The sequence below is a fragment of the Ovis canadensis genome, chromosome 3 (assembly GCF_042477335.2).
Source record: "Ovis canadensis isolate MfBH-ARS-UI-01 breed Bighorn chromosome 3, ARS-UI_OviCan_v2, whole genome shotgun sequence".
Lineage (NCBI taxonomy): Eukaryota > Metazoa > Chordata > Mammalia > Artiodactyla > Bovidae > Ovis > Ovis canadensis.
The window spans coordinates 129976103-130264460 of record NC_091247.1 but is presented as its reverse complement, the minus strand read 5'-3'; the positions used below and the strand labels follow the sequence as shown (position 1 = coordinate 130264460).

General features: G+C 36.9%; 4 protein-coding genes across 21 annotated transcripts; 2 read left to right on the top strand and 2 right to left on the bottom strand.

Moving 5' to 3' along the window:
• Positions 1-68080: 68080 nt before the first annotated feature.
• On the bottom strand, positions 68081-114148 carry TMTC3 (transmembrane O-mannosyltransferase targeting cadherins 3). Of its 2 annotated transcripts, none has more exons than XM_069580666.1 (14): positions 113889-114148; positions 103796-104012; positions 100590-100808; positions 99206-99305; positions 98885-99000; positions 98268-98440; positions 91720-91972; positions 86470-86618; positions 84400-84520; positions 82773-82884; positions 75245-75348; positions 73856-74025; positions 71797-72023; positions 68081-70044 (listed from the first exon to the last, which is right to left on the bottom strand). In XM_069580666.1, the coding sequence occupies exons 2-14, from the start codon at positions 103991-103993 to the stop codon at positions 69230-69232; spliced, it is 2757 nt and encodes a 918-aa protein (XP_069436767.1). In that variant the 5' UTR covers positions 103994-104012; positions 113889-114148; the 3' UTR covers positions 68081-69229. The 2 variants fall into 2 exon arrangements, with proteins under 2 accessions (XP_069436767.1, XP_069436766.1); XM_069580665.1 differs by having other exon boundaries at positions 113681-113922.
• CEP290 (centrosomal protein 290) lies at positions 113972-206715 on the top strand. Of its 11 annotated transcripts, none has more exons than XM_069580654.1 (54): positions 113972-114337; positions 114852-114981; positions 115126-115203; positions 117341-117410; positions 117701-117747; positions 120332-120475; positions 125713-125766; positions 126503-126655; positions 127036-127218; positions 127964-128053; positions 128787-128909; positions 130168-130291; positions 136022-136194; positions 136906-137068; positions 138812-138912; positions 138985-139072; positions 140151-140263; positions 141410-141502; positions 141782-141866; positions 142429-142571; positions 144339-144503; positions 145108-145257; positions 147175-147290; positions 148496-148598; positions 148689-148919; positions 154519-154692; positions 157648-157759; positions 162089-162294; positions 163203-163354; positions 165368-165479; positions 166103-166558; positions 167320-167484; positions 168473-168580; positions 169343-169477; positions 171340-171606; positions 172176-172283; positions 172918-173117; positions 176113-176326; positions 177615-177752; positions 179326-179547; positions 179889-180011; positions 180644-180789; positions 181111-181266; positions 186972-187095; positions 191272-191406; positions 193775-193861; positions 194537-194701; positions 195214-195336; positions 196242-196414; positions 199735-199876; positions 201118-201191; positions 201745-201839; positions 204943-205022; positions 205913-206715. In XM_069580654.1, exons 2-54 carry the CDS (start codon positions 114880-114882, stop codon positions 206141-206143), a joined length of 7515 nt encoding a protein of 2504 aa, XP_069436755.1. In that variant the 5' UTR covers positions 113972-114337; positions 114852-114879; the 3' UTR covers positions 206144-206715. The 11 variants fall into 11 exon arrangements, 9 of the variants coding, with proteins under 9 accessions (XP_069436755.1, XP_069436758.1, XP_069436760.1 ...); XM_069580655.1 differs by having other exon boundaries at positions 114014-114269; XR_011255200.1 differs by lacking the exon at positions 199735-199876.
• Positions 206716-206842: 127 nt separating this feature from the next.
• RLIG1 (RNA 5'-phosphate and 3'-OH ligase 1) lies at positions 206843-216509 on the bottom strand. Of its 2 annotated transcripts, XM_069580667.1 has the most exons (7): positions 216224-216509; positions 215066-215183; positions 211987-212082; positions 211238-211354; positions 209572-209769; positions 208386-208555; positions 206843-207071 (listed from the first exon to the last, which is right to left on the bottom strand). In XM_069580667.1, the coding sequence occupies exons 1-7, from the start codon at positions 216311-216313 to the stop codon at positions 206883-206885; spliced, it is 978 nt and encodes a 325-aa protein (XP_069436768.1). In that variant the 5' UTR covers positions 216314-216509; the 3' UTR covers positions 206843-206882. The 2 variants fall into 2 exon arrangements, with proteins under 2 accessions (XP_069436768.1, XP_069436769.1); XM_069580668.1 differs by lacking the exon at positions 211238-211354 and having other exon boundaries at positions 216224-216495.
• Positions 216510-222006: 5497 nt separating this feature from the next.
• Positions 222007-250032, top strand: C3H12orf50 (chromosome 3 C12orf50 homolog). Of its 6 annotated transcripts, none has more exons than XM_069580649.1 (12): positions 222007-222081; positions 222319-222438; positions 222784-222904; positions 235043-235201; positions 236335-236460; positions 236542-236655; positions 238839-238949; positions 240085-240192; positions 243257-243322; positions 243564-243764; positions 245213-245305; positions 248924-250032. In XM_069580649.1, the coding sequence occupies exons 2-12, from the start codon at positions 222427-222429 to the stop codon at positions 248947-248949; spliced, it is 1137 nt and encodes a 378-aa protein (XP_069436750.1). In that variant the 5' UTR covers positions 222007-222081; positions 222319-222426; the 3' UTR covers positions 248950-250032. The 6 variants fall into 6 exon arrangements, with proteins under 6 accessions (XP_069436750.1, XP_069436752.1, XP_069436754.1 ...); XM_069580651.1 differs by having other exon boundaries at positions 222037-222081; positions 236383-236460; positions 243218-243322; positions 243561-243764; XM_070292303.1 differs by lacking the exon at positions 222007-222081 and adding an exon at positions 241738-241854 and having other exon boundaries at positions 222372-222438; positions 236383-236460; positions 243218-243322; positions 243561-243764.
• Positions 250033-288358: the final 38326 nt, after the last annotated feature.

Below are 288358 nucleotides of genomic sequence, written 5' to 3'. Positions count from 1 at the left end.
TGTCAATGTCACTTTGACAATACATTTTTTTTAATTGTGGTAAAAAATATACAAGCTAGTCTTTTAACAGATTTTTAAGTATATAATACAGTACTGCTAACAATGAACACCATGGTGTACAGAGGATCTCTAAGACTTTTTCATCTTGCAGGACTGAAATTTTATACTTACTCAACAGCAACTTCCATTTCTTCTTCCCTCAGCTCCTGACAGCCACATTCTACTTCCTGCTTCTATGAGTTTGAGTACTTTAGATAATTCATGTAAGTGAAACCATGAAACGTGTGTATAATTTATACCACATCTGTAATGATGTGTATATGTAAAATTATACCAGAATTCTGCTGGGGTCCAGCCCTGGTGGATCCAGGGTAATTCGAAGGGGAGACAGAGTAGTCATCCTAGGAAAAAACTTTTTTAATTACAAATATAGAGAGAGATTAGAAATGGATAGTGTAGTAGGAAATATTAGTGGAGAAAAAGAGACTGAATAACTTGGTTTACATGGGATACCAATAAAATTCCAAGACAAGGAATTTGTACCATTTACGTTGGGCCACCAGTGCCACTTGAATATTGGAAGGTGCCCCTCCTTGGGCTCCTTCTCACATGGAACTTAAAAGCCGGGGCAAGTAAGTAGACGTGGCAAGCACCCATGCTCCAGATGGGAATTCAGCCAGAAAAACGGGGGCAAGAAAGAACAACACGGGGGAATCAGTCTTTCCAGAAACTGATCCGATTTCTTTATTTTTTAGGTTTGCTTATATACCCTTTGTTACACATAGAGACAAATGGAAATTTTAAAGTCACGCGGGGGTCAGCAGTCCTGATCTTTATCAAAATCAGGTGCTTCACATAAATGTATAAAAAAAGGTCTTAGGGGTTTTACATCATCTTCTGGCCATGAGGCCTGCTGACATTTTATGATCCTTTCTTTCTGATAACCAAAAAATTTATTTTCCAGGGGTGGTTTTTCTTAAACCAGGTACCACCCTCTGAAGGTACCAGATAAAGTTGCATTCCTATAGGGTGAGGGTGTAGTGAGTTACAACTAAGAAAGGAATTTATTTAGCCTAAGGTTAACATGATTAATCTTAAAGATTAATACTTATTTCTCCTATATGCTAGTTATATTCATTATAAGAGCAGGGAATATGGAGATTTAGCAGCAAACATCAGCTCAACAAATGAAAACCCTTCACTAATGTTCCCCTTAAGGTCTATTTAGTCTTAAGAAAGTGATAAAGTTACATTTTTGCATAGCAAGGACACAGTCATTTATAACAAAGTACAGTGATCTATAACAAAAGAGAAAATTCATTAACTCAAAAGGTCTAGTATTGCTAACATCAAAAACTACTATGTTTCCTTTTCTATATTCCAAATACATTAATATATTCCCAGGTGCCTAAGGATATGGAGGCCTGGCTGCAATCATTGACTCAACAATGAGAAAAACCCTATGCTAATTAAGAATTTCAAAATACTCCAAACTCTCTGTGCTGTTTTTGGTTGAGAGAGGTAGTAAACAATCATGTGTGTAGTGGCAGGAGTGTGGATAATCCTGTCACACAAGCTAGTCTGCCAGCAGACAGGTTTGACCTGAGACACCCTTGTCACCCCAGGAATTTTTATTGACTGGAGCTGCAAGTTTACTCCTTTTCTGAGAGAACCAGTAGGGAACAGCCCCCCATAAAGTCAGAGGTGTAGATGAGAGCATGAAACAGTAAAGTAGGTAGACTCTGGTTTGGGGGGTAGATGCTTGGGAACAGGGGATTTCCTGAGGCTTAATCCCGCCTTTGCGTATGCCGAAGCCTCCTTCCTCATGACGTTTGCCATGGGCGGAGTTCCTCACGCTGGCTCCCAGAAGAATTCAAATCAAAATAAATGAGGAAAGTGGGAGAAAAGTGTTAGCTGGGACTGTAGAAAAGCTAACCAACAAGATACCAAGTAGGAACGCCTTAATTACTCATCTGTATATCCCATAGAGCAACTGAAGTGAAAAGACAGCACCCAGATGCTAGGAAAGCCAATTATAGTCATCATTCAAAAAACCAGAAAAATGAAGATGTTCCAAACGATATGAATAAGGTTAAACTATGTGCCATTGAAAGGTCCCCTGGAGGCAGACCCATTCATAAAAGGAAAAGAGAAGACTCACCATGGGATCTAGTATCTCTAATATCCTATGCACTTAAGCAGAAATTTGCATTCCAAGAAGAAGATTCCTTTGAGAAAGAAAATAATTGTTGGGAGTCTTCTCCATTTTCTAGTCCAGAAACTTCAAGGGTGCACTTATAATCTTGGACATCATATCTCAAGTCAGAAGTAAGTTGGACTAAAGGAAGAACCAACAAACCCAGCAGGTGTAGGCCAAGCCATGAGCAACAGGGCCTGTGTCTCTTCCTAGCGGGCAGGACTGCAGAAGTATACCTGCACGCCTCTCCCTGTACATGAAAGGGTCACACCTCCTGCTAATGAAGTTGAATGTAGTCCATACACTGGGCTATGTTAGTGAAAAGGTCTGAAGGATCTTAACCTGGCTCTGGTTTTATAAGATCCAACTGTTAATGGGCTACTGATGATGGCTACATGTGTGGATCTTTTTCATTTTTTCCCACATATGTTGGGCTTCCCTTGTGGCTCAGCTGGTAAAGAATATGCCTGAAATGTGAGAAACCTGGGTTGGGAAGATCCCCTGGAGAAGGGAATGGCTACCCACTCCAGTATTCTGGCCTGGAGAATTCCATGGACTGTAGAGCCCATGGGGTCGCAAAGAGTTGGACACGACAGAGTGACTTTCACTTCACTTCGCTTCATATTCCATAAATCCCTGCTCTAGTCAATCTATGACTATAATAAATGTATACTTATTTACTTACTCAAAAAATCATAAATAATTTAGTCATAAAAGCAGTATAACTCACCTGTGTGGAAGACTAATTCACAGATTTTAATAATCACAGCCTTAAAGCAGAAGTTTATTTATTACAGGTGATGTAGTGGATAAATACAGTAGGTCAAGGCATAACTATCAAATAACTGAAAATTATTATGACTAACACAAGCAAGAAAATTAAATTTATTAAATTAACACAAAGATGTGCAAAACATATTAAACCATCATCCTGCCTTCACAAAGTCTGGGAATGAAGGCTGTTTTGGGTCTTCAGCATCAAAAACTAGAAATATTCTCTTGCCTATTGATTTTAGCTACAGCAAGCACTCATAACCCTCAGTCTCTATGCGGCTCTCTTCAAGTGTCATACTTCAAGAAAAAGAACTGGATTTGCCTAACATAGATCAGACATTCCTGCCTTTGGTAAACCGGCCAAGTAAGTGTTTCAGGGCACAGGGTGGTGACATTGACACAACCATGAGGTAAAAACTGAGCCATTGGCCCAATCTGTATCACTGCAATGGCTTATCCTCCTGCTCAGAGCATGTTCTCTTGGAGTAGAAGTGGATGGTGATACTTGAAGAGTCTTCTCAGAATATGGCTTGACCACAGTTGGGTTTGCTCTAAGACTAAACCAGGTGAATTTATATCTCTTAAATTGATTTGAATAAACAGAATATAGTTTGCTAAATCCTACAGCCCTGACCTATGACTCAGATTTAAAATACCATTCCCTCCTCTTCCCGCTTCCTCCAGTTTCTGTTATAGAAACAGTGGCCACGTTTTCTTTGTTTGATTTTTCTCAAGGTTACTTCATGGAGAGCTGTCTCCTTATTGACTTACGCAGTCCTGTGTTTAGCTCAGTAGATGTGAAAGGACTACATCTTGTTGGCTCATTGCTCATGCTAGCAATTATTAGCCCATATTGTGACAAACATTTCCTAAACAATGCATGATTGTATCTATCTCTTTTAACCCGAAATGGTATATTTTAAACTTGAACACAGCCTAACAGCTCATAATTCTTAATTTTTAAACTTCTATTAAATAGAAATATCAGAAAAGATATATGGCCAGATGTTTTAGTTATCTGTTAGTTCATAGCATATTATTCCAAAAGTTAGCAGCATCAAAAACAAACATTATCTCACTCTCTCTGTGGCTTAAGAATTCAAGTGCAGCTTAGTTGGGTGCCTCTGGATCAAGGATTTTCATAATGTCATAGTTAGGGTGGCAGATAAGACTGTGATTCTACTTGATGGCTCCACGTGGAGAAGATCTGCTTCAAACCTGCCTCAGTATGATTATTGATCAAATTTAATTTTCATGGGCTACTGAACTAATGGCCTCAGTTTTTTTACTAGCTGATGGGTAGAGGCCTCCCTCTTTCTCTTGCCATATGAGACTCTCCATAGAGCAGCCCAAACATGCCATTTGGCTTCTGTCAGCAAGCGAGAGTGTAAGAAAGATCGCCAAGATAGGAACCATAATTTCTTTGCAACCTTATCTTATAAATGACATCTCATCATCTTTATGAGAATCACTTAGATCCAATCTAAACTTAAGAGGAAATATTTATATAAGTTTGCAGATCCCAAGAAGCAAGAATCATTGGCATTGGAAGGTGAAGTGTTAACCACAGGACCACTAGGGAAGTTTCCCAGGAGCAAGAATCATTGGGAGCTCTCTTAGAGTCTGCTTATGACAGCAGGGAAAACCAGACCTGTGATTCTTGAAATTTGAATTACAGGTACATTCTGACATTTAGCAAACAGAAGGAAAATCAGAAAATAGTGCACAACAAAGTAACATTAAAACTAAGGATAGACTTCGGATAAAAATGAAAAGCATTTACTAATATGGTTTTACAAACCAGGAGAGAAAGGGGTTTGATTTCTGAGACATATTTTCAGTCACAAGCATGAGAAATTTTACACCAAACATTCACTAGGCCACAGATTTCTGTACAAGTGTTAAGAATGTGCCTAGTTATGCTCTACAAGGGCTCTTCCCTGGTGGCTCAGATGGTAAAGCGTCTGCATACAATGTGGGAGACCTGGGTTCGATCCCTGGGTTGGGAAGATCTCTTGGAGGAGGAAATGGCAACACACTCCAGTACTCTTGCCTGGAAAATCTTATAGACAGAGGAGCCTGGTAGGCTACCGTCCATGGGGTCACTAAGAGTCAGACACAACTGAGTGACTTTACTCACTCACCCTCTACAAGAATAACTGTGCATCATGACTTGTGATTACCAATACAAATAGTTAAGTAAAGATATTGACAATTCAGAAATGACCTTGGTCAACACAGGAAAAAATGTGAAAAAGTATTAAATAATTTTTACAAAGAAAAGCTCATAAGAAAGTGCAATAATTTTAAAAAACTTACAATAACACCAAAGCAAAATATTTTTTAGGCAGAGTTTAAGACCGATGGCTCTAAAAGAGACTAGCCAATTATACCTCTTCATAATGAAAAACAAGGAGGATAACCAAATTCCTTAACAATTAAGAATGTTATATTTAGATATACTAATCTTCTTAATTAGCGCGGTTGGCTGCTACCTGGTGCACTAAGCGTGGCCGAGAGGAGTTACCCCATGTCTGAGGTCAGGGGCGGCGGCCGAGAGTGCCAGGCTGCGACGGCACAGGAACGGCTGAGAGGAGCTACCCAAGTCCGAGGCCAGGGGCAGCGGCCGAGAGGTGCTACCCTGCGTCCAAGGCCAGGGTGGCCGGGAGAAGCCACCTCATGCCCGAGGCCAGGGGCAGCGGGCAGGAGGAGCCACCCAGAGCCCAAGGCCAGGGGCAGCTGGGAGGAGCAACCTGAGGAGTGGCAGCTGCGCGGGCACAGGAGAGTCTAGAGGAGTTATCCGATGCTGAAGGTCAGGAGGGGCGGCGGTAAGGAGATACCCCTCGTCCCAGGTAAGGAGCAGCGGCTGTGCTTTGCTGGAATGGCCGTGAAGGGATACCCCATGCCCAAGGTAAGAGAAACCCAAGTAAGATGGTAGTGTTGCAAGAGGGCATCAGAGGGCAGACACACTGAAACCATACTCACACAAAACTAGTCAATCTAATCACACTAGGACCACAGCCTTGTCTAACTCAATGAAACCAAGCCATGTCCACGGGGCAACCCAAGATGGGTGGGTCATGATAGAGAGGTCTGACAGAATGTGGTCCACTGGAGAAGGGAATGGCAAACCACTTCAGTACTCTTGCCTTGAGAACCCCATGAACAGTATGAAAAGGCAAAATGATAGGATACTGAAAGAGGAACTCCCCAGGTCAGTAGCTGCCCAATATGCTACTGGAGATCAGTGGAGAAATAACTCCAGAAAGAATGAAGGAATGGAGCCAAAGCAAAAACAATACCCAGCTGTGGATGTGACTGGTGATAGAAGCAAGGTCCAATCCTGTAAAGAGCAATATTGCAGAGGAACCTGGAATGTCAAGTCCATGAATCAAGGCAAATTGGAAGTGGTCAAACAAGAGATGGCAAGTGTGAACGTCGACATTCTAGGAATCAGCGAACTAAAATGGACTGGAATGGGTGAATTTAACTCAGATGACCATTATATCTACTACTGCGGGCAGGAATCCATCAGAAGACATGAAGTAGCCATCATGGTCAACAAAAGAGTCTGAAATGCAGTACTTGGATGCAGTCTCAAAAATGACAGAATGATCTCTGTTCATCTCCAAGGCAAACCATTCAATATCACAGTAATCCAAGTCTATTCCCCAACCAGTAATGCTGAAGAAGCTGAAGTTGAACGGTTCTATGAAGACCTACAAGACTTTTTAGAACTAACACCCAAAAAAGATGTCCTTTTCATTATAGGGGATGGAATACAAAAGTAGAAAGTCAAGAAACACCTGGTGTATCAGGCAAATTTGGCCTTGGAATGCGGAATGAAGCAGGGCAAAGACTAATAGAGTTTTGCCAAGAGAACGCACTGGTCATAGCAACACCCTCTTCCAACAACACAAGAGAAGACTCTACACATGGACATCACCAGATGGTCAACACCAAGATCAGACTGATTATATTCTTTGCAGCCAAAGATGGAGAAGCTCTATACAGACAGCAAAAACAAGACCAGGAGCTGACTGTGGCTCAGATCATGAACTCCTTATTACCAAATTCAGACTCAAATTTAAGAAAGCAGGGAAACCACTAGACCACTCAGGTATGACCTAAGTCAAATCCCTTATGATTATACAGTGGAAGTGAGAAATAGATTTAAGGGACTAGATCTGATAGATAGAGTGCCTGATGAACTATGGAATGAGGTTCGTGACATTGTACAGGAGACAGGGATCAAGATCATACCCATGGAAAAGAAATACAAAAAAGTAAAATGGCTGACTGGGGAGGCCTTACAAATAGCAGTGAAAAGAAGAGAGGTGAAAAGCAAACGAGAAAAGGAAAGATACAAGCATCTGAATGCAGAGTTCCAGCGAACAGCAAGAAGAAATAAGAAAGTCTTCTTCAGTGATCAATGAAAAGAAATAAAGGAAAAGAACAGAATGGAAAAGACTAGAGATCTCTTCAAGAAAATTAGAGATACCAAGGGAATATTTCATGCAAAGATGGGCTCGATAAAGGACAGAAATGGTATGGACCTAACAGGAGCAGAAGATATTAAGAAGAGGTGGCCTGGTACAGAAGAACTGTACAAAAAAGATCTTCATGACTCAGATAATCATGATGGTGTGATCAATCATCTAGAGCCAGACATCTTGGAATGTGAAGTCAAGTGGGCCTTAGAAACATCACTACGAACAAAGCTACTGGAGGTATTGGAATTCCAATTGAGCTGTTTCAAATCCTGAAAGATGATGATGTGAAAGTGCTGCACTCAATATGACAGCAAATTTGGAAAACTCAGCAGTGGCCACAGGACTGGAAAAGGTCAGTTTTCATTCTAGTCCCAAAGAAAGGCAATGCCAAAGAATGCTCAAACTACCGCACAATTGCACTCATCTCACATGCTAGTAAAGTAATGCTCAAAATTCTCCAAGCCAGGCTTCAGCAATATGTGAACCGTGAACTTCCTGATGTTCAAGCTGGTTTTAGAAAAGGCAGAGGAACCAGAGATCAAATTGCCAACATCCGGTGGATCATGGAAAAAGCAAGAGAGTTCCAGAAAAACATCTCTTTCTGCTTTATCGACTATGCCAAAGCCTTTGACTGTGTGGATCACAAGAAACTGTGGAAAATTCTGAGAGAGAAGGGAATACCAGACCACCTGACCTGTCTTGAGAAATCTGTATGCAGGTCAGGAAGCAACAGTTAGAACTGGACATGGAACAACAGACTGGCTCCAAATAGGAAAAGGAGTACCTCAAGGCTGTCTATTGTCACCCTGCTTATTTAACTTCTATGCAGAGTACATCATGAGAAACGCTGGACTGGAAGAAACACAAGCTGTATTCAAGATTGCCAGGAGAAATATCAATAACCTCAGATAAGCAGATGACACCACCCTTATGGTAGAAAGTGAAGAGGAACTAAAAAGTCTCTTGATGAAAGTGAAAGTGGAGAGTGAAAAAGTTGGCTTAAAGCTCAACATTCAGAAAATGAAGATCATGGCATCCGGTCCCATCACTTCATGGGAAATAGATGGGGAAACAGTGGAAACAGTGTAAGACTTTATGTTCTTGGGCTCCCAAATCACTGCAGATGGTGACTGCAGCCATAAAATTAAAAGACGCTTACTCCTTGGGAGAAGAGTTATGACCAACCTAGATAGTATATTAAAAAGCAGAGACATTACTTTGCCGACTAAAGTCAACCTAGTCAAGGTTATGGTTTTCCCAGTGGTTATGTATGGATGTGAGTGTTGGACTGTGAAGAAAGCTGAGCACCGAAGAATTGATGCTCTTGAAGTGTGGTATTGGAGAAGACTCTTGAGAGTCCCTTGGACTGCAAGGAGATCCAACCAGTCCATTCTGAAGGAGATCAGCCGTGGGATTTCTTCGGAAGGAATGATGCTAAAGCTGAAACTAGTACCTCGGCCACCTCATGCGAAGAGTTGACTTATTGGAAAAGACTCTGATGCTGGGAGGGATTGGGGTCAGGAGGAGAAGGGGATGACCGATAATCAGATGGCTGGATGGCATCACTGACTCGATGGACGTGAATCTGAGTGAAGTCCGGGAGTTGGTGATGGACAGGGAGGCCTTGCGTGCTGCAATTCATGGGGTCGCAAAGAGTCGAACACGACTGAGCGACTGAACTGAACTGAACTAAATCTTCTTAATTAAATACTCTGATATACATACTCAGAATGAAAGTTATTTTGGGTGGGCGAGTAGCTGAAAAGTAAATAGAGTAAGAAAATTAACAGACATTGGTAGAACACCTTAATACATCCAATTTGGAGATGTTGAAATCAACACATTCTATTTAAGAATTGGCAGATACTCTTTACCACTAGCTACTCTGAAGGTTCACGCCCCTGCACCCAGATGGCAGGAAATTCTCTTAAATGTTTTATTTCAAGGGCAAGAATGGCTATGAAGTAATTCATTGGTACCCTATTTGGAAATGTGGGGAAAAAATTTAAATAAACCCTTTCAAATCAATTTATCAGGAAGTTTATAGGAACATAATGATTAAAAGATTTTATGCCCACCCTCACTGCTGCTATTCAACATAGTTCTGGAAGTTTTGGCCACAGCAATAAGAGCAGAAAAAGAAATACAAGGAATCCAAATTGGAAAAGATGTAAATCTTTCACTGTTTGCAGATGACATCATCCTCTACATAGAAAACCCTAAAGACTCCACCAGAAAATTACTAGAGCTAATCAATCAATATAGTAAAGTTGCAGGATATAAAATCAACACACAGAAATCCCTTGCATTCCTATACACTAATAATGAGAAAGCAGAAAAAGAAATTAAGGAAACAATTCCATTCACCATTGCAATGAAAAGAATAAAATACTTGGGAATATATCTACCTAAAGAAACTAAAGACCTATATATAGAAAACTATAAAACACTGATGAAAGAAATCAAAGAGGACACTAATAGATGGAGAAATATACCATGTTCATGGATGGATTGGAAGAATCAATATAGTGAAAATGAGTATACTACCCAAAGCAATCTACAGATTCAATGCAATCCCTATCAAGCTACCAACGGTATTTTTCACAGAGCTAGAACAAATAATTTCACAATTTGTATGGAAATACAAAAAACTGTGAATAGCCAAAGCAATCTTGAGAAAGAAGAATGGAACTGGAGGAATCAACCTGCCTGAATTCAGGCTCTACTACAAAGCCGCAGTCATCAAGACAGTATGGTACTGACACAAAGACAGAAATATAGATCAGTGGAACAAAGTAGAAAGCCCAGAGATAAATCCACATACCTATGGACACCTTATCTTTGACAAAGGAGGCAAGAATATAAAATGGATTAAAGACAGTCTTTTTAACAAATGGTGCTGGGAAAACTGGTCAACCACTTGTAAAAGAATGAAACCAGAACACTTCCTAACACCATACATAAAAATAAACTCAAAATGGATTAAAGATCTAAATGTAAGACCAGAAACTAAAATCCTAGAGGAGAACATAGGCAAAACACTCTCTGACATAAATCACAGCAGGATCCTCTATGAGCTACCTCCCAGAATACTGGAAATAAAAGCAAAAATAAACAAATGGGATCTAATTAAAATTAAAAGCTTCTGCACAACAAAGCAAAATATAAGAAAGGTGAAAAGACAGCCTTCTGAATGGGAGAAAATAATAGCAAATGAAGCAACTGACAAACAACTAATCTCAAAAATCTACAAGCAACTTATGCAGCTCAATTCCAGAAAAATAAACAACCCAATCAAAAAATGGGCCAAAGAACTAAATAGACATTTCTCCAAAGAAGACATATGGATGGCTAACAAACATATGAAAAGATGCTCAACATCTCTCATTATCAGAGAAATGCAAATCAAGACCACAATGAGGTTCCATTTCACACCAGTCAGAATTGCTGTGATCCAAAAGTCTACAAGCAATAAATGCTGGAGAGGGTATGGAGAAAAGGGAACCCTCTTACACTGTTGGTGGGAATGCAAACTAGTACAGCCACTATGGAGAACAGTGTGGAGATTCCTTAAAAAATTGCAAATAGAACTGCCTTATGACCCAGCAATCCCATTTCTGGGCATACACACCAAGGAGACCAGAATTGAAAGAGACACATGTACCCCAATATTCATTGCCACACTGTTTATAATAGCCAGGACATGGAAGCAACCTAGATGTCCATCAGCAGATGAATGGATAAGAAAGCTGTGGTACATATACCCAATGGAGTATTACTCAGCCATTAAAAAGAATACGTTTGAATCCGTTCTAATGAGGTGGATGAAACTGGAGCCGATTATACAGAGCAAAGTAAGCCAGAAAGAAAAACACCAATACAGTATATTAACACATATATATGGAATTTAGCAAGATGGTAATGATAACACTATATGCGAGACAGCAAAAGAGACACAGATGTAAAGAACAGACTTTTGGACTCTGTGGGAGAGGGAGAGGGTGGGATGATTTGGGAGAATGGCATTGAAACATGTATACTATCATGTAAGAAATGAATCGCCAGTCTAGGTTCGATGCAGGATACAGGATGCTTGGGGCTGGTGCAATGGGATGACCCATAGAGATGATATGGGGAGGGTGGTGGGAGGGAGGTTTAGGCTTGGGAACTCATGTACACCTGTGGTGGATTCATGTCAGTGTATGGCAAATAAATAAATAAATAAAACATTTTTTAAAATGTCAACAAACCAGTGGCCCCAATATACCTAGCAGTTCACCACGGTTTATAGAAGGCCGACAGTGGGAAGAACATTGTGCACCACAGGCAGCCAGTGAACCAGAGTTTACGTAATTATTTTGTTTTACAATAATATTTTTCTAGTTATTATTTGGAAAAATGTTAAGGGCATAAACAAGAAAATAAAAAATCACAAAAACATAGTTAACATTTTATTATGTTTTCTATTAAAATTTATATGTGTTTTTACATATGAATATGTGTATGTAAATTTTAAATATTGGTATGTAATTTTTAAAAATTACTTTTCATCTTTCTTTTTTCCCACCTATGATGTCATGGTTTTTTTTCTTATGTTACTACAATTTTATCCTTATAAAAACGTCCTTTCAGTCTTTATTCTAAAGACTTTTAGAATATATTTAGTATTCTATTTGTCATTGTAACAAATTAATTAGTTGATTTAATTATATCATTAACAAAATTTAATATAGTAATGTAATTAAATATATATTATATCCTTAATTTACATAACAATGTAATTCATTAAATCTCCTCATATAATAGATATTAAGCTATTTCCACCCTAAATATTTATTTTGTCTATTTTTGACATTCATGTACTGGTAAATATCTAAAGCAAAAATGTGCTGGTCATTTACAATGACACACAATCTGTGCTTTTAGAATTCTTTCTTTAGTGAGAACAAAAAGCAGTATAAATAACTGTTTTGATGTGATAAAAGGTAAAGGATAAATATAAATTTCAATGCAAGCATAGGTGATACAGAACTACCTGCCTTCTGCCTACCTGTCAAGGTCTCACAGAGCTCTCGCTTGAGTCTTCAAGGAGAAATATGAGCTTGTTAGCAGGAGATATAAGAGATGTGGATTTGATCCCTAGGTTGGGAAGATCCCCTGGAGGAGGGCTCAGCAGCCCACTCCAGCATTCTTGACTGGAGAATCTCCATGGACAGAGGAGCCTGGCTGGGGGTGTGCTATAGTCCATGGGGTCTCACAGACTCTGGCATGACTGAAACGACTTAGCACACACACTCAGAGAGACCATGAGCTTAAAGAAAGGTGCAAGCATGGCATTTGAACAGTGATTAACTGTTTTCTTCTTGAAACATTCTCCTCTTTTGATTTCCATGACTCAAAATTCTTCCTCTTTTCCTCCTGTCTCTTGTTGGAGGAGGAATATATGTATTATCCATTTCTCTTGCTTCCAGTGGATGGACTTCACTAACATAAACTCCTGGTCACTTGCCCCCCACCTTAACCACTCCTCCCTGTGAAGTCTGCAGATTGTGTTATGGTTAAAAGTCACTGGTCCACATTTTACGTCAATCATCTGCTATCACTGAGGATTTGAATGTCTTTTCTTTTCTTTAGCAGACTAGTAGGAGGCAGAGAAGCTTAAGTTACTTTTTCAATACCAAATTAACTCCCAGAAGAACTTTCCGAAGACATAGATGGGAGGTAGGAGAGGAGCTAGGGGATACCAGGACTTTCTAGTCAGTCCATTTAGCTCTCATCTGACTTCAGGAGTTCAAGAGCAATCCAGATAGTATTTAATTTGGTACAGCCATTATGGAAAACAGTGTGGAGATTCCTCAAATAACTGAAAATAGAACTACCATATGAAGCAATCCCACTGTTTGGAATATATCTGAGGAAAACAGAATCACTAATTTGAAGATACATGCACCTCAATGTTTGTAGCCATGTTACTTACAATAGCCAAGATATGGAAGCAACCTCAGTGTCCATTAACCAGACAAATGGATAAAGAAGATGTGATATATATATATATAGCTTAGCTGTAAAAAAAGAATAAAATTTTGCCATTTGCGACAATATGATGGACCTGGAGGAGATTATGTTTAGTGAAATAAGTCACAGAAAAAGATAAATTCGGTATGTTATCATTTATGTGTGGAATCTAAAAAATAAAACAAATTAATAAAGATAAAACAGAAACAGACTTACAGATACAGAGAATAAACTAGTGGGGAGAAGGAAGATATAAGGGGCAAGATAGGGGTATGGGATTAAGAGGTACAAACTACTAAATATGTTTTTAAAAGCCAGTATTATGATCTCCACTTTCTAACACTCTTCTCAATTGCTTCTGAAGTGGACAAACAAAAGGGGGTAGTGCGTTATTGACTACCTGAAATCCCAGGAATTTGTATCCCATTTGTAATTATTTTCTGTGTGCCATGAGAATTGGTGGTTGATTAGATATGGAAGGTGAGAGAGAACTAGATGCTAAGAGAACCTTTGCAGGAGAAGTGGCAGAAAGCAGTGAATATCATAATTCTGTTCTCTGAGCTTAAGGCATCTGTGGGACTTCAAATGGAGACATCAAGTAAGAAGTTAAAAGAAGAGTTACAGCCTTGTTACGCAAGGTGCCAGAAATTCATTCCAGAATACACATTTCACAAGTTAAGAAAGTTGATTTACAGATTACTAAAGGCAACACAATTTAGTAAGAAATAGCCATAGTCTCATAAAAAGACCACCATATCCTAGAAGAAAAATTTAGGAATTAGAAATATTTAAAGCATTTCATTAATTTGAAAATCTGTGTGATGTGAGGAAAACCAGCAGTGACAATGTTTGCTGATATCTGTTTCTTTAAAATGAGACTGATACTCAGTCCCATTTCCCTCCTCTGCCCTAATCTCCACAGCAGTACTGAAAATGTCAGTGACTTGGAAGCCTACATAAAATATTACCAGGCGAGGTAAAGGAAATGTTCCAGATTATAATTTAATCTGTGAACTCTGACAGTGGGAAGCATGCCAACTTTTAAAGGATAATTTATGAGTCAAAAGCAAGCAGGAAAGTAACGAACAAATATGTGAAAGTATTAGCTACTAAGATAAAATATATCTTCCAAGAGAAGTGTATTTGCAGTGGGTGACAACCTTCCTTATCATTTTTATCTTAATAAATATGCATATGTTCATAGCACTTTGTCATGTAGCTAGTTCAGTAAACGCTACACACAGTGTGTCACATAAAACAGTTATATGTCAACCCAGGCTTCTGTAAGTTTTCAAACCTTAAAGGCCAGTTTGCTATTTCACTGTGCTGACAAACTTGTGTTCTTTACAAATACTATAAAGAAAATCTGCAGGATTTTAAAGGAGGGAATGAGAAATCACATCCAATTGGGGGACCAAAGAAGATTTTAGAGAGGAGTTGGAACTTGAACTAGACCATCAAGAATTCTGACAGATGAGTCTGTGGCAGAAAGAAGGGGACTGGAAATATAAATGTTTCTCAAAGTACATTAAACACTGTAATGCAAAATTGATATTTTGAAATTAGTTGTTTCTCTTTTCTTGCTACCTTAACACAAGGCATTTAAAGCAGCCTGAACTCTTTGGAACCAGTAACCCAAATGAAAATCAGCCCCAGACCCATCTGGGGAATTCATGGCAATCAAGGGCCCCATAAGTTCCTCTGTATCATGCTTCTCTTCTCATCCTTATTTTCAGTATGGTTCTGACTCAGCCCTGGTTCTTATATGAAGCTACATGTTTCACCTATTGGATCTGAGAATCTATATTCAATCTCCCTGACTTTAGTTATTGATTCTCTTTAACCGGTTTTTGACATTTCAGTTCAGTTCAGTCACTCAGTCATGTCCGACTCCTGTGAACTCATAGACTGGAGCACACCAGGCTTCCCTGTCCATCACCAACTCCCAGAGCTTGCTCAAACCCATGTACATATTTTGACATATACGCCAATGGTAATGAACCTGCCTGCCAATGCAAGAGATGTAAGAAACATGGTTTCAATCCCTGGATCAGGAAGATCCCCTGGAGGAGGGCACGGCAACCCACTCCAGTATTCTTGCCTGGAGAATCCCATGGACGAGGAGCCTGGCAGGATGCAGTCCATAGGGTCACAAAGAGTCGGACATGACTGAAGCGACTTCTCAGCAGTAGCAACCCTGTTACACTTCCACTCTAGACTGTCTCAGGTAGGACGGTTCACCTTTGTTTTGGGATCCACTCCCAGGGCCAAGATTGGTTGGTAGCCATGGGATCCACTCTCAGTGCTAAGATTGGTTGGTAGCCAGAGTAGCTTAACACAAATCCACGTGAAGGATTTGGATAGTGTCAACTGTCACATGGAAGTGACTTTTGTCTCATTGTTATTTTTTTTCTGGTAACATAAAAAACATATGTTCATTGGAGGAAAGTATAAAAGAAGAAGAGAAAAATCAGCTGCAGTTCTACTATTCAAGATAAACACTATTAGCCTGTTGATCTATTTCTTTCTAGTATTTTTTCTATATGTTTGTTTATGTACATATTTTTAAAACTAAATTTGTTTCATAACACATACACAGTTTGTATGTTTGCCTTTACATACTTACCATTTTATCATGATCATTTCCCAGTATCATTAGATAGTTTTAGCTCAAAAAATGTTTTTCCATGGCTGTATATTTCAACATAAAACAATAACAAGATGAAACTCTAATATTAGGCATTTATGTTTTTTTTTTTTTTAAATGAGAAACACTGCTATCCAGTGGGCTATGTAGTGCAAGTCACAATCAAGGGACTAAAGGTATAAATCTAAATGTACTAAAAATAACACAAATTTTATACTTGAATCTTGGAAAACATCCTTAGGGAATCAATACAGAAGTCACTGAAAATTTCTGTAACATTCCCTAATCATTTCAGTCTATGCAAATATCCTATTTTTTCTTAAAGTTTTGCCCACTAAATACATACAGCCGGAGTATTACTGTGATATTCTAATGGTGATTTTCTATTTAGCTAATTTTTACTTCATCTATTATTTGGAATTTTTCTGTAAGAAAGACAAAAACTATTAAGGAAATCAAATGCAAAGTTTAAAAGCCTCATAGAAATTTCAGATTATAACATAAGTACTATAAATGTAATGTACAACATAATAAATATAATTAACTCTGTTTGTATGTTATATAGGAAGCTTATTAAAAGAGTAAGTCCTGAGTTCCCATCATCACAAATAAATAGTTTTTCTGTTTCTTTAAAAAAAAAAAAGCTATCTACAGCGCAATATTCATAACGTTATTTACAATAACCAACATATGAAAACAATCTTAGTGTCTATTGGTGAATGACTGGAAAAAGAAGTTGTGATAAACATTATTGCAATGGAATATTACTTAGCAATATAGTCAGGAAATGCTACCACTTGCAAAAACATGGATGAAACTTGAAGGCATTATGTTAGTGAAGTAAGTCAAACAGAGAAGGACAAATACTGTACAATCTCACTTATACATGGAATCTAAAAAAAATTAAAAACAAACCCAAACTCATAGGAAAAGAGATCAAACTTGAGGTTACTGGAGGCAGAGAGTGTGAGGCGGGGGAACTGGAGGAAGGTGATCGAAAGGCACAGTCTTCCAGCTGCAGATACAATGAACAACGTGATGACTATAGCTAGCACTTCTGTATGATACAAAAGTTTTTAAGTGAGAAAATCCTAAGAAGGAAATTTTCTCATCACAAAAGGAAAATGTTTTCCTCTTTTCCTTTGATTCTATGTATATAAGAAGTTAAATGTTAGCTGAACCTATTGTAATCATTTCACAATATATGTAAATCAAACCACCACGCCCAACACCTTAAAATTATACAGTGATATATGTCTATTTCTCAATAAAAGTGAAAAATAAAATTATATAAAATTACATTTGGTTAGTAGCATACTCTGGAATTTCTGGAGTCAGATAGGGTAAAAGAAAAAGATTTTCAGAGATATCAAAACTTAGAATTGGCTCACTAGTCCTCCTCAGGGACTGAAATACTAAACACAAAATGTTTTAGTATGTTAAGATGAGAGTTTACTGGATGAGCCAATTTTCATACCAAAATAAAGATCAAGTTAAGCAATCAAACACAAAGAAACTTGAATCCTGAGTCCTGACACTTTTGAAATCTAAGAAAATAAATCAGCAAATACTAAGGATGGTTGACATGATAAAATCAACCATGTAGGATTTAAGAAGAAATATCTATATATGCGTGTGTATATATATACATATATATATTTCAAAGACACCCAACTACTATTAAAAAAGGAATAAGAGGGAGAAGGAAACATTTGTTATTAATTATTCTAATTAGGGCTCTTATACCAAAGAATCTAGGCAATAGATTTCAGTTAGCTCTGCCCCTTAGGAACAGGGAATTTAAACTCTTCAAACCTCAGATACATCCTTCACAAGGCTGGAATAATGATAGTAACCTACCTTATGGAGTGCTTGTGAGGACTAAATGATGTAATAAAAATTATGCTCTGAGATCTAAGACTGAGGATTGAATTAAGTTCTCAACAAAAGGTTGATAATGATAATGATTCATTTCTTCAGTCCAGTTTCATAATTCGTCCAAAACAATGCAGTGAAGGGCAGGGAATCTAGGAGTTAAGAGCTTTCAAGGTTGTATCATTTTTTAACTAGCAGAGTTGCATCAGTGAAGTCATTTGGACTGAATTTTCTCATTTTAGTACGTTTTTAATCCCTCAATGTTCAGATATACTGCGCCTCTTTATGCAGCATAAAATTAATGAATAGTCAGTTATCTCTGGAAAGCAAAATACATGCCACATGACAACAATCTCACTTTTCCCCATAAGTAACAGAAAAAGTTTAGTTGAAAAAAAAAAAACCGGTAAACTATTAAGAAAAAAAATATCATTTTTCAAGTATTTGAATATTACTTGCCACACTTAGGTTGATTGAGTCATACAGATTTGAACAGTTTACATGTATGGTAGAAGTTAAAATCTGTTTTGACATCTTATTGGCTTACTGTTTGAGAATTTTTAGAGTAATTCCTCATAAAATCTGATAGGAAACAATTGTTTTAAAGAACTGCCTCTTGAAACCTTGCCCTTTTTTATCTTAATGAAAACACTGTACCTCCCTGATTGTTTAGTTTTCACCAACTTACTTAACAGGCAAACTTGCTTCCAGAAACACTTGAAAATATTGACTTTAATCATACATTAATTCAGAAAAAATTCAACTGAGAAAGTGACTCAAGAAAATGAACAAAATGTAGAGAGTTATCTCAAACAATCCTAGAGAAAAAAATTGTTTAATACAAATTAAATTAATTTTGAAAGTTGTGTATATGTGTATGCTCAACTGTGTCCAACTCTCTGCAGCCTCATGGACTGTAGCCCTCCAGGTTCCTCTGTCCATGGAACTCTCCAGGCAAGAATACAGCAGCAGGCTGCCATTTGCTCCAGGGGCTCTTTCTGACTCAGGGAACAAACCCACGTCTCTTGCATCTCCTGCATTGGCAGATGGATTCTTTACCACTTCCCTGGTGACTCAGACAGTAAAGGATCTGCCAGCAATGCAGGAGACCTGAGTTCAATCCCCAGGTCAGGAAGATCTCCTCCAGAAGGGGATGGCTACCCACTCTGGTGTTCTTGCCTGGAGAATTCTATGGACCAGAGGAACCTGGCAGGTCAGTCCATGGGGTTGCAAAAAGTCAGATTAGATTGAGCAACTAACACTTTCACTTTTTCTTTACTACTAGGGCTACCTGAGAAGATTGAAAGTTAATAGACAATAAATGGAAGACACACCACAGTTTTTGGTTTGAGATTTTTAAAATGTACATTTAGTTGGAGATGGTGGTGGTGGTGGTTTAGTTGCCAAGTTGTGTCCAACTCTTGTGACCCCATGGACTGTAGCCTGCCAGGCTCCTCTGTCCATGGGATTATCCAGGCAAGAATACTGGAGTGGGTTGTCATTTTCTTCTCCAGGGGATCTTCTTGACCCAGGAATCAAACCCAGATTTCCTGCACTGCAGGCAGATTCTTTACCAACTGAGCTACAAGGGAGGCCCAGCTGAGGATATAGAATAAGATATATAGGCAAAAGATCATCTAATTTCTTAGGAAAATATTTAAAGAAACATGCAAATCTTATGGTATTTCCCCTTCAAGTTTGAATTACCTTCCATGGGAAAGCAGTGTGAGTTTATTTTTATTTGGGAAATTTTAAATTACTCTGGTACTACTAGAGTCAAAGTAAAAGAAAACTGAAAAGTAGAAAGTAATCATTCTCATCATAAAACACTTTCTTTTTGTATCATTTTAAAAATTATGCTATACCTGTAAATATTATTTTACAGAGTTGGGTGAATGTTTCTGTTAACACTTTTAATTTTCTGATTTTTATGTCAGTGAGACTATATTATTTTTAATTAAAATTTATGTGTAAGTAACTAAGGAATAACATAATTATTTCATTAAGTGAGATATACACCAAATTGTGGGTGAAAAAAAGTAATTCATCTTACATGAAAAATTTTCTAAGTTACACAGGAAAATTTTCTTGTTGAGAGAAGGCTGGCATTAGAATAAATTACTGAGGTTGGCTAGAGATTATAAATCTTTGGAAATATTTATATGTTAAATAAACAATGATGTAATGTGCATATTCTTCACTTTGCATATATGTCAATATAGATAAATAAACATTTACTTATTTATTATTTATATGTTTCTCACTTCATTTAAGCTTTTGCTCAGAAATGAGCATCTTGAAAAGATTTACCCAAATCATTCTATTTAAAATAGTCCCATTACTTTACATTACTTTTGTTTGTAACACTTTATGGCTATCTAATATTAATATTTTATATTTATATAAATATATATTTATTTCATATAAATATATATATTTTATATTTATTTATACACTTATTTTGGAGAAGGAAATGGCAACACACTCCAGTATTCTTGCCTGGGAATTCCATGGATGGAGGAGCCTGGAGTCTACAGCCCATGGATTCGCAAAGAGTCGGACACGACTGAGCAACTAGCACACAAATACACTTATTTTTTTCCCCCTCTCAACAATATAAGTTCCATGTTAGTAGGGACTTTGTTTTGGGCTTCTCTGGTGGCTCAGCTGTAAAGAATCTGCCTGCGATGCAGGAGCCGCTGGAGATGTAGTTTCTGTTGCTAGGTAAGAAAGATCCCCTGGAGGAGGGCATGGCAACCCACTCCAGTATTCTTGCCTGGAGGATCCCATGGACTGAGGAGCCTGATGGGCTACAGTCCATAAGGTAGCAAAGAGTCAGAGGCAACTGAAGCATCTTAGCATGCAGGCACAGGGACTTTATTTACTAGTATATCCCAGAATCTATTTAAGTGACTGGAATACAAACGTGATCAGTAAAAATATATTTGACTAAATGAATGAAAAACTGTTTTCCCTAGTAAAGGTTGTTGTTGAGAGCCAGGATACTCACATTCTCCAGCAAAATATTTTGCCTTGTAAATAGCTGGCTTATAATAGATAACTAATGAATTTTATTTTAATGCTATAAAAATCCTTAGAGGAGAAAGATAATATGGCATTATGTGGGAAATATTTAGAGTTCTCATTTCCTAAGATGTCACTTATCTAATATAGGCATGTCGTATAACCTTATGTAATGTTCAGATTTCTTCTATGAGGTCAGATAAACTCATTTTCCAAATGATGAACTACATGAGCAAAACTATACATATTGATATTTCTCAGTGCTTGACTTTGCCTATAATTGAAATTCCTTTTCAGTGGAACTATCCGCCTCTGGTCTCTATCCACTCAACAACACCACTACTTTAAGAGCTCGGGAAGGCTGAATAACATTTCATGATCTAACTTGGATTATCAAATTTTAATCTCTGTGCAACCCTCTTTTTAGTTTCCATTTTATATTATGGATCTGATCAATTCTTTAGCTTACCTTTCTCTCTCTCTCTAAACTTAGAGGTTAATATTAACTATATTAATAGGCATCAATATTAACTTATTAACTATTAATAGATAGGCATGAAGTTCCCTTTCATGTCTTACTTCTTATATTTTATATGATATATTATCTCTTCAAATTCTAACTAGCATAATTAGATAATTGGGGATAATACATTCAAATTACTTTTATTTAAAATATATGCTTCTAAAAATAATTTTAACTTTAAAACAGAAGTCATTTGATCATAGATTAAACTCAGAACATGACCTGCTCATTAAGAGCCAATGTTTATTTACACATAAACACTTTCTAAATTAAATAATTACTTGGTTATTATAGCAAAGCTAAATTAGAATTGATTTTACTTACAGTTGGGTTGGGCTTCCCTGGTGGTTCAGTGGTAAAGAATTCACCTGCCAACACAGGAGACTCGGGTGCGATCCCCAGGTCGGGGAAGATTCCCTGGAGGAAAAATCGCAGCCTACTCCAATATTCTTGCTTGGGAAATCCCTTGGACAGAGGAGCCTTGTGGTTACAGTCCATTGGGTTGCAAAAGAGTTGGACTCTATTTAGCAACTAAACAACAATTGGATTACTCTTCTAATAATTTTTATTTGTCTAAATTATATTACAGCATCACATGTTCTAGTAATCTAAATTTTTCTTTCAAGCAGAGACCTATTTACTATCATATACACTACTTTTTTCATACTACTAGATTTATTTTCTGTTGTTAATGTGTCGCAACTAGTATTACCTGCCAAGTGAAAAAAATAAAAAAACAGAGATTCAGGGAAATAAATTATTCAAACACTGGCAACATCTTTTATTTTCCTCTTAGTTACACAACTGTGAAAAACAGATCCTATATATAAGTGAAGTACGAAATTATGTTATCTTTATATTTTTAAACAACATCAATCACACCTTGTCTCTTTTTGCATCTGTTTTAACACTAAAATCAACACTTTCTCACATCATTACAGTCTATTTTTCTAATAGCTTTAATTTTCCAACAGTTTTTCCAGTTATCTACCACTGCATACCAGAAAAACTTAAAGCTTGTGGCTTAAAGCACCAACTGCTTTATTGTATCTCAAAATTCTGTAGGTTGACTGGGCTCAGCTGAGAAGTTCTAATGTAATACATCATGTTGACTGGGGCCACAGTCATGCTGAAACTGCACATCTCATATTGGACTAGAACACAGGTACCAGGACTCAAATCCAGGCAAAACTCAGTCTAAGACTTGAACCCATGAGCTAGGACTCAAACCAGCCAGAACCATTGTCTTTTTTTTTTTTTTTAGTTTTTTATTTTTTAAATTTTAATATCTTTAATTCTTACATGCGTTCCCAAACATGAACCCCCCTCCCACCTCCCTCCCCATAACATCTCTCTGGGTCATCCCCATGCACCAGCCCCAAGCATGCTGCATCCTGCGTCAGACAATCATTGTCTTTTATTTGAGATCACACACCTGGTCTCAGAACATAATAAATGCTCTTTATGTCTAAAGATGTTCTTTATATCCTAAGATGTTCTTTATGTCTTGGGCTTCCCTTATGGCTCAGCTGGTAAAGAATATGCCTGCAATGTGAGAGACCTGGGTTCGATCCCTGAGTTGGGAAGATCCCCTGGAGAAGGAAAAGGCTGCCCACTCCAGTATTCTGGCCTGGAGAATTCCATGGACTGTATAGACCATCGGGTCACAAAGAGTTGGATACAACTGAGGGACTTTCATTTTCACTTTCTTTTATGTCTCATTGAAGAATGAATTCAGTGAGAGGCAAAGTGACAGACAAGTAGAGCATTTATTTAGAGAGAAACACACTCCACAAACACCCTGTGGGCCATCTCAGAAGACAAAAGGCCCCCAAATATATTAGTTTTTATGGGCAGGATAATTTCATAGGCTAATGACTTGGAGGATTATACCAACTGTATTGGGGAAAGCGAGGAGATTTCTAGGAACTGGGCCACTGCCAGTTTGGGGCCTCTTATAGACTGAAGAAGGCTGAGCACCAAAGAACTGATGCTTTTGAACGGTGGTGTTGGAGAAGACTCTTGAGAGTCCCTTGGACTGCAAGGAGATCCAACCAGTCCATTCTGAAGATCAGCCCTGGGATTTCTTTGGAAGGAATGATGCTAAAGCTAAAACTCCAATACTTTGGCCACCTCATGTGAAGAGCTGACTCATTAGAAAAGACTTTGATGCTGGGAGGGATTGGGGGCAGGAGGAGAAGGGGACGACAGAGGATGAGATGGCTGGATGACATCATGGACTCGATGGACGTGAGTCTGAGTTTTCCGGGAGTTGGTGATGGACAGGGAGGCCTGGCGTGCTGCGATTCATGGGATTGCAAAGAGTCGGACACGACTGAGCGACTGAACTGAACTGATGGTTGGCTTAAGAACTGTCATGGCACTGGTGTGTCTCAGGATACTAATGCATTACAATGAGGGCATAATGAGGCTCAAGTTCTACTCGAAGTTGACTCTTCCACCATCTTGGGTCTAGTTATTTCTAACCAGTTCTTGTCATGCCCTATGGCTATGTCATTCTTTTAAGGTTGTGCCCTGTCCCCTTCTCTCCTGTTTCAACCTGGGGGCTCACTTGGGCTGGAATGTGCCAGGAGGCTCACTCACATGGCTGACAATTGATCCAGGTTATCAGAAACATCATTTTTAACAGTGAAGATTAATACTCCACTATAAGAGAAAAATCTCTAGATGGTGGAATTGCATGTGATTTTTATTTTCTTTTCTTTCCCCTTATCTGTAATGTCTAATTACCTTGTGCACATATATTGCTTTTGTGGCAGGACATTACTCAGTAATTATTATTCATAATAGTAAAAAGTATCTTTCTAAATCAGATTAGCATTGTATATACCAGCAAAAAGTAAATAGTACAGTATTTAAAGAGGTAAATCACAGGAACTTTATATATAGTTTAGAAGATTTAACAGAAGTTTTCAAAGAGTGCTCGGTCCTTTAAGTAGCATGAACTCTGTAAAAGTTAAAATGTTAATTCCTATCTTATAATTAAATAATATTTAAAGCATATCTTTTTTTCTTCCTTCTCCTTCTTTTTCCCTTCCACCCACCTAAGTATAGAGTAGGAAGACATTTCAGTGCTTTTTAAATTTTTCTGCTAATTTTTATATTGAAAAGAACAAAGTTAAGAATATCCTTAATAATCAGGTTTAGGGACAGATGGCCATACAAAAATAACCAAGTTTGCCAAAATGATGGCAAAAATGCCACATTTCTCTGAACATTGTCACTGAGCAACAGGAATAAAATTCAAGGTTTTTATGCCCCCTTCCTCAGAGCTAAAGAGTGTGGTGAAATAACAGTATGAAATCAGTTAATATTTTCCCTATTTATTTCATTTGGATTAGTTAAACTAGAGACTTACATGAATAATTTGACCTCTCTCTTAGTAGTCTAGTCTTTAAAAACCCACCAGAGAAGTTCCCTGGTGGTTCAGTGGCTAAGACTGCACTCTCCCAATGCAAGGGGCCTGGGTGTCAACTAGATCCCCACATGCTGCAACTAAGTGTTCACAAGCCACAACTAAAAGATCCTGCCAGTGCAACTACGACCTGGCATAGTCAAACAAAGAAATTTTTTTTCCAAAAACAAAAACCAACCCCACTCCCACTAGGCTGTTACTCTCTTTTCCTCAGTGCTATCAAAATTGTTGTTGCTATTGTTGTTCACTAGCTTTGTTCATAGTGATGCTTCCTAAAGCCCACTTGGCTTTGTGTTCCAGGATGTCTGGCTCTAGCTGAGTGATCACACCATCGTGGTTATCTGGGTCATGAAGATCTTTTTTGTATAGTTCTTCTGTGTATTCTTGCCACCTCTTCTTAATATCTTCTCCTTCTGTTGAGTGAAGTCGCTCAGTCGTGTCCGACTCTTTGCGACCCCATGGACTATAACCTACCAGGCTCTTCTGTCCATGGGATTTAGGCAAGAGTAAATTTACTCCAGGCAAGGTACTGGAGTGGGTTTCCATTACCTTCTCCAGGGGATCTTCCCAACCCAGTGATCAAACCGGGCCTCCCGCATTGCAGGCAGAGGCTTTACCATCTGAGCCACCAGGGAAGCCTGCTGCTTCCTTCTGTTAGGTCCATAACATTTCTGTCCTTTATTGTGCTCATTTTTGCATGAAATGTTCCCTTGGTATCTCTAATTTTCTTGAAGAGACCTCTAGTCTTTCCCATTCTATTGTTTTCCTCTATTTCTTTGCGCTGATCACTTAGGAAGGCTTTCTTATCTCTTCTTGCTATTCTTTGGAACTCTGTATTCAAATGAGTATATCTTTCATTTTCTCTATATCCTGGAATGTGAAGTCAAGTGGGCCTTAGGAAGCAACACTACAAACAAAGCTAGTGGAGGTGATGAAATTCCAGTTGAGCTATTCAAATTCTAAAAGATAATGCTGTGAAAGTGCTGCACTCAATATGCCAGCAAATTTGGAAAATTCAGCAGTGGCCACAGGACTGGAAAAGGTCAGTTTTCATTCCAATCCCAAAAAAAGGCAATGCCAAAGAATGTTCAAACTACCGCACAAGTGCACTCATCTCACATGCTAGTAAAGTAATGCTCAAAATTCTCCAAGCCATGCTTCAACAGTATGTGAACCATGAACTTCCAGATGTTCAAGCTGGTTTTAGAAAAGGCAGAGGAGCCAGAGATCAAGTTGCCAACATCTGTTGAATCATAGAAAAAGCAAGAGAGTTCCAGAAAAACATCTACTTCTGCTTTGTTGACTATGCCAAAGCCTTTGACTGTGTGGATCACAACAATCTGTGGAAAATTCTTCAAGAGATGGGAATACCAGGCCACCTTACCCACCTCCTGCAAAATATTTATGCAGGTCAAGAAGAAACAGTTAGAACTGTACATGGAACAACAGACTAGTTCCAAATCAGGAAAGAAGTACATCAAAGCTGTATATTGTCACCCTGCTTATTTAACTTATATGTAGAGTACATCATGTGAAATCCTGGGCTGGATGAAGCACAAGCTGGAATCAAGATTGCAGGGAGAAATATACATAACCTCAGATATGCAGATGACACCACTCTTATGAGAGAAAGTGAAGAACTAAAGAGCCTCTTAATGAAGGTGAAAGAGGAGAGTGAAACAGTTGACTTAAAGTTCAACATTCAGAAAACTAAGATCATGGCATCTGGTCACATCACTTCATGTCAGTAGATGGGGAAACAATGGAAACAGTGACAGAATACTTCTTTGGGCTCCAAAATCACTGCAGATGGTGACTGCAGCCATGAAATTAAAAGATGCTTATCCCTTGGAAGGAAAGTTACTACCAACCTAAACAGCATATTAAAAAGCAGAGACATTGCTTTGCCTACAAAGGTCCATCTAGTTAAAGCTATGGTTTTCCCAGTAGTCATGTATGGCTGTGAGAGTTGGACTATAAAGAAAGCTGAGTACCAAAGAATTGATGCTTTTGAAATGTGGTGTTGGAGAAGACTCTTGAGAGTCCCTTGGACTGCAACGAGATCAAACCAGTCAATCTTGCAGGAAATCAGTCCTAAATATTCATTGGAAGGACTAAGGCTGAAGCTAAAGCTCTAATACGTTGGCTACCTGATGTAAAGAGCTGACTCATTGGAAAAGACCCTGATGCTGGGAAAGATTGAAGGCAGGAGGAAAAAGGGACGACAGAGGATCAGATGGTTGGACGGCATCACTGATTTGATGGATATGAATTTGAGCAAGTTCTGGGAGTTGGTGATGGACAGGGGAGCCTGGCATGCTGCTGTCGATGGGGTCACCAAGAGTCAGACATGACTGAGCAACTGAACTGAACTGATTGTTTTTCAGTTGCTAAGTCAAGACCAACTATTTGTGACCCCATGGACTGCAGCACATGAGGCTTTTCTGTCCTCCACGAGTTCCAGGAGTTTGCTTAAATTCATGTCCATTGAGTCAGTGATGCTATCTAACCGTCTCATCCTCTGTTGCCCTCTTCTCCTTTTGCCATCAATATTTCCCAGCATCAGGGTCTTTTCTAATGAGTCAGCTCTTCGCATCAGGTGGCTAAAGTATTGAAACTTCAGCTTCAGCCTCAGTCCATCCAAAGAAATCCCAGGGCTGATCTCCTTCAGAATGGACTGGTTGGATCTCCTTGCAGTCCAAGGGACTCTCAAGAGTCTTCTCCAGCCCCACAGTTCAGAAGCACCAATTCTTTGGTGCTAAGCCTTTTTTCAGAAAAGGCAATGGCAACCCACTCCAGTATTCTTGCCTGGAAAATATCATGGATGGAGGAGCCTGGTAGGCTGCAGTCCATGGGGTCACGAAGAGTCGGACACGACTGATCGACTTCACTTTCACTTTTCACTTTCCTGCATTGGAGAAGGAAATGCCAACCCACTCGTGTGTTCTTGCCTGGAGAATCCCAGGGATGGTGGAGCCTGGTGGGCTGCTGTCTATGGGGTAGCACAGAGTCGGACATGGCTGAAGCGACTTAGCAGCAGCAGCAGCCTTTTTTATGGTCCAACTCTCACATCTGTACATGACTACTGGAAAAAGCACAGCTTTGACTATATAGGCCTTTGTCAGCAAAGTGATGTCTCTGATTTTTATATGCAATATAGGTTTGTCATAGCTTTTCTTCCAAGAAGCAAGTGCTTTTTAATCTCATGGCTGTAGTCACTGAACATAGTGATTTTGGAGTCCAAGGAAAGAAAAATCTGGCAATGCTTCCACCTTTTCCCCTTCTATTTGCCATGAAGTGATGGAACCAGATGCCATGATTTTAGTTTTTTGAAGGTTGAGTTTTAAGCCAGTCTTTTCAGTCTCCTCTTTCACCTTCTCATGAGGCTCTTTAAGCTCTCTTTTGGTTTCTGCCATTAGAGTAGTTTCATCTGCATGTCTGAGGTTATTGATATTTCTTCTGGCAATCTTGATTCCAGCTTATGATTCATCTAGTCCAGCATTTCCCATGATGTACTCCTCATATAAGTTAAATAAGCAGAGTGACAATATATAGCATTGCCTTACTCCTTTCCCAACTGTGAAACAGTGTTTTCATATAAGGTTCTACCTGTTGCTTTTTGACCCACCTACAGGTTTCTTGAGAGTCAGGGAAGGTGGTCTGGTACCCCCATCTCTTTAAGAATTTCCCATAGTTTGTTGTGATCCACAGTCAAAGGTTTTAGCATAGTCAATGAAGCAGAAGTGTAGATATTTTTCTGGAACCCCCTTGCCTTCTCCATGATCCAAGGAATGTTGGCAATTTGATCTGTTTCCTCTGCCTCTTTGAAACCCAGCTTGTATATCTGGAAGTTTTTGGTTCACATACTGCTGAAGTCTAGCTCTAAAGACTTTTAGTATAACCTTGCTAGCATGTGAAATGAGTACAATTGTAAGGCTTCTTAAATTACTCCATCTTTCAGCTTCCTCAGCTATAAAATAATGACCTTGGATGTTTTCTAACTTTGAAATGATTTTACTCCAGATATGAGAAAGTGACAGTAGCTGTGACTTCCTAGCAGGTCTTGGTTCTTACTCTTCACTCTGCTCACATCCTCTCTCAGTACCCCATACACAGTTCAACTCAGTATCCTTTGTTAATTTCTAGTAAGCTAAATCAGAGAAGGCGATGGCACCCTACTCCAGTACTCTTGCCTGCAAAATCCCATGGACGGAGGAGCCTGGTAGGCTGCAGTCCATGGGGTCGCTAAGAGTCGGACAGGACTGAGCAACTTCACTTTCACTTTTCACTTTCATGCATTGGAGAAGGAAATGGCAACCCACTCCAGTGTTCTTGCCTGGAGAATCCCAGGGATGTGGAAGCCTGGTGGGCTGCCGTCTATGGGGTCGCACAGAGTCGGACACGACTGAAGCGACGTAGCAGCAGCAGCAGCATTAAGCTAAACAAATTTTTTTATTTAAGTGATAAATTAGTTCAGTCAGTGGTTAATTGAGAACTTTGAATTTACTAAAATATTTCTTTAATCCCAGTAATCAGTAATTTTAAATCTCCAATGAAATATGGGCTTCCATCCTTTTGATTTTGGTCAGAGGACTTCCAAATACTTAGGAAAGGCAACTATAGGCATTTAAAAGAGAAATTACTCATTTTAAAATCAGAAACTGGTAGGAAATTCTGAGAACCAAGAGAACAGTCTTTTGGAGAAATGATAGGAACTATAAGATTAAAGTGTTATTTTTTTTTAAGTACTATTGTGTCTTTTAGTTCATGTTGGTAAAATTCAAATCTCTAAACTCTTTTTATTCATTCACACATTCAACATTCACTGTACTAAGTACTAAAATTTATATTAAGTACTAGAATATGGAAGTAAGACATCCTCGTTACATATGTGAAACTTAAAACTTCTTCATTTATAGAAGGGGAGCATCTTCAGAAAAGATCAATTAGCAGCTTGTCTGTTTCTATAATGAAAACATCTCCAAAATGTGCTAATAGATTTACAAAGCCATTTAAAAAGGATGTTAGTGAAAAAAGGTAGAGATGAGAGCCATTTAGCTTGTCCTGAGGAGGTATTTTCTATATTTAGAGTATTGTCAATGAATACAGACAATGTACTCATTGTCTGTAAAAATGATCTTTGGAGGGGTAGAGGTGAAAGGAGAGAGTTTATGTAGACAAGCTGACAAAGGAACGTTTCTTTGCAATTCTGTATTAAATTTCAGTTTCCCTATTGAACTAACTGCCTTTATTACTGAGGTCTCCAGTTCCTTCACTGCATCTGTACTTTGTTATGTGACTTGATTGTGAAAGGTGGCTAAGCTTTATGACACCAGCTACACCTCAGCTAAGTGTGTGTCCATTATTCCTTGACAGGGCTCCTTCCCAAATCCCTGCCATAACGTTTGGTTGGATAAGTCATAGACATCAAAGATCCCTACCCCCACGTTTTAAAATCTCTTCCTTAAAGTTTAGTTCCCAGGTAGTCCATCTCCCCTTGATCCTTTTCCTTTGATCCTATGCTGGCTCCAAACGGCCATCCAGAGTTGAGGATCTCCCAGACTGTTTTATACTCCTATAGGGAGGTATTAGTCTCTTATCACAGAATCTTTCCCAGAGAATTTGCCAATCCAATCATAACATTCTTTTCTTCCCCTCAAAATCTCCACCCTAGTATAGGGATCACATTGTGTATCCATTAAGAAACCATTACATAGCCTCTCGCTGAAGCTAAAGTGATGAGAGTGTGAGAAGTAATCTTTACTGAAAATAACAAGATTATAGGAAATCCAGTATTTGAGAAAATCTTAGCCATTGCCTTGTTGAACCAAACAGAGGAAAAGACAGATGCAGAGTACCCAACTTGGGTAATAAAAAGCTGCTGTCAAACTTTTACAGAGAGGAGACAATCTTAATTTTATCTTTGTCTATATCTCTGAGATAAATATTGCTGAGCAGCAAATGATGCTCTCTGTTATAAAGTCTGAATGATAAACAGGGACATTGAGAGTACTGAGCAATTTTATTTAAAGCCCTGATATACAGGAAGTGGCTATTCCAATTCAGACAAGATTCAACACAGATATGAAAAATGGAGAAATGAATGGAATAATTGAGTAATTTTAAAAGAGATTTGATCTCTTTAATCTGTTTTAATCTCTTTAGAGATCTTCTTTGGCCACATATGCCTAAGGATTTTACCAGAGAATTAAAAATGGAGGTTCCAAAGGACTTCATTGTTTAGAGCAGGTTGTATTTATAGTTATTCCAGAGGATGAGATGGTTGGATGGTATCACCAATTCAATGGACATGAATTTGGGCAAATTCTGCCAGATGGTGAGGGACAAGGAAGCCTGGTATGCTGCAGTCCATGGAATCTCAAAGAGTTGGACACGACTTGGCAGCTGAACAACAACAACATAGTAACTTACATACTTTTTCAAGTCTTAGTGTATATTTGTTTAGTTTCAAGATATTCTTACTTTTTAAAATAAAATCCCAAGCAAAATAAGTCTACACTAAAGGCAGTTAGGTAATCTGATAAAAACAAAAGAATGACTAACATTCACAAGTTCTGAATACCTGGAGAAGCAGAGCCCTCTAAGAATAGTATTTTAATACAACTGATTCTTGCTGAGTTGTGCCGCAAGCTTTCATGGACCCTGCTATCAGTTGGCCAATAGGAGTAAATTTTGTACAGTAATTTGGGTTGTTAGTGAGCTAAAATGTTTATGTAACTCCATTGTCACCGAGAAGATTTCTGGTTCTCTAAACAAAACTGTAGGACAGGAATTATAAGTAGCAATAAAAATTAGCACCACTTAATATAATTCTAAAAGAAATAGATTCAGAACACAGATTTTAAAAGTGCCTTAGTTAAAATATTAACTAAATCAATAGTGGAACTGAGAACTTAATGCATCCTAAAAGTTATTCTAGACTTAAGGTGTATTTGTTTTCTCCTGATTTCAGATGTATGAGCCACTCTTACTCAACTCCTTAAGACCCACTTCAAATATCACCTCTTTGCTGAAGCTGTCTTTGTCCTCTCTCTGCAAATACATGCCCTTGCTCCAGCTGTACTCACTGTTCTCTACATGGACTCTTAGAACACTTTGTACATAGCTCTGTCATAATTTATTGTTAGAGTGAGTTGTTGTTACATATCCCTTTCCCACTAGCTGTGAAATTATCTAAGGCATGGACAACATTTTATTAGTATGTTTATCTCAGTGCTTAATACAGTGTCTAAAACTGAGTGGTCACTAATTAAATATGCAGTTTGGTGGAATGGTGGATCTGCAGCCAGTTACACTAAAAAGTGACCGTGGATAACACTAGCAGCTGCCATAGATAACATTTGTTAGCCATAAAAATTCTACACATGCATCATTCCCCATGCACATCTGTATCTTCAAACTTCTCTGTGGATTATATTCAGCCAAAAGACAAAATGCCTACTGACTTAAAATAAACAGACTTCTCTTCTGTTAAGGGCTCTTTAAGCAAGTCGCAGAATTTGATGCCTGTATACAGCTATGGAAATAAATTATAAAATGTAATATTAAATGGATGGTATGTCTGGATCAAGCTTTTAAATTGTATTTTATTTAAAAGTGCTATGATTCATCAGGAAACAGATCAACCACTAAGAAACAAACAAATGGAAAAAAAAATGTGAGCAGCTACTGAAGCACCGTATATGATGGGTCATATCCTTCAGAGTACCTGATAAAGGGTTTTAAAGGGCTGCTGACTGATGACTAAAGGAGTTCATCTTTATTACCCTTGTAAGACTAAAAGAATATATTGCTGTTAAATAGTGGCCAGCTGAAAACAGGGCGTCTTGAAGTCTTCTACTGACTTTATTTTGAAGTACCCTAACTAAAGTTACTTACAAAAACCTAGCTCACTTGTGGTAAAGTTCCAATAATCATGAACACATGGTGATCATTAGACTCACTAGAAATAAAGTTTTCCTTTTTGTGCGTGTGTTTGTAACCATTTGTTTATAGCACTATTAATGTAGTATTTTTATTGGTGTTTGTTTAGATGGAAACTATGAACATTTTGGTTAGGTACAAAAGATAAAGAATTACTTTGTAATTTCACTGATCTTTTCAGTCTAGCCCACCCACAAGAGGGAACACTATCACAGATATCCTCAGCTAATGAAAGGATTACAGTGTAGAGAAGGTACTGGCTTAATACTGAAGTCTAATTTTAAATATCCTGTCATGTTGGTAATTAAACAATTATTCCTACTAGGAAAACAAGGGCATCCCTCATTCACCAGCAAGACATTAAGGATAGCATCAATATCAATCAATACCAGAAGGCTTTTTCCTTTTTTTGTAACAATTGAGAAGCAGATTTTAAAATGTGTACAGAAATGTAAGAACTCAGCATATCCAACACAGTCATGAGAAAGGAGACTAAAGTTGGAAGGCTTATATTACCTGATCTCAAAACAAAATATAAAGCTACAATTATTTGAGGGCTTCTCTGGAGGCTCAGTGGCAAAGAATCTGCCTGCCAATACAGGAGACTCAGGTTCGATCCTCTGGTCAGGAAGATCTTCTGGAGAAGGTAATGGCAACCCATTCCAGTATTATTGCCTGGGAAATCCCGTGGACAGAGGAACCTGGTGGGCCACAGTTCATGGCACTGAAAAAGAGTTGGATACAACCTAGAGACTAAACAGCAACAACAATCATCTGAATAGTTTTGTACTGGCATATGGATCAACAGATAGATAAATGGCAAAACAGAGACTGCAGAAACTGACTTACACTTTCAGTCAGTTTTTTGGGTTTTGACAAAGGCTCCAAAGCAATCTGTAAGAAATGAAAATCTTTTCAGCAAAGGGTGTTAGAAAAAATAGATATCCATGTGAAAAGAATATACAAAACTTTAACTCACACTGTTTGCAAAAATTAATTTGAGATGGATCATAGACCTAAAACGTAAAAGAAAACATTATAAAAATTTTATAAGGAAATATAACAAAATACATTTGTGACCTGGAGGTAGACAAAGATTTCTCAGAAAAGGCAATAATAACCATAAAACAAAAAACGACAGCTTAGAACTAATCAAGACAATAATTTCTACTCATAAAAACATATCATGAAGAAAATAGACAAGATGCAGAATGTGAAAAAGTATTTGTAAAACTTACGTCTCCTATGAGATTTATGATGTACATTAAAGTGGAAATGCCTTTGAACCCTGAAAAAAAAAAAAAAACAAAAAAACTTACGTCTCCTAACGAACGCGTATCCTTTTATAGCCATATCAAGAGTGTGGTGGTTTTCTTTGCAGTTAATTGATAGGAATTTAATGAGAAACAGTAGCCAGGCCAGCCTTGGTCCAAGGAAGTCCAGGTGGTTGAGCCCATGCATAGCCTCTATCCTGGTCACTATGGCCACTTTTTTTCTGAGTTCACTGAGGAACCACTGAGGTGGTTGGGGAAACAGGCATCTAGCCAAGAAGCAAGACTTCAGTGGAGAGAGCAAGTCAAGAGACTGAACTGTTTAGATTGCTTCATTTCCTCCATTAGAATATCAAGAGCTTGAAGCACTTGTCTCACAGAGCCCTCCTGTAGTTCAGAAACACTCCCTACCCAATAACATAAAAGCAGCCAAGCCTGCTGCTCTTCAAAGGCAGAAGGGAGAAATGACATAGGGAAAGGAAAACAAAAAAAAAAGTCATTTTTTTTCTGCTCCCAGGGGAGAAAAGGAGGAGACAAAAAGAAAGAAAGTTAAGCATGAATGGAGTGTGTGACAACATCCTCTGGTCCTCATCTTCTGACTTAGTTTAAGAAAGACTAGGTGATTTAGAAAAGTGAAGGCAACATGGGGGTAGGGAAAGGACAGTGAGGCTCTTCTTTAATCTCTTAAGTTATAGAAAGACTTTACCTTGTATATGCCAAAGATGGAGAAGCTCTATACAGTCAGCAAAAACAAGACCAGGAGCTGATTGTGGTTCAGATCATGAACTCCTTATTGCCAAATTCAGACTGAAATTGAAGAAAGTGGGGAAAACCACTAGACCATTCAGGTATGACCTAAATCAAATCCCTTATGATTATACAGAGGAAGTGAGAAATAGATTTAAGGGACTAGATCTCATAGATAGAGTGCCTGATGAACTATGGACGGAGGTTCGTGACATTGAACAAGAGACAAGGATCAAGACCATCCCCATGGAAAAGAAATACAAAAAAGCAAAATGGCTGTCTGAGGAGGCCTTACAAATAGCTGTGAAAAGAAGAGAAGTGAAAAGCAAAGGAGAAAAGGAAAGATATAAGCATCTGAATGCAGAGTTCCAAAGAATAACAAGGAGAGATAAGAAAGCCTTCTTCATCGATCAATGCAAAGAAATAGAGGAAAACAACAGAATGGGAAACTAAAGATCTCTTCAAGAAAACTAGAGATATAAAAGGAATATTTCATGCAAAGATGGGCTTGATAAAGGACAGAAATGGTATGGACCTAACAGAAGCAGAAGATATTAAGAAGAGGTGGCAAGAATACACAGAAGAACTGTACAAAAAAGATCTTCATGACTCAGATAATCACGATATGATTACGTGATCATGGTGTGATCACTCACCTAGAGCCAGACATCCTGAAATGTGAAGTCAAGTGGGCCTTAGAAAGCATCACTACGAACAAAGCTAGTGGAGGTGATGGAATTCCAGTTGAGCTATTTCAAATCCTGGAATATGATGCTGTGAAACTGCTACACTCAATATGCCAGCAAATTTGGAAAACTCGGCAGTGGCCGCAGGACTGGAAAAGGTCAGTTTTCATTCCAATCCCAAAGAAAGGCAATGCCAAAAAATGCTCAAACTACCACACAATTGCACTCATCTCACATGCTAGTAAAGTAATGCTCAAAATTCTGCAAGCCAGGCTTCAGCAATACGTGAACCATGAACTTCCAGATGTTCAAGAAGGTTTTAGCAGTGTTAGAAAGTGATCTAGTTTCATTCTTTTACAAGTGGTTGACCAGTTTTCCCAGCACCACTTTCTAACACCGCACACAAAAATAAACTCAAAATGGATTAAAGATCTAAATGTAAGATCAGAAACTATAAAACTCCTAGAGGAGAACATAGGCAAAACACTCTCAGACATAAATCACAGCAGGATCCTCTATGATCCACCTCCCAGAATTCTGGAAATAAAAGCAAAAATAAACAAATGGGATCTAATTAAAATTAAAAGCTTCTGCACAACAAAGGAAAATATAAGCAAGGTGAAAAGACAGCCATCTGAATGGGAGAAAATAATAGCAAATGAAGCAACTGACAAACAACTAATCTCAAAAATATACAAGCAACTTCTGCAGCTCAACTCCAGAAAAATAAACGACCCAATCAAAAAATGGGCCAAAGAACTAAATAGACATTTCTCCAAAGAAGACATACGGATGGCTAACAAACACATGAAAAGATGCTCAACATCACTCATTATTAGAGAAATGCAAATCAAAACCACAATGAGGTACCACTTCACACCAGTCAGAATGGCTGCGATCCAAAAATCTGCAAGCAATAAATGCTGGAGAGGGTGTGGAGAAAAGGGAACCCTCCTACACTGTTGGTGGGAATGCAAACTAGTACAGCCACTATGGAGAACAGTGTGGAGATTCCTTAAAAAATTGCAAATAGAACTACCTTATGACCCAGCAATCCCACTTCTGGGCATACACACCGAGGAAACCAGAATTGAAAGAGACACATGTACCCCAATGTTCATCGCAGCACTGTTTATAATAGCCAGGACATGGAAACAACCTAGATGTCCATCAGCAGATGAATGGATAAGAAAGCTGTGGTACATATACACAATGGAGTATTACTCAGCCGTTAAAAAGAATTCATTTGAATCAGTTCTGATGAGATGGATGAAACTGGAGCCAATTATACAGAGTGAAGTAAGCCAGAAAGAAAAACACCAATACAGTATACTAACACATATATATGGAATTTAGGAAGATGGCAATGATGACCCTGTATGCAAGACAGGGAAAGAGACACAGATGTGTATAATGGACTTTTGGACTCAGAGGGAGAGGGAGAGGGTGGGATGATTTGGGAGAATGACATTCTAACATGTATACTATCATGTGAATTGAATCGCCAGTCTATGTCTGACGCAGGATGCAACATGCTTGGGGCTGGTGCATGGGGATGACCCAGAAAGATGTTCTGGGGAGGGAGGTGGGAGGGGGGTTCATGTTTTGGAATTCATTTAAGAATTAAATATTTTAAAATTTAAAAAATAAAAAACTAAAAATTAAAAAAAATTAAAAAAAAAAAAAAAAAAAGAAGGTTTTAGCAAAGTCAGAGGAACCAGAGATCAAATCGCCAACATCTGCTGGATCATGGAAAAAGCAAGAGAGTTCCAGAAAAACATCTACTTCTGCTTTGTTGACTATGCCAAAGCCTTTGACTGTGTGGATCACAAGAAACTGTGGAAAATTCTGAAAGAGATGGGAATACCAGACCACCTGACCTGGCTCTTGAGAAACCTATATGCAGGTCAGGAAGCAACAGTTAGAACTGGACATGGAACAACAGACTGGTTCCACATAGGAAAAGGAGTACATCAAGGCTGTATATTGTCACCCTGCTTATTTAACTTCTATGCAGAGTACAAGCTGAAATCAAGATTGCTGGGAGAAATATCAATAACCTCAGATATGCAGATGACACCACCCTTATGGCAGAAAGTGAAGGGGAACTAAAGAATCTCTTGATGAAAGTGAAAGAGGAGAGTGAAAAAGTTGGCTTAAAGCTCAACATTCAGAAAACGAAGATCATGGCATCTGGTCCCATCACTTCATGGGAAATAGATGGGGAAACAGTGGAAACAGTAGCAGACTTTATTTTAGGGGGCTCCAAAATCACTGCAGATAGTGATTGCAGCCATGAAATTAAAAGACACTTACTCCTTGGAAGGAAAGTTATGACCAACCTAGATAGCATATTGAAAAGCAGAGACATGACTCTGCCAACAATGGTCCATCTAGTCAAGGCTATGGTTTTGACTGTGGTCATGTATGGATGTGAGAGTTGGACTATAAAGAAAGCTGAGAGCCAAAGAATTGATGCTTTTGTAGTGTGGTGTTGGAGAAGACTCTTGAGAGTCCCTTGGACTGCAAGGAGGTACAACCAGTCCATCCTAGAGGAGATCAGTCCTGGGTGTTCTTTGGAAGGACTGATGCTAAATCTGAAACTCCAATCCTTTGGCCAGCTCATGCGAAGAGTTGACTCATTGGAAAAATCCTGATGCTGGGAGGGATTAGGGGCAGAAGGAGAAGGGGATGACAAAGGATGAGATGGTTGGATGGCATCACTGACTTGGACATGAGTTTGGGTGAACTCTGGGAGTTGGTGATGGACAGGGACGCCTGGCGTGCTGCAGTTCATGGGGTCACAAAGAGTCAGACACTACTGAGCGACTGAACTGAACTGAACTGAATGCTCTTGTGGGAAAAGGCAACCCACTCTGGTGTTCTTGCCTAGAAAATTCCATGGACAGAGGATGGTGGGCTACAGTCCATGGGGTTGCAAAGTGTCAGACACAACTGAGCAACTAACACTTTTTTTAAAAAATTTTTTATTTTTTTTAATTTTAAAATCTTTAATTCTTACATGCGTTCCCAAACATGACCCCCCCTCCCACCTCCCTCCCCACAACATCTCTCTGGGTCATCCCCATGCACCAGCCCCAAGCATGCTGCACCCTGGGACGTCAGACATGGACTGGCGATTCAATTCTTACATGATAGTATACATGTTAGAATTCCCATTCTCCCAAATCATCCCACCCTCTCCCTCTCCCTCTGAGTCCAAAAGTCCATTATACACATCTGTGTCTTTTTTCCTGTCTTGCATACAGGGTCGTCATTGCCATCTTCCTAAATTCCATATATATGTGTTAGTATACTGTATTGGTGTTTTTCTTTCTGGCTTACTTCACTCTGTATAATTGGGTCCATCAGCAGATGAATGGATAAGAAAGCTGTGGTACATATACACAATGGAGTATTACTCAGCCATAAAAAAGAATTCATTTGAATCAGTTCTGATGAGATGGATGAAACTGGAGCAACTAACACTTTTATCAGCTTCTCTGGTGGCTCAGTGGTAAAGAATCTGCCTGCAATGCAGGAGACTCAGGAGATGCAAATTCGATCCCTGGGTTGGGAGAATCGTCTGGAGGAAGGCACGGCAACCCATTCCAGTATTCTTGCCTGGAAAATCCCATAGAGAAACCATAAAGCTACAGTTCAGAGGGTCGCAAAGTGTCAGACATGAAGAGACTTAGTCCAATCCTCTTGTACTACTCTGGGGCTGGGCCATACTTACCTGACGTTCTATGAGATAGGTGAGATAGGGGTCTTAGAAATCAACTTTCTCAAACCTTTCCACCTTGAGTGACATGGGTGAGCATTGACAGAGGGCTTGCCACAGAGCCAGTTGGAAGGAGCACAGTAATTCCTGGCAGAGGCTTAGGGCTGAGAGAGAGAGGACATGGAATCACCTCTTAATTCTGCAGCCAGAAGGATATGAAGTCGCTAGACAATGCCATTCAAAATCTGGCCAAGACAAGAGGTGCCAGTTTACAAGTTATAATATATTAGTTGCAGACCAGAATTGGAGACTGCTCTGAGACCAAAGGTAGCCAGGCATGCCCCACAGTTATTCTAAGTCTTCTTTTACTACACAATCTTGGGAATTCCTTACACTTTTCCTTGGTTAGAATATTTGTTTCCTGAATCCCATTTGTTTTCATTCTCAAAATTTTCTGGAGCCTAGTAGTTTCCAGAAGAGGTATGTTTGGGAGGAAAAGTTTCTGAGAAATTGGGCATCAGAAAATGTCTTTATTATATACTTATCCCTCAATTAACAGTTTTCGTTTATTTCTGAAGACCCTGTTGCTAAGTAAACAGTTATTAAATGAAAAACTAGTCCCATTAATTTAATGGGGAAAGCAATGATACATTCCTTCCCAATACAAAATGCACATATTTTTTTCACATATAGAAAAATATATCAATTGAGCAATAAGAATGTTTCAATTCAGCTCAGTTCGGTCGCTCAGTCATGTTCGACTCTGCGACCCTATGGACTGCAGCAGGCCAGGCCTCCCTGTCTATCACCAACTCCCAGAGTTTACCCAAACTCATATCCATTGAGTTGGTGATGCCATCCAACCAACTCATCCTCTGTCATCCCCTTGTCTTCCCACCTTCAATCTTTCCCAGCATCAGGGTCTTTTCCAATGAGTCAGTTCTTTACATCAGGTGGCCAAAGTATTGGAATTTCAGCTTCAACATCAGTCCTTCCAATGAACACTCAGGACTGATCTCCTTTAGGATGGGCTGGTTGGATTTCCTTGCAGTCCAAGGGACTCTCAAGAGTCTTCTCCAACACCACACTTCAAAAGCATCAATTCTTCGGTGCTCAGCTTTCTTTATAGTTCAACCCTCACATCCATACATGACTGCTGGAAAAACCATAGCTTTGACTAGACAGATGTTTGTTGGCAAAGTAATGTCTCTGCTTTTTAATATGCTGTCTAGGTTAGTCATAACTTTCCTTTCAAGGAGTAAGTGTCTTTTAATTTCATGGCTGCAATCACCATCTGCAGTGATTTTGGAGCCCAAAAAAATAAAGTCTGACACTGTTTCCCCATCTATTTGCCATGAAGTATTGGGACCGGATGCCATGATCTTAGTTTTATGAATATTGAGCTTTAAGCCAACTTTTTCACTCTCCTCTTTCACTTTCTTCAAGTGGCTCTTTAGTTCTTCTTTACTTTATGCTATGAGGTTGGTGTCATCTGCATATCTGAGGTTATTGATATTTCTCTCAGCAATCTTGATTCCAGCTTGTGCTTCTTCCAGTCCAGCATTTCTCATGACGTACTCTGTGTATAAGTTAAATATGCAGGGTGACAATATAAAATGTTTATATAAAAATATTAAAATGTTTATATAACTAAATATAATAACTTGAAAGTGAATAAATGCAAAATGTAGTATAATAAACATTTATTGTACTCACCAAGACATGAAAAGTAGATTTGACAGTGGTTGGTGGCTGGTGGAAGAAAGTACAAGGAAGTAATTCTTCAAGACTTTGGTAAAATAAAGCTATGTATAAGAGCACTTTGAAATACATAAACATAATATAACATAATATACATGCTCTGAAGGGTCATAGAAAATCTCCTTTTTGTCCTTCTTGGTTGCTTATTTATATTTAAGAATGAAGCCCTAAAATGCTGACAGGGGTGAGATGTGTTGATTGGGGGATTATGGCCATGTGGTAATTGTAGATGTTTGTTTTAGGATCCTCAAACTATAGAATCTGTGGCACTTTTAGACTGGTTTGTTTCCTCAGAAAGTACTCCTCCAATCTTTGACTAAGGAATGCATATGATAAATGGCATAGGTTTAGCTGTCAGTATTATTTGAGTTAAATATAGGAAGAGGGTTGGGATGTCATAGTTCACTCTGTATGCTTTCAATTAATCATCAAGTCTTTAGTACATGTCTCTAAGTATAGTGCCAGTTGGATTCAGTTTCTCCAGAAAGCAAATTTCTTTTCAAATACCAGGATGCAGGAAAGTAGACACTAGCAAAAGATAAGGATGGGATCAAGATGCCTAACTACCTGTTAAAGAGACTTCCAGCCTTTCTATTTTCCTGGGTAACTAATGTCTATGATTCCTGAATCTTTATGATGCTATGACACTCTTTTGTGTCATGTGACATCTTTCTTAAAAAAAGATTTCTGTTTTTTCTTCTTTGATTAAATCAGTTACCAATTCATCCATCAGATTTCCATCTTCAAAAATTTGTTGATGTATAATATTTTATGTTCCATTATCTCCCATTCCTTTTTCCCATTCTAATTCACACATTGTTATTACTTTACAGTAGTTTTGGAAACAGAGAGGGCAAACATGAATTCATCTGTAATCTTTAAGAAGAAATTTCCTTCTCACTCTTTTTCGCAGACTTGGTAAAAATTTGCTCATATCAAATGACTTTGAGTTAAAATTCCAGTAGAGACTGAAGAGTAAATGTGATGGACTAAAGTGACAAAAATTTAGGACCTATGAAGTGTTCTAGTTGACCTGAAAGTGAAATTTGGGATAACATGTTATTAGGAGTTCCACTATTAGTAAATGATACCACACTGATTAACATGTAGAAGGAAAAACTTCAGATACAAGTAGGTAAAAAAAAAGTGAAAGTCGCTCAATCCTGTCTGACTCTTTGCAACCCCATGGACTGTAGCCCACCAGGCTCCATTGTCCATGGAATTCTTCAGGCAAGAATACTGGAGTGGGTAGCCATTCTCTTCTCCAGGGTGTCGCCCCAACCCAAGGACTGTACCTGGGTATCCTGCATTCAATTTAGGCTCTGCCATTTATTAGCTGTGGGACCTAGAGAAAGTTGCCTTGGTTTCCTCCTTTATTAAGTGAGGATAACTAATGCCTTCTTGATTTTTTAAAAAAATAATATCAAATGCTTAACTGAATACCTCAGTCAAACACAGTGCTCTATGGTAGTTATTAAATTTGGCTACCCATCATAATATTTTGTACTCCTGAAGAGTTTCACATTTTATAGTACCATTATTCTCATTGTTTTATAGAGGATATTTATGGTACATACAGTACATACACACTATATAGTATGAGTATATTATGTAGTATACAGTACAGGTGACCAATCTGAAGAGGCACTAGCAACAAGAAACATAAAGAAGGACTGGAATCTAAAGTTTCATCTTTGAAGCCACCTTTTCCTATCCTCTTCTACGTAAAGATATTGTAAAGATATTTCTATAGTGCTAGCTGATCTATGCCAAAAGAAAAAACACAATAAAATTCATAGTTGAGATAAACTTTTGAGTGCTATGAAGTGCTGATGTTATAAACAGACACTTCACCTGGCTTTTCCATTGACTGTATTCTCTTCCTCTCTGTGGTCTTCTCTGGGCTTTTAGCCTAAGGGTATCTTCATAACTACAGGCAAACTTCTGCAAGAATCCTTGATCAGGAATAACATGTGTAGTATCATGTTCAGGTATTTTCTTGAGGTCCCTCTGGGTGTCAAATCTAGCAAAGAAACCCTGGAACAAGAAACCTGCTGGCCCTTCATTAAAATCAACTATGCTGAAGTTCTAAATCTAAAACTTGAACACCAAAAGGAAAATTATAAATATTAAAACCACTTTTCATCATTATCCAAACTAGTTAAATTCCCTTTAATCCAGGGAATAGAACTGTAGTATCTATGCCTGACATCTATCGATACCATCATGGAGTTACTAAAATAATTCTCTTATGCAAAACCCTGTTTTAAAAATAGGTTTCTCTTTTTCTTTTTTAATTAAATTAAATTAATCAATTGATTTTGGGCTGTGCTTGGTCTTTGTGGCTGCATGGGCTTTTCTCTAGTTGAAGTGAGTCCCGTCTACTTTGTAGCTACACTACATTCTAGTGCAGGCTTCTCATTGCGGCGGCTTCTCGTATTTCACGTTTCGAGGGTGAAGCCTTGTTTCAGGGCTTCACCCTGAAATCTAGGGTGCCCAGGCTTCAGTAGTTGTGGTGTGTGGGCTCAGCAGTTGCAGTTCCTGGACTCTAAAATGCTGGTTCAATACTAATAGCTGTGGCACACGAGCTTAGTTGCTCCATAGCCTAGGATCTTTCAGGACGAGGGAGCAAACCTGTGTCTCCTGCATTAGTACACAGATTATTTACCACTGAGCCACGAGGGAGACACCCTCAAAACCTTAAAAAAAAAAAAAAACTCTAGGTTTAGCATGACGACAGGATTAAAAGGTTAAAATAATTTTTTTCAAATAAATTATACTGAAAATTTCAGTGAGAGGAAGAGAGAGGAGTTCTGCACATGCATGAAATGCTACCTAAATTAATAATATTGCATGCAAACACAAGCACTTTTTGTCCTATTTTAACAACTTTCAATAGTTTGATTCATCTGTACTTATTTTGACACCTTCAATTAATATCCAGATTTATAGCCTGAAATTTTCTTCTGGGCATAGAGAAACCTTCTTTTGTCTATTTGAAGACAGGGTAATAGATTTTCCACCTCATTATCTTTAATTATATAGTTTGTCTTCTCAGTTATTTGCAGGAAGAAAATGATTACAAGGCAGTTACTTATAAGAGAGTCTTTAAAGACTTCAAGGAAAGGGATCAGGTTTGAGACTGAGTTTAGTATCTTTTAAGGCCAGAAATAGACTGAAGATTTTTTTTCTAGCACATTAAACTATAATTTTTAAAATTTCATAGGTGAAAACTAAGTTGGCATCTTATAGATATGGGGGCCCAGTATAATCACATGAATTTTTCAAAAATGGAGAATTTTCTTGGCTGTGATGAGAGAGATGCAACAGGCAGGAGGATCAGTGAAATGAAACATGGGGAGGACTTAATAGCAACATTACTGGCTTTGAGGATGGAGGAAGGGGAGCACAAGTCAAGGAATTAAGTGACCTCTAAAATCTGGAAAAACAAAGAAATTAATTCTCCTCTAGAATCTCCAGACAGGAACATAGCTCTGCCAACACCTTGATTTTAGCCCATTGAGACACAGGCTTCTGTTTGATTTCTGATCTGCAGAACTGCAAGACAATAAATTTCTGTAGTTTTACGTTATTATGTTGGTGGTAATATGTTACGGCAGCAATAGAAAACCAACAAACAATCTTTAATACATTTTATAATCTATGCACTTCTTTAGTGTTCCAACTGTGTTGAAATAGAAATTGTCTTGGTAAAAAGATTTTTAATACAAGAAAGAGTAAGTAATTAAACATTTCCAAAATATGACAGGTCTAGGAGTCAACAGCTTTATACACAAAGTCTTTGCTCACAAGAAGGCATACAGTTATATTCACGACAAGTAAGTTCTAAAACTCAAAAGTAACCAGGTTCTAGGGAGTTAATGTACAGTTTGAAGACTATAGTTAAAAGTATTATATTGCATACTGGAAAGTTGCTAAGAAAGTAGATTTTAAAGGTTCTCATGACAAGAAAAATTTGTAACTATGTGAACTGATGGATGTTAATTAAATTTATTGTAGTAATCATTTCACAACATATTCAGATATCAAATCATTATATTGTACATCTTTGTTGCTGCTTTTGTTCAGTTGCCAACTTGTGCCCAACACTTTGAGACCGTATGAACTACAGCACATCAGGCTTCTCTGTCCTTCACTATCTACCAGAGTTTGCTCAAACTCATGTCCATTCAGTCAGTGATGTCATCCAATTAAAATGTCCATCCTCGGTCCCACCCTCACTCTCCTGCCCTCAATCTCTCCCAGCATCAGGGTCTTTTCCAATGAGTCAGCTCTTTGCATCAGGTGGCCAAAGTATTGGAGCTTTAGCTTCAGCATCAGTCCTTCCAGTGAAATTTAGGGTTGGTTTCCTTTAGGATTGACCGGTTTGATCTACTTGTTTTCCAAGGGACTGTCAAGGGTCTTCTCCAGCACCACCATTCAGAAGCATCAGTTTTTCAGTGCTCAACCTTCTTTACATTCTTGCTCTCATATCCATATATGACTACTGGAAAAACCATAGCATTGATTACATGGACCTTTGTCGGCAAAGAGATGTCTCTGCTTTTTAGTATACTGTCTAGGTTTGTCACAGCTTTTCTTCCAATGAGCAAGTATATTTTAATTGTATACCTTAAACTAATACAATGTTATACATCCATTAAATCTCAATAAACCTGGAAAAAATAAAAATTCAAAAGAAAAAGTGTTTTCATAATGTAAAAGATTTAATCTTATATAACTTATAAAACAATATGCAATATCTCTTGTCACAAAGGAACTACTAGATTAATTTCCTTTACTAATTCTAAGATTCTATACTAGTCATGGCTAAGTCCCAAGTGATGGAATATTTTTATCAAGGCTTAAATAAATGATTAAATTAAAGCTGTTTGTGACATGTAGTAGATACGTCTCAATTCCAGGACTTTTGTGTATGAATAAAATGAAATATCAAGATTCACAAATATTGGAGAAACCCATCAACATCTGGAAATTAAAATCATGGGAAGAGATAGTATAATGACAACAAAGGAATGAAGAATTAATCTGCTGGGAATGTTTGCTTTCTGGAAACCAAAGGCAATTTTCCTCCAAAGTGAGAAATGTTTTGAATTAAATACAAAAACAGCATAGAACAAAACAAGCTAACGTAACCAAAATGAAACACCTGTAAACTTAATAAACAATATTTTTATCATAATATTACACTTGCTAGCATGTTAGAATTCCAGAATAAGGCACCAAGCATTTTTAGATCTCCAGTGTACACAGCACTCTGCTAGGTATTGTGGTTGATTTAGAAAATCTAGTCTCTGACGTTAAGGAAGGAGTCAAGATAAGAGCAAGCAAAATGACAGAGAATTACTACATGGCTATTATTAAGAAGTATATGATATTAAAATGATGTAGAAGACTGATAAGAGTAAAACAAGAGATAGGGAAAATGAGATATGCTGCCATAACCAGAAGTAAATTGGGTTGCCAGGTGCATGATGCAAATGGCTATGTGCTGAGAAAGCCACTGTTGGAGAAAAAAATATTTTCCCTGCCAGCGCTCTACATACATGTGTGTGTGCTAATTCGCTTCAGTCATGTCCAAATCTTTGCAACCCTATGGACCGTGGAATGCCAGGCTTCTTTGTCCATGGGGGATTCTCCAGGCAAGAATACTGGAGTGGGCTGTCATGCCCTCCTCCAAGGGATCTTCTCGACCCAGGGATTGAACCCGCATCTCTTAGGTCTCTTGCATTTGTAAGCGGGTTCTTTACCTATAGCACCACCTAAAAAGCCCTCCCAGCCCTCTAAGGTGACTTAAGCTTTTACCATTAATCTGAGCCAGAACATACTTATTGAATACCACACACCAAGTTGCATGGGTGTCGGTGCAAGTATTTTCTTTTCTTCCTCATTTTTTCAGTTTTGGGTCATTTTAAAGATAATTGTTTCCTGGAAGAGTAACATAGAAAGTCATCAACAGATGCTAACACAAAATTATTACTTGTAAGTCCCTTTCCTTCCTCATCCCTAACTTCACTGAAGAATTAAAATCGGCTTTTAGGTATGTTCCAACTATCCATTTTCTATGTTATTGCTAGATATAGTCTGAAATCATAACTATCATCATATTCTCATATTTACTATTAAGTGACCAGGCCCTAAAGTATTCAGGCCTGAATAAGGCCCTAATAGCTGAAGTGAAACTAAGAAAAGTTTAGACAGTGCTGGGGAAGAATTCAGGAAATGACTAGCACTCGATCACTTTTGATTCTGGTAAAAGAGATAACAGGTAATAACACAAAGGATAATGAGTGGATGAACATATTTTAAAAGGTATCAATTTTGGTAAAGAAAGATAAGAGTTGTATTTGATATTAGTATGACTGATCTACAGAAAATTATTGAGAGTTTGGGACTTAGGGTAAACATTTAGCAATTAATCCATACAAAGCTGATAGTTCATCATGAGAAAGGAGGATTTTCTGAAAATAATAAATGTTAAGGGAAAGGAGGAAAAACTAAGACATTAATTCCTGGGAATTTCTAAAGGATTGTAGGGGAAAAAAGGAATCAGAGAAAGAGTATTCAAGGAAAAAATGATAGAAGAAATGAATGCTATAATTTTGCAATAGGGCTTTAAAAAATTCTATGTTATTTGCAGTCAGAGTTTATGTATGGGATGTTGTAACTAAAATAAAGTGTTCTGTGAAATTCTTTCTGATTCTCCTTTGGGTCAGGTAGGTTTTGATATTAAGCAGGCTAAATGGTTCCAATTCTTCTTTTCTGAGAATTAAATAAACCAGAGCAGCTTTTTGGACTGTTTATAAAATAAGAAAATGAGCTGCCAAGATACAGTTAATAATATTGTATATCTTTGAATTTGTCATGGAGGAACTTTTAACAAGCCTTAGCATGACATCTTATTTTGGCATAACCCAGCCAGATAACTTCCCAAATTTCTTATTCTTAAAACGGCTCATTAGTGTGAGCTGGTAGCCAATATACAGCCATAGCACAGAAACATTGCTTATTCAGCCACAGAGTTGCTTTAAGTGATTTTACCTACTGACTCATTAAAATGAACCATGATAATCCAATCTTTTTATTTACAGTGAAGTAGCTAAAGGCTAAAGGTGTTTTAGCCTCATGACTATACATAGAATTGACTGCAAAAACAAAACAAAACAATCATTTTGTGATGTTATCCATAAACCCTGCAAGAAAAGACAGGAATCAAGGAATAAAAAGCAAAAGAAGAAAGTTTACATAGTCCTTCAATTCTTAATTTGCCATTATCAATGTGTTTCAGAGGTTGGAATGCCCAGGGAAGGCATATATTGCCACCCTCTTGTCCATGCTCACCATCATTGATCACTCTCCTCCTTTCTGCTGAACAGGGATGAACTGGCATAGAATTCTAGGTAGCCACTATCAACTGATCTGAGCTAGCATACTACTTGAAAACAAATTGCCATGCTCACAGCATTCAAAAGTTATCCAGGAAAAGACTGAAAGTGATTCAGTTCAGTTCGTGTCTGACTTTTTGCGACCCCATGGACTGCAGCATGCCAGGCCTCCCTGTCCATCACCAACTCCTGGAGTTTATTCAAACTCATGTCCAATGAGTCAGTGATGCCATCCAACCATCTCATCCTCTGTCATCCCCTTTTCCTCCAGCCTCAATCTTTCCCAGCATCAGGGTCTTGGCAAATGAGTCAGCTCTTTGCATCAGGTGGCCAAAGTATTGGAGTTTCAGCTTCAACATCAGTCCTTCCAATGAATATTCAGGACTGATTTCCTTTAGGATGGGCTGGTTGGATCTCCTTGAAGTTTAAGGGACTCTCAAGAGTCTTCTCCAACACCACAGTTCAAAAGCATCAATTCTTCAGCGCTCAGCTTTCTTTATAGTCCAACTCTCACATCCATACACAACTACCAGAAAAACCATAGCTTTGACTAGACGGACTTTGTTGGCAAAGTAACATCTCTGCTTTTTAATATGCTGTCTAGTTGGGTCATAACTTTTCTTCCAAGGAGTAGGCCTCTTTTAATTTCATGGCTGCAGTCACCATCTGCAGTGGTTTTGGAGCCCTCCCCCCCACCCCCGCCCCAAATAAAGTTTGTCACTGTTTCCATTGTTTCCCCATCTATTTGCCATGAAGTGATGGGACCAGATACCATGATCTTAGCTTTCTGAATGCTGCGTTTTAAGCCAACTTTTTTACTCTCTTTCACTTTCATCAAGGGGGATTCTTTTAATGCATTTTGGGGATAGTATATGATCATAGTTTCATGAATCTTTAATCAAGAAGGGCTCAATATTATCTCTCCTAGCTATCTATCATCTAGTCATTCACCCATCCTTCAATCAATCAGTCTTTTTGTCCACATCCCCTTAGCAGAGGCTCCTGTGAATTATTGCTTTAGAAGAGCTTAAAATTGTCATTTTGAGTTTCACTCAAATTATTAATTATATTGCATGAACTCTATTTAGATGTGAAGAATTCCTAATTACACTTGTGATGGTCTTATATTGGCCTTATTGCGATTTTTTTTTTAAAGAGAAATCTCTGCTTCATTTCTTCTAACCTGCAGCATCCTCTAGGGCCAACTCTTTCAATTCCTAAGACATAAGAAAAGCACAGCTGCCGTGTATGCACTTGTATTTACCTGGAATGTTGCAAACATGTGATTTGCAGTAACAGGAGCTAGGAAGATAATAGGCAAGTCACTTAAAAATATGCCATGAGCCAAAGCTAAGAGATCACTTACTTTTCTTAGGGGAGAAAGAAAGCCTTGATAGAAGAGGTGATGTTTTCCAGAAAAATAAGGTTAGAGGTCCTTCAGCAGAAGGCAGAAAAAAGGAGGGGCTTGATAGTTGCTGTCAAAAGTATTCAGAGGACCCATGGGATACAGAGGCGAATAATGAAATGAATCTCATATGTAAGAACAGATGTGAAATAACTTTAGGTCCCAAGATAAAGTGTTTGGATTTTTATGCAGTAAATGAGTCAGTAGAGATTTGTTAAACTGGGTAGTAAACACATAATCAGATTTGGAGTGGAGTAACCTTATTCTTTTTATCAAATTTGTTTTTTCTTCTTTTATTATTATCAGAAAAGAATATTTATGTTTAAAATTATAAATATAGATAAGTATAATAAAATCACAGAAAATAAAAATCAGCTACAATCCCATCCACTCAGAGATGAATCTCTGTTAAAATTTTGTCAGCTAATATAAAGTACTTTCCCCCATGAATTAGGATAAATATAAATATCCATGTGATATATTTAATAGTAATTATAATATTATTAAATATAATTATACCTTTTAAATATAATCATATTTATATCTAAATATAATTATGCCTTTTAATGAATATTATACATAGCTTTTTTTAGTCTACTTTTGTCCATCTAATACTATACTGTAAACATCTTACCACTAAATTAACATTATTTTCAATTTTTCAATACCATAACCAATACTGAAATGGTGGTTCTCTGTATTTATATTCTTTAATTAGTGAATTTTTTGCTTTATTGACTATACCAAAGCCTTTGACTGTGTGGATCACAATAAACTGTGGAAAGTTCTGAAAGAGATGGGAGTACCAGACCACCTGACCTGCCTCTTGAGAAACCTCTATGCAGGTCAGGAAGCAACAGTTAGAACTGGACATGGAACAACAGACTGGTTCCAACTAGGAAAAGGAGTACGTCAAGGCTGTATATTGTCACCCTGCTTATTTAACTTCTATGCAGAGTACGTCATGAGAAACGCTGGGCTGGAAGAAGCACAAGCTGGAATCAAGATTGCTGGGAGAAATATCAATAACCTCAGATATGCAGATGACACCACCCTTATGGCAGAAAGTGAAGAGGAACTAAAAAGCCTCTTGATGAAAGTGAAAGAGGAGAGTGAAAAAGTTGGCTTAAAGCTCAACATTCAGAAGACAAAGATCATGGCATCTGGTCCCATCACTTCATGGCAGATAGATGGAGAAACAGTGGAAACAGTGCCTGACTTTATTTTGGGGGGCTTGAAAATCACTGCAGATGGTGACTGCAGCTATGAAATTAAAAGACGCTTACTCCTTGGAAGGAAAGTTATGACCAGAGACATTACTTTTCCAACAAAGGTCCGTCTAGTCAAGGCTATGGTTTTTCCAGTAGTCATGTATGTATTGTGAGAGTTGGACTGTGAAGGAGGCTGAGCACTGAAGTATTGATGCTTTTGAACTGTGGTGTTGGAGAAGACTCTTGAGAGTCCCTTGGACAGCACAGAGATCCAACCAGTCCATTCTCAAGGTAAACAATCCTGAATAGTCATTGGAAGGACTGATGCTGAAGCTGAAAGTCCAATAGTTTGGCCACCTCATGCAAAGAGTTGACTCATTGGGAAAGATTCTGATGCTGGGAGGGATTAGGGGCAGGAGGAGAAGGGGACGACCAAGGATGAGATGGCTGGATGGCATCACCAACTCAATGGACATGAGTTTGGGTAAACTCTGGGAGTCGGTGATGGACAAGGAGGCCTGGCACACTGCAATTCATGGGGTCGCAAAGAGTCGGACACAACTGAGCGACTGAACTTAACTGAAGAGCAATCTTATTCAACCACTCAAAACTATTTGTTGAATGCCTTCTATTTGTCTCTAAAAACTAGGATATGAAAGTATATGGCTTAGCAAATGATCCCTGGTCCCTGATCAACTAGCCTCAATCACTTCTTTCTGAGTATTTGACCAATTTATCACGATAAAAGTTTTTAAAATACCCTGTACTTTTCATTTGGTTCTGAAGACATCTCTGTTCAATAGCAACATAACTTTAGCAACATATCATTCAAGCTAGTTTATATCTACTGATGGTTTCATCCATTTTAACATTGAATTTATCAACTGCCATATCAAAGAATAATTTTTATAACCTTATGACAATACTCTTGAATATATCTTACAAGATTGGAATACTGTCCTCTTCTTGAGTAAATCCTGTTATATATTAACAAAAAAACACTTATTTCACCTGACATACTACATAAAGCAGATGCGCTTGCTGGTAGATTTTTGAAAAGATGAATTGAACATTTGTATTTGTTAATATTTACACTGTATTGTCCAGGAGAGACAAATATAAGCAGAGAAAATGCATCATGTTTGAAAAGGAAGGGACTCTGAAGGAAACAGAGCTTGATTTTGAACCCCTTTTCCATTCATTCCCAAGGTGTTTAAGATAAAATTTCCGCAAATTTCTTACTGTTGTTATAACAAATTACCACAAAACTTCATGGTTTAAAACAAATAAATGTATTCTTTCAAAGTTCTGGAGGTCAAAAGTCTAAAAGAAAGGTATTCTAAGGCTACATAACTTCTGGATGTTTCTGGGGAGAACCTCCTTCCTTGCGCATTCCAGTTTCCAAAGGCTGCCTGCTCACGGTCCCTTCCTCCACTCAAAGCACACCACAACAACCTCTTGCATTGTTAGTCTCATTTCTGCTGCTGACATTCTTGCCTCCCTCTCATAAGGACACTGATTATATTGGATCCATCCAGATAAACTAGGCTAAACTTCCACCTAAAGATGCTTAATTTAATCACATTTATAAAATCCCTCTTGACCATATAAAGTGACATCTTTATACATTCCAGGGATTAGGTTACGGGAATCTTTGGGGTGCCATTACTCAGCCTACCACAATCACTATACTAGGGAATTCTAGCTAATTGGAGAAGACACGCAGCTAATCCACACGCTTATTTACTCATCTTTAACCTGCTGCTTTCATAAAAAACAGTTCATTGTATGGATACACATTTGGGCAAGTACAAGTTCCTTGAACCTTATGTGTCCTTCACTGGTAAAATAGAACTAATGCCTACTTACTCAGAGATGTCCTGAGAACTAAAGGACATAGTGTACAAAGAGCTATTTCCATTCTATCATGTAAGAGTATGTGGGTATTGTGCTAAAAAGTAACTCTTGTGGGCAAAAGGGATAAATTGGTGCTTTTGCTGCATGTTTGCAGCACACTGAAATTTTATTCCAGTCACCCTGAAATTACTTGAATTAACTTGTGTGCTTGAAGAGAGAAAGATAAATAAAGTAAATAATATATGCCATTCTACCCAATGGGTACATGAAAGAGTGACTATAGGCTACTTGATTCTGCTCTTACTTAGGTTCTATTTTCTCATGTCTTCCATAGCATGAATCTCTTGGGATCAACTGTTTAAATATATGTACTCTTTCAGATATTACTGCAGTTATTCATTAAATGTTTGTTTTTACACTATGAAGTAAATTTGAAGTTTAACACAATACTTAATGTAGCCAGTGTTCAATGTATGACAAGTATTATTATTATTATGCAAATAAATACTTGTTTTAAAAAAAAGTGCTCACCAATAAACTGGCAACATGTAAGGAGAGAGAATAGACTAGTGGAAAGAACAAATTTCAAAGTTGGATACATCTGAGTTCAAATCCTAAATTTTCCACTAGCTATTTCTTTGGATATTTTACTTAACCTCTTTAAACCTCAGTCCTATCATTTTAAAAAGAGAAATTGTAATCTAATCTCTTTTAGATGTGAGGATCAAATGAGGACTATACTTAGACACCTAGAATAGCTTCTGTCAGTAAATGATAACTATTATAGCCTAAATAAATATTTTCTTAATTTAAATATATTTAGCAAACAACTTTCTGAATATTAAATATAGCTATCATAGATGGAAAAAACAGAATTATTTAAATTCCATCTAATCACCTAGATTTCTAAAGTATATGACTTTAAAGGATCTATGGCCCATTAATAGTTTATTACTAACTGGATTTTGAGTACTTGTACTGGTGAGGCTATTTAAGGTCACATGCACAATCACTAATGTACCTTCAGTGAAGGGGTTTACAAGAATACAAACAAATACTAGTAGCACAGTTCTTAATGTTAGTAACAGCACAGTCAACCCACATTCTAGATCTTCTGAGACTGGGAGATGCAATCAGTTCAGTTCAGTTCAGTCGCTCAGTCGTGTCCAACCCTTTGCAACCCCATGAACTGCAGCACGCCAGGCCTCCCTGTCCATCACCAACTCCCAGAGTTCACTCAGACTCACGTTCATCAAGTCAGTGATGCCATCCAGCCATCTCATTCTCAGTCGTCCCCTTCTGCTCCTGCCCCCAATCCCTCCCAGCATCAGAGTCTTTTCCAATGAGTCAACTCTTCGCATGAGGTGGCCAAAGTACTGGAGTTTCAGCTTCAGCATCATTCCTTCCAAAAAAAATCCCAGGGCTGATCTCCTTCAGAAAGGACTGGTTGGATCTCCTTGCAGTCCAAGGGACTCTCAAGAGTCTTCTCCAACACAGTTCAAAAGCATCAATTCTTCAGCGCTCAGCCTTCTTCACAGTCCAACTCTCACATCCATACATGACCACTGGAAAAATCATAGCCTTGACTAGACGGACCTTAGTCGGCAAAGTAATGTCTCTGTTTTTGAATATGCTATCTAGGTTGGTCATAACTTTTCTTCCAAGGAGTAAGCATCTTTTAATTTCATGGCTGCAGTCACCATCTGCAGTGATTTTGGAGCCCCCAAAAATAAAGCCTGACACTGTTTCCACTGTTTCCCCATCTATTTCCCATGAAGTGATATGCAATTGGCTCTACCAATAAGGCATTTGGTGTTCCTCTCTTTAATTACTGTGGCTTGATTGACTCAACTTCTCTGTTTTCACAAAACATTTAATTTGGAAACTACTCAAGCCACCACATAGCTGCTTGGGTTTCCTCTTACTGAATCACCTTAAAATTATCTCTGATTCACAACAGCCAAGACATGGAAGCAACCTAAATGTCCATTGACACATAAATGGGTAAAGAAAATGTGGTACATATATACAATGGAATACTACTCAGCCATAAAAATATAATGAAATAATGTCAATGTCCAATCCCTAAACTGTCTGTAAGCCTCAAGGCATCAGTAGTAGGAACTGCTTGTTCCTTTCCCACTTGCTGATACATGAAATCTTGGGCCTACATTTCTATATCTCATCATTCCAGCTATGCCTTAAAGTAGCAAGTAAAATGTCTCCCTCATAGGCCCTATCCTTTGACCTACACCTCATTCAGCTTTGGCTCCTTTAGATTTTCAAAGATTTGCTTCTCAGGAGTGTTCCTACACGGGACCCCACGTATAAACTAACCTGGAAGGAGGATAACTAAGGACAAAGGAATAAATATCAAAAGAAACACACCAAAAAGAAGCGAGCACTGTGCAGAGGAGAGATTAAACAAATATACTTTATAGGATCATAATATGGTTACCTGAGTCCCTAAAATTTTCACAACCTCCCACAGTTACCCTTGGATATTCTGATCCTAGGGACATATATTCTAGGAAGGTAGTGTCCTAAGCTGCGGGCTCTGAAGACTTAGCCTGCATGTTAATTTACTTTTTTCATTTTTAATAATTCTCTGGCCTATAATCAAGTATTTCCTCTTTTACAGATCTTTATATTTATGCCCTCTTCAAATTTTCACTTTGTCTGGTGTTCAGTTTTGTTTGAAAAGAAATGCAAAGAATTTTTGGAACCCATGTAGATTCATGAAAGAAGAGTTTTTAGGCAGAGAGAATGGGAAGTGTAAAGGCCCTGGGGTGGGAGTTCAGCAAGAAAGCTGGCTGAGATGGAATGAAATGGGTGAAGTGGAGAGAGACAGGAGATTAAGCCAGGAGGAGGGTCATGTAGGACTTTTAAAAGCACATTAATCAGACTTTTTTTTTTGGCAGATTTTTGAGAGAGGATACAAAACTCAGAAAATGTGAAGAACAATTCCTTTATTCCCACCTGTTGAGCAGGTTGACCAGTTCCAATCTGTCTTTGATTAATGTCAGACTGACTTCGGGAAAACAACATGTTAGTTTCAAAAAGGTTTTTCTTGATTATAAAGCACTGAAAATGTGTTTAAATATTAAAAAAAAAACTATCAGTGAATTTTATTTAATTTCATGTAACAGGAAATCCAATGCAATGGGTTTAAGAACAAAAGGAAAATAATTACTTCATCTTGACTGGGGACCAAATGATGTCACCTGGACCCAGATTCTGTTTGCTTCTGTTCATTCATTGTGCTCCTTTCCTGTCAGATTTCATGCCCTTCATGCTCTAACTCCAGACTTAGATGGTCTTTCAATCAAAACAAATGGAAAAGAGCAAGAGATTTTAGGAAGTTCCAGCATCTTACTAATTTTGACACATATAATTCCTGAACTTATGGCTACAAATAGCAATGGTACAGGGGATGAAATGTACTTATTTCTTTCAGGGTGGCTCAATTTCTCCCCTCCAGCAGAGCATCCTTGAATGAATCTCCAAATGGCAGTACCAGAAATAGGGTGAATTGATGTTGAACAGCAGACACAACCAAGGAAATGTCCATTCTTTTGAGTAGTCCATATTCCCATTCGATCATATTCAAAAAAGCCCTGCCTACATAATAAACCTGTGCTGCTGCTGCTGCTACTGCTGCTAAGTCACTTCAGTCATGTCTGACTTTTAGCGACCCCATGGACTGCAGCCTACCAGGCTCCTCGTTCCACTCTCCTCTACCTTCCCAAAGTATTAATAATACCACTTAAAGTCTCATTCATTTACAGCTACAGCTAGAAGTCAAAAATATGTTGAGTGCACAGTCTTCTCAATCAGGCCGCTCTCTGATTCCTTTGTGCCTAGAGAACTAATGCTAAATAGTACATTTAATGGTACGGGGAGGGAGGTGGGAGGGGGGTTCAGGATGGGGATCACGTATACACCCATGGCAGATTCATGTTGATGTATGGCAAAACCAATACAATATTGTAAAGTAAAATAAATAGATAAATAAATAAATAAATAAATACATGTATCATAAAAAAAAGAAAAAAATAATAAAACACGCTTTTTCCCATAGGTTGTCATTGGAGAAAGGGAACGACAAAAAGCAGTTTCTGGTACATAACTTACATTGCATCTTACGTGAAGGATAAGGTAAGGACCCCTCAGCCTAGAAATGAAATGCAGTTTCTTGGTCAATGAGTCTGGCTGTTCTAGACCTGCTCTCTGGAATTATCTTTGTTCCATTGTTGAGGAGAAAATGGTTAATCACAGGTCAATAAACCACTTCTCTCCCAGTGGAGATAACAGGAAAAAAATGATTTTCACCGGATCTCCTTACACACAGCAATTCCCTACCTATATAATGTTTTAGTAGGATATTTCTGATCCGTTTTTCTTATTGTGCACAAATCTGAAACTTGTAGACTTTAACCTATATCTGGTATTTACTTATATTTTTTGATATAAAATTGTTGAGAATAAAGTAACATTTATGATTTGTATGTGTCTGATTTGACAATTCAATCTATTGAGTAAACACAACTGTCTTCCATGACCACATCTGAGATGCCTCTTGTAATTCTTTATCAATGTACTTTAACTTCAGGTTCTGGAGTCTGAGGATTATTTTAAGGTTTGAGCAACCTCAACCTCTTGTTTGTAGGGCCTGAAATGTCTCTAATAATAAAATTTATTTAAAATCTTGGTATACTTTTAACTATTTCCATTCACTCTATATGATGGGGTAGTAAACAAAGAGATATCAAGAAGAATCATTCTTTCAAACAGGAAATCACCCTTGGATTTCCTGTCTTTTAGAAATTGACCATGGCCACCTTTGTGGCTTGAATTTTGTCCCTCTAAAAATACACTGAAATTAGAAATCTCTGTACCTAAGAATGTGACCTTATTTTCAAATATGTTTGTTGCAAACATAATTAGTTAGGATGAGGTCACACTAAAGTGGGTCCTTAATCCAATACTATAGATTAAGAGGAAAGGAGACAAAGACACACAGACACACAGTCACAAGAGAAGAGAGAGAGGGAAGAGAGAGAATGCCATGCCGTATGAATGCTGGCAGAGATTAAAATGATACATCCACAGCCAAAGCACATAAAAAAGGACTGCTAACAACTGCCAGGAGCTAGGAGGAAGTTATGAAACAGATTTTCCTTCAGTGCTTCCGTAAGAATCAACTCTGTCAACACTGTGATTTCAAGTTTCTAGTCTCTCAAACTGGGAGACAATCCATTCTGTTGGCCAAGTTTGTGCATCTTGTTACAGAAGCCCCAGGAAACTAATACAGCCACAATGCACTGCCAGTCCCTTTGGCCTTGAGCTGAATGTCCCTTTTCTTAGTATCTGTGCCTCTGGATTGCATCTTCTCAATAGGAGTAATTTGTTCCTACCTCAGGCAATGTTTGGTTAAATGGAAGAATGTGAAAGGGGCCTGAGATATTAGATTACAGTTTCATCTATCATTCTTGGTAAGTCTCCCAGCTCTGACTTTGCTTGAGTCAATTTTAGTTTGGGGCAGAGAACCTGGAGTGCTAACCCTTGCCAATCCTCCGACTGTAGCAGCAGCTATCTCAGGCTTCAGACTGCATGTAGACAAGGTCCTTTTACTAAAATAATTCTCTGATCTGGTTGCAGAAAGAATGGATACACCTTAAGACTTTCTTGTTCTAGTTGATTTTTCAAAACAAAGACTCTTATCATGTTGACTTTTCAAAACAAAAATTCTCTTACCTGTTGCCTTGTTCAGCACAAGACACTCAGTTTAGCCAGTTGTCTTACACTTAAAACTGCTAACTTCCAAGATTTGGATGGAGAGACCCATGCTGCCCTTTAGGTGACTTCGTGAGTTCGGCCAGACTACACAGAAGGTCTAGTCCCTGTTCCAAAGTTGGCACAACGACTCAGATATAGCCTAAGTTGTTTCCACTTTATCGACATTTCAGATGCATTTTGACCAGGTCTCCAACAAGATCTCTGACCCAGTTTCCTGTCTCTGTGATCTGCCTACTCTGTCCTGACTCCGTTCTTAATAGGACCTCTTGTTATGGTGGGAAGGTGGCTGCTACAAATATAAACTTAGATTCTCTCTCATTTTAAGCCAATAAAAACCTCAGTTGGAGAATTTTGAGCATTACTTTGCTAGCGTGTGATGAGTGCAATTGTTCTGTAGTTTGAACATTCTTTAGCATTGCCTTTCTTTGGGACTGGAATGAAAACTGACCTTTTCCAGTCCTGTGGCCACTGTTAGTTTTCCAAATTTGCTGGCATATTGAGTGCAGCACTTTCACAGCATCATCTTTTAGGATCTGAAATAGTTCATCTGGAATTCCATCATGTCCACTAGCTTCGCACTTCAGGATTTCTGGCTCTAGGTTAGTGATCACATCATTGTGGTTATCTGGGTCATTAAGATCTTTTTTGTACAGTTCTTCTGTGTATTCTTGTCACCTCTTCTTAATATCTTCTGCTTCTATTAGGTTCATACTGTTTCTGTCCTTTATTGTGCCCATCTCTGCATGAAATGTTCCCTTGGTATCTCTAATTTTCCTGAAGAGATCTCTAGTCTTTCCCATTCTATTGTTTTTCTCTATTTCTTTGCATTGATCACTTAGGAAGGCTTTTTTTATCTCTCCTTGCTGTTCTTTGGAATTTTGCATTCAGGTGGATATCTTTCCTTTTCTCCTTTGCCTTTTGCTTCTCTTTTCTCAGCTATTCATAAGGCCTTCTGAGACAACCATTTTGCCTTTTTGGATTTCTTTTTCTTGGGAGTTTTGATCACTGCCTCCTGTACAATCTTACAAAACCTCATCAATAATTCTTCAGACACTCTGTCAGATATAATTCTTTGAATCTATTTGTCACTTCCACTGTATAATCATAGGGATTTGATTTAGGTCATACCTGAATGGCCTTGTGGTTTTCCCTATGTTCTTCAATTTAAGTCTGAATTTGGCAATGAGTTTGTTCTGAGCCATAGTCAGCTCCAGGTCTTGTTTTTGCCAACTGTTTAAAGCTTCTCCATCTTCAGCTGCAAATAATATAATCTATCTGATTTTGGTTTGATCATCTGGTGATGTCCACGTCTCAAGTTGTCTGTTGCGTTGTTGGAAGTGGGTGTTTGCTATGACTAGTGCATTCTCTTGGCAAAACTGTTATCAACCTTTGCCCTGCTTCATTTCGTACTCCAAGGCCAAATTTGCCTCTTACTCCGTGTATCGCTTGACTTCCTACTTCTGTATTCCAGTCCCATATGATAAAAAGGACATATGTTTTTGGTGTTAGTTCTAGAAGGTCTTGTAGGTCATCACAGAACCATTCAACTTCAGCTTGTTCGGCAGTAGTGGTTGGTGCACAGACTTAGGTTACTGTGATATTGAATAATTTGCCTTGGAAATGAACGGAGATCATTCTGCTGTGTTGAGATTGCACCTAAGCACTGCATCTTGGACTCTTGTTAACTATGAGGGCTACTCCATTTCTTCTAAGAGATTCTTGCTCCCAGTAGTAGATATAGTGGTCATCTGAATTAAATTTGCCCATCTGGTCCATTTTAGTTCACTGATTCCTAAAATGTTGATGTTCACTCTTGCCATCTCCTGTTTGACCACTTCCAAGTTGCCTTGATTCATGGACCTAACATTCCAGGTTCCTATGCAACCTTGTTCTTTATAGCATCAGACTTTACTTCCATCACCAGTCATATTCATAACTGGGCATTGTTTTTGCTTTGGCTCAGCCTCTTCATTCTTTCTGGAGCTATTACTCTACTCTTCTCCAGCAGCATACTGGGCACCTACTGACCTGGCAAGTTCATCTATCAGTGTCATATCTTTTTGCCTTATCACACTGTTCATCTAAACCTAATTAACTCCCAAAGGCTCCACCTCTAAATACTATCACATTGGAGTTAGGGCTACAACATATGATTTTGGTGTAAACATATTCAGTTCACTTCAGAGTGAAAGAAGTCAGACAAATATACATAAATTTTTAAAAAGGTAAACTAATCTATAGAGACAGAGAGCAGGTTAGTAGTTTAGGGACAGGGCTAGAAGGGAGGGATGAAACTGGAAAGGGGAAAAGGACATGAGGAAATTTTGAGGGGGTGACAAATAGGTTCACTGACTGTGGCAATTCTTTCACAGGCATGTTATATTATCAGAACTTAAGTTATCCAATTTAAATATTCTACTTTTCATGAATATTTTGCTTATTTGTTGGGGCCCTAATAACCCTCCTAAGAACCCTCTGGTAGCTGTCTTTTAGTGTGCATTATCTGTATTTGTCTATAAAACCTGGAGTGGGATTACTAGGTATGGATATTTACATAACCCTGAAAAGTTCCCTAAGGCTTCTCAGGTGGCACTGGGGTAAAGAATGCACCTGCCAATGCAAGAAACAGAAGAGATCGGGTGCAGTCCCCGGATCAGGAAGATCCCTTGGAGGAGGAAATGGCAACCTATTTCAATATTCTTGCCTGGAAAATTCCATGGACAGATAAAACTGGTGGGCTTCAGTCCATGGGGGAGCAGAGTTGGACATGACTGACCAACTGAACACAGCACAAAAAGTTCCCTTGGGCTCCTTTGCTCCTGCCTTAACCCTGTACTTTTAGGCATCCTCTATAAATTACTTTATCTGAGATTTCACATAAATGAAACTGCACATAATGTACTTTTGTGTATGGCTTCATCTTTTCAGATTCATCTATGTAGTTAAATATGTGATTTTTTTAAATAATTGCTGAAACTTATTTCACTGTTTGAATATTACAACCTATTTATCCATTCTGTTGGAAGTAAACATTGAGTTTACTTCCAGTTTTGTACTACTATGAATAAAACTCCTATGAACATTTGCATTATGGTCAAAGAACATCATCTTTTAGAATTTACTAAGGCCCTTTGAGGCCTGATAGTCTACTTCTTTCGTACCACACTGTTTATTTGCCCTGTCTCCATTACATTTCACTGGCATGAGCTTTATTCTGATGACAGGTCAAATTTTTTGTGTATTTATTTTAAACATAAGTCCCATAATTATGTTTATTTACCCTAAAAATGAAAGTCACTCAGTTGTTTCTGACTCTGCAATCCCTTGGAACTCTCGAGGCCAGAATACTGGAGTGGGCAGCCTTTTCCCTTTTCTAGGGGATCTTCCCAACTCAGGGATTGAACCCAGGTCTCCCGTATTGCGGCAGATTCTTTACCAGCTGAGCCACGAGGGAAGCCTGAGAATATTGGAGTGGGTAGGTAATCCCTTCTCCAGGGGATCTTCCCAATCCATGAATCGAACTGGGGTCTCCTGCATTGCAGGCGGATTCTTTACCAACTGACCCATAGGTATGAGAGAAGCCTTATTTACCCTACTGATGTCTTAAACTGATGTTTTGAGTATTTGAGTAGATACTAAACCATTAGCAAGACTTCATGTCCCTTTGGATCCTACTTCCCTTTACTGCTTTAAGTTGGAAATATGTTTTCTTTATTGGAGTAAACCTTACAGTAGGTAAAGCCTCCCTGGTGGTTCAGATGATAAAAAGTCTGCCTGCAACACGAGACCTGGGTTCGATCCCTGGCTCAGGAAGATCCCCTGAAGGGAATGGCAACCCACTCCAGTATTCTTGCCTGGACAGTTTCATGGATAGAGAAGCCTGGTGTGCTATAGTCCCCAGGGTTGCAAAGAATTGGACATGACTGAGTAACATTTAGTAGGCATGAAATCTGGAAGAGAGGATGGGGGAATGAATGTGGATCTGGTGTTCAGTAGACCACTGGACTCATAGGTCAGGTGGTTAGAGAAAATCTGGGCTAGAGATTCGGAATCACATATAGCCAAAACCCGGGCTTCCCTTGTAGCTCAGCTGGTAGTGAATTCAACTGCAATGCAGGAGACCTCAGTTCAGTTCCTGTGTCAGGAAGATCCCTTGGAGTATGGATAGGCTACCCACTCCAATATTCTTGGACTTCCCTGTGACTTAGACAATAAAGAATCTGCCTGCAACGTGGGACACCTGGGTTTGATATCTGGGTTGGTAAGATCCCCTGGAGGCGGGATGGCAACCCACTCCAGAATTCTTGCCTGGAGAATCTCCATTGTCAGGGGGGCCTGGCAGGCCACCATCCATGGGGTCGCAGAGTCAGGCACGACTGAACAGCTAAGCACATAGACAAAACCATTGCTCCAAGAAGTGGGGAAGGAAGGGTAGAAGAGTGAACACTAAAATTTAAGGTACAGGCAGAGAAAAAGCCTGCAAATTATACTGTAGAGTCACCAAAGGTAACGGTGTCATACAGAGAGACCATTTAAAATGTACACACTACATCTACTTCCAGGAATTCATTTTACAGATACTGCTATTAGGCTAAGGTATAGTTTTGTTGACAACCCAGTACTGCTGATTCCACTTCCAAAGGGCAGTCACTTGGCTTGCCAGGGCCCACCAAAAACAGGGCTCTGGTCAAGAATGGCTTTGTGGTTACAAATCTTTCTTTGGCCTTTCAAACCTATGCAGAATTCTATCTCAATTTTTAGGCACTGAGAAATTCCATAGCTCTCAAATAGCTCCTACTACACTGCCTGCAAGTTTACAAAATAAGAGGCTCACTTGACTTACCTGTCAAGATGGCCACCCGTTAATCAGACTATGCTCCTAATATCAGAAACGGAAGCCACAGGAGAGGAAGGAATAAAGAAGGCTGAGTTTTAATCATGGAAGTCTTTAAGAAAGGGCAAACTAAAATGGCTTGGTAAGGGGTATTCTGTTCAATGCAAAAACATGAAGGTAACAGGTTCTTACAGAATATAAATGCTACTTGATGGGAAATATACTTCTATAACAACAGTCACAGAATTCACCAAGAAAGTAGATTCTAAAGCACATGAATTTGCCTGAAATTGTCTTCAGAGACTTTTAGGTATATTTCATCTTATACTGCTTCCTAATGTTAGTGAAGAGCAAGAATGAGGTAGTATGCTATTAAGGTGTCTTAGTTTTAGAGTTCTCATTTGTGCATTTTAATAATTTATTAAATAAATTTATATACCTCATATTTAATGAATATATTTTATTTTAATTATTTATATACCTTATGGCTTAGATGCCTATGGAACATCTAATCTAATATTAAATTTCTAGTAATTTGTTTGTAATCATTGATATTACACATGCTGCTGCTGCTGCTAAGTCATTTCAGTCGTGTCCGACTCTGCAACCCCATAGACGGCAGCCCACCAGGCTTCCCCATCCCTGGGATTCTGCAGGCAAGAACACTGGAGTGGGTTGCCATTTCCTTCTCCAATTACATATGCTAATACATATATAAATCACATACAACTGCAAGTCTGAATCTTGCAATTACAATAACTAGTATCTATTATTCACTATTGTCCCAAGTAATTTAAATGTTTAATATAAATATAGTCTATTTCTATTTGCTGAACTTATTAAACAAACCAATTTAGAGACATCATAGAATTAAACAAAACCTCTGACATGTAAACATTGCGTCACGTTCCTGAAACAGATGTTGATATCTGATAAAAATTAAAAATTGCATGTTGGAAAGCTGTCCATAAGTAAGTTTCATCTTTATCAAAACTAAAAATATATTGATTCTTCAGCTTTTCTAGTCTGACTATGCAACATGATCAAACTATGAAAGTGAAAAAGTGCTAGTCACTCAGTCATATCCGACTCTTTGTGACCCCATGGACTGTAGCCCACCAGGCTCCTCTGTTCATGGAATTCTTCCAGGCAAGAAAACTGGAGTGGGTTAACTTTTCCCTTTTCCAGGGGATCTTTCTGATCCAGGGATCAAACCTACATCTCCTGCCTTGGCAGGTGGATTCTTTACCTGCTGAGCCATCAGGGAAGACCATCGAACTATAATCAAATATAATAAAGACAACAGTGAATAGATCTGTATCACTGGTTACATGGCTGTTAAAACTGTTTCATTCTTTGAGACACATAAAAATAATTTAGCCAATCACATCCAATAATTTTCATGGCTGAAAAAGAAAATCACAAAATACATTGAGTGACATTAATTATGGTTGTGGTCAAAACTTTTGTAAAGGTTATTTACAGTGTGATGGTTGGGCATGCAATATTTATAGATACTTGCCAATTTATTAAAAAAGGAGATATATATCTATTGCAATACATACATAAACATATATACAACATACACTACATATATATACCTCCTTTTAATAACTTTATGAGGAAAAGTATTTTCCCCAACCTGCAGATAGGGAAACTAACGACATACGGGTTAAACTTCTCCTAAGCTGTACTTTTTTAGCAAGGGTGGTACCAGTATTTGAATCCAGGTAGATTCATAATTCAGACTAATTATTTCACTACACTGACTTCCAACTGTGCATATGTGTAAAATTTCACACGTGAATTTAATTGTCTCATTTTCTTCACTGAGTTTCTGTGGCTTTGGGTTGTAAATGTATCACTCTTAGGAACTAAGTTAACACATTGGGCTTCCCTGGTGGTTCAGATGGTAAAGAGCCTGCCTGCAGTGCAGAAGATCCAGGTTTGATCCCTGGGTCAGGAAGATCCCCTGGAGAAGGAAATGGCAACCCACTCCAGTATTCTTGCCTGGAAAATCCCATGGATGGAGGAGCCTGGCAGGCAATAACTCATAGGGTTGCAAAGAGTCAGACATGACTGAGTAACTTCACTTTCTTTCTTTCATTTCTCATATCATTGCTAATAAAACTACCCACCAGCTCTTCTTTGTGGGGGCTGAAATGTTTTGAATTGCTATTATATTTTTTCATTTTAACACTAAAAGGCAATTCAGGTTAATGTTTTAAAAGGTATCAATTTAATACTGAATACTTAGAAATACAGTACACACAGATGCCATAGAAATATAAAATGCATACAACTAGCAACTATTTTATGAAACTTTAACATGGATGGTGACATTTTCCAACAAATTAAACTACAGACAAAGGTACCAGATATATTTGAGGTTTCATTTTAAATACCATTTAGTCATGCAGACAATTAGGAGGTTTTTAAAAAAATAAATATGACAAATATATGGATTTCTTAAGTATAAATTGACATACAAATCTATATATTTTCATAATATTTTTCATTAAAGCATCTTTAAAGAAGCATTCTGGAACATGAAATTGAGAGCTCAAATTAGATGAAAGGCAAGAGGTTTTATAGACTTTAGTAATTCATATACCAGATATCTACATAAAGACAAAATTGCAAACATATTTGTTTTATCCTCCAAATTTTCAACTTTATAAAAATTACTTACTGGAATTTATAAGACAAAATTCCCAATTCTGAATGTTAGTAAGGAAACACATATAGAACAATATGAAAATTAATTCTTCCTTCTGAGAAGCATACATAGAAGCACACAAGGAACAATAATGAATTAATTCTTCCAAGAAGCAGTGAAGGAAAGTGTAGCATAATTACCCCACGGGGATTGTCAAAGCTTTTCTAGAACTCCAACAGAGTAGGTTCTTTTGTAAAACAGCAAGAACTAAAACTACATCCCCTTACTAATACATAAACCTATGATAAGCTTCCTTTTACAAACTTAAAGATGCTTACAACTCTGAAACAAGTTAGTGAACTGGGCTAAAATATCCCTACACTCCATTTCCCCAAAATGGCAGCTCCAAAGGAAAAAAATATTCATTCCCTTTTTCACCTGAACAGCTTGAACAAAATTTGTATTATGAATTTAAAGAGAAGAAATAATCTTATACATAAGCAAGCTTGATGGAACTTCTAGGTTTCAGAAGAACATATTCCTTAATGAAGTTAAAGCATCAGAACTTAATTGGATTATATCACTAGTTTAAACTTTAACATGGGAGAGAGAAGAGGATTTTCTTGAACTAATTTAGACTAGTGGTCCTTAACCTTCACTATGAATTAGAATCACTCTGAGAGCCTTTGGAAAAACTGAAGCACAGCCTGACAATAAGAAATTCAGACTGCACTGTTGTAGGGTGGGATCTAGATGATTCTAATATGAAATGAAGGTTTAGAAACAATGATTTGAAAAAATTATTAATTACAATGAATTTGATTTAAATAAACTTCAAACTATGAACATTTTCAACATGATAAACATTGTTTTAAGTTCTAATATGGAGATCAATTTTTTTCTGTAAAAATCATTAGATAATATTAATATATATTTTGAAATAGTTACATAATTTTATTAAAATATTATTCTAAGTTTTTATTCTGGTCTGCTGTCGTAAAAGATTGCCTTCTACTTTTCACAACTATCCTCACTTGATATTATAAAAGAAGACATTAAACTCAAACTTCTCAAGATATGTGCAGAGAATGTAATAACAATTTCATTTTTCAAGTCATAGTATATGAGGTATTCTCCATCATATATCCAGAGTAACAAAGCTGTAATTTAAACACTGAAATTAGCTATTGCTTTAATGCTTTAATGAATCAAAGATGAGCTACCACTGTTGTCAGTGCTCGGTTTATTATGACAGAGCCTCAGAGAACCTAGTCAGAGTGGGTCTTTAATGCAGACCATGTTTCTTATGATCTATTTATAAAACATTTAAGAAAAAAGTTAGGAGAATATGGTTTTTGAAACATTACAAATTATCTCAAAGGAACAGAAAGTTTTTGAAATGCTACATTAGTAGTTACTATTCCAGGATGATAGCTTGAGCGTTAACATTTTAAACTAAAACCAACTATATGAGTATTATAAAATGCATTTTAACTCATGAAAAAAAATCAGATTTAAATTAATAAATTGGATTTATATCTATTCTTCAAACAATTTTCAGCTTGAAATGTGCTAAGACCAGCAGACTAATTTGCTAATCCTATATTAGGCTAATTACCTTTTTTCCTAGCTGGACAGCAGGCCAAAAATGATGAAATTTTGGTTAAACTCCACTAAATGCCCTGGAAGCCTGGCATGTTGCAATCGACTGGGTCTCAAAGAGTTGGACACAACTGGGCAACTGAACGATAACAAATAATATATGTATGCAGAGAAAAAAATGCAATAGCAATTTATTTTCCATACTTGATGGAATTAAAAGTGTTAAAAATTTTATTAAAGCTCAGTAGTCAAAATAAATATTTAATAAAAATATACATCATAACAAGCTAATAAGAACTTAGTGTTTAAAAATAAACTTTGTCACATTGTTTTTGCCTTCAGTTAAACAAAACTCAATTTAGGTATCTAATTAAGATGTGTTTTGGAAACAAAATTAAAATTCAAGTAACTCTAGAAAGATAACACTAACATGAAAGAGAATCTTACTACATTTTTAACTCAAAAGTTTAATAAAGTTATACTTACTGGGATTTCTCAATATGACTATGACCCTAAGAAACAGGAATAGTTTGGGAAATAAAAGTCAGAGTCAATGATTATGTGGTGATTGTGTGGTTCATGCTGTGAAACTCAGTACACAAAAGAAATGAAAGTCCAGTATAAATGAGCACCATCAGAAATGTGTGTATATATACTTATTTAAAACTTCTCCTGATTAAAAATTGCCATATAGATAGGGAAGTAAAGGACAAGCACACAGTTATGAAAATATTAATACATTCTAAAGCTAACATGTCATATGACTTATTTGAAAATGTTTCATCTGGCTTTCCCTCTAAAAATCAAAAAAGAATACAAAGTAAAGAAAGCCAGCCAGTATTCTTTTGTAGTGCAAAGTCCCTTAGTTAAATAGTAGGTTACAAAGGAAAAAAGTATGTGTTCAATAGTGTTTTCAACTCACAGTCAGACTCCAATAGTTAAAGGAGAATATGGTTAGCTAATCAATGTGAATTCACAGAATAAACCAGCACATGTTAGATTTGTCACCATGGGATTATCATTCTGACCTCAGATTATTTTTAACTGAGAGCAGTCAATATTATTCTGCTGAAAGAATCTACCTTTGATAAGAAAAGATACAGATTTGCCACCTGTGATTACTATTTCTGCTACAGTCCCCCAAACTCAAAAAACTACTGTCAAATATAAAACATATTCTGGGGTAATGAAAGGGCTTAATGAAAATCTTATTTTGATACTACATAGAGGCAGTTCATGAGAGACTCTTAGTATGCTATTTTTCAAAGCTCTCAGTGTAAGTAATCACATGATATAGACTGAAGTTCTTTGAAACCCTGTCACATGATAAAGAATAATGCTATTCACCATTTAAAATACGTTCAATCTCTTCTAGTCTTTTTAAAGCAGCAACTCTTTTCTTTTCAATTTCTTTGATTTCTTTTGTTGTTTTGTGGGGAATTTCTTTGTCTGTACTTTTTCCTAATTGTTTGCTGGCTTTAGACTGACTCTTATTGTCATTTGTTTTTATTATTTGGGTAGGTCTGGGCTCGCTTTTTATTTCTTTTACATTTTCAGTTGGAATTTTATCTCCTTCGACACCTGAAGTCTTACCAGCTGGGAATATAGGTTGTTCTACAAAACTAGATGAAGAAATTTTATCCCTGACTATATTCAAGTGGCGTTGAATATATTCTTCATGTGGTGCTAATGCCAATGTTTCAACCAGGCATCTTTCAGCTTTTAATAAGTCCTTCTCTTCAAAATAAACAACACAGAGATTGTGTTTTCCTTGCACATTGCCTGGATCCATCTCCAAAATCTTTTCAAAACACTTTTTTGCTCCACGTATATCTTTCTTTTGATTCATCAGGATGTCTCCCTTTAAAATGAGACCCTTGATATGATCAGGATAGTATTTGAGTAATTCTTCCAAGACTGGCAAAGCCATTAATTCCTTTGCAGTCTGAGAATACAGGAGAGCCAGATTAAACAAAGCACTTCTGAAGTCAGCTTGTAATTTTATGGCTTTCTTCATCCATATCTCTGCTTCAGAGTCCTTTTTGTCATCCATGGCAAGCATTCCCAAATTGAAATAACCATTAGCATCTTGTGGCTCTTCATTTATATAGCTTAAAAGTCGTTTTCTCGCTTCAGGTCTGAGTCTAACTTCTCCTAAGAATTTTTTTAAAAAGAAAAAAAATTATATCATTAGCAAATGAGTAAGTCTGAGGTAAAAAATGGAGGTGCAAATATTTAAATAGATTATAAAAACATAGCATCAAAACAGGTAATGGACAGGGAAGCCTGGTGTGCAGCAGTCCATGGGGTGGGTCACAAAGGGTCAGACATGACTGAGTGACTGAACTGAGTATCAAAACAACTAATTGATGTATCTAAATTAAAAAGCAGAAAGCAAAACCCTCAAAGTTTTCATAAGAAAGTGTGTTTGATGTACTGGATTGATAGCACATTACAAGTAGTAAGAGTTCCTCAAAAACTAAAAAAGGGTGAAATATTTCCTGATAAGTTTAGATTCTAACTGGGAGTTGAAGAAGAATAGAGAATTAAGAGGAAGGTGCATGGAATTTGAAAATAGAGACATATATTCAATCATGATTCTGTTAATATTATGACTTTATTCACTAAAATAATTACTTGTCTGGGTTAACCTATTGAGTCTTCTAAGAATTACATGAGATACATACAAACTGCTCAGCAAATAGTAACTATATTGGATAAACAAGATGTTTCATTCTTACTAAATTAGATATATATTGTATGTTACTTAAAATTTTTTAGGAAATTTCAAATATAAAAAGAATATCATTATATCTAAAGCCTATAAATATAAATTAAGATTCAGGAAGCAAATATTTATTGAGATGATTTCTACTGCAAATAAGTACCAAAAAAATTTCAGCTTCTACAACTACACACCCCAGGGTTTAATTTTGTGTTAAATTATAGCTACCTTTACAAAAACATTAGTTTTCTAAATTAAGCTTTTCTGAATGCCAGGCATAAAGATCTTTATCCTTTTATTTGATAACATGATGATTAAAGAAATCTGAAATAAATCAGTAGGCTTAAGTTCTTGTCTTGGACTACTTACTAACCTAGACATATGAAGTTAGGGTAGTTATTACATTTATTTGGTCCTCACTCTCTAATCTATAAAATAGATGACTGGTAAAAATAAACTCAAAGACTCTCTTTAATTATAAAATATGATTCTTACATTTTTTGCAAAAGTTTTATGAAAGTATTTAATAATTAATATAAAGATTTCTCCAAACATAAAAATTAAAAAAAACATAAATTATATATACTGCCTTCTGGAGCAGAACTAAAATTCTGGTATATCAAAGATCCTCATTTATTGTGATGAAAAATTTGGTTTTGGTAATTTATATAAAATATAGGATATTATAATATCTGAGAAAACAGTAACACTGGGTATAACATGACATTGAAAATATTTGGACTTATAGATCAAGGGGAAATAGAATACTATTTTGTTTAAAACATATAATGCTCTTGACACCCTAGAAATAATTACTTAAAACTTTTTTTTTTTTTTTTACAAATTCAGATTATTTGAATAGTATGATATTTATGCATAAGAAATATACTTCCAGGTATAAAGTGACAAAATAGATGAATAAAGTATTGCTTAATAGACTGTCTGAGAAGTCATTTTTAGCATATACCAGAGAAATTAACATTTAGAATGACACCTATGCTAGGGTATATTACCTGAAAGGTTTACGTCAAGTATTTAAAATATTCTTCTTATAACTATTTATGCAGTTTTGATAAAAACCATCCATTCATAAAATGTTTGCTGGGGTAACATAATATATGACTTTATTATATTTCAAACTAGAGTATGTTTAAATATAGAGAAATTTTGAGAAAACATACCTGATTCTTGCATTAATATAGCAGAATTGAATAACGCTAGTTTATGCTTTGGATTTAGTTCTAAAGCATGATTAAAGTTTTTCAGCGCCTCATTTGGTTCCTTAAGTTCAATATGAACAATCGCCAAGTTGTACCAAAGATCTGCATTATTTCTGTCCAGCTCTAGGGCTTTAAGATATGCTTCTTTTGCTTTGATAGGTTTATTCATTTTTAGAAGCAATTCTCCTCTGTGGAAAAACACAAGTTTTACTTATACTATCATGTCAGTCTGTAGATACTATTTTCACAAGTTTTAAGCTTTTCCACATATTCACAGCTTTCATTTTAATTTAGGGTCTTAAATTTTTTTTTTCAAAAATAACTATCTGAAACTGTCCTTAAACCTAAACAGATTAATTTTGCACATTTGGTTTGCTATGTTTTCAAATATTATTCAAGAAGGAAAAAATATGCCTGACTTTAGAGGGTAAGATATCGGGAGGTATACAAGAAAGGGGAACAGAAAATATATCCTTTGAATATATCTTGAAAAACAGCAGACTAGTCTGCATAAGAAAAATGATAGCAACTAGAGTGGGAGATCAATTTGTCAGATGAGTAGCATCTGGAGAAGGAAAATAAACATAGCAGTGATGGGGAAATTCCAGTATTCAAATCTTTGTTAGCAATGTCTAACTATACAAAAAGCAGAACATTTAAAATTGTTTACCCCTTTTAATTATTTAGTTTTCTTCAATGAATTCTTAAAAGAAAGGAATTAAAAAGCTGATCTGGTAGCATGGAAGGGCAATACTGCCACCTGTAGTTACTTTTGAGGAACACATATGGAAATGATGATCAGTCTGAAAATCATTCTAGTAAGGTTATATTTTGTTACAGAACTTAAAAAGTCATTTTTACATATGTACAAATCAATTTAAGTACTTATATAAGAATCAACTTTATTTTAATACTACTCTTTCCTAAAATATTAGCATAGGCATTAAGTCAAATGAACTATTAATATTCAAACTTCCTAGAATAAGTGTCCAAAATATTATTTTTAAAATAAATGCAGAGATTATTAAGCAATTCTTTATAAGTTAACTTAAGATAGGTTTTATATATTGATACAACCCCAGTAAACTTAGTGAATTTCAGCAAGTACTAGATAATGCTGAAGAAAGACAGCTTTCAGCTTATGAACAGATTTTATTTCAAAAACTTAAATTCTGAATGCATTTTCCATATAAACAATGTGATAAATTATAATTAGGTTTCTGGAGCAGGCTTCAAAACAAAGTTTAAAACAATTTTTTCTCAAGTATAACACAAATGATAACATTTACATGACAAAAAATATCTTAGATTCTGACACATTGCCAAATTTTTTGTTTTTTACTACCAATTGAAGTTTCTTTGTAATAAAAGCATAACGAGTCAATTCTTTTGATAGTTGGATATTATAATTATTTCTTAATTATTTTATATATAATGATTCCATAATTATACAATGATTTCTTAATCTATGATAATTAAGAAGTAACTTCTTGCTTCTTTTGTTACAATTATTTTGTTACAATTAAGAAGCAATCATAAAAGGTAAATTTTGGCTGTTTTAGGTAAAAACAAATTTGGTGTTGAGAAGCGAAAGAAACCAATGAGCTTTTTCTACCCTTCCTTTTGTATAAATAAACCTAAGTTTGCTGCTTTAAGTTATGGATTCTCTCTCTCTTTTTAAATATAAATTTATTTATTTTAATTGGAGGCTAATTACTTTACAATATTATATTGGTTTTGCCATACATCAACATGAATCCGCCACGGGTGTACACGTGTTCCCCATCCTGAACCTCCCCGCCACCACCTCCCTCCGCATATCATCCCTCTGGGTCATCCCTCTTGTTAACTTAAAATAAATTAAATTTGCTAGTCTAAAACAAGCTATGTTTCTATGCTCTTGGTTGCCAACTAAGATTTACTAGAAGAAAAAAAAGCCAAATTACTGAAGATAGCCTCAATGTATATGCAGATGAAGCTTCCATCTTTTATAGTGAAAGCCTAAAGCGAACTATAATACCTGCTAATGTAAGCCTGCTTGAAGTCTGGCCTCATGCTTATTGCTTGTCGGTACAGCTGATCTGCTTCTTCCAGTCGGGACTCATTTGCTCGGATCAGGTTGGCCAGATTAATATAAACATTTAAATGGTTAGGTGCAATTCTGGCTGCGTATTTTTTACCAGGAATAATCTATTAATAAAAAAACAAACATTTTTATAAGTTGATATTTCAGTACCAAATAAAATCTGAAGAAGTCCTAATGTCTTATTTAAAATTTACACAGAGGATAAAAAGCTGCTATATTAAAATAAAACATAAAAATATGAAATAACCTGCAGTATTCACAAAATATAAGTAAAATAATGCTTTGACGCAATGATGGATGTATTTTTTCATTCATGCTAATCTCAGCAGGTTATCATTAGATTTTCGTATATGTGTTACTTTATAAGTCATATAAGTCAGAACTTCCACAGGCTAGAGTCCCTTAGTATGCTGGAGTCAGACCAGGAACAGAACTCAGGTCTTTTTCCTCAGTCTAGTATATTTGTTATACCATGTCAACTTTCAAGTTGTCAGCAAAATGTTTCCTGGTTGTGACAGTGGGGTAGTTAACTTTACTTCAGAGCTTTACTAATTCCTCACTTGTTTGCTGGAGTTAAGACATAAAATTATCAATTAACTCTAAAAGTCATTAGGTATAATATATGTGAACCCCAATTCTCAATGAATACAATAAATTATATCTGATAAAAATCCAATGAACACAATTTAACTTTAGAATCTTAGGACTGAAAGAATTCTTAATGTATCACGTGGTCTAAGTGTTTTTAAAACATTTATCAAACTATCAAAATCAAACTATCAACTCATTTCAACATTGCTATAGTATTAATACAAACTACTACTGAGAAAATTATAGCCCAATGTAAACTATCTTTTCTGATTACACACAGCTAATAAAGGGCAGTGTCAGATTTTGTAACTTTGTCTTGTGATATCCAAGAAATCTTGTACTTGTGACATTACAGCAACTGACAGGCACAGATATATATCCACTCATTTTATCACTTTGCTTTGTTCATTTATTTTTTAATAGGAGTTAATGTTTACTGCTTAACGTACATAAATAAAATTCTTTTCATTTAAAGTATTTAAAGTCATAGATAACATAATAAAAAATATCTAAAACTCATAATTTCATAGATTTAGTTTTCATGACTATGAGCTTTTTAAATTAAGTGAGCTAGATAGGTAAATGCAATTTTTTATAAAACAGTAATAGATGGTTCACTGGACACCTTAATTTTAATCCAAATTAAAGATAAAGATTTTCCATCTGGATAATTCTATTCAATACAAACATCCAGCAGACATGACACAATAGGAATAATTTTCGACAACTTACTTGAGGCATCAGCGACTTAGCTGTCATATAAGATTCTTCAGCTTCTTTGGTTCTATTTAAATTTTTGTAAGTTCTTCCTACATTCATGTGGGCACCAATATCATCTAAAATAAAAGAAAATTATTTGTTGGCAGATACACTAACTAGTGTCCAGTGTAAATTACTTAGAAGACATGTTTCGAGCAACAACTAGGCAAAAAATGCGAAAGCAGGCAATAGGTCCTGCTTTCTCCTTAAAGCTCTTCTAACACAACTTACTATAACTTATGAGGCAAGGCTACACTAGAAGACTATTATAAAGTACTGGAAGAACAGAAAATACACATATGACATGAAAAAAACTATCTGAATGGTTTTTGGAAGGGTTAAAAGACAAGACAGGAGAAATAAACATAATGAAGGAATTTACGTTTTTTTTTTCCTCTTCTCCATATTTTACTGTCCTATACTAAGGCTTACTTCTATTTCCTTAATCACATGGCTTTGGAATTCACTCAGAAAGTATGGCTCAACTCTAAAAGTGAAAAGGGTCACCATGATTCCCACAATAATCTCAAGTATTATAAATTGCAAATATGCATCCATGGTGGGAAAGGGGCAAACAGACTGAAAAACTTTGAAACTTTTAACAAATTTTTGTGAATATGGTTGGAGTGTAAGTTATCAGGATTCTATAGTATTATTTAAGATGCAGCAGCCCAGCTCCCTTAAATGATGATATATTACCATATAATTTAATTAAAACTTTTAAAAAGGTTGTGTTAATATCAGAATGTCAGGAACTTTTGTCTCATTTAGTGATACAGAAAATTGAGCCCTCAGCAAATTTGTTCAGAGACAGAAAAATATGCAATTCAAATTACAAAGATATGAGGGTTCACTGTACACTGGTTTCAAGATAAACTCTCCAGTAAATATTTCAAAGGTTTGGAATAAAGATAGAAAGAAGGGAGATCTTAATTTAGACAAATTTTACTCAACATGAATCTCTAACAGACATGACAAGGTTTCAAATTATGATTACTACTTGCCTGTGACACCGATGATGATTTTGCATTTGTGGAATAGTTCTCTGCCTGCAACTCCCACGACACATAGGGGCCAAGCATATATATCTTAGGCATTCCCCTAGGAGGAGAGTAACAGTCCTAAGATCTTGCTATATTATGTTTCAGGTTGGCAATTGTGTGCACTGCACAAAAGCTGTTAGATGCCACACAGCTTCAGTTAGAGAACTAAGGGACAAGATTAGGGGAAAAAGGTTGATTTTTTTTTTTTGTTTTTAGATACATTACTGAATCTCATGGGGCTTCAGTAGGGGGTCAAGTCAAAAAAAAAAAAAAAAGAAAGAAAAAAATGCTTCCCAATACTGGCTGCATTCAGAATACTTGTGTAGCTTTGAAAAATTCAGCTATCTTATCCCACTCAGTTCTATCAGAACAGAATCTTCAAAAACAGGACTGCAAAAATGTTTTTTAAAGTTTCAGAGGCAATTCTGATGTACAGCGAAGGTTGAAATGCACCGCATTACCAAGAGTATACAGAGTTTTGCTCTTAAAAAGCTCTTTTTAAAAAATTTACTTTTTATTGAAGTATAATTGTATTACAATGTTGTATTAATTACTGCTGTACAGCAAAATGACTTAGTTACACATATATAAGCTTTCTTTTTCATATTCTTTTCCATTGTGGTTTATCACAGGATATTGAATATAGTTTCCTATGCTATACAGTAGGATCTTGTTTATCCAAGCTCTTTATTTTTTTTAAACATCAGATAAATCTATACCAATTACTCTAGAGATCAGAAAGTTACCCAGAAAAAACTAAAGAGTGTACAAAACCTGAAAAAATTAAGTATAAGTGAAAATTTAATCTAAGAAAAGAATAAACTGAAAGTTTAAGTAAATAAAAGTACAATTAGGTCAACTAAGTATTTAATATATCACTGAAAGGAGCTCCAATTAATCTTAGAAAAGAAAGAGTTTATCCATTAGGATGAAAGACAAGGCAAATTACTACACACTGGTCAGGTTCTTAGAATTATGGCAAGGAGATATCGATGGAGACTTCAGACACTCAGTAAGGCATCCTTACTTTCTCAACGAACAAAGATAGCAATTAGATAGCTTTTAGCATCAAAAGAACTATATGACATATCTAAAAGGAAAAAAATGAAAAAAGCACAATTTTTAAAGCAAATTTCTTTGTAAGTTACAAAGTTTTAAGATTCCAGGAGGAAACAGCATTACTATTAAAGTAAATTTAAATTTGGAGAAAAAAAAAAAAAAGGTAAGCAAGCAGACAAAATATTAAAATCAGTTACATTTGAATGACTAAGAAGCTACAGAGTTTCAAAAAACAACCTTGCTATTGTGAGTGCACTATCCAAACCAACAGCAGCATGAATCTAGCAGTCTGTCTTTAATTCAAGGTAAAGGAGGACTGGCAAATATCAGGCAACTCTGTGCCAAATAACTCTTCAGCCATCAACAGCAGAGCTACGTATTCTTGCACTGATAGCCTAGGCATCTGTGTTGCTTTCCCATTATCTCCTATGCACAGATTTGTCAATTTATTTAAAAAGATAAATTATAAACATCTAGAAACTTCTGAAAACTTAAAAAATCATTCCCTTCTTGAGGGCATCAAATCTGAACTACAGGCCCATGATTGTTTTCTGATAATAAACAGTGTCAAAGATTTGCTGGAGTTAGATAAAAATGAAATTACTGATTTCAAGGCAAAAATAAACCATAGGGGAAATCTGGTGTTTCCTGAGAAAAATCTACTCTCCTAACGTATTTATGGAAACTTTAATTCTATTTGCAAAAATTTTAGCTTGTGAATTGATTTTTTAAAAACACCTGTAACCATCAAAACAAACAAACAAAAACCCATAATCAATTGTCTAACATGCACGTCGCCTGGTCAAAAACCACTCTGTAGTTTATATTCTTTTTCTGGCTAAGCAAGAAAAGCCTTCAGATTGAATGTCTTTTTTTTTTTTTTAAGCTACTTTAAATGTTAAGAATTTCTACTCACTGTGATCCTACACTTCTCTAGGGTTTTAAATACTACCTACATGCTTGTTACTTCAAATCTTTATCTTTAGTCCTGACCATTCATTCCCCTTATCTCCAAACTTACAGATCTGTCTCCATCTGTACATCTAATAGAGACAAAAAGACTTGATTTCCTCCTCTCCATGTTGTTTCACCTGTCAAATCTATCTATGAAGAACATAGCTGAAAAACACAGAATGAGCCAGAAGTCTTTGAATGCCAAATTCAATGTTTCTAAGATTATGCACTTTTTCATTGTAATAAATGAAATAAATACAATGAAAATACATTACAAATGAAATACAATAAATCACTGTAATAAATGATTTGCCTATTTTTCTAGCTCATTGCTTATTATTAATAGAAATAGCAACTGTGAGAGGATGGTAGGTAAGTCATACTAAAGGAGACAGGTTTAGTAAGTATCTCAAAAACAGCCAGAAGTGACAACTGAAAATGAGAGGAAAAATGATTTTAAACTAAACATCCATAATTACATCCACTGATAAAGAACTCACCTGTCAATGCAGGAGACACCAAAGACGTGGGTTTGATCCCTGGGTTGGGAAGACTCCCTGGAGGAGGGCATGGCAACCCACTCCAGTATTCTTGCCCAGAGAATTCTATGGACAGCGGAGCCTGGAGGGCTACAGTCCATGGGGTCGCAAAGAGTTGGATATGAATGAAGCTAACTAGCACTCTAGCTGCTGCTGCTGCTGCTAAGTCGCTTCAGTCGGGTCTGACTCTGTGTGACCCCAAGGACGGCAGCCCACCAGGCTCCTCCTCCCTGGGATTCTCCAGGCAAGAACACTGGAGTGAGTTGCCATTTCCTTCTCCAATGCATGAAAGTGAAAAGTGAAACTGAAGTTGCTTAGTCGTGTCCGACTCTTAGCAACCACATGGACTGCAGCCTACCACGCTCCTCCATCCATGGAATTTTTCAGGCAAGAGTACTGGAGTGGGTTTCCATTGCTTTCTCCAACTTAGCAATAGCATGCAGCTCTAAACACAATTTCATTCAGTTTCAACAATACAGTGAGACAGAAACTACCATGCAATTTAGGATAAGTCTGAAGGGGCCTAAATACCATCCTTAGTCTCGAAGTCCCTGCATGCCTGACATAAAGATGACTTTGCTTTTCTAAAAACTCCCAGAATGAGCCTAAAAGGCTTTAGAAAGCAATGAATTAAAACTGCCAGAGTTAGTGACTGCTGACTGTGTATACAACTGCGCTAGATGATGCAGTAGGTGTGAAGATGAGCCAGATGTTCACGCGACCCCTAGGGAGCTCCACAGTTCAAATGTAACACACATATTTTAAATGAATAAATATTTTAAATAAACATTTAAATACCAGATATCACAGGAAAGATACGAAAGTTGTAAGGAGTCTTGAAGATGAGGAACATTTGCTCTAATTGGAAAGACAGAAGGGTTTTTTTTTTCCCCTCTAATAAGATCACTGACTCAATGGATGTGAGTCTGAGTGAACTCCGGGAGTTGGTGATGGACAGGGAGACCTGGCGTGCTGCGATTCATGGGGTCGCAAAGAGTTGGACACAATTGAGCAACTGAACTGAACTGAACTGAACTGAAGAGGAGAAGCCATGTGAGATGGGTTGCAAGAGATGCATAGGATATGGTGGATGGTAGATCGGATGGAGAGGGAGAAGAGAGGAATTCTAAGTTCAAACATGTTCTAGGTTCAACATGAACAAATGCAGAGAGGTGAGGAAGCCCACCACACATGCCCTGTATTTCAAGAAAAAACTAAACTGCATGAAAAGCCAGGGGAGATAAAATTGGAAAGACGGCCAGACCATCAGTTATATATTTCTACAATATTCTCTAACTAGAATTCAGTTTTGCCTTGGGGAAACTGGTAGTTTTTCCAAGTGATGACTGTGATCTTTTTATCTTTTCCAACACTGGGCCTGGAGTTAAGTGTCCTCCTAGATCCATACCACTTGCAGACCACTGCCACTCTTTAAAACCACTCCTTTCTGAATTTCAGGTCATTAAACTCTGTTAACCACTATCCCTCCTTATTGTAGTGACCAACTGCAAGCTTCTGGTTCCTTGTTATTCTCGCCTTCTCTCCAACATCATACAGTTGTCAAAATTCTTTCGTGGTTTCAAATCTATGTAAGGTGTATCTTCTAATATTTGCTTTGATATCCTTTTTTACAATGATTTTCACCCCCATTCTCTTTTAACTAGTCAATTCAATGGTCACAGTCTTGTCCAGCAGAAGCAAAGGGAGCCATGTACAGCACTCCCCACTCCGCCAAGTATATTGAGAACTGTGTGTGTGTGGAAGTACTCTTTGGTTATCATGCTGAATGAAAAGTAATGAGTTTATTGGGTAGGTGGGGGCCATATTCGGTACATACCCTGCAATACAGACAGTTCTGCATGCTTGAAAAGCCAACAGCATTTCTACTGAAAACAAGCAATGCTCCAGCTAGATCCTCCTCAGAAACCAACAATTTCAGATCTATAAACCACTGATCTGATCATCTTTTCCTCATGTTTCACCCTCTCTCACATCTCTTCATAACCAGCTTAGACTATGTCTCAATATTCCCTTAACCCTTTGTTTAGTAACACATCTGACAAAATCCTAATCCTGTTTAACCAAATTCTCTGTGCCTGCCTATACTATATATAAAGTAGTGGGAGAAAAACATAACCACATCAACTGGTTAAAGTGGAGAGTGAAAAAGTTGGCTTAAAGCTCAACATTCAGAAAACGAAGATCATGGCATCTGGTCCCATCACTTCATGGGAAATAGATGGGGAAACAGTGGAAACAGTGTCAGACTTTATTTTGGGGGGCTCCAAGATCACTGCAGATGGTGACTGCAGCCATAAAATTAAAAGACGCTTACTCCTTGGAAGAAAAGATATGACCAACCTAGACAGCATATTCAAAAGCAGAGACATTACTTTGCCAACTAAGGTCCATCTAGTCAAGTCTATGGTTTTTCCTGTGGTCATGTATGGATGTGAGAGTTGGACTGTGAAGAAGGCTGAGTGTTGAAGAATTGATGCTTTTGAACTGTGGTGTTGGAGAAGACTCTTGAGAGCCCCTTGGACTGCAAGGAGACCCAACCAGTCCATTCTGAAGGAGATCAACCCTGGGATTTCTTTGCAAGGAATGATGCTGAAGCTGAAACTCCAGTACTTTGGCCACCTCATGTGAAGAGTTGACTCACTGGAAAAGACTCTGCAATACAGACAGTTCGGCATACTTGAAAAGCCAATCCCTTGATGCTGGGAGGGATTGGAGGCAGGAGGAGAAGGGGATGACCGAGGATGAGATGGCTGGATGGCATCACTGACTTGATGGACATGAATCTGAGTGAACTCTGGGAGTTGGTGATGGACAGGGAGGGCTGGCGTGCTGCGATTCACGGGGTCGCAAAGAGTCGGACACGACTGAGCAACTGAACTGAACCTCAAGAAGGGTGTTACAGCTGCTTGGCAATCACACTGCATTTGCCTAGTCTATATATTTTCCTAGATCTTCGTTTCTCAACATGTGATTCATGGGCTAAGTATCACCTAGGAACTTATTAGAAATGGAGAACCTTAGGCCCTACTCTAAATCGCTATACACGACAACATGCACCATTAGATCTCCAGGTGACTCACACACACAATAAAGTTTCTGAAACCATGTCCTAGATGACTACTTCAGACTCTCTCCTGGTCTTAGATCTCCAGAACGTCCTCTCCCTTCCCCACACTCTACTGTTGATTCTGCTTTCTATGTCACTGAGAAAACAAGCAAACAAAGAATAACTTTCAGAAGTTATTTGTCTATTATTCACCTGCCTATCTGTATCCGTGTTTCTATACTCTGCTTTCCCTGTTACTATATGGTAACTACTGGTTCAGCTGACTGAAATCCTCATCCTGAGTACCAGATCCTAATTATCTATTCTCATCTATTCAAGAACACTGATCCTTTACTCCGTTCCCCAACCTTGAATTACTACTTTGCCGAGCTTCAATGCACTAGTGACATACATGCCTTGTTTCTTTCATCTTTAAAACCAAAACCAAAAAAAAAAACAAACCCCAAAACAAAAACCCCCAGCATCCTACTACCCTCTCTTGACCCCATCCTCAATACCAACATTTCTTATCAGGTTTTAATATCAACTGTCTCCAGTTCTTCTTCTACTCTAACAGGCCTTTGTGTCTATCACTCCACCAAAATTGCTCATCAGTGCCATCCAACAAATCTGTTTTTAAAAACATCCCTAAATGTCTGATATAAATAGCTCTAACATATAACCCAGTTCAAAAAATAAGCCAGCACCAAACATTATAGTATTCAAGTCAGTTGGAATAAAGCTTGAAAATAAACTCCGCCTACTTTCTACAAATATAATCAAATTTTCAAAAAGAAAACAAACTATTAACAACAGCTTTATTAATCAATAATGCTTACCTGGCTGAACATGCGTAGCCTGTAAGAAGTATTTCAAAGCTCTCTCAAAGTTTTTTTCATTTTCCAGAGCATGACCCACATTATTCCATAATTTGGCATTATTTTTATTTACCTTAAATACAGAAGTACAGATAGAAATTAGTTAAATTTTAAAAAATGAGTCTAATTAACACAGGTTTTGTTTGGTATACTATTAGGAAAGGAGTACTCCACAGAAATGTCTATGAATGGATGAAGGTAGTTCAAAAGTACAAACTTCTGAGTTATAAGTAAGGTCTAAGGATGCAAATATATAGAACAGGGAATACAGTTAACAGTACTACGTTGCATGTTTGAAAATTGATAAGAAAGTAGATTTTAAAAGTTCTCATCACAGAAAAAAAAGTAACTCAATGAAGTGATGGATGTTAATTTATTCTGGTAATTGTTATATACATACATATCTAAAAATAATTATATTATACACTTTAAAGTTAAGATGAAGTTATATGTCAATTATATCCCCAAAAAACTGGAAGTCATTCAGATTTCTTTCAGAAAAAAAAAAAAAGTGCAGGTACGTGTGTGTATATGCATATGTATAACTCCATATATATAAGTCCAATTAACACAGATAACTGTCTGATATATTATTAGGAATAGAGTATTCTATGGAGATGAAGAAGGGGTCAAAATGAAAACTGCGTCATGAAATTTAACCTCTCCTCCTCTTCAACATCAACATGCTAAAACTTCAGTTCATCTATTTTATGTATTAAAATTTTACTTCATCAAAGCATAGAGTTGTTTGAAAATTCCTGCTCTATTATTTATAGTCTTTTGGGAAAGAAGGAATTTGCACGAGAGAATATGTTTAAACACTGCACTGATGACTTATTTTGAGGCTTGACATAAAGCTATTTATGCAATCTATTACAGTAATGGGAACTGTGCAGAGTACAGAAACAGCCAAAAAGGAAGTTAAGAGTTTAAAGAGTTGAAGAAAAGGAGCAACTGAAAAAAATCTTTGCTTATAACTTTTACAGAAAACAAATCATATGATTTTTAAAAAGAACTTTTCTCATTTATATTGTCCATTCCATAGAGATGCACCATCCCTCCTTTCTGCCAGTTCCTATCTTTCCTATAGTTTTATAACCATTGGCTATCCTCAGTATGATAGGGTGCCATTTTCTGCCATGTATTTTATTCATTGAATCTAAGATGCCACCAGTTACAAGGCTCATCGTTATCTTATACATTATTAAGAAACAAAAAAGGTCACTAATTGTAAGATGCCTTTCACTGTAAGATTTATTCTGATTTCAGACATGTTAAAAGGTTAAAAAAAAAGTACACCTTAAGAACAAATGAAACAAAGTATTCACATTTAAACATTTTATCATTTCAGTGTCTAACAACTGTATAGCATTTGGGGAATTATTCATATATGCTCCAGACATACAACTAAATACTATTCAGAGCACTGGCTATGGTATAATTATACAAGGAACAAATTATTTTTACTAATTTTTTGGTGAAGTATTTAACATTGAGAATTAATTGTCAAATTAAAAGTAAAGTTAGAACACCGTAGCAGAAATGGCAATAAGAAATAATTAGTGATATAGTTTGAATAACATTTTACCTTCAAGGCTGACATAAACAGCGTATATTCAGACTCCCAATCCCAATTCCTGTGGAGTGTTTTTAAGGCATGAGTGAATATCACCAAAGATAGACAAACCCAGGATAACTTTTTAAACACACTGTTTAAGGAAGAAAAAACAGAACGAAAAAACATTGTCTTCATCACCAAAAAGAGGTAAGAAATATGTTAAATATCTCTAAATGTTGTGTTTGAATTTACTCTAAAGACTAGGGACTGTTCTAATAATCATCCAGCTTGAGAGAGAATAACACCAAAAAAATTAAATATTATAAACACTACTGTATAAAGTTCAATGACAAAAAACTGATAAACCAGATTTTTAATTGTGACTTCTTAAGTGTTCTTTTGTATCATTACCTATAACCTGAATACTCTTAGTTGTGTTTATAAAGGGTCAATCTCATCCCTGGCTATATTTAAAAACATTACCGCTTACAATATACACCACAGGTTATCATGATATTCTTCGAGGAATCTTACTCTTCTGTGTGTGTGGCTGTGCTGGGTCTTCGTTGCTGCGTACAGCTTTCTTTAGTTCTGGCGTGCAGGCTTCTCAATGTGGTGGCTATTCTTGCTGCAGAGCATGGACTCCAGGGCATGTGGGCTCAAAAGTTGCGGTGCACGGGCTTAGCTGCCCTATGCATGTGGGATCTTAGTTCCTGAACCAGAGACTGAATGTGTCCCCTGCATTGGCTGAGGGATTCTTAACCAGTAGACCACCAGGGGAGTCCCAGAATTTTACATTTTAAAAAGCTAGAACTATTCATTAAAAGTCATAGTAAAGTTAACCCTTTATAAAATAGAGGCAAATTACTTACATAGCTTTAGGTTAATCACTTGGGACACAATTTGTCACTTACAAAATGATTGTTATACTTCAATAATCACTATGATCTTATTTGGTATTAGTAGTATTAATGTTCTTTGAGCTTCTGCTTTTTGCCTCAGTTACAGAGTTCTGTTTCTTTCATTTTGATAGATCCACTTAACCAGGATAAGAGTGCATGGATCAGAAGGACCATGGACATGAGAGATAGTCAGATATAAATTTAAATCAAGACTCTGCTGTTTACTAGCTGTGTGGTCTTATGTAATTCAGGTAACTAATATGAGCTTCAATTTTCAAATGTGCCAAATGAAGTTAAGGGATGTCTAGATTAAACGAGAAAACACATCTACATAGTGTATTACAGAGCTGGCATACGGGAGGCACTACAAGATTGGCAGTGATTATAACTGGATACATCTATGAGAAAGTTTAGAGTGAAAACTGCAGTAATGGATGAGATTGTTAGGGAGAACATGCAATGTGAGAAAAACAGCTATTTGTAAAACTCTGAGAAATAAAAAACATTTAAAGAGCTGGTACAACAGGAACAATCTGAAAAGAGGTTGAGGAGAAATGAGCACAGGTGGTGGATAGTCAGGACAGACTTTACAGCTGCCAGGGAAATACACTTTAAACCAAGCACTGATCAGATTTACCCACCAGACTCGATGTGTTACACGACAGTAAAGTGATGAAGACAGAAGTCAATTCTGTGGGTTGAAAGGGGACGGGAAAGTAAGGAAAAAGAAACACTGACTATTTTTTCTATATACAGTCAGTGATTATTCTGTTCCTTAGCAGTGAGTTTAAGGCAACTAGAACATGGTGGTTTCTATGAAGCAAGAAATTGCATATTGCTTTCTATATGCACTTTACATGTATTAATCCAATATGACTAATTTTAAGAAGACTGTATCTTAGTTCATTACATATGAAAGCAGCAATGATCATTTGAAACTTTAGTGTTAATAATGTTCTTTGTAGCATCTGCATCTGAATGAAAATCTCTTATGTGTTAGACTATAAAATAAAATTATATAAATACGAGGAAAAACATAGATAAGGTAGGAGTTAGTGAGCTAAGAAGACTCTCAATGTGAAAAACAAAAAGGTATAAAAAGATAACATAAAAATAGAATAAACATTTTAAACACTTAAATGCATCATACTAAATTCTACAGTTAGTAAGCATTAAATGCACTAACATTTTAATTCACCTTTTGTTTGATATTTTCTGCCATCCATGGGCTACCAAAATACAGAACCCCATGCTAGGAACATATAGTACTCGCTCAGCAACAACAAATCCAACTGGGAAAAAAAGATTTGATGCAGGAATAAATGGTAATGCCATTAAACAGAGCGCCTACAAAGAGAAAAAAGATAATTTATTAAATTAAATAATATACACACATCAACAGTCAAATCCAAATATTTAATCATTTAATCTGGATAATGTACTGGTGGATCAATTTTAATAACACTATAAAGAATACTGATTTAAACATAAAGGAAACCTATGGATGGTAACAATAAACATGAGGATGTATGTCAGCAAGGTGAGATGAAGTCTTCCTAAATACCAGAGCTTACACCTCAGCCTCATCAGATAAAAAATGTATGGCAAAACCAATACAGTATTGTAAAGCAAAATAAAGTAAAAATAAAAATTAAAAACAAAACAAAACAAAATATCCAAAAAAAATTAGTAATTTTTATATATCTAACTAATGTGCACAAAGAGTCATACACGTGTGACTGAGCAATTAACATTTTATGTAACTTATGTGCCCGTGGTAAAAATAAACTGACAGGAAAAGATATTAGTACTACTACTATGTGTAAGGTATACTGGAAATTGATAAGCTATGTTTCAGACAAGACAGTAGACTACTTCTACATGTTACTTCAGTGTTGCTCTGCATAGTATTCTGATGGGTCACATACATTTAACAGACTTAGTATATGTATAAAAATAAAACTGGCCCCTTAAACAGTCATTTATTCCATAAGAATTTCTAAATTTCCAACACTGTGTACTATGTTAGAAATAAACATCACAAAATGCTTAGATGTTTTTGCCATTTTGAAAATGGGATGGCATATGGTTTCCAGATTACAGTCATTACAAAAGATAAGACAAAATAACTAGCACACAAATAACTTATGGAAAGAAATAAGCTGGTTGTCAGTAGGATATCTGTTTCCATGGACATCTGCTTCCATATTCTGTTACTCTGATTTGTTTTATAGTACCTTGTGCAATAAACACATTGTTTTTTCAACTTCAGAAGTCTGAGAGTCTTCTAACAGTTTCAGAGGAAGCAATGCTTTTTATTATACTTTACTACTGAAAATTGATGTAGAGCTGTAAATAGTGAAAAGAATACTTTCTCTATGAATCACAAATTAATAATTTGTAATGATCCAACACTGAATCTGAAGAAAAGCACTACCATCAAACTGCTCACTATTATCAATTTATAAGTCTGAAATTTTAATACTTTCTTTTTAGTCAAAAAGGTAAAACATTAAGCGTGCATAATTCACTTTCCACTTCCCAGAAATGTTTGACAAAAACAACCAGGTAGCTGTGAAACAGAGGTATTTGTTCCTAAATACACGATCCTCTTTAAAAAAATTCCCTGTTAATTCATGGATGCCCTAAGGCAATTTCATTTGAAAGAATAAAAAGTGTTAAATTCATCCAAAGAGGCATCATGGATTGATGAATAAGTTACACAAAAAAAGAAAAGCCATCTCTCAAAAAAAACTATTGATTCTTCAATAAGAAATGTCTCAATGATTAACTTACTCAGATGTTCTAATACACTGTTAATGTATGTCAACCAAGTTAACTATAATGCAACATCTTCTCAGAGAGTGGAAAGAGCGAAGAGTTCTGGAGGCAAATCTGCTTCACTTTTTATAATAAGGTAAACTACTCCAATCACCTTATGACTCCATTTTTTAAAATAAATAAACAGGATTATTAACTACTTATACTATTGAGATAAACATGACATCTTATTTATTAAGTGCTTAACATACCTGGTGCTTGGTAGATATTCCTTTGGTCTACTTACCTCTTTCAGGTATCTTCAAACAATATTACCATTAAAAACAGTATGTTTAGTTTTATACATACATATTAATTCATTTTCAGACTTTTCTATTATAGATTATTACAAGCTATTGAATATAGTTTTCTATTTTTTATGTATAGTATCAATAGTTTGTATCTGTTAACCCTATACTCCTAATTTATCCCACTTCTTTCCCTTTCCCTTTTTTACATTGCTAAATTGCTAAGAGTCCTGTCCAACTCTTTCGTGACACCATGGACTGTAGCCTGCCAGGCGCTGTCTACGGGATTTCCCAGGCAAGAATACTGGAGTGGGTTACCATTTCCTACTCCAGGGAATCTTCCTGACCCAGGGATCAAATATGCGTCTCCTGGGTGTTGCACTGGCAGAGAGATTCTTTACCACTAAGACATCAAGGAAGACCCTTCTCCTCTGGTAGCTAAGTTTGTTTTCTACAAAACTAACACAGTATTATAAATTGACTCTATTTTAATTTCAAAAAATTTAAGAGTATGTTTAGGACTATATTTAAAGCAGTTATACCTAAAGTCATAAGGGTTCCTTTTATATATATATACAATATAATGTTATTAATGTAAATCTGTTAACTTCATTGGCAATATCCTTTCTATTTTTTATTCAGTTTGCATCATACAAATTATTTAATTTGCCAAAATTTCATATTTAACTACTCTTCATTTTGCTTTTTAGTAGAAACTCACTTTTGGATGTATTCTACCATGTATGTGCTTCATTTTTATTTTTGTGAGCTGCAAAGCACTATTAGACAAAGTCCCAAAGCAAAAATAAATCTGTATCATCATAAATTCATGATCAACTTCAAATTAAATCCTTCAGACTGCTCAAGATTCTAGGTTTCTTTGGTAGGCTCACTCTCACTCTCTTTTACTATTTTCAATCTTGACTATTTTTCTCAAATTTCTGACCTATGTCACTTTTAGGAGGTGACTACACTAACAAACTTTCAGAAAAAACAAAAGTGATAAAACAAGAATTTCTTTAATTCTCTGCTACTAAACCTATTAACATCTACATTCATGACCGTTTCCATCCTTCCTATAACCTAAGCAGTGTTTCCATCTATCTGAGGCCAAACCTGAGCTCTATACCTCTAATCTTACTATCAATCAGCTTTTCTTTCATTTACCTAATCACTTTCTTATATCAAATTTCTATGCTAAAAATGTTCTTGCCTCTCCAACCTTAAAAATCTTCTCCTTTGAAAATATTATCTTTAAATTATCTTAACCATTCATTATGACCCTTAGGTCTAAAACAAGTTCCCATATTCTTAGGGAAAGATTTTTGTGGACATGGATTACAAGCAGTCGGCTGTAACCTCACTTAATGTTTCAACTCAAAGAGCATGTTTTTGTATGCAAACCCATTAGTGATATCTGTGTATAAAGGTCAGCCAACTGAGTACTCCAATGAACGTGATTCTAAATGCCAACCAAGCAAGTTTTCCCCCCAAATCAACCCACTTCAGCCTCAGAAGGTCCATCAATTCCAGGTCTCCATGCTTCCCTCAAGCCCTGATCCCCCAATAAAAGATCAGTTGCTTTGTTATACTTGAAGCCATTGCCTGACTGGCTATCTTCTCTAAATTAGACCTTGTCTCCTTCTTTGAAATATTCAGTTAAATCATTCCTAAAGGTTACCTACATTAGCAATCTTCCCTTCCTTATCTTCTAATCAAATCACTCCACAGATAAAAATGTAAGTAACTACATAAAAGAAATCAAATTCAACTGATCTCATTCACTACTTGACAGCAACTGTTGGTGTTAACCATCCTTTCCAGAAACGTTTTCCTACCTTTCTGTCCATTTGGTCTATTTCCTATTTGGTACTCTTGCCTGGAAAATCCCATGGATGGAGGAGCCTGCTAGGCTGCAGTCCATGGTGTCGCCAAGAGTTGGACATGACTGCGCGACTTCCCTTTCCCTTTTCACTTTCATGCATTGGAGAAGGAAATGGCAACCCACTCCAGTGTTCTTGCCTGGAGAATCCCAGGGACGGGGGAGCCTGGTGGGCCGCCGTCTATGGGGTGACAGAGTCAGACACGAACAGCAGCAGCTATTTGGTTTATTTTCCTTTACACAATACCTAAATATGGAAGCTTTTCAAGAGTGACTGAGATATACCCTTCTTCTCTATTCAGCCTCTTCAACTATATATAGAGGAAAAATTAAGAACAAATAGTCTAAGGCATGCATTATGTGTATGAATTAACTTCTATGCATCTAGAAAGGTGATAGCTAGTTACCACCTCTAAGAGATGTAACAAAATCCCAGTTGAGAAAGGCTGCTCTATAACCTCTCCAAAGGTCGTCTTCTTTACATCTTGCTTTCAATTACTATCTCTATGGCAACTGTCAAATTACTGTGTGGCAATTTATCAAATTTTTATGTGTATCTCAGGCTTTGCCACAGAACTCCAGGCACAAAGCGCCATTCAAAATCTCCGTTAGAAAATTTCAAAGACACCTCAAACTCAACAGGTCCAGATACTAGTAAATATGATCTTTCTTCAAACCCTATATTATTTTAAATTTCTCTAGAATGTGAGTTCTTTGGTAATGGGGGCCCTGTATTTCTTTTTACTATCACATACTCAGTGGCTAAAATGCTACCTGATACACAGGCTACAAATCAAAATCTTTATTGAATGAATAAATGAATCTAGTGGCTGCAGCGAGAATACACTTGCCAAGTATTAAAGGCACTTTCTGGCATACAGTAAAATCTTAAGAAAATGTTCAAGATGATTATTTTCTTCCATAATTTAAAGAGGCAACACAATTATTATGAGTAAGAAGTGAGGGCAGAGCTAAGAGAACTGGAAACAGATCTCATAAAAACAAAAAAGACTTAATAATCAGAATTCTCTGAACACAGTAAGAAATACCTCAGGGAGTAATGAAAGTTTTGCCAATGAAAAATAAAGAGCTATGCATTTCTGGGGGCTTATCTTACATGATCCTCTTTCCTGTGCCAAGAAAACAAAGAAGTATACATTATACTGAATAATTCATTTCTTTAAAAAGGTGTATAACCTAGTGGGGTAAAGGTAAGAAATATAAAAAAATAATGCTAAAAAGGATGCTCCATGATTTCAGAGTCCCCATCAAATTAGGGAAATTCATAATCACTCTTTGTGTCACATGCTGAATGTGCAGCATTAATTAAATTCTGACATAAAATTATAGGATAGCCTAAAATACGTTCATAAATTAGGATGACATGAATAAAGACAGACAGCAGTTTTTCAAAGATGCTTCTGAAAAACTAAAGGCACTCAATTAATAAACTAATCCTGTATTTAGTATTATCTGAAAATTTAAGAAACTTTCTTACCATTAAAACAGTCTTGGAGGAATTACTAGGATATCTGAGACTAAATACTCCCAAAGCTCCCAAAAAGCAAAAAAAAATAAATGTGGCAAGATTTCGAACATCTAGAAATGACTCTATCAGTGGTATTGTTCCCATGGTCCAATCACAGCAGAGCTCTGAAGGATTTAATAGAAGCCAAGCATTCACAGGAAGCAGGTAGTTAAAAGTTAGCTGCCTTGTAGGAGTTGGGCTTACAGCAGCTGGGTTATCAAACCTGTATAGAGAATGAAAAAAAAAATTACTGAAATTAAAACACTTTAAACACAAAGTTAATATATAAAAGATACAAATACTGAACAATAATAAAAACAGCATTTTACATGTAATCTTGTTAAAGACATAAACTTTTTATGGATACCTTAGATTCTTGCCTGAGTTCAAATTTCTTTATGAAATGTCTAATTAAGAGGTATGATATTTATGAAGAACTATTTGAGGGGCAAGCAGGTTACCTATTTCTAGTTTATTATGAGAATGATTCAGACAGGTATTCTATAATATTATGACATGCTGCAGAAATGCTTTTATTAAGTTATGGCTTTCTGCTTCAACATCATAAGAAATGTTTTGTATGATTCATTGTTGTATGTGTTGTATGAATGCTTCTGAGAACACTAATTAATGTTTTCCTTTAAGAGATGTTTCTTTCATCACCAAATGCTAATGAAAATTGTTTTCTAGAAAGAATTACTATGTTTTCTCTTGTCACAAAAAGAGAAAACTAAATCACCTATGAGCTTTTTCTTTTTGACTTCTACAGAGCTCAAAACCAAATTCTGGTACAGAGTAGTAACTGCACAGCCCTATGGAACATTTTATTTGTGCTCTACTTAATACAAACTTATATCCTAGTTTATATAGGCCGTGATGTATCATTAGTCTGTTTACCGCAAACTAAGTCATATCATTTTTTAAAAGTACATTTAAATTAATCATTTCAGATTTTTAATTCTTTACACTATGTTTTAAATTGTATTAAGATATCTAAATTGTGTTAACATACAGTTGTTTAAATCTTCCCTGGTGGCTCAGTTGGTAAAGAATCTGCCTGCAAGGTAGGTCCAATCCCTGGGTCAGGAAGATCCCCTGGAGAAGGGACTGACCACCCACTCCCGAATTCTTGCCTGAATTCCATGGACAGAAGGAGCCTGTGAGCTATAGCCCATGGGGTCACAAAGAGTTGGACACGACTGAGTATTTCCTTCCTCTAACAGAGTTGCTTAAAAACCCAATTCTTATTTTAAAATGAGTAAGTCAGGGAAAAATCAATATCACTAATTTGACTTGGTCTGCTTAAAAATATCAACTGGTGAGAAAAATGAATTATTATTTGAACAAGTAATATTTTCTAAATTGTCATGCTGTGCTAAGTCAGTTCAGTTGTGTCCTACTCTTTGCAACCCTATGGACTGTAGCCCTCCAGGCGCCTCTGTCCTTGGGATTCTCCAGGCAAGAATACTGGAGTGGGTAGCCAATCCCTTCTGCAAAACTTTCATACTTCAATATATGCATGTATGAAAAATACTAATTCTTGAAAGTCAGGATTTGAATTCTCAACATGACCAACAAAACTGAACACAAAACCTTCTCCTGTCATCTACTTTTCAGTGTTCATTTAGGAAAATTAGCTGTTTATTTAGGATAAATTATTTGCTAATTGAACTTTAAAAGAATACATGTCAAAGCAAGTCTAATCATATTACAATCAACCTCATAGGAAACCAGAATAAAATTTATGTAACACAAGTACATATACACACATTTTAAAATGCTTATATTGGGAAAATACAGTGTTAAACATAACATACTCCATATATCCATCCACATATATATAAACAATAAATACATTCACACCTATAAGGCATATTTTCATATTATAGAACTAGAGATGCAAAACAGTTGATTCAAATTCCCTGAAACAAATGATAAACAGGAAACATTAAGACTAAGGAGTGAAGAAGGAAATACAAAATATCTATCTACAATTCAATCTATTTTCCACACTATTATGCTTAAATGAGTTTTTAGTTTAGCATGGCTAGACTCAGAAGTAAAAATTCTGGAAGTAAAAATAAATATTCTTTATAGAAAAAAATGCTATTAAGGATAATTATTATACAATGGAACATTACTCAGACATAAAAGAACAATGAAATAATGCCATTTACACTAACATGGATAGACCTAGAGATTAGCATACTTGGTGAAGTAAATTAGGTAGAGAAAAACAAATATCATATGATATCACTTATACATGAAATCTAAAAGATGATACAAATGAACTTATTTACTAAAAAGAAAAACTCACAGACATAGAAAACAAATATATGACTACCAAAGGGGAAAAGGTGAGGGAGGGATAAATTAGGAGCTTGGATTTAACAGATATACCTTACTATATATAAAAGAGATAAACAACGTCCTATTGCATAGCAAAGGGAACTATATTCAATATCTTGTAATAACCTATAGTGGAAAAATATTGGGATTTTGTTTTTAAAAAAGTTTTTGCATGTAATGTCAGTCACTTGAATACAACTATGAATAGGCAACTTTATAAATTTTCTTTTAAATTTTGGATGAGTGAGGTGAAATGGAAAAATGCTATGAGAGCAGGAAAAAAAGGATAAGAAGAATGTTAAAATTCAGTATAACTTTTGCTTCTAGCCTTAAACAAATTTAAAAAATGGAAAATTAAAACTTCCTTTAACATTCTAAGCATCAAGCAAAGAAGGACAATAACACTTGATTGATAATAAAACAAAAAACAGATGAGGGGAGCCCTATCTAAAGAGTTTAGAACTTGGATAGATTTTTAGTCTGTGCGGCAGCAAGAGAGAATCTGAGTGGAGACCATTTGCATCCCTAAATTGAGACGATGGAGCTGGGAACCCTAGAAATCCAGGGGGGTTAGAATTAGCAAGCAGAAAACTGTTGAGAAAGATAACTCATATCTGTAAAGGTTCTCTCTCCAGTTTTCAGTACTAATGAGAACTGATCAGCATATATATACACAAAGAAATACCTAAAGACAGTATAGTGGGTTGATTTCCGTCTCCCCAAAGTTTATGTCTACCCAAAACCCCAGAATGTGACTTTATTAGCAAGAAAGTCTTTGTCAATGCAGTTATAGTAAAGATGAGGTCATGCTGGATTAAGAGTGGGCCCACTATCCAATGAGGGCATAGTGACCCATCTAGTACTCTTCCCTGAAGAATCCCCATGGACAGAGGAGCCTGGCAGGCTGCAGTCTACAGGGTCGCAAAGAGTTGGACATGACTGCATGACTAAGCACAGTACAGCACCATCTAATGACTGATGTTCTTATACAAAGAAGAGAAAATACAGAGAAACAGACAGGGAAAAAGGCTAGGTAAAGATGGAGCAGATTACAGTGATACAGCAACATGCCAAGGAATGTCGAAGATTGCCAGCAACCACCAGAAGCTAGGAAAAGAGGCATAGAACAGATTCTTTCACAGAGCCTTCAGAAGGAACCAGCTGTGCCTGATACCTTGATTGTTGGACTCTGGCCTCCAGCACCGTGAGAGAATAAATCCCTGCTCTTTAAGCCACTCAATTTCTGGTAAATTATTACAGCAGGTCTAGGAAAATACAGTTTGGAAAGTACCTTCTGAAAGGATCAGATATAAGCTCACAACTAGGAATAGTTCTTCAGCAGCAGGAGTGGAAATCCTCATAATGCAAAGTCTATCAAGTGGAGAGGTCAGAAGGGCCTTGTGTCAGCAAGGGAGCAAAATTAGCCCTATCCTAAATGTTGTTATGCTTCCCAGGTGGCTCAGTGGTAAGAATCTTCCTACCAATGCAGAAGTGGGCTCTATCCTTGGGTAGGGAAGATACCCTGGAGAAGGAAGTGGTAACTCACTCCAGGATTCTGGCCTGAAAATCCCATGGACAGAGGAGCCTGGCAGGCTACAGTTCATGGGGTTGCAAAAAGAGCCAGACATGACTTAGCTATTAAACAACAACAAACACTGCTATGGTCTCCTAAAATAAAGCTTAAAAACAAGACTTGAAGATGAAACATCTTTTAAATAACTTACATGCATCTGAGAACAATGCTCTACAATATTTATAGGAATACATTAGGTAAAATCAGATACAGTACCTATTAGAAAAATTACCAAGCATGTGAAGAGGTAGAAAAATACAATCCGTGAGGAGAAAAATTAATTCAATCTAAACTGACCAAGAAATTACACAGATAATAAGACCAGTGGAAAAGGACAATAAAGTCCTAAAACAGTTAGAAACATGGGATACATACACATACACACACACACAAAGGTCAAACAGAACTCAAATAGAGATGAAAATGTCTGAGATGAAAAATAAAAGAAATTAAGGACAGATTAGACATGCAGAAAAAAATTAGTAAGCTTGAAGCTACAATGGAAGAAATTATCCAAAATGAAAACTGGAAAAATAGCTTTGGAGGGAAGAGGAATAAATACAGAGTAACAGTATTACTTCAAGAAGCCTAAAATACATGTAATTGGTGTCCCAGAGGAAGAAGGGAGAGGAAAGAAAAAATACTTCAAGAAGTTTATAACTGAAACAATTCTAAAATGTATATGAAGTAAGACTTACATATTCTAAAAAGCTAAATTAACCTAAGCACAAGAAACATGAAGATAAAACAAATAGTAACTGAAAGCTTACAACTTTTGGCCATTTTCACCCAAGCTGTGGTGTTAAGATAAGTCCTGAAGTTGCAACGTGCAGCATCATGACTGTAGTTAATAACACTGTATCATTTATTTGAAAGTTGCTAAGCGTATAGATCTTAAAAGTCCTCATCAAAAGAAAAAAAAAAAACTTTTTGGTAATTATATGTGGTGACAGATGTTGACTAAATTTATTACGGTAATCATTTGTGTGTGTATGTATACGATTAAGTTGTACACTAATACAATGCTATATGTCAATTATGTCTCAATTAAAAAATACAGAGAAGAGAAACAATGATAAAGAGAAACTATTAAAAGCAAGGATTGAAAAAAAAAGACACACTACACGCAGAAACATAAAGATAAGGATGAAAAGATTTTCCGTTTAACATAACACAAGCCACAGAATATAGAGTAATATTTTTAGATTAGTGAATGAAAATCAGCATTGTAGAATTCTACAAGGAAAATATCATTCAAAAACAAAGGTAAAATAAAGGTATTATATATACCAAAGCTTAAAGAATTCATCACCAGCAAGGTCCTACATGGTCAAGAAATGTCAAAGAAAGTCCTTCAGTCACAAGGAAAAATGGTACCAGATGAAAATCTTCATCTAACAATGGAAGAACACTAGAAATGGTAACTCTACGGGGTAAAACAAAATTTTTTAAAAATTTAATCTCTTCCAAAGATAACTGTTTAAAGTAAAAATTAACAATGTATTGTGGCATTTATAATGTATACTCAATAAAAACATATGCAAATAGCACAAAGGCTATGTTATTATTTAGAATGTTTATATATAAACTTATTCACTGTATATGTATTTGTACTATATATACTGACATTTATAATTTATACACATACAATTATAATATTCCTTAATGATAAATTGTGATAAACAAATGATGTAAACCAAAAAAACCCCTAAAGCAATCACTAAAAATACACAACAAAGATTTATAGCTAATAAGCCAACAAGGAGATAAGAATGGAGTAATACAAAATATTCAATTCAAAACAGAGAAAAAATGGAACAAAGAACAGATGAGACAAAGAGAAAACAATTAGCAAGATGGTAGATTTACAACAAACTGTATCAGACAACTGAACCTACCATTTAAAAGACAGATTATCTGACCAAACAAAAAAGGAAGACCCAACTATATGTAGCCTATAAAAAATCTACTTTAAATATAAAGATATAGACAGAGTTAAGAGGTAAAGAGAGGAAAAAAGATAAACCATTTATCACTAACAAAAGACAGCTGGAGTAGTTATATTAACATAAGGAAAAGTGAATTTCTTAGTAAAGACTATTGCCAGGGATAAAGAAGCTCATTTAATAATGATATAAGGATCAATTCATCAAGAGGACATCAAAATCCTAAATATTGATATACTTTATTGTAGAATTTTACAACAAATACAGGAAGCAAAAATTGACAGAACTGAGGAGAAATAGACAAATCAGTCAGTTTGTAACTCTGATCAGTTACAGTCAGAGATTTCAACATCTTTTTCTCAATACTTAATAGAACAAGTAGACAAAAATGACTAAGGATATGGAAGACTTAACACTTAACCATCTGGGGGATCATTATCTTGACTGATGCTTCCAAGAGTGTACATGTATGTCAAAACCTATTAATCTGAACAGTTTAAACACATGAGGATTCTTAAAAAGTATAAATTATAACTCAATAAAGCTGTTAAAAAACCTTAATGCAAATCAAAAACTTTCTGCAACATTTGCAATCACTTAAAACTCAAAGTTAAAAAAGGAAAAAAACAAAAAGAACTAGAATTTCATACCTGGTGAACACTGGGAGTTGCGACTGAATAACCTGGACTCTAATCACAACAAGTAACAGTGTACTGAACATCAAGACAATGAGTTTTATTAGTGTCTGCAGCATAGAAAATGGAATACTACCCTTTCCACGAAGAAACTGTCCAGCAGTAGTACATAACAATGGCAAAGTATACTAGAAAAAGAAAAAAAAAATAAGTAAAAAATAGCAATTTACTGTAATGTTTTCAACAACTGTACTTTCTAACTGCAAGATTAAATAAAAACTGACTATAATTATAAAATCAACATGGAACTGGTGGAACTGATGAATAAAACTGAGCCAAACAGTCTTCTCCAATAATGAATTATACTATACAGTATTACTGGGTGCTTTCCCAAACTGCCCAATAGTTCCTTTACTGAAACTTAAAAATCTGTCCTTAAAAAACTGAAGGTGTAATATAAAATGTTAAGTAATATTCAGTGGGTATGAAGGTAAAACATGCTTACTTTTTGCAAATTTTTGCTAAATATTATTGATAAAGCAATTTATATGCTACATTTAGAAAATAAATTCATTAGAATCTGATTCAAATAGTATAAAAGACAGCAACAGGAAATTTATATTTCTCCTTACCCCTTGGGCAATAAATACTTCATATACACAGCAAATTCCCACAACTGTTATTCCTTGTTCTTTACACAGTGTTGCAACAGCCACTAAAAAAACCGTCAATGCAATTGGAGTCCACACTACAATTCAGGAACAGAAAAATATAAAAACACACAAAAACAATTTTATAATATCATAAAAGAATAAGACAACAATTAGATATTACTGAAAAACTTCAAATGTTGTAAGCAATTTCTGCTTTATATATTCAAAACAATACATTAATATATATAATTTGATTGAGTTTTACAGCTAAAGGAAAAGTATTGAATATCAGACATTTACCTATGGAATTATCTGGTCCTTTTGATTTAGTATATGATAAAAATGCAGCTAGAAAAAAGATAGATGACAGAAGTTCTGCTCTTCCTACAACACCTGTTACCTAGAAAGGGAAAGGCAGGGGGGTCCATATTAATGAAAAGCATTTTGAAATTTTAACTATATATAATTGCAATAGCAGTTTAATTAGAAATTAAGCTGCTATAACTTATCAAGTGCATATTTCTGTTTTATAGGTATTCCTTGAGTGTCCTCATGTGGTGAATTTGTGTATCTTACATAAAAATGTATTCATCAGTAACTATAATAGCTTTTATTACTTTAACTATCAATACTTATAGACTCCGAGGAAGTTGCAGAAATAGTACAGAGAGGTCCTGTTTACCCTTTACCCAGCTTCCTTCAATAGTAACATCTTACAAAATTATATAGTATACCATCTAAACTTAGTTCTAAATTTTTTTTTAAATACAACTGTTCTTAAAATATAAATGTATAATAAACTCAATACAATGCATCATATCTCACAAATAAAACCTGGAAAGTTTAAAAAGACAATACATTTAAAATATCCTTTAAACTCAAAAAAATTTCAATATAAAATCCCCCCAAACTCCCTTTAAAGTGTTCTCAACTCACTATAAAACTTAAAACAACCTATCATTTTTGTAGATGTATAGAAAAATGTTCAGTTAGATACCAAAAGGTTCAGGATATTGGGAGAGACACACAACGCCCCTGCAACACACAAACACAACTCTGCAAAGTTTAAACACACAGAGTATTGTTTCAAACTAAAAGCTTATAATAAACCAACTGAATAGAGTCCTCCTTGCTCTGTTGAGAGGCAATTCTGGAGTCTCAAGATTACCGAATTAAGTAAGGTTATAATTTGAATATGTGCTGATCGTAAGCATACTGGCAATAGTAGAGACAGTGCACAATTTTTAAGCACATGGTAATAAATAATATGAAATTACTGAGCATTATTTGTTAGGATGTCTGCTTATATGTGCATGTATTTTTGCATGCCTTACATAAGTTTCTCTTATCATTTTCTGTCCTTTCAAACACAAAGCCAAGTTGACAAATACTTAAAATCTTCATTCATAAAAAAAAATTAGCAAAGAAAAGAACTGTATTTATTTATATTTTACATTGCTTAAGTTGAATAATTACACGTTATATGTTTATGTTTCAAAAATTGTTTTAAATTGAAAAATTTTACACAATAGGAAAGCTACATCCTGTGCACTAGGAAGGTAAGACACTGTACCAAATTAAGGAGTCTTTAAATACTTGAAGTCATGGTTAATTTTTTTTTCCTTAAAAACATATACCATCATAGTCATGTGTAGGAATAATGCAAAAAATAAATTTTACTTACTGCTTCTGTATGTATTGGGTGCACTGCAAAAAGTAAAGAGGCAATCATACTACTCTGGTTATTCAGAAAAAGTCTGCAGACTTTAAGAAATATCACACTAACCACAGCATGAAAAATCATATTTAGGAGATGATATGACATTGGTGTTAGTTCACTGAACAGATAATTTAAGCGAAATGTCAATACTGTTAAAGGACGGTAAGACTTGTGGCTTCTCTCCTATAAGGAAAAAAAAAATCATTGATTACTAAAGTATCCTGGTTCTTCTGGATACATAAACTAATAACTGCTTTTACTACTAAAGAATCTACATTTGGCTGAGAAATAACAATAAACTAATAAAAGTCTCAAGAATAACATAAACATAAAAGATAGCTTTATGTGGGTTCTTTTTTGTGTGTGTTTGTGTGTGTTTTCCTATTTTCTTTGTCCAAAAACAAGGTAATTTCCTCTTTGATATATAGTTGAGTTCAGTTCAGTTGCTCAGTTGTGTCTGACTCTGCAACTCCACGGACTGCAGCATGCCAGGCTTCCCTGCCCATCACCTACTCCTGGAGCTTGCTCAAACTCATGTCCATTGAGTTGGTGATGGTGATGGTGATGGTGATGGTGATGGTGATGGGGTGTGTGTGTGTGTGTGTATCAGTATATATATATACACACATACACACACATATATATACATACACACACTGATATATAGTAATCAAAGAATAGAAGAAAAACATTTGACTACTAATACACAGATTAAGAAAATAGGATAATAGTGGCATTAATCAAACTGTAGTACAGGATTTCCCTCCAAAGCCTGTTTCCAAAACTATTACCAAAAAACATTCATGTAACTGCTGGCTAGATTTTCAAAAGGAAACATAAGAATAGAATGCTTACCCAGTGCCATTTAAATAACAATGACTCAAAAAGGTTGCCTAGTTGTCTTATGAAAAAACACCTCCGTAATGTATAAACCTGAATATATTAAACCAAAAATTCCTAAGTACTACACAGGGAGTGATATAAGAGAAAAACTTTCTTAAAGAATAGACACCTTTGCTATTGTGGTCTCTACTCGTAGCAGATAAAAATTTTATGTTAGGTACTGAATTTCTTTATAAACTAAAAGTTACATTTAATACGAAATATTTTTACTCCAAGACAAAGTCAAAGCAGATTAAGAATAAAACACACAAGTTAAAAAGATACAAAATATTATGCTAGTCATTTTTTCATAATTTTATATAAAGGCATCCACACTCACATTCCTTGCCCTCCTACCTCTACCGTATTTCACTATAACCCTGTTTTATAGCTATAGACTTAAGCCTGCTGATCTCCAATAGGGAACACTGGGAAGCACAAGAACCAAACATTTCCCATTTTGAAATTATGAACATTTAAATATCTCCATCTGTACTGACTACATACAACATGAGTGCTACCTACCTCAAATGTTTTTCTCTTTCTGGCCTAATTCCTGTACATCCTTCAGATTTCACCTCAAACATACAGAAATGCTTTTAAGCCAATGTATTGAATTGAAATCATTTATACCAGAAAGCAACTTTAAGGTAAAAATCTAATGTCATAATTAAAACCACAGTCGATACTAGCATAATTTGGGGCCAGAGGGTATAGGTACAGGGGAATGAATTATCTAGAAAATAATGTAGTAATTATCAAGAAAATAATATCATGACAGGACCATATTTTCCCTTTGTTATCAAAAGACATTTCTTCTAAAAGCTAGAACTGGGTGAGAACAGAAAGGCTGCAGGAAAATAAATAATCTGCTTCTTTATTAAGGAAAAAAAATACTTGTTTGTGACTAAAAGAATGAAAGATTCCATACCCCTTCTTGAGAAGTTTCCAAGTTTGGAGAATTTGGAAAGGGGCCATGAATGACAAATAACAAAAAGAGTGTTACATGCTATGTTTCAACAACTATGTGCTACATATTACAGACAAATTAATTAATGAATCCTCAAAGTCTATTCTTTTATAGATCAGGAAAATACCTCATTACCTAAAAGCTGTGTCCCCACCTACTTCACACAGCTTTTATATCATACAACGAAAATTAGAATCCAGTCTATATGATCCTAAGCTAACAGGTGTTTGATCCTTAACAGTTTAACACTGACCTTCAAAATAAAGTTACTAGCAAAGGAAAAATACCTTCATAAAAACAACCTAAACTTTTGGGTTCTCAGTATAAAATCAAAATAATTATTAGATATGAGATATGGCACAAATTAAAATTTTTAATAAATAATTTTTTCTGCAGAAAAATAGTTAATATGTGTACTTTCCATTTTTATTCAATCTGTAATGAAGCTATATAATTTTTAAATGGTTAATGCTTAGTTGCTCAGTTGTGTCCGACTCTTTGCAACCCCATGGACTGTAGCCTGCCAGGCTCCTCTGTCCATGGGGATTCTCCAGGCAAGAATACTGGAGTGGGAACACTGGGAAGCACAAAAACCATGCCCTCCTCCAGAGGATCCTCCCAACTGAAGGATCGATCCCAGGTCTCCCACATTGCAGGCGGATTCTTTACCAACTGAGCCACTAGGGAAGTCCTTTTAAATTAAGGTTAAGTATACCACAAACAGTTATCTCCTTTGCTTGACTCATAAGAAAGAAAAAAGAAATGAATTCAATTAGCAAGAAATAGTTATGTGTTGCCCTTATTGTCAGAGAAGGCAATGGCAACCCACTCCAGTACTCTTGCCTGGAAAATCCCATGCACAGAGGAGCCTGGTGGGCTGCAGTCCATGGGGTCCCGAAGAATTGGACATGACTGAGCGACTTCACTTTCACTTTTCACTTTCATTCACTGGAGAAGGAAATGGCAACCCACTCCAGGGTTCCTGCCTGGAGAATCCCAGGGAAGGTGGAGCCTGGTGGGCTGCCGTCTATGGGGTCACACAGAGTCAGACACGACTCAAGCGACTGAGCAGCAGCAGCAGCCCTTATTGTTCTCCTAATATATTTGTTTTTTACACACATGTATTAATTTTAAAACATTTAAGCCAAGGTACACAATCAAGGAAAGTATCAGGTACTCCTTTAAAAAAGACAATCACGTTTTCCACTTCCTATCTAATGTATTACAAATATTCATGTCTTATATGAAATTTCTGAGGAAAAACTAAACTACTGAAACATTTTAAAATCTGAGATACATATAAGTAATTCATACTTACTTCAGACATAGGGGTCCCCCAGAAATCATTCTGAAATAAAGTTTTTAAAGGTGTAGATGGATGCAGGTCTTTATTATCCAGTATTGCTGAAACATCGTCAAAAACAAAACCACAAAACAGGCTGTTCCAATAGCAAACAGCAACCACACCAACTATTAAGGTTACTTCTTTGAGGTTAATATCAGCCATCTTTTCCATAAGCACCTGTGGACAGGATCTGGGGAAAAGAACATGAAGATACAATGAAATAGTGAAGTTGCTCAGTCGTGTGCGACTCTCTGCGATCTGATGGACTGTAGCCTACCAGTCTCCCCCATCCATGGGATTTTCCAGGCAAGAGTACTGGAGTGGATTGCCATTTCCTTCTCCAGGGGATCTTCCCGACTCAGGGATCGAACCCAGGTCTCCTGCATTGTAGACACATGCTTTACCATCTGAGCCACCAGGGAAGTCCTCTGAGGCACAAGGGAAGCCCAAAATGAAATAAACAACATTTTTTTTTAAATAAGTACAGTTTTAATAGAAAGATAATAAGTAAAATAAAGACAGAATGTGAATTCTCACAGAGAATTAATTCTTTAAAACTCAGTTCAAAAACCATCCACCTAAGGAGTACGTCAAGGCTGTATATTGTCACCCTGCTTATTTAACTTATATGCAGAGCACATCATGAGAAACGCTGGGCTGGAAGAAGCACAAGCTGGAATCAAGATTGCCGGGAGAAATATCAATCACCTCAGATATGCAGATGACACCACCCTTATGGCAGAAACTTAAGAGGAACTAAAAATCCTCTTGATGAAAGTGAAAGAGGAGAGTCAAAAAGTTGGCTTAAAGCTCAACATTCAGAAAACGAAGATCATGGCATCTGGTCCCATCACTTCATGGGAAATAGATGGGGAAACAGTGGAAACAGTGTCAGACTTTATTTTGGGGGGCTCCAAAATCACTGCAGATGGTGACTGCAGCCATGAAATTAAAAGATGCTTACTCCTTGGAAGAAAAGTTATGACCAACCTAGATAGCATATTCAAAAGCAGAGACATTACTTTGCCAACTAAGGTCCATCTAGTCAAGTCTATGGTTTTTCCTGGGGTCATGTATGGATGTGAGAGTTGGACTGTGAAGAAAGCTGAGTGCTGAAGAATTGATGCTTTTGAATTGTGGTGTTGGAGAAGACTCTTGAGAGTCCCTTGGAATGCAAGGAGATCCAACTTGTCCATTCTGAAGGAGATCAGCCCTGGGATTTCTTTGGAAGGAACGATGCTAAAGCTGAAACTCCAGTACTTTGGCCACCTCATGCGAAGAGTTGACTCATTGGAAAAGACTTTGATGCTGGGAGGGACTGGGGGCAGGAGGAGAAGGGGACGACCGAGGATGAGATGGCTGGATGGCATCACTGACTCGATGAACGTGAATCTGAGTGAACTCCGGGAGTTGGTGATGGACAGGGAGGCCTGGCGTGCTGTGATTCATGGGGTCACAAAGAGTCGGACACGACTGAGCGACTGAACTGAACTGAACCTTCCCTGGTGGCTCAGACGTTAAAGACTCTGCCTGGAATGCGGGAATGGCAACCCACTCCAGTACTCTTGCCTGGAGAATCCCATGGAGGGAGGAGCCTGGTAAGCTACACTCCATGGGGTCACAAAGAGTCAGACAGGACTGAGAGACTTCAGCTTCATGTTCACATTCTTTAGCTAACTAGATAGCTAACTTCTTCAGCTGTCACAGGTCAGTTACCTGGGAAACGAAGATAACTAAGGAAAACCTGGTATGATATGTCCCAGCAGGATCTAAATGAATCCTTGTGGGAAAACAAATACATACTTAAAAAGACAATGATCATGAGTTTTCTAAAATGTATATAAATCTTAGATAAAATCTTGATAAAATGTAGATAAATTTCAGTACCTTATGAATCTGAAGATCAACTATTACTTAAATCAAGAGTCCAAAATTGTAGCCTGAAGCCTTGCTCAGATTGATCAAGTCTGAAATGTCTGTCTGAATGCCGTTAAGCTCACTGTATACTAGCCAGTTTACTACAGTTCCATTATCTGTCACTGAAGTTGAGTTATTCGATGGATTTATGTTATCTGCTTGGCCCCTAGGGTATAGAAGTAGTTTATGATCCAGATATAAACCACTGTTTTTCTTTTTCCCAATGTAACAAAAGCCTTCAATCTACAGACTGGCCTTCATTCATACATGACAATGTATAATTTAAGTCAATGCTTTAAAAAGAATCCAGTAAAACAATGCTTATAGAGGAGAAAGAACTATATGACCTGGAGGTTACTGAAGAAACAACCCTATAATAAAAATAAGCATGCTGATGATTTACTTTTCTAGTTTGAGTAGTGTCATTAGCATAACTTTAGTTTATCACTTGTGGAGAGAACCTTCTCCAAATATGTAAACCATCTTAACCTGTGAATATGTTACCTTATAGCAAAATAGACTTCACAGGTGCAACTAAATTTAGGACTTTGAGATGAGGATATTATCCTGGACCATCTAGGTGGGCCAATTCAATGAAAAGAAACCTCACAAATGAATGAGGGACACAGGAGAGTCAAAAAAAAAAAAAAAGCAGAGGTCAGAGTGATATGATGGTTAGCTGGGGGCCACAAGTACAATGGCAAAAGCTGGAACAGGCAAACAAACACATTATTCATTAGAGTTCCTCAAAGGACTACAGCTTGTTGAGGATTTCTGACTTCCAGAACTGTAAAATAATAAATGTTATTTTAAGCTACCACATTTGTGGCATGTGTTACAGTAGGAACAGGAAATTAATGTATCATTCACAGAGCCAAAAGATCTGGAACCTGAGATAAATCTGTAGGAGTTCTGGTCAGATCAGAGAACAACAAGAGACATCAAATCAGATGCAAGATTTGTATAAAAATGCATACACAAGAGCCTATGAGAAAGTATTAAATTATTTTAGAATTAAGAAAAACTTAGAAAACATTAAACTTTTTAAGTGCTGCACGCAATATGCCAGCAAATTTGGAAAACTCAGCAGTGGCCACAGGACTGGAAAAGGTCAGTTTTCATTTCAATCCCAAAGAAAGGCAATGCCAAAGAATGCTCAAACTACAGCACAAGTGCACTCATCTCACACACTAGTAAAGTAATGCTCAAAATTCTCCAAGCCAGGCTTCAAAAGTACGTGAACTGTGAAGTTCCAGATGTTCAAGCTGTATTTAGAAAAGGCAGAGGAACCAGAGATCAAACTGCCAACATCCTCTGGATCATTAAATAAGCAAGAGAGATCCAGAAAAACATCTACTTCTGCTTATTGACTATGCCAAAGCCTTTGACCGTATGGACCACAACAAACTGTGAAAATTTCTTTAAGAGATGGGAATACCAGACCACCTGACCTGCCTCTTGAGAAATCTGTATGCAGGTCACGAAGCAACAGTCAGAACTGGACATGGAACAACAGACTGGTTCCAAATCAGGAAAGGAGTACATTACTGCTATATATTGTTACCCTGCTTATTTAACTTATATGCAGAGTACATCATGAGAAACGCTGGGCTGGAAGAAGCACAAGCTGGAATCAAGATTGCCGGGAGAAATAACAATAAAACCAGATATCCAGTACTGTTGCCTGGCAAATCCCATGGACAGAGGAGCCTGCAAGGCTACAGTCCATTGGGTCACTAGGAGTCGGACACGACTGAGCGACTTCACTTACACTTTTCACTTGCATGCACTGGAGAAGGAAATGGCAACCCACTCCAGTGTTCTTGCCTGGAGAATCCCAAGGACGGGGGAGCCTGGTAGGCTGCTGTCTGTGGGGTTGCACAGAGTCAGACACGACTGAAGCGACTTAGCAGCAGTAGCAGATATGCAGATGATACCACACTTAGGGCAGAAACCGAAGAACTAAAGAGCCTCTTGATGAAAGTGAAAGAGGAGAGTGAAAAAGTCAGCTTATAACTCAACGTACAGAAAACTAAGATCATGGCATCTGGTCCCATCACTTCATGGCGAACAGATGGGTAAACAATGGAAATTTTATTTTAATAAAGTCTGATTTCCCAAGTAGGAAAGCAGAATAAAAATACTGTAAAACACTCAAGATCTCAAAAATGTACCTCCAACAATTCTCCTCTCAGGAAACTAATAGAAGACTTATTCCAATAACATGAGGAAGTAAGAAACACAAAGACAGGGAAATCAGGAGATAGGAAATCAAGCACAAGAGAACGACAAAGGAAATACCCAAACTACAGCCATTCAACCAGTAATACCCAGGCAACAATAGAATCGGTCAGCAGGCTATTGAATGACAGTCTCAAGAAATAATTTACAGAACACTTGATGAGTTTAAACACAGAGTGAAGAATGATTTTACTTTAATATCATGTGTGTCTCTAATTCAGAACAAAACAACTCAAGACATTCACCATCAGGTAGTGAAAATCAAGTCTTGTGTATGGGTCAGAAACCTCTCAGGTCACCTCCCTTTCCATAATATTAAATTATTGACCATGCAATTTCTGGATTTAAGACTTTTAGTTGAAAAGTATAAGAATTTATAGCCAAGTTTACAAATATTGAAATTTTTATAAGACCAAGGGAGTTGTCATAGTTTTAAGTATAGTTTTCTGGCTTTAAAGAAGTTGTTTAAATTTTAAGAAAGTTTTGCTTGTTAGGTCAGGCATCTGAAGTCCTTGAATAAAAATGAAAACACTAAAATTACAAATGCAGCTTTAAATTAGGTAAATCAAGCTTTAAACGTAGCTTAGAGCACTTAGTCCTTTCTACCTCTTGTGGTCATATTCTTCAATAGGTTAACCTGAACTTTAAATGGTACTGTCAGGAAAGCCAGATGGTAGGTACCAAAGCACATGCACTTTTCAAGTTCTTGCATATTGCATTTTTTTTTTTTTTTACTATCAATCAAGCAAGGTAAACCCAGAAACAATGTGGGAGAGGTTATAAAGGGTCAAGACAATAGAATTTTTGAAGATTCTCCAAGGAAGCATATTATGAGACAAAGGGAGGAGAGCTATTTCTCATATATGTCCTGAGTTCAGTTCTGGAGTCATCTTGGGTTTTGTATAAACAAGCCATCTGCAAGGAAAGAGGTTAGGGCAAAGTGGGAGGGCTACATAAGGACATAGAGAGAGGGCAGAAAGATTCACTTTACTGTAACAATGTAACACATCCCTGTTGCATGTTAGTTGTAGGAGTGCTATAGACTGGATGTGTGTCTCCCCCACCCACAAATTCATGTTAAATCCTAATGCCCGATGTTATTTGGAGGAGGGGGCCTTGGGAAGGTGGCCAGGTTATGAAGGTGGAGCTTCGTATTATTATAAGGGCATTAATCCTACAAATGGATTTGAGAGATCCAGTGCCCCTTCTGCCATGTGAGGACACTGTGAAAAGATGCCTGCTATCAACCAGATCCTCACTAGATACTGAATCTGCTATGCCTTGATTCTGGACTTCTCAGTCTTCAGAATTGTGAGAAATTCCTATTGCTTATAAACCGCCAAATCTACGGTATTCTGTTGGCAGCACAAACAGACCAAAAGGAACTTCAGTTCTTTTCCTAGGCACAAAAGCATACTCACACAGATACACAGTGTGAGTGGATGGAAAGACTGATTGGCTTACCAAATGCGGTGTCACTATATCCAAAGAATACAAACGCAACTGACCCCTCATAAGCACAGTATGAACATAGAAGACAATGTAATTCCTTCAAAATTGTACTGAGTGCTCACTCTTCCATACCCCAACAACACAATCATGGAAAAAAGAAATCTATAGGACTATTTTATGACATATTTATATTATATGAAATCTGGGAGTATTTAGCCTGGAGAGGAACATCTTCTCAGCTCAGTAATTTCATGATTATATCTTCTTCAAAAGTAAACCTTTGGCTTGCATGGTCTGTATTCACACTGACTCCTACTAATCTTTCCAGTCTCTTCATGTTGAGAGAAGACAAGTGTTTGCTTGCTGCACACTGAGTCCTCTCCATGAATGCAAGGCAAAACAAAACATTTTCTGTACACAGTAGAGACTAAATTTTTCAACACCATGCTTTACGTTAGAAACTGGAACAGTAAGTTACTATTCCTTTTCTTGATAAGGCAGCGTAAAAGGGATGGAAATTACATCTAGAATGTAGGCTGGCTGGTACAAGAACAGAAGTAGCAGTTATAAAAGGCAAGTCTTTCTTGTGAAGTGATCTGGGAAGATAAAACTGCTCATAAAACCAAAGAGATGAAACAAGGCAGATTTAGGCAAGTGCTCCTATAGTAAAGCCATTTATTAAACTGTCAGATAATTTCCTCCTCTTGGTGAAAATTGAGTGATTTAGAAAACTATAAGGAAAAAAATAGTGGGTTTTAGGGATTTTCCTCAAAATTATATATAGGGAGTGACTGAACTAGAACCTGAGTTAAATTTCTTTGTCCACAGTTAGGTACAAACATACTACAGTGCCTAGACCTTAGTTAACTCATTTCCTACTGCATCCCCAGTGTCTAGCAGAGTGAATAAGCCCTAAAATACTGTTAGAATGAGTAAAGTGTATTAAAAAGTAGAGACATCACTTTGCCTAGAAAGGTCCGAAGAGTCAAAGCTATGATCTTTCCAGTAGTCATGTAGAGATGTGAGAGCTGGACCATAAAGAAGGCTGAGGATCGAAGATTTGATGCTTTCTAACTGTGGTGCTGAAGAAGACTCTTTGAGAGTCCCTTCGAGAGCAAGAAGATCAAATCAGTCAATCCTAAAGGAAACCAACCCTGATTATTCATGGCAAGATTGATGCTAAAGGTGAAGCTCCAATACTTTGGCCACCTGATATGAAGAGCTGACTTGCTGGAAAAGACCCTGATGCTGGGAAAGACTGAGGGCGGGAGGAGAAGGAAGTGACAGATAGGATGGTTGGATGGCATCATCAACTCAATGGACATGAGTTTGAGTAAACTCTGGGAAATAGTGAAGGACAGAGAAGCCAGGCATGCTGTAGTTCATGGGGTCACAAAGAGTCAGACATGACTTAAGAGACTGAAAAACAATAACAAAGTTATAAAATTAAAGTGAGATTTTGCATTTAATCAGTACTGCAATTGAGATGTGGGTTGCAACTTTAGTTTCATTAATTATTACAAAATCACTTAGGTTCTCTGAACCTGTACTCATTCAGTTTTGAAAAATGAGAATAAAACTTACTATTAGGCCAGGTACCTTAAATGTGAATAAGAAAGTGAGGAAAGGTAAAGGCAGAAAAGACTAAAACAGACAGAACAAAAATAATAAATAGAAAATAACAGTCATAATGAATGAAAAAACAAGAACAAAAATAAGGTGCTGCAGCAAAAATAACAGATTACTACTATAAAAGCAAGTATATAGTTTTAAGCACAGTAAATGACATACATGCTCCAGAAACTCTAGCTTTCCTCTCTGCCTCCCCCTGCTAAATTATGAATTGAAAACACTGAACATGAAGAATATTTAATTCAAATTCTTGAGTAAACCAAGTTATGTAATCAGAATACATATTTTAATATAGACAGCAAGACAGAGGAATAAGCATTGTATTCAATACAATACAATACAATACAAGTATTGGTCTCCAGCATGCAAGAGAAAGCCATGTATCAGTTACAAACATATCCTTTAACCAGAAAGATTTGTGTGCAATCATACTATTCAAGTCTGAGCAGAGTTCTTAAACTCTCCAAGCCTTGGTTTCTTAACTTAGTTGGAAAATGAGAACAATATAAGCAACTATTTCACTGAGTTATTATGAAGATTAAATGAAATAATGAATAAGCTATGGTAATCAAAACAGTTTGCAACTAGCATAAAAACAAAGACACAGATTAATAGAACAGACTCAGGAGGCCAGAAATAAACAAAAGAATCAAGAATATACAATGGGGAAGGAATAGTCTCTTTAATAAATGGTTTTGAGAAAATAGAACCACAAGCAAAAGAACGAAACTAACCCGTTTTACTTGACTCACAAAAATCAACTCAAAATGGATTAAAGAATTCAACATACAACCGACAACCGTAATCCTTCCAGTAGAAATAGGGGATAAGCTCCTTGACATTTGTCCTGGAAATGACTTTTTGGATTTGGAACCAAAGCACAACAAAAACAAAACAAAAACAAATAAATGGTCCTATGTCAAATTAAAACATTTTCAGATAACAAAGGAAATCCATGGAATGGGGGAATATATTTGCAAAAATAGATATGTAAACAGGTTAATATTCAAAATAAAAACTCATACAACTCAATCACAAAAAACCAAAACCTGATTCAAAAATGGCACAGGAACTTCTTCCAAAGACATATAATGGCCAACAGGTATATGAAAAAGTGCTCCTAATCACGCAAAGTCAGGGAAATGCAAATCAAAACTACAATCAGAGTTATCAATTACTTCACACCTGGTAAGAATGAGTATCATCAAAAAGACAAGAGATAAGTATTGGTGGCAAAAATGTAGAGAAAAGGGAACACTTGTATATGGCTGGTGGGAGTGCGAACAGATGAAACCATCATAGAAAACAATGATACAGGTTTCTCAAAAACTTAAAAACAGAACTACCATACTATCCAGCAGTTCCACTTCTGGGTATATATTTGAAGAAAACTAAATCACTCTTTTGAAGAGATATTCATTCAGCGTTACTTATAATAGCCCATGGAAACATGGGCTATTAACCCATGGAAACTACCTAAGCATAAATGCATGGATGAAAGGATAAAGAACATGTATGAATAGAATGGACACACAAGGCAATATGACTCAGACACACAAAGAAATCTTTCCATTTATGACCTCATGACAACATGGATGGAACATGATGGCATTATGCTAAGTGAAACGTCAGAGAGAGAAAGAAAAACAACTGTGATCTCCTTTATATGTGGGATCTAAAAAAAGCAAACTGACAGAAACAAAGAACAGATCTGTCAACAGGTACAAACTTTCATTTATAAGATAATTTATGGGGACATACGGCATAGTCAAAAAAGGGTTAATGAACAGTGTTTGGTATACCATCTTCCAGTCAAGGACCAGACAAAATGATCACTATTCTACAAAGCCGATGAATGTCTCTAAGTGGATCACAAAATTATGTTATTTTCTACTGAACGGTTTGGAAAGAAATTTTCAAAAGTAAACTTCGGTATCAATTATAGTTAGCAAATGAAAGAAAGTGCTTCAAATTTTAAAAAGATGGATGCACTGGTCCAAACAGTTGAAAATATATTTAGCTTTCAAGTCTACAGCTTAAGAAAGTTTTCCTAGCGGTGTATCACATTCCAGAATAGTTGAGAGCAGCCCGATGGGCAAAACTTGCACAAAGAAAAGCTGCAAGCGTTTAAGGCAGTTGTCAGGGAAAACCACCCTTGGTCACCAAGCAAGTGACAGCACCAGGGCTGGTGAGTACAGAGCAGCCTTCCCTTTCTATCTCCTAGCAGTGGCCTGGGCAAGTTCTAACCTCTCCTCTCTGGAACCTTCGCTCAATCTTCTAGTCCGTCAACCCGCGAAGATAATGGGGCTACAGGTAAGGCGGCCGAGGTCGGAGGATGCAGTGTCCTCTTCCCAAATTCTTACTCGCCCCCTGCCAAGCTCGCGGCCCCCACTCCACTGTACGGAGACAGACTATGAAATCAAAGAAGCTAAGACTTCTGCCTTTTTACAGAGGGCACCACCCAGGGCGTCGCCAGCGAACGCCCAAGGAGAGGGCGGCGTCTTCCCACCTCTTTAGACTCTGGCCAGGCCCCTCGGCCCCAAAGGCAGGAGCTTCTCTCACCCGGGACCGCTCCCGTTAACTCCTCCCCGCCACTAACCAATAGCCCGACCTCACCTGGGAGCAGTTCCACCCGGGGTTGACTTAGAGAAACCTCGGGAAGAGCGGTCCGGCGAGCGACGCCACCGAAGGCACAGTCATGTTCGGCCTCTTTCAGGTCACCAGCGCAGACACGCCTCGGCCGCAGCGCCTCCCGCCTCCGGGCGGTCCCCCCGCACCCCGGTACCGCCGCAGCCTCCCGCACTGCACGCCGGGAACGGCCTACCTCCACTTCTCAGAGACTTCATCGTCCAAAAGTCCCGGCCTCCAAGCAGAACTGCATTTTGGGATTTGGAGTCCTCACCTCACGCCTTCACTTCGTCCATAACACACAGTGCAGGGAACTCGCGCGGGAATCTGAACGTAAAGCATCATCCACGGTCGTGAAATGTAGGCATCGCTAGCATCCGGGCTCTTGTTGCGGCCTCGGCGGGGTGGGGAATGGTGTCGCCTAGCAGCCGCTGTCGCTATTACTCGCTCCGGACCAGTAGGCGGGATCCAGTGTCCGATAGGAAGGGCGCTGGAGAGCGGTCAGGTTTGGCGGCTGGGCCGGGCCGAGTGGGTACGGTAGCTGAGCGGCCGCCGCTGGTTGCCAGGTTTGGTGTAGGTAGGTGGATCCTGGTGAGCGCAAACCGAGTCTCTTCCCACACAGGTTCTTTAACCTTCGGGGCCCAGGTAAGACAACAGCTCAGTTTCCCCGTTCCTTAGCCTCCTGTCCGCAATCGGTTTGCTTGCCTTTCGCTGCAGCCCTGATTTCCCAGGCCCAACTGCACTCGTTTCAGTCGTATATTTCCTCACTTTTTTTTTTTCTTAAATCCTAGTTTTTGTTTCTCCGAATCGGGGCTCAACTTCAGCCTTTCAAGCACCCCCGCACTTGGCACCATTAGGTGTTCGAGGTGGTAAGGGGTCGTGGAGGAGCGGGACTCAGAATCTTAGTTCTGACTTATAGTTTAAGCATGGAAGCCTTCGTAATTATTTGACCTATAAAATATCTGATGATTTTTTGCAACTGCTGTACTTTTCATACAGGCTATTTAATCGACGTATCTGTTACACAATTGAGAAGCAATAACTTTTTGCAAACTCCGTAGAGAGTTGTAACAATGTGATCTGTAACAACTTTAAATTACTGTAAAGACAGTAATGCTACTTACCTTGTAAATGCTAATACCCACTTGTTTTATTACAGAAGGTAAAGCACAGTGAAAGAATTCAAGATGCCACCTAATATAAACTGGAAAGAAATAAGAAAGGTTGACCCAGATGAGCTGCCTCGTCAAGAAGAATTGGCAGATAATTTATTAATTTCCTTATCCAAGGTACTTAATTGATAAAGCATAGATACATATATACAACTATGATTAAATTGTCCCTGAAATCACTGAATGGTAACAACTGAAAGAATTATTATATTTTGTTTAAGGATTATAAAATACGAAATTGTTGCTTTTCTCTTTACTTAGGTGGAAGTAAATGAGCTAAAAAGTGAAAGTCAAGAAAATATGATACACCTTTTTAGAATTACTCAATCATTAATGAAGGTTTGTATGCAGTACTTTACTAGTAGCTTTTACTATTAGAGAAAGCTTAAGAATCTCTTCTTAGATAAGTTAATCTCTAAAGCACTTTGTAAAATCTAAATGACAGCTAAAGTTCCTAAAAGAATGTGTAGGGGAAGCAGAACAGTTGTGTTTTAAAAAGCATAGGGATGTCTTACATTAGTGAGTGAAAGCTGCTCAGTTGTGTCTGACTCTTTGTGACCCCATGGACTATATAGTCTATGGAATTCTCCAGGCCAGAATACTAGAATGAGTAGCCTTTCCCTTCTCCAGGGAATCTTCCCAACCCAGGGATTGAACCCAGGTCTCCCTCATGGTAGGCAGTTCTTTACCAGCTGAGCCACAAGGGAAGCCCAAGAATACTGGAGTGGGTAGCCTATCCCTTTTCCAGCGGATCTTCCCAACCCAGGAGTCGAACCAGGGTTTCCTGCATTGCAGGCAGATTCTTTATCAACTGAGCTATCAGGGAAGCCTGTTTTATGTTAATTATGTTATAATTTGTTAGAGTAGCCAACCACTGCAGGGATTTGTTAGGAAAGGAAGAGATTTAGATATGAGAATACCTTTTACATGCTGGGAGTAATTGGGGGCAGGAGGAGAATGGGACGACAGGAGATGAGATGGCTGGATGGCATCACCGACTCAATGGATATGAATTTGGGTAAACTCTGGGAGTTGGTGATGGACAGGGAGGCCTGGCATGCTGTGATTCATGGGGTTGCAAAGAGTCAGACACAACTGACCCACTGAACTGAAATGATATGTTTTAAGAGCTTTGCTGTGGCTCAGCAGGTAAAGAATCTGCCTGTAATGCAGAAGACCTGGGTTCAATCCCTGAGTTGGGAAGATCCCCTGGAAAAGGGAACAGCTACCCACTCCAGTATTCTGGTCTGGAGAATCCCGTGGGCTATATAGTCCATGGAGTCTCAAAGAGTCAGACACGACTGATCGATGATCACTCACTTTCATACCTTATAAAGGTCAAAGACTGTTGAGTAGTTTTAGGTAAGTGGAGGCAGTGGTAAAGTGTTAACGAGCTTCTAGCGCTGGTATGCATATGTACTAAGTCACTTTAGTCATGTCCGACTCTTTGTAACCCTGTGGACTGTAGTCTGCCAGGCTCCTTTTGTAATCCTATGGACTGTAGCCTGCCAGGCTCCTCTGTGCATGGGATTCTCCAGGCAAGAATACTGGAGTGGGTTGCCCTGATCTCCTCCAAGGGATCTTCCTGGCTCATATCTTTCATGCCTCCTACATTGGCAGGCAGGTTAGTGCCATCTGGGAAGCCCTCTAGAGCTGAAAGGGAAAAGTGAAGGTGAAAGTCACTCGGTCCTGTCTGAGTCTTTGCAACCCCGTGGACTGTACAGTTCATGGGATTCTCCAGGCCAGAATACTGGAGTGGGTCGCCTTTCCCTTCTCCAGGGAATCTTCCCAACCCAGGGATTGAACCCAGGTCTCCTGCATTGCAGGTGGATTCTTTACCAGCTGAGCCACAAGGGAAGCCCTCTAGAGCTGAAAGTTACCGTAAATAAAAACTGGGGATAGGAAATATGCATATTCTTTACATTTGAGGAGACGAGTGCAGAAAGTTTACAGCAGGTTGTAGAAGAAACAGATGTTGGATATAGTTTGGAATAAACTGTCCAGAGCCTTAAAGCTATATCTTACGCTCAACAGTTAGAAGCTGTTAAAGGTTTTTGAGCTATACAGTTGCCTTCAGAAGGTTAAATTAGTTATATTAAACAACACATTAAAGAGAATTGAAGCAGTTTAGACATAACATTATGTAAGAAGTTAGACATAAAATTATGGGCTAGAGTAATGAAAATTAAAATAGAAAAAAGAGATAGCTGAAAACATTACGAAGGGAAAGTTGCAAAGCTTGATTTCAGACTTGAAGGAAAAAGGAATCAAAGATGTTTCAAACTTCTAGGAATCTAGAAATTATAGCCTTAAGTAAGAAATTCACCTATTCATTCAGCAGATATTTGCAGAATGTCTCCTTGTGCCAGGCACTGCAGGCCCTAAGTAGTAGGACAGTAAATAAAACTAAATTCTTTTTTTTAGTGCTTATATTCTGATGTAAAGGCATACTGAAATAACTTTTTTTAATGTTTAGATGAAAGCTCAAGAAGTAGAGCTAGCTTTGGAAGAAGTTGAAAAAGCTGGTGAAGAACAAGCAAAATTTGGTAAGTGACTTGGAGAAAGGATTACTGTGGTGTTAAAGAGTGGCTTCCATTTATTCACTAAGCAATAGAGAATCAACTTTAATATAGAGTCTGTAAAATGTGTATAGTTATTTTGAAAGGTTTTTTTAGAACCCCTGTTTCATGGAAAATGTATGAAATAGTTACTTACTCTTGTGTTACCTTATTTTAAATATGATATACTTTAAAAATTAATTTTATTATTTTGTTGAAATTTATTTAAAAGTTTGTTTTGAGATCTAACCAATTCAAACATTTATCTTTTTTAATAGAAAATCAATTAAAAACTAAAGTAATGAAACTGGAAAATGAACTAGAGGTATGTTCTTTTGTATTCCTTAGGGTATAATTGTCATAAATATTATCATTTTCAATTATTATTTTCAGATTTTTTCATTATATTTGGCTGGAAAATCACTGAAATGATACTGTTTATTATTATTTGTTCAGTATATATTTTACATGCCTATTTATGTACCTTAAATTCTATTAAGGATTGTACGTCCAATTGTGAACAAAATAAAAATGTTGAGTAACCTCATGGAGCTTACAGTCTAGAGAAATATACAGAGAGATTACTATTACTGAGGTATAGTGAGGCATGTTGGAATTTGAGGAAATTTGAGTGGCAGAAAGATATAGGAGAAGAGAAGCTTTTTGAAAAAGCCAAGAGCCAAAATGTGAACATAAATGAATACATTGAAATTATGGAGATTATTGGAAAGAATGTGATACAAATGGATTAGTCTTTATGAGGAGGAAGGACCCTTTTTCCTTTGTACTTGGAAGGAAGGAAGAATGGATGTTTACAGAAGCTTTTCATGTTGGTAGGTTTAATGCCTGGAATTTGAGAGGATGAAGAGGTCATCTGCTAAGAGTGGGAGATGTGTAGTCAAACTTTAAGGAAGTCGGATAAAACCTAAAATATATGGAGAATGAACTGGAGATTTCAGGATCTGGAATGTTCAGATCTTGGTTCTTTCACATATTATCTCTATGGATTCAGATGGTTTTATTTTTTATTCCTTATTGTATATCCAGCTTCTAGGGAATTACCAGTCATTCTCAATAAGTACTTGTTAATTGAATTATGAGAGCTTCCCCAATGGCTCAGTGGGTAAGGAATCTGCCTGCAATGCAGGAGATGTAGGAGATGCGGGTTTGATCCTCAGTTCGTGGTATTTTCCCGGCCAGAAAAAGTGGGCTACAGCCCACTCTGGTATTCTTGCCAGGAAAATCCCATGAACTGAGGAGCCTGGTGGGCTATAGTCCAAAGGGTCACGAAGAGTCAGACGCAACTAAGCACAAGCACAAGTGAGTTAACGGAGTCAGATCAAGTCTGTGCTAGTGTTCAGCAGGGCAACTGCTACAGAATAGAAGAATAGGGCAGGTGGAGATATTGGTTGAAGTGGTGATTATAAAAAGCTAAATAGGCAAGGAAATCAAGATTGGGGTGTTAGGGAGAGATTAAGGAGAAGAGGAGTCAAGGCATTAAAGGGTCTTGTGAGGTAAAAGGGCAGATGTTTTGTGAATAATTGAAGAATGTTTCTGCTTGGACAAGGTCCTGGTGTGGGGATGGGAGTGTGAGACTATAATGTAGACAAGAAGAGAGTTTTAAAAAAGAAAGTCCAGAATGAGAGTTACATATGTGTAGCAATTGCTTGGGGACTTTTGATGGAAGACTGTGAGCCATGTGCCAAAATTTCTCAGTGAATTTTGTGAAGGAATGACGAGAAGTTGGTAGTTTGCTACTACCATGAATAGGTACTGATAAGAAAGCTGGCTATCACGTGAGAATCAAAGCAGCAGGAGGAGTTTTTACAGGATGGCGGAGGAATGATAGCCTAGAAATTATAGTTTGGCGTAAATCAACACCTTTTCTTAACCCCTAGGTATATGAGATGTGAAAGAATAAGCATTTCCAATCTGAAAACGTTCCAAATGAAGTAGTGTACTAAAAGAGCCAAACTATAGCTAAAGCAAGGAGGTAGAAAGGATAAGTCAGTGGAAAGGCTGGGGAAATAAAATACTAGTTTATCTTGGAAGAAGATTTTCTTTGAGAGCATAATGGGAAGCTTTTTGAGGGAGGTAAAGAGTATGAAAAGTTTGGTTAACATAGAAGAATAACAGAACTGAATGGCAGGGAGATGACTTAGAGACAGATTAGAGGACCAGAGGATTTTTGGTTTTCGACCATGACCCAAAGGAACTGGAATATGAAGCAAAATGTATTTAGTCTGCTGCAAGATTTTAAAGGTAATCTAAATCTGGATGTCTAATATGATAGCACTAGCCATGTGTGGCTGTTAGCATTTAAATTAATTACTGTGTTAATTAATTACAACTTAAGGATTCATTTCTTTAGCTACACTAGTTGCATTTCAAGTGCTCAGGAGAAACATGTATATAGTGGCAGTGCAGAGAACATTTCCATTATCCTAGAAAGTTCTCTTAGATAGCACTGGTGTAAATATGAGTCAGTGATATGAGGGGAAGGGCTGCTTAAAAGCTCCATGGGTCACTGACTAGCGTGGAGGCTCAGGTGGATTCTGGTGTTGTTTCAGAGCTCTGATACTCAGGGAAAGCCTAAATAGTTCATTGCATAGACCATTATATGCCTTTGTAGTTTACCCTGATGCCTGTGGCTCGGCTATAACAGGATCTGAGTGATTGACACTCAATTCTTTGTAGCTCTGGGTGGCTTAGGAAGAGCTTAAAGGGTTGTCTGTGAACTAAAGCCTAAATAAGCTCAATAAAAATGGTTCTTCAGCAGCTTGATTTTAAACACTTGGTGCTGATTATAATAAAATTTAAAAGTCGAAATAATTATTTGTTTGCTGTTGATTCATTTGAATCTCCAAATGTAATGGAATTAATTTATACTTTTGGTTTCTTGCTTTCAGATGGCACAGCACTCTGCAGGTGGACGTGACACTCGGTTTTTACGTGATGAAATTCGCCAACTTGAAAAGCAGTTGGAACAAAAAGATAGAGAATTGGAGGACATGGAAAAAGAGTTGGAGAAAGAAAAGAAAGTTAATGAACAAGTGAGGCACATTTTTCCATTGACTCTTAACTGTTCAAGTTACCAAAAAACACTACCTGTTTATACTTCTTATCATTTTTAGTAATGATACCAAGTTTTATGTTTTATGTATTTGTAGAAATTGATCTATATGTATTTCTAAGGTTTTATATCATAGCTTTTGTTGTCATCATGTCTTTAAATGGATCAGGTATTTCTAGTGAATGAATATGACCTAGACATTAATTTTTTATATATGGAGGTATCTTTTTCTGCAGATGTTAAGAATTCTTTACATAAAGTTGATGGTTTGGCCTGGAATACTGATAGGAAAAAATTAGGCATTCAAAATCAACTGATTTTCTTATTGTCATAATTTGGGAAAAAAGAAATTTGTATTTGTGTTAGTGGTAGACTTGGATATTAATCTTTAATGATATATTCAATAATCAAATTTTTTATTTTCAAGCATACCTCACTTTATGTAATATAGAGGTTCTTAAAGAGTGTTAATGTCACCATTTTGTAAATCAGTTCATATATTAAATCATAATGTGTCATCTTTTATACAAGCATAGTTTATTATTACCTCTTATGTTATACTTGTTACTTATAAAATAATTCAATGTTCACTTTAGTTTGAGAAAAAAATTATATTTTTGCAGATAAATTTATATTTCCTTTTAGAAAATAGTATGTTTCCTTTTTATGCCTCCACTGTCACTGACTTAGTAAAAAATTTGGTGTATATATGTATTAGTTGTCCCATCCCTGATGCCCAGAAGCTTTTTGTGTCCTTTATAAGGTCAATGTGGTATCATGTCCTGATAATCTTATTTTGTCCATTGTTCTCTTGGAAATAGATTGTCATAAATCCAAGTATGACATTGATTATGAGGTAATGTTGATATTTAAAAAGAATTCATCATAGACTGATATATAAGGAAAAACATTCCGATTCTTTTTTTTTTTGGCTGTGCCACGGGACATGTGGGATTTTGGTTCCCCTACCAGGGATCAAACACACAACCCCTGCATTGGAAGCATGCAGTCTTAACCTCTGGGTCTCCAGGGAAGTCCTGAATTCCCATTCTTGATGTATCTGTTTTATTAGGTAGTTCGGAAGTAATGTAAAAGTAAACTATTAATATCTGTATAGTTTTTGCACTGAAAAAAAGTGTAGATTGATGCCACCTAAAGGTGACGAATGGTGGCTTAGTGGTAAACAATCCACCTGCCATCGCAGAACATGTGGGTTTGGAGGATCCTCAATATGTCAGCAAATTTGGAAAAGTCAGCAGTGGCCACAGAAAAAGGTCAGTTTCCATTCCAATCCCAAAGAAAGGCAATGCCAAAGAATGCTCAAACTACTGCACAGTTGTACTCATCTCACACACTAATAAAGTAATGCTCAAAATTCTCCAAGCCAGGCTTCAGCAATAGGTGAACCGTGAACTTCCAGATGTTCAAGCTGGTTTAGAAAAGGCAGAGGAACCAGAGAACAAATTGTCAACATCCTCTGGATCATCAAAAGAGCAAGAGAGTTCCAGAAAAACATCTATTTCTGCTTTATTGACTGCCAAACCCTTTGACTGTGTGGATCACAATAAGCTGTGGAAAATTCTGAAAGAGATGGGAATACCAGACCACCTGACCTGTCTCTTGAGAAATCTGTACGCAGGTCAAAAAGCAACAGTTAGAATTGGACATGGAATAGCAGACTGGTTCCAAATAGGAAAAGGAGTATGTTAAGTCTGTCTGTTGTCACCCTGCTTATTTAACTTATATGCAGAATACATCATGAGAAACACTGGGCTGGAAGAAGCACAAGCTGGAATCAAGATTGCCAGGAGAAATATCAGTAACCTCAGATATGTGGATGATACCACCCTTATGGCAGAAACTTAAGAGGAACTAAAAAGCCTCTTGATGAACATGAAAGAGGAGAGTGAAAAAGTTGACTTAAAGCTCAATGTTCAGAAAACTAAGATCATGGCATCTGGTCCCATCACTTCATGACAAATAGATGGGGAAACAATGGAAACAGTGTCAGACTTTATTTTTCTGGGCTCTAGAATCACTGCAGATAGTGATTGCAGCCATGAAATGAAAAGACGCTTACTCCTTGGAAGGAAAGTTATGACCAACTTAGACAGTGTATTAAACAACAGAGACATTACTTTGCCAACAAAGGTCCATCTAGTCAAGGCTGTGGTTTTTCCAGTGGTCATGTATGGATGTGAGAGTTGGACTATAAGGAAAGCTAAGCACCAGAGAATTGATGCTTTTGAACTGTGGTGTTGGAGAAGAGTCTTGAGAGTCCCTTGGACAAGCAAGGAGATCCAACCAGTCCATCTTAAAGGAGATTAGTCCTGGGCATACGTTGGAAGGACTGATGTTGAAGCTGAAACTCCAATACTTTGGCCACCTGATGCGAAGAGCTTACTCATTGGAAAAGACTCTGATGCTGGGGGGGATGGGGGCAGGAGGAGAAGGGGACGACAGAAGATGAGATGGTTTGATGGCATCACCAACTCAATGGACATGAGTTTGAGTAAACTCCAGGAGTTGGTGATGGACAGGGAGGCCTGGTGTGCTGCAGTCCATGGGGTTGCAAAGAGTTGGACAAGACTGAGCAACTGAACTGAACTCGAGAAGGAAATGGCAACCTATTCCAGTATTCTTGCCTAGAAAATCCCATGGACAGTGGACCGTGATGCACTACAGTCCGTGAGGTAACTGAAGAGTTGGACATGACTTAGTGACTAAATAACAACAACAAAAGTGAAGAATAAGCTCTTAGCGAATTATCTGTTTAGTTGACTAAGTGAAACTTAACTATAGATATCTTATCATGCAGGATCCTACTTATGCTGTACAGTAATAGAATTGCTTAGGGAGATTTCTGTGTGTGTCTTTTTCTAGGCTATTGTTCTTTGTCTAGCCTGTGTATTCATCAACTTCTCATCACTGATACCACTCACTGTTAGCTAATCAGAACTATCTTGTTGATTCATATCCTAGACTACTATCTTTATTCTTAGACACACACGCAGACAACTTGTTCAGTCGCTAAGTCGTGTCTGACTCTTTGCAACACCAAGGAATGCAGCATATCAGGCTTTTCTGTCCTTCACTATCTCTCAGAGTTTGCTCAGGCTCATGTCCATTGAGTGAATGATGCCATCCAATTATCTCAGCCTCTGTCACCCCCTTCTCTGCCCTCAACCTTTCACAGGATCAGGGTCTTTTCCAGTGAGTCAGCTCTTTGCATCAGTTGGCCAAAGTACTAGAACTTCAGCATCAGTTTTTCTAATGAATATTCAGGGACAACTTGAATACATAGTTAATATACCTGTCCAGCCACTAGGTTCCTTGAAATAGAATATGGATATGAGTTGCTTTGGCAATTTGTTTTTGCCCTTCGCCAGTCATTCAGTTTTACTAAGTATTTATAGCATGCGAAATACTAAGGATACAGAGGGCATACTATTCTGTTTCTTAGCCATATTCACTGTCAATTACAAAGATAATATAGTAGGATACTCTGGGGATACATTCAGATATAAGAATGCTGTGGGATACTATGGAAAGGTATACATAAGTCAGTCTTCTTTTTTTTTTTGAGTTTGAATTTTTTAAAAACAGGTTTTAAATTAATTTATTTTTGGCTACACTGGATCTTCATTACTGCATGGGCTTTCTCTAGCTGCAGTGAGTATGGTCTACTCTTTAGTAGCATTCTGTGGGCCTCTCATTGCAGCGGCTTTTCTTGTTGTGGAACATGCATATTCCAAAAGGATATCTGTGGATAGGAAATCATGAGAGACACTGGGTAGATGATAAGAGTTTGTGGGTCATAGATATTGAATCAATAGAAGAGATTGGAAGGCTGAATTCTGAGGCATAGAAATGTCTAATGGCATAGAAATGTCTAATGAAATAGAAAGAGTGCTTCAAGGAACAGCCCAAGAAAAGTATCAGGAGTATGATGTTTCAAAAACCAAGAAAAATGAGCATTAGTAGCGTAAACGGTTTTGCCTTTAATTTCTTGACGTGTTTTCTTGTTAGATTTCCCAGTTCAAAACACGATAGGACTGTTTCTTAATTCCCAGATGATACTAATGATAATGGTAAACTTGTAAAATTTGTAAGCGTGCATCACTTCAGTTGTGTCCAACTCTTTGCGACCGTAGGGACTGTAGCCCTTCAGGCTCCTCTGTCCATGGGATTCTCCAGGCAAGAATACTGGAGTGGGTTGCCATGCTCTCCTCCAAAGGATCTTCCCAACCCAGGGATTGAACCCTTGTCTCCTATGGCTCCTGTACTGCAGGCAGATTTTTCATTGCTGAGCCACCAGGGAAGCCCCCAAATTTGTATAGCACATTGTATTTTATTATGAACTTTCTTTAAACTTTTTATTTTGAAAACTTTACCTTCATGAAGATTTTAGGAAAAGCAGTAAACACTCGCATACTCTTTATATAGGCTCACCAGTTAACACCGTGTTACGCACGCTTCATCTGTCAGTGTCTTTGCACACACAGACTTCCTTCCCTCCCTCCCCCTCCTCCTCTTGCTTCCCTCTCTTCTCCTTTCTTTTTTGGTGAGCCATTAGAATTAATGTGAGATAGCGTGGTACTTCTTATTTAAATATTACAAATATGATATTTTATTCTTAAATATTTCAGTATATTTCCACTGAAAGGAGAGGTATTTTTCAATATAACTACTTATATAATTAGCATACTCAGGAAATGTAATATCAGTTTAGTGCTGTTTTCTAATAGATAGTCCATAATCAGATTTCCTCTGTTGACCCAGTGATATCTTTTTAGTATCCCCAGCCAAAATCCAAGCATCCATGGTTCTTTTTAAGCATTATGTTGTACTGCTTTGTATTTCTAAGTAATTTAATGCTCCCAGAGAGCGAAGTCTTTTAGCTCTGATGATAGAACTGCAAAATGGTAGAGACCTTGGATAGAAGACTGCTCATTAATAGGTTTTAGGCTGAGGAATAAGAATAATGGTTTTGTTTTCTGTATCCCTTGGTTAGAGTTTTTTGTTTTTTAAACTCAACCTGCTTAATCCTTCCTATCCTTAGTTTTCAAAATTTTGGCTAACTGTTAATGTCTTGGGTCAACATGAAGTCCTCAGTAATTAAACATTCTTTGCTTTATTGACGAGAAACTGAAAACCTGACATTACATTGAATTACTGCTGAATTTTATCTTTTTTATTTGTTTTTTGCTATTTTAGTTGGCTCTTCGAAATGAGGAGGCAGAAAATGAAAACAGCAAATTAAGGAGAGAGGTTGGTAAAAAAAATTCAGTAGTTGTGGTTCAACAAAGATACTTATTAAAAAAGCTTCCATAAATTAATTCTGTAACCAGAACTGGAATTGTCTAAGTAATTGATGTTTTTGAACTGTGATTTTTATGATGTGACTTTGTCTTAGGGAAATAGAAAATAAATAGAAAGATGAGGTCGTTAAGTACTGCATTCATTGGTTAGATCTCTGTGGGTAAATCTTACTTTCTTTTTTAAGCTGTTCTTTGCTAGTTTGCTAACTCAGTATGTGAGTGGATTTCTGCCTTACTTCCTCTTATTTTATCTGGCATTCTTTTAAAACTTTTGTTTCTTATGAAATCTTACAAATCTGTTAATTATTTGGTTCTTCTGAGCCAAATAATGTACATTGTTTCTAATGAATTTTATTTTTTAATATAATGAAAATTTTTTTTGCTTTGGTTGGTAATTAATATTCTTGCTTTCTTTGATTATCCAAAATAATATCTTATTCTCCTAAAATTTCTTTTTTTCCCTTTAATTTCTTATTATTATACTTAATTATATATTATCTTTCTCATTTCTAATTACCTTCTTCTTGTCCTTTTCTGGAGAACAAACGTCTAAAGAAAAAGGTGAGGCTTTAAGTGTTGTGAAACCTTGGGATTTTAAAGGTCTGTTTTGAGATTATTTAGAGGGTGAAATTTTGTTTCTTTGGATAGTTTTTTTAAATAGAATATTGTGTTTGATCTACCTTCAGAATGAACAGCTTCGTCAGGATATTATTGACTATCAAAAACAAATAGATTCGCAAAAAGAAACACTTTTATCAAGAAGAGGAGAAGACAGTGACTACCGATCACAGTTGTCTAAAAAAAACTATGAACTTGTCCAATATCTGGATGAAATTCAGGTAAAATGAATGGAAGTCAGTTCAAAGCCATAATTTTTTATAAAACTTTCATTATAATGTAAATCTAGTATTTAGACCTACATTTAAATATATTTAGTGTAAATCTGCAAATGTGTATTTGTAAAACATGAAATAAATTGCATCTTTGGAGTTCCAAATCTTGCAAATTAATTCTTGTTATATGTCTATCTTGTGCATTTCTTAAGAACTAGGATTCTTAGTTACAGTTTTCTTGATACTTGATTTAGTTGGTAAATTTGATTTAGTTGATACTAAGTATCTATAAAATTCCATTTTCTCCAGCAAACACTTATGATTCCATTTAATTTTAATTTGTTTTATTACATTGTTTTTAACTATAATGCCTTTATCTTTCCTAGACTTTAACAGAAGCTAATGAGAAAATTGAACTTCAGAATCAAGAAATGAGAAAAAATTTAGAGGAGTCTGTCCAGGAAATGGAGAAGATGACTGATGAATATAATAGGATGAAAGCTGTTGTGCATCAGACAGATAGTATGATGGACCAGTTAAAAAAAGAAAATGATCATTACCGGCTTCAAGTAAGGATTCTTGTTAGATTAACTTATTTGGACAGACTTCATATTGCCTCATTACTGTTTATTTGAAATTGGAAAGTACTTTAACTTTCTAGGATATGAGATTTTGTCTTATGGTCTAATATACCATCTTACACTGTAATATGTTACCATGCTGATATATTTGCCTCTATATGGTTTTCTAGTTTCCTTACACATACCTTATACTTCTTGCCATGTATGGGTGGTATCTGAATGAGTATATAGACAGCAGTCCTGCAAAGCTATTAATTTGGGGAATTTTCTACTAAAGACTCTTGGAGGTCCTGTGAACCATAAAGTTTAATTTTACACCTTAGAATAAATGTACTCTGCATGTCATAGAAACCAGTATATTGTTCACTACTTACACAGGATTAAACTTGTTAAAAAATAGAGTAATGCTTAAAAATATAATTCAGTCAGTTCAGTTCAGTCGCTCAGTTGTGTCCGACTCTTTGCGATCCCATGAATGCAGCACACTGGGCCTCCCTGTCCATCACCAACTCCTGGAGCAAAAAGTACTTTTTTACAACTGTAAAGATGCACAAACCATTTAATGTCACCCTAGCTACTGCTCCAAGAATGAATATGCCTTTAAGTATATATGTATATATGTGCATGTGTATGCTTATCACTGTGTATAATGCATGTGTAAATGTTCAGTTATAATAAATATGTTTGTGTTATACTGTTTTACAATGTTTATGAAATAATTGTTGCCTTTTAGGTGCAGGAGCTTACAGATCTTCTGAAAGCAAAAAATGAAGAAGATGATCCAATCATGGCAGCTGTCAATGCAAAAGTAGAAGAGTGGAAGGTGCTTTTTTTCAGTTGCTGTAATAGCTTTTAATTTTGGATTTCAATTTTTAGTCTTAATTTTCTTTAAAGGCTTTGTACTGGTTAGTGACATTTTTATTAGGCATTTCCAAAGGTGTATAAAATGTCTTAGCTAGAACAGTCTTAAGAACTGTCATGTGTAGACCTCTAGAGTTGTTTTTAATCATTTAATTTTGGAGGAGAGACATTAGTAAATGTATTCTTCACTTTGTTTTTACTTAGTATCTTTTAAGTTTTAGTTTACATCAGTACATAAAGTATTGCTTTGTTCTTTTTAATGGCTGTGTGACTGTAATTTTTCTTTGTAGATATGCCTCTTTCATTCATTCAGGATATTTATGCTTCTTCATGTCATTTTAATGTTTTCTTTTTAAAGATTAGTTGTATACACTTTGTAATTGCAGGGAAGTAGTTATATCTTCTTGTTTGAGGAATGGGTTTTGAAAACTTGACGTTGTTTAAATGAAAAGATTGAATTCCTTAAAAAGAAAAAAGCACAGTGTATATCTTTGAATCACTTCTTATTTGAACTTCAGGCTGTATGCACAAAAGGGACAATGGTATTCCAATTGTTGCTATTTTCTCACTTCCAAGATTTTTTTGCCTGTATTTTCTTGATCTGCTAATGGTATATATTGAATTATTGATCATAAATGAGAAATGGTTTATTAATTTTGCTGTTATGTAACAAGCCGTATTTTGTTTATTTCTAGTTAATTTTGTCTTCTAAAGATGATGAAATTATTGAGTATCAGCAAATGTTATATAGTCTGCGGGACAAACTGAAAAATGCCCAGCTTGATGCTGATAAAAGTAATGTTATGGCTCTACAACAGGTAAAACTTTCTCAAAATTTGATTTGTCATTGAGTTTTATTAAAGTTGGAAGTGAAACTCTAAACTGTCTTTCATTTATCTCCTGTGCCTAAGCTAGTCACTGGCCCCTTTGGGTAGATAATAAAGTCTTTAGAAGTTTCTTATACCATCCACTCCTAAGCAAAAATTATAATTAGGTTTACAGTTAGGAATAGAATTATTTTCTGTATTTTTCTCTGTTGATGCAGATAATACATTTATTGTTTGGGAATTATTTATAAGGAACTATTAGAAACTTTTAGAAATTTAAATATCCTAATACTCTTACTAAACTTTATTATATACTGGGTTTTAGTGCTGGAATATGCTGTACAATGTGAAATAAACTAAAATATGGCTATAATTTATACTGCATTAAATTTTTATATTTAGTACCAATGTGTTCATATATGTCTGGTAGTCCGGTGGTTAGGACTCAATGAGTCCACTTCAGGGGACATGAGTTCGATCCCTGGTCTGGGAACTAAGATCTTGCAAGCTGTGTGGCATGACCAAAAATAAAAGAAGGAAAGGACAAAAAGGAAAGAAGTTACACTTGCATAAACTGTTTTCTCTAGTCATAGTCTAAAAGAAGGAAGGAAATTTTGGAAGTATTTGGAGAATAAGGACAGTTGCAAAGGACAAGATTTTCATATGAAGTGTACTATAAGGGTGAAAGTGAAGTTGGGTAAGGGAAAAAAAGCACAAGGCAAAACGGAAACATAAAATGATAAAAAGATAGTTGGATATGAGGGAAAATAACACAAAAGAAGTCATAAGTCACAAACATTAGAGAGTTCTAGAATTTCTGTTTGCCGGAGTGCTAGCCCTTATATTATCTTTAAGTACTAGAGAGACAGCAGTATACCTGCAGTGATTAGTGTAGTTGAGGTATACAAAATAGTAAAAGAGTTTTGACTTATAAAAAAATATATTTTCAAATTCTATTGAATAAAACAAGACCTACCTTTTTCTCATTTCTAGTGAAAGTTGCTCAGTTGTGTCTGACTCTTTGCAACTCCATGGACTATACCGTCCATGGAATTCTCCAGGCCAGAATACTGGAGTGGGTAGCCTTTCCCTTCTCCAGGAGATCTTCCCAACCCAGGAATCGAACCCAGGTTTCCCACATTGCAGGTGGATTCTTTACCAGCTGAGCCACAAGGGAAGCCCTCTTACTTCTAAATTGTATATTAATATTCAGAAAGTGAAAATATGTGATATTCAAAATATTTTATAGGGTATACAAGAGCGAGATAGTCAAATTAAAATGCTCAGTGAGCAAGTTGAACAATATACAAAAGAAATGGAAAAAAATACGTTTATAATTGAAGATATGAAAAATGAGCTCCAAAGAAATAAAGGTAATTCAGTGTTTTATAAGTATGTAGTTATTTTAGATACCATTAAATTTTAAAAAGTTTTATTTTTATTATAGTGGAATTATGTTATAGCAATAGATATATTGTTGATTTTTCTCTATTCGAATTTTATCATATTTTTAAAAAATTTTACCTGATATTAACTACTTTACATGTGATACTAGTGTTTAAACTTGTAAATGGTGGCAGTATTTTCTATAGATTTTCTCTGATGAAAATTACATTAACCTCTTTTGCTAGATTGGCTGTATAAAAGTAATGAAAAATGGTGATAGTATTTATCCTCCTTTTTGTAATCAACAGAGAATGAAAGAAAATAAACTTTTGATAAGTATAACAATGTTGCAGAGATTTTTCAAAAGTAATTGACTTGTCAACATTTGAATTAATCTTATCCAACTTGATAATGTCATTTTCTCCCTACCCTGGGTCATGCAGGCTTACCTAACTCATCAAATCTTTTGAATGTAAGTCCTTACAACATCATTGATCCTGTATTTCCATAACACTACATGCTATAGTTATACTAGAGCACGTGAATGCAAACTGTTCATAATTCTGTGACATAGTAAGTCCATTTATTATGATTGCCAAGATTAAAAAATAAGACATGGGAAATAATGAGTGAGTCTGTGTGTGTGTTTTTGTGTAAGTGAAGTAATGGTGTTGGTGGTGTTGGTGAAGGTGTGGTGGTAATTTAGATAGTGAAGCAAAAGCCTCGCTGAGGAGATATTTAAACAAAGACTTGAACTGAGGGAGGGAACCATGCATATGTTCCTGAGGGCGGGCAAATAAGCTCAGGGCACTGAAGCAGGAGTGCATGGTGCATGTTTGAGGGACAGCAAAGAAGCCATTTTGCCTGGAGTAGAGTGAGCAGGTGGGCAGTCATTGGTATGCAATCAGAGAGGTAAGGCTGTATCACATGGGGCCTTCCTTACAATTCATTGCAAGGACTTTGGCTTTTCTTTTAAGTGAGAATGGATATCAAGGAAAGTTTCTGAAGAAAGGAGTGATGTAGTTTGACTTGGACTGTGTTTGCCATAGACTCGAGGAGTGGTAAGGACAGAAGCAGGGAAACCTGCTTGCAGTAAATCTATTGCAGCAACCTGGGGAAACGTGACAGTAGCCAAAAGCATGGAGGTAGCAGCGAAGTTATATATAGTCAGTTCTGGATGCATTTTGAAGGTGATGGAAATGAAATTTGCTGACAGATAAGATGTAAGAGTTAAGAAAGTTATCAAGGTTTTTGGTCTGAATGCTGGGGAGGACTGTGGAAAGAGAAGGTTTAGAGATGATCGGATACTTAGTTAAATAAGACTTGTTAAGTGAGAGATGCTTATTAGACATCTGAGTGAAAGTGTTAAGTAGGTGGTGGTGGTGGTGGTGGTGGTGGTGGTGTAGTCGCTAAGTCATGTCTGACATTGGTGACTCCATGGACTGTTGCCCTCAGTCTCCTCTATCTATGGGATTTCCCAGGCAAGAATACTAGAGTGGGTTGCCATTTCCTCCTCCAGGGGATCTTCCTGACCCAGAGATCGAACCCAGTTCTTGTGCAGGCAGTCTCCTGCGTTGCAGACAGTTTCTTTACTGACCGAGCCATCAGGGAAGCCCATTAAGTAGGTACTTGTATATAAAAGTCTCAGCTTCAGGAGGATAGTCTAGGCTAAACATACCAATTTGGGAACTGTATGCATAAAAACTGTAGTGGAAGTCATGAAGCTGGCTGAGATGATCAAGGGGGAAGATAGAGATTGTTGGTTAAGAAGAAAAATCTTAAGACCAAGCTCTGGGATGCTTCTACCTTAGAGCCTGGGGAGATGACAAGGCACAACCAAAGAGACTGAAGAGAAAAGACCAGGGAGATGGGAGGAAAACCAGCAGTGTAAGGAGCTCCGAAACTCATGAGGAATGTCATTAAGGAAGAGCATAGGCAGCTGTGTTCAGCACTGTGTTCATTGCTGCTGCTAAGTCAAGAGGAGCGCTGAAAATTGACCACTGGATTTATCAGTGGTGGTTTTTAGTTCAAGAGAAAATACAGAGATGAAATAGGGCAAATACAAAGACTTCTGAGGGCTATTTCTGCAAAGGAAAAGAGAGAAATAGAGTGGTATCTTGGGGGAAGAAGGGTAAAAAGTGTTTTTTAAATGGATGAAATAATCATGTTTCTAAGTTAATAGGAAAGATCCGTTAAAGAAGAAGCAGTTCATGAACTGATGAAGCAGGGGAATGAGAGAAGGACTTCTGGACTAATAGCCTTGAGGAGGCAATGGGATGAGACCTAGTGTTCACTAGAGTAGCAAGCTTAGGAACACAGAGCGTTACCCATAGTAGCAGGCAGAAAGCTAGAGTGTATACATGGAGTTGAATGTGGTTGGGTAGATGTCCTGACAGTAAAAACTTCTATTTTCTCAGTAAACAAGCAGAGTTCTCAGATGAAACTGAGGAAAGAGGCAGATGTATTAGAAGTTTGAGGTGAAAGAAGTAAAGAGAAGGTATGAACTGGTCATCTGAAGAATGAACAGACTCGGGAAATGTACTGTGATCATTGAGCACCATCAAGGTCCACTGGATATTCTTATTTATATGTGTGTCTGTATTATGTATGTATGAGAGTTATATTTTGCCAGTAGCTTAAATTACTTTAAAAGGATGATAGGTAATATGGGGTTTGTATATTCTGGTCAAGAGGAGGAAAGCTGACAGTTGATCTCTGCTGTCAAGTAAGGAAGAGGCCTTATTTAATGACACTATGTTGGTCTATAGTCATATGACCCCTAAAGCCTACAGAGGGGTATATACTACATAGTCTCTTTGTCTTGACTTTAACATGTATTTGTCAGTTAATGGTGTTCCCCCTTCATTGATTTGGATTAGTTTTAGCTCTCAGGAGCATCTGAAAAATGGTGGCAAAAATCATGATGGAAATTTATTTCTCACTTGTGTACTGATCTAGAATTAGGTGGTCTAGGGTACTGCTTTCATTTGCCTCATGTAAAACAGGACCTTACCCTCACATCCAGTCCCAAACAGCGAGAGAGAGCAAGAGGAGGCAAGAAGCAAAGAGCATGTACTGAAAGATAGGCAGTAATTTACTGTGGAAGGGCCATGCAGCAGAAGTCCTTACAGACTGCAAGGAGATCAAACCAGTCAGTCCTGAAGGAAATCAACCCTGAATATTCCTGGGAAGGACTGATGGCTGAGGCTGAAGCTCCAGTATTTTGGTCACCTAATCGAAGAGCCAAGTCATTGGGAAAGACCTTGATGCTGGGAAAGATTGAAGGCAAAAGGAGAAAGGGGTGGCAGAGGATGAGATGATTAGATAGCATCACCAACTCAATGGACATGAATTTGAGCAAACTCCAAGAGGTAGTAAAGGACGGAGGAGCCTGGCGTGCTGCAGTCCGTGGGGTCGCAAAGAGTCAGACACCACTTAGCAACTGCACAACAATGCAGAAGAAAGGGAGAATAGATTTTGGGGACAGCAGCCTCTTCCACATTCTCCAGAGAGCAGGGCTCACTTCTTACAAACACATGTGATCTCCCACACTAGACCAATGCCTTATATAAGTATAAACCGTATAATTCGGTAGATGTTTACTATATAAGAGTGATTATTGACAGTAAATTTTAAAATGATGGGAATGCTTATTTTGGTCTTAGCAACAATTTGGTAAGATGTACAAGTAGGAATTTTTAGCAACTAGTTACAGTTAGGTTTAATTGCAGGTGATAGAAAAAAAATTTCAGATGTAACAGTGCTTTAAACAGGATGGAAATGCACTTTTCCATAATATAATCAAAGTTGAGGCAACTTGTATAGGGTTGGTGTGCTAGTTGTACAAATACCAGATACCAAGTCCCTGTTATCTTGTTGCTGTGCCTATCTCAACATGTGGTTTCCATTTCATGTTATAAGAAGACTGTGTGAGTCTGGCTGGAGCCCTAATGTACATATTCCAGCTGGCAGGCAGAAGGAAAGAGAAAAGAAAGTTTCACTCCTCTCCTTTAAAAAACATTTCCTGAAAATGTGCACATGGTCTTTCTGTTTATACCCTTTAGTCACATGGCCACCCTTGGCTACTGAAATATAAGTGGAAATTTAGTCTTTATTTGAAGTGGCCATGTGTCCAACTAAAAGACCATAATTCTATTACAGTGGACACAATGGGCCACAATAATCATTCCTTGTAAAGCAGTGCTTTCCAATCTTTTATAATCCATACCCTTTCAGCTAAGAAGATTTTCTTAGAATCCTTTTTAGTTTTATTAATAAAACTGAATTCAGTTCAGTTCAGTCACTCAGTTGTGTCCGACTCTTTGCGACCCCATGAACTGCACCATGACAGGCCTCCCTGTCCATCAGCAACTGCCGGAGTCCACCTAAACCCACGTCCATTGAGTCGGTGATGCCATCCAACCGTCTCATCCTCTGTCATCCCCTTCTCCTCCTGTGCTCAATCTTTCCCAGTCTCGCGGTCTTTTCAGATGAGTCAGCTCTTCACATCAGGTGGCCAAAGTATTGGAGTTTCAGCTTCAACATCAGTCCTACCAATGAACACCTAGGATTGATCTCCTTTAGGACGGACTGGTTGGAACTCCTTGCAATCTAAGGGACTCTCAAGAGTCTTCTCCAACACCACAGTTCAAAAGCATCAATTCTTCGGTGCTCAGCTTTCCTTATAGTCCAACTCTCACATCCATACATGACCACTGGAAAAATCATAGCCTTGACTAGACGGACCTTTGTTGGCAAAGTAATGTCTCTGCTTTTTAATATGCTGTCTAGGTTGGCCATAACTTTCCTTCCAAAGAGTAAGTGTCTTTTAATTTCATGGCTGCCATCACCATCTGCAGTGATTTTGGAGGCCAGAACAATAGTCAGCCACTGTTTCCACTGTTTCCCCATCTATTTCCTATGACGTGATGGGACCAGATGCCATGATCTTCGTTTACTGAATGTTGAGCTTTAAGCCGACTTTTTCACTCTCCTCTTTCACTTTCATCAAGAGGCTTTTTAGTTCCTCTTCACTGTCTGCCATAAGGGTGGTGTCATCTGAATATCTGAGGTGATTGATATTTCTCCCTGCAATCTTGATTCCAGCTTGTGCTTCTTCCAGCCCAGTGTTTCTCATGATGTACTCTGCATATAAGTTAAATAAGCAGGATGACAATATACAGCCTTGACATACTGCTTTTCCTATTTGGAACCAGTCTGTTGTTCCATGTCTAGTTCTAACTGTTGCTTCCTGACCTGCATACAGGTTTCTCAAGAAGCAGGTCAAGTGGTCTTGTATTCCCATCTCTTTCAGAGTTTTCCACAGTTTATTGTGATCCACACAGTCAAAGGTTTTGGCATAGTCAATAAAGCAGAAATAGATGTTTTATGGAACTTTCTTGCTTTTTCGATAATCCATTAGATGTTGGCAATTTGATCTCTGGTTCCTCTGCCTTTTCTAAATACAGCTTGAACATCTGGAAGTTCACGGTTCACATACTGCTGAAGCCTGGCTTGGAGAATTTTGAGCATTACTTTACTAGCGTGTGAGATGAGTGCAATTGTGTTGTAGTTTATTTTATAAATATAAATTTGTAATATTAAATGGTCTTTTTTAAATGACATACCACTCTTCCTGCTTCCCATATTGGAATCAGTCATTTATAGGAGTAAGTAATCACTTCAGTTCATTGATGATTTTAATTTTTACCCTGTAGGAGCTTCAACACTTTCACAGCGGACTCATTATATGAAAATTCAGTCTAAGGTTCAAATTTTAGAAGAGAGAACTAAAGAGGCTGAGAGAACAGCTGAACTGGCTGAGGCTGATGCTAGGGAAAAGGATAAAGAGCTGGTTGAGACTTTGAAGCGATTAAAAGATTATGAATCCGTATGTATTTTTATCTTGTCAATCACGGAGCCACTTCAAGTGAGACTGTTCTGTGCCATTCGCTGTGTGCATTTAAAAACATTCCAGAAGTATCTTATGATAAAGGTTATGCTAACTGAGTTACACTGAAGTTTTCAAACTTCTGTGTAGCATTAACTTTTTGGCAGGAAAATTGTTTTCAAACCATTTGGCTAAAGGCTTTTGTCCAGATAATCAGCTTTGCTGAGGCACCTAGATTCGATTCTTTGTAATCTATGCCATTGTACCACCATGTGACACCACTGATTGTATAAAAGTTGTAATTGGGGTGGGTTTGCTACATACTGTGCCAACACAGCTTTACTTTGTACTTTTTATATTTTTAAATCTGGTTACTGCTATATCACACAACCGATAACCTACTTATTCTAATGGTGTTGCTGATTCTCCCTTACTGTTCTTTTTCCATATGTTGTTAAGTGTTTAATGTGTAATATTCTGAGTTGCTTTACCATTAGGATGCTGTACTGGGAAAGGTCAATTGTTCCATTTCCTGTTGTTATTACTCCTGGATTTGTTTTTTAAAAGTAGCATTAAAAAAACACAGTTTAAAGATATAAATCTTAGTTATTTGTGCACTTCCCCTCAACTTAATAAGAAAACAAATTTATGAACTTGAGAATTTATTCAAATAAACAATGTTATATTTAAATCACATTGGGTATTTTTCAGGGAGTTTATGGTTTAGAAGATGCTGTTATTGAAATAAAGAATTGTAAAAACCAAATTAAAATAAGAGATCGAGAGATTGAAGTATTGACAAAGGAAATCAATAAGCTTGAGTTGAAGATCAATGATTTTCTTGATGAAAATGAGGCACTTAGAGAGCGCATGGGTAAGGCATCTTTTAAGATAGGGAATTTGCTCAACCCTAATTGGCAAGTCATTTTTTGTTGTTTATTTTTATTTTTAATAATTGGATGCTCTTTTTTCCCCAAATAATTTTTCCTATAAAAATATTTAAAATTAGTAAAAGTGGAACTGTTCCAATTGAAGTGGGATTATGGATTTGATGGAATTGGGATAATAATTGGCCAGATCTGGAGCGTTGGTATATTCAGTCCAAGATCTCCTCAATAATAATTGCTTGTTTAAAAAATGAAAGTCTACTAACTTAATACCATATATTACAAGTTACCTTTATTTTCAACAAAAGTAATTTGTTAGTTTGCAAAGTGCTCTAACTTCAGATGAATGTTGGAAACATTTAGAAATACTGTTTAATCCTTTTTGACTTTATTTGATAAATACTTGAATTTTATAATTTAAGTTTTACTTAGGTTGAGTATTTAAGGTTATTACTGATTATAAGGAGTAGTAAATATAGCTTGAAAGTTTGTATGTTGATATCAGTAAATAGTTCACTAGTGAATAGTTCACTAGTTTGAATGTTATGACAGTAAATTTCTACTTGAAAATGAAAATAATGTTGTAGATAATGATTTAATTATACTTGCTACTAAGTCACTTTAGTCGTGTCCAACTCTGTGCGACCCCATAGATGGCAGCCCACCAGGCTCCCCCATCCCTGGGATTCTCCAGGCAAGAACACTGGAGTGGGTTGCCATTCCCTTCTCCAACACATGAAAGTGAAGTTGCTGAGTCGTAACTGACTCTTAGTGACCCCATAGTCTGCAGCCTACCAGGCTTCTCCATCCATGGGATTTTCCAGGCAAGAATACTAGAGTAGGGTGCCATTGCTTTCTCCTTAATTATACTTGGTAGATACCAATTAATGCTCTTCTAGGGTCAAAGTGATCACCTGTAAAAACTATTCTCCAGAGGAAAAAAAGTAAATATTTTATACATACTATTTATTTGTAAAAGATTCTAAGTAGGACCCAGAGTCATGCCAGGACCTCAAAGTAGACTTAGTCTAATCAGTTTGACCTATCAGATTATGGCCAACTTCAGTCTGGATGTTTGTAAAGATGACTGAACTATATAGATAGTAGTCACAAACATCAGACTTTCTGTATTTTAAAGGCCCCAAGTCTTGCTTCATAATTATTGAGACAATCTTGATATCTGGTTTTCAGAGCATGGTGGCATCTTAGTAATAGGAAAATAGGAAAGAGGCACACTGAGAACGTCAGTCTAGTCTTGATAATATAATTGATATTAATAATGACTACTCTGTGCTAAGCACTGCTATAAATACTTTATTTGGGTTAATTTTATTATACCCCTGACAGTAAGCCAAGAAGAAATACATACATACATACATACAATATTATCCCTACAACTAGTTAATAATTAAAAGTGGGAATTGAACCCAACTATTTTATTTCAAAGCTTCTGTTCTTAATACATGATAGTACCACTATGATAGTCCAACATGGAGAAGACAGATCGTAATATGTTTTTGTCAGGATTTCCATTAAAAATTGTGATAAAATTGTAGCTTATACAGTTCAAATACCTGAAGAATTCTTACACAAAAAGTACCCCGTTCTTCAGTGATGCTGGCTAAATAGATTATAACCAGTTGCTTGATGATAACCAGTTGTTATATGCAGTGTTTTTGTAGCTCATTTGAATATTAATATGATTTTAATCCTATTGCCTTTTATTTTAGGCCTTGAACCAACGACAATGATCGATTTAACTGAATTTAGAAATAGCAAAAGTTTAAAACAGCAGCAATACAGAGCTGAAAACCAGATTCTTTTGAAAGAGGCAAGTGCAATAGTCAACTGGTTATTTTCCTGGTTGAAGCAAAGAGAAATACTGATAGCTTATACCTTGTAGATTGAAAGTCTGGAGGAAGAACGACTTGATCTGAAGAAAAAAATTCGTCAAATGGCTCAAGAAAAAGGAAAAAGAACTGTCACTTCAGGTATACTCTGTTACTCCAAACCTTTAAAGAATTATTGGAAAATGAATTGTGTGGCTATAGAATTTTCTGTAAGTTGGAAATATTATTGTTATATTCTTGTGGTTTTGCTACAAGTTTAATAAATGAAAATAATGGCCTGATGAGAGTGTATGCGTGTCATTGAGTTCAGTCCTAGATCTGAAACAGTTGAAAAGAATAATAAGTGAACAAAATACAAACTTCAGAATCATGGACTTTAGAAAACTTTATAGTATAATCTTACTAATTTCTAGTCAATCAGAATATGTTGTGATTAGTAATTTGTTAATATGTTAATATTTTTTCCTTCCTTAAAAGCTATGCACTGAAAGCTTTATTTGTACATTATTCTTTGCTAAATGAAAGTAATGTTTTATTGAATAAAAACTGACATCTTTTTTTGTTTTGATTTATCTTACATGATATAAAGAGAACAGTTGAATTAGTTCTTTAATAGCTATTGCTTTTTTTGTAAGAAGACCACAGAGACAGAATTTTTTTTCTAACTTGGCCCAAGCTCACAAGTATCTATGAATAATACAGATTTTTTTTTTTAGCATTATGCTCTCAATAGTACATCAAACATTTCTTGAAGGGCAAAACTTTGTAATTTATTACTGTATATTAAGCAATTTAGTAATCATTCATGATTCTTTAAGTATATATCTGTTAACTATTTTGGCACTTATTAATATGTCAAAAAGAATGATAGAGAAGATAGAATTTGTATTGTTTCTCATTAATATCTTATTAAAAGTGGCATAAAGCAGGCAGTTGTAGAAGAGGCTACATGTGGATCCAGGATCTTGGAAATAATTATTTTACCTTTTGTTTGAGTTAAAACGTGATTTAGTTTTTAAGAATTAAAGTATTGGGGGCTTACCAGTGGTTAAGAGTCTGTGCTTCCACTGCAAGTGGTGCAGGTTTGATCCCTGGTCTGGAAACTAAGATCCTATGTGCTGTGAGGTATAGCCCCCCCCCCCCCCAAAAAAAAAAGGCACTAAAATATTGGAATAATAATAGAGTTATTTTTGTTTCTTATTTGTTAATTTATTTGTAGGATTAATTGCTGAGGACCTGAACCTAACTGAACACTTTTCTCAAGAGAATAGAATGGGAGAAAGAAAATCTGATTTCATGAGCCTCAAAAATATGAGTGAAGGACAGTCAAAGGTAAATAGTAAAGTATTACTATGATGAAGAGAATGAATATTATTATCAGGCTTTCATTTCTTCCCCTATTATCTCATTTTGGAAATTGCTTCTTTTTATACTTGTTAAAAAGTCTCAGATAGATCCCAAGATTAATGAAACGTTGTTTACTCTGAATACAGATTAGGAGTTCAGATAAAGTAGAGCTGCCACACAGGAGACCATCATTCAATATTCCACAGTCATGTCAGAATGAGCCAGAAGAGAATATGACCATGGGATCATTATCGAGAATGTTATCTGGAATTCACCAGAGTGTAGAAAGTGAAGTGAATCCTTTTGTCTCTTTAACTACACATTCTTCATCTGTACAAGTGAAAGATGATATTTCACCTCCAGAAACTATTACAATAAGGGAGATTTTTAAAGCACCCTGTCTACAATCTTTAAGAAATCTAGAATCATTAATCAATACCTTTAGTAGAGAGAGTCATGAAGAAATAAATGAATATTTATGCTCTCTTTCTGATGAGTCTATGAAGAAAATGACAAGAAGCCATCAGGCACTTGAAAAGACTAATTTCACACAAAAAAGTGATTCATCATTACGAGCCTTATCAACAGCTTCAGATTTAATGCAGAAGTTATCACTTAGGCAAAAATCAGCAATATTTTGTCAACAAATTCATGATAATAGTGCTGGCATGGATAAATCACAAGTAGCAACATCAGAAGATGAACAGGTTCATACCCCAGTCAACTTTGCTGATACCAATTTGAAAGAAAATATAGGAAAAAGTGAAATACCCTTACAGACAGAGATCTGGAAAGGTAAACTTGAAGTTAATGTTCCGGACCCTGTGCCAATTACTGCACAATCAAAATTACCTCAGATAGATCCACTTGAAAATCTTATAGAACAGCTACGGACAGAACTAGTATTTCTTAGATCTCAGGTGAGCTATCCTCCAAATAACATTCCTAGGATTTTTTTTTAAAATTCATTTTTATGACTTTCTAACAAAATTCTATAAGTAGCAGTTGTAATAATTTTTCTGTTTGCACATTAACACTAATTTATACACATTCTATCTTTTAAAAATCTAAAAATGCAGTACGTTTGAGGTGAACTCATTAACTTGCCTAATTTGTAACTTGTTTCTTTAGAATGAAGTCATAGCACAGGATTTATTGATCAAAGAAGCACAGAATAGAAATGCAGAAATAGAGCTTGAACGTCGTAGAAGCCAGGCAGAACAGGTAGTGTAAAGGCAGATCATTAAAAGAGATGATTGTGGTGCTAAAAACAAAAACTTTCACTATCTGTTTCCCTTTTGCCATGGTGTTGCAGGGAGGGAGAAAGTGAGAGGGGTGATCATTACCTGTTTCACCTTTTAAATTTTATTTTTATGACTGTTGCTGTTTCTGTAGCTTGTTTTAGGTATTTTAAACCTAAGTTGATCAAACTTTTCTTTAAACTTCAAAACTGTAAACTATTGTAATATTAAAAAAAATTTTTTTTCTCTTTGTTTTGTTTAGAATGAATTTCTTTCAAGAGAACTAATTGAAAAGGAAAGAGATTTAGAAAGAAGTAGAACAGTAATAGCGAAATTTCAAAATAAATGTAAGTCACTGTTCTCTCTTATTTTTCTTTGCTTACTTTACCTGTACTGAAAATTATGGGTGTAAAGGACTAATACATTCTGTTCTCTAGTCTGTTTTAGCCTTAACAATGTCTATAATGTATCAATGTCAATCTTTCATTTATTTGGTTTGCCTTGCTTTATTTCTTTTTCAGAGAATGTTATTTATCTGAATTTATTATAATGATAAATGAGTCTATTTTTTCTCTTTTGTCCTCTAATGAAAGTGAAGTTAGAAATAAATGTAAAAGTTTTAATATAAAGTGAAAGCAAAGTATGCTTATGATTTATTTTTTTCATCCATGAGCTATATATGTATATGTGTATTATTTAAATAGGTTTCCAGTTTTATTTAACTATTTACCCATTGGATTTATACTTGAATTTTTTGTACATTTATTTGTATTCACATTTTATAAATGGGTTATTTTTGCTATATGTGAAATACTTGTCATCTTTATAGCATAGTATAATTGTAAATTTATACCTAGTATAAATTATAAGTTATAAATCTCATTCATTCAATAAATATGTCATTTTTAGTAAAAGAATTAGTTGAAGAAAATAAACAACTTGAAGAAGGTATGAAAGAAATATTGCAAGCTATTAAGGAAATGCAGAAAGATCCTGATATTAAAGGAGGGGAAACATCTCTAATTATTCCCAGTCTTGAAAGACTAGTTAATGTAAGTTATTTTTATATTAATAGTTTTATTTTGTTGTTTCATCTCTTTAAAAATGTTGTTCCACTTTCATTTGTCCCCGCAGCTTCTAATGAAACATTACTGTCATTTGAGTCATTCCACTGTATGAAATGTATAGTTCTCAGACTAGTTCAGAACTTTCTCTTTTTATTTTGTATTCACATTGTGACTGTAATGTGTCAAAGGGTGTGTGTGTATGTGTGTGTGTGTGTGTGTGTGTTTGTGTGTGTGTGTGCGCCTTGTTTGGGGTTTCCTGAGCTTGTTCACTTATGTTATTCACCACAATTGAGAAATTTTCTGCCATTAATTTCTTCATTTATTTTTTCTGCCCCATTGTCTCTAGGACTCCAGTGATACGTGTTAGACTTTTTGGCATTGTCCCACAAATCCCTGAGGCTCTGTTCATTATTTTTTGATAAAATTTTATCTTTTTTCTCCAAGTTGGATAATTGCTATTATCTTTAGGTTCACTGATACTTTGTCTGTCATCTCCACTTTTTGTTAAGGGTCATGCTGAGACAAAGGCAGCAAGATGAGTAAAATCATATGTAATCTCGTAGAGAGTGTGATCTGGGATTTAACTCAAGGCAGTAGATTTCTAAGACTAAGCCTTTACCCTAAGGAGATCAGAACAGTCTACATGAAGTTAATAATTTATACTAATTCAAAAGGGATAGGACGAAATAGGCAGAAGGGGGTACTCTGACAGATGGCAAAGTAGTCTAGTTAGTTATTTTGTTGATAAATAGCATCATGTTGTCTATAAGGCCGTTCGGAAAATTAGATTAAATTAGTGATTAGGGACCCTGAAAAATATCCTGTAGTAATAGAAAGTAAACTTAAGTGCATAACAATTATCTGATCTAAAGTGCTATTCTGATGATCTCTTAGACGAGATACTGTTATGTCATTGAATGGGGCATATCAATCAGAAAAAAAGAAAAATAATGACCCAGAAGAGAAGCAGATGAAGTCTATGGAAGCAGTGGTATCAGGAATGCTAAAGGCTGTCAATTAAAATAGAAAAAGTTTGAATTTTACTGGACTGTTTATTTGGTCACTAAATAGAGTTCCCCTTGTAGAGCAGAGTTTGATCTGAAACATAGTATTCGAAGTGGGTTGGTGACTTCAATATCTGACATATTATTTTTTTTTATCCAGAACTCTTGGATAAGACTTTTATCATATTTTGCTTTTATCTTATATGCTTCAACTGTATGGAAAGGAAGCAGTGAAAATTTTATCTGATTGAATGTAGTAGCTATTTCATTCCATTGCTTATATTTTACTTTAAGATGCTTCATGGTTTCAAAGTATTTACATATAAATTATCTCATTTTGACTGTATAAAAGCTTTGTGAAGCAGACAGAGCTAACATTACTTCCCCTTCTTTAGAGGTAAAGAAGCTAAGATTTAAGGAATTTTAAGTCAGTTGTCCAGCTAGCAAGAGATTGGTTTATATTTGAACCCTAGTCATCTTGTTCCTGTTTAGTTGTTTTTCTGGTCTACCAGTCTACTTGGGTTAGTTCAATATTTGTTAATTGTTAGAATGAGGTGATCAGTATGCTTGGTAATACTGATGTAGGTTAACTGGTATTTTATAAATTTGTAAGAGATAGAGTTGGTATACATTATTACACATGGGAGTAGTATAATGCTTAAATGTAAGTGTTATTTAAACATAGATTATTATACTGTGATTTTAGTGTTTTTCTTTACATTTCTTCAATATAATTTAAATATATTAGGCTATGGAATCAAAGAATGCAGAAGGAATATTTGATGCTAATCTGCATTTAAAAGCCCAAGTTGATCAACTTACTGGAAGAAATGAAGAATTAAGACAGGAGCTCAGAGAATCTCGGAAAGAGGCTATAAATTATTCTCAGCAGTTGACAAAAGCACATTTAAAGGTGAGAATTTTTTTTAAATAAGAGAAAATGCTAAACTTATGAACAAAGGTTTAATGTGAAACATTTATTTTTTTAGTGACTATTTTATGAGAAAATGCCCCTTGAATTAATTCTTTCTATATTAGAAAAGATTCTGTTTGGATTTTTAAAATAGAATTAGTGGAAAAATGAGTACCTTATAATGTAAAAATGTTTGTGTGTTAGTTGCTCAGTCATGTCTGACTCTTTGCGACCCTGTGGACTGTAGCCTGCCAGGCTCTTTCGGTTCATGGGGTTTTCCAGGCAAGAGTACTGGAATGGGTTTCCATTTCCTTCTCCAGGGGATGTTGCCTGACTCAGGGATCGAACCCCGGTCTCCTGCATTGCAGGCAGATTCTTTACCGTTTGAGCCACTAGGAAGATAAAAAAGGATACAGAGGTTTTAAATGTATTCTTAGGCATCTCTAAGCAGAAATTACATTATTATTTAATTAATACCTGGCAGAGCATTCATAATATCTACTTGTTAAAGTTACTCTTTAGGAAATGTAAGTTACTGCTTTTTAATTTGTCTTTCTTTTTGTATAAGAGATGAGACTCTCATTTCTGAATTGTTTGTTTCCAGATAGACCATCTTGAAAAAGAAACCAGTCTTTTACGACAAACAGAAGGATCAAATGTTGTGTTTAAAGGAATAGACTTACCTGATGGGATAGCACCATCTAGTGCCAATATTATTAATTCTCAGAATGAATATTTAATACATATCTTACAGGTACTGAAAACTTTATATGTGAATAGCAAAATAACATCATCAGCTGTTTCTTTGAGTTCTTAGACTATTAACAGTGAGATGTATTTTTACTGGATTTTGATGTTAGATGGAATGTTGTGAATAAAAGCAGTTCGTTCTATTCATCTGAATGAAAAGCAGGCATGCCATTCATATGAAATATATGATTGACAGATAGAATAACATGCAGCTACTATAAGGTAGTAACGTATAAGTAAAGTGAGCTCTTTTATCTATTCCTGCTTGGAAAAGCAATTCCGATGAATAAAATCTGACACAGCTTTTTTTGTAATGATTAATATTGTTCCTTTTTTGTGTGTTAACTACAAGAAAAACTTTTAAGAAAAATTGTCTTAAAATTGTCTTTTATTTCTTTCTTCCCTTTGCCCTGTAAGGTTAGTTACTCCGTTAGCAGATCAGAGAGGATACTGCTTGCGCTGTATTGGTTTGTCAGCTTTGCTCTCTATGTTATAGTCATAGAATGGCCTAATGAGCGTCGCTTTTCATTTTTCCATTTGAAGTGTGCGTGAATAACCATAAAATCTCTTAAACTTTGCAAATATAATTACAAAAATGTGTTCAGAATCAATGAAAATAAGTTTTTTCATTGTAAGCACTGCTGTTTCCCTTTCCTAAGTAATCCACTTGTGAATATACTTGAGTTATGCTTATCAAATGCTTATATTTGTAAATTACATTACTTAATCCTTGAGTCGGAGAAGGCAATGGCACCCTACTCCAGTACTCTTGCCTGGAAAATCCCATGGATGGTGGAGCCTGATAGGCTGCAGTCCATGGGGTCGCTAAGAGTCAGACGTGACTGAGCGACTTCCCTTTCACTTTTCATTTTCGTGCATTGGAGAAAGAAATGGCAACCCATTCCAGTGTTCTTGTCTGGAGAATCCCAGGGACGGGGGAGCCTGGTGGGCTGCCGTCTATGGGGTCGCACAGAGTTGACTGAAACGACTTAGCAGTAGCAGTAGCAGTAGTAATCCTTGAGTATTAGAATTGAACTGTTTATTGGATCATTACTTCATAATTCATGTTGTGTCATTATTCTTAAATTTCTGATTTTAACACTCTTCCTGAATTTATTCTTCTTTACTTCAGGAACACTGTCAATAAGTAGTGTTGTCAATAACAGTATAGCCTTGTCATGTTACTTATGATGATTCATTGTTTTTTCATCTTTGTGTATAAACACACACTTAAAAAAAAACACACATAGAAAGCGTTGTCGTAGATTATCAAACACAAATTGAAAATCTGAAAACCTGTTCAAAGTGGCAGAACAATACTTGAACTCCGAATCCTAAGGTAGCATAGCGTGCTGGAAGTAGCAAGGTCTCTGGAGTCAGCCAGACCTGACTGCAAGTGTTAGATCTGCAAATAGGTAAGGCATCTGGCACCAAGCTTGGTGTACATCTCAGAAAATGGTTACCAGGCCTAGTACTAATGAGTTTTTTAATGTTAAATGAGTTACTTGATCTTTCTGAGTCTCAAGTTTCTTCATCTTCAGAATTTAATAATTGGAGAGGACAATTTGAGTGAAGGTATGAATGGGTATGTTCACTAAAGGGTATGTGGGGCTGAGTAGCTAGAGGCAAGTTTGTAACCACTGCATCTGATCATTTATATGGGTACTATAACTATTACAAATATATGATGATACAAATAATCTTACCTGTTTCATAGCACTTCTCTTTTACACATATTATCTCATTCCATATGCCATAAGATATTCAAAATAATCATAGGAATGATCTGGGCTGCTTATGGATTTGTTGTCGATTCTCTTTTATATATTTTTCTATAATCTTGTCAAATATGAATTTATACTTTCAGATTTGAAATATATCCTGATGCTTTTCTCATTCTCATTTCCAAACCAATTTTTAGGAACTAGAATATAAAGAAAATAAGTTAAAGAATTTAGAAGATTCTCTTGAAGACTATAACAGAAAATTTGCAGTAATTCGTCATCAACAAAGCTTATTATATAAAGAATACCTAAGGTATAGGTGTTAGCAAAACTTTATAAATACAAATGTAGCATATTTCTTATTAAAGTTAAGTAACAAAAAATATTTAGATATTTTCTTTTCCTTTTTCCTCCTGCCTCTTCACCTTTGCTTTGTGTTTTAGTTCCTTGTCCATAAAATTCTGTGATAGTAATACTTTTTTTATAGAATTATTAATAATTATGTGAAATAATTATGTGAAAATGCCCAGATCTGAGTATTTTGTGAATATTATGGCACATATGAACAGTTCGTGTCAGCAGTCAGTAATTCTTTTTCATCACCAGCATCATTATTCATGTGTTTTTTTAGAGAACTAGCCTGTTTCTTCTTATCTCTGCTGTGTCATCTGTACTAATGAACTAATAGCTTTAGTAATAATTAGAATATCTGATCAAAGTTTGTTTAAACACTAAGAATGATTATGATTTAATCCAACAAGAAATCCAAAGCTAATTATAGGGTTGGTCATGTTTGGGAATCTTCTAGTGTATATCATGTTATCTCCTATGATGGTCCAGGAGTTAGGAGTTCAAGGAAGATGGAACCATGTCCATTGAAGAAGAGGGGTGTTTTCTTTTCACACAATTCTTTGTTTTGATTTATAAAATTTTTTCTAGAGGACTCCAGCAGACTTAGATCTCATTAGCCAGAATAGTAAATGAGCTGTCCAAGTCATATGTCCAGGTTTGAACCATTCAGTGCCGACACCTTAAGTGGTTTATGCCAACCAGATTGGAGGTCTGGGTAGGCAACAATATCTTATACACCTTCTTTAAGTCTAATGATTGCTCACTTTGTATGGATTCTAAATATTTCACAATTATTTAACACTCAAATTTAAGAATAGGGTCAGAATACCAAGACTTGATTTCCAAAGTAAGTTTGGAATATTGATTATTTTCTTAATTATCTTCTGTTTTTAATAAAATGTTTACAAGATCCATTATCATTATATTGTAATAGTTATAGAGTAGTAATTTGTAGTTTAAATAATTTGGTAAAATAATTTCTTTACTTTCAATTTATTAAATAATAATAACTTCCAGGATTAACCCTTTCAAGTGGGATTTTAACTTGTGTTATCATATGTTGATTAGTTATAATTTCTCTTGTTTTATGGTAACTAAATTTCCATTATCCAAAGTTATCTCTTCCTATAGATTTACTGTATTGCTTTTTTTTTAAATCTTTTTAAGTGAAAAGGAGAACTGGAAAACAGAATCTGAAACAATGAAAGAGGAAAAGAAAAGACTTGAGGATCAAATCCAACAAGATGCTATAAAAGTGAAAGAATATAATGTAAGTAAAGCACTTTTAAAGTCAATATGCAATATTATTCAGACTAAGATAGCTAGATTCAACAAGTAATATAAATGTGACTTTGTGCAGAATTTGCTGAGTGCTCTTCAGATGGATTCAGATGAAATGAAAAAAACACTTGCAGAAAATAGTAGAAAGATCACAGTCTTACAGGTGAATGAAAAGTCACTCATCAGGCAATATACAACTTTGGTAGAAATGGAGAGACAGCTTAGAAAAGAAAATGGGAAACAGAAGAATGAATTGATGTCAATGGAGGCTGAAGTTGGTGAAAAAATTGGACGTTTGCAACGTTTTAAGGTATGTACGTCTGAGTTTTTCCAACTCTGAAAGTTTTCGGACAAGAAGGATGCTGCTGCTGCTAAGTTGCTTCAGTCGTGTCCAACTCTGTGTGACCCCATTGATGGCAGCCCACCAGGCTCCCCGGTCCCTGGGATTCTCCAGGCAAGAACACTGGAGTGGGTTGCCATAGTATGATCAATAACTATCACCTGGATTGATAGGAAACAGTTTTTAACTTCTGACCATAATCGCTCCATCTGTTTTTTGTAAGAGTATTTTAATTGCAGACATTTCTCCTCTTAGTATTTTAGTATTCATCTCTTTGAAAAGAGTCTTTTTCTGTTTACATGACCACAGTAACTTTATCATCCTTATCAAAATTGACAACAGTACTTTATATGTTGTCAAATGTCCAGACCACATCTGCATTTTCTTAGCTGTCCCTGGGTCCAGTCAAGGACTCTGCATTGTCCTGGGATGTTTCATATCCTAAATCTTTTTAATATAGACTCTCCCCCTTTTCTTCTCCCCCTCTCTGAAAAATATTGAATGTTTAATTATATTCTGTCATAATTTTATTTGTTCCTCTAACCATTATATTTACTAAAAGTTATCTTTGAAGCTGTGGTTATATTCAAGGAAACATTTTTGGCAAGACTACTTTGTACTTTGTAAGTAACACTTTATATGGTATCATTCAAGAGGTGGAATGTCTGGTAGTCCCATTTTCATGATTGATAACTGTGTTAAGGGGGAGACAGCCATATATCTCTGTTTTTAAGTGCTTTAGTTAATTAACTCTTTGGTAATGTGTTGATACCATGCAAAAAATCAGTTCTTTATCAGTTCTCTAATGGGTTTACCATTCATTGGTAATTGTTGCCTGACCCAATTATTTCATCAGGAATGGCAAAAGTCATGATTTTTCTAGTTTATTATGTGCTTTTCATTTATTAGCAGATATTCTTTTATAAAATAAACAGCTTTTCATCATAAGCCGAACCTCTTTGGTTATCTTGAAGTATGGTTCCTGCTGTCAGACGTAGTTTAAAGTTTCTTTACAGTTTTTATTGTCTTTATAATATCTCTCACTAAGGATGTGTCATCAAAATAGCATATTCTATAGTGATGTGAAGTAATTCTCCTTTGTGGGTTATGTTATACATTTGCTGTGGTTAGGCTCATTTATTTTACATTTTTTCAACTTCAGGGATAACTTTTAAAAAATTAAATTTGAATACATAAAGTATTTACACAAAAGGTGTCGTCAGAGAAATCTTACTTCTGTCCTTGTACCTTTTGCTTCATTATATTCCACCCGTTCGCCTCTTTTGTTGTTGTTTAGTGGCTAAGTCATCTCCAACTCTTTTGTAACCCCATGGACTGTAGCCTGCCAGGCTCCTCTGAAATCTTGCATGGGATTTCCCAGGCAAGAATACTGGAATGAGTTACCATTTTCTACTCCAAGGAAATCTTCCCAACCCAGGGATTGAACCTGTGTTTCCTGCATTGGCACGTGGGTTCTCTACCACTGAGCCACCTGGGAAGCCCTTCACCCTCTTTGCTGCTGCTGCTAAGTTGCTTCAGATGTGTCTGACTCTGTGTGACCCCGTAGACAGCAGCCTACCAGGCTTCCCCGTCTCTGGGATTCTCCAGGCAAGAACACGGGATTGGGGTGCCATTTCCTTCTCCAGTGCATGAAAATGAAAAGTGAAAGTAAAATCGCTCAGTTGTGTCCGACTCCTAGTGACTCCATGGACTGCAGCCTACCAGGCTCCTCGGTCCATGGGATTTTTCCAGCCAAGAGTACTGGAGCGGGTTGCCATTGCCTTCTCCCTTTAGGTAACGAAAAATCTTTCTGTTTCCTTTTGCAAGTGTTAGCAAAGACACAAAAAGTGACATGCCATATGTATTATTCTACATCTTGCTTTACATCTGATCTTATAGCTTATTTAAGTATGCATATATTCATTTTACATGTCGGAATTTATATAGGAGCATGTACATCTTCCCTGGTTGCTCAGTAGTAAAGAATCCACCTGTAGTGCAAAAAACATGGGTTCAAGCCCTGGGTCGGGAAGAGCCCCTGGAGAAAGAAATGGCATCCCACCCCAATATTCTTATGGGAAATCTCATGGACAGAGGAGCCTGGTGGGCTCTAGTCCATGGAGTAGCAAAAGACTTGGACACGACTTAGTGACTAAACAACAACAATGTAAACCAAAGAATTCAAAGTAAAATTAAAATGTTATTTGAGTTCCTTGCCATCTCCTTTTAAACATAATAATGAGTGAAATTGTCATGCAAATAAACCTATCTACAATATGAAATGTTCTTATTTTTGTGTTATAGTTTGTAGAATGTTTTTCTTGGAGTATTATAACTATGGCTAGTATTTGAGATAGAAGGAAGAAAGTACTGGAATTTTCTTCCTCTTCAGCCTAAATTTTTGTTTGTTTTTGCAACACTTTGAAAGCCAAAAAGAAAAGTTGGGGGAGGGGATTTATTTTTAAAGATGGGAAACATGATCTTCCTCACCACACAGCAAAAGTGAAACAGAACCCTGGGATTTCTTTGGAAGGAATGATGGTAAAGCTGAAACTCCAGTACTTTGGCCACCTCATGCAAAGAGTTGACTCATTGGAAAAGACTCTGATGCTGGGAGGGATTGGAGGCAGGAGGAGAAGGGGACGACCGAGGATGAGATCGCTGGATGGCATCACTGACTCGATGAACGCGAGTCTGAGTGAACTCCGAGAGTTGGTGATGGACAGGGAGGCCTGGCGTCCTGCGATTCATGGGGTTCCAAAGAGTCATGACCAAGCAACTGAACTGAACTGAACTGAAGGTAGAATAGGGGATACTTATTTCTGTAGAGAAGTTTTCAAAATGAAATCTGAAGAACTATTACAAATATTTTCCCCTCATTCTTCTAATTCAGAATGAATTATAACCATAATTTTTTTTTTTTTTTTTTTTACTTTTTGGCTCTGCCAGTTGACTTGCCAGATCTTAGTTACCTGACCAGAAATTGAACCCAGGCCACCACAGTGAAAGTGCTAAGTCCTAACATTGGACCACCAGGAAACTCATAAATTCTTTATCTTTCTCATGTCATAAATTTGGTTTTCTGTTCAGACATTTCTTTTTGGTGTTAATACAATGTCTTTAAGTAGTGACTTTTATAGCTCTGTAACTAAAGAGTTGAAGATAAAGCAAGTAATTTAGACTTTGATATTATTTATTCTAGATAGCTATGATTCAAACAAGTTTTTTTTCCCTATATGTTTCTTTTCTGTGAACAAAAGATTTTCTTTACTTTTATAGCGAGTTTGTTTAATTATAAATAATCAGAAATAGCGACTTCCCTGGTAGCTCAGTGATAGAGAATCTGCCTAACAGTGCAGGAGACATGGTTTCGATCCCTAATCTGGGAAGATCCCACATACTGTGGAGCAGCTAAACCTGTGTGCCACAGCTATGGAGCCTGTGATCTGGAGCCTGGGAGCCACAACTACTGAAGCCCACACATCTTGGCGCCTGTGCTCTTCAACGAGAGAAGCCGCCATAGTGAGAAGCGCACAACTAGAGAGTAGTGCCTGCTTGACACACTAAAGAAAAGTCCTGTGCAGCAACAAAGACCCAGCACAGCCAAAATTTTTTTAAAAAAGAGAAAAGCAGAAATAGCTTAACTGTAAATATTACCTGCAGGGATGCAAATTTTGCCTTTCAGTCTTCAAAAGACAAGTTTTTTAAAATCTTATATAATTTTAAAAAGCCATCCAAAGATATATTCTAAGTGATATGCTTTCTTGCTGCTGTATATACACTTTTCTCAAATTAACTGAATTTCATTTAATTATGACAGGAGTTATAATTTAAGATTATAACTCAAAGATTTTCAATGTCCAAATATCATTTCTTATATGAAAGTAATTAATAATTATTGCAATATGTTTTATTATTATTATTTTTTTAATTTTTATTTTTACTTTATTTTACTTTACAATACTGTATTGATTTTGCCATACATTGACATGAATCCACCACGGGTGTACATGTGATCCCAAACATGAACCCCCCTCCCACCTCCCTCCCCACAACATCCCTCTGGGTCATCCCCGTGCACCAGCCCCAAGCATGCTGTATCCTGCATCGGACATAGACTGGTGATTCGATTCTTACATGATAGTATACATGTTTCAATGCCATTCTCCCAAATCATCCCACCCTCTCCCTCTCCCTCAGAGTCCAAAAGTCCGCTATACACATCTGTCTTTTTTGCTGTCTTGCATACAGAGTCATCATTGCCATCTTTCTAAATTCCATGTGTATATGTGTTAGTATACTGTATTGGTGTTTTTCTTTCTGGCTTACTTCACTCTGTATAATCGGCTCCAGTAACTGATTCAAATTTATTCTTTTTAACGGCTGAGTAATACTCCATTGTGTATATGTACCACAGCTTTCTTATCCATTCATCTGCTGATGGACATTTAGGTTGTTGCCATGTCCTGGCTATTATAAACAGTGCTGTGATGAATATTGGGGTACATGTGTCTCTTTCAATTCTGGTTTCCTTGGTGTATATGCCCAGCAGTGGGGTTGCTGGGTCATAAGGCAGTTCTATTTGCAATTTTTTAAGGAATCTCCACACTGTTTTCCATAGTGGTTGTGCTAGTTTGCATTCCCACCGACAGTGTAAGAGGGTTCCCTTTTCCCCGCACCCTCTCCAGCATTTATTGCTTGCAGATTTTTGGATCGCAGCCATTCTGACTGGTGTGAAGTGGTACCTCATTGTGGTTTTGATTTGCATTTCTCTAATAATGAGTGATGTTGAGCATCTTTTCATGTGTTTGTTAGCCATCCGTATGTCTTCTTTGGAGAAATGTCTATTTAGTTCTTTGGCCCATTTTTTGATTGGGTCATTTATTTTTCTGGAATTGAGTTGCATAAGTTGCGTATATATTTTTGAGATTAGTTGTTTGTCAGTTGTTTCATTTGCTATTATTTTCTCCCATTCAGAAAGCCACAGTCATCAAGACAGTATGGTACTGGCTCAAAGACAGAAATATAGATCAATGGAACAAAATAGAAAGCCCAGAGATAAATCCACACACATATGGACACCTTATCTTTGACAAAGGAGGCAAGAATATACAATGGACTAAAGACAATCTCTTTAACAAGTGGTGCTGGGAAAACTGGTCAACCACTTGTAAAAGAATGAAACTAGATCACTTTCTAACATCGCACATGAAAATAAACTCAAAATGGATTAAAGATCTAAATGTAAGACCAGAAACTATAAAACTCCTAGAGGAGAACATAGGCAAAACACTCTCCAACATAAATCACAGCAGGATCCTCTATGATCCACCTCCCAGAATTCTGGAAATAAAAGCAAAAATAAACAAATGGGATCTAATTAAAATTAAAAGCCTCTGCACCACAAAGGAAAATATAAGCATGCAATATGTTTTTATACAGGATACATCTAATTTTTTTAATGATTCTGAAATCTGTTTTGCTTTCAGCTGTATTATCTCAAAAGGGGCTAGTGCTTTACCAGAAAAAAAATACAACACTTCAATTCAGTGTATCTTTATTTACATAGGAAATGGCCATTTTCAAGATTGCAGCACTACAAAAAGTTGTAGATAATAGTGTCTCTCTGTCAGAACTAGAATTGGCCAATAGACAATACAATGAACTGACTGCTAAGTACAGAGACATCCTGCAAAAAGATAATATGCTTGTTCAAAGAACAAATAACTTGGAACACCTGGAGGTAAGTTGATGTGATCCTTAAACCTTGTGATATTAGCCTCTTTTTGTGTGTGAGGGGAGTGATATCTTTAGGTACAGAATAATTTCTGGACAGCTTCTTCCAGGTCATCTTCCTTAGCTTATTTGCATAATTTAGCTGAATGAGACCCCTTAAACTGGGCACTTGAAAAAAGAACGTGGAACATATGGGATAATGTAATCAGAAGAGAAAGCGTTATTAAGCATCCACCACTTTCTCTTACCCTGATCTCTGATTCCCTCATGGCCCATAGTTTCGGGGGATGAATGGAGCAGAGAGTAGATGAGACATAAATCACTCTTCCTGGACCATGGATGACCTCTGCAGATCCGTAGCCTTTCTTACTGTCTGGAAGGAGCAAAGTGGCCTGGAATATCTTGGTTTAATTTAAGGAGTCTATGAAATAACCGTGGTGGTTCAGGTGGTAAAAAGTCTGCCTGCATTGCAAGAGATCCGGGTTTGATCCCTGGATTGAGAAGATCTCCTAGAGAAGGGAATGGCTACCCACGCCCAGGATTCTTGGAGAATTCCATGGATAGAGGAGCCTGGTGGACTATAGTCCATGGGGAGGAATAGAGTTGGACAGGACTGAGTGACTAACACTTTCATGAATAGGACCCAAGACCCTTTATAATTCTCTTCTAGCCACTTGATCTTCATATGTTGTACATTAAGCAAAACAAGCTCCTGTTTTTGTTTCTCTTCTTCATCAAAAATAAGCAACTATGTCTTTTGGTTCATTTTCTTTTATGATACTCTCATTGAAGTAGAATGAGATCTAAATCTTTTGGGTTGAAAGCTCTCACTTGCTTAGGGGGACGTATTCAAGAAAATATTCTGAATAGCTTTCAGTGGCTCCTACACAATTATCTGTTTTTGTTGTTCAGTTGTTCAGTCATGTCAAACTCTTTGCGACCCCATGGACTGCAGCATGCCAGCCTTTCCTGCCCTTCACCATCTCCCAGAGATTGCTCAAACTCATGTCCCTTGAGTCAGTGATGGGTGATCTTGACCTTTGTTGTCCTCTTCTCCTCCTGCCCTCAATCTTTTATTTTTTCTCCTGCTTTCAGTCTTTTATAATGACACAATTATGTGAGTCATTATTTATTAGTATTAACTGGAAATAATCATGATCAGTTTACTTTTTATTATTATTTTTGTTGAAGAGAGATGATTATGTTAATTTTGTAGAAAATTCTGCATATTTAGGTATGATAATAATCTCACCTTTCCCCATCTTTTATGTCTGTTGTCCTCTCTTCTCTAACATTAAAAAGTTATAGATATGAAATCTCCTGCAGATAACTTATCAGAGGAATAATTTTTAACTTTTAAAGTTTATTTTCCCAGATAACATTTTTTATTTCTACTCAAACCTTAAAATTTTTTTCTATTTGTAGTATATCCCTTTCTCTTCTTTACTTCCTGTATCTCAGTTATAATTCTGAACATATGTACCTCTCTACTGGGAATGTCTTAGTTTTATTCTTTACCATTATTATTGTGGTAATGATTCAGTTCAGTTCAGTTCAGTCACTCAGTTGTCTCCAACTCTTTGCAACCCCATGGACTGCAGTATGTCAGGCTTCCCTGTATCACGAACTCCCAGACCTTACTCAAACTCATGTCCATCGAGTTGGTGATACCATCCAATCATCTCATCCTCTGTCATTCCCTTCTCCCACCTTGAGTCATTCCCAGCATCAGGGTATTTTCCAATGAGTCAGTTCTTCGCATCAGATGACCAAAGTATTGGAGTTTCAGCTTCAGCATCAGTCCTTCCAATGAATATTCAGGACCGATTTCCTTTAGGATGGACTGGTTGGATCTCCTTGCAGTCCAGGGACTCTCAAGAGTATCCTCCAACACCACAGTTCAAAACATTGATTCTTCAGCGCTCAGCTCTCTTTATAGTCCAGCTCTCACATCCATAGATGACTACTGGAGAAACCAAAGCTTTGACTAGACAGACTTGTTGACAAAGTAATGTCTCTGCTTTTTAGTATGCCATCTAGGTTGGTACAGACTTTTGTTGGCAAAGTAATGTCTCTGCTTTTTAATATGCTGTCTATGTTGGTCATAACTTTTCTTCCAAGGAGCAAGCATCTTTTAATTTCATGGCTGCAATCACCATCTACAGTGGTTTTGGAGCCCAAAAAAATAAAGTCTCACATTTCCATTGTTTCCCCATCTATTTGCCATGAAGTGATGGGACCAGATGCCATGAGCTTAGTTTTCTGAATGTTGAGTTTTAAGCCAAGTTTTTCACTCTCCTCTTTCACTTTCATCAGGAGGCTCTTTAGTTCCTCTTTATTTTCTGCCACAAGGGTGGTGTCATCTGCATGTCTGAGGTTATTGATATTTCTCCCGGCAATCTTGATTCCAGCTTGTGCTTCATCCAGTCATTTATCATGACGTGCACTGCATATAAGTTAAATAAGCAGGGTGACAATATACAGCCTTGACATATTCCTTTCCCAATATGGAACCTGTCTGTTGTTCCATGTCCATACTTCCATGTTACATCCTACTTGCTGCCACCAGAATGGTCATTCTGAACAGGACTCTGACGATGCCCTTCCCTTCCTTAAGGGAAGGTTATGAAACTGTTGAGTATCCATGTTGGCCAAAAGTGAACATGGCATAAGCTAGTACTCAGAAGTTTAGGATATATAAGACATACAAGCATATCATTTCATATACTGGATATACAAGATTTTGATGATTATTTTAAAATAATATGTTATATGTGTGTTTGTTTATACAACATATATACATGTGTATGTCTATATTTGTATTACATACAAGGAAACTTTTGTTAAAAAAAATAGATGGTGAGCTTTAGGAGAATACTATGTGAAGTTAAGACAATGTCACTCCTGTGGTATTAGTCTGAATTACAAGGTCCTTTCTCAGTGATGTTGCTATTTTATTTAGTGTGAAAATGTATCCCTGAAAGAACAAATGGAGTCTATCAGTAAAGAACTGGAGATTACCAAAGAAAAGCTTCACACTATTGAACAAGCCTGGGAACAAGAAACTAAATTAGGTAAGTATTATGACTCTGATAATATAAAATAATTAAGATCTAATAGTGAATATTTGTTTCATTTAAACTTCTCTTTCTATACCAGATAGATAAAAAGGAAGTTGTTTGATAAAAAATGAACTCTCTGCCTAACTGTTTAATTTAGCAGGCAGTTGATGAATACTGTGTTGTACTAATCTCTACCAAGATTTGGTTTTTAGTTATTAAATTGGATTTTTTTCTGAGGAAATCATATGTGCTAAAATTTGTGAGTTAACATTAGGTATATTGAGCCCTTTAAGAATTAATGCAGATGATAATTTTGAAATATCTGTATTTTAATGATAGTATAATGGGCTTTTTCACTGTGTGTGAAGTTATATTAGCAATATATCATTTGATATTTTTAAATTAAAGGATGACCTTGAGCATATTGCTCATAGTTTCACTACTGTATCAATTTTGTATTACCTTATACATGTTTATATATTTTATATACTTAAAATTATAATAAACATTGTATGCTATATTTATTTAGTAGATACAAAATATTCATTATATACTTATAAATATTCATGCCATAAAGTACTGTGTTTGAGGGATTAAATCACCCGCTTTTCTAAGTTTTGCTATTGCTTATTTATTGCTGCTGTCAACATTTTCATGTGTATCTAACAGAGATATTATTGTCTCAAAGGATATTAAATTCTGTGTGGCTTCTGCTAAGATTTTCCATATTCATTTTTCAAATGGTTTTCCTAGTTCATGAGATGTAAGTTATTTTGTCTTACTAGCATTATGCTTTATGCTTTCCAAATAAATTTGCTCCTTTGGGTAAGGTGTTTCTTTTGTTTTCTATACCTTGGAGCTCTAATGTTTTTCAAGGTTTCTTTTACTGTTAAATTGTTAACAGACATAGTTTAGAGGCTTGACATTGGGAAGTCTAAAATAAGCTACTTTTAGAAATGTGATTTTTAATTCGTACTCAGAGGTTAAAGCGTCTGCCTCCAATGCGGGAGACCTGGGTTCGATCCCTGGGTTGGGAAGATCCCCTGGAGAAGGAAATGGCAACCCACTCCAGTATTCTTGCCTGGAGAATCCCATGGACGGAGGAGCCTGGTAGGCTACAGTCCACGGGGTCACAAAGAGTCAGACATGACTGAGCGACTTCACCACCACCATCAAGAGTTTAAAAGTGAATTGACTTTCGTCTAACTCTTAAATGAAAGAAGATGCAATTTTAACTAAGATAGAGAAAAGAATATTATATACAGTTTCAGTAAGCTCTTTGTTCATCCTATCCTGTGTCTCTTTAATAAGTGCTGAATTCCTTATAGAAATTCCTTAATTTCAAATGCTTTAATCTCTCTGATACATGGCTTTATATCACTGAAGTTTTAAAAGCTTTTATTTCCTGTTGCCTTTCCTTATTTCTTTGTTTATAAGTGTCACTTTATTACTTTTTTTCATGCAGGAATTGATTGGAGTTGGCTGTTACTCTCCCTAGGACACTCCAAATACAGGAGTGTCTCTTTTCACTATCAGAGTTTAGCACAAAAGAAAATGGAAAGGGGTTTTATGTTCTTTGTATATTTATATTTACTGCAACTTTTTTTCTGTCCTTCATGGTGGTTAGTTGCCTAAATGGTTCCATAATGTTTTCCTAACACATTTAGCTTTTCAGTAATGTTACTATAAGTTATTTGATCACTGCCTGCAGCAACTATTCTAAAATCATATACTATTTTAAAGAAACATACAGGACAAAATGAAGTACTTCTTAAAACTAATGTAGACACCGAAACAACTTGCCTGGTTTCAAAAAAATTTATGTACTTTTGAGCAAACTCAGTTATAGAACTCAAGCTTGTAAAGCTAGAAAGATAGGAGAAGGGCATTATTGTAAAAGACAAAATGAATCACTGCACAGTTCCTTAAAATAATTGACTTCCCTGAACATAATGATTAATTGACACTCTAAAAAATAAAACTCTACCAAATTTTGTCTTTTTCCTGGAGCATGTCTGTTATGCGTAACAGAAATACTCATTTTCTCTTCTTAAAAAATGACTAATGACATTCCTGCATGATACCTTTACATTCTAAATTGGGGTAGTTTTTTTTCTTTTCATTTAACCACAAACTTTTGTGTCAAAAAATAAGCTATACAACTGCATATATGAGATGAGGGTGTAATAACTACTAAAATTAAATAAAATAAATAATTTGAGGATGGTCCAGTGATCAAGATTCTGCACTCCTACCACAGGGAGTCTGGGTTCGATCCCTGGTCAGGGAACTAGATCCCATATGCTACAACTAAGAGTTCTTATGCCACAACTAAAAGACCACACATTCTGCAACAAAGATTGAAGACCTGTGTGTGGCAACTGAGACTTAGTACAGCCAAACAAATAAATAAATATTTAAAGATTGTAAAATAATGGGATTCTCCAGGCAAGAATACTGGAGTGGGTTGTCATTTCCTCCACCAAGGGATCTTCCTAACCCAGGGATCAAACCCGCATCTCTTTCATCTTCTGCATTGGCAGAAAGTGTCTTTGCCACTAGCGCCAACTGGGAAGCCCATTTAGTTCAGTTCAGTCACTCAGTCATGTCTGACTCTTTGCGACCCCATGAATTGCAGCACACCAGGCCTCCCTGTCCATCAACAGCTCTGGAGTTTACTCAGACTTATGTACATGGAGTCTGTGATGCCATCCAGCCATCTCATCCTCTGTCGTCCCCTTCTCCTCCTGGCCCCAATCCCTCCCAGCATCAGAGTCTTTTCCAATGAGTCAACTCTTCGTATGAGGTGGCCAAAGTATTGGAATTTCAGCTTTAGCATCAGTCCTTCCAGTGAACACCCAGGACTGATCTCCTTTAAAAGAGTCTTCTCCAATACCACAGTTCAAAAACATTAGATATATACAAAGGCCAAATAATATTCAGGGTTAAAGAACATATTTGGTGAAATCGTTAAATCACATGGCTTCAGGTTTTACTTTTTTACTCTTTAAGACTTCAAAGTCATTGAACTTGCATTCACAGAGTCATGTTACTTCACTGTATTTCTTCTTATACCTTGCATTTCTCAGTTAACAAAATGTATTTATTTGCCCTTTTTTGACTTCCTACTTGTGACACCTCCCACACTACTTCTTTTACGTTGTTACTTCTATACAGGCATACCTTGGACATATTGCAAGTTCAGGTCTAGACCAGCACAACAAAACAAATATTGCAGTAAATGAGTCACAGAAATTTTTTGGTTTCCCAGTGCCTATAAAAGTTATGTTTACATTATGCTATAATGTATTAGGTATGCAGTCGTATTATATGTAAACAAATAATGTGCATACCTTAATTGTAAGGCTCGGAGAACCGCACTCTGAAAAGGACACTCAGGGACAGCCTCTAGTGGACTGACAAAGTTTATTATCCAATTGTGTAGTTTTATAATTTTCAGGGAATAGAACATAAGACAGACTTGCACGTAGCCATTTCAGATAAACATCAAAGCAATTTAAACATAAAACACAAAACCCACCACCCAAGGCATAGCATAGCTTTGGCGAAACTCTAAAGAGAGTCTTATCAGGAAACAACAGTCCTTGCTCTCAGAAACAGGTGGTCAGAAGGAAGCCTTTGAATGCCTCAAGGCCGGGCATATAACCCTTGTTATCCGTTCCCAGCCTCAGGCACTCAGTGAACGCTCATAACCCTTTGTTATGCTCACTCCAGTGGAGCAAATACATTTTCAGTATTTGCTCAAAGCCTTCCAGCTCCTCCACACTTAATGCTAAAATACTTTAGTGCTAAAAAATGCTAGCCATCATCTGAACCTTCAGTTTGTCATAGTAGTAGCATCAAAGATCACTGATCACGGATCACATAACCAATATACTAGTAATGGAAAAGGGTGAGATGTTGTGAGAATTACCATTGTGACACAGAAACACAAAGAGAGCAAATGGTATTGGAAAAATGGCACTAGTAGACTTACTCGGCCCAGGCCTGTCGCCACATACCTTCAATTTAAAAACAAAAAGGAAAAAATGCAGTCATCTGCCAAGCTTAGTAAAGTAAAGCACGCCTCTCATCCTATGAAGAATAATTTTTATGATCCTTTGAGTGATGAAACGTGGAAGTTCCAGAGAGATTAAATGGGGTAGGCAGCGTACAGACAAGATGTAACAGAGCTGTGACTAGTACCCAGGTCTGTCATAATTCAGAAGGCTCATGTGTTTTCCACAGAACCATATTGCTTCCTTATATGATGTCTAAAATGTTGGGGATAACATTTTGATAAGAAGAGCATGAGATTTACCAACATATTGTTGTATTTAGGAAATGAATCTAACATGGATAAGGCAAAGAAATCTGTAACCAACAGTGAGATTGTTTCTATTTCCAAAAAAATCACTATGCTGGAGATGAAGGAATTGAATGAAAGGCAGCGGGCTGAACATTCTCAAAAAATGTACGAACATGTGAAGACTTCACTACAGCAAATGGAAGAACGCAATTTTGAATTGGAAACCAAATTTGCTGAGGTTTGATATTATAATTTTTATCATGCAGTTAGAGAGTAAATAATGATTCATGGTAGCCATTGTATTATTGGAAGAGGTTTGTTTGTAACTCTGAAGTAGCATATTAATACAGTGCTTGCGTTTCATATAATGGATAAATAATGTAGCTTTATATCTGAAATGTTTAAAAAGAAACCATGTATTTCTGTGATTGAGTTCTTATTTCTTAGCAGCATTACAAAATTTAGATTTAATGTGCAAAACGATGTTATTTGCTTGATGGAATTTCCTTCCATTGTCATCCATTCATTTAACACTTATTATTCCTGAGTGCCTATAACATGCCAGATGCTGTGTGGGAACTGGAGTTATGGCACAAAATAAGAAAGACAGTAATCTCTCCTCTCAAGGACTTCATTCTAATAGAAAGTTTTAGACTTTTTTGATATGGTCAAAATTATAAAATTGGTTGGCAATAATATAGTCTGCAAATATTCAACAATTTACGATGAAGTAGCAGTCTTCCTTGAGAATTAGTAAATTTCTCAGGTCATTCATGTTCTTTTAACCAAGTTATTAAATAATATATTAAGATTTTATTAATATTAACTGTTTATTTATAGATTATATAATTGAAGTAAAATATAATAAGCATTTTAAGTAAATTAAGAGTATCATAGATTCATATCTTACTAGATTGTGAGTTGACCAATATAAATGACTTGGTGGGTTGACATATAACTAGAGTTTTCCTAATTTGTTCCTGGCTTTTTCTCTTCTTATCATCTTCAATCTATTCTTAATACTTGACACCCAAATTAGTGTATCTGAACTAAAATAAAGAGGACTGCAGGATGCTTTAAAGGTATATTAAAAGGAAAACTTCACCAAAAGCTAATGTTTCTGAATGTCTTTTGTTATTTTCCCAGCTTACCAGAATCAATTTGGAAGCACAGAAAGTGGAACAGATGTTAAGAGATGAATTAGCTGATAGTGTGAGCAAGACTGTAAGTGATGCTGACAGGCAACACATTCTAGAATTAGAGAAGAGTGAAATGGAACTAAAAGTTGAAGTATCAAAGTAAGTGCATGTGCGTTTGGTTAGCTGTGTCCATGTTAGTCACTTGGTTAGCTGTCTTCACTGTACTTTGTGTTATGAAACCTCATTACAGTGATCAAGGGTAATATCCTTAGTGGCAGTTGATGCTGGTTTCTTTTTATATAGAACTCTGTTAAGTAATATTGACTTCCCTGGTGGCTCAGATGGTAAAGCGTCTGCCTACAATATGGGAGACCCGGGTTCAATCCCTGGGTCGGGAAGATCTGGAGAAGGAAATGGCAACACACTCCAGTATTCTTGCCTGGAAAATCCCATGGATGGTGGAACCTGGTAGGCTACAGTCCATGGGGTCGCAAAGAGTCAGACATGACCAAACAACTTCACTTTCACTAAGTAATATTAACAAGATTGATATTTTACTGGCATAAATAAGAATATTGGAGAGGAAATAACTTCTCAAGATTTACATTTGTCAGAGTCCAATATTACAGAAAACACAGAACTTGGCATCAGGACCCTATGAGATCTATTTTTTTTCACATACTAGTATTTTTTTGGAAGGAAGGGTTGTGGCATTTATTTAAGCTTAACTTACTAAGAGAGTAATAGTGTATCTACTTATAATAGGGTTGCTGTAAAAATATAAAGAACAATTCAGATTTTGATTCAGTTTGCATATCTTGGGTATCTACTGTGTACTGTGTGTGGGCCCATTCGCTAAGTCATGTCTGACTCTGTGACCCCATGAGCTGTAGCCTACAGGCTCCTCTGTCCATGGAATTCTCCAGTCAAGAATACCGGAGTGGGTTGCCATTTCCTTCTCCAGGGAATCTTCCCAACCCAGGGCTCTAACCTGCATCTCCTACACTGGTAGGTGGACGAGCATCTGGGAAGCTGCACACTGTGTACTGTGCTTTGTGTTAAATATTTATTGAATCATCCCAATCCACTTAATAATCCAAATAATATTTGTTGTTTTCATTTTACATAAAGAAACAGTTTATTCTCTTAGAATTCAAAATATATGTAGGAGGAAGTACTATACACCAGGTAGATGCTTGTGTTCATTTGTTTGTGATCATGTCTTAACTGCTTTAGAGTAGTATGAGGATCCTTGAGTTGATTCATCAAGCTCAAATAATTAGTAAAAAGAGTTACAGCTTACCCATAAAGTTATAGCCATTGTTTTGGAACCTCGTTTTGGTAATATCACTCATTTCCAGCCCTTTCACTATGAAGGACTCCTTTATTCTTCTTATGTCATGGACCTCACCTTTTTTAGTAAACTAAGTTATAATTAATCATTTTGTTATATTTTAATTGATTAACACTCATATAACTGGCAATGAGAATTTCTAATCAATATGAGGAAAACAGACTTATCAGTTACACTGAACTAAAATTACTCCAGTCCAAAGTAAAATGCATTTTACTTTACCTATTTAATCTTATCACAGTAGTCATATAGGACATTTAATAATTATCATCAAGCTCCCCTCCATTTTTGGTAATTGTAATCAATGTATAATCTTTTTTACATTTCTGCTAACTTATAAATTAAAATAAAGCCAATCAAAACATTCATTGATTGACCTTGAAAATTTAAATTTCTGTAATCTTAACTGTAGAGTTTGTCAAGTAAGCCTACCTAATACCTTATTCCAGCTATACCAAACCATGGTAACAAGTGTCTCATGAAAAAATTTGTGAGAGGAGTTTGTTGGCCATTTATGTTTAGAAAATGTATATGTACAGATTGAGATCCTCTTTTACTTTAGAACTTCTCAGAGCATTTGATATGATACTGTGTATATGAATTTTCAAGGGAGAAGAATGTTGGGAATGGAGCGGTTAAAACCTGTTAACCTCTCATGAATTATGTTTCATGAAATACTTCAGGAAACTTTAGTATTTCGTAAAAAGAAGAGATGCTGCAAGCTAACAGCTTTTCCACAAGGGTCTAGAAATTGGAAAATCTAGTATTTACTTAGAGTATGTACCTAATCATGTCTGAAGTATCTTATTACTTCCTAGACTAAAAGAGATTTCTGATATTGCCAAAAGGCAAGTTGAAATTTTGAACGCACAGCAGCAGTCCAGGGAGAGGGAAGCAGAGTCCATCAGAACACAGCTGTTAGACTACCAGGTATGTGCGGTATTAACTCTCATGCATAGAGGCTTTTCTTTTCCAAAATTTACATTAGATATTTGGGATCGTTTTTGTAGTCTTAATCAGGATATATCAAATAGAGGCTCCTGTTTTCATTAATTGTAACTTGATTAGAAAAACTTTAATTTGAAATGCCATTGATAACACAGGAAAGCATTTAAATGCTTACAGATGCATTGTGCCAACCGCTGATCACAGTTCAGACAATGGGGAGAAACTTTTTCATAATGGTATTGTTTCTTGTATTTATGTATAGGTTTCCACATATTCTCACATTATAGTTTTTTTAGGATTAAAAAACTACCCGTTGTCTACATTAGTATTATTATCAGTATTGTTATTTACATATGGAAGTTTAAAAAAAAATTAGTAATATTCCAACTGGTATGTAGTTAGGTGCCAGATTTAGATTTTAAATAAGTTTCATTCTAGTTCTTTTTCTTCTGCAGACTTTTGCAATTTATGTTAAAGCAAGGTTAGATTTTTGTAGGATCTCATGTAGCATATGTTTTAAATTAGTAAATTCTGATTTTTAAGTCCATAATAAGTTTCACTGGGAAAACTTGAAACTTACTACAAATATTTATTTTTTATATTAGGCACAGTCTGATGAAAAGGCACTAATTGCCAAGCTGCACCAACACATAGTCTCTCTTCAAGCTAGTGAGGCTACTGCTCTTGGTAAGTTGGAGTCAGTTACATCTAAACTGCAGAAGATGGAGGCCCATAATTTGCGCTTAGAGCAGAAACTTGATGAAAAAGAACAAGCTCTCTTTTATGCCCGTTTGGAGGGTAGAAACAGAGCAAAACATCTGCGCCAAACAATTCAGTCTCTACGACGACAGTTCAGTGGAGCTTTACCTTTGGCACAACAGGAAAAGTTCTCTAAAACAATGATTCAGTTACAAAATGACAAACTTAGGATAATGGAAGAAATGAAAAATTCTCAACAAGAACATAGAAGTCTGAAGAACAAAACACTGGAGATGGAATTAAAGTTAAAGGGACTGGAAGATTTAATAAGCACTTTAAAGGATGCCAGGGGAGCCCAAAAGGTAAAACACTGATTTTAAGTTCAGTATTTTCAGAAGAGTTACATAATAATTTTGAGTTAATATGTGCCTATGTGGAAAATGCTTAATATATGAGCAAAATTCCAGATATAATTTATTAATTTAGATTTTATAAATTAGGAGTTTGAGCTATTGGAATATCTGTTTATAAATAAAATGAGACTCCTCTAAGCCATAGTTTCAGTAGAAATGCTTAGATTGTAGTATCAAAGAATTTTAAACACTCTAGGAAAGTATATATTAATTAAATACTAACTGTAATTATTCTTAAACATTATAGTGATTAAACAAGTAGTAGGCCTACATTTATTTTTTAATGTAATTTTGTTTTTACTCTTATTTGGAAGGAATTAATGAAAAATAATTATTTTGAAATTAAATTTTATTCTCTAGGCTAGAAACATTTGGGATTTTTATTTATGAAAGTAAAACCAATGTTGCAATTACACACAAACACTAAGGACCCAACAAATACATGAAAGTAAATGAATAAATAAATGTGATTGTTAGTGATATCCATTTCAGCATCTTTTGAAAAATGCTTTATGTTAGGAGTCTACATATTAAAAAAGTCTATAGAAATTCTAAATAAACTTCTTTTTGGTACAACCAAGAATAATTTTATATCTTATTTTATTTTAGAATGTCCATTAATTTGAATTGAAATCATTAAAATCAGTAGAGAAATTCATTATTTATTAATATAGTATTAACATTGGTATATGTAATTTGTAAATATTTAGGTAATCAGTTGGCACACAAAAATAGAAGAACTCCGTCTTCAAGAGCTTAAACTCAATCGAGAATTAGTCAAAGATAAAGAAGAAATAAAATATTTGAATAATATAATTTCTGAATATGAGAACACAATCCGTAGCCTGGAGGAAGAAATTGTGCAGCAGAATAAGGTTTCATTTTATATTTATTTTGGTGTTTTGTTGCTAAGATTTTTAATATAACAACATTGCATTGATGACTGCCTTATTTTCCTAATCAAGTATAGCTTCTATTATTATTCTTATAAAATATTGTTTCTTATTTTTTAAACTATTCTAAAAATACATTATTCATTTATTTAGTTGCATTAGTTGTCTTGAAAGGAAGAATTCATAAACAAGTTTATTTGTTAAGTTAATTTTTGTTTCACTATTGGTTATTTGAATTCACCTTTACAAGTTTCTACTGCTGTCACTGAAGGAATAAGGCAGCTTGGTATAGAATAAAGAACAGAAGCTTTGGAGACAGATGCAGTTCACTAAGCAGATGCTTACTTGCCTTAGAAATTTTGTTGTTCCTTCTGCTTAAATTGTTCTTACCTAAGATACCAGTATTACTTCTGCTTTCACTGCCTTCTGATCTTACCTCTAATGTATTACCTTATCAATGAGACCTTCACTAGTTACCCAACATACAACAGTAAATTTTATCATCAAGATTCCTTAAATACGGATTACCTAGTTTCATTTTACTCCATAGCACTCATCGCCCTCGGACATATGACATACTTATTTGTTTACTATCTCCCCCTCAGTAGTATATAACTCCTGTGGTGAAGGGGACTTGGTTTTGTTTATTGCTGTGTTCTCATTGTCTCAAATAGTACTTGCCACATAGACTGTGTCATTAAACATGCTTTGGGTGAATGAATGGATGGATGGATAAATGGATGGGTACATGGATGGGTTGAAATCCTGACTCCACACCTGCCTGTCCTTGTGATCTTAGGCAAAAATTACTTAATCTCTGAATTTTCTTCCTTTTTCCTTAAAATGAAAATAATAACAGTGACCTCAAATGGTTGTTGTGAGGATTAAAGAAGAAAAATGTATGTAAAAGTTCTTCTCATAGGCCTGGTGAGTGTCTCTGTGTGTGCATGACCCAACTATCCTTCTTTAGTTTCATGAAGAAAGACAGATGGCCTGGGATCAGAGAGAAGTTGAGCTGGAACGTCAACTAGATGTTTTTGACCGTCAGCAAAATGAAATACTAAGTGAAGCGCAAAAGGTATAAATGATTAATCTATTAATCTATTATCTATTAATCTATTAATCTATTAATCTATTAATCTATTAATGCTACTTTATAGCAGGACCTATAATGTTAACCAATAGAAATGTTTTCTAAGGTTGGATGGAATTTTATTTTTATTTTTCTGTTTTTTTTTTTAATTGGAGGATAATTGCTTTACAGTGTTGCATTAGTCTCTGGTACACAACAGTGTGAGTCAGCTATCTGTATACATACATCCCCTCCCTCCTAAGCCTCCCTCCCAGTCGCCACATCCTACCCCTCTAGGTTGTCACAGAGTACTGAGGTCAGCTCCCTGTGCCATACAGTAGTTTACCAGTATCTATCTATTTTACATGCGGTAGTATTTATACTCTTTCAATTCGTTCCACCCTCTCCTTCCCCTGCTGTGTCCACAGGTTCGTTCTCTACATCTGTGTCTCTATTCCTGACCTGCAGATAGGTTCATCAGTACCATTTTTCTAGCTTCCATGTATATATGTTAATATACGATATGTGTTTTTCTCTTTCTGGCTTACTTCACTGTATGACAGACTGTAGGGGTCATCCACATGACTACAAATGACCCAATTTTCTTCTTTTTTATGGCTGAGTTGGAATTTTAATTGATGATATCTTTTTATGTGTCAACTATAAGTGAAATTTAACCATGTCTTGTCATATAGTTGTAAAAATTAATATTGTTATTTCCAATGTTGCAACTGCTCTTCTTTAAAAAAAAAATCTATTTCTCAATAGTTTGAAGAGGCTACAGGATCAATGCCAGACCCTAGTTTGCCCATTCCAAATCAACTTGAGATTGCTCTAAGAAAAATTAAGGAAAATATCAGAATAATCCTAGAAACCCAAGCAACTTGCAGATCACTGGAAGAGGTAATTAGAAGAATTTGCATATTGTTGTTGTTCAGTTGGCAAGTCTGACCCCGTCTGACTCTTTGTGACCTCATGGACTGTAGCATGCCAGGCTTCCTGGCCCCTCACCATCTCCTAGAGTTTGCTCAAGTTCATGTCCATTTCATTGGTGATGTCATCCAACCATCTTATCCTCTGTTGCCCTCTTCTCCTTGCATTTTGATAAGTATATTATTGGGTATACTTCTGGAATTTTATAAGTAATATTTTTAAATGAGGATGAAGCATAAAATGATGAATCTGTTGCTTATTCTACTCTACTTTTCTTTAGTCTTTGTTTTGCCAATAAAGAACAGTAGGTATGGCTAATTTGAAATCACTCTTCTTTTAGTCATTACTTATCACTTTTGGGCACACTCATCAGTTGCTAGCATGAAAGGAAACCAAAAGAGCATTTGACTGTAGCTTTATGAGCAATGTGTTTCCCTCCCTTCAATGATCCAAGAATTGTTTTCATCCTTGTTTATTTTTATATTTTATTTTGAAGCATATGTTCTAAACTCTGGATCAATTTTTAGTTTACTTCTTTTCGTGGGTGGTTAAAGGGCTTGAAGGTAAATTAGGAGTTGTTTCTTAGTTTAATCTAGGTCTTAAATTTGGTTAATAGATGGTCAGTTCTCTCTTTATTAAATTATACAGAAAATAGTATAAACTGAATATATTTAGATGTCAACTAAAATGAAAATCATATTACTATAAATACATTTAAAATAATTTTTTAAATTGTGCATTTTTAAATCAACCAAAGAAACTTAAATTGTCTTCTATATTGTAAATTTGTCATTTATGTGAATTGCCACTGAGCTATTTGATTTTTGAGTATTTGCTTAATTCCGTTGAGGAATATATACTATTTTTTGTTTTGTTTTGAGAAGCTGCACATTTTATAATGGAGATCCATCGACTCAGACCACTAAAATTCCAGCTTTTATACTTTGTTGACTTCTATGGGTTACTCTTCTGATGCTCTAATGAGTCAATGAATCAAAATAAAAGAAATGATTCAGTACATTTTCTTTATAGATCTATCACCACCCACATTTCTATTTCTAAAACTATAAGATCTAAATAAAGTATTGTAACTAAATTTCATTTTCATCATTAACAATGAAGTTTCTAACATATATAATAATCTTATAAATAAAATATGCATGTAGATAACTGCTATCACATAGAAATACAGTTTAACCTTATTAAGACTCTTGAGAGTCCCTTGGACTGCAAGGAGTCCATCCAGTCCATCCTAAAGGAGATCAGTCCTGGTGTTCTTTGGAAGAACTGATGTTGAAGCTGAAACTCCAACACTTTGGCCACCTGATGCGAACAGCTGACTCATTTGATGCTGGGAAAGATTGAAGGCAGGAGAAGGGGATGACAGAGGATAAGATAGTTGGATGGCATCACCGACTCAATGGACATGAGTTTGAGTAAATTCTGAGAGTTGGACAGGGAGATCTGGTGTGCTGCAGTCCATTGGGTCGCAGAGTCGGACATGACTGAGTGACTGAACTGAACTGAAAGTAGCATTTGACTATTAGTGCGCTTCTCTTGTAGCTCAGTTGGTAAAGAATCTACCTGCAGTGCAGGAGACCCGGGTTCGATTCCAGCATTGGGAAGATCCCCTGGAGAAGGAGATGGCAACCCACTCCAGTATTCCTGCCTGGAAAATCTCATGGACAGAGGAGCCCGGCAGGCTACAGTCCATGGGGTAGCAAAAATTGGACGCGAGTTAGTGACTAAACCACCACCACCAGTCTGACTAAAATTCAGATGAAGCATTTAAAAGAAAAAAAAGTATTTTTTTTAATGATTTATCATTACAGAAACTAAGAGAAAAAGAATCTGCTTTACGGTTAGCAGAGGAGAATATTCTGTCAAGAGACAAAGTGATCAATGAACTGAGGCTTCGATTGCCTGCCACTGCAGAAGAAGAAAAGCTTATAGCTGAGTTCAGCAGAAAAGAGGTGGAACCAAAATCTCATCACACGTTGAAACTTGCTCACCAGACCATTGCAAATATGCAAGCAAGGTTAAATCAAAAGGAAGAAGTGTTGAAGAAGTATCAACATCTGCTAGAAAAAGCCAGAGAGGTATTTGGTTATGTTATGCTGTCTTATTTATTATGGTGTTTTTTAGACAAATGCCAAATACTATTCTGCCCTTAAGTGGTGTTTCATTTCTTGTTTTCAAATGATTCAATTCAGGTATTGTTACTTTCACATGATTGGATTACAGATCTGTCAGTAAAACTGGCAGTTTGTGTTATTGACTGAGTAAACCAGTAATGGCGTTCATGGTGAAACTGATTTCAAGTTAATAGGTAAAGATTGAGGCAGTAAGTTAGAATGAAATCCATCACACTGGTATCAGTGAAAATCAAATTTGCCAGAACTTTAAGGGGTAAAAAAAATCTAAAATTTAAAAATTGCTAGAAACAAGTTAAAAGATAATAAATCCATAGTATTCTAATATTAAGAATAAGTTATACTCTAAGGCTAGGCTTGTCAGTTTGAACATGTGCTAGGGAAATGTATGCACATGTTGTTCCTTCCCTCTCATAAGGATTTTAGTATATTAAAGATAAAATATTTAAGACTTTTAGAATGTAAATTTATACGAGTCACAATGTAAGCTATAGTTTTCATTTGTTATAAAACAGGAACAAAGAGAAATTGTTAAGAAACATGAAGAAGAACTTCATATTCTTCATCGTAAATTAGAACTGCAGGCTGATAATTCACTCAGTAAATTCAAAGAAACAGCTTGGGTAAGATTACAGTTTGGGTAAGAGTCTAGGAACTTTGTTCTATTCTTTATTGATTTTTCAGACCATACAGTTGAAAATTTAGCTCTGTTTTCGGGGAGAGGGGATTGGAAGCCATCCTACTTTTTTTTTTTTTTTGCCAGAATAATCTGAAAACACAGCCCTGATCATTTTTTTCCCTACGCCTAGATTTTTTTATAGCTTACTGCTGCCTAGAAAATCATGTTTATATTTCTTCCTCTGACCTCTGTCTGTCTTTTAAAATCTATACATTATTAATTTACCTGTATCTAACTGCTTTCTATCTTCTGATAATTCTTGCCTCTTGGTCATTGTATTCTGTATGTGCAAAATGACCTTTCTTCTCCTAACATGCAAACCTTACCTTCCTCAAACTTTAACTCATTAATTCAATCAATATTTATTTATTGATCCTTCCCTACATGTAGGTACTTTGCCAGATGCTGGGAATACAAAGAATAAGATCCCTATTTCCTGTCTTCTCTAAGCCTTCATTGCCTTCATTACATTTTAGATTTGAAATTGTTTTGATCATTTAAGGAACCAAGTTAAAATTATGAGATAAGTATGGCATTGCATTGTACCTGCTCATGGCTAATATAATGATATTTCATAGGATTTAATAAAACAGTCTCCTACTCCAGTTCCTACCAACAAGCATTTTATTCGTTTGGCTGAAATGGAACAGACAGTAGCAGAACAAGATGACTCTCTCTCCTCACTTGTGATCAAACTAAAACAAGTATCTCAAGATTTAGAGAGACAAAAAGAAATCACTGAATTAAAAATCAAAGAATTTGAAAATATGAAATTACGGTAAGTCTTAGAAATATATTGTAAATATAGGAAAATGGGAATAATGATATAATAAATATAAATGTAAGCATTTGTTATATCATGCACTGGTCTAAAAATATTGCCTATATTGTCTCATTTTATCCTCAGTACTACTGATGATATGGGATAGTCATTCCATTTTGCAGATAGGAAGCTAAGCTACAGAACGTGTTAGTAACATGCCTAGGAGAAGATGAGAAAGCCATGATTTGAATCTAGTCAGTCTGACTCAAAAGATTCTTGTGTAGAATCTCATCTTTAACCTTTGAAATTTTCCTTTTTATTATCTGTAAAGGAAAATGACAATCCTTACTCTGGCTCTTTCAAGGTGGTTATATGAAGGCCAAATGATGCTATATATGGAAGTAGTTTGAAAATTGTAAAGTAACATAAATACAAAACTTTTATTTATATACCTGTAATAGTTTGTGGCCCCACTCCAGTATTCTTGCCTAGAGAATCCCGTGGACAGAGGAGCCTGGTGGGCTGCTCTCCATAGAGTCGGACAGAGTCAGACACGACTGAAGCGACTTAGCAGCAGCAGCAGCAGCAGCAACAACAGTTTTTGGCATACATTTAAGGCTCAAATATTTGTTGAATGAAATATTAATCTTTTTTATTAACCACATCAACAGTGGAGGGCTCAAAGCATTCTCTATATTAGAAATTCTAAACATTGTTCAATCATTTATCAGAGTATAAATTTTGAAACTAAAATAGGTACAGGAGTTCCCTGGTGATCCAGTGGTAAAGAGTCCAGCTGCCAGTGCAGGGGACCAGGATTCAGTTCCTGGTCCGGGAATACTGCACATGCAGCAAGGCAGCAGCGCCCATGCTCCCCACCTGCTGAGCCTGTGCACTGGAGGCTGCAAGCCTCAACTGTTGAGCCCAAGTGCTGCAACTACTGAACCTTGCGTGCTCTTGAGCCTATGTTCCACCACAAGAAAAACCACCTCAATGAGATGCCCACACACAGCAACTAGCGAGTAGCCCCCGGCACTCACCGAAAGCCCGCATGTAGCAGCAAGGATGCAGAACAGCCATAAATCAATCATTAAATAAAACAGGCTTATATTTAGGTATTTTGTAATCACTGTAGAACTATCTCTGGTGCTCAGTTTCTTATCTCAAAAAAAAAAATGAGAAAGTAAACTACTTGACTTATAATTCTATTCCATCTCTGAGGTCCTTATTGGAACCTTTGATTCTTTATTCATTTATCCAAGATGCTTCTGACAAAGCTAACACTATTTTTGCTTTATTAAGAAGCTGCCACTTTAAATGAATTATTCTCTAAGAGAAAAGAGAATTAAAGTAGCATGTGGTATATTTTCAATCTGTATTTCCTCTTTCTGTTAAACTTTATACATGAGATGCTATTTTTGATATATTAAGTTTCTGTCATATTTTAGAGCATAACATTTCTCTCATTTCTGAATCTGATTCTTGGATGTTGAAAATAATTAACTTTTGATATCTCCTTGTATATTTACTATTTCGCCACCTGAACCACTTGAAGTTGTTGTTTTGTACTTCTGTCATTTTAGCCTAAAGTTAATACTTTTATTCTCTGTGTGCACAATGGTATGCATATTTTAATGCGTCTTAGGAAATTATAGTTCTGTGTGATTTCTTTAGTGAAACCTTATATTTTTACAGTTGGATGATTATTTAAAGTGCCTAAGATTTGCTAGAAGAAACAAGTCTCAGGTTATTTAATACTGTACCTGCTGATAGTTTAACATACCTTTCTGTCACTGAACAAAGTTTAATCATTTGAATCTCGATATTGATGGCCTTATTAATGTAGTACCTATGTAAATAGTGAACTGGATGTAATGATGTAATTCCATTTATAAGACTAATATTGAATGAGCAGTAGGATTAATTGAATTTACTAAGTCTTTGTGCATGCATGCATGCATTTAGTCACTTCAGTTGTAAAAAGTCTTTAGTTTCTACTATAATATCTATTTCCATATACAGCTACAGAGTTATAGATACAGTACTGGTGACTTTAAAACCATATACAAATTAAGAGTACACATGGATGGTTTCTGTGAAAGTTTATATTTTGTCTTTGTAAATGTCACTATAGGGCAGTGATTTTCAAGCAGAAGTGATTTTGCTCTCCTCTCCCCTCAGGGACATTTGATGTAGACATTTTTGATGAATGACTAGGAGGTACTACTGGCATCTTGTGGGTAGAAGCAAGGAATACCGCTAAATGTTTTAAAATGCATAGACAGTAACCCCCACCCCCAATGAAGAATTATCCAGCAAAAATGTCAATAGTGCCATGGTTGCTGCTGCTGCTGCTAAGTCACTTCAGTCATGGCCATGATGGAGAAACCCTTATATAAAGGAAGCAGTTGCGTCTTGCAGGAACCATAATATTTAAAGTGTTATTTTGTTCATTCTCTATATATTCCATCTAGAGCCATAAATTACTGATGCAGTTGTTGGAAAAACATAGTAGGCAGAAACTGGAAGAAAGTCTATTTTATGTTAAGTTAAATAGTAGTTAAGTAGAGTAAAGAATTGTTGCTCTTTCAGGATTTGGATCGAGATTTAGATTTTTAAGGATACTGAGGACCAAACATTTGTTCTTTGTAAAATTTGTATCAATCAAACTGTTAAGTGCAGCAACTGCTACTGCTACTGCTAAGTCACTTTAGTCGTGTCCGACTCTCTGCGACCCCATAGACGGCAGCCCACCTGGCTCCGCCGTCCCTGGGATTCTCCAGGCAAGAACACTGGAGTGGGTTGCCATTGCCTTCTCCAGTGCATGGAAGTGAAAAGTGAAAGTGAAGTCGCTCAGTTGTGTCCGACTCTTAGCAACCCCATGGACTGCAGCCCACCAGGCTCCTCCATCCATGGGATTTTCCAGGCAAGAGTACTGGAGTGGGGTGCCATTGCCTTCTCCGAATTGCTGCAACCACTCTACTAAATACATATGTTTGCTGTATATTAGGCTCCAAGAAAATCATGCAGATGAAGTGAAAAAAATTAAAGCAGAAGTAGAGAATTTGAGGTGTCTTCTGGTGCAATCACAAAAGGAGTCACAAAGTTTAAAATCTGAACTTCAGACTCAAAAAGAAGCAAATTCAAGAGCTCCAACAACTACAATGAGAAATCTAGTAGAAAGGCTAAAGAGCCAATTAGCCTTGAAAGAGAAACAACAAAAAGTAAGTAACAATAGAAAGTTAAAATGTGGTAGAATGCTGTTAGTGAAGATTTGTAAAAGATGATAGCATGCATCTCTCTGTTGTAATAAAAAGTATAAGCGTTATCTTAAGCCGTTAACAAGGTTGGGTCTTTCAATATAACTCTTTTAGAAAGCCCTATAAATTGGTGGTGTTTTTAAGTTCAAATATAGTCCAACTTGGGCTTTCCTAGTGGCTTAGACAGTAAAGAATATGTCTCCAATGTGGGACACCTGGGTTCGATCACTGGATTGGGACGATCCCTGAAGAAGGAAATGGCTACTCACTCCATGGAGAATTCCATGGACAGAGGAGCCTGGTGGGCTGCAGTCCATAGGGTCATAAAGAGTCAGACACGACTGAGCGACTAACACATCTATGCATTGTCTAACTTATCTTTCTATGTTATCAGTCTGATTTGTGGGTTCAGTTCGGTTCAGTCGCTCAGTCGTGTCCGACTGTTTGCGACCCCATGAATCGCAGCACGCCAGGCCTCCCTGTCCATCACCAACTCCAGGAGTTCACTCAGATTCACGTCCATTGAGTCAGTGATGTCATCCAGCCATCTCAATAAAGAAAAATCTTCTTGAAAATATTTTCTCTCCTTTTCTGTTAAGATGCTCTGTTACTGAGGCCATTTTAAACAATTTAAATAATTGAAAAATTTTAAACAATTCTGGGGATTAAGAGGGAGATAGGATAAGAGGAGGAAAATTAAAGAAGGAGATCTCAGAGACAGTGCTGTGAAAAGGGGTTGGTCAGTGGATTAACAGGTTGATTAGTTTGTTTTCCACTTATCTCAGATTTTGTATATAATTAACTGTTTTAGAAGGTGCTACTGTTTTTCTGTGTTAGCTCATGAAATTTATTGGCAAATTTTAAGTCTTTTCTAATCTTGTAACTTTGTCTTCTTAAATTCAATTAATTTCACATGGAAGCATGTATTAAGTGAGTAATTTAAATAAATATTTCAGCTTAGAATTTTGAGAACAGAACATGCCTGGGTTGGGTAATGCAGATTGTTTGATTTAATGCTAGATTTTAACAATTATCATTATTAAGATTTTGGATACACTCAATTTGGGAAGAACTGAGTTCACTTACTAATGGAAATCAGTTTGAAACAGCTGGATTGTTCATGAACACTGATTAAACACATGGTATTATAAGAGAATAGTTTAAAGTAATGAATCTTATGTGTATTTTATATTACACGTTTCTCATATAAAGTGTCACTGTTTAAAAATTATGTATGTTTTGGAATTTTTAGGCACTTAGTCGGGCACTTTTGGAACTTCGGGCGGAAATGACAGCAGCAGCTGAAGAACGTATTATTTCCGTGACTTCTCAGAAAGAGGCAAATCTCAATGTTCAACAAATTGTGGATCGACATACTAAAGAGCTAAAGGTGAACATGAGCGTGTGCATTCATGTAACAGAATTCCCACTAATTCCTGTTGGAAGAAAATTCACTTAGATATATAATAATTTTGATAATGAATAAGAAATTTATTCTAATAAATAGTGCATAGATGTACACATTTTGAACACTAAATATCTTTACCATATTCACTGAATATTGTCTTGAAGGTTAGTATAGCGTAGTCCATTATAAGACAGTCCTCAATAGAATTAAATTTAAGAAACATTTTTCTTAGGCTTTTTAAATTCTGTATTGATAAGTGAGATTAGTTTTTGCTAAGTTCATAATATGACTTAATTGACTTTCCTCTTTTAGCCCCTGAAGTAGTTTATGGAAATTATGTGGTCCACATTTAATCTATAGGGCTGCCCAACATTAACGCCTTTTCTTTTTTAAATTATTTCTTAATTTTTGACAGTGTATTATTTTCTTACCCAGTTATTAGGTTTGTTACTGTATGAAAATTTTTTTTTTCTAAAATGTGTACATTTAATTGTGATTTTTAAATTTCTTTACATAGAGTTTCATACAGTTTGAATAAAATGAAAAATTGTATGTTTTATTTTGTAAAACATATAAAATATGTAGTTTTTTAAAAACATATAAAAACATATAGTTTTTAAAACATATAAAAACATATAGTTTTTATATGTTTTATTTTGTTTGTAATTTTTATTTACTTTTGGTTTTTATGTATACCCTTTATCACCATTAAACCATGTAAGGACTGGATTTTACTCAGATTTTTTAAATCTCCTATTGGACCTATTGAGATTATTAGCATATTTGGTAATAAAAATCCAGTAAGTCGTAAATAGGTATAGCCCTGTGATGATCAGTCCCTTTCTCTTTGTCGAAATTTCTGCTCTGAATTCCTCAAAAACTTCCAGTCATTTTTCTTGAAACAATTTTTTTACTTTTCCAAGGGAGTTTGTATTTTGTGTAACTGCTATACTACTGCTAATTTCCTATTAGGGCTATTGATAATCCCTTTGGGCCTGTAGTAATTTATTCAACAAAACATATATTAAGGACAAATAATCCCATCTATGTTGCTATCTAGGACAGCTTGGAACTCCTTTCTAGTGGCTTATGTATACTGTCTAGTATTGTGAGCTGCCCTTTTATGTCTTGTCTTTACAAAATAGAATACAAACTACTAAAAGATTTTTGTTTTATGCTGTTCTTAGGCTTCACGGTATTTTTTAAAAATGCTTTATACAGTGATATTTACTTGTTCTTCTAATAAATTAAATCAGCCAAAATGAAACATTTGCTTAGTTGATGAAATTTTGGTTCTAGGTGTTTGCTGAAGATGAATTGCTTTAGACTGTTTTTTTATGTTTTGTTTTTTCCCTGAAGGTAGACTTAGTTCATTTGAAATGAGGATAGAAGAATTTATATAGTTTGTGGTGGGTTTTTTTGCATGTGTGTACTTAAGAATTTAGATTGAAACTTTCTTATTAGTAAGTATTAGTGGTATACTTTATTATTATTGCTTTTATCATTGATATTTGCTGAAGATTCATGATTTACACCTTTCTTTGTCTTGTATTAGTCACAAATTGAAGATTTAAGTGAAAATATTTTAAAACTTAAAGAAGCTCTTAAAACAAGTAAAAACAGAGAAAACTCACTAACTGATAATTTAAATGACTTAACCAGTGAACTTCAAAATAAACAAAAAGCCTATGGTAAAGTGCTTAGAGAGAAAGATGGAGTTGATCAAGAGAATAATGAACTGAAGAGGCAAATTAAAAGATTAACCAGTGGATTACAGGTAGTCTTATTTGTGATAATGTTTTGATTTATAATAAACAGGTAGTAGTTTATTTCCACTTTTTCATTTTTTCTATAATATTTGCTGAAACTAGCTTTCAAATCACTTTGATTAATGTAGCCGCTAATTCCTTCAGTGACCTCTATTGTATTTGTAGTTTTAAAGTAGCATAGCTTATTAAAATATAGAAGTAGTTACCATGTTATGCTTAAATATCAACAGTGTCATTTAGAAAGTATGGTTAGCTGTAGTCTCAAAGTTTCTACAGTTGGAATATTTATTGTGTATTTTGTTTGATACTTTTATGCTTGTTTAATGTAAAACTACATCTTGTTTTTTAGGGCAAACCTTTGATAGATAACAAACAAAGTTTAATTGAAGAACTCCAAAAGAAAATTAAAAAGCTAGAAAGCCAACTGGAAAGAAAAGTGGATGAAGCAGAAATGAAACCTGTGAAAGAAAAGGTATGTGAAGAGATGTATTGATATGTTTAAGGTAGTGATAGTTAAATGTGTAGTTGAAGACTAGATAATTTGTTGATCTGTAGACCTGATACATATACCATAAGTGGTACTAGGTAACATAGAGGCATTCAAGACAAGTGTCTGTCCTTTAGGAATTTACTAGTCTACTTGAAGAGACACCAGTACGTCTTCCTCAGAAATTACTCTTCTTTCTGACATTACAGTACATCCAAAATCCCTTTATACCATATATATTCAGCTATATTTATCACTTTTCCCAGTGTAATTGTTTATATAGATTGGTTTATACAGACCTTTGGGAAAGAAATCTGGGCATTTTTATCCTTCATTCTTGACCCAGATGTGTCCTATTTAATCCTTCAGTGGACTGGATTATTATTTCAGAGTAAACAGAGGGACTTGGATATATTCAGTGTTTGCAGTAACAATCAATAACCAACCCACTCATAAATTGATTCTGTAGTGTGAAAAATAGCTTGAAATTTTCTTACAAGTTAACTAGTAAACTGTTTTGTAGTAAAAAAGTTATTGATAGAAATAATCCAAAGAAGAACTCAAATTGGCTAAAATCCATGTAATTAAACTTGTAAATAATTTGTTATTACTTACAGAGTGCCAGAGAAGAAGTAATTCGGTGGGAAGAAGGTAAAAAATGGCAAACCAAAATAGAGGGAATTCGAAACAAGTTAAAAGAGAAAGAGGGGGAAGTCTATATTCTAACAAAGCAATTGACTACTTTGAAGGATCTTTTTGCCAAGTGAGTTTAATGTAAAACTAATTAATTATGTATACTTTTTCATTTACCTGAAAGTTATATAGTTTTTGTGTACTTGCTAAAATGAGAAATTCTCCATCTTTATCATTTATTATCTATATTTCACTTTTTATTTTTTTAAAAATATGTGTTAAATATATTTTAATAATTTCTAAGTGGAATTTAGTTAATTTAGCTCATAGCAAATAGAGAATGATCTTGTTTTTGTACAAACATACATCTTATAATAAGGAAGCTACAATTTAATAAATTGAACAAGCCAGTGAATGGTACATTTTCATGATTCTGTATTAAATCCCACAGAGCTGATAAAGAGAAACTTACCCTGCAAAGGAAACTAAAAACAACTGGCCTGACTGTTGATCAGGTTATGGCAGTGCGAGTGTTGGAGTCAGAAAAAGAGTTAGAAGAATTAAAAAAGAGAAATCTTGACTTAGAAAATGACATATCATATATGAGGTAAGCTAATACATTAAAATGCAGAAGCATATAATAAACCATACATATACCATAAGTGGCACTGGGTAACATAGAGAAGTTCAAGACAATTCCTTTAGGAATTTACTAGTCTACTTGAAGAGACAGCAGTAACTCTTAGTCAGAAATTACTAAGCATGGCCCCGCACATTAGAACTAGACCCAGTTTCTCCCACAGTCAGTCTTTCGCATCAGGAAGCTTCCAGAAGCCCCTTATCCTTATCCCTCAGAGGGCAGACAGAATGAAAACCACAATCACAGAAAACTAATCAAACTGATTATGTGGACCACAAACTTGTTTAACTCAATGAAACTATGAGCCATGCCATGTAGCACCACTCAAGACAGACAGATCAAGGTGGAGAGCTCTGACAAAACATGCTCCACTGGAGAAGGCAGTGGCAAACCACTTCAGTATTCTTGCCTTGAGAACCCTATGCACAGTATGAAAAGGCAAAACGATAGGACACTGAAAGAGGAACTGCCCAGGTTGGTAGGTGCCCATATGCTACTGGAGAAGAGTAGAGAAATAACAGCAGAAAGAATGAAGAGACAGAGCCAAAGCGAAAACAGCGCCCAGTTGTGGATGTGACTGGTGATGGAAGTAAAGTCTGATGCTATAAGAAACAGTATTGCATAGGAACCTGGAATGTTAGGTCCACGAATCAAGGTAAATTAGAAGTGGTCAAGCAGGAGATACAAAAGGTCAACATCGACATTCTAGGAATCAGTGAACTAAAATGGACTGGAATGGGTAAATTTAACTCAGATGACCATTATATCTACTACTGCGGGCAAGAATCCCTTAGAAGAAATAGAGTAGCCATCATAGTCAACAAAAGAGTCCAAAATGCAATACTTGGCTGCAGTCTCAAAAACGACAGAATGATCTCTGTTCATTTCCAAGGCAAACCATTCAATATCACAGTAATCCAAGTGTGTGCCCTAATCAGTAATGTTGAAGAAGTTGAAGTTGATCTTTTCTATGAATACCTACAAGACCTTCTAGAACTAACACCCAAAAAAGATGTCCTTTTCAATGTAGGGGACTGGAATGCAAAAGTAGGAAGTCAAGAGACACCTGGAGTGACAGGCAAGTTTGGCCTTGGAGTACAGAATGAAGCAGGACAAAGGCTAACAGAGTTTGGCCAAGGGAACACACTGGTCATAGCAAACACCCTCTTCCAACAACACTAGAGAAGACTTTACACATGGACATCACTAGATGGTCAGTATTGAAATCAGATTGAGTATATTCTTTGCAGCCAAAGATGAAGAAGCTCTACACAGTCAGCAAAAACAAGACCGGGAGCTGACTGTGGCTCAGATCATGACCTCCTTATTTCCAAATTCAGACTTAAATTTTAGAAAGTAGGGAAAACCACTAGACCATTCAGGTATGACCTAAATCAAATCCCTTATGATTATACAGTGGAAGTGATAAATAGATTCAAGGGAATAGATCTGATAGACAGAGTGCCTGAAGAACTATGGACGGAGGTTTATGACATTGTACAGGAGGCAGTGATCAAGACTGTCCCCAAGAAAAATGTAAAAAGGCAAAATGGTTGTCTGAGAAGGCCTTACAAATAGCTGAGAAAAGAAGAGAAACGAATGGCAAAGGAGAAAAGTAAAGATATACCCATTTGAATGCAGAGCTCCAAACAATAGCATGGAGGGATAAGAAAGCCTTCCTCAGTGATCAGTGCAAAGAAATAGAGGAAAACAACAGAATGGGAAAGACTAGAGATCTCTTCAAGAAAATTAGAGATACCAAGGGAACATTTCATGCAAAGATGGGCACAATAAAGGACAGATATGGTATGAACCTAACAGAAGCAGAAGATATTAAGAAGAGGTGTCGATAATACACAGAAGAACTATACAGAAGAGATCTTCATGACCCAGGTAACCATGATGGTGTGATCACTCACCTAGAGCCAGACATCCTGGAATGCAAAGTCAAGTGGGCCTTAGGAAGCATCACTACAAACAAAGCTAGTGGAGGTGATGGAATTCAAGTTGAGCTATTTCGTATCGTAAAATATGATGCTGTTAAAGTGCTGCACTCAGTATACCAGCAAATTTGAGAAACTCAGCAGTGGCCACAGGACTGGAAAAGGTCAGTTTTCATTCCAATCCCAAAGAAAGGCAATGCCAAAGGATGTTCATACTACTGCACAATTGCACTCATCTCACATGCTAGCAAAGTAATGCTCAAAATTCTGCAAGTGAGGCTTCAACAGCACATGAACCATGAACTTCCAGATGTTCAAGCTGGATTCAGAAAAAGCAGAGGAACCAGAGATCAAATTGCTAACATCTGTTGGATCATAGATAAACCAGAGATTCCAGATAAACATCTACTTCTGATTTATTAACTATGCCAAAGTCTTTGACTGCATAGATCACAACAAACTGTGGAAAATTCTTAAAATGATGGGAATACCAAACCTGCTTACCTGCCTCCTGAGAAATGTGTTTATAGATCAAGAAGCCACAGTTAGATCTGGACATGGAACAACAGACTGGTTCCAAATAGGGATACATCAAGGTTGATATTGTCACTCTGCTTATTTAACTTATATGCAGAGTATATCGTGAAATGCCAGGCTGAATGAAGCACAAGCTGGAATCAAGATTGCCAGGATAAATATCAATAACCTCAGATATGCAGATGACACCACCCTTATGGCAGAAAGTGAAGAAAAACTAAAGAGCCTCTTGATGAAAGTGAAAGAGAGTGAAAAAAGTTGACTTAAAACTCAACATTCAGAAAACTAAGATCATGGCATCCAGTCCCATAACTTCATGGTAAATAGGTGAGGAAACAATGGAAACAGGGAGAGGCTTTATTCTGGGGGGCTCTAAAATCACTGCATATGGTCACTGCAGCCATGAAATGAAAAGAGGCTTACTCCTTTGAAGAAAAGCTATGGCCAACCTAGATAGCATATTAAAAATCTGAGACATTACTTTGCCCACAAAGGTCCATGTAGTCAAAGCTTTGTTTTTTCCAGTAGTCATGTATGGATGTGAGAGTTGGACCAATAAGAAAACTGAGCGCTGAAGAATTGATGGTTTTGAACTGTGGTGTTGGAGAAGACTCTTGAGAGTCCCTTGGACTGCAAGGAGATCCAACCAGTCCATCCTAAAGGAAATCAGTCCTGAATATTCATTGGAAGGAATGATGTTGAAGCTGAAACTCCAATTCTTTGGCCACCTGATGCGAAGAACTGAGTCATCAGAAAAGACCTTGATGCTGAGAAAGATTGAAGGCGGGAGGAGAAGAGGACAACAGAGGATGAGATTGTTGGATGACGTCACCAACTCGATGGACATGAGTTTGAGAAAGCTTTAGGAGTTGGTGATGGACAGGGAAGCCTTACATGCTGCAGTTAATGGGATCTCAAAGAGTCAGACACGGCTGAGTAACTGAACTGAACTGAAAATAATTGTGTTTTATCTTAAGCTTGAGTTCTGGTTATTCTTTTCGCATGTGAGTAGAGATGTTTCTGGTTCTTTTTACATCACATAATACAGATTATATTATTGAGCTTCTGAGCATTATATTCTACGACTCTGGATCTTGATTGAATTCTGTGGAAAAGGCAGTATTTTTGTTTTAGCAGGTCTAGATAGGCTCAGCCCCATTTTTTAACCTGCTTTCTGTGGGCTGTGGTTCCAGTACCATTTTCAAAACTTTTACAGTGCTCTTTTGCTTTGTTCTGCCTGAGCGCTTCCCTATTGACAGTCTGGTATGTCGGCTGTCTTCTGTTACGTCAGTTCTCAGATTCTTTAATGTTCGGATTAGGATCAGATGCATTCATGCATGCTCAGGGGTGAGCTCAGTACTTCATTAACTACTTTATAAGATTCCTTTCTAGAGCTCTTTTCTTCTGTCATCTCACTGATACATTTGGTTTCTTTCAGGCTCCTCTTTTTGGTTGTTATTGTTTCATCACTAAGTTGTGTCCAGTTCTTTGCAACCTCATGAACTGTAGCCCAACAGGATCCTCTTTCCATGGGATTTCCTAGGCAAGAATACTGGAGTGGGTTGCCATTTCTTCCTCCAGGGGATCTTCCTGACCCAGGGATTGAACTTGTGTCTCTTGCATCACAGGCAGATTCTTTAATGCTGAGCCACCAGGGAAGCCCCCCTTTTTGGTACTTTAAGGCACATTCTGAGGCTTTGGTTGCCCGGTTATACTGTGCACTTCAGCTGTTGTGCTCTTGTCTGCATCTAAGCCAGCAGCAAGAGAGCAAAAAAGGGGACATGTGGTGGTGGGGTCCCTACTTTGCTTTCCCCATTTACTAATCACAGCTCTACCAATTGGGGAAGATTCGTCTCCCTAAAAATTTCGGCTCCTTTGAATTTCCTTTGCAGCCTTTGCCACCACTGCCTTGGGATTGCCTGAGGGTTGAGATAGGAGAGTGCATAAGAGAGAAAAATAAGGAGGGATTTTTGCAGTGCCTAAGAGTATTAAGTGTTCTTAAGTGCCCTTGCTCCTGCTGAAGCTAGAACTTGAAGCCTTGCTGATGCTCATCTTCATGTTTCAAGCTGTGTTGTATTGAGGCTAGGAAATAATAGAGGAAAGAAAGAGGTAAATTCATCACCTGTGTGCTGATATTTCAAATTCCAGAACTTTATTCCAGTCTGTACAATATTTACTTTTCACAGTCTTCATGAGCTACCTACATTCCATTTCCTTCCCTTCTAAATGACTGTTTCTTAAATTCTTCAGAATTTTCCTTGATGGTGAAGAAAAAAGTGATTGAAAAATTTCTCTTCATTTTGACACCTGTTTATAGCCACTGTCTGGACCTAGCTTCCTTGTTTTTCTTAGTCTAAGCATATATTCAGAATAAAACCAAGTCTTTTATTTTTTTTTTGCAGTTTTCAGAAGGATCAAAATATTTTACTTTTGAAACCTTCTAATACTTCTAGATATTTAATAGCCTCTTTTCTAGTATGAATAGTATGACTCTATGTAGGCTGAAATAATTGAGAAGACTTTATAAAAGAGAACTTCAACTTGTCTTCTCTCTCAGTTCAAATGTGAATTTGTGAATTTTATGAATCACATGTAGCTATTAAAGGGAGAAAGGATATTCCGAGAAAACAGAACCCTAGCAGAGACATAGGGGGAGAAGTGATCTTTCTTGTGTGGGTAAGAGTGGATGTATTTTCCTCAGTAAGGGAAAACTCCTGGACAACTGTGCTGAACAGATGGGATTGTGCCAGATAGTGGAGGGCCTTGTACATCATGCAGATGAGTGTAAACTGAAAAAAACAGGTTATCTGGCCCCACTAAGAACCTATTAAAATCCTTGAACTTTTTGAAAAGCACATGAATGTTATGAAATTATTATGTAATGTTTTAAAAATAGTAGGTATTTTTATTCAGTTATCTTACACAATCCCAAAATAGATGTATGTTCTTTACAAACGTTAATGCATTTCTTTAAATCAAAATATGCTTACTTTAAAGGAGGCTAGCCATGAAATCCTCCGTAGAGGATCATTTTATAGAATAGTCATATCCCAATTTAATTTTTGTACAGTTTTGAAGTTTTGTAGAATTTAAGATACAGTGTTAAAAATATATTTTTCTATATTCTAATGTAATACAACAGTAAAGAGTTGGCAGTTTGAATAATAAAGAGTCTGTGATTATTGTTCATAGGACTCATCAAGCTCTTCCTCGAGATTCTGTTATAGAAGACTTACGTTTGCAAAATAAATACCTCCAAGAAAAGCTTCATGCTTTAGAAAAGCAGTTTTCAAAGGATGCATATTCTCGGCCTTCAGTAAGTGCATATCTTTTCATTGTTTTAATTCTAAAGTTTAAAAGTGAAATAATTTCTGCCTTTAGCTAGCTAGAAATAGTAGATCCTTCTCATTAATATTAATATAATAAATCCAGCTTTTGTTTTTACTTGGTAAAGATATATGTTTTCTTTAATTCTTTTTACATAATATAAATTTGTGGTTCTTATGCTTCGCATAAAGCTTCATTAAAAATGATTTCTGTAGATTTTAAATGTAGTTATGAGTTCTGTTGTAACAAGAACACATAGATAAATTAGGAAGATACATTATAACATTGTATCCATTTATGTGTGTGATACATTTCTAGTGTGTCTTTATAGTCTGATTAATGTAGAATTATTTGTTGTATCTTATTTTAAAACACTTGTGTGTATATTTTTATTATTTTTTTCCTTTTCTTTTCCTGTTTCTTTTCTTCTGTCTGCTTCAAGCAGAATCTGTTATGTGACACAACTACGCTTTCTCCTCTTGCTGCCAGTGTTAATAAATACAGGCATAATATTTTTCACAAAAAGAACACTTTACACAGGAACCAAAACAATCGCATAACAGTACTCAGAATTAAAAATAAGAAAGAAATAGATGTTAGTGCCAACTTACATCATCAGGTACCTAGACATAATCTACAGAATTACAGTAATGAAGAAAAACACAAAGCAGAAGATATTGTAGGTCCTATGGAGTTAAATAAATCTGAGTCAGGAACAAACAATACATCAAGTCCATTTAGGTCAACTGAAGGTACCTTGACCAATTTTAACCCCAGTTTTGAAAATGATCCAAATCCTGAAGTTCAGCAAATTAATCAAGACTGCTGTGAAAATGATGAGCAGGAAGATAAAAATAGGGAAGAGAAAGCTAAGCAAGATGAGAAAGAAAAGGGACACATAACTGAAGAAGTGAATCACGGCAAGCACATGGATCCAGCAGAATCTTCTGGGGAGGACCGTGGCTGGGCCACAGGGGTGGCTGCCCTGGATCAGTGTGCTGAGGAGGGTTCAGAGGCACACTCTGAAACCAATGTGCCAGTCCAGCCAAGAAATGAAGTGTCCCAAGTTTGAGTACATGGCAGTCCTTTATTTCTCTGTTGGCTGAGTTTCCTTATAGCAAGTAGCATATACATATGGTACAAATGGAAACAAATTGTGTCAGATTTGTAAAAAATATTAACTGTTAATAAACTTCTTAAACCCCAATATTTGACTAGTTCCTACTAAAACTTAGTGGTCGTGCATTTCTCTAATTCATTTTAGTAGTCTCTGTTTTACTACTGGTATTCACTAAAAGTATTAGATTAGACAACAGAATAACAAAAATAAGGCCCTTTAGAAGTGTTTGTTTTGCCTTAGAAATTCCTAATTCAGCATGTTGTAAAATCTCACTGCAAGTCAAATTTCACTACAGGGAAAATATTGATAAAAATCTGTTATGATGCTCTGTAACATTCTAATATACATAGCAAGTTCCTTTGATGATCTTTTTGCCTTGTATTATAACAGATACTTTTTTATATAATGAGAAAAGGGAGTTTATATGTATTGCCTAGGTATAGTTCTCACAATACTCTGCAGAGAACTATTTCTGTTTTACTTGGGAAGCTTGGAGAAACATCTCTTGTGATCAGGAAGATGCAGAACTAGGATTTATCTGGAGGCCTAATTCTACAGTTAATGAACTTTCTACATATGCTCTACTTCTGGTCAATTTATATGGCAGTCCCGAGTGAGAAGTTCGTTCTGAGTTGAAATCAAATAGCATTCATTCATTTATTCATTCCTTTCCACTTTGGATATTCTAGTCACCTAAGTCCTCATTAAATTAGACATTTAAATTGAGAGAAAATGGGCAAAAATGACTTAATTCTTACTTCATTTCCTTTTTCAGGCACATAATGCTTCTTTTTTTTCACTTGATAATAAGTAATTGAGAATTTGAGTTTTATCTGTGTATTATCTCTAACTCTCATCCCCTAAGAACTTGACTTTTAGCAGTGTATACCTTTTAATAAGATTCTCCTTCTACAGAACAATTTGTAAGTCTCCCTGAAATTGATTATACAAGAATTTTTTTTTTATTTTACTTTTATAGATGAGTTTTACTAGAATTTTTTTCCAAAAATTTAAACAATCTCAGCTAGCACTTTTGTTTTCTGAGAATAGGAAGAAAAAAATGATCCACATTCACTTACTTGAATAATTGCATCTGTATTTTAGTGAGGAGAACTGTTGAAAAAAATATTTCCCTGTAAGATCAGATAGAATTAGTCTTTCCTGTGATCAGATAGAATTAGTCTTTTATTAACTATCAGTGAGGGGTACTGATTATCATTTATTAAATTGCTCTTGTAGACTGAAGAGATGAAGTAAGGGAGATGGAAGAGCTCAGGGATAGGAAACTACAGCTTGCCAAAGTATCAGTGCCTTCACTTGTGAGGTGCAGAAGCAGAAGGCCTTACAAGGGGTTGGTCTTGCTTAGTGTTAACCTTAATGGTTACAGTTGGAGAAGGCAGGGGCAACCCACTCCAGTACTCTTGCCCGGAAAATCCCGTGGACAGAGGAGCCTGGTAGGCTGTGGTTCATGGGGTGGCACAGAGTCAGACACGACTGAGCGACTTCACTTTCTTCACTTTAACCTTAATAGCAGTAGAACCAGAATGTAGACTTGGATTATCTGACAACGTAGGAACACATCGCTGTAGCTTACTGACACCATGAAACATGTCTGTCTGCTTTCCTTGCCGCTATGTATGTTCGTAAGTGCCCACATTCTCTCAGTTGGAAGTCAGGTGGGTACATGCAGTGTTTCTGCCAGTGCTGTGTTATGTGCTCTCAGCTCAGAATCCCTTTACTTTTCTACATCCTATTCTCTAATGTCTTTACTTTAACTCTGTTTTACCTAAGAAAACTTACTCTTGTTTTTACTTTTTTTTTTAACCAAAGAGCGAAAGTGTCAGAATGTATTTAACCTACTGCTAATTCAAATGATGTTACAGAGCCAGGTATAATAAATGTATTTACAGAATATTGTACTTTAATAATGATGTATAATATATCAGTATATAATATGATGATGATCATAATAATGTCTCTGGAATTATTGACTTGATAGTTAATCAAGCCAAGAGACTAGAATGGGAGAGAAAAAACTAAAACTGTTCTGAGTGCTTTCACAACATTATCTCATATAATGCTCTTTAACAATCTTATAAGTGGTATCTTTACTACTTTGTAGTAAAAAGTAACCAAGCACAGATTTCTCTTTCAAATAATGTACAGTTTAGAATGAGAAATAAATATGAACATGGATAATAACCCCCCAAGGTAGATTCATGCCAAAACAAGTGCAAATAAAGTGTTACTGGATTTCAGAGGAGGGAGTGATTATTTTAGCTCCAGGAATGAGGGATAGCTTCCTAAAGGAGGAAGGAATTAAGGCACTTTTTGTAGGCTTGTGTATTCGTCTGCTATGGCAACCATAACAGAACACCTCGGAGTTGATGGCTTAAGCAACAGAAATTTATTCTCACAGTTCTGAAAACCAGAAGTCCAAAATCAAGGTATCGGCAGAGTTTATTTCTTCTTTAGGCTTTGGGGAAAGGATCCTTTCAGGCCTTTCTTCTGGCTCATAGATGGCTAGCTTCTCCTTGTCTCTGTAGTTACTCCCTTCTATATATATCTATGTGTCAAATTTTGTTTTTGTGCAAGTACATCAGACATTGGATTAAGGCCCACCCTAGTGACCCTGTTTTATCTTAATTATCTTATAGCCTGAAAAGGCCCTATCTCCAAATAAGGCCATTTGAGGTACTGGGAATTAGAACTTAAACATACGAATTTGGGGGTTTGATGGGGGTTGGGGCACAATGCAATCTATAACAGTCAGATAACAATAATATTTTATTTTGGACTGAAAGAACCACTGATTATATGTGTGGACATCATTAAATCATATTGACTTTGTTTTCTGTATTAATTTCAAGAGACTGATTACCTTTTGTGAGTTTGTTTATGGTTGTTTTACCTGGAGCTCTCCAGTTTTCTCATTCTTTTGAGGAACACTGTTCCCTTTTAGCATAGTGTTTTCTTACCCAGCGTGTCTTATGCAGCTTCTATTTGCTATACCTTAAAAATACTCCTAACTTCATTTTCCTGAAGACTTCAGGAATAGATTCAGATGATCATTATCAAAGAGAACAGGAGCTCCAGAGGGAAAATTTGAAGTTGTCATCCGAAAATATTGAACTCAAATTTCAGCTTGAACAAGCAAATAAAGATTTGCCAAGATTAAAGGTAAATTTAATATTCTTTATTATGGTTAGAAAGTCTAATGCCTGAAAACCTTTTTCTCCCTACTTAATTGTTATGTTTACTGTGTTAGCTTATGAAGAAGCCAGAAACTCATATTCATGAAATATGGTAGCGTTTATACTTTCTGCATTCCCTCATGTAACAGTTATTTGTTGAGGGCCTTCTTTGTATCAGGTACAAAGATACATGTGCTAGGAAACAGCCATCAGGAAAATTCTTGCACTTGTAGAGCTTATATTCCAGCAGGAAGGCTCATAATAGGTAAGCAAGTCAGTATATTGTATGTCAGCTGATGTTAAATGCTAAGAAGAAAAAGCACGGTTCATGTGTGTGTGTGCGTGTGTGCGTGTTGGATAGGGGTATAGTTGACCCTTGATCTACGAGAGTCCATTTATATGGGGATATTTTTCAGTAGTAAATACTGCTGTTTTACCTGATCCATGGTTGGTTGAATCCATGAATGCAGAGAAATTGCAGATATAGAGGACTGACTATAAGTTATACCTCCACATTGTTCAGCAGTCAACAGTATATGGGATTGCTCTTTAAAATAGAGCAGTAAGGGGAGGCCTTATTAATAAAGTGATGTTTTAGCAGAGAACTAGGGGACAGGTAAGGAAGTAGGTCATAAGATACTAGAAAAAGAATTCCAGACAACAGAAGTGGCAAGTTCAAATGCTGTGTGTGTGGCAAGAAGATAGTTGGTGTGTTTAATTAACAGTACCACATTTCAAAATATTTGGAAAAGTAATAAAATATTAGGGTAGCTCTTAAAATATAGTTCAATTTAGTTCAGTTCAGTCGCTTAGTGGTGTCCAACTCTTTGCGACCCCATGAATCACAGCACACCAGGCCTCCCTGTTCGTCACCATCTCCCGGAGTTCACTCAGACTCACGTCCATCGAGTCCGTGATGCCATCCAGCCATCTCATCGTCAATCGTCCCCTTCTCCTGCTCCCAATCCCTCGCAGCATCAGTTTTTTCCAGTGAGTCAACTCTTCTCATGAGGTGGCCAAAGTACTGTAATTTCAGCTTTAGCATCATTCCTTCCAAAGAAATCCCAGGGCTGATCTCCTTCAGAATGGACTGGTTGGATCTCCTTGCAGTCCAAGGAACTCTCAAGAGTCTTCTCCAACACCACAGTTCAAAAGCATCAATTCTTCAGCAGTCAGCCTTCTTCACAGTCCAACTCTCACATCCATACATGACCACAGGAAAAATCATAGCCTTGACTAGACGGATCTTAGTCGGCAAAGTAATATCTCTGCTTTTGAATATGCTGTCTAGTTTGGTCATAACTTTCCTTCCAAGGAGTAAGTGTCTTTTAATTTCATGGCTGCAGTCACCATCTGCAGTGATTTTGGAGCCAAAAAAAAAAAAGTCTGACACTGTTTCCCCATCTTTTCCCATGAAGTGATGGGACCAGATGCCATGATCTTTGTTTTCTGAATGTTGAGCTTTAGGCCAACTTTTTCGCTCTCCTCTTTCACTTTCATCAAGAGGCTTTTTAGCTCCTCTTCACTTTCTGCCATAAGGGTGGTGTCATCTGCATATCTGAGATTATTGATATTTCTCCCGGCAATCTTGATTCCAGCTTGTGTTTCTTCCAGTCCAGCGTTTCTCATGATGTGCTCTGCATATAAGTTAAATAAGCAGGGTGACAATATACAGCCTTGATGTACTCCTTTTCCTTTAAAAATGTTTAGGATGATTATCTCTGTTAGAAATTTTATTTTGATATTTGTTATAAATTTATTTTTGGTTTTCGAAATCTTATCCTATTTATTGGAGTCTTTTTCTCGACTGACTGTTTCATTTCTGTTTTTTTAACTTAGAATATTAGCAACATGTTAATTCCACTGGTAATAGTATAATTAATCTATGTCCTACTTCTTATTCTGGTTTTTACACTGTTAGAACCAGTGTCAGAGCAATTGTTTATTTTTTTGTACCATGTGGATATGGTTCTACATATGTAATTTATGGGACAGTTAAAACCAGGAGTTCTGAACTCAAATTTATTATTGTATACTAAGGCAGTAATGATGGACAGGGAGGCCTGGTGTACTGCCAGTCCATCGGGTCACAAAGAGTTGGTCATGACTGAGCGACTGAACTGAACTGAAGCAATAATGTAGGAAATATATATTTAAATCCATATATAAAATCTCTTGTATTAGTACACTTTACTTCAACATAAGTCATAGTTCAAAATCCTCTCATTACTAGGAAGATCCACTTGTTTACTTAAGCTATACGTTGGAAGAGACTGGTAGTTCCGGTGATTTGCCTTTCCTTATCAGTGACTACAACTGTGTTAAACTGTTACATGTTTTCTTTAATATTCTAGAATCAGGTAAGAGACTTGAAGGAAATGTGTGAATTTCTGAAGAAAGAAAAAGCAGAAGTAGAGCGGAAACTTGGCCACGTTAGAGGGGTGAGTATGTGAGAGTATGCCATATGTTTGTTTTAGCTTCAGAAGGGATATGCTGAAAGTGAGAATAAAAGGTTGGATATGTCATAGCAGTATTGATATGCCTTTACTGGTGCTTCTAGTTTCAGTTATATTCTGCTGCATGTACAGTGTAAAACATCACTAAGCTTTCTCTTTGTTTCAAGTTAATAAATTTCATCATCTGTCACATCTTACATGCTTTTGATTCCACTTGGACTCTATACCATCTCTTTTTTCTTTGCATCTCCCTCCACATCTTGAAAACATTTAACTTCCAGGAATCTTCCTTCTATTCATTGAGGTAACTACTAACTGCTTCTTGGTCTGATTCTAACATTTTGTAACTACTTTTTATGATATTCATGGCAGCTTCTTAGTTATAATGCTAATATACTAATGTTGGGTTTAAGCTGTTACTTATTAGCTGCATGACTTTAGGAATATCAAATTCTCTGAGTGTTGATTTTCTTGTATGTAAAGTGAAGATTGTAATTCCTCTTTCATAAGGTTATTATAATGAGTTGAAGTAATACAAACTTTGGCTTCAAATGTTAGGAATCAACAATGAGTTTAATAATAAATCTCTTGTATTCTTGGTACTTTATACTGTACTTTCTAAAATATTTGATTAAATAAAAAGTTAACATTTTTTCCTAGTCTGGTAGAAGTGGAAAGACAATCCCAGAACTAGAAAAAACCATTGGTTTAATGAAAAAAGTAGTCGAAAAAGTCCAAAGGGAAAATGAACAGCTGAAAAAAGCATCAGGAATATTGACCAGTGAAAAAATGGCTAATATTGAGATGGAAAATGAAAAGTTGAAGGTAATATTCTTAATGCCATTTGTACAGAATGTTATACTGATACAATTTGTATTTTTAAGGACAGTTTTAAATATAGTATATAAAGTGGCTTTAATGGATGAATAGATATTTTACACATGTGGAAAAAAATATTGGAGACAATGATTAAAGTGTTACAGTAGCATCATGTGGTCATCTTACTATTTCCAGACCATTGGTTCTCACTCTGGCAACATAAAATAATTAACTGTGTCTATTTTCAAAAATACAGTTGCTGAAGACCCTAATTTTGAGATTGATCAGTTATTTGGGGATTGGTCCCACCATTGGTATTGTTTTGTTTTTTAAGTCATCAGCTCATTCTAAGCCAAGATTGGAAACCTCTGCTCTAGATGACCAGTATTAAAGGGAAGAATTTAATTCTAATTGTATCAAATATCAGCTATAAAACTATGTTGAACTTAGTTTTATGAGTTTATGGGACCATCATTTATTTCCTCATTTTGATAATGTAGAGTTTTTTAAATTTCTAGGCTGAATTAGAAAAACTCAAAGTTCATCTTGGACGTCAGTTGAGCATGCACTATGAATCCAAAGCCAAGGGCACAGAAAAAATTGTTGCTGAAAATGACAGACTTCGTAAAGAACTTAAAAAAGTATGACTTTCATTATTGACTACACTTATTTTTGTTAATTAATACATTTTGGGAAAACTGAATGAAATAGTTGATGAGTGTCTATTCACAATAGATATTAAGAGACTTAGGAATTGTGCTTTATGCCCACCATCCTTTCATAGTGAGGAACATTGAAAATAAAAAAAATAATAAATTAACAGGCAGTATAATGTAGCAGCTGGGTTTCCCAGGTGGTACAGGGGTAAAGAACTCACCGGCCAATGCAGGAGACAGGGTTCGATCCCTAGGTTAGGAAGATCCCCTGCAGGAGGAAGTGGCAACCCACCCCAGTATTATTCCCTGGGAAATCCCACGGCCAGAGGGCCTGGCAGGCTGTAATCCGGGGGTGGCAGAAGAGTCGGACATGGCCGAGCACACGTGCACACATAATGTAGAAGCCACACAGCCAGGATCAAGCTTTAGCTTCATTACTTCTTAATTCTGGGAATGAGGGCAATCTACTATTCCTTCTCCTTCTCTCAGTTTCCTCATCTGTAAAACTGGGACTATTAAGTGTATCTATTTCACAGAGCTGCTACAGGGTTTAAATGAATTAATATTTATGCACATGTCTTAGAATTACACTTGATGTACAAGACAGTATATGAAACTATTTTGTTAAACAGGATTATGACAAAGTAACTATGGAGTAAAATATTTTAAATGTATTTTTATAACCTCATTTACATGCACTGTTGTAATTATGATGACCATATTGCAGTTTTAGAGTTAAAAAAATACTGGATTTTTTTTGGACTTTTAATCAGCATTTAGAACTTCAGGTTATTTTTCTTTCTAGTTTGTAGTGATAATTTTGAATATATTACATTCATGAGAACAGTATTACCTTTTGGCATAACATACTAATTAGCTTTTAATGATAGGAAACTGAAGCTGCAGAGAAATTACGGATAGCTAAGAATAATTTGGAGATATTAAATGAGAAGATGACAGTTCAACTAGAAGAGAGCGGTAAGAGATTACAGCTGGCAGAGAGTAGAGGTCCACAGCTTGAAGGTGCGGACAGCAAGAGCTGGAAATCAATTGTTGTTACAAGGTAGGAACAAGCAGCTTAACATTTGCCAGTTTTATCAGTTCTAATTCTGCCATTATTGTCTTTAAAGAATATGACATTATCTAATTCACTTAGTTCTTTCATGAAGAACCGTTGGGTGGTTTAACATGATCCTTACTCTTTCTTCCTTAAGAGATTTAACTAATTGGGGTGTCAGGGCATGGATCAGAGCAGAGCTGGGGCTGGGCTGAGGGTGTTGGAGCCCAGCAAGTTTCCTGAAGCTACTGTCAACCATGAGCCCAGACTGACGGTGCCCAACTAGTCCTGCTTTTCTCCGTGCTGCGTTCGTTTTCTACCCCAAGTATAAGCCAGGCACAGTGGAGCCGTCTTGTCACAAGCTGTGGCATACCAGAGTAGGCTGCGCTGCAGTTTGGGAGTTATGTTCTGGGCAGCTTGGTCTTCAAATACCTTCAGCAGATGAATTCAGCAGACAGTTTCAGTGTCTTTCAGCTCTACTTTCTGGCACTTGATTTTCTCCCACCCCTGAGCCTTTTCTACAAGTATGTGTGGTTCCTGCCTATCAAATAAACTTTGTGGCTATGAAAGAGGTTCAGGCTATAATTCATTGGCAGGCTGTAATCCAGGGCGTGGCAGAAGAGTCAGACATGACCGAGCACACGTGCACACATAATGTAGCAGCCACGTAGCCGGGATCAAGTTTTAGCTTCATTGCTTCTTAATTCTGGGAATGAGGGCAACAGGAATTCACTAGCAAATATTCGTATGTTCATTGTCACTACCACCAGGGGTGGTTCATTGTGACTGATGAGTCGCTAAAAGGCTTTGGTGTCATTCTCATTTCAACCTTAAGCAGCTACTTCAAGGAGTATGCATAGAAGTGGAGACCAATGAGATCTTGCCCACGTCCCTCCCTGTAACATCATCCGGAAGGAAGTTGTGTTCTTTACATCTGCTGACCCCATTTCAGAAGGCAGAGTCGTCTTTATCTTACCATATTCTTAGAGTTCCTTCTGTCTGTGCATCTAAGTACCCCCTTGGATGTCTAGCTGCTGTTTAGAATGGACTGGATGTGGGTTTGCGGTCACCATCACTACAGCTGGCATGGAAATCTTAGCACTGTGAGGCTACAGCAGGTCTCAGAGGGGGCCTGCTGCACTGCACTTGCCCCTGTCAGACAACTCCCAGAAGGAAGGTTTTACAGGTAGATTAGAGGGCCCAGGTGGCCAGACAGTCCTGAAGAAGGGTCCCTTTCTAACATCATAATGAGAGTACTCAGAATCTGCTCTTCCTCCCACCCCAAAGCTGTTTCTTGATTCTGTCAGAGGGCTAATGTGAGGGCTGACTGAAATAGTATATGTGATGGTATAAAGGGGAGAAGGAGTCTCTCCTTTTGTCTGCTTAGACTCCAGCAGAGGCTCTCAACCAGCCGGCCTATCAATTGGCTTCTTGGTTGGTCCTTTATTTCCTGCTACAATCATGTAGGGACCAAAAGAATTCTAAGTTGCTTTGAGATGTATTTATCTAGCAGGTATTTTCTCAGTACCTGCTACATGCTAGACTCTGCTTTATGTTAGATATATTTCTAAAAGGCCTACTTTAACTAAGTTTCTTCAGAAAGCCAGGTAGCTTCTGGGGCTTGTTGTTCTTTAGTCACTGAGTTGTATCTGATTCTTTTGCGACTCCACAGACTGTAGTCCACCAGGCAAGAATTTCCCAGGTGGAATACTGGAGTGGGTAGCTGCTTCCTTCTCCAGGGGATTTTCCTGATCCCGAGTTCAAACCTGTGTCTCCTGCATTGGCAGGGAGCCTGGTGGGCTACAGTCCATGGGATCACAGAGTTGGATACGACTGAGTGACTGACACACACATTTCTCACTCTGACCTCAAGTAAATTACAGTTTTTCTGTGAGTTAAAGTTGTTTTTTTTTTAATCTGTGGAAATGATAAATCCCCTGTCCTTTCTTTTCTAAAAAAGGCTCTGTGAAGGTACACACACACACAAAAATAACGAACGTGAAAAGGGTTTATAAATTTGAGCAGGGTAATGAGAGACCTTTTAGATCATTTCTGTGTTTCTAATCTGAAAACTGTATAGGTAACTGAGCATAGAGTAGGCCTTCAATAAACACCTTTCAAAAAAACATAACTTGACAGAAGGCTAATTCTGGTCTGTAGCCTCATATATCCCTTAAAAATGGCTCAAATCTGCAGCTGGGATTAGACACCCAGGTCAGTAAAGTGATTTATCTTTTGGTATCCATGACACATTATGCTTATACTGAAATCTTTATAGTTGTTCTATTATTTACTCAATAAACTAATGACATCTATTCTGTGTCTGGCTTTATAATACCAACTGCTGAGACAGTCCAGGGTGATGCAGGAGCTGTTTTAGACAGGTGGTCAGAGAAGGCCTCTCTGACTGGCTGGCATTAGAGCTAGGAATTAAATGAAGTGCAGGAGTGCACTTCAGGTATTTCAGCACTTTTTTGACAGTTTTTGTTAGGTTAACAGTGTTGCCTTCTAAGTTCCTAAGGTTTATCAAATACTCTTTGATGATAATTACTTTGATATAATATTGAAATAATAATTTTTCTTCCTTGTCGTGTCCTTAACCTGATTTTGCCAAAGTGCTTCTTCTTTTTCTTTTCTCTGGAGAAATCTGAATGTTATGAACGTTGTCTCTTCTAAGATGGAATGTGCTTGTGGAAACCGTTTTGGCTCAATGTTTTAGAAATTTCTTTTGGGGTGTTTTTTTTTTTTTTAACTATTGATCATTTCCTGAAAGATTACAAATCTATTCAGATATGCCATTTTTCTTATCCCTACTTTTACACATTCTGTTCCCTCTCCCAGGAGTGTTGTACTGGTTTTGTTCTAACTGGATTAACTCAAGTGTGTGTGTGTGTGTGTGTGTGTGTGTGTGTGTGTGTGTGTGTGTGTGTAAGAAAGAGAGAGAGAGAAATGCTTTAGTTATCTTTAAGTATATTCCTAAGAATATCCAGCAATATACAATTTTATATTCTTATGAATTTAATTTCTATTTCTTAGTTTTGTGACTGAAAAAGGTATTAATCTTTTACAGTGGTCAGATTCATTAGGCTCCATCCTTGTTTATAATCTTGGGAAACACCTAAATCCTCAATTTAACTGGCCTGTTAATTAAGGGGTACTTCTCCCTTGCTGTCAGATAATGCTAAATAAATATGTAGGAGAAGATTTGACCAGAAGAACCAGTATAAGATATTCTTTATTTCTAATGCAGAAATTTTCAGTGGCTTTTAAATCAGTAAGAGAAATTATTTTCCATGTCTATACCATTTTTCCCTTTATACTTTTAGAATGTATGAAACCAAGTTGAAAGAATTAGAAACTGATATTGCCAAAAAAACTAAAAGCCTTACTGATCTTAAACAGCTTGTAAGACAAGCAACAGAGAGGGAACAGAGAGTTAAGAAATATACGGCAGACCTTGAGCAACAGGCAAGTAATGTCCTTGTTTCACCTTCTGTGTGTGTGTGTGTGTGTGTGTGTGTATGTGTGTGTGTGTTAGCTGCTCACTCGTGTCCGACTCTTTATGGTCCCATGGACTGTAGCACTCCAGGCTCCTCTGTCTATGGGATTTCCCAGGCAAGAATACCGGAGCGGGTTGCCATTTCCTAGTTCAGGGGATCTTCCCAGCCCAAGGATCGGACCTGCATCTCGCCTCCTGCATTGTAGGCAGATTCTTTACCACTAGCGCCACCTGGGAAGCCCTAAGTGAAAGTCACTCAGTCGTGTCCGACACTTTGCAACCCCACACCAGTCCATTGAATTCTCCAGGCCAGGATACTGGAGTGGGTAGCCTATCCCTTTTCCAGCAGTTCTTCTCAACCTAGGAATTCAACCAGGGTCTCCTGCATTGCAGGCGGATTCTTTACCAACTGAGATATCAGGGAAGCCTTGGGAAGCCCTATCCCTGACAGACTTTACACGTATTTACCAAGTAGTCCTTTTAAAGTATAAAGCACATCATAGCAGTCCACCCTTAGAATCTTCCAGTGGCTCCCATACCCTAGCATAAAATCCTGAAGTCCTTTCATAGCCGGCAAGGACCTACATGATCTGGCATCTGGTTTCCTCTCTAGCTTCATCTTTACTTTCTCTGGTATTCAGTATTCTAGCCACAGTAACTCCTTTCAGTCCTTGGAACAGACCAAACTCACTTGGTTTATTCAGGGCCCTGCTTTTGTTTCCCTTGTTTAGAATACTGTGTCCAAATATTCCCATACCTCACTCCCCACTTGCATGTCTCTCCTTAAATGCAGGCTCCTCAGACCCTCCCAATCCCCGCACTGCGTTCCATTCACTTTCTGTCCTCTTACTCTCTTATTTTTCTTCAGAGGCTCCTCCATCTTGAAATGTAAACCGATTACATCACATCACATGCTCACTGTCTTCCCCCACTGACATTGAGAGAACCACAGGAAAATGCAGGAAGGGATTTTGCCTGTTTTTTCCACTGCTGTATCCAGTGTGCCTAGGACAGTGCCTGGCATGCAGTCAGTAGTTCTTGAGTAAATAATTGTTGAATGAATAGTGGATAGAGTCACCATAGATGTGTAATCATATGTACTTTTGAAAGCTCAAATTCTAAAATTATACTTTATTGAAACTATGGATCTTTATAAAACCCCATATTTCCATGTCAAACTTTGTCTTCTAACTTTTCATTGTGCACAAAGATTGAGATTCTCAAACATGTTCCTGAAGGTGATGAGACAGAGCAAGGCCTTCAACGGGAGCTTCGAGTTCTTAGGTATATTATTTGTTTGTATGACTACTTTTTCAAAAATCATTTTTTAATACAACCAGGTTTGCTGTATCTAGAGTTTTTTCACCCTTGCTGCCTAATTGGTTTATCAGCCTTCTTTCACCCTTCTAATGCCAGTCACTCTTTATATAATAGATGGTATAAAAAGGATAAACCAGATCCTAATATAGGTGTCGTCTGTAGTTTAAACTTTCTTAATAGCATGGAATATATTAAACCTTAGCTTCCAAAGGCAAGTATTAATGGAATGAGAAAAAAAATTCTTTACTTCCAAGGCTCTGTGTAGCACACTCTTGTGAAGCTCCTCCCTCCAAAACTACTCTTGAAAATGACATAAAATTTTAAGAAAAAAGTGGATTTTTAATCTGTGATTTCTGAGAATGGGAGCACTGCAGTAGTTGAAGGAGATGGACAAATATTTACCTTTATAAATATTAGCAAGTTCTAAGCACTGTGTTTCACAGTTAAAGAAATGCTCAGACTTATTTTGTGGTGCAGTGTCTTTTGTTTTTTTTTAACACATTATCATTGTGTCTAGATTAGCTAACAGTCAGCTGGAAAAAGAAAAAGAAGAATTAATCCATCGGATAGAAATTAATAAAGACCAAAATGGACCTGAAAGTACCATATCTGGTAATGTATTTTTTAACATACTCATAGCATGTTAGCTAACCCAAGTTTTTGAATTAGGATATGCCTTGTTTACAGATTTAACTGTCTTCCTAAAAAATCAAATCCTTGATGTAAGTTTTTAGAGCTGTCTCTTTCCTCCACACAGCAGTATTCCCATTGAGCCCTTTATTTGTAATACTGAGTAGCAAGTATTCAAACCTTTCTCCTTGTGTCGCTTCTGGATGTTACAGATTTATCATCATATAATGCTAAGTAATAAATACTAAGTCTCTTGCTTCCAGTTTCTCAGTATAGGCCCTTTGAAGGCCATTTAACATATTCTTCTAAATGTTATTTTCATCTTGTTATTAATTTAAAAACTACATGTATATAAGCAAACATTGCCTATATCCTTTCTTTTTTCCTTTTACAAAGTAAAGTCTAACCTTCTAGTCTCTGTTTGCATTCAGAAGTGGTTACTAATCATTTTACTCTTCCAGTGTGCATAGGTAATATATTAATAAGCAATTGGTAGCTCACAGGTAAAGAATCCCCCTGAAATTCAGAAGACCTTGGTTCAGTCCCTAGGTTGGGAAGATCCCCTGGAGAAGGGAACAGCAACCCACTCCAGTATTCTTGTCTGGAGAATTCCATAGACTGAAGAGCCTGGCGGGCTACAGTTCATGGGGTTGCAGAGTCGGACATGACTGAGCAACTAACACACACACACGTAATGTATGTACATGGGTACACATATAGTGAACAGTTGATCCTCATTATTTGCAGATTCTGTATTTGCATGTTCACTTACTACAGTTTACTTGTAATCTAACATCCGTTCTGTGTGGTACTTCTGCAGACATAAACAGAGCAGTGAGAAATTTAAGTTTTAGGATGCACAGTTTTCCAGATGAGATTCAACAAGGTGACGCTCTGCGCTTGTTTCAGCTGTCATACAGGGATGACCAGAGGATGGAGGCAGTACTGGGGAGTGCAGCGCAGGGCAGGAACCGCTGGTTCTGGGACCAGCTGGACTGGATTTAAAGCTCAGTTCTGATACGTTATTGGGGCAGACTCAGGGGTCTCTTGACACTTCTGAACCTTGTTTTCTCTCTTGTAAAACAAAATAGAACAAGTTGTTCTAGAATGAGTTGTTTCCAGGATTTCAGATATAAAATATATGTGTGTATATGTGTGTATATTTTCCCTAAGGACAGTGGTTCAAAATTCACTAATTGATTTTTCATGTTATAGAACTTAACTACTGCAAATAAGAAGAATCTATTGTTTGTATGCATATTGTACCAGACAGCTTGACGGAAATGCCAAATTCTGTTCCAAAGGATTATAGTAACTTATATCTGAGCAGTTTTTTACTATTTCACATAGCTTTTCAGTATCCTATCAAGTAGCTTTTATACAAAATAGCAACAAGACTATCACGTATGAGTTGTATCAAACACTATGCTAAATTCTTTACAAGCATTTTATAATTCTTATGACCCTGAATTTTGAGTACTTCTGTCTCCATTTTACCTCCATTCAAAGAGGTTAACCTGTCCCCAAGGCTACAATAGCTAGGAAGCAGCCGAGGCAGGATGAAGCCTAAAGCTATGAAACTCCAAAGTTCCTTGCCATTCTCTGCTATTGACCACTATACTGCATCACCTTTTGGTGACTAGACGTACATGCATAAACCTCGTCTGACAACAGCAGCCAGTTTGGTATACTACACCAGACACAGTACTAAAGAGCTGTTAATGCTGCTGACATTTGGCAAGTTCTCTCTAAACTCCAGCATCCCAAGAGGGGATTTCTGAACCCTCATATTCTTTATCTCCTATTTAAAAATGAGGATATCAGTAAAAGATTGTTAAGGCTCAAAAATCAAATCGTTTTGGAAATTTTAAAGCACTGTTTAAGTGCTTATTAAGCTGACTTTTGGAAAATGCTTATACATCATAACTGGGCTTCCCAGGTGGCACAGTGGTCAAGAATCCACCTGCCAGTGCAGGAGACATGAGATGTGGGTTTGATCCCTGAGTCGCGAAGGTCCCGGGGTGTAGAAAATGGCAATCCACTCCAGTCTTCTTGCCTGCAAAATTCTATGGACAGAGGAGCCTGGCGAGCTACAGTCCATGGGTGACAAAAAGTCAGACACAACTGAGCACACACACATACATAATCTACTGCACTATTTCATTACCAATGTGTGTAATATATAGCGTCCCACTGATTAAGACAACTCGCACAGCATTTCAGTGATCAAGAATCAACTCTGTAAACAAAATCATGAGCACTTTATGCAAAGGTGAGGAAAGCTTTGAAAAGTATGAGGAAAATACTTGTCTCCTACGTAAATTAGAGGAGCATTCCAAGGTCACCTTAATAGAATATGCTTCCTGTCCCATTAATGGAAGTGTTTGCTGACCATTATTTTCTCAAACTTTAGCATTTTAAAAAGGTTTACCTTTTGATGGCTATATGACACATTATATGCAGTTTAAAGAAAATGTTTCTAGCAAAGATGGTTAATTAAAGAAAAACTCCTACTGCAGATCGATTCTCTATAAAATTAGAGATATGTTTAACTCTGGAGGAAATCAATAAATTAAACTAATGCCCTTTTGCTTTCTATGTTTTCCTACCAAAACGTCAGGATGTATTCATCTTTGCGTATCCTGCCTAGCACATTCTTCACATAGTAATTACACAGTAAATACATCCTGATGCACAGGGAACAGCCAGAGCTGCTGGTAACCGGAGCACTTGACCATCTTATGGCTATAGCCCCTTCCCTAATCATATACTTATTCTATCATTGTACATTTAGACCTAAAAAATTTTGGTTCTAGAATTTACCTCTGCAAATAATGATTTCTTCCATGTAAAAAATTAACCTGACTCTATACTTCTAACACCTAGCATATGTCTCTTTTCTTTGCTATGGAATTGATATAGAGGTTAGCATACAGAATTCACAGCCTCAACTGTTTCAGCTATAAAAGGTCACATTTTCCAGGCTCTAGTTGCATAAGTTTCTTCTTTCTCTTCTAAAATAAGTCCATTATCTTGAACTCAGAGTGGGAAAAAGCTTAGTCTAATTTTCACTTTGTGGGGGCAGATCCTGATCAACTAAAGGAAAAGGTCAAAGATCTAGAGACACAGCTCAGAACCTCAGACATGGAAAAGCAGCATTTGAAGGTAAGTATTTAATTATATCTAATTATAAATATATTATAAATGTTTTGTGAAAACAGCTGTTGAAAACTGTTTTCATGATCACCATCTCTGAGTTTTAACTATGTATCCTAAATATTCCTGGAATCACATTTTATACTTACATTTAAACCTTGATATTAAGGTTTTTATATTCATCTGACTTTATTAAAAATACTGTAGAGAACTACCAAAAAATTGAGACAGAACAAATGGGATTCTTTAGAGAGTTAATTATTTTTTATTGTCACAAATATAGCTCATTATTTTCATATTTTCCTAAGTTTTGGGTCACATTGGGATTAGTGTCTTTTTCAATTATTTTCAGAAATGGTTCACATAAAGATATTTGATATGCTTTACCTCTTTAAGACTCTAAACAGAATAAAGGAACATAAATATGAAAATTAACTAGTGCTCACTGGCTATTCTACCTGGTCATTAAAGCTCAAAGTGTTTCTTTATTAGATGCTAACTTTTAGCCAGGCAGAAGCCATAGTTTCCGTGATCATAAATATATTTATAACAGGTGACCACTATTCATTAAAATTAGATACTTGTAAAGAAAATACAAATGACGCCTAACCAAAGAATTGTAACCAGAATAACTTCAGTGTTGTGAATAACCAAGTTTTTTGACACTGAGAACATCATAATACTCTTTTGGGGAAAGATTAAATCCCCTCTGATTTAATAGTTGATAAATTATAGTGCCAGAATAGGACATAACTTAGAGAATAATTTGATTTCTGCCTTGTATTTGACTATTCAAGTTTCTTTGGCTTTCATGTTTGTAAATCATTCTCTTTAGTTCAGACCTAAAGAATGTATTTTTTTCCTGTGTACACCTTTACAAGATAATATATTCTTATTAGGAGGAAATAAAAAAGCTGAAAAAAGAACTGGAAAATTTTGATCCATCATTTTTTGAAGAAATAGAAGATCTGAAGTATAACTACAAAGAAGAAGTGAAAAAAAATATTCTCTTAGAGGAGAAGTTAAAAAAACTTTCTGAACAATTTGGAGTTGAATTAACTAGTCCTGTTGCTGCTTCTGAACAGTTTGAAGATGAGGAGGAAAATCCTGTTAATTTCCCCATATACTAAAAGGCCACCTCTAACTATAGTTTTATTTAACTATTTACTAACTTTGTAAGTTAACATTCCATCTGGAAATCAAGCAAGTCTGACCTACATGATTTCCTTCCCAATACCTCATAGCTTTACTTAAATTGGAATTTTTAGTAAATAAAATTATATAAAAATTTCAACATATTAGGAAAGTATATTTTTGAAGACTGTTAGTATGTCTGTCAAATAGGCAATGAGCTGTGGTAAATTTTTATACATTTATAACGTTGTACCAAGTTTTTTAAACATCTAAAACTGGGATTTTATATATACTTACATATTCATATATGTGTTAAGATTCTGAAATTATGTCTATATATATGTTATTAAGTTGAGCCATATGTTTTGTTAAATGTCTAGCAATTTTAAATTCAGTTTAAACTATTTAATTGTTAAAGTAATGGTCCAAAATTGTTGGTTTGTCTTTTAAACTACCCATGTACAATGGACTGAATCCAACCTTTGTACAAGATGGAGAGCTTATTATTATATTTTTAATTCCAGAGGTTAACATTCATTTGCTGTTTCTAAATAAAAATTTGAATAGATATTTGCAGCTGGAAAATTGATTGCTTCAAATGCTAAAAGACATGTTGCTATATTAAGACACTGAATAATAAACTGAATCTGAGATATTTTTACCTTATAAACGTGGCAGAGTATTCAACACTGAAATAGAACAACAATGAAGCTGGTTTTTAATTGCACTTCCAGTTTATACATTAAGTATTATATCTTTGAGCCTACCAAATTTCTGATTGTCTATTTTTGAAAAATGATTAAACAAACACTTAGCATCAAAGGCATACTCATATTTGTTCAGATTCATGTTGATAATAACTGGTTTTGAATTCATATAAGTGTCTGGGATCGGCCAACATAAACCAAGATGGTGGCGATGGACCTGAAAAGAAAAAAAAAAGTTAGCTTTAGCCTATATTATCTTTACTCACTTACACATCTTCTGAGTGCCTACTGTTTCCCAGCCACTGGGAGTTACTTAAGGCTCCACTTCATCTAACCCTTTTTTTTTTTTTAATAGATGTTTTCCTCCTGACATAGTACATATTTACTTGCTTATTGTCTGTCTTCCCCATTAGAATGTAAGCTTCATGAAGGCAGACACACTGTTTTGTTAACTCTGTACTTTCAGCACCTGGAAACATTCCAGGAACATAATCAGGGGCTCCATAAAAATGGTAATGAGTAATAAGAGTCTGTTGCTAAATATAGAAGGTAGCCAATTGAAAAATATGGGTAGAAGTCATTCTAACCAAAGGGAATAATATGTGATAGAATAGTGCTTTTTGCTCTGGTTACATTTAGTTAAGAACATACACAATGTGTGTATGTTTGAGAGATGGAAGTGGAGCGTTCTAGAAATTTTAGCAGGTGCTAGATCATGAAAAATCTTAAATGTCACTATGCAGGTGAACAATATTCTCATTCATTTGTGAAGACAGGACAGGGATAAGACTGAAAGATAATGCTTGAGATGGTGATAAAATAATTCAAGCATGAATCTTGGTTTAAATTAAAATTAGCAGCCAGTTGGTTGGTGAGAAGTACACAGATACAACAGATGAGAATCTTTCAGAACTGATAATTAGATGTATGAAGTGATGGACAGAGGTGTTAAAAATGATTTCTAAGTTTTTGGCTTCAGTTAATTATTTGGAGTCTGGATTGGTCCAAACTGGATTAGTTCCAGTTTTGAACATTACAATGTGAACCTATATGAAATTAAATAGACAAGTCCAGGACACAGAAAGGGCAAAAAGTATAAACTAATTCATTCTGTACATATTAACTGTCACCTTGGCACTCTCAACAAATTCTATAATCAAGCAAGTTTGAGAAATGCTTTCACATGAGGTCATTATAGTACAGATGATTCAGAGAACACATATGTTCAACATGAATTTCCAAGAAGGAATATGTAGTATGCAGGGTCTTCCAGACATTTTCATCACTTTAATTCTGAAGCACATCTAGAAGAACCAAAGCCCCGCAGAATGCATTCTGGGAAACAATGTTATCGTATAAAGATGGTGGCACATGAGATGAAGACATTATTGCATATCAGAATTGCTGCAATTTGATGAAGACATTATTGTGTATCAGAATTACTGCAATTTGTAGAGTACTGCAGTGCCACTTCTACTTTGTTTCAGGAACATAAAATGACATAACCTGACAAATTATTTTCTGCCATTACCTTGATTAAACAACCATCATTGCAATGCCATACTATTCCTTCAATTTTACCCTCTCTGCAACCATCAAACCAGGACAACAGATCACTGTGCTTCAAGGTAGGTAGATTTCTTATTTGAAATGCTCCATGTGGTATAAGAAGATGTAATGGATGCTTTTTGCTTCCTAACCCTAAAAATCATAAAAATTTGCCATTAGCCATTCAGAAGTTTCAAAAAGAATTAGAAAATTTCTCTCTCCAAGTAAAAAAACCCTCTTAAAACACTGAGGGATAAATTTACCAAAAAGTCTGATTCCTTGAAGAGAAATATATTACAACTGTCTTTACTCACAAGTTGGCACTTTATCCCACTAAGTCTAAATTCTATCTTTAAGTGCTCTATACCAGGAGTTGGCAAACTTTAACCTTCAGACCAAATCCAGCCAAATGCCTGTTTTTGTAAATTGTTTCAATGGAACACAGCCAACCCATTCATTTAAGTACTGTCTATGGTCTTTCAGAGATATGGCCCCCCAAAACTAAGTATTTACTACGCAGCCTTTTACAGAAAGGCTCTTTCTGTAAAAGAAACTCTTTCTGTAAAACCAACCACTGCCCTACACCAGTGGCCACAATCATTCAGTGTTTGCAAATGGCCCCGCTCTATCTGGTAACTTGCACAGGCACTGTCTTAGCTTCTTTTCGCCTGCCAATCAATCTGCTTCTGATCACTATATTGGATTTTGTTATTGCAGCTTTAATGACCTTGGGTCTGTCTTCATCTGCCTGTCAACAATACTCCATAGTGCCCTCAGGACTTGTACGCAAATCATGGCATATATTCTGATGCTGCTTATGATATTCATTGCTGATTCTTTTATTTATTTTACTCTTAGCTGTTATAATTAAACTAATTACCTCACCATGAATGGATAAAGATATAGGGTACACATACAGAAAATGGAACATTAGGCATAAAAAAAGAATGAAATCCTGTCAGTAGTAACAACATGTGTAAACCTAAAGGATATTATGCTAAGTGAAATAACAGACAAACACTATATGATTTCACTTAAAAAGGGAATCTAAAGAAAAATAATTCCAAGTTTATTAGTCACTCCTGTAGTGTGTATTTCTTTCAGTTGAACCTAGGAAGTTTTCTTTATAAATGACTACTGTAACTAAACAAGAAAAAGGCTTTACTCACCATAAGGATTTCCATTAATATTGGTTCCTATGAGCTCCAGTGTTTGTTCTAGAAGATCTGAGAGCGGCACTGCACTAATTTCCAAAAGGCCAGGATCATCAGGATGATGCCTCAGGACCAGGGCGATCTCAAACTCGTAACTGACTACAGACGAATGCCAGCAGTACTGTTTGTTGTTTTTCTCCACTGGTACCCAACCTATCATTTAAAGAAACAAGTGAGGTTTGTGTTTTTTTTGCATTGTTTTTCTCTGGATTATGACTAAGGTAATTTTAATTTTTGTCGCCAATTTTCTGGATGTTCTGTCACATAAAGGTATCATTCAACATCAGTGGAGATGTTAACAGTTCTACTACTTTGTAAATCATCCTTTTTCTAATCATAAGGTCTCTTGATTCTGCGAAGGAATTAACCTGTTTGGTTATTTAGTACAGAGTACCCAGAATTCTTTTAAAAGAAAATTCATATTTTCAATAAGAACTGAGTGCCATTCTAAGACACAGCACTAAAACCTTTTTTCAGTTTCTCTCTACCTCCTCTCCAGTTTCAGGGACAACAGACAGATGCAACTGTTCCGCAATTTATTGTATTGTTCCAGTATTTATTGAACAATGTATTGATTCTACATTTATCAAATGCTATTCCCTTCCTAACTTCTGTTGCCAGATTAGGCTTCTTTATTGTGGAGAATTCCTCACCAAAAAACACCCCCCAAACTATGGCATAAACACTATTATGACCATCACACCTTTGGTATTCATTACTCATCCAGACCACTGTCATAACCTCTTCACTAGTCTACTATCTCCAACTCCCTACCCTACTTTTATCACAGTTCTATCTCAGGAATTTATATTTAGTTCTGTTGTACTGCTGCTTAATAGTCATCTTTAGGAGAAACTTCACAAAGTTCTTCAGACAGAATACAAAGCTGTTTAAGATGTGACCCCATTACACATCTCCAGCCTCTGCTTTTATAACCCCAGTTATAAACATTCCAGCCACACTGAGGTGTTATTTAAAATTTCCAAAAGATGCCATGACCTCTGCCCTTTGTGGAAGTTTGCCTAAGCTAACCTCTCTTCCCTTGCCAACTAACTTCCTGGTTCTTCAGCTTCAGGATAAATGTCCATTCTTCTTAGATGACTCTACTAACCACCAAGATTGAACTAGGAATAATTCTTCTTTTCTCCAACTGTACCTTGTCCATTATTTCCTTCTAGTTCTTAAATCATACTATTATTGGTAGGCTTTTTTTCCTACTGTCTACAAGATCATCAAGGATAAGGGTTCTGATATTCATTTTTATATCACTAAAATCTAAGAATACTTTCGCACATTATAGGTACTTAAAAACATATGCATATTGTTACCTTCAGTCTAAAAAGTAAAGGCTTATATGATATAATCGATCATACCATCTATCCTGACAATACTTCAAGGCTATTCCCAAACTCAATGCTTTATTAATTTTTATAGACTATAGGTAGTAAACTGTCCATCTGAGAAAATATTCTAAAACTGAAAGGACAGTCTTGATATGAAACATCTTTGGTATAAATACCATGAACCACCATATTAAAATTATATTCTAATTTCCAATTGCACGTATCTCATTCTTTTTACTAGTAAACACAAAACTCTCTTAGAAGAGATCTAGTAATACCAGGAATGTGTCCATTTTCATCAGGCATCGGATTCCCATTTAACTGTTCTATATCCTTCGCTGGTATCCAGCACTCTGGAACAGGTTTGAAGTCCTCCTCAACATTCCAAAAAAATTCTAAAAGAATTAAATAATCTTATGTGTGGTGATACTTTAAGCAATATAAAACACTGAACAAATTCAAAGTGGGAACAACTAATGAGCCCCATCAAATCAGGCACCATATTAATTAGTCTCCATTCATTACCACCACCACAATTCTCAGGGTTAAGGTACTAACACTTCAAATTTCCAATTTTGAACCCACCACCTGTAACAGTAGGTTAACAGTCTATAAAGCAGCCAGTGTTACAGTATGTATATTCATGGTGAATTTTTAATGCACTATGACTACAAGTAAATAAAGATTATATATGAGTGGATATATAATGATACATGTATATATCTACTTATAGTTAGAGAAACTTAATGTAAAACTATTAATAACCAAATGTGTCATTCATAGTAACTTGTATGTTTTAATAAACTACAATGAAGAGTCACAGAAATGTTAGGAAAATATTTTGAAATCTTTTTTAAGAATATGCTTTTACATAAAAAGATACTCACTTGTAATTTTTTTCTTTTCCCAAAGTGCTTAAACTGTAAAGAAGGATATAATGTACAGACCACCACAGCAAGAAATAAGACAAAAATTTCAACTTAAATCATGAATAGCTTTAAAAAAAAAAAAAAAAGGACCCACAAACCTTTCGAGTTTTGTTTTGAATGTAGAAAATTTTTAAATCTTTTCTCAGCTAATTTGTTAGGTTTCCTATCTAGCCGAGCCCAGAGGTATGGCTGACCTAAAAAATAATAAAGAAAAAAAAAGTTTAAGAGGCAAACAATAAAATTTAGCTCGAAAGACATTTCAATATAACCTTTTTCAATAAACATAGGGTCATTTCCTCTAAGGGAAACAACCCGAAAGACAAAGAGAAATATGCAGGATAACAAAACAAATTTGACCATTTCAGTAAGGACATCATCCCACAGACATATGAGAAACTAGTAATCGTGAGAAACGGAAGCTCTCTCTGCTAACGGAAACATAACCAGAAATCGTATTCACACCTTCTCTAAAATGTAACTATGTTAAATTATGCTATGAGGGTTAACCTCCAAAAACGTGGAGTGAAGCTAGTTGTTCTACATGGCTCTGACCCCTGGGGTCAAGGCATGGAACACTGATGAATAGTGATGGTTTGCAGTCAGGGGTCTGAGAAGTTCCAGGGTACGTACTAGCATTTTTCCTCGACAACAGTGAGACTAAGGAGTTGCACTTGGTCTCAGTGAGCCTCCTGGGGGGCTGCTGCTGGTTACTTAGCAGGAAGATGCCTTCATGACCAGCAAAATATAAAAGTCCCCAGCTGAGACTGCATTTCAGATTCCCTGTTTCTGAGGTGTTCCCTGCCTACATCAGTGGTGGTCCCTAATTTTAAAAAGTTTGTCTTTCCTAGATTTGTCAGGAAGGTAGGGGAGGCATCAGTGGAGGACCATAGATGCTTTCACCAGGTCTCATCAGACCCTTCAGAGAAGGCAATGGCAACCCACTCCAGTACTTTAGCCTGGGAAATCCCATGGACAAAGGAGCCTGGGAGGCTACAGTCCATGGGGTCTTGCAGAGTCAGACACCATTTCGCAAAGAGTCAGACACGACTGAGTGACTTTACTTTCACTTTTCACTTTCATGCCCTGGAGAAGGAAATGGCAACCCACTCCAGTGTTCTTGCCTAGAGAATCCCAGGGACAGGAGTCTGGTGGGCTGCCATCTATGGGGTCACAGAGTCAGACACAACTGACATGACTTAGCAGCAGCAACATCAGACCCTTCACTGTGACAAGAGTCTTTGGTTGTGATGTACATCCTTTTAATGCCCTTACTGTATCGCCTATCCTGTACCTGTAATTAACTCTGGATTTACAAGCACTGTCACTCTGGGTTCTCGAAGTTTTCTTTAGCAACCCAATTTTCTTTAACTGCCACCATTATATTGATAGTAATTACACAATGTGATGCATACTTAAGTTTCTCAGTATAAATATGTGCCTGTGTGCTAAGTCGCTTTAGTCATGTCTCACTCTTTGTAACCCTATGGACTGTAGCCTCCCAGGCTTCCCTGTCCATGGGATTCTTCAGGCAAGAATACTGGAGTGGATTGCCTGGCCCTCCTCCAGGGAAATCTTCCTGACCCAGGGATGGAACCCACTTCGCTTATGTCTCCTATATAGGAGGGTTCTTTACCACTAGTGCTGCCTGGGAAGCCCATAATATAAATATAAAACCCTAAAGAAAACTTTGTTTCTTCAAATATATAAATCAGCTATTTGAAAAATTATTGATTACAGTTTGGGTAAGGCATTCTACATTACTTATTAGCTATACCAATAAATAATATGAAGAACCATATTAAAACTACACTGTCATTTCTGTTGAATGAACCTTTTGTTCTTTTTAAAAATAAACATAAAAAATGTACTGTATACCCATTAAGATGGCTACTATCAAAAAAATAGAAAATAACAAGTGTTGGTGAGGATATGGAAAAGCTGGAACTCTTCTATACTCCCGGTAGGAATACAACAGTGCACTTGCTACAGAAAACAGTATAACAGTGCCTCAAAAAAATGAAAAAGAATTACTATAGGATCCAGCAATTCCACTTTGGCATATATGCCCTAAAAACCGAAAGGAGGGATTCTAAGATTTGTGTACCATGTTCACAGCACGGTTCACCTAGTACACACTGACGGATAAACGGTATACACACACAATTATGTGGTATACACAAATGTGTGGTGTTCATCCTTTTATAAAGGAAGGCAATTCTGACATGCACCACAACACGAATGAATCTTAAGGACAATATGCTAAGTGAAATAAGCCAGTCACCAAATGACAAATACTGTAAGACTCCACTTTCATGAGTTACCTAGTCAAAATCCTAGAAACAAAGCAGTGTGTGAAACAAGGTGGGAGGCTGAGTTATTTAAAAGGTGTAAAGTCTCAGTTTTGCAAGATGAAGAGAGTTTTGGAGATGGGTGGTGGTGACAGCAGCGCAACAATGAGAACTGTGCACACCGCACTGAACTGTACGCTTAAAAAGGACCAACATGGTAAACAGTATGTGAATTTCATCACGACAAAATGAAAAAAGATGCACTTCACAAGAGATTTCCTATTATGAAGAACATATCCAATATGCATTTAACTTTTATTTCTCTTGCTGGAAGTGAGAAGTGATTTCAATATCTAGAAAAAAGAAATCACAGAGATTATTTCTCTCTTTTCAATGCATTTTTTTCCATAACATAGTTGACAATTTCGATTTGAGTTTCTCTTTTAAAGTACATTAAAATGAAACAAATTAGAGACACTGACAACAGTAATAAAACAACTGAATTAGCACTGGGATCAGCAGAATAAGAACAAGCTTTAGGGTCACATAAACCTAGGTCCTATTACCAGTTGAGCCTTCATTAATTAAATGGTCTCGAACAAATTATGTTCTCTGAGCTTTGGTTTCTGTTTCAGTGAAACAGGAGAGGCTTATTGTGCAGATAGATAAAGATAACACATAAAGCATTTATCATACTGTCTGGCCCTTAATCAGTATTAATTAAATACTAAGTTATCTTCCTTTCTTCCCCCAAGAGAAAGATACAATGGTAGAGTAAGTATAATATATCAATTGTGACTTTTTCCCAAGGGTTTATGAAGAGCACTTCAGATATATACAGTTTAGGTGATTAAGAAAAATAAATATTTGTAGCACAGTTTTATTTTACCTTTGTAGTTAGTAACATAACAACATGTTCCATCCACTTTTTCTGTTGGAATTGCATTGTATATATCTGCATCTAATGCCTTGTGACTTACAGTTTCAGTTGCCAAAACTTTAAATGGCTTAAAAGAGAAAAAGAAAACTGGTTTAAGATAAACAGCCTCTATGCCTTCTACATGCTCTCACCTGGAAGTTGTTAATTTCCCTAGTTCCAAGGTATGATCACCAGTTTATCCTTCAAAATATTTCTCCTGTAAAGTTCTTACAAATCACCTCCTCCTCCTCTATGCTATCAGAGTAATATATGTTTGTCTACCCAGATTTGTTAAATACAGTTGACCAACACGGGTTTGAACTGCACGGGACCACTTACACGCAAATTTTTTTTCCATAGTAAATACTGCACTACTACACACAGTTGGTTGAATCCTGAATGCAGAAGCCTTGTTACGGAGGAAACTTGAATATGAGGGCCAACCACAAGTTATACTCAGATTTCAGGGGATCGGACCCCGAATCCTGGCATTGTTCACAGGCCAACTGTATTCACATGTTTCTTTATCCCCCATAATGAGCTTGACACCAGGAATCATATTCTATGCAGAGCTGTATGCCTAGCTCAGGTGCTACGTGTGTTCATTTACTTGATAATCATTTGCTAAAAGCCTCCTAAGGGGTAAGCACTGTCCTCAGCACTAGGATAGAGGTCAAATGGCACCTGCCTTCGGTGGAACGTTTAAGGAAGGAGACAACAGTCATAAAATGCATAATATAATGTTAAGTATGTTAAGTACTAAGGGAAAAAATGGGCACCCTTTCAGTTTTATCAGTAATAAACTACGTTTTTAATTTATGATTTGCTTATTCTCAGGAAGCCAAAAGAGCATCAAGAATGGAGGGGAAAAAAAGTTCCAACGAACTTCGTGATTTATTTTCACTTCTGAGAAAGACTATGCCACCGTTTTACAGTCTTTACAGTCTATGACACTTTCATCTGAAGGAAGACCTGCACCCTAAGCCGCCGGAGCGAACCCTGCAGAGAGACCCCCGGGCTGCAGGGCGGCTCTGCCGCGCCTGGAAGCGCTCGCGGGTTCAAATGCAGCCTGCGCCGCGGGGAGGAGCCCACCCGCGGCCGCCCAGCGGGCCCCGAGCTCCTCGGTACCTGATGCTCCCTTTTGGTGGAAGGCTCCTCTTTCACCTCCGTCACAAACACACACGGCATTTTCCGCTGCACCGACCCCAAGCGCCTCATGGTGGGTCCTCAAGCGGTGCTAGTAGAGAAGGCCCTTCAGAGCAGCGCCGGGTCCTGACCAGGAGAGCGTTCAGAGGGGTCAGCCGTGTACTCAAGTCGCCAACACGCCGCGAGCTGGCCAGGTAGCCTCGCTCCCCATTTCCCCGGTTCCGAGCGTATGACGGGGACGCACGCCCGGAAACGGGCTCCTGGCCGCGGAGCCTTCTGGGAGTTGTAGTGCGGAACCCGAGGTAACTTCGTGTGCCCAAGCTGAGGTACCTTCGTGTGCGCTCTCGAGAGCGTCCCTCAGGGTTCTGATGACCGTGAAAATACAAAGATCCGTTTCTGGTTTCATCCGTTTCTGGTGTGTGTGTATTAGTAGCCGATGATATTTTTGAAAATTAAATGATATCAAGCGATAAGTAATGAATTATTTCAGATGGCTATTTAACATCATTTTGATGAAACAGATTTGCGTATTCTCCTTAACGTGTTCCTGGGGAAAGCACTGTCAAAGCTTAGAAATATCCGGAGACATCTCAGAACGAAATGAAAAGTAATTTCCCAGGAAAAAATGTTAGAAAACGCTACAATTAAAATACCTGGGGCCAAAAAAAGAAAGAAAATTACCATTTGGACTACGCCTCATTGTAAGGCATCAGTTCAGTTTAGTTCTCTCGCTCAGTCGTGTCTGACCCTGCGACCCCATGGACTGCAGCACCTCAGGCTTCCCTGTCCATCACCGACTCCCAGAGTTTACTCAAACTCATTGTAAGGCATAATATGGTCGAAATTGGTTCTGGTGTTCCCCCCCCCCCCCGCCCAGAGTGAGTGCAACGTTTAGCATTAGAGCAGTTCCAAACCACAGGAAAACCAACAACCAGATTTCAGTCTCAATTTTTTCATAGGAATCTCACTTACCTTAGTTAAGTATGAGCTCTAACAGAGTCCGAATGGCTTGAGTACTTGTCAGCAATCAACTGCAGAGCTAAAAACAGCTCTGACTTACTCCTCAAAAGAATTTCGGAGGGTAAGTAATAACAATCAACGGCTGAAAAAATAAATAAACTTTTAGTAATAGTAGCCTTTCTCACTGAAGCAAGTAGTCCGGAATAGGGACTTTTGATTACTGCCATCTTTTAGGTGCTTTGACAAAGCCCGAGTCTCATTTCTATAATTGTTTTATCTGCAGGCATCAAAGTGCCCAGCATTTTCCTGATTTAGCCCTCAGAAAATTAAACTACTATATTTCACTTGGAAGTATCTATGTATAAGGGAATTCCCAAAGAATAAAATATCCCTCAAAAAAAGTCACTGTTTTTTGATTGCTGGATTCAGAGGGGAGGGAGGGAAGAAGAGATCTGCCATACAAAAGTATTTACTTTTTCTTTTACTATCTTTGACTTTCTCATAAGAAAAATAAATAAATAAAAAAGGGCCTCGGGGTTGGGTGGGCGGGGGTGCAGTGGCTGAAAACACCTAATGGGAGATCTTGAGACCAGAAAGGCCTATGAAAACCAGTGACTTTTTGTTCCTCCACAGGAGTCCTAAACTAAGAGCTTGTTTCATGGGACTCAAGGGACGACAATGAAATAACTTAAAACTTGCAACTGTCATTTCCCAAACTGCCAGAGAATCTTTTACGTCCAACCTTCTATCGTTTCTGAAGATCACCTTCTAAAATATTCCACTTGCTGTTTGAAAGTAGCAGCAAAGCTAAACCATGTTTTAAGAAGCACTCTATTTTTAATGCTTTGATTTCATCAGTGCCTGGAGTAAAGCCTTCAGCAGAAACGAGGTAGTCCAACACTAGGGGGAGCCACTGGCCCAGTTCGCACTCGCAGTCTGGTCTCCCACTCTGACAATGAGCAGCCCGCCCCTTTGATTCTAAAGTCTGAAGAGCCAGCAAGGACCGACTACCAGCCCCAGTACTTAAAAGTGGTGTTACAGGATTACACAATCTGGAAGAAAGACTTTTTTCTCTAATGTGTTAGTGTTCTGACATGAACCAAAAATGAAATATACAGTGCAGAGTATATCTTGGCCAACACACTCAAAAAACAAAATTTGCAGGCCTACCCTGAGTTGTGGAGGCAAATTTCTCATAACTCTGCTTTACTCATTACAAAGAGAAAAGTCATCCTAGGTATGGTCATAGCTTTCCCTGAAAAACTAGAAGGAATTTCACAACAGGAAAGAAATGAAGAGAATAAGGAAAAGGTGGGGAAAAGAGGATAGAAAGAAAGAAAGGAAAGGAAAAGAGAGTTGGAAAAAAAGAAGACGAAATTAGGGCTCCAGGCATGCTAAAGACTACCAGAATTCACAGATCTATTCACAATGACAAAAAAAAAAAAAAAAAAAATCCCCTTGTGGGTTTGTGTTTTTGCTGTTTCTAATGGAACATAGTTGTTCAAAACTAATTTCAAGAGATAAAACATTTTTTCAGCCTTTCTCCTATGTAAAACATGGATTTTCACAATGGCTTTAATCGTGATGTTAATGTAATCATGCAATAATAGTGTTTGGTAACAGTATTTGATAATAGTGCAATGCAGCTAGCTGTAAGTTCCTATGTGGAGAGGAAGTTTATCTGGAGGCAAAGACCATTTAAAGCTATTTCTTAGGGGTGTTTCTCCCAGTAAGCTATGTGCTTGAGATGGGTGCATTGTTATTCTAGAATTAGAAGGTAGGGCAAAACAAAAGATGAGATATGAGGTTTTCTATATATCATTGCTAATATTTTCAAGGATTTAAGTTAAGTCTTTATTTTCTACTTCATTTACTTTCAGTGCTACATGGCTCTTCTTTTTATTTTTGACTTTATTATTTTCCCTTATTTACAATTATAATTCTTTTATAAATTTTAGCATACGTTCTAGATTTTTATTCTAAAGCAGTGTACTCAAGTTCATACCAACTTAGTCTGTTTCACTTAACCAAAGTGAATATATGTCTTGATCTTGTAAATTTCCGATTAAAAGTACAAAGGTATTTAAAAATACATGTTGATCTATTGTAATTTCTCATCTCTATGGCATCTCCTAAATTACCTAGTATGAATTTTTTTATTAATTTCTTCTAGGTTCTAGTTTTTAGTAAAGATATTAAGATGAAGAAAGATCTGAATAACTGCTGATTGAAATGTCTCATTCTGGGAATCGGAGTACTTCACTTTGCTTTCAACAAATTCTCAAAATTTGCAAGCATCTGGAAACTTACTGCTATAGGAAGAAGCTATTTCCCTTTTAATGATGGATGAAGAATGAATGGACTATAGCTATAAGATGAATAAGTAGTCCAACTTATTTTCAGGTACTATTAAATATCCCAATCTGAATGCTTTTTTCCCCAAATCAGTGGATAGTGGTGAGTACATAATTTTGTTTTCATCTTAAAATAAATATAGCATATTTACTTATATAAAAATTTTAGTTTTGTTTTCAAATCATACATAGAAATGAGTCTAGAAAATAATTAACTTGTAAAATATTTAGTACTTCTTAATTATGAAAGTATGAGCTAGTTTATTTTCCATATTTAATCAGAACATTGAAAGATAAAATATACTGTTTTATTTGTATTAGCTTTTTCCGGTCAATAACTTAATTGAGTAACAGAAATACTGTTTAGTATTCACTAAGGTAAACTAGCCTACAGTTAGATGTGAGGTCATTTATGATGAGCAAATAATGAATTAGGTAACAATGAGGAAAATTCTGGAAGTTTGAGTTTGTGTGCTTACTAGCAACCACTTTCAACATTTCTGCAAAGCTAGAGAAGGTATCTTCTAATTTAAATTTCTTTAAGAATTATCTATTGTGTAATATACTATCAACAGGAGGTCAGTTTTAAAGGAATACTACTGATAGCCTGAAAGACTGTGGAAGAGAAATTCTTTTTTCCCTTACACACTGATAGTTCTTATATTTGCATTCCTGCAATTCTTATATTAAAAAACATTGGATTAGCAGCAAGAGAGTTGAAAATGGCAGAAGTTGGGAATGACTGCTATTTCTTTTTTAATTCCACATGCATAAAGGTAAATATTGTGCAACTTATGGTACGTATTCCACATGCTTAAGCTTTTTAGTAGAATGAAGGAAAATATGGCAACAGTTTATTTGCATTGCTGAGTCAAAATTTACTATTTTCCCACAAAATGTTGTACATACTTAAAATATGAAGTAAAACCTTATCATGTATTTTTGATATGTTGAGTTTCTCTGAGGAAATCTGGTAATATTTAAAATTATCTGAAACTATCCTTCTATATGCCAGTTACAAGCCTATGGCTTTTTAATCCTCATGTGGCACTTTTGCCTATATTACGGCTCCTTGAAACATGAAATTACTAATATTAAAGCATATGATATTTTGGTTAATGTGATTCCAGTCATACATATTCAAATAGTTAAATTCAGCTTCACTATCAAACTCAGTTTAATAAATCTAATTGATTCCTTATTATGGAATTTATTAATGAATTTATTGAATTTTCCTCTGTCAAAGTAATAGTAAATAATTAATATCATGGAAAAGGCAAAAAATAATACAAATTGGCCAAATAAGAATTCAAGTTTATAAAGTTAAAATGGGAAAAAATGTCTAAGTGATTTGGATTAGTGGATCTCAATGAAGCCAAATAAATGTAGAAATTCAATGTTTGGAGCTTCATGTTCATGTTAGAATGAACCCAGTGAAAGACATGCTGTGTATGGTTTGAAGCATTTCATCTCTGCTAGGACAACTGAGTAGAGTCAGCCTCTTAGACTGTAGAATTAGATCCACTTCCATTACCTGTCACCTTAAGATTAAACCCTGGGATGATGATAAATAATAGAATTTATGTTCTGTGTGGGCAGAGAGTTTTGTCTGTTTCACTGCTATATCCTCAAATTCTAAGTTATCAGTAAATAATTAAATGAAAAAAATTATAATAGCAATCACATTACCTTATCTCCCATAATTTTTACAACAGTATGTGAGAAGGGCATTTTACTCCATTTTTACAGATGAGGAAACTGAGGCACAGAGAGTGAGTAATGGATTGATTTTGTGACTATGGGCAAAATAGAGTCAGGCATTCAAATACTGGTTTATCTGGTTTCTGCCTGCTATCCAGGTCTATGAGATCTACAGACCCACCTTAAAAAGGAGAGAGTGAAGACAGACAGTAAGAAGGTGGGGAAAAAGAAAAAATAAGGAACAACCCTGAAACCTGTCAAAAAAGGGATGAGCTTAATAGGATATGTTTACTTTTATTCTATGTCACTCACCCCTCTGCTGAAAAAGACAATGACCTGCAGTTTTCCCAGCTGTTGATCTATGTGTAAAAGATACAAGATAAGAAAAAATAGCAGCCCATTCAAATAATCCACATTTGCTTTTGTTGAGATATAATGATGTAAATGTATAAACATATATGTGTGTATAACTTAGCACAATGTGCTAAATATTTAAAATTCCACAATAAAAAAGTTTAAACTCTGTTCACTTTCCCTCTATAAGCACACTGAACAGTATGTCCCTAATCTGAGTAAGAAAATAATTATCTAATAAAAGTTATGATTAATAGAGATAATCTCTGCAATTAGAATATGGATGATGATTCTTAAAAATAATTCTGGCTTTCATAAGGAAAATTAGATCCCTCTGTGATTAGATTGTGATCAAGAGTGTCACTGACCTTTTTATATATTTATTCTTGTGAAGTTGCTCAGTCGTGTCTGACTCTTTGCAACCCCGTGGACTGTAGCCTACCAGGTTCCACCACCCATGGGATCTTCCAGGCAAGAATATGAGAATTTTATCAGTGACTTATGGAATGTACTATTTAATCATTAGATTATTTTATCAGTCTCACCAAAATTAGATACTTTGCTAAAATTTAGACTTGATGGTCTTGGATTTGTAGTGTTTTTTAATTTTAATTTGATCTCATACTTTATTTAATTGATAAGTAATCTATTGTTAAATACTGACCTTCATATATTGAGTTTTCTACACTGTTTACTTTTTTCTTTTAGGGTTCCCAGTGCCGATTCCGACACTGTGAAGAGGCCCTTGGCAGTGATACAGTGTGCTCGTTATGGAGAGAGGGAAAATGTTTAGATCCACTTTGCAGATTTAGACACATGGAAATGCAGGTAGAATTATTCAACATTATCATGTTTGTTATAAGCATCTCCTTCCGATAATATTGAACTCTGTACTCTTACAACACAATAGAAAAGAAATTGTTCTTTCCTCCAATGACTTAATTTTAGGCATTTTACACTTTGCTCAACTTAAATTCTTAAAAAAATGGGCAAATGTGTTTGAGGAGTACCCAATTGCATCTTTAAATAACAGAGCTTAGAAATGAAGCCTAGAAACACACACAATCGTCAGTCAGCAATTACAGTAGTTGTTGTAATGTTGTGTTGCAGCACATTGTATTTACTGTGATTATGGCATCTCATCATTACATTTGCCTCACCTCCTTTATCTAGCAAAACTGCAGTATTTCATGCTTCTGGGAAACTCAGCCTCTTGGTTGTGTGAAGATCAGTTGTATCTTTTATCACAGCAAACCTCGAAATATCAATGGATTATTTTTGCCACCAAGTAGCAGTGAGTATATTCTTTGAATAACATGGTTATACCATATTATAATCTGATTTTAGAATAGCAGCATAGAATGACACATTAAATAAAGTATGGCAAGGTGAGTAATACAGTGTAATCACCAGTGGATGATTTAGGATGGTTATATCAAGAATTATGAGAATGAGCTATCAAGTAACTAACCAAATGGAATGGGCAGAGTTAGTTAAATTTTCTCTGACCGTGTTTCTAAAGTGGACTTTAGTCATGTGAAAAGTGAGAAGACTGCTGCCCTCACTGGATAGAGGGGAGCTATCTCAGCAACTTATCACATGACTGGAGCAAAGCTAGGAGGTTCTGGCCTCACCACTGCTCCCTGTAAATGTGCAGAAACCTCTCATACATGGGGAGAGCAAGTACATGCTCTGGTTTGCACGCTTCTGCTTCTAGAAGAGCAGCTGGATGTGTGGTTCTTCCTAAGACTTCATTTGTGGGGAAGATGCAATCCCATTGTTGCTAAATAAGTGGCACCCTTCAAACCAACTAAACGCTACTGAGACTCTACTTTGTGGTGAACCTTAAACTAAGTTATGGGAAAGGGGTACAGAAGACACCATGTCCTATAACAGTAAATGGCAAGAACTTTGAGAAGTTGGGAGAGTCAGGTTTCACGGATGCTACAGCCGCTTCACTCTCCTGCTATGGGCACCGTATTTCTTATAATGGAATTATTCTAGAAATGAGTTTACAGAATATCAGTCTTTTGTATTTGAAAATCTGGCTTCAGATAATCCTTGGCAAATGAATGATTAAAAACCATGTCTCTTTGTTATAGTCTTCTGGAAAATGCTGCTCTCAGAGCATTCATCATACATGTAATACCTGGATCAATGTTTTTCTTCACTAGACTGTAAACATCACAAGGATGGGGCTCATAGCTAGTTTCCCTACCAGTGCTTAGCACAATGTCGGGACCCAGATGCTCAGTAAAATTGGATGCTTGGATAGATGGATAGGACATATGGGTAGAAGGTAGGAGAAGAAGGGGATGACAGAGGATGAGATGGTTGGATGGTATCAGTGACTTAATGGACATGAGCTTGAGGAAGCTCCAGGAGTTGGTGATGGACAGGGAAGCCTGGTGTACTGCAGTCCATGGGGTCACAGAGTCGGACATGACTGAGTAAACTGACCTGATAGATGTATAGATGACTACTGAAGGTAACCTCCTGGGATGAAAGTTATTACACCTACTAAGTGGTTAACTTGGTCCCATTGGTTAACATCTAGTGTGATTTTATTTCATTAAGAACATTGTATTAAATTCTCTCTATATAGTGTGTTAGCCTACTTCCTAGTGGTCTATGGGTAAAGTGGTCTATGGTTTGCTGTCTTTCAAACTAATTATTTCAGTACTAGAAGAAAGACTGCATCTCTGAGGGCAAAGGAAAGGTAGAATGTCTCTGGAACAAATAGTGAGCTCCCCACTGTAAGACATGTCCTCAGCTAAGTTCTCTACGGGTACATTTCATTATTCTCATATATTAGGCATAGAATCTGGGGGTCAAAAATAGATTCTGGCTCTTCTGGAAGTCTCAATTTCTTCAACACATGTCAAAACTGCTCCTGACTCTTAGAATAAGCTTTCCCCTCTCTTGATAGGGTCAAACCAGATCCATGCACTGGTTTTGGAAGGACCAGATGCTTCTCCTAGGTTTTCTATTCCCATCATGAGAGGAGATAAGCTCTGCTTTCTCTTTGCCACTTCCCTATCATTTTCTCAGATATATTTCTTCACTACATCTATTGTTTGTCTGACTCCTCCCTATAGAATGAAAATTCTGTAAGAACAGGAATCTTTGTTTACTGATAAATCCCAACCACCAAACATAGAAACAGAGTATTACCTTTCACATAGTGGCCAATTCTATTCCAGGAAGTCCTGAAAAGTATTTATTCAGGTTAAGTAAGGTAACTATTTGTTTTCTGCCCAGGCACATTTTTGTGCTTTAGGAAAGAGGATTCAATTTCCAGGCTGTAGGAAACTACTACCCTGGAGGAGGAAATGGCAGTATTCTTGCCTGGAGAATCCCATGGACAGAAGCCTGGCAGGCTACAGTCCATGGGGTTGCAAGGGTCAGACACAACTTAGTGACTATACCACTACCACCACAGAAAACTACTAAGCTCACTTGAATTATGTATTGAATTACTGCATCATCTATTCATTCTAAGAATATTTCAATACCTCAGAAGTTATAATGTGATCTTTTATAGACCTAATATTTCCTAAAATATTTCCAGGAACATCTACCTACCAAGGTTCATATTAACCGAAACCAGGAAAATAAATCATCTCACCTTAGATAAAAATTAAGTTACGAAGTTATAACTTTATTAAAATCTACCTTTATGTTTCAGTGGGTACATGTGATTAACAAATTCAGGGTAGGATTATGACAGAGATTTTTTGGTAGCAAAATACATGGCATTGTGTAATTCATGTGTAAGTTTGTGTCCAGTTAAAATAAGATAAAATCTAGGTATTCAAATGCATAAACTATGTCCATCAGAGAAGGCAATGGCACCCCATTCCAGTACTCTTGCCTGGAAAATCCCATGGACTGAGGAGCCTGGTGGGCTGCAGTCCATGTGGTCTCTGAGTCGGACTTGACTAAGTGACTTCGCTTTCACTTTTCACTTTCATGCATTGGAGAAGGAAATGGCAACCCACTCCAGTGTTCTTGCCTGGAGAATCCCAGGGACGGGGGAGCCTGGTGGGCTGCCGTCTATGGGGCTGCACAGAGTCGGACATGACTGAAGTGACTTAGCAGCAGCAGCAGCAGCAGCAGCATGTGGTCCATATTAAGTAGGTGAATTGCAGCCGCAGCAATGCTATCTAAGTTACCAGCTGTGCTCTTCCAGAATGAGGTGTTTGCCGAAAGCAATTTCCCATTAGTTAATTTGCCATTGTCTGTTATCTTTAAGGACTAAGTTCAATTATCAGGAGTCTGACATTTTTTTGTCTGGACGTGTAAAACTGCCAGTTAGTCTTTTTACAATTTAAACTTTAATCTGCTAACAAATTTAAAAAAAGGTCTTGGACTCTCTTGCAAAAGATTTCACTTAAATGTTGCTAAACCAGACATTTTCAAAGGTGGCCTAATCCCTCTGGTTATCATCTCTAAGTTTAGAAGCAAATAGCTATTAACACCAAATGATAGTGCTAAGAAAAACATAGCTCAGTTAATATTTGCTCTAATTATAAGAATTTGCTAGGCATTTCTGAGTACATTTTGCGTTTTCTTTGTGAGCTTGGTCGGTTCTTGTTCTTTCTCCCATGGTACGCAGTAGATGTTAGTGTACCCAAAGTGTTCCTCTTAAGAAACTCCTTAAATTTTGCTAAGGGACAATTTATTCAAAACAGAGTAGCTCAAACATTGAAGCAAATGCTCATCTCCTTGATTATTTGCCATGTTATTCTAAAATGAATACCTGAAAGGATAATTTGATTTTTGTTTATTCTAAGTCACTGTCTTGGAGATGCCTTGGACAACTGACTATTTGACCACATTAAATGGAGCTTGGGTCGGCTCACTTTACAAGGTCTTGCCTAAATGAATATGTGTGCATGACCTTTTCATTATGTCTTAAAAAACCATTGTCTCATGTTTTTTTAAATAATTTAACAAACACCTTGACTTGAATATTTGAGTCAGTAAAACACAGACTAGTTTTGTGTGTGTGTGTGTGGATAAGACACATAGTAAGACAACTGTTAATAGTTATAAGAGGAAAAACTGTTCACATCAGTTCTTTCTTCTTTGGGGAAAGGGGAGAGGGGTTGAGCAAGTGTCTTAAACCAAATGATGGTTACCTCTGTAACAATTTGGGCTTGGATGGGAGATTCCTCCTCCTAACTGGACACTGTCTGCTCTCATCGATGAGCAGGGTACTTCTGGAAGTAAGAGTAGGTACTCCCTGCTGGCTCAGCTGGTAAAGAACCCATCTGCCAATGCAGGAGATGCAGGAGACTGAATTTGATCCCTGGGTCGGGAAGATCCCCTGGAGAGGAAATGGCAACCCACTCCAGTATTCTTGCCTGGGAAATTCCATGGACAGAGGAGCCTGGCAGGCTACAGTCCATGGGGTCACAAAGTGTCAGACACGACTGAGCACAGGCATGCTTCATACTCAAGTATTAGTTCCCAAGCCTAACATTTGTTAGTCATGTCTGAGATGTCCACAGACTTTCTTTTTAAGACTTTATAAACTAAAAATGCAATCGATTTTTTTTTAAAAATGAAGTAGGATTATGAGAAATGAGAAAATCTCATATCCACAGTTTTCAAATAATATGAGTTTTCTGTGTGGCAACCCTATGCTGAGTACTCTACATGCCTAATTTTATTTAATCCTCACAAAAATCTGAAAAATAGTATTCTTATTGTACAGATGAGGAAAATGAAGTCTAGACAGGTTAAATATCTTAGGTGACATAATATATCTCATAACTAGAGGTACCTGACTTCAAACACAATTCTGACTCTAAAACTGCCTAACAACCCCAGCCTTGGCATTTCAAGTATAACCAGTCCTTTTGGTAATTTGAGTGGATCCACCCACGAGATCACCTAATCTGGCTTCCTCCTCCTAAGCGGCAAATGCTCTTCCACCCTATGCCACAGCCTTTCTTTCAAAGTTATTAAGACTGTTTACATGTAATAAAAGATGCTTTCCCCTTTAATTTACATTAAACAGTAGAATACTTCTAACATTTCTGATTTATATGTATTTCCATTAAATAAGTTTTCTTCTTTCTTTCTCTTTTTCTGTTTACTTCTGGCCACACATAGGTGGGGCTTGTTCCCTTTAACCATCTGAATCCAGGAAGACCCAGAATCATATTTCTCAAACCTGGCTCCCCTTTAGAATTATCTGGGGAGCTTGAAACAACAACAATAACTTAAAAAAATAAGAACAACCCAACCCATCCCCCCAAACCATTCCTATCACAACTTAGTTCAGTTCAGTCGCTCAGTCCTGTCCAACTCTTTGCGACCCCATGAACTGCAGCAGGCCAGGCCTCCCTGTCCATCACCAACTCCTGGAGTCTACCCAAACTCATGTCCGTTGAGTCAGTGATGCCATTCAACCATCTCATCCTCTGTCGTCCCCTTCTCCTCCTGCCTTCAATCTTTCCCAGCATCAGGGTCTTTTCAAATGAGTCAGCTCTTCACATCAGGTGGCCAAAATATTGGAGTTTCAGCTTCAACATCAGTCCTTCCAATGAACACCCAGGACTGATCCCATTTAGGATGGACTGGTTGGATCTCCTTGCAATCCAAGGGATTCTCAAGAGTCTTCTCTAACACCACAGTTCAAAAGCATCAATTCTTCTGCACTCAGCTTTCTTTATAGTCCAACTCTCACATCCATACATGACTACTGGAAAAACCATAGCCTTGACTAGACGGACCTTTGTTGACAAAGTAATGTCTCTGCTTTTTAATATGCTGTCTAGTTTGGTCAAAACTTTCACTCCAAGGAGTAAGCCTCTTTTAATTTCATGGCTGCAATCACCATCTGCAGTGATTTTGGAGCCCCCCAAAATAAAGTCTGACACTGTTACCACTGTTTCTCCATCTATTTGCCATGAAGTGATGGGACTGGATGCCATGATCTTAGTTTTCTGAATGCTGAGCTTTAAGTCAACTTTTTCATTCTCCTCTTTCACTTTCATCAAGAGGCTCTTTAGTTGTTCTTCACTTTCTGCCATAAGGGTGGTGTCATCTGCATATCTGAGGTTATTGATATTTCTCCTGGCACTCTTGATTCCAGCTTGTGCTTCATCCAGCCCAGCGTTTCTCATGATGCATTCTGCATAGAAGTTAAATAAGCAGGGTGATGATATACAGCCTTGATGTACTCCTTTTCCTATTTCCTATCACCACTTAAGCCAACAGTTGAATTCATGAGTGTTAGAGCTGAGCCTTCAGTGTACTTTTGTAGCTCCAGCTTTTTATTTCAAAAATGTTCAACCGACAAAAATGTTGCAGAATAGTTCAATGAATACCTAACCGTGTACTCTTCACTGGGATTCACCAATTTATCAATTTATTTTCTCCTCTCCATTTTACTTACATATATACAAAAAATGTACAAACATATATTTCTGTCCTTGTTTTTGAACCATTTGAATTTTAGTTGCAAATATCATGACACTTTATCTCTAAATGCATTGACATATATCTCCTATGTTTAACAACACTCTTAGATATAACCATGGGCTTCTGAAGTGGTGCTAGTCCCACCTACCAATGCAGAGACGCAGGTTCGATCCCCCTGGAGTAGGAAATGGCAAGCTGCTCCATTATTTTTGCTGGAAAATCCCATGGACAGAGTAGTCTGATGAGTGATAGTCCATGGGGCCACAAAGAGTTGGATGCAGCTAAGGACACGTATACCTAACCACACTACACACAACCATCACATATAGAAAATTTATTTACATATCTCACTATTATTGAATAATACTTTAGTATTTATCATCTATTTATGTTATTTTTAGCCTTTGGTAAGTACAGACCTTGCTCTTGTAAACATTAAATCAAAATAGACCACAAAGACCTAAATATGAGCTAAAATTATAAAATTCTTATGAGAAACTATAGACTACTCAAACAATTCTTAGTTATGACACCAAAAGAAAAACAAGCAGTAAAACAATTAGTTGGATTTCATCAAATTAGAAACTTTTGTGTTTCAAAGAATATCATCAAGAAAGTAAAAATGCAACCCACAGAATGAGAGAAAATATTTGCATCTTTTATATAAGCATTTTATATCCGGAATATATGAAGAACTCTTGCAGCTCAGTAATATAAAGACAATTCCATTACAAAATGGGGAAAGAATCTGAATATACATTTCTCAAAGATATAAAAATGGCTAAAAGAAATATACCTCTGAATGCAGAGTTCCAAAGAATAGTGAGGAGAGATAAGAAAGCCTTCATCAGTGATCAATGCAAAGAAATAAAGAAAACAATAGACTTGGAAAGACTAGAGATCTCTTCAAGAAAATTAGAGACACCAAGTGAACATTTCATGCAAAGTTGGGCACAATAAAGGACAGAAATGGTATGGATTTAACAGAAGCAGAAGATATTAAGAAGACGTGGTAAAACTCCATGAAGAACTATACGAAAAAGATCTTAAACCCAGATAACCACAATGGTGTGATCACTCACCAAGAGCCAGACATCCTGGAATGCAAAGTCAAGTGGGCCTTAGGAAGCATCACTACAAACAAAGCTAGTGGAGGTGGTTGAATTCCAGTTGAGCTATTTCAAATCCTAAAAGATGATTCTGTTAAAGTGCTACACTCAATATGCCAGCAAATTTGGAAAACTCAGCAGTTGCCACAGGACTGCAAAAGGTCAATTTTCATTCCAATCACAAAGGCAATGCCAAAGGATGTTCATATTACTGCACAATTGCACTCATCTCACATGCTAGCAAAGTAATATTCAAAATTTCCAAGTCAGGCTTCAACAGTATGTGAACCAAGAACTTCCAGATGTTCAAGCTGTATTTAGAAAAGGCAGAGGAACCAGAGATCAAATTGCCAACATCTGTCGAATCATAGAAAAAGCAAGAAAATTCCAGAAAAACACCTACTTCTACTTCATTGACTACACTAAAGCCTATGACTGTGTGGATCACAACAAACTGGAAAATTCTTCAAGAGGTGGGAATGCCAGAACACCTTACCTGCCTTCTGAGAAATCTGTATGCAGGTCAAGAAGCAACAGTTAGAACTGGACATGGGACAACAGACTGGTTCCAAATTGGTAAAGGAGTGCCTCAAAGCTGTATATTGTCACCTTGCTTATTTAACTTATATGCAGAGTATATTATGCAAAATGCCAGGCTAGGTGAAGCACAAGCTGGGATCAAGATTGCCGGGAGAAATGTCAATAACTTAAGATACACCAATGACATCACCCTTATGTCAGAAAGGGAAGAAGAACTAAAGAGCTTCTTGATGAAAGTGAAAGAGGAGAGTGAAAAAGCTGGCTTAAAGCTCAACATTCAAAAAACTTTAAGATCATGACATCTAGTCTCACCACTTCATGGCAAATAGATGGGGAAACTGACAGTTTTATTTTCTTTGACTGCAAAATCACTGCAGATGTTGACTGCAGCCATGAAATTAAGACACTTGCTCCTTTGAAGAAATACTGTGACCAACCTAGACAGCATACTAAAAAGCAGAGACATTACTTTATCGACAAAGATCAGTCTAGTCAAAGTTATGGTTTTTCCAGTAGTCATGTATGGATATAAGAGTTGGACCATAAAGAAAACTGAGCAGTGAATTGATGCTTTTGAGTGTAGTTGGAAAAGACTCTTGAGAGTCCCTTGGACAACAAGGAGATCAAACCAGACAATCCTAAATAAATCAGTCCAGAATGTTCATTGGAAGGACCAATGCTGATGCTAAAACTCCAATACTTTGGCCACCTGATCTGAAGAAGTGATTCACTGGAAAAGACCCTGATGCTGGGAAAGTTTGAAGGCAGGAGGACAAGGGGACAATAGAAGATGAGATGGTTGGATGACATCACCAACTCGATGGACATGAGTTTGAGTAAGCTCTCGGAGTTGGTGATGGACTGGGAAGCCTGGCATGCTACAGTCCACTGGGTCACAAAGAGTCAGACACAACTGAGCAACTGAACTGAGTAAGCTCATGCAAAGATGCTCATTGTAACTAACCATTAGATCAATGTAAGTCAAAACCATGAGGTATCACTCCTATCTATTCAGATGGTTTAATCAAATAGATAATAAGATTTGACAAGATATGGAGAAATTGGAATCTTCACACATTTCAGACAGGAATGTGAAAGTGAAGTCACTCAGTCGTACCCGACTCTTTGCGACCCCATGGACTGTAGCCTACCAGGTTCCTCCATCCATGGGATTTTCCAGGCAAGAGTACTGGGTGGATTGCCATTTCCTTCTCCAAGATAGGAATGTAGATGATGCAATTTTGGAAAACAGTTTGGCAGCTCCTCAAAAGAGTAAACAGAATCACTGTGTGTGCATATGCAGGTTGCTTCCGTCATTACAGCTCTTCCTGACGCTAAGTATTGTAGCCCACCACGTTCCTCTGTCCATGAGATTCTCCAGGCAAGAATACTGGAGTGGGTTTCCATGCCCTTCTCCAGGGGATCTTCCCAACCCAGGGATCGAACCCATGTCTCTTATGTCACCTGAATTGGCAGGTGGGTTCTTTACTACTAGAGCCACCTAGGAAGCCCCCAGAATCACCATATGTCCTACTTATTCACTTCTAAGTATATATCCAAGAAATGTGAAAACATATGTCCTCATGAAACTTGTACAACAGTAAATATTCATACTAACATTATTTAAAACAACTAAAAAAGTGGAAACAAACCAAGTGTCCATCATTTAATGAATGGAAAAATCGTGGTATATGCACACAGTGAAATATATTTGACTATTAAAAACCACTGTGATAGGACTTCCCTGGTGGTCCAGTGGCTAAGACTCAGTGCTCTCAATCCAGGGGACCCAGGTTTAATCCATGGTCAGGGAACTAGATCCCATATGCTGCAACTAAAGATCCCTCATGCTGCAACAAAGAGCCAGTGTGGCCAAACAAACATTTTAAAAGCACAACACTATGGTAAGTTGAAGAAGTCATGTACAAAAGACTACATAGTGTATGATTTCATTTCTATGAAATATCCAGAATAGGCAAATCCATAGAAACAGAAAGTATACTAGTGTTTGTACGACTGGCGACGTCGGGCAGACATGAACAATAACTGCTAATAGGTATGGGTTTCTTTTTTGAGGGGATCAAATATCCTAAAATTGATCATGGTGATATTTGCACACCTCTATGAATATACTAAAAAAATGTTTAAATGTGTGAATTGTATAGTATGTGAATCTCAAGAAAGCTTTTAAAAAATGGGACTAACATTTACTGTTTTGAGTGTTCAGTGAAGCTTTTCTTTGCAGCTAATGACAAGTCTTGGGAATAGGTATTTAGAATACCTGAAAAGTTCTGTTTAAAACCATCTTTTTCCTTCAGAATTTCTTACTAGTGCTCTCTTTTCACTGATGCCAGGAGACTTTTTTTCAAGAATGACATACTCTTTAACAAAAGTCTAGAAGTGGAGGAAGCAAAAATTTTCAATAAAAATTCTTAACTACCGACATACTCTATCATGCATGTGAATTCAGACCATTCCAATGTAAACCCCAGTAGCACTTTTTCTAATACCATGTGTATTTGTTTCCTGTTACTGCTGTAACAAATTACCCCTAACCAAGTGGCTTCAACAACTCAATTTTATTAGCTTATAGTTCAGGAATTCAATGAAATCTCTCTGAATTAAAATTAAGGTGTCTCCAGGGCTGCATTCCTTCTGGAGATTCTGAGGGAGAACCTGTTTACTTACCTTTTCCAGTTTCTAGAGGTGTTCATTATTTATTGGTTCATGTCCCCCTTCCTCCAAGTTCAGAATCAGCAATGGGTAGTCAAGTCCATCTGACACTGCGCTCCTCTGACCTAGCTTCCACTGTCACACCTGTTCCTCTGCAACTCTCCTCTGCTTCCAAAGGACCACCTGAATAATCAAGGATAATTTGCTAATATTGAGGTCAGCTGATTAGCTGTCTTAATTCCTCCTTCCTGTATAACCTAGTGTATACACAGGTTTCAGCAATTAAAACTTGGCCATCTTTGGGAGGCCATTATTCTGCTTATTACAATATGATTTTCTAGGAATCCGTATAAATCAAGGTAATGGAAAAAGCCTTATGGGTTCTTGGTGGTTTGATTAATCAGTAAAAGAGGGTTTCTCTTTTGGGCAATGTGCTATATAGAAAATTTTGGCATGAGTAAAGGGTTGTTCAGTTGCTAAGTCATGTCCAACTCTTTGTGACTCCATGTACTGCAGCATGCCAGGCTTTCCTGTCTACCTTTATTTTGTAAAATAGAGAAAAGGCTATTATGGACTGAGGCCTGTTCTCAGGAAATTTTAGGTGAAATAGATGTGGAAATTAAGAATTTGGAATACAATTGGTTGTTTTCAGGGCTTCCCTGATGGCTCAGATGGTAAGAATCTGCCTGCAGCGTGGGAGACATTCGATCCCTGGGTCAAGAAGATCCCCTGGAGAAGGGAAAGGCTACCCACTCCAGTATCCTTGCCTGGAATATTCCCTGGACAGAGGAGCCTGGCAGGCTTTCAAATTATTGTGATGGCAAACCCGCTAAAAGGCTTCCCATGACCCTGGACCCCAGATAGATGACCCTTGATTTGGGCGTGGTTTCCAAACTTGACTGATTTTGCAATTATCTGAGACATTTGAAAAATAGCATCAGATTTCCAGGCTTTAATCTTGACCTTCAGAATCAGAAGTTTGGAAAACAGAGACAGAAAAGATGATTTGAATAATTTCTTCAGTTGATTCCAATATTTAGCCACATTTGATAACTATTGGCTTAAAAAATAAAGGGACTTGAATGAGTAATGATCGAAGATACATGTGTTCACTAGCTTTTTCTATTATTTGCTGGTTAGTTTTGAAGGTTACAGAACATTTAAATATGACCTAGAGCTTTGTTCAATCTAACCAATTTGGAGCCAATAGAGAAATCTGAAGGTATTATTCTCACTTCCAAGTCATCAGCCTCCAACCACAGAAAACTAGAACCTCTGGATTTTTTTCCTCTCTTAAACGTGTGTACTCTGACATTATAAGTTATGTCTTGTATGAGTTTACCTTTGTTAAATTGTCATGATGTGATTAACTAAGTTATGCTTATCCCTTAGATGTAATGGAAGAATACAGTAATGCTTGTGATCACTTTGTGTTTATATCAAAATATGATATATACCAAATTGGGGTTATAATTACTATCTAAAGTCTATGAATTAGCACATTTTCCATATCTTACCAGCAAAATGCTGATTTTTATGTTAGTTTAAAAATCTTTCTAGAAACGAGATGTCTTTTAACAAAATATGCAGTTAATCAAGAGGACAATAGTTAATCATTGAACATGTGCCAAAAGGTATATCTTGAAGACTAAAATGTTGCCTTTTCTCTATAGATATCACACTACAGAAAGAAACTCAGGAAGGAATTCCACCCCCAACCCAAAGTCAGGAACCTCTAAAACCTCAGGAGAATATATCACGACCCATTCACAATCCTTTAGTTTTAAAAACTAACTTTGAGGAAGAGGAGGAGGAAGAAGGTGAACAAAATGGTGAGTAAACCTTTTCTCATATTTATAGCGCACATTTGGAAACCTCATGATATTTTCTGCATACTTGTTTAACTTTTAGAAGTTTATAACTAATATATAAGGCAGATTTTGGTGAGAAAATAGCTTTAATTTTATTAAATATATTAAATTCATTATGTTCTAATTTGTTCAACATCTACACATGTGTTTATGATTGTTTGGATTGAAAGTTTTTTGTTGTATGATGGCTAGGAGACAGATCTCATGTTTAAATATGCACAGTTGCTTGTAGGTATACTAATAACATGTTTTATTTGTGTATAACTTAACACTGATAATATGATTTATATAATCATATAAATTTATATATAACATTGTCTATTTATATGTAACAACGTTGATATACATAAGTGTCAATCTATCTGTCGCATTCAATCCTTGAAGCTATAGAGATCAATAGAGTAGTTTGTAATGTGTAAAGCATTATCATCTGCATTATCCCAGTAATCCTTGCCAGCATAAAGAAGACTAGAATCCAGGTCTTACATTGTAGTCCATCTTATTCCTCCCATATCGCCATAGCCCTGCAATGCCAATAAGTATATACAAACAAGATAAATATCCAGAAAAACAAACTCTAAGTCTGTCTCTGCCTTGGAATTTGTCCTTATATGGAGACTCAGAATGTGGGTGCATTGAAAAGGCTGAAATGTTACATTTTTTTCTGTAGCCATCTTACTACAGGAAGATAGTTAATAGGGAATTCCACCTCTTATCTAGAGTCAGAAACCCCTGAAACCTCAGGAAGATATATTACAACCCACTCATCATCCTTTAATTTTAAAACTAACTTTGAGGAAGAATAGGAAAAAGGAGGTGTGGCACTTTCTGCTGTTTAGCTCTCTGTCTCCCATGCCAACATCCTCTTTCTCCAGACAAACATGATCTCAAATGTGAACCTATATGTCCAGCCTCTCATCTCAAGATACATAATGTATGGTCATTTTTCTCTTGACTAATTCTTTCTAAAACAAAATATAGCAATAAGAAACATTTGTTAGTACACAAACTATAGACTTTAAATGTTTTTAAAACACTAATCCATTTATGAGGACAATGTGTGGGATTTTTCATTCTGGTTTGTAAATTTTCAGATTATTTGGCTTTGGGACAATTTAATTTAAAAAAAATATATCCTATAGATGCTTCTAGTTTATGGACAAAGACTCCTGAAGAAATTGAAGAAAAAAGAGCAATAAAGGAGATGTGTTATAAATCTGGTAAGAAATCAAACATTTGTATATTTTCTCATATTTGATGTGAGGAGTACACTAACCATTCATTTTCTTGTGGGAGATTAGGTGAATACTACAGAGTTCATACTCCTTCAGATATTTCATCATCTAAAAGCCTAGCCTCTATAGTGGAAAAAGAGATAGAAAAGTCTTTGGAAAGTGGCAGTGAATTGCAAGAAGGTAAGGAATGATAAGGAAGCTTTTCAAGGTGGTGAATACTTGGCATGATAGGCTGTGAATTATTAAGTATGTACTGGAGTCAAATGATAAATAATACATCAGAATTGAGAGTGAGAAGGAAATGATTTTATTGCATAACCTAAATTTAATATGAAAAGCTGCTATTAATGTAATCATATTTTCCCAGAGGAACCAAAGAATGAATAGACCACATAAACCATGGTGGCACTACATACCCCATGCAGAAATTCTGGAAATAACTCGGTTTTACCATTTCATTTGTCTATGAAAATAAATCTCCCTATAAAACAAGTGTAGATTTTTTTTTAATAAGTAGAATGGACAACTTAGCCCTCGAAGGACAAAAGGGAGATCACGGAATAATGTTGGTGGCAGGACAAGCATATATTTGTTCATTGAATGAGTGCTTCCTGTGTACCAGCCGATTTCAAGGGCAACACAGGTGAATAATTACAAGGCTGTGCCTTTTCTGGGTCTTATGTCCTGGTGAATCTGACTTTTCTGTTGGTGAATGTTTTGCTCTTGAAGGCAAGATAAAAAGAACATTATTTTCTGGATATAAAATGAACTCAGAGAAAAATCCATGGATGTCATGGGTTTAAGTAGTTTTCTTGGCTCTGAGATGAGCTTAAAAAAAAAAGCTTTAAGCAAAATCAAAATTCTTTCCTCCTCTTAGATACCAAAAAGATAGTTGGAAAAGATTCCCAGGATCAAGATGAATATAAGATAAAGAGTAGAATGTCTGTCTTGCAAGCATGTGTGGTAAACCATTTCCATTTAAACATATACGGCAGTAGGTGGCAGCAACATACTGCCAAACAGTAGAACAGTCAAAAAACCCAAGCTGATAGGTGGGAGCCAGCTAGTGAAGGACGGATTGTCCGGATTACAGGGACAAGGGCTTCCCAGGTGGTGCCAGTGGTAAGAACCTGCCTGCCAACTCAGGGTACACAAGAGACATGAGCTTGATCCCTGGGTAGTGAAGATCCCCTGGAGAAGGAAATGACACAGACAAGAAAAATGAAACAAGGACAAATATGTTAGCAATGAGTATTAAAAATGTCAGATATAAAGACAGTTATATGCATTTTCACTTTATATTATGGTTTTAAAAAGCTTTTTATTTTTAAATAATTCCAGTTAATTCATGAACCCTCTTTACCCAGATTTCCCCAAATGTTAGCACTTTACACATTTGATGTTTTCATTCCCTTTCTCTCTCTCTCTCAATATACACATTGTTGTTATTTTTTTCAAATTGTTTGAGACTAAGTTGCAGGCTTGCATAACTCTCACACAAATGTGGTATAAATACCAATATCAGAAGATTACTAGTCATATAATATTATTTACAAACCTAAAAAAAAGTTTCACCAATCGTGCCGTCAATGTTCTTTATACTAAAATGAAGTCTCCCTGATTTAGAATCCAGTTCAGAATCACAAGTTATATCAGATTACCATAGCTCCTTTATTCTCCTTTTAATATTTTATTTTAAGAGAAAATTATCTAAAAATGTATAAAGAAAATGGAGAGACTTTAATTATCAGTATAATTAGCGTTTTTCAATCAGTGAAGTGAGTGAAGTGAAGTCGCTCAGTCGTGCCCGACTCTTTGCGACCCCATGGACAGTAGCCTGCACCAAGCTCCTCCGTCCATGGGATTTTCAAGGCAAGAGTACTGGAGTGGGTTGCCATTTCCTTCTCCAGGGAATCTTCCCAACCCAGGGAATGAACCCAGGTCTTTCGTATTGTAGACAGACGCTTTACCGTCTGAGCCACCAGGGAGTAGATCCTAATACGTTTTACTCAGTTTATTCATGGTGAGTAGATAAAAACAAAAGAAATATTATAAAATTCATTATATGTCAAACACAACAACTAAATTAAATATATATATACACTATAGCATTAGATTGCTCACATTTTTTAACTGCCACTTGTTATATTATCCACACAAGAAAATAAACTTCCCTTCTGCTTTCCTGATAATTATAAATTGGCTTAAAATGTATATAATTATAAATTTGTTGTTCATCAAATCACTGGACAAACAATACTTCCATTAACCTTTAGATTCTTTACTATCATCATAGATTCTATCAGAAACTTAGATAAGCACCTAATGGTTTCTTGAATGATTTTGTTTTTTTTAATTTCTAGGGGATGGTCTGACAGTTCCAACAAAATTCAGCCGATTTGAAAGGCAAGGTGAAATAAAAGCATCATTGGACAAGAAACCAAGGACTGACATTGCTGCCTTTGAAAATGGAGGTTAGTTCATGTATTACTGATTGATTCTGAGTATATCACCATATAAGACATAATTCTGAGTTTTTTCTCTCATAAGCAACTTGTTTCATCAATGTCTCTTTGACATTTTATCACTGACTTTGGATAAGCTCCTTGAGGCCAGGAATTGTGTATAATCAGTTGCTCTGCAGTAGAATTCCTGGCACATGCAGTACACTTTGTAAATATTTGTGGAACAAATGGCTTTATGTTTAAACAGTTGAACAATTACATGTATAGAGACGTTGTTTATAAAATGCACAGGTGACCGGAAGCTAATATGCTGGGACAGTGAGTCAAGTGTAGCAAGGTAAAGGCAAACTGTGATAAACATAACCTCTTGCAGTGAAGTCCAAGACATAACTGGTAAGTTTTCTTCAAGTTGGGAAAGACTTGATATGATACAGATTGTGAGGGAAAAATGAATGCTTTTGTTGGCCACAAAGTTTCAAAATGATTAAGTAACTTGTGTCAGCTACCAGATAGCTAACGTAAACTTACACTGCATTATTAGGAGTACTATAGAAAAATAATTAAATGCAATAAGTCATTTAAAATATTCAGTAGACTGACATATATAGAAAGATGCTGTAGAAATGTCATCTATTATTGTACTAATTCCACTGATTTCTGTACGGGGTAGTCCATACTTGAGAATTATTTTTAAACAAGGTTACTTGAAAACAAGTATTCTATGTTAAGAAACGGAAACTTGTATGGTGAAGATCTGAAATTAAGTATTTAAGTACATTTTAAAGCACCTGTGGATATTTATCCTGGAAAATAGATCTTTAGGGAACATGAAAACTGCTTTCATATACCTGAGGATATTATATGGAAAGCAATTATATTTATGGAGTATCTCTAAAGTGTGGTAAAGATTGTTTGATGGAAAATTGTGTTGACTGTGAATTTTCTTACAATTACCTGTAAGTGTACATACTAAATATTCATATACATATATATTAATCAAAACATATATGATATGTATAGAGATGGCAATAGTATCACTAAGAAGTATTTAATTAGTGTTTTAGAGGAGGAGTATGCTGTATTGAAAGATAGCTTTGTACAATTGTCTGCCATTGTTGCCACTGACAGTAAGTTATTGTCCTAGGAGGTGACTGCTACGTTCCACAGAGAATCATATTTCTTGGAGTAGATGAAAATGAAGCTTTAACCGAAGAGAAAGAAAGCACCATATCACAATGTTCAAATGCTAAAGGTAATGAGCCAGTCTATATTTTGATCCATTTGTGATTTGTATAGATAAGTTCAAAATGTAAAATTTGATTGTATTATATAGTTGTAGAAATCAAGACAAGAGGCAAGGTAATAAATAAAAATACACACCCAAATATACTGGATAGGAGTTAGGGTCCCTCAGTATTCAGTCCTGGCTCTATCACTAATTATTTGCCTGTGGAGCTTTATCTTTCTTACCTTTAGTTTCCTTATAGGAGAAACTGGCCTGTTGGGTTACACAATTTCTGAGAGTCTTGCTAGTGTCTAAAATTATTGGTTCTCTTCAATGGTAATATCCAGCCCTCTGTTTTTTTTTTTTTTCCCTAGCTTCTAATATTCAGTATGATTGAATTTTCTTAGAAAGCTTTTGTGAAGATATATATACTGAGAAGAGCACTAATCTCATGCTGACTTCCCACTTTAGGATTATTACTAACTGTATCCTGAGAATAATCCAGAGATATGTTAATATTGTACATTCTCTATAGGTTTATGCTGCCTCTACCTTGCTAAGAATCCCGCAGCTGGGACCTTGGCTGGGCAGCTGTCTAAGCCACAGACAGGATAGCTGTCCTGTAATTAGAGGACTTCACGTATTCTCCATATAAGTGTTAACCAATTTTATCTACTGTCTTCTCCATCATTAAATAAATATTCTCAAAGACAGGAAAAGACACGTGATCAAACTCTTCCTATGGAAAATGATATGTAAATCTCTTCTCCTCTCTTTTGTTCAGTCCATCAAAAAACACACCTCTAACTACACGAATAACGGTAGCCATCATTCTCATGTGGCTGTTTACACTGAAGTTAATCAAAATTAAATACAATTTTAAAATCCAGTTTTTCAGTTGCTCTAGCCATATTGCATGTGCTCAATATTCACATGTGACCAGTGGCTATCATTTCAGATGGCACAGATTTAGAATGTTTCCATCACTGTAGAAAATGCTATTGGATTGTTCTGCTCCAAAGCTTAGAACAAGTGAAGTGTTTTACAGATATTTCTTCATCCTGGGTTTAAATTGGCATACTTGGAACTTCCTGAATGGTCCAGTGGCTAAGACTCTGTGCTCCCAATGCAGGGGCCTTGGGTTCAATCCCTATATGCTGCATCAAAGATCCCATGTGCTACTACTAAGACCAGGCCAGCCAAATAAATAAATGAAATCAGTAATTTTTTTTAATTGGCACCTTTTATATAAAATTGATAACCCCCTTTAAAAAAATTTTTTTTTGTATGGAGGTGTTAAAAATATTGCCACAAATACATATTTACCTATTGAAGATAATGGCTGTATTTCAAATTTTTGTTTTGATACTGACAGATTTGGAGGACTCAATTTGCCAACTAGGGAATTTCAGTGGTGGGTTCTAAAAATTAATATGCATATATATTTTTTAAAGAGCATAGATGAGCATGTATATGCCCATCATATAATGCTTGCAAAGTGACATACCAACAGAAATACTTCTTTTTTTTAAATTAATACTGACATTTTATTTTCTTAATTTGCTTTAAAAGATAACAAGGACAGCCCTCATCTAAAGCGTTCCCTAACTACCCGACTAGTACCTACAACGCATGTATTAAATGCTACTGAGAATATCAGTATGAAGTGCAGAGAGGACCTCTCTTCAAGTGAGACATTAGCTCTATCACTTTTTGGCCTTAGATATATTTGTCTTATCATGGATTTGTTTTGCTTATTTGAAACAGAATTTTTAAAAAGAAAGAAAAAAGGATGGTTTGAAAATTATTCAGGGTTAAGAATTAAAGACACAATAGTCTTCTACTAACTCTGACAATGAATTGTGATGTGGGTCCTAGTAAATTAAATACTTTCCCATTGGTTTAATTTAGATATTAAAATTGATAATATAATACTACGTTCTTAGAAGATTCATTAGTATGACATGTTAAATTTAACTTGTGGTGGGATTCATTGACAGATTTTTTAAATTATCTTTCAGATTACTTTTCTTGATTTTGCTTTTCCTTGCCATTTATACTCTAAGCCTCTTCTCTTGATACAATCAAGACTCATGAATCTTCTTTCCCTCCCTCCTTCCTTCCTATTTCATTTATTGAACCCCTGTAATATTCTTCAACCTCAGCTGGGCAACGAAGAGAACCATGATGGTTTACCTCAGAGGAGATTAGTTCAGTGACACTTGTGAAAAATATAGTTTCCAAATTCTAGGAAGGGGAGCATGCGAGTAAGGAATGGAGCATGATGTTTGGAGAGGAGGCAGTGAATCAGGGCTTTACTGAAGGCTTCCTGCTTAGGCTGAAGATGGGAGCTAGGGCAAAGAGAGATTTATCAGCCCACTATAGAGAGCTAATGTAATCTACATAGTGATTTTAATGTTCATTTTTACTCTGGAGAAATGTACCTTAGAAATTCTTGGAAAATTGAGCCTGCATATAAAAGTTTCCGTGTTAAAACAAGCAAACAAGAAGTGAATAATTTAGTAATATTAGCACTAACAAATTTTGATTATTGAGTCTTGTTTCACCAAACTATCCATGACCCCCAACTTAGAACAATAAGGTAATATTCACTAAAAGTATTTTACACTAATCCAACTTCTTAAGAAGTAGTAGCTTTGGCTTAAAAAGTAAAGAAAGATTTATGTTCACAATGACAATTCTAAAACTACTAAAAATAACATAATCAGGTATATAGTTATATTTGGATTGTAATTTTATGTTCTTTTAAAAGGATCCACATATTTCTTTGGATGAAAAGCATTTTTCCTCCAAAGGAATGTTACTTATTGAAAGTTTTCTCATCAATCAATTTGATGAGAAAAATCAAGATGGAATATTTTTGGTACTTAAAAATAAATCACCGTTTGTTCTAGAAAGTAAAATATTAGGGTGATACATTTTTTCCCCCCTTGCTTGACATGTGAATGCACAGATATGTAATTAGGACCTACAGTAATTTTCAGATGAAAGCATCTCCTTAAAAACTGTAAAAACTTGTATCTTCTTTAAGTGAATGATGTCCACCCAGTAATGAAGCCTCATTTTAAAGGTGTGAAAAAAAGAAAATGGATATATGATGAACCAAAGAACTTTCCTGGCCCAGGGATGCGGAGAGGTAACGTGTCTCTATATTTGGTATTCCTGATTTATAATTTGAAAATAGATTAAATAATATTTTCTAGCCAACAAACAAGTCACTTATGCACCATGTTATTTGAGATGTCATTTCCTATAAGTCTAGCTTACATTATCTTCCATCGTGCTATTAAACATCTAAAGTGCAATGCATTAATTACAGGTGTGAAACCAGCTTGCATTATCCCTTGTTCCCTTTCCCCTTTCCTTTATTATAGCAGTGCAGCCTTCAAATCCCAAAAATAAAATGAGTTACCATCGGAATAATAAAAACAAAAATTCTGAGAATGCAGCCTATATCCATGTTCAGAGAGGTGCTGTCAGAACTGTCTCATTGAATGCACCTCCCCATGGCAGGCCTACACACGGGTCCTACAATAAAGCTGATGTTAACAAGGAACCCAAATTCAACCTCTGTTCAGGTGAGATTCCACACTTACATAGGCTCTTGATTCATGTCTGTGATTTGCATCCCTGTGAGATGTCCTGATGGTCCAACTAATCTTAGCTGCTCCCCACCCCCTTCTCTTTCCAGGCCATCACCACCATAACATCTTAGAAAACTAGTGAGAGGATTTTTGTCCATGTGCAGGAGTACACATGATTTAAAGGATATTGGAGAGGGCGTGTTAGGTGCAGATGGCTTGTCACTGGCCCTCTCTAGAGTTTTGTCTCAGAGCACTGCACGCTGTTCCCCCTGGATGGCTTTATTTCACTCTTGAGGATTGTTTTTGAATGGTTGACATTTTCTTGTTCCACCAACTGCATTGTTCTATTATCACTTTCTGGCTAGTGCTTTGGTTTTCCTTTAGGCCTTCATGATTACTTTCTGAAAAGGTTAGTTTGGGGGTTAACTGCAGTATTTTTGACAACTGCTCATCTCTCCCACCCATGTCCAGATTGCTTTTAAATCATTCCATCATGTAATAGGCCAAGTCATAGTGTATGTGTCAGGAAGTACAAGGCCTTGAGGGAGGAGGGAACCAGATTTCTTTTTTAATCTCTTGTCTCAGATGAATTTAGTTCTTTTAAAGCTGGGTTTTGGTTTTCTCAGTTTAACAAAAGGTCACTCAACTCCCTGTAATTTTGTTTGTATGTGCCTGTTTTTGCCTCTAGTCAGAGGAGTTCTGATTGTTGTATACTTCTTGTAGCACAAGTGAAAAACTCTGTGTCTCTCTTTGGTCCTCCTTTTACAATTTACATAGAAGCTAGCTTTTAAATTATTTTTTCTTCTGTTTGTTTTAGAATAGAATCATGTATGAATTTATATACATGATTATTTATATTTACTACTATTGTTGTTTAGTCACTAAGTCATGTCCAACTCTTTTTGCGACCCCATGGACTGTAGCCTGCCAAGCTCCTCTGTCCATGGGATTTCCCAGGCAAGAATAAAGCCTTTTACTTCTATTATCATTTTTTTATTATTTTACTGTGAGTGGACATGTTTGTGAAGAATACAGTGACCACCAGACAGTTAGATACAATTGTTTAGATTTGTATTTAAGGGGCCTCAGACCTTCCTTTCCTTCTTTCCTTCTCTCCTTCCTTTCTTTAGTCCTGCAAATATTAGCAGAATTATATGTAAAATCACAGTAAAGCCAGATAATGAAATATTTTTATCACATACATATATCATACTTTTAGCTTAGCCTCATGGGAGCAATTCTTATTTGAGGAACTGAACAGCCAATTAAGAGATGTATAACCATGGTCATTGATAACTTAAATGGTCTTAATAAGCTCACTTGTATCCCTGATTCCTTACCCTTGAAATGGCTTCACCTCTGAGAATAATAACTTTGAAATATGCCTGGAATATGATTTTAACATTATAAAATATTTAATTCCTGTTTCCTTATTATCTCAGATAAATATATGTCAACGTCATATAATGGTTCAGTGTGGCGAAAAAGAATTCCTTTTTCAAAAACATATTCAAAAAATGAAAAGATATATACAGGTAAATATTTACTAGTGGTTTTAATGTATCATATAACTCTAAAATGAATGAGAAGTTTTAAGCTCAAGGAACATATTTTAGAAAATTTTCATGATATATATGAATATAATTACTTGGAGTTTAGAAGAGATCTCATCTACTAGCAATTTTTTTTTGCCTTTTATTTATGTATTTAATTGGAGGATAATTGCTTTACAATGCTGTGTTGGTTTAATTTTACCTTTTTTAAATTGGGTTTTTCTTTGCTTATTTTTATTTTATCAGAAACCTTTTGATATATTTCTCTCCTTAGCCAGAAGCATAGTAGTTTCAGCAATTATATAATGTTAAGATGCATTCTTTGTTGAATTACAAAGCAATATATAAGACCATATTTTGACACAAAATATTAAAGCCCTGCTATATCCTGGCTAGTGAGTACATAATGGCTAATGCAGGCTGACAGGGCACCTAAGCTGTAGTTTGCAGCCTGGGAGGTTCAAAGTGACTCTGGTTTCTATTTTGTGCTCTTTACCCTGGGAGGGTGTAGGGATTCTGGGTACCTCCTGAGGGTAAAGGTTTATAGCGGCTCCAATCTCAGGTTCCAGATGTGGTCCTTTTACTAAAACGTTGGTGTCTTATCTCAGCTTATTCTGAGGCTGGCTCAGTAGGTTTGGAAGATCACACAGGATAAACTGGTTTCAGTTACTTCTTAGAAACATGAGACTTTCAGAAAAACTCCTAGGTAGAGAGTTCCTACCTAAATCAGTAGCCTAGAACTTTCAGAATCATCTGAAATTCATAAAATATTATACAAGAGATTCCCAGAAAAATCAGAATATATCCAAACTAGAAACTGTATACTTCCCAAAATAAATACTTCTAAAGCAGTATTTCCCTATAAACTCTTCACTGCAACTGTGATGCAGTATAAAGACCTGTATATATATTTATAGGTCTTCCCTAGTGGCTCAGACAGTAAAAAAAAAATCTGCCTGTGATGCAGGAGACCCGGGTTCTATCCCTAGGTTGGGAAGATCCCCTGAAGAAGGGAATGGCTACCCACTCCAGTATTCTTGCCTGGAAAATTTCATGGATGGAGGAGGCTGGCAGGCTGCAGTCCATTGGGTCACAAAGAGTTGGACATGACTGAGCAACTAGCACTTTCATATATATTTATACTGGAGTCAGTCACTTTTCTTTTTTTCCCATCTCTTCATCATATGTTACTATAGCTGAATGCTACTGCGGTGCTATATGTTTATATTTCATCTTAAGTTCATGTAGGCCGCACTTAATTTTGTGAGCAAAGAAGTGAAAAGTCAGTGAAAATCCTAAATAAAACTACCAATTGTTGAGCCATGTCTTTTTCTCCCATGATTTCGTTGTGGGTGGGATGTTTCCACCCCTGTCCCAGGGACAGCTCCGTATTCCAACAGCCTTCACATACATAGTTAAACATGAATCACCAAAGGTTTTGGAGGGAAGAGGGGTCACTTCAGAATATGAAACATGTACCATCCCTGTATGTGACAGGGGAATGCAAGCTAAGAAAACTGCTTTAATTCTTTCAATTTTGGAGAGCATGGAGGAAGGTATGCGAAACAGACAGCAAGAGAACAGAAACTTTGTGGAGCCAGCTTACTCCATACTAGTCTCTCCTCATCTTCCACCACCTCCAGCTCTACCAGGGCCCAGTGGTAGAAAAGTCAATGACAGAATTTCCCTTGAATTTTTAAGAATCAGAGCACAGAGAGGACCTGCAGTGTACTTCTCAGATGCAACCTAGGGGGAAAAACTTTGGACAGAATTTCTCAATGCCCTCTGGTGATGTGGTTGCAGGGAGGGTAAATCTGTCTAATGCTAGAGGGTTGGAGACAGAGCCTCTTGAGATTGCCAAGCTCCAAGGTCGCTTGGGAGGGCATTACATATTCCTGTGAGTTTCAAGTGAGAGTGAGTTTCTGGGAGAGAGGACTTGTGGATGTACACAGAGTCTCCTGGCTGGGACTGAAGGGATAGCATCAGAAAGATGCCTTTGTGGTTGGGTTCTCTTCCAGGGGAGGACTCAGCTGGAATCACAACAGATTTCCAGGGAGTTGATTAGAAACCAGGCCATCACTCACTGATCAAACCCTTGTTACTTGAAGGATGGTCTGAGGGCCACCGGCAATAACATCACTTGGGAGCTTGTTAGAAATATGGAATCTCTATCTCAGACTTACTGAATCAGTATGGCTGCATTTTAACAAGATTCCCCAGGTGATTAGGATACACATTAAAGTTTGAGAAACCTTAGACTATGTTATCTGGGCACTGTTCCCCAGCATAGGACCCAGACCTTGTTGAAACCCAAGATTGTTGAGATGACATTCTTTTCCTAATGGTCACACAGCAGCAGCCATTGTCCTAAGTCCCAACCCTGCCTGCATGTGTGCTAAGCCACTTCAGTCATGTCTCTTTGTGACCCTGTGGACTGTAACCGATCAGGCTCCTCTGTCCATGGGATTCTCCAGGCAAGAATACTGGAGTGGATTGCCATGCCCTCCTCTCGGGTGTCTTCCCAACCCAGGGATTGAACCCAAATCTCTTATGTTTCCTGCACTGACTGGGTAGATTCTTTACCATTAGCACAACCTGGGAAGCCCAGTCCCAACCCTAGAAATTAGGATAAACAGCAGGAAGGTAAGGGAGGGAAAAACAAAAACAAAACCAACCCTGGGAAAGAACTTCAAATTTGAATGTGATTGAAAGGTACATGTGAAATAACTATGGAACCACTGAATTTGGACTAAGTTTATAGGCACAGGACTAGATAAATTTTTGACATCAGGCTGAATGGGAATTTAGAGTCAAGAAATTAAAAAGGCTTCTAACAAAATAAAATTAGTTTTCTTATTTGCCTAAGGTTTGGCTGGGTAATGTGTAACCACTAAACACTTCCCCTTTCCAGTTGTTGTTGTTTTCCCCGGAATAGGGAGAGAAAGGTTAGCTTGTGTTTTCTCGCCTGCACTTCCTGCTAGGGCACAGTGGAGAGATCGCAGCATTTCCCAGTGGACAGATGGACTGTGGAGAGAGGAGGCAGAAAATACAAGCTGCCACTAGTCTGTTCCTCTGAGGAATATCTGAGTGCCAAGGCCAGAGAAGTGTGAATGGGTGAGAGGAGCCCTTTGGGAAAATGTTTGTGGATGCTCTGAGGATAATGCAAGAGGAGAGGAAAATGCGTCTGTGAGAATTGAGGAAAGGAGCTGAAGGCAATTAGAGATGTCATTGACAGCCTTCCCTTGAGGCCACATGTCCTTTCCGATAGGGATATAGCTGGTTGACTGGAGGTGCCTGTCTGCACAGAAGGGAACATTCATTCTCTTCATTCTGGGTGCCCCATGGTGCAGCCTTCTATATAGTAGTATTTCTATTCCTTTCTATCCTCCCCTTCATCTAAATTCAAATCATAGCAAGCTTTAGAAAGAAGCAGAATTAATTTGAATGGTGTTCTGAAAATTTATGAATTAAAACAAGCTTAGTTTTTGTTTTGTCCTAAGATATATGGGACATAATTAACAAAAGAAACGCAAAATGTTTGTACCCTGAAGAATGGTGAAAAAGAAAATACCTGAAATATGTTTTGTGTTTTATTATTAGAGCCAAGAAGAAATGGGAGCAAGTAAACCTGGAGGTTGAGAGAAGAGAAAAATGAGAAAAGAGAAAAGTGCCAGGAATCATCTGATTTACAATCAAAAATGAAAATTCAAAGAATGAGATACTCAAGTACTCCATACTATATACTGGATAGCCAAAGATGATAAAATGCAAATTCTGAAAATAAGATGCAGGAAGTACATTGTGCTCTTTCAAAACTGATAAAAATGCAAATTACAAACAGCTGCCTGTGTATTTGTATAGGTCTGGGATTCATTCGATGCATTGCCACAAACATTTAATAAAATTTAAAAGTTTGACAATTAAGATCACTCTTTAATTGTAAACTAAGTTAGATTGTACAGATTGAGGAGTAAAATTGTGCCTTTGATCTCTGTTTTGCAATATTCTTTAAGGAAGAAACCTCACATTTTCTTTCTTTACCTAGATTTTAACTGGGCCCTCTGTGATAGTTACAGATAAAATGTAAACAAATTCAGTGAAGTCCCAGGGTTACAGTGTGGTGATGAGTATGAGAGGAATTCTAATAGATATACACTTTGATGTGTTATAGAAAGAGACAAAGTCTGGTTTATCATTCAGGGCTGTTGCTGAACCACGTCTTTTATTTGGCAACTACAAAATCTACCTGCTGGAATGTGCTACATTCAGAACTGAAAAACAAATATTTTCCAACCATGAAAACAAAAATTATATGATCATACTGGAGAAAAGGACTCATAAAAGAAAAAAAGTGAATTAATAACAGGGTATCCCAAAAGTCTGAGTGAGCTTTTAAGGTTTCAGAAACTCCAGAAGTATAAATGCTTATGAATGTAAGAGAGAGACATCATTTGAAAACTTATTTCCATTTTGTTTGTGCTCATTTATAATTGTGAATCTTGAATAACAAAATTTTTTTATTTAAAAAATTTCATCTGCAGAGTGACTGAAACAAAAACTTGAAATTAAAAACTTATTCTTCAAACTTAAAAACAAGTATGAGAGCAATATAAATAATTAACCTTTCAAATGATATGTTGGCAAATTTGTAACATTTGTACTCCCATGTTTATGAAAGTTCAGAACTTCACTAAAACTTTGGAACCCCCTGTATTTGTATTTGCTTGAGTCTTATGGTTACTGGTAGCCTCTTGTTCAACATTTATTGGAGAAGAGAGGCAATCAGGACTCTTAGAAATATTTTATTTTTAAAACATTTTCTAAAATCACTGCAGATGGTGATTGCAGCCATGAAATTAAAAGGTGCTTACTTCTTGGAAGGAATGTTATGACCAACCTAGACAGCATATTAAAAAGCAAAGACATTACTTTGCCAACAAAGGTCAGTCTAGTCAAGGCTATGGTTTTTCCAGTGGTCATGTACGGATGTGAGAGTTGGACTATAAAGAAGCTGAAGAATTGATGCTTTTGAACTGTGGTGTTGGAGAAGACTCTTGCGAGTCCCTTGGATTGCAAGGAGATCCAACTGGTCCATCTTAAAGGAGATCAGTCCTGGGTGTTCACTGGAAGGACTAATGTTGAAGCTAAAACCCCAATACTTTGTCCATCTGATGTGAAGAGCTGACTCACTTGAAAAGACCCTGATGCTGGGAAAGATTGAGGGCAGGAGGAGAAGGGGATGGCAGAGGATGAGATGGTTGGGTGGCATCACCGACTCAATGGATATGGGTTTGGGTGGACTCCAGGAGTTGGTGATGAACAAGTAGGCCTGGTGTGCTGCGGTTCATGGAGTCGGAAAGAGTTGGACGTGACTGAGCAACTGAACTGAACTGATGCTGTGATTCCAACTTGTGAAGTAATAAGTCCTAGTTTCTTTCTTTTAATGGAGCTATGTCTCCACATTTTCAAAAACTTGAGGATGTAGTCTTTTTTTTTTTTTTTACACATAGATATAAAAACTGGGCCAGCAAAATATCCTGGTAAGAGAGACTTGAGAGGGAGATAAGAAAAGAGCTGAGTTGAAAAGCTGTCTATTAATCGATGGAGGAAGAAATGCTTACAGACTCTTAAGTGTACAAGTAGAGCTTTTAAGCTTAAATTCCATAATGCCCCTGGTTGGGCAGTTACTTTTTCGGCACATAAAAGAGCTTTGATGAATTTTACTGGTGTTCAATGATTCTATTCATTTGAAAATGCAATAATAATTAAAATAGCATTTATTGGAAATGTAGTATATTAGTTTGCTGGGGCCACTAAGCGCAGGCGGCTGCAGCGGGCTGGCACGGCGGAGAGCTACCCCATGTCCGAAGTCAGGAACAGCGGCCCAGAGTCCCAGGCTGCAACGGCGCAGGAACGGCCGGGAGGAGCCACCCCGAGCCCGAGGCCAGGGGCGGCAGCTGGGAGGAGCCACTCAAGGAGCCATGGCTGAGCAGGCACAGGAGGGCCTAGAGGAGCTATCCCATGTTGAAGGTCAGGAACGGTGGCGGTCAGGAGATATCCCTCGTCCAAGGTAAGGAGCAGCGGCTGTGCTTTGCTAGAGCAGCCGTGAAGAGATACCCCACGCCCAAGGTAAGAGAAACCCAAGTAAGATGGTAAGTGCTGCAAGAGGGCATCAGAGGGCAGACACACTGAAACCATACTCACAGAAAACTAGTCAATCTAATCACACTAGGACCACAGCCTTGTCTAACTCAAGGAAACCAAGCCATGCCTGCGGGGCAACACAAGATGGGTGGGTCATGGTGGAGAGATCTGACAGAATGTGGTCCACTGGAGAAGGGAATGGCAAACCACTTCAGTATTCTTGCCTTGAGAACCCCATGAACAGTATGAAAAGGCAAAATGATAGGATACCAAAAGAGGAACTCCCCAGGTCATTAGGTGCCCAATATGCTACTGGAGATCAGTGGAGAAATAACTCCAGAAAGAAAGAAGGGATGGAGCCAAAGCAAAAACAATACCCAGCTGTGGATGTGACTAGTGATAGAAGCAAGAGCCGATGCTGTAAAGAGCAATATTGCATAGGAACCTGGAATGTCAGGTCCATGAATCAAGGCAAATTGGAAGTGGTCAAACAGGAGATGGCAAGGGTGAATGTCGACATTCTAGGAATCAGCAAACTAAAATGGACTGGAATGAGTGAATTTAACTCGGATGACCATTTTATCTATTACTGAGGGCAGGAATCCCTCAGAAGAAATGGAGTAGCCATCATGGTCAACAAAAGAGTCCAAAATGCAGTACTTGGATGCAGTCTCAAAAACGACAGAATGATCTCTGTTCATCTCCAAGGCAAACCATTCAATATCACAGTTATCTAAGTCTATGCCCCAACCAATAATGCTGAAGAAACTGAAGTTGAACGGTTTTATGAAGACCTACAAGACCTTTTAGAACTAACACCCAAAAAAGATGTCCTTTTCATTATAGGGGACTGGAATGCAAAAGTAGGAAGTCAAGAAACACCTGGAGTAACAGGCAAATTTGGCCTTGGTATGCAGAATGAAGCAGGGCAAAGACTAATAGTTTTGCCAAGAAAATGCACTGGTCATAGCAAACACCCTCTTCCCACAACACAAGAGAAGGCTCTACACACGGACATCACCAGATGGTCAACACCGAAATGAGACTGATTATATTCTTTGCAGCCAAAGATGGAGAAGCTCTGTATAGTCAACAAAAACAAGACCAGGAGCTGACTGGCTCAGATCATGAACTCCTTATTGCCAAATTCAGACGTAAATTGAAGAAAATAGGGAAAGCCGCTGTACCATTGAGGTATGACCTAAATCAAATCCCTTCTGATTATATAGTGGAAGTGAGAAATAGATTTAAGAGCCTAGATCTGATAGATAGAGTGCCTGATGAACTATGGAATGAGGTTCATGACATTGTACAGGAGACAGGGATCAAGACCATCCCCATGGAAAAGAAATGCAAAAACCAAAATGGCTGTCTGGGGAGGCCTTACAAATAGTTGTGAAAAGCAGAGAGGTGAAAAGCAAAGGAGAAAAGGAAAGAAATAAGCATCTGAATGCAGAGTTCCAAAGAATAGCAAGAAGAGATAAGACAACCTTCTTCAGTGATCAATGCAAAGAAATAGAGGAAAACAACAGAATAGGAAAGACTAGAGGTTTCTTCAAGAAAATTAGAGATACCAAGGGAACATTTCAAGCAAAGATGGGCTCGATAAAGGACAGAAATGGTATCGACCTAACAGAAGCAGAAGATATTAAGAAGAGGTGGCAAGAATACAAGGAAGAACTGTACAAAAATAATCTTCACGACTCAGATAATCATGAAGATGTGATCACTCATCTAGAGCCAGACATCTTGGAATGTGAAGTCAAGTGGGCCTTAGAAAGCATCACTACCAACAAAGCTAGCACAGGTGATGGAATTTCAGTTGAGCTGTTTCAAATCCTGAAAGATGATGCTGTGAAAGTGCTGCACTCAATATGCCAGCACATTTGGAAAACTCAGCATTGGCCACAGGACTGGAAAAGGTCAGTTTTCATTCCAATCCCAAAGAAAGGCAATGCCAAAGAATGCTCAAACTACTGCACAATTGTACTCACCTCACATGCTAGTAAAGTAATGCTAAAAATTCTCCAAACCAGAACCGTGAACTCCCTGATGTTCAAGCTGGTTTTAGAAAAGGCAGAGGAACCAGAGATCAAATTGCCAACATCTGCTGGATCATGGAAAAAGCAAGAGAGTTCCAGAAAAACATCTACTTCTGCTTTATTGACTATGCCAAAGCCTTTGACTGTATGGATCACAATAAACTGTGGAAAATTCTGAAAGAGATAGGAATACCAAACCACCTGACCTGCCTCTTGAGAAATCTATATGCAGGTCAGGAAGCAACAGTTAGAACTGGACATGGAACAACAGACTGGTTCCAAATACAAAAAGGAGTACGTCAAGGTTATATATTGTCACCCTGCTTATTTAACTTATATGCAGAGCACATCATGAGAAATGCTGGGCTAGAAGAAGCACAAGCTGGAATCAAGATTGCCGGAGGAAATATCAATAACCTCAAATATGCAGATGACACCACCCTTATGGCAGAAAGTGAAGAGGAGCTAAAAAGCCTCTTGATGAAAGTGAAAGAGGAGAGTGAAAAAGTCGGCTTAAAGCTCAACATTCAGAAAACGAAGATCATGGCATCCAGTGCCATCACTTCTTGGGAAATAGATGGGGAAACAGTGGAAACAGTGTCAGACTTTATTTTGGGGGGCTCCAAAATCACTGCAGATGGTGACTACAGCCATGAAATTAAAAGATGCTTACTCCTTGGAAGAAAAGTTATGACCAACCTAGATAGTGTATTCAAAAGCAGAGACATTACTTTGTCGACTAAGGTCCATCTAGTCAAGGCTATGGTTTTTCCTGTGGTCATGTATGGATGTGAGAGTTGGACTGTGAAGAAGGCTGAGCGCCGAAGAATTGATGCTTTTGAACTGTGTTGTTGGAGAAGACTCTTGAGAGTCCCTTGGACTGCAAGGAGATCCAACCAGTCCATTCTGAAGGAGATCAGCCCTGGGATTTCTTTGGAAGGGATGATGCTAAAGCTGAAACTCCAATACTTTGGCCATCTCATGTGAAGAGTTGACTCATTGGAAAAGACTCTGATGCTGGGAGAGATTGAGGGCAGGAGGAGAAGGAGACAACAGAGGATGAGATGGCTGGATGGCATCACGGACCCGAGGGACTTGAGTCTGAGTGAACTCCGGGAGATGGTCATGGACAGGGAGGCCTGGCGTGCTGCGATCACGGGGTCACAGAGTCGGAGACGACTGAGTGACTGAACTGAACTGAACTGAACTGGGGCCACTGTAATAAACTATCCACAAACTGAGTGGTTCAAACAGAAATTTATTGACTCACAAATCTGAAGGCCAAAATTCTGAAAACAACGTGTCAGTGGGTTGGTTCCTTCTGAAGGATCTATTCCAGGACTTTTTTCTTGGCTTACAGATCACTATCTTTTCTTTATGTCTCTTTATATCAAATTCCCTTTATATGTGTTTCTGCATTCATATTTCTTCTTTTATAAGGATACAGTCATGTTGGATTAGGGCCTATCAAATGACCTCATTTCAACTGTGTAGACCTTATATCCAAGTAGGTCACATTCTGAGGTGGTGGGGTGCTAGACTTTGCAAACATATGAATTTGGGATGACATAAAGGTGGCTCTGGGACCCTTCCACGGGGATGAGTAGTTCTTGGGTGATAAATCCATTCAAAGACTCCAATCTCCCTAAACCTTTGAATCCCTTCCTCTACAGTAAATCAAGGCAGGTCTGGAATTTCTAGCTTACTCATTCTAGACTACATTTTAGTCCCTATTTAAACCAACCAACAAACCAAACTATTAGAACCCTTTCTAATGCCCTGAGCTGCAACCAAGTGCAAAATCTCTGCTTAGTGGGAGGGATCCAACAAATTAGGCTTAATCTAAATTTTTGTTCTTCCCATGATTATTCTGTATCTTTAATATTCATTCCCACATGAATTCCCTCAGTTTTTGCCTGTATAAATTAGAAAACTCAAGTAGTTACTTTGACGTGTAGCATACATCCTCAGGTACCACACACTGTACTTTAGGAGCCTGTTGGGACTTGAGTCTAGTTATAGATGGAGTAGCAAAGAGATATCGTGAGGGTGGATCCTGAGAGAATCAGCATATCTGGCATGGCAGCTATCTCAAGGTTAATTTCAAATGGGGGTGGAAAGGCTGCTCCTACTGTGGGGTAGAGAGACTGCTTCTACCAGCGAAGAAGATATCAAAATTTAGGGGCTCCATGTTCCCAGCTTCATTAGAGTCTTCCTACATATTCCAATTTCAATTTTCAGGATTATGTTCCTTCCCGATCAATGTCATCATTGTAACAGTAAATAACCTATGAGCCTGGGAACTCAATTTGCGCTGTATTAATTCAATCATTATAACAATTCAGTCACTTTAGGATGAAATTTTGGGTCTGTTTTCCAGCAATCTCAACACTGTGCCTATGAGCAACATAGGCACATTCATTCAGGGAAAACATAGAACTTTTCTGGTCATTTATTGATGTATGAGCTAGGAATTTACATTTATGTAAATTAAAAATGGACCACCTGACCTGCCTCTTGAGAAACCTATATGAAGGTCAGGAAGCAACAGTTAGAACTGGACATGGAACAACAGACTGGTTCCACATAAGAAAAGGAGTACGTCAAGGCTATATATTGTCACCCTGCTTATTTAAATTATATGCAGAGTACATCATGAGAAACACTGGGCTGGAAGAGGCATAAGCTGGAATCAAGATTGCCGGGAGAAATATCAATAACCTCAGATATGCAGATGACACCACCCTTATGGCAGAAAGTGAAGAGGAACTAAAAAGCCTCTTGATGAAAGTGAAAGAGGAGAGTGAAAAAGTTGGCTTAAATCTCAACATTTAGAAAACGAAGATCATGGCATCCAGTCCCATCACTTCATGGGAAATAGATGGGGAAACAGTGGAAACAGTGTCAGACTTTATTTTGGGGGGCTCCAAAATCACTGCAGATGGTGACTGCAGCCATGAAATTAAAAGATGCTTACTCCTTGGAAGGAAAGTTATGACCAACCTAAACAGCATATTGAAAAGCAGAGACATTATTTTGCCGACTAAGGTCCATCAGGTCAAGGCTATGGTTTTTCCTGTGGTCATGTATGGATGTGAGAGTTGGACTGTGAAGAAAGCTGAGCACCGAAGAATTGATGCTTTTGAACTGTGGTGTTGGAAAAGACTCTTGAGAGTCCCTCGGACTGCAAGGAGATCCAACCAGTCCATTCTGAAGGAGATCAGTCCTGGGTGTTCTTTGGAAAGAATGATGGTAAAGCTGAAACTCCAGTACTTTGGCCACCCCCTGCGAAGAGTTGACTCATTGGGAAAGACTCTGATGCTGGGAGAGATTGGGGGCAAGAGCAGAAGGGTTCGACCGAGGATGAGATGGCTGGATGGCATCACCGACTCTATGGACATGAGTCTGAGTGAACTCCGGGAGTTGGTGATGGACAGGGAGGCCTGGCGTGCTGCAATTCATGGGGTCGCAAAGAGTCAGACACAACTGAGTGACTAAACTGAACTGAGATTAAAAATTTGCATAAATGCATGACACATTTGCATTTGTAAATATAAAGAAAAATGCACATGACAGTTGTGAGTTTGCTTTATTCAGGGTCTTATTTGTGGATTATCGCTGGGGAGATACCGTCTCAGTACCTGTGAGTAACCAGCTCTGAAGAAGTAGAGGAGAAGTCAATATATACTTATATGAACATTTTGGCTAGGAAAAATGTAATCAAGCATATATACATCAAATCTTAGTAAAAGATTACTGCTGATCACAAAGAACAGGTATCTCACAATGATTTTAGAGCTTTCCTGTGTATGGGACGATGCACAAATCTGGGATTATTGAAGTTCTTCCTGAGATGGTTAACTATCCAGTGCCCTGTTTATTCCAAAGCTCAGCATGTCTCATCCTGTTTTTTCCATCCTGAATTCCTCTCAGGGCATGCTGTGTCAGTGCACAAATGCAGTGGGTTGTGATTTAACCCTTAATATGACTACTCCGTGTTCCTAGGAGGCAGGAGGAGAAGGCTGGACAGAGGATGAGATGGCTGGATGGCAACACCGGCTCGATGGACGTGAGTTTGAGTGAACTTCGGGAGCTGGTGATCAACAGGGAGGTCTGGTGTGCTGCGATTCATGGGATCACAAAGAGTCGGACACAACTGAGCGACTGAACTGAGCTGAAATATCCAAATTCCTGAGCTCATTTTTTTTCTTTTGTTCAGTGACATTAGGAGCAATCAGCCAATCTCATATTTGTTAGGTTGACAAAAATGTTTGAAAGTATCATATACATAGTCACATGGATCCTTGCCCTACCTAGGTATTTGATAATGACTATCCAGTGGTGATATTTTTGCATATTCTATTGCCACATCACACCATGAGCTAGCAATGCTTTATTGTGAGAAACAGAATAATCAGTGTCTTCAAAACTAATCAGATTAGATATCCAAGGGCAGAAAACCAAGGAACAATCCAGAAAACTCATCCTTATGTTCCCATACAGCCACTCTTAGTACCAAAATTTTGATTAGGATTTTCTAGAGAAACATAACCAATAGGGGGTGTGTGTGTATATAGAAAAGAGAAAGAGATTAGTTTAAATAGTTGATTCATGAATGGGCAAAACTTTTGTGCATAAATCTATAAAACATTAATGAAAGTTGTTAATAACACCTAAGAAAATAAGTAACATTCTAGACCAGGATCATGGATAAACAAACACAATATATTAAAAAATGGCAATTGTCTACAGATTTGATCTAGTCATGATATCATGTGAAACAAAATTCTAACAGGTTTTTTCATGAAACTTGACAAGCTTATTCTGAAATTAATATGAAATTCCAAAGCCTTAAGACTAAGATACTGCCAACTGAGAAAAGTAAAGTTTGGGGCTTTGCCTGTCATATATTTAGATTTTCTCTAAAGGTTTCTAATATTATAAAACTACATTTTATACATGAAACAGCATAGTGTTGACATTATTATGATATTTGAGGCAAAATTAAAGAGAATAGAGAACCTAGAAAACCAACCTACATATCTATGTCAATCTGATATATGGCAAAAACGGTCCTATATATCAGTTGAAGAAGAAGAGGTTATTAAATAAATGTTTTGGGAGATTGAGTATCCCTAAAGAAAAAAAAAAAAAGACAATGGATCCCTAATCTTACACAGAAAATAAATTTCAAATGACTCAAATACAATGTCACAGGCAAAATTTAAACTCTGCAAAAACTACTTGTTGAATGAATACATGAATCTTAGAATATTTAGAATGTACCACTGAACGAAAAGTTTGTTAAGCTTCTATTTACTGCTATGCTCGCCAATATTTGGGTAAAGGAAGGAAGGCAGGAAGAGGAACAGGCAAGCATGTTCAACTCTTAAAGCGGCAAGAACACGCTAGGTATACTTTCCAAATAAACAAGGGCATGTTTAGAAAAACTAGGCATCAGTACTCTTGCATTTATCACCTAAGAGGCTGTGTTTTACTTCTCTTCTTATTTAAAACTCTTCATTTCTTTGATGTAGATAACTTCTTACCTTATGACTATTATACATTTTAATCTAAAGTCTCTTAGATTTACTTGAGGGATCCAAATAGCTTGTTTTCCATTCTAATCTTAGTATATATCTATTCTATCTTTAAAGACAGTTTTCTATAGACAGGCTTTCTTTCGAAAATACTTTCTGGACCCTTTTACTAGAGGCTGCCATTTGGCCTGGAAATCAATTTTTTTACTTATAATTATTATGTCACAAACTGGAGACTAAACTGCCTGAAAAAATAAAAACCACAACTTCCACTTTCCTCCTGAAAAACTCAGAAGAACAATTTGTACCTTTTGAAAGCTAATCAAAACCGATCATCCACAATAAGGCTGGGAGAATTTTCATTTCAATTCAGTCTGCTTTGGGTTTGCTTTGGAAGGCAGTGTTTGTGGAGATAATTGCTCCTATTGCCAACTTGATATTTATGTTCTTTCCCCCAGAGAAAGACTGCAATAGAACAAATTAAGGGTGATTATCAAGGAGAGCAGGTAATTGCCAAGGAGTTCAATAAATTCACATGGGCTTTGGAACCAGGGGACATTTTTAGGCTCCTGGCTTTGCCTTTTGCTAGTTGTTTGACCTGGGAGAAAATATTTAGTCTCTTTGTGGATAAATTCCCTCACTTGTAGTAATAACACCTTCCTGATAGGGTTGTCTTGGGCATTAGAGATCATACATGAAATGCCACGAGTTGTGTCTGGGATAGAGGAGATTTTCAGGGCTTCCCAAGTGGTGCTAGTGGTGAAGAACCCACCTGCTAAAGCAGGAAACATAAGATGCAGGTTCGATCCTTGAGTCAGGAAGATCCCCTGGAGGAGGGTATGGCAATCCACTCCAGTATTCTTGCCTGGAGAATCTCACAGACAAAGGACCCTGGTGGGTTACAGTGCATAGAGTCACGAAGAGGTAAACACAACTGAAGCAGCTTATCATGCAGGCGGAGGAGGCTTTCAACAAAGGATACTCATTTATTATTATTGGAAGTTATCTGACAGGTTATCACTACTTGTTGATCAATGTAATAGAAATAATGTGACCATACTTTCAGAACTTAACCTGATGTCTTCTTTGCCTCATATTGAACATCGACCATTTCTGAAAGAGATGGGAATACCAGACCACCTGACCTGCCTCTTGAGAAACCTATATGCAGGTCAGGAAGCAACAGTTAGAACTGAACATGGAACAACAGACTGGTTCCAAATAGGAGAAGGAGTACATCAAGGCTGTATATTGTCACCCTGCTTATTTAACTTCTATGCAGAACACATCATGAGAAACATTGGGCTGGAAGAAGCACAAGCTGGAATCAAGATTGCCGGAAGAAATGTCAATAACCTCAGATATGCAGATGACACCACCCTTATGGCAGAAAGTGAAGAGGAACTAAAAATCCTCTTGATGAAAGTGAAAGAGGAGAGTGAAAAAGTTGGCTTAAAGCTCAATATTCAGAAAACTAAGATCATGGCATCCGGTCCCATCACTTCATGGGAAATAGACAGGGAAACAGTGGAAACAGTGGCTGACTTTATTTTTTGGGCTACAAAATCACTGCAGATGGTGACTGCAGCCATGAAATTAAAAGATGCTTACTCCTCGGAAGGAAAGTTATGACCAACCTAGATAGCATATTCAAAAGCAGAGACATTACTTTGCCAACAAAGGTCCATCTAGTCAAGGCTATAGTTTTTCCAGTGGTCATGTATGGATGTGAGAGTTGAACTGTGAAGAAAGCTGAGCGCCGAAGAATTGATGCTTTTGAACTGTGGTGTTGGAGAAGACTCCTGAGAGTCCCTTGGACTGCAAAGAAATCCAACCAGTCCATTCTGAAGGAGATCAACCCTGGGATTTCTTTGGAAGGAATGATGCTAAAGCTGAAACTCCAGTACTTTGGCCACCTCATGCGAAGAGTTGACTCATTGGAGAAGACTCTGATGCTGGGAGGGATTGGGGGCAGAAGAAGGGGATGACAGAGGATGAGATGGCTGGACGGCATCATGGACTCAATGGATGTGAGTCTGAGTGAACTCCGGGAGTTGGTGATGGACAGGGAGGCCTGGCATGCTGCGATTCATGGGGTCGCAAAGAGTCGGACACGACTGAGTGACTGAACTGAACTGAACAATGACCAAATATCATAAAATCTGTATATTTCTACTGGAGAATAGGCAGAAATATAGTTTGAAGTTGTTTTTGAGAACAGATTGATAATTCTCAGACTCACTAGCTCCTTTCCTGAAGTCTCCTGGTGACTAAAAGATGAACAAATGTTTCCCTTTTTTATATTTTTTATTCAGAAACAAATTAATGTCCTATATATATATATATATATATATATATATATATACACACACACATATATATAAAACAAAATAAGAAGAAAATAAGTTTGATACATTATACCATTAAAATTTAAATAAGTCAAAAGTTGTAGGAGAATTTTAAAAGATTCTTTTTTATTTTCCTTCTTAAAATTATGATTTAATAATTTATACCCTCCAGGCATGCAGTGCTGGAAAGTTTCTAGCCTAGGGCACTGTAACTGCATGTGCTGTGCTGTGCTAAGTTGCTTCAGACTTTGTGCAACCCTGTGGACTGTAGCCTGCCAGGCTCCTTGTCCATGGGATTGTCCGGGCAAGAATACTGGAGTAGATTGCCACACCTCCTCCAAGGGATCTTCCTGACCCAGGGATCAAATCCATGTCCCTTAAGTCTCCTGCATTTGCAGGCAGGTTTTTTACCAGTAGGGCCACCAGAGTCAATTAAGTGATTTTCTTGAGATTTTCCACAGGGAAATGACTTCATTTGCCTCCTCCTGACATACAAAATCTTTTTTCCCTCCATATGGGTTATATTTGAAGGATATGAAAATGCTTTCATCATACTACATGAATTCTTATTCAAAATAAAATTGTTTTATTAAAAAGGTTATTTAAAATTTTAGACAGAACATTTGTTCGTTGGTTGATTTTATGGTTTATCTACATTATGCTTCTTGCATGGGCCTGAATAATCAAGAATGGTTATTTATTATTGGGAAAAAATATTTCTATTGACGTAAGTATATATACTTTTGAATCATCTTCAGACTAGCATTGTGCTGTATAATTTGTAAATTTGACTCTCTGAAACAATATATTAACATGCTATTATAGTAATATCAGAGAAGGCAATGGCACCCTACTCCAGCACTCTTGCCTGGAAAATCCCATGGACGAAGGAGCCTGGTAGGCTGAAGTCCATGGGGTTGCTAAGAGTCAGACACGACTGAACGACTTCACTTTCACTCTTCACTTTCATGCGTTGGAGAAGGAAATGGCAATCCACTCCAGTGTTCTTGCCTGGAGAATCCCAGGGACAGGGGAGCCTGGTGGGCTGCCATCTGTGGGCTCTCACAGAGTTGGACATGACTGAAGCGACTTAGAAGCACTAGCAGCATTATAGTAATATATGTTAATATATTAATGTGGTATACTAAGGGTTATTTATTTCCAGAAGTGCATAAAATTCAGATTCCACACTTGGTCAGCTTTTGTCCAGTGGTGTGGTGAAAAATGTTTGACAGTTGATCCTTAGCAAAAACAGCCACAGTTGGTCTGTTTCTGTGGTGTAAAAGCTCTCACCATGGTTGATTTCAAGCTACCAAATCGAAGTCATAGAATACAGAATTAGGAAGAAATTCACACGACCGACTGTCCTGAGAACTGATGTTGAAGCTGAAACTCCAATACTTTGGCCACCTCATGCAAAGAGTTGACTCATTGGAAAAGACTCTAATGCTGGGAAAGATTGAAGGTGGGAGGAGAAGGGGACGGCAGAGGATGAGATGGTTGGATGTCATCACCGACTCAATGGACATGAGTTTGAGTAAACTGTGGGAGTTGGTGATGGACAGGGAGGCCTGGAGTGCTGCAGTCCATGGGGTTGCCAAGAGTCAGATATGACTGAGTGACTGAACTGAACAGACTTTCCTGAGCTGGAAAGAACTCACTTCAGCACATCTCTGCATGTTCTCTTTGTTATAATAAAATAATTTAAAATAATAAAATTTAATCCAGTTCTGAACCAGTTTCAATTCAAGAGGTTTGTGATATCCCATTAACTACATATATTGTATATCATATGTTTGTTTATTTCTAGTTTTTATCCTTAAGAATAAAATCATCATGAAGGTAAGGACTGTTTAGTTTATTATTGCTTTCTCTGAGCCTCAAATGATAGCTCACGCATAGTAGGCAATAAATAAGAACTTGCTGAATCAATGGAAGTAGACTCAATCTCTGTCTTAAACAAGATTACAGTCTATCAGAAAATGAAATAAAATAATTATTTAAGGAGAAAAACAGATTAGAACATGTAATAATTAAGACAGTATTTTTCTAAAGTTGAATATTATAATAAAATCCATAATATTATAATTAATAATAAATTTTACCTCTAGCATAGCTATCTATATTTTACTGAAGCTTTATGTGTTGGTTGTGACCGAAAATAAAAAAGCAATGACACCAACAGTAATAGCAAAATTTTATAGATTGCTTACTTCATAGTATGCATATGCTAAGTGAATTACATGCATTATCAAATTTAATTCTCATAATAGTCTTTCAAATATGTACTAATTTTACCTTTCCACCTTATAAAATGAGAATGCTGTGATTCCAAATTTCTTAGTAACTTGTTCAAGTCAACAGCCAAAAAGTGTAGCACTCCATTTTGTACCTAAGTCTTTCTGATTCTAGGATGTATATTCTCAATCTCTATATTCAGTTTTGTAAATGCTTTCTTCTTGATTGTTACAAATTGGTCCTGGAGAGTTCATGGTTTCATTTAGATGACTTGCAAAGTGCAAAAAAACCTTTAGGAAAAGGGATGTCAGTGGCTTAGAGGCAGGGAAGAACCCTGTCGAAATTTTAGTCAAGCTGAAGAGAATTTTCAGGTCTTCTTGGTTAGTGCCTTTGTTTGTGAAATAGCCAAGAAACCAACTGGATGGACTGGAAAGAGAGAGAGGGAGTGTTGTGAATGATGGGGTTAGAGAGGTGGGTTGTGGAGACAGGTCAGATGGGGGTTTGCGGTTATCTCCTGACTTTAGTCTTTTCTCTGAGAGCCCAGGAGGCCATCTGGAGGTTTTGGGCAGTGGAATGCCACAACCTGCCTTCCATTCCTAAAGGAGCACGGTGGCTGCTAAAGCTAACAGACTCCATGTAGGATGAGAGCCGCAGGTTCCGAGAGACCAGTTATAACACCAGTGAGGGAGCCTGTGGCTCGGGACAGGGAGGTGGTGGAGAGGGTGGAAAGTGCTGGACTGTGATGCACTCACTGGGTTTATCATGGACTTGTAAGGTTGGAGAAAGAAAGGAGGTAAGGTTAACGCCAAGATTTTTGGTGTGAATAAATTGGAAGGCTAGAGGCTGAAGAAGTTTGGTTTTAAGTTATGTTCAGTTTGAGATGCTTCAAAGAGAATGTCTATGATGACAATTAAAAATGTTCACATCTCTTCTAATAATTCCTATTTTAACAATTTCCCAAGCCTTATTGCTCAGATTCAGTACTTATAAAGGCAATTATTTACTTATTAGTGAACTTAGAATTTTTATGTTTCCACTAATAGACTTCCTTGGTAGCTCAGATGGTAAAGAATCCACTTGCAATTTAGAAGAACCAGATTCAATCCCGGGGTCAGGAAGATCTCCTGGAGGAGGGCCTGGCAACCCACTCCAGTATTCTTGCCTGGAGAATCCTACAGTCTGAGGACCCTGGAGGAATACAGTCCATGGGGTTGCGAAGAGTCTGACATGACTGAAGCAACTAACACACACACACACACACACACACACACACACACACACACACACACTCACACTTCCCACTAATAGAAGAGCCAAACCTGAGTTTTAAAAATACTAAACAAAAATCAAGCTAAAGAAAACATTGGTGTTCTGTACACTAGAGGTCAGCAGTATCACACTAACAGAAAATGAATGGAGGAAGAGATCACAATAAGACAGTTTGGGAACATTTATTTCTAACTCACTGATACTAGCAGCAGGAGTCTTCAGAAATGAAAACAAACAAAGCATAACCTTTTCATCGAAGACATCTTGGATAAAGAAAAAAATAGTTTATTTCAGGTTATAGGGATCCAGAGAAGCTATAATGTAGCTGGAGGGCTTCTATAGTATCTGAAAATAAAAGCATAAAGACAGATGGAGTGGAGGACACTCTGGGGCATATTTTTCTCTGGATGCCCTTGCTGAAACCATGCTAGCAGCAATGAATTGCATTAGGATAGGGAAGACAGAAGCTCGGCTTGTCCCAGTTCAGATTTGGCATTCCTCTCAAGGGCCAGGCTGCAGACTTTAGTATATATGCCTCCTAAGAAAGGTGACACTGCTGCCCGAGGACCTACTTAAATCAGCTGTAGCTATTGGGCCCAGCAGGTCATGAGTGGTTGAGTCAGGGATGGTAATCTTCCTTCCACTGGGGAATAGAGGAGGATGTAAGAAATAAAACACAAAAAGAATAGTGCCCAAAGAAGAAAGCGCAGTCACAGGAAAACTAATAAAACTTTAGTGTTTGCTGAAAAGGATGAGAAAAAAACATTTATTTATTTTAGAAAGGAACACACGGCCTTGTACAAAATAGGTGGTAGATCTATTTGTGTTAGAAAATAGAGTAGGTGCTGATATGGGTAAGCAAACTGTCAGAAGATAATATACTAGATTTAAATTTGAGAGAGGGTGATTATTTATTGGCGAAATTCAGTTATTTTGATAAACAAATTGAAAAGGTGTATGTGTGTGTGTATGTGTCTGTGTAAGAGACAGACACACAGAGAGAGTATCTGTTTCTCCAGGGATTGTCTTATCTTCTGTGAAACTGCTGTTGGCCAGTGTTCCTGTCGGCTCACTGGTAAAGAATCCGCCTGCAATGCAGGAGCCGCAGGTTCAATCCCTGGGTCAGGAAGATCCCCTGGAGAAGGGTATGACAACCCACTCCAGTATTCTTGCCTGAGAAATCCATGGACAGAGGAGCCTGGCAGGCTACAGTCCATGGGGTTGCAAAGAGTCAGACATGACTGAAGCAACCTAGCAAGCAAGCACAAACTGCTATCAAAATCTAAAAAGACATTCAATCAGGATATATTTCTTGACAACAATATTTAACAATATGATGCTCACAGAAAGGCTTTGTTATGTGTCAAAATTCCTGCCTCATTTTTTCTGTGGAATAGGGAAATATATAAATGGTTTATACCTTTCTTATAGGCTGAAGGGCAAATGCATTATAATTTGCTGCCCCCAAGCCCTGAAGGGACAAATGGACTAAAAAACTATTAATGCCAATCAGGCACACATGAGTAAGAAGTTATGTAACTATAACTCATTATTTGCATTCACTTGAAGTTCTTGTTTTATCCTTACTTCATTCATGTGTGAGATGAAATACATACCTTTGCGCCTTTCAATCACACGCCCCTTAGGACTTTGACTAGGGCTTTAGGTACTGATACATTTTGTTTCTCCTTCTCTCTTGGATCATGAAGGCCAGGCTTCCTGCCTCCATCCCATCCTTCCTCAGTTCCTACTTCCCTTCCTCCCTTCTTGCTATGCGCCTTGTTCTCTCTGTTCCTGGTGCCTTTCCTTGCGTTTTGCTGCGCTCGCTCTCTCCCACACTCCCTTCTGTCTTCTTGTATCCAGTGAGTATGTGTTAAGCTCATTATACAGCAGACACCATGCTGTATGGCATGATTAGAGAGGTGAAGAGGACATATAATCCCTGCTCCCGAGAAACTCAGCTTCAGTGAGACAGATATCAGCATAAACAACTTAAGTGCTGCTCGATAAATACTATGTCAAAGGAATTAGCCTTTTTTCTGTTGTAAAGCTCATAAATCCAGGAAAGCAGAACATCTATCATTATTCTTGTTTTACACATATGATGAAAGGATTAGAGAACTCAAATGGCACACATCAAAATTCACCATTATCAGAGTGAGTAGGATGCATGGAGTATTTCTGTTGCTGTTTCCAGAGTCACCATGCTGCCACTTCAGTCTCATCTTTCATGATATCTTTTGTTCATGTTTCTCTAGAATACTTGTGTTACTTTTTTTCTTGGTGACTCTTATTTTACATCTAGTTCCTTTCTGTCACCTTCATTGATAGCTCTCTTTCTCAACTACCTCTGTAGCTAATGTTGAATAATCTTTTTGCAATAGGGAACCTCATGACTGTGTTTCTCCTGCCTATATTCCAACTGTTAATACAATAGAGAACAGTGTTACTGTTAACAGTGATAATTCAGTGTTACAGATTAGTTTACTAGTTTGCATCCCGTTAAAAGCTAGGGAGATCCCAGCTTTTGAAGGATGAGGTTTATAATAATTTTTTAATTGATAAATTTTATTTTTAGGATAGTTTCAGATTCAGTACAAATTTGACAGAAGGTACAGAGTTCCCATATATTCCCTGCCCACTCCTACCCACCCACACATATCTCACTCTAGCATGGTTCATTTGTTGTAGCAGACAGACCTGTAGTGAAACATTGCTATCACCCAAAGTTTACATTAGGATTCAGTCTTGGCATTGTACATCCTGAGTTTTGACAAACGTATCCACTACTGCAATGTCATATGGAATCGTTTCACTGCTCTAAAAAAACTGCTGTGCTCTGCCTGTTCATCCCTTTCTTCAAAACTTTGATCCTTTTACTGTCCCTACAGTTTTCTGACGTTTCAGAGTGTCATATAGTTGGAATCATACAGTATGTAGTCTTTTCAGGTTGGTTTCTTTTATTTAGTAATATGCATTTAAAGTTCCTCCGTGTCTTTTCATGGATGGATAGAGTTCATTTCCTTTTTGTGTTGAATAATATTCCATTGTCTGGATGTACCACAGTTTATTTATCTGCTCACCAACTAAAGGACAGTTTGGTTGCTTCCAAGTTTTGTTAAGTTCTTTCCTTTCTTAGCACACTAATATTATATAAATAGATAAAATGAGATCTTTAGTGGTTGCCCTAGAGTTTGCAATATACGTTTGCAATGAATCTAAATTTACTTCCAAATAATACTGTACTACTTTATGGATAGTACAAGTACCTGATAAAAACAAAATAATCCTAATTCCTTCTTTCTGTCCCATTTTTCATTGCTGTCATTCATTTTACTTATGGATAAGCTTACAAAAACACACACATATATACATCAGCATACACAATATATTTGTTGCTATTATTAAGAAAAAAACTGATTTTAAATTAAGAATGAGTAAAATGAACGTTTGTATTTTACTTTAATTTAATCATTCTCCTCCGCTCTTCCTTTCTTTATGTAGACCTAAGTTTCTGACCTAAATTTCCCTCTCTCTGAAGAATTTCTTTTAACATTTAAAAGGCAGGCCTATGTGTGTGTGTGTAAGTGAAGGTCATTCCATCTTGTCCAACTCTTTGTGACCCTATGGATTGCACTCTGTCAGGCTTTTCTGTCTATGGAATTCTCCAGACAAGCATATTGGAGTGGATAGCCATTCCCTTTTCCAGGGAATCTTCCTGACCCAGGGATTGAACCCAGATCTCCTGCATTGCAGGCAGATTCTTTACCATCTGAATCACCAGGGGAGCCCATAAGGGAGGTCTACTGGTAACAAATTCTCTCAATTTTTCTTTGTCTGAGAAAGTCTTTATTTCTCCTTCATTTGTGAAGGATAATTTTTTTGGGATACAGAATTCTAGGTTGGTGATTTTTTTTTTTCTCAACACTTTAAACATTCCACCCATTCTCTTCTTCCTTGAATGGCTTCAGAGGAGAGTTCTGTTCAGTTCAGTTCAGTTCAGTTCAGTCGCTCAGTCGTGTCCGACTCTTTGCGACCCCATGAATCGCAGCACACCAGGCCTCCCTGTTCATCACCATCTCCCAGAGTTCACTCAGACTCACATCCATTGAGTCCGTGATGCCATCCAGCCATCTCATCCTCTGTTGTCCCCTTCTTCTCCTGCCCCCAATCCCTCCCATTGTCAGAGTCTTTTCCAATAATTCAACTCTTCTCATGAGGTGGCCAAAGTACTGGAACTTCAGCTTCAGCATCATTCCCTCCAAAGAAATCCCAGGGTTGATCTTCAGAATGGACTGGTTGGATCTCCTTGCAGTCCAAGGGACTCTCAAGAGTCTTCTGCAACACCACAGTTCAAAAGCATCAATTCTTCGGCACTCAGCCTTCTTCGCAGTCCAACTCTCACATCCATACATGACCACAGGAAAAACCATAGCCTTGACTAGATGGACCTTAGTCAGTAAAGTAATGTCTCTGCTTTTGAATATACTATCTAGGTTGGTCATAACTTTTCTTCCAAGGAGTAAGCATCTTTTCATTTCATGGCTGCAGTCACCATCTGCAGTGATTTTGGAACCCCCCAAAATAAAATCTGACACTGTTTCCACATCTATTTCCCATGAAGTGATGGGACTGGATGCCATGATCTTTGTTTTCTGAATGTTGAGCTTTAAGCCAACTTTTTCGCTCTCCTCTTTCACTTTCATCAGGAGGCTCTTTAGCCCCTCTTCACTTTCTGCCATAAGGGTGGTGTCATCTGCATATCTGAGGTTATTGATATTTCTCCCAGCAATCTTGATTCCAGCTTGTGTTTCTTCCAGTCCAGCGTTTCTCATGATGTACTCTGCATATAATTTAAATAAGCAGGGTGACAATATAAAGCCTTGACGTACTCCTTTTCCTATTTGGAACCAGTCTGTTGTTCCATGTCCAGTTCTAACTATTGCTTGCTGACCTGCATACAGATTTCTCAAGAGGCAAGTTAGGTGGTCTGGTATTCCCATGTCTTTCAGAATTTTCCACAGTTTATTGTGATCCACACAGTCAAAGGCTTTGGCAAAGTTAGCTATAATTCTCATCTTTGCTCCTCTATAGGTAAGGTGTTTTTCTCCTCTGATCTCTTTTAAGATTTTTCTTTATTTTTAATTTTCTAAAGTTTGAATATGACATGAGTAGGAATATAATTTTTTTGTTTGTTTGTTTTTACATTTACCCTGATCTATGTTTTCTGAGCTTCCTGGATCAATGGATTGGCATCTGACATTAATTAGGGGAAAATTCTTAGTTACTGCTTCAAAGACTGCTTCCCTTCCTTTTTTCCTCCCTCCCTCCTTTCTTTCCTTTCCTCCCCTTTTGGTATTCTAATATACACATTTTACACATTTTTAGTTGTCCTACATTTCTAGGATATTCAGTTCTGTTTTTTTGTTTCACTCTTTTTTCCATTTTCGTTTCAGTTTTGGAAGTTTCCATCGTCATATCCTTAAATGTGGAGATTTTTTTATTCTTTTACAGAGGCATAATTGACGTAGCATTCTATATTAATTTTAGGTGTGTGTGTGTGTGTGCGCGCTCTGTTGCTCAGTCATGTCTGATTCTTTGTGACCCCTGTAGCTGCCAGACTCCTCTGTCCATGGAATTTTTCAGGCAAGAATACTAAAGTGCCATTTACTCCTCCAGGGGATCTTCCTGACCCAGGGATCAAACCTGTGTCTCCTGGGTTCCCTGCATTGACAGGAGGATTACCACTGAGCCACCTAGGAAGCCCATAATTTTGGGTGTACAACATAATGACTCGCATTACAAAATGATCATCCAGTTAAAATCCAGTTAGGTCCAGTTAACATCTATCACCATACAGATTTACAAGTGTTTTTTTCTGGTGATGAACTTTCAAGACCCACTCCCCTTTCAACATCCAAGCTACTTTCAAATAATCAATACAGTATTATTAACTATAGTCATCATGCTGTAATCCTCTCAATACATTTATTTTGTAAATAGAAATTACAAAATGATCTCCTTTACCCCTCCTCAGGCATCCACACATTTGTTTTCTATATCCACAAGCTCATTTTTTAAAAGAAAGACCTCACATATAAATGAGATCATGCAACATTTATCTTTTTCTGTCATGGAGAGATTCTTTTTTCAGCCATTTCAAGTCTACTAATGAGTCCATCAAGAGCTTTATTTCTGTTACAGTGTTTTTTATCTCCAGCATTTCTTTTTGATTCTTTCTTACAATTTCCATATCTCTGCTTACATTATCCATCTGTTTCTTGAATGTTGTCTACTTTTTCCATTAAAGCCTTTAGCATACTCATCATAGTTTTAAAATCCCTGGTCTGATAATTCCTGTTATAGCTGACTCTAGTTTTCAAGCTTGTTCAGCCTTTTCAAATTACATTTTCTGCCTCTTAGTGTACCTTGTAAATTTTGTTGAAAAATGGATATGGCAGACAGCATAAGAGGAGCTGCAGGAAAAAAAAAAGCCTTTTTAATGTAGAGGAAGGTATGGGGGAAGGGTAAGCCTTCTGGGGTCCCTTGATTAGGTCTCAATCTTTTTGTGAGCCTGTGTCCTTGGACTAGGAGTTTCAGTTTTTTGGACTAGATGAGTTTTGGTCTCATCTCCACTTGGATGAGATGGAGTTTCTAAAGGGAGTTTGAGTTGACTATTTTCCTCTCTCCAGATTGGTTAGGCTCTGATAAAACCCCAGCATGTTAGGTTGTAGTAAAGGCTTTGTGAACCTATTTGCAGGGCAGGAATAGAGATGCAGACATAGAGAACAGACGTGTGGGCACAGGGGGAAGGAGAGGGTGGGAGGAATAGGAAGATCAGGACTGACGTATATACGTGACCATATGTAACACATACAACTGATGGGAGCCTGCTATGAAGCACAGGAAACAGAACTTGGTGCTCTGTGATGACCTAGAGGGGTGGGATGTGGGGGAGGGAGGTGGGAAGGAGCCCCAAGAGGGATATATATATATATATATATATCCCTCTGATTCACTTCTTTGTACGACAGAAAGTAACACAATATTGCGAAGCAATTATACTCCAATAATAATAGTAAAAACAAAGCAGAATACTCGGGTGTATTTGGTTACTTTTCTTCTTCCCAGCCAGTAACATTTTCTCTGATATTCACTGTGAGGACTTAGTAGGGCTCCTGGAGGTAAAACTCCCGCTGGAGGCTTTAACTCTCTGAGTTGTCCACACCAAGCCTTGAGCAGTTCATCATTTGCAGTTCAGTTTTTCCCATCCCAGCACTGATTTCTAAGGAGGTTTGTGCTGCTGAGTTTCATTCTGGTACGTCATGATTCTCTATATCTGTTTGTTTCTCTTTCCGATTTTGGGGGCAGTGGTTTTGCCTTATGACTTCACTTTTCTGCCAGATCTAAGAATAGTTGTTAATAATTTCCCTTTGTTCAGTTCTTCTTGACGGGAGTGAGTGGTAACTTCTAATCCCCGTATGTGCCAGACTGGAAACCTGGAACGAGTTTATACTGATTATAACAATGATGGAGAAGGGAAACCATGTTAATGGTAGTGGGACAGTAATAAGAAGATATTTTACACAAGATTAAAATTTGTGGTTATAATGGACTAGATTTCCCATCAGAGTGAGTCAGCTATAGGATAACTGCTTTAAAATGTTTATATAATTTAGTTATCATCTGAAAATACTTAATCTTTATAAATTCTAATTTCAAGTGATTTTACATACTGCTGTTTTACTTTGTTCCCAAAGTGGAACAAAAGTTCAGAAAGTTATTATATTGACTAATTTGTGGTCAGATTATTTTAGGAAATTTCACATATTATAGACTCCCCTTATAGCTGAAAAACTCCTTTAGTCCATTAAAGGTTCAGGTAGAATAGTTAGCTCAGGAGCAACCTACGGCTTGAAATCACTTCTTAATGTGAAAGCTGCTTATATAATTTGACCATTATTTCTTTCTCTAATGTACTATTACAGTAGAAAACAGGGTATTCATTCAGTAAGATTAAAAGGGAAATAAGAACAAAGAACAGAGTGTGTAAAATGTGAGTCCAGAATAAGCCAGGCTAACTTTTGGACTTCCCTGGCTGTGCGCATTTCCAGTTATGTGCCCTTGGCTAAATGATCTAAGCCTCTGTGTCAACACCCCTTCATTACCTGTGTATGGAGAATATCGGGGTGCCTATCTCAAAGGACAGCTATATATGGACTGTTCAGCGCTGTTTGGTATATGGAAAGTTTTCAATAATGTTTTTGTCCCTATTTATTTACCAGATATCACCGGGCTCCAAATAAATACATGCCAAGCTTTACGCTAGACACTGGAGATTAAATGGCAAGCCAAAATAACCAACAAGCACAGGCCCCTCTTCTTAAGAAGCTTAGTGTTGAGGAGATGTGAAAGACATAAGCCAAATAACCACATAAATGAATCATATTTTTGTGGTTGTCCTGAAGAGAGCTACATGGAGCTATAACATATAATAGGAATTTGACCTCCTCTGGATCCCAAGGGGCCCTTGGAACATCCTGCTTGTGGACTTTTAAAAAACATTTTGGATTTTTGTCTTGTGACATCTCTTTTCTTTCACCAACGTGGGAAAATGGTCACTGGGTTCCTAGAGTGAGGTACTGTAGGTTCTGATCATTCCATCTGAAGATATATAATTTGTAAATGTCATAACAATGGGAGAACATAGGAATGAGCAATGTTTTTAAACAGTATAATATCTCTGTTCGGAATTTGTGCCTGCTACTTGCTAGTTTTTAATTGTTCCGCAGAGAATAGAAGCAATGCCACTGTCTCTTAGTGGCTTGAGTACGAAAAGAGAGGTTCTTCTTTGGTCTTATCACCACTAACCACCCAGTTCATAAAGACCGAGCTAGATGTCGGTGAGACTGGGAACACATTCTCTCTTTTGTTGCAGCTGCTGGGTTGTGTCAGCAGAATATGACCGTTGCTCTGTTGCTGTATCTCTGTTTGTCTAAGATGGCAGGGGAAGGAAGACAGCTTACACTTCTCAGCTATTTAAACAAATATTGGAACTATGATAATCAAGATGCATTCTACATAGATTAAAAGTGGATACAATGTTAGATTAAAGTGGAAGAAAAATACATGGGATTGCCTCCAAATTTTCTGTACTGTGAAGTTTTTTAAGATAATGATCTGTTTTATTCATTTTTATAACCCTAATAACTATCAAAATGCCTGGCTCACATCAGATTTTCAATCAGTTTTTGTAGTACTGGAATCTTCTTAGCATTCTTGGTGTATTCATGTGGATTTTCTCTCATATGAACAGGTACAAGCCAGCCAACAGTCTCCTGTGATCATTCACAAAGGAAGTGAAGCAACAATGGTTTAATATAAGCTCTTAAATCACTTTCTTAGCTGGAAGTTTTGTTCACTTTTTCCCTAATGGCCTGAATATAAGCGAGCATTTTGAGTTTCTGAAAATACTAACTTATCTGCCTTTTAAAATCTAATGGTACAATCAATGAAATTTCTTATATTTATATAGCACATTACATTATAAAAGGGTTCCTAATGTGACTTCTTCTTTCATTTCTAGAAACAACTGAAGTAAGGATATTATTTTTCTTTCAGACACCAGCAAACCAGGGTTTAGATATACAAGTTGCCTCATGATTAATGCTCTACTATACAAAGTTCTAGCGTTCATATACAATGATTTATATATTATTTTATATAACCTACATACGAAGACATCTCTATCAATAAAAACTTTTTTTGTATTGGAAATTATAAAAATATATAAAGAAGAGAATTAAAGTTATCTGTAATCTCACAGTTTCAAGATGACTACTAACATCTAGATATTCTTCCTTCTGGTATGTTTTCTCTGTATATGTATACAACTTTTAAGCTAAAGATCATACAACATACTCAGTTTTGCATTTAGTCTTTTTTTTTTTTTCTGTATCAGCTCAGTTTGGAATCTTTGACTAAACCTACTTGGGAAATTAAGTTTTATTACTATGGGGCCAAGAATAATAATACCTTGATTATTTCACAGAAGAGGTAAGTCAGGAAGACTTTGCATTTCAGAGTTAATTTTTATTGCTCTAGTGTAGCTTACTGTGTGTCAGACATTATTCTATTATTCCAAGTAGTTTACATGCATTAATTAATTTAATCCTATATCAACCTTAGCGAATCCTGTGGACAGAGGAGCCTGGCAGGCTATAGTCTGGGTTACAAAGAGTTGGACATGGCTAACTGACTAAGCACATGCATGCACATTGAACTGTAAGGTAAATAATGTTATCATTACTATTTGGACAGGAAAACAGGCACAGATTAGTTAAGTATTTTACCAAAGTTCACACAGCTAGGATATAAAAGGGCTGCAAATTCAGTCTGAACTGTTTGGATCCAGAGTTCATGTTCTTCACTACTACACTCAACTGCCTCTCAGAGTCCTAACTTTCCTCTAGGTTAGTATTCTGAGGAAGCAAATACTGAATGCTTTAAAAACTTAGCATTACAAACCTTGGGACCTTAAATGAGAGTCACTTGTGGCCAAACTGGAGAGAGTGGAGTTGCTGGTATATCAGCTTTCTTCAAATGATCAGGGTTAAGGAGCTTAGCAAGAAAAACCTGGATAGACCAGGGGAGAGACCTCACAGCAGCATGGGCCAGCAGGGCTGGGGTAAAACCTTCTGCACACACACCTGTTAGGTTGGGAGTGTCAACTGCAGTGATGGCGCCTGCAGACTGATAGACAGTAGCTCTCTCCCCAGCCAGGGAAAGGGTGGCTGGCCTACCCCTCTTTTGTACTCCATGAGCCCTTATGTCTCCTGGGTGATGGGGAAGGCATATGAGATTATGGGAAGAGGAGGTGTTCCAAGACTGTGATAAGAAACCTTTTGTCAATATGTTAGATGGAGGCTCAAGTCAATTCCAATATAATTTAAGTTATAAATAAATACAGTGGGCACAAAAAGATTACCACACTTATATAACCATTGCTCTGTCCTTGAATATTTACTGATATAAATAATGCTGTAATAAACATGTTTGAAATTTCACATTTTAGAGCAAGGATTTTATAAAATAATAAGTCCTCACAATACTGAGCAACAGAAACCTCATACAACAAATTATAAACTGACTTCCTTTATATGACATTCAAGAATACGTGGCATTGATTTACACTGATAAAGTAAGAATGGGGGTCACTTCTGTGGATAATTAATTCAGAAGGGAGATAAGAGACACTTCTGAGGATGTTGAAATGTTCTATATCATGATCTGTATGATTCTACAGGGATATATATATATATATAATGTATATATGTATGTGTATATATATATACTCATATATACATATGCATATTTTAAGTAAATATGTCAAGCTGTACACATAAGAGTAAATGTCCTTAACTGTTGGAATATTATACCTTAAAAAAGTAAAAGGATGAATAATCAATAGAGATCAAATATTCAGGATTTCTTTGTTTTCTTCCTACTGAAAGGAGTTTCTACTTTATTTTTCCATCTCATGGCTCAATAGTCTAGAAGGTCACAAACTTTGACCCATGGGCAAAATCCAGCCCACGGCCTCCAGTATTTGTAGATAACAATTTTTCAGAACATAGTAATATATATTTGTTTATGTACTGTAAACACTGCTTTCATGCTACAGTGGCAGACCTGATCATTCTTATAGAGACTCTATGGCCCATGAAGCCTAAACTATTCAGCATCTGGCCTTTCACAGGAAAAGTTTGCTGCTTCTTTATCTAGATGACTTTTTGGTTCCCTTCTAATACCAAGATTTTGACTCTATGATTCTTGAGTTCAGCACATTTTCCTCTGGAAAAATCTACAGAACTAATGCCAATACACCGTAAAATTTATTATTCGTAAGAAGAAAGTAAGAGGACTGCAGCCCATTTTGTCTTGATCTTTAATTTCCAGCTTATATGTTTTTATTTAAAAAAAAGGAACAGAAGTGTTTTGAGTATAAACAATTCCAAAACACATGAGTTTGACTGAAACTTAGGCCATGAATCATATTAAAAGTGTTTATCTTTGTACAGGAAGGATGATGAACTCTGCAACAGAAGATATTGAACTGGAATGTTATTCCTAGCAGTTTCTAAGATATGAAGGCAAAAAAAGAAAAAAGAGAAAAATTGGGAGAAAAAGCATCCTGAGAAGTCTTCCAGCTTCACCTCTGCAATGCTTCAAGTGTGCAAGTTGGTTAATGCTTAATACTTCTTACCTTGGGGCTGTGGATACCTGCTGTTTAAGGCATTAGGAAAGCGAGCAGCTTGCTCTGGCTGAAATTGCTGCAGAATAAACAGCCTTATAAGCCTAGCACTACTGTGTTTTCAGTGTATTATTCACCCGTTCAGTTTCTCTTCACTCTTTGGAGGTTTCATAGGGTTTCACAGCATCTATTCTGAACCGATGATATTGATGATGCCAATGGGCGGGCCCCAGAGATTGCTGTTTTAAGAAAGCTTTACTGGAGCAATCTTAATATAACTATCCTGAGTCTCTTTGGATTTTTAAATTTTTCTTTGGCTCTCTTTTCCCTTTGCCCTTGAGAAGCCCACAATTTGCTATTTCTTGTTGCTACTTACAGTTTCTCCTCTACTGACACTTTGGATTAAGGTTGTTATTAAGTTACCGTTCCATTCCTTTGGGATAACCCTATCTCCTCGGGAACTACAGCAGAAGCCAAGCAGTTCCTTTGTTGCTGTCATTTCAGATACATTGAGCACTATTAATGTACTGCGTATACAAACAGAAGGCGCCTACCCTCTACATGCTTACAATATTGGCCTTCAGAGATGGGAAAGCTCTTAGGGCAAACAGAGCAGTGAAAATGAGTGAGGGCAGTGATATTAATAAGCTCTAAAAATAAAGTATTGGAGAAGGAAATGGCAACCCACTCCAGTGTTCTTGCCTGGAGAATCCCAGGGATGGGGGAGCCTGGTGGGCTGCTGTCTATGGGGTCGCACAGAGTTGGACACGACTGAAGTGACTTAGCATAGCAAAAATAAAGTAAAACTTGTTGCGCTAAGAGCATTTGCAAAACGAATTCTTCAGCTTTAAAGTCATCTTCTCTATCTCTATTTATTCTGTTAGCACGCCTCACAAAAGTTTGAAGTTCTTTAGACAGAGTCTGATACTTTGTCATTCAGCCATCTTTCTCCTGGCCCTTGACAAGCCAGGATCCAGCATGCCACATTCTCTGAAGAGAGGTGTGGCCATCTCTGATCCCACAGGAGAGGCCCTGCAGGGCTGCAAGCCAGACTTCTGAGGAAGGGGTGCCAGTGAGATAGAGTTGGCTCTGCAGTCGCTGGGGAGACTGAAAACTGGATTCGCCTGCTGTTGTGGAAAGGAACTACCTCTCTCAGAGTGAAAATGTGTTGCTGTCTTGGTGATCTCAGCAAACTAATGCAGACAGAAATCCTGGAAGAAGCATATAGGGAACACACGGAAATAGCATGTTTCCTTTCCTTGAGTGTCTGGCTTCGCAGTCTTCCTCTGTCATTCTAAGGGAAGAAACTGCCACAGCCAGGATGAAGCAGCCTTGCTGATACGACACTTAAAGTCACCATGGCAGTCAGGAAGCCCACCGACACCAAGAGGAACAGGAAAGAGAAGGAGAAGAAGAAAAAGAAGATCCTTCTCCTCCTCCAACCTAGGAGATGTCTAGCTCCTCTTACTGTCAAAGCTTAACAGGCAGCAGCCTGTGAACAAGAAAAAGTGGTTTGCAGAGTCCCAGCAAAAAGAGTAAGAGAAGGGAGGTTAGGAGCTGAGACATGATAACTTAATATGTGGTATAATTCCTTTCCCCACAAAGTTGTGTTCTGTGTTCACTGAGCGTATAGAAACACTGATGGGTACTAAGAAATACATTTCTCAGCTGTGCTGTGAACCATTATCTAGACTATCTGGGAGTGAAGAAGAGAAAGGGAAAAAAGAAGAAAGACTTTGAGGAGGGAGTTGGAGATAACGCCCCAGGAATGGACTTCACTCTCAACTGGAAACTATTATTGGTTAGTTAGACATGTTCTCAATATGTAGGGAATGGAAGAAAATGAGGAAAAGCAAGTCAAAAGAGAGGCAGTCATTTCACAGGCAAGTTGTCTCCACTTGCCGAACATCATGCTGCTTCTCTGAACTGTTTATCCTGTTCCTCACACCCTCTGCAACACCCTGGGCAGAACACAATACAGAAAACACCTGGAATAAGCTAAGTGCCTTTGAGTAAGAAGGGCATGGTGAGAATATGCGTGCAATTCTCCTCCATGTATGGAGGCCTCAAAGTCATTTCTGTTTGTTTTACTAACTAAATGCTATGCGGTTGGCTGTGATCTGGTGTGTCAGTTCGTGTGGTCCACAAATGGCTCAACTTCTTCATTTTCCACAGGCTCTATTTATAATTGCATAATTATGTGTCCAGAATTCAAGTTAAGAAGAAAAGGAAAGAAAGTCATAAGTAGAGCACTACAGCCTTAAACTTCAGTGAGTTAGGAGGTAATGGTTTACTGGTAAGTGTTCCTTGCTACAAATAATAAAGAAGAAACGCTGCGTGCTGTAAAATTCTCTTTTATTTTAACCTTCAGTGTATTCAGATCGTTGTGTGCTTCATTTTTCACATCTTTGGAGTGACAGTGGCCATACTGTATATCTTTAAGGACTTCAAAAACTTCAAGGAATATACAGCTGAATGTGAGTCTTGCTTCTGGCACTTATGAGTGACATATCTTGGATTAAAACATACAAATAGGTCCAAATCTAAAATGGGGACAAGGAATAGGCTGAGGGTGGTTAAGTACTTCAACACCTTGACTTCTCCATATATATCACCAAAATATTAGTTATTATTAGCTAGCATTATTATAATCTCATGCAGTAAACAATCTACCTCCCAATGAAGGAGACACAGGAGATGTGGTTTCGATCCCTGGACCAGGAAGATTCCCTGGAGGAAATTGCAACCCACTCCAGTATTCTTGTCTGAAAAATCCCATGGACAGAGGAGCCTGGTGGGCTACACTCCATGGGGTTGCAAAGAGTTGGACACAACTGAGCATGCACATGGAGAAGCCAATGGCACCCCACTCCAGTACTCTTGCCTGGAAAATCCCATGGACAGAGGAGCCTGATAGGCTACAGTCCATGGGGTCGCTAAGAATCGGACACGACTGAGCGACTTCACTTTGACTTTTCACTTTCTTGCATTGGAGAAGGAAATGGCAACCCACTCCAGTGTTCTTGCCTGGAGAATCCCAGGGATTGGGGAGCCCGGTGGGCTGCCATCTACGGGGTCACACAGAGTCGGACACTACTGAAATGACTCAGCAGTAGCAGCAGCAGCGGAGCATGCACAAGCATGTATTATATAGTTATAATATTATTTGTCCCTATTAGTGTTATAATTACTACTGTAAAGAATTCTTATGGTAATTTTGTCATTTACCTATTTGTTATCTCTTATTTCTCTAAAGTCTAATTTATACTTGTATACTAAAAGCATTGCTTGCTTTCCTTGCCGATGTGTCTTGCCTGAAGGAGCAGCAAGCTGGAGAAAATAAAACTCTATTAAGAGAAGTGAGCACAAGGCTATTCTGCAGCTGCTCTGTAGAATCCAGCACATCCGTGGGCAACATTCTGTTTGCAGCTTGAACTTACCTGCAGGGGTGCTCACTGTGGGCAGATTCAGTTTGCATGTCTGCTATAACACCTTGGGGATCAAGAAGGCATTTAAAATTCAAATTGGTATCATCTATCAGTGCCAATACCAATGAAATAACTATTTTATTCCTATATGCTAACAGTGATATGAGAAATCAGTTAAAAATAATACTTGATCTGTATAACATTGAAGAACACTTTGTAATTTATTATTAGATCAACACATAAGAATTTGAACTTTCAGCATGGAAGATAAATGAAAGACTCCTAATTTAGTCCTGTTAACTGCCTAGGATACTGCTAGAGCTTGTGGGATTTCAGGGAATGATTTGAACAGGCTTTTTGTCTCTCTGAATAATAACACACTTGGGACGTATATAGGAGAAGTAGAATTTGGAGACACATATGGCAAGGCTGCAAGGTGGAAATAATTTGGAAAATTTTCCTAAGGTTTTGGCTAGATTACTTAAACTAATTGGTAATCTCTTTCCTGAAATGTCAAATAACTCTGACACATCGAAATGATGTGCTTGGTTTTAACCACTTGCTAGTGAAGTTCCAGGACTCTAGCATCTGCTCCTGTGCCAAGATTGTGACTAATGCCTGCTGTTAGTGTTGCTGGAAAAGGATGTCCTTCTTGGGCATCCTTTCTTGGTAATTAAAGAACGTCTTCAAACTCACTGTCCTTAGGGGGGCATTTCCGTCCCCAGTCTATTTCTCTACTTAGAGCAAACAATTTATAATTATTGCATGGTAGTGAAGATAACTATTCTATAACCCCAGCATTTGGATCGAATAAATTATCCCTCCAAAAGAGAAGGTTCAGATATTTGCTTTTCTATTTTATGAATATAACGCAGGTTCATGAGTGGCTCAATTGTAATTGATGTAAACAATGCAATTTCTTATTCAAAATAATCTAATATAACTCAAATTTATTTACTTCTTTCCAACCCCAATGAGGTTTTAAAAACTCATGTGTGGTGACCAGATCTTAAGATGCCTCCACTACTCAAGCCATGTTGGGGAAATCCACATGGCAAAGAACTGCTAGTAGCTTCTGAGAATAGAGGATGGCCCCTGGCAAAGGTCAGTAAAAACTGAAGATCTTAATTTTACAACCACAAGGATCTTAAGATTTTAAAAAACCATGAAAGTGGGGGAGCAGATCCTTCCCTAGTCCCCAGATGAGAACACAGCCCTGGATGATACTTTGTAAACATATAAAACCTTCAGCCAGAGAAGCTGTCTTGTTGCTCCCATGGTTCACTAAACCCAGGGGAGATAAGGTGCGACCGGGGAAGCTTTCTTATTTAAGGAATAAAGTAGATATTTCCCAGAAAATTCTAGCACTCCTTTTCACTGAAGTGGATACTAGCCCTCTCCAGAAGAATCACCGAGAGGAAGGACCATTTTCCTTTAACCATATTCTACCCTTGATTTGAGGTCAGTTGTAAAAAATGAACTTTTACTTCTCATTCAGTTCAGTTCAGTGGCTCAGTTGTGTCTGACTCTTTGTGAGGAGAATATTAGTGAACTATAGAATTCACTACATTTTATTTTTCAATTACAAAATGAAGAAGATGGATTAAATAATTGGTAACATCCTTCCTATCATGGATTTTTGATCAGAGAGCAGAGGTTAAAAGTTCTTACCATTTTTCAACAAATTGGAATAACTGCAACACAAAACATCTATATTGGCATGTAGTTGGTAGAACACCAAACTATTAGGAACAGTAATATTTGTGGGGTTTAGTGGCACATTATATAATAATAGTTACTGTAACTTTGAAGTAGTGTTAAGAGTAAATAGTAGCTTAAAATCTCTTTCAGATATTTACTAGTGTAAATGTTAAAAAAAACGTTAAAACTAGTGATTTGCTAATACATTAGTGATGCAGAAAATTACAAATGTCACTTAGAAGCTAATGAAAATAAAGATATAATTATTTCTTCTACCTTAATCTATCAAGTTCCTTCTATTCATGAACCTCTTAGAATTTCATGGACCCCAGATCAAGAATCTTTGTCATAGAACATTGTTTCAGGAAATTAATAAACTATGTAATATGAATGACTGCAAGCTTGAGGATTCAGCTGTAGTTCTCGTATATCATTTCCCACAATTTTCTCATAATCTGATTATGAAAGTATGTGGTTTATTTTCACAGCTAGATTGTGAGTGGCTTAAAAGTTATCATCCACGTCTTTGATTTACTTCTAGCACTATTGTTAAAACTGACTTTTCAATAAAATAACTTTGGAAATTGAAAAAAAAATAGATATTCCCCACCTATGTTAGACCCTCTGAATCACAGTGACTACACAGGAACCTGGAAATCTGTATTTCTAAAGGCTTCCAAGATGATTTTGAAAAGCAGTTAGCTTTCACCAAGTTGATGATTCACATTGAAGAACTACTGTCACTTAACACCTGGCATAATGCCTTTACACAAATTACATTCTCAGTAAATGGTTAGGGATTGGAATGAGAGAAACTAGAACATACAAAAGGAGTTTACATTACAAAATACCACCAAAAAGCCCCTCACTCAAATATGACATAGAAGTATCCGCAAGGAAAAGGTTCTGTTCCTAGGGTTTTTTAACAACAAAATTATGTTTGAAGACATACGCCGTTGCTCTTATATAAGAGTGCTTAATACAAATTGCTCCTACAATTCAGTGCCAGGGAAATTTTAATTCCTCAGATGAACAATTATGGTTCTATTTATTATAATGTAAATGCCAGGTAGCTTTGACTTGACTTTATAGAATTTACTGGAGAGACAAGGAGTGGAACTATTGTTAGATCATTTATGTTAGTTGTATTGCATATGTCACTGTGACAAATGACTTGGAGGAATCAGTCAAACATAATTATTTGTGAGAGTTGGACCATAAAGAAAGCTGAGCGCCAGTGTATTGATGCTTTTGATGTGGTGTTGGAGAAGACTTTTGAGAGTCCCTTGGACTGCAAGGAGATCAACCCAGACAATCCTAAAGGAAATCAGTCCTGAATATTCACTGGAAGGACTGATGCTGAAGCTGAAGCGCCAATACATAGGCCACCTGATGCGAAGAACTGACTCATTGGAAAAGACCCTGATGCTAGGAAAGATTGAAGGCAGGAGGAGAAGGGGATGGCAGAGGATGAGATGGTTGGATGGCATCACCGACTCAATGGACATGAGTTTGAGCATGCTCGGGAGTTAGTGATGGACAGGGAAGCCTGGCATTAGTCCATGGTGTCACAAAGAGTCAGACATGACTGAGCAACTGAACTGAATTGATACTGAACCAAACCATGGCCTTTTGGATCCAAATTTAAGATATATTAAGCCCTAATACCACTGTTATCTCTGAAACATGAGAATACATTTCTTGAGAAGACAGCCAAAGAACCTATGAATTAACTATTTGCACATTTATTTAAATATTAATCGATGTTCATTTATTATAAATTAACCATAGCTAAGATATGTCTATGTACATATACTACTTGTGTCAGTTGACTAACAAGAGTGCTCTTAATTAATCACAGATCCTTTACAAATGGATTAGAAAACTCTTCTTACCATGGATGGCTAGAGCCAATGACAGAGTTTACCCTTCCCTTTTATTTTGCATATTTACTTCTGCCTGTTCTGGAATATGCTGCTTCTCTTTGGTTGAACTCTGGCACTCTCTAAATTTCTTTGCATTTTCTCAGTTTCTTATCTCCAGACCACGCCATAACAATTGTATTCTTCCTACAGTTTTTCCTTACTGTATATACTGCACAGCTTTACTCTATGTACCACCTTGTTTCTCTTTGAATCCCTTCTTTTTGCTTAAGCTCTCGAAGTTACAGTTTCATATTTCGCTACCTATCTTCCTCCCAAACTAACCTTAGACAAACTGCTCCTTTAATAAACTGCATTTACAGACTCACAACAAAAAGATATCAACCTAGTTGACACTTCCAATAGGAGTCTTCCTTGACACATGAAGTACAGATTAGGGTTGCTTGATTACAAACAACAGTAACTAAGTTCAGCTGCTAGAAGCACAACAGAATTTCTAGGATGACTATTAAGGCTCTTAGAACTGATAAGTAGGGGGAAAGTGTTGGAAACTATAGAAGCAGGAAGTTCAGCAACTATCTTATAACAGGAACCATTTGCTTCGGCTACTTCAGTAGGGATGGATGACAAATTCCAATAATTTATTCTATATTTTTAATACTCAAGGAGTGAACTCTGGGAAAAAAAGCAAATGATTACTGCCTTAAGCTAATACATTCATGCCCTGAATTAATTGGGCTGTGAAAACAAAGAACTTGCACATATTATTTCTGTAGAATGCCAGGCAGGTGAATTACCATTCTATAAAATACTCCATGGAAAAGTAATTCTCCAAAAGGAAAGACAGGAGCTTTGTTAGTGTTGTTTATTCACTTAAGTCATATGTGGCTTTTTTGCAACCCCCTGGACTGTAGCCTGCCAGGCTTCTCTGTCCATAGGATTTCCCAGTCTAGAATACTGAAGTGGGTTGCTATTTCTACCTCCAGGGAATCTCCCTGACCCAAGGATGGAAACTGTGTCTCTTTCATCTCCTGAACTGGTAGGTGGATTCTTTACCACTGACCCACCCGAGAAACTCACAGGAGCTTAGGAAAAGAGGATAAAGCAAGGGTCTTCAGAAATACAAATGTCCACTATGTTGTGGCTTCTGACTATTCCTGTGGTACTCTATGCTTCCTTCCTCATGACACATTCCATGCTATCTTGCCTATTCTCCAAATACTTCTCTGGGTTCTAAATTCTGCGAGGGTAATGACCATGCTTGTCTTATTTATCATGGCTTGCGTTTTCTGGACTTAACAGAGCATGGCTTACATTTTAAATAAATTTTGAATAAATTAAAATATTTTCAACAGATTTGACTATAGTCATTATGATGCCTTTTTCTCACTATACTTCTGTGGCAACAGCAGAAAACCTCCATTAAACATACTTAACAGATATGCAGATGACACCACCCTTATGGCAGAAAGTGAAGAGGAGCTAAAGAGCCTCCTGATGAAAGTGAAAGAGGAGAGCAAAAAAGTTGGCTTAAAGCTCAACATTCAGAAAATGAAGATCATGGCATCTGGTCCCATCACTTCATAAAAATAGATGGGGAAACAGTAGAAACAGTGTCAGACTTTATTTTGGGGGGCTCCAAAATCACTGGAGATGGTGACTACAGCCATGAAATTAAAAGACGCTTACTCCTTGGAAGAAAAGTTATGACCAACCTAGATACTATATTCAAAAGCAGAGACATTACTTTGCCGACTAAGGTCCGCCTAGTCAAGGCTATGTTTTTTCCTGTGGTCATGTATGGATGTGGGAGTTCGACTGTGAAGAAGGCTGAGCGCTGAAGAATTGCTGCTTTTGAACTGTGGTGTTGGAGAAGACTCTTGAGGGTCCCTTGGACTGGAAGGAGATCCAACCAGTCCATTCTGAAGGAGATCAACCCTGGGATTTCTTTGGAAGGAATGATGCTAAAGCTGAAGCTCCAGTACTTTGGCCACCTCATGCGAAGGGTTGACTCATTGGAAAAGACTCTGATGCTGGGAGGGATTGGGGACAGGAGGAGAAAGGGACGACCGAGGATGAGATGGCTGGATGGAATCACGGACTTGATGGACGTGAGTTTGAGTGAACTCCAGGAGATGGTGATGGACAGGGAGGCCTGGAGTGCTGCGATTCATGGGGTCGCAAAGAGTCAGACATGACTGAGTGAATGAACTGAACTGAACTGAACCAATAAAGAAAATTTATTGAGTCATATAGCTGTAAAGACAAGAGGTAGAGTAGGTTTCAGGTATCACAAAAAATCGTTTTATTTCTCTCAGTCCAGCCTTGGATATAGCCAATTTCCTCAGCTATGGTTCCCTCACCATCTTGAAATGGTTGCTAATAGATACTAGAGCTATGAATGTCTTTTTTCTTTTTCATGTCTAACATATAAGAGATAGATTTGGATCCAGAATTCCTGGGTCTGGGTTGAAGAGAACAGCTCCTTGATACACTGGTTTGGTCATATGTTTACTCTTGGACTAAAGCCTTTGCCTCATAGCAGGAAATGAATTTCTTTTTCATCCTGCTAGGGTTGGAGTCCATTTTCCTGTCTCCTTCCACTTTTTTTATTCATTTGGGAAGTGGCAGGAAGAAAATATTTCTGGTGAGACGGCTAACAAATGTTATCACCAGTCAAGTTTTATAGCCAGTAATGGCCACACTGACTTCTTGGGTATGACCTCACCCCGCAGACTGTACTGTCATTCTCTTTAGTCTGCTATTCTTGTCTCTCTGAATCCTAGAAAAGTATGTTAATCTTGCTTCTGTGGTTGAAGTGAAAAACGAACAACCCCACAAAGACTTCTGTGTGGTCAAGGAGAATTAAACTCTGAAACAACAGATCTTTGTTGTAATAGCTTCTTGTTTTTCATTCTTTCCTCCTTGCTGCCTCTGGCTGATGAAGATGGCAAGTACACTTTTGCTTCCATCAAAGGTTATCCAGAAACAGAAAAGTCTTAGTCTCAGTCCTTTGTCAAATCCTATATTCCCTTTTCTCAATCCCATAACTATAATTTGGTTCTGCTGACACAATTATGGAGAGTGATTTACTAAGGCAGGGAAAAGAGGAAGCTGAAATAGCTTTTTGCCTAATCCTCAGAAACCTTTATGTATTCCTCTTCAAGCAAAAAAAAAAAAAAAAAAAATTCCAGAGGGAAGTTTTATAGAGGCTGTTCCAACAGCTGCACTTATCAAAATACCATAAAGTGCACTGGTCATTCAAGGGTGGTAATGGAGTGAAGTATTTAACCAGTTCAACATCTTATTTTTCACTTGTTAGCAACTTGTTCTGTGTTATTACCATTTGCTTTCAAAACACTAAGCTAGGCACTTGTCCATCATTGGTAAAACACTTGTTCCTAGCTATTCTCTGAGAACATCCGGAAAAGCAGAGTGATATCTTATCATAAACAAATCATGTGTGAGAGAGAAACAACATTAGTATCAGTTCAGTCGCTCAGTTGTGTCTGACTTTGTGACCCCATGAACCACAGCACGCCAGGCCTCCCTGTCCATCACCAACTCCCGGAGTCCACCCAAACCCATGTCCACTGAGTCGGTGATGCCATCCAACCATCTCATCCTCTGCCATCCCCTTTTCCTCCTGCCCTCAATCTTTCCCAGCATCAGGGTATTTTCAAGTGAGTCAGCTCCTCGCATTAGGTGGCCAAAATATTGGACTTTCAGCTTCAGCATCAGTCCTTCCAGTGAACACCCAGGACTGATCTCCTTTAGGATGGACTGGTTGAATCTCCTTGCAGTCCAAGGGACTCTCAAGAGTCTTCTCCAACACCTCAGTTCAAAAGCATCAATTCTTCTGTGCTCAGCTTTCTTTATAGTCCAACTCTCACATCCATACGTGACCACTGGAAAAACCATAGCCTTGACTAGATGGACAATTTTTGGCTAAGTAATGTCTCTGCTTTTTAATATGCTGTCTAGGTTGGTCATGATTTTCCTTCCAAGGAGTAAGTGTCTTTTAATTTCATGGCTGCAGTCACCATCTGCAGTGATATTGGAGCCCCCTAAAATAAAGTCAGCCACAGTTTCCACTGTTTCCCCATCTATCTGCCATGAAGTGATGGGATCGGATGCCATGATCTTTGCTTTCTGAATGTTGAGTTTTAAGCCAACTTTTTCACTCTCC

Coding starts and splice junctions, on each gene's coding strand:
- TMTC3 (XM_069580666.1), bottom strand. CDS start 103,993: ATGGAAAAGATGGCTGATATTAACCTCAAAGAAGTAACCTTAATAGTT. Junction 99,306..100,589: donor ACCCAATACATACAGAAGCA/GTAAGTAAAATT, acceptor TTCCCTTTCTAG/GTAACAGGTGTTGTAGGAAG. Junction 99,001..99,205: donor AGGACCAGATAATTCCATAG/GTAAATGTCTGA, acceptor CCTGAATTGTAG/TGTGGACTCCAATTGCATTG.
- CEP290 (XM_069580654.1), top strand. CDS start 114,880: ATGCCACCTAATATAAACTGGAAAGAAATAAGAAAGGTTGACCCAGAT. Junction 120,476..125,712: donor AAAAGAAAGTTAATGAACAA/GTGAGGCACATT, acceptor TTGCTATTTTAG/TTGGCTCTTCGAAATGAGGA. Junction 148,599..148,688: donor TAAAAGTGAAAGAATATAAT/GTAAGTAAAGCA, acceptor GACTTTGTGCAG/AATTTGCTGAGTGCTCTTCA.
- RLIG1 (XM_069580667.1), bottom strand. CDS start 216,313: ATGAGGCGCTTGGGGTCGGTGCAGCGGAAAATGCCGTGTGTGTTTGTG. Junction 209,770..211,237: donor TGAAAATGGACACATTCCTG/GTATTACTAGAT, acceptor TTTAAATGATAG/GTTGGGTACCAGTGGAGAAA. Junction 208,556..209,571: donor TATTAATGGAAATCCTTATG/GTGAGTAAAGCC, acceptor TATGATTTTTAG/GGTTAGGAAGCAAAAAGCAT.
- C3H12orf50 (XM_070292303.1), top strand. Junction 235,202..236,382: donor GGAAGAAGGTGAACAAAATG/GTGAGTAAACCT, acceptor TATATCCTATAG/ATGCTTCTAGTTTATGGACA. Junction 236,656..238,838: donor TGGCAGTGAATTGCAAGAAG/GTAAGGAATGAT, acceptor TTTAATTTCTAG/GGGATGGTCTGACAGTTCCA.